Genomic DNA, 244274 nt, shown 5'->3' on the forward strand with positions numbered 1-244274 from the left:
GGTCTGCTCGTTCTCCGGATTTGAATCCATTAGATTTTCATTTGTGGGGACATTTAAAATCTATCGTATACGCAACATCGATTGAAAATACTGAAATACTACGAAATAGAACAGAGCAAGGCTTCCGACAAATTCGAGAAACACCAGGAATGATAGAGAGAGTAACCAGATGAATGACAAGACGCGCGCAGGCTTGTCTTTCAAATGCAAGCTGGTCATTTCGACCAGCATCTTTTGTAAAAGTAATTAAAACAGTAAATTCATTATATCTCATAAACGAAGACAATAATATATGGGACATATATTTATATGACTCTTTTTCATTATTTTTACGCGTACAGTCAGCTCCCGAAGTAGGTCCCACAAGTTACGAAACACCCTGTATAGAGAGAAAAAGAGAGGAACGCGTAATGGTAGAGTAAAAGAGACGATGGGGGGAGGAACGAGTTGACGCACGCCAAGGGGACAAGGGACGTCCAGAGGGGCGAGTTATTTCGGTGCGTGTATCGAAATCAAAATGCAACAAGTGACACATGCGTGTCTCTACTGTCGTGGTCGGAAACATTGCTTAAAATCTCGTCGTTGCTCTCCTCTCAATCGTTTCTCTCTCTCTCTCTCACACACGCACGCACGCACGCACGCACACACTTCCTCCCCTTTCTCTCTGCCTCCTCGTCTTGTACGGCTCGTGCAGCGAACATACACTTCTAACTTTAGATTGTTTGCTATCGGTCTTCAAACATATGACGGACCTTCGGGGTCTGGTCTGCTCCAAGAGGCGGCGACAGGCACCGGTGCGAGGCATTTTTGGAGAGATTTCGTGGAACATATATATACGCTTTTGGTTATCCTCGGTCGCACCTAATTCACCACGTGTAAACGAACGAAAAAATAAATATCTGGAGCTTGCGGGGGAACGACGGGATTGTTGCAGTGTCGCGGAAGATCATAGTTCACGGACAGACGCGCGTTTGAGTTCCCAAACACTGAAATCTAACCATCTGACCATCCACCTGGTCCTCCACAGTTTCGATCCTCTTGGCTTCGTTTCCTAAGTTCAACGCTGAATTTTTAGAAAATTCGACGACTTGCTTTCACTTTTATTAATTTCGTTTGTCAGAAGATGGTGTACAGATACTTTGATTCTCGAAAATTGTTAAACTTTGCTTGCCATTTTTTCTTTTTTTTTTTTAATCATTTTTCTACGAAACCTCGAGTATCAAGGGACAAAAATTCAAGAAATGCGAACGTGTCAGCGCTATCAAACGTAAGAAAATTCATTTATTTATATTATTTATATAATAAAATTTTATATAATTCATATATATATAAATGCGATCGTCTCAGCTATCAAACGTAAGAAAATTTATTTATTTATATTATTTATATAATAAAATTTTATATAATTCATATATATATAAATGCGATCGTCTCAGCTATCAAACGTAAGAAAATTTATTTATTTATATTATTTATATAATAAAATTTTATATAATTCATATATATATAAATGCGATCGTCTCAGCTATCAAACGTAAGAAAATTTATTTATTTATATTATTCATATAATAAAATTTTATATAATTCATATATATATATATATATATAGATTATATATAATTAATTATAAAAATATTATTATTATCATTTTTTACGAAACCTTGAGTATCAAGGGACAAAAATTCAAGAAATGCGAACGTGTCAGCTACCAAACGTAAGAAAATTTATTTATTTATATTATTTATATAATAAAATTTTATATAATTTATATATATATTTTATTATATATTATTATTATTATATATAATTACATATATATATATATATATAATAAGTAGTATTTTTATCTTTATTTTAAATAAAAATACTACTTATTATAAGTATGAATATATATATATATATAAATTATATTTATATAAATAATATAATATATATATATATATATATATATATATATATATATATAAAAGAGAAGAAGAAAATGAAGAGTTCGCTGTCGAAAAAGAGAGAGGTTTCTCACTTTGGTAGGACGAAAATATGACAAACACGTAGATGCGATAGCGCCGGAAGCGGCCAGTTGTCTAACAATAATGTACTGGAGTACGAAGCGAGTTCGTGAATGAACGGGACGGGGAACCGACCAGGCGTGGCACGATCGCCTATCGTCTACACGGCCGGCATACTGCATACGAAATGCCTCGTTCACGCTAACTGTGCCTCCGCTTCTCGGAACATCATTTCGGAACGCCGGAGAACACTTCCCGCGGGAATTAATTCCGCCGCGCGCGAGTTGGCGCCGTCTCTTATCCTCCTCCTCCTCCTCCTCCTCCTCCTCCTCCTCCTCCTCCTCCTTCTCCTCCTCCTCCCTCTATCCGCGAGTACTCTTCTTCCTCGTAAGTTACTTTAATACAGAGATCGGTAATTAACATAGCCATCGTCCAGTTTATCTTCTCCTTCTTGTCAGTCGTTTTTCTATGTTCCCCGAGTAACATTTTGTAGAGAAACGTAAGTTGCTCGCAGGAGTGTTCGAAACGGCGAGAGGAACCTCTTATATATACGCGTGTTACGTAGCTGCAATCTAGAATGTACGTGCATACATTCAGTGGAAGTTGTTATATTATTCGTGTATACTGAGTTTCCAAAATACGATCGTAAAGATCTCTCGTTGCAGTGTTCAATCAAATTTCGAAATGTTTCACGCGACACATAATGCGCGAACTCTTCTACTACAAATGTCTACGTATTTTCTATGAGAAAACAATTCGTTTGGAACTAGCTAGTACGAGAACTAGCTGACTCGTTCGAAACATAAAATTCGATCTCATGCTGATCAAACAAATAAAATGAAAGATAGTATTGACGCCAGAATTTTTCACGTCAAAGAACGATGTTGACTAGAGCAATGTCGATAGACCGAAGAAGAAGAAGAAGAAGAAGAGCGACGTATCGAAACGAAAAATGATGCGAGACACGGAAAATTGAAGCTGTTTCTCGCGATCCACCGAGCTCGACATCACGATCTCACACCTGAGCAGGAGAGCGTGCCTTTCGTGTCGCGCGGTAACAGATCGTTTCCGGTCGGCGCGTAGAGCCTCGGCGTACCGCCGCGCCGGAAGAATTATTCAATGGCGTACTCGCTAACTACGACTACTCGATAGATCGTTTTGCGACCATCTACCAACGGGCGAATTAAGCCTGTGGCCCTCCGTTTCTCTCGAGATATCTCCCCCATCTATCCGTGAGCGAAACGGTTTACCTCTTTCCCGATATCGATTCGATTTCTGTCGAACGTACCGCCGTATCAAAAATAATTTTCCAATATATTAGAAAATATATATATAAAATATAATATATATATTATATATAAAAATATATATATAAATTGTCCAATATATTAAGAAATATATATATAAAATATAATATATATATATATATATATATTATATATAAAAATATATGTATATAAATTTTCCAATGTATTAAAATATATAAAATAAAATATATATATATATTTATTATAAAATATATAAAATAAAATATATATATATATATTTTAATATATATTAATGTATTAAAATAATTCTCGTCGAGGGAAGTTATTGTCGCGGAGATCTTTCTCCCTTTTTTTTTTAATTTTCAAGATGAAACGTGAAATTTATGATCTTCATCTTTCGTGTTACATTTAGCTATGTTAGATCTCGTGGTCTAAAAGTTCCAAAAAAAATTTCCGAAGTATATTAGAAAAATTTCGTAAAATATTATATATATATATATATATATAATATTTTATACGTATATTTTCTAATATTGGAAAATTTATATATATATATATTTTTATGTATAATATATACATATATAATATTTTATATATATATTTTCTAAAATATTGGAAAATTTGTATATATATATATTTTTATGTATAATATATATATCATATTTTATATATATATTTTCTAATATATTGGAAAATTTATATATATATATATATTTTTATGTATAATATATATATATATATTATTTTATATATTTTAATACATTGGAAAATTTATATACATATATTTTTATAAATTATATATATATATATATATATATATATAATATTTTATATATATTTTTTCTAATATATTGGAAAATTTATATATATATATTTTTATGTATAATATATATATATATATATATATATGTGTGTGTGTGTGTGTGCATGTAAATACAAAAAGCAGCTACTTTTTAGAGATCTTAGAGACTTTGTAAACTTAGGTTTCGAGATTTCGTGGGTTTCAATACATCTCGTGAAAAAATGCAAAAGAAGTCTCCGATGCTGAAAGAAGATAAAAGGAAGAGTTCCATGTTCCACGCGATGAAAGAATTCCACGGTACCCGGTGGTAACAATGGCCGCGGATAATTAATATTAATATATTAAACACTCCGCTTTTTGTGACGCTCTATAGCTCCCGGTTCCACGTAGGTACACGTGAAACAGCGGCGTGAAAGATTGAATGAAATACATAGGTACACGAGGCGATAGTGCATCGATCCTCGTCTAACCGCTCGTGCTCCCATTCATGGGAGGTACAGAGGCCTCGGAAAGCCAGCTCGTTTCTAGCACGACGTTTCTTTCACTCGTGAATAGAAATGGAATGACCATTAAGCCAGTCGCGAAATTCTCAAGCAAGGAAACAGCCCAGAAAGAACCGAGCTTCCGGGCAGGTTCACCGCGATAACATTTACCGCGTGTACACACACTGATACCGGTTGCGCGCGGCGTGTGTAATAATGTTGTTCGAGTAAACGGAGACTTTCTAATCTCGTCGAGTGTCGTTATTGTCCCGCGTCCCATTTCTGTCGATCGTTGGATCGTAAAAGTCGAAGAAACGTTCTTCATCTGGTGAGATGGGGCCCCTCGGAAGTCAAACTGATCGACTCCGTCCATTTCGTTACACAAGTGACAAGGATTACCGTTTAATTCTCAAAGAAGGGGATGTGACTTATTATTGTTGTGAGAGCATGCAATGATAAGTTCTAAGATGAATTTAAAAAAATGATATAAGATGGGGCTGGATCGAGTTCATTTATCAAAGACATTTTGATGGAGTAATGTTACGCAACATTTGAAAATCGCGTATAGAGTAACAGGGACGTACTTCGCCGAGTCGACAAAATCTACGTTTTGCCAAAAAACGTTCACAATCGAGCACTCGCTAAATTAAAAAATATTAATAAGTAAATGCGTGTAAATATATATATATTTTTTTATATATAATATTTTATATTTTAAATATATAAAAAAGTTTGCCAGAGTATATTAGAAAAATTCCGTGCTATATATCTATCTTATATATATATATATATATATATATATATATATATATATATATATATATATATATAAAACATAGATAAATATAACACAAAACGAAAGATGAAAATTATAAATTTAATATATATATATATATACATGTGTACTGTCTCTATTAAAAAAATCGATTGAACCTCTTGCGCTAGTAACTGATTCGCGGACCATAACGAGTGACCAAACCGTATAAAATAATTCGTCTTCTTTTTGAATTCATCGGTATATCACTGGACAGGAATTACTAAGAAGTAATAAATTTATTATTTGTATCTCAATATATATATATGTATATACTTAAAACTGAGAAAATATTACAAATTTTTGGCCAAATACGTCTCAAATATATCCTAGAGAACCCTAGGACAGAACCTGACCACGTCGCGTCTTCCTCGCACGATCGTCAAGTAGAGAATAAAATGAAACCTGTAAATAATTCTCACGAAAAGGACGGTGAAAGATCGTTAAAATCGGTCGAGCGGGCATTTCGGTCTACTTCCTTGGAACGGGAGTCAAAAGACTCGTAGCTGTTCACGTGGTGGCGTGCACGAAGCTGACACGTGTGTGTCCCCTTGGCTAATGTAAGTATACCGTCGAAGGACCTCGAGGACTATATGGGCGAAGAAGAAGAAGAAGAAGAAACGCGTGGTCACAGGGAACACAACAAGGTGGAGCAAGAGGCGGAGGACGAGGAGGTGATGAAGGAGGAGGACGCACGGAGGGAGTTCGCAGAGTTCTGGCTGGGTGAGCACACGTCCGGTCATTATCGGAGCTTATCTACATGAGCACACCTCAAACGTACCCAACCAAACCTACTACGTACGTAGCGAGAGACTCGCGGTGTGCCATTGTGTTCCCCCGTGTTTATAAAGCACGTCCCTGTGTCTCTCTTTGCTCCGAGTGAAAAAAAAAAAAAAAATCGTCGATATTTCAAACTGTCATAACAAAAAGTCAGAGAGAAAAAAAAAAAAAAAAAAGAAAGGAAAAAAATCACAAAACGGATCCGCCGATCCTCGGTAAATCTGTATCCGAACCTACCGACAATCACTGAGGCTCGCGCAGAATCAGGAATGAATCGTTCATCTTTGGGAGATTCAAGAATTGCATCGACTTACCTGCAACAAAAAAAAGAAAAACACTTAATTAGAAACGATCGTTGCTCAGCAACGTTTATAATGTGGTTATTAATTGTTTCGTTCGCGGATGAGGTCGAACGTTCCGCAGGGGTAAAGAGGATTTCCTAAGATTTCCACGGTTGCATCGCACACGTTCGTTGCGTCCACGCGATCGTTTCGGTAACACCACTGACACAACTGTTGCGTTTTTAGCTTTCTTGCGCGGCGACGAACAACTCGACGAAAGGAAACACTATTTGAAGAAGATAATCTCACGAATCCTCCATAAAGGATCACTCTTCTTTCTCTCTCTTTTTTTTTTGAATTTTATCGCTGCAACGAGTTCGTGAATCTACACAACGAGAAATTATTTCTGAAACAAAGATCCCCCCCCTCGTTTAGCGAGACAATTTCAGGCACGAGGTGGCCGTATTTTGATAGAAGCGACAGTTTCAAGGCTTGGGAAATAAAACGCCGAGGAACATCAAAGAGGGCGTCCACTTCCAGCCAATTTTCTACCAAACGTTCCATCGTCGTCGTGCGTTCTTACGACTTTCCTGCTGAAGAGTTCAAAGAAAAAGGGGGGGAGGACAGAGCGGCGGAGAAAAAGGAGGGAAAGGCGGCAAGGGGGGAGGGAGGAGGAGGCAGCGTCTAATTTCGGCGGCGTCGAGACGCGCGCGGCCGCGTTTCGTCATCGTGATCGTCGGGTTACGTCGGCGTATCGCGAGCAAGTGGAACGACGACGGGTGAATCGTTTTCGAAGCACAGAGGTCAGCCACGACCTGCACGAAGAGGGCAGCAGCGAGAGGTGGAAGTACGCTCCGGTGCTCACGGTGTAGCGACGAGTCGAACCGAGCCCCAAGAGTCTCCAGACCAAACCGAGTCCGCGAGTCGTTGCTCGACCGATCGAATTTTCCAAAGACAAAGAACGAAAACGAGAATTTTATTGCGGAGGTGATATATTTTTCTTCTTTTCCTTCTTTTTTTTTTTTTTTTTGAGAATTTTAAGGTTCCAAAAATCTATATAGAATATATAATATTAAATTAATATTAATATAATATATAATTATTATTATATTATTGTAATATATAATATATAATATTTATATCAAATTATAATTTAATTAATTATATTAATTTAATTTTAAATTAAATTATTATAATATTATTGTAATATATAATATATAATATTTATATTAAATTATAATATTATTGTAATATATAACATATAATATTTATATTAAATTATAATATTATTGTAATATATAACATATAATATTTATATTAAATTATATTATTGTAATATATAATATGTAATATTTATATTAAATTATAATATTATTGTAATATGTAATAGATGATATATAATATATAACATACGGGGTGTCTCGTGACTCGTGGTCTATCGACTGGGAGGTGATTCTACTAATTTCACGCTAATGTGCCAAGAAAGAATAAAATTTTTTGATCAAAGCTCTCGTTTTCGAGAAAATTTCGAATTTGAATACTTGTCAATCTCACTTGTCATTTGTCATTTAAGCATCTTACAAAAATTGCACATGTTTTTAGTATCGCACGATTTTTTCTAATTTAATCTTCATATCATTAACATGACAGAAATTCTACTGTCTGTTTATTGAGTAAATAATTGTAACTAATTGGCGATCTTTTCCTTCCATATGTAAAACCTTCTATATGTAAATTCAGAAATTTAATTAATTATTCCAATTGAAAATTGTTATTTGCTCCAATCGAAAATTTGGCAACTAATGTATTAAATAGAGCTATGAACAAATTACGCGATTGAAATCGTCACTTGATTCAACGAAAGATCAATTACAATCACGATTGATCAATCTTCTACAAATGATACATCGCAAACTGGTAATTCTCAATTGTACGAAGAATTTCGATTATGAAAAAATTTTAATGAATCTCTCCCCTGGCCCCAATGTGCACTGGTCTGGTTTATCTTTCGAACGAGCCGGCATTGTAGTCGCCAAGCGGCAACGAAGCGATTGTTTTATCAGATGTAATCGCACCACACGAACAGCGTATGGGATTTTGGGTGGGATCGCGCGATTCTTGGGACTTGGGAGCAGTGGTAAGGCTGATCGTTCCTCGGATAACCATTCTCATATGAGAATCGTTCGGGAACGATAAAACGAAACCTTTTGTTGCGGCCATTTTGCGCTCATTGTACAGCGCCGATTTCAGAAACGCACGGTATGTGGTTCATTCATGCGATCATGAACGATGACGCTACGTTCCCGAGTGTAATATACCAGCATTTAGCTTCGAAGTTCCGTGGTCTTCGTTTCGGTAACTTTCGAAAATTATTTAACCGAAAAGATGAATCCCAATTAAGGATCCAATCAAGTTTACCACATTTCGAGATGTACGAGTTTAAAATTATATTTTTCTCCCATAAAACGCCACTATTTTTCTGTTTTACGATCGACTTCTGGCAAAATATTCGTAATTTGTGCACGCTGAAACAATCATGTTCAATCTCGAGAAATTAACATAACCTTCAACAGAAACTGTAACACAATCCTTATTCGACATCACCTTCGTTCAAATTAAATTATTCTGAATTCCGAATTATATTCTATTTGCCCAATGGCCCGAAGATATCAAAAACTGTGAAACCTGTCGACGTGCGGATAAATTTGATCGAAGAATTAAATTCTTAATTCATCGAAAAGGAACAAAGGTTCGAGAAAAAAATCGTTCTTCACGGACGAAGAAACGTCGCGGCAGACGTTTAGGAAAACGACGGCGAGGCTTGCACTCGGTGTACCTACTATACGGGTTACAAATTGCGCGAGAACGAGGAGTCGAAAGAGGGAGTCGACGAACGAATTCGTACTGGGTGGGACAATAAACGGGGTATTTTTATCTGCGATCGCGGTCGGCGTTGGTGAAAAATCGCCGGTGGCCGGCGGTGCGTGAACTTGGAACAAGGCAGAGGGGAACAAGAGCACACACGAGGCACAGGTAAAAGAGGTCGTCGTTGCGCGTTCCTGCGCAACCTCCACCAACGATGACTCCACCAACATGCTGAAACATGCGTGCACAATGTGTCGTACACAACGTTATCTGACACTGTCTTCCTCCTTTTCTAGAGGCGACTCAGCTATATATTTCGCTCATCAAGTTCGTCAGACAGAAAAAGAGAGAGAGAGAGAGAGAGAGGGGGGAGGGACACAGAGAGAGGCTCTCGACGTGGTTTAATTAACAATCGGTCTGGATGCTCGATCGACTGTACTTTGTTTGCTCGCTACTCTTGACGCTTTGATCCCTCTATATCTTTGGGATAGTTGAGACTGACAATGAGGCACAGAGTTTTAACCCTATCTCGCGATCCTTCGAGTTTTACATTGCACACAGTCTGGCGTACGAAAAGTATTTATAATATTCCGTGTCTAGTTTTGTTTGCAGAGTTTAATCACGCGCATTGAACGAAATTTGTTCTAAACTTGCGACACTTTTAAATTTGCAAACGAATCGAAAAAGAGCGCAATACGTTTTCTGAAGGAATATTCTCGCACTGCTATCTTTTAGTTAACTGACGAGTGAACAAGTGAATTTTAAGTGTTTATTGATTTATTATGAAAATAGAACTATTAGGATATTCATTTATTTATTTTGAAACAAGAATTCACTCCTGAACACTTCCTAATGCGATTATATGTTAGATTAGAGGCAAATTTATTTGAATTATATTACAGGTTTTGTAAATGCGGTACTTGATTTGCATGAACTTGTCCGGCAGACAACTAGTTTCTGTAAGTGGAATTTATATACAGTAGGATAATTCGCTCATTATCTATGATTTTATGCTCGTACAGGAACAAGTCACGTTCACGTGAGAACTCGCAAACGAGTCCACTTGTAATCTCTACTCAAAATTTCCATCAAGTTCTACCATAATTTTCTTAATCAAGGCAATAATAAAGATAATTCAAATTATATTTGAAGTATTATTTAATATTCCGTGTATTATTTAATCAAGCGTTATTTAATACACGATTTTTACAAAGAGTCCGCGAACTTACGTTAGAACACACTGGCGAAGTTCGAGATCATATATGCCATATAATAGAATTTCTTATTCTTGAAATTAAACTATCCTACAATTCTTGAAATTCTTACTCGTAAAGTTAAAACATCCTAATTGATTCATGAAATTAACATCACCCATCGCATCTCGTGCGTATGAAACACACAAGAAGAAATATTCTTTCGCTTTCTAACGGCGACTGTGAAAGGGGGGAATCAATTTTCCCATGGAAACGAGCGTGCACTCTAACGAGTATTTTAGCGGAACAAGTAGCAACCGACGAAGAAAATCAGTCTTAATCGTTTGTCCAACGATCGAGCGGCCCAACTTCCGGCGCCATCGATCATTCACAGCGTCTCGCGGACTCGAGGGGGAGGGCCGCCCTCCCCCTCCTTCGCCACTCTTATTTTCTCAACGAAGCAAACTCTTGAATGGTCTATCTCTCTCTCTCTCTCTCTCTCAGCACCGGTGCAGACTTAGCTGGCCGGTTTTTTTCCACGTTACATACGCCAAAGCGGCGGAAACAAGCGCGCGCGGCGAATTAAAAAGCTAATAGTGTCGGCGCTTGAACGGTGAATTGGATCGGCAGTGTGAAAAGGGAAACGGACCAGCACGCAACCCGTTCGCTCTCAATGAAATCACGCCGTTTGCGCAACGCCGGAGCGATTGCTCGCGCGTTCGCTCGCTCGGCGTAAAAACTGGAATTTCTTAGATAGGATTCAGATGGTTGAAAATGAACACGACTGACGAACGCGATTAACGCTAGAACCAGAGAGTGAAAACCGAAATATTTTGAGGTTTAGGTATTATACCCAGAGACTGCAACCGAAATATTGTGAGGTTTAGGTATTATACCGGTATTTGCTCCTATATTATCGTAATATAACCGCTATTTGGGAAATCGGTTTTAATCGGTATAAGACGATTTTTCATACGTATTTTATCGGTATTTGATGTCCATAACGGTAAAAATACCGAAATATGTACCAGTACGGTACCGCTTTACCGACGAAAACACATTTTTCATTTTCCACGTACAGTGACTCTTATTAATATTCGGACATCATGCTATTCAAAATATTGTTATGGATTTCGATTGTTTATAATAGTAAATTTGGATTAATTTTTTAATAATATAATAGAACATTCATTATAGTTTATAGTAACGTAAATTTTATTTATTTATTGCACATGCTTTTTCTTACTATCAAACAATAAACTAAACTATGTCGAAATGTAGCGTGGCAAAAATATTCGGACATTTGAAGAACTACAATATTTGAACCCGAAAATTGTTAACATAAACGATAATTAATATTTTGTTAGATAGCCCTTAACTTCAATAATATATCACAGACGTTTAGGCATATTTCCAGTAATTTTTTTTAAGTAATTTAGCGGAATATTCATCCATTCTACGATTAATCGTTGTTTTAACTCTTCAAAAATGCTTATGTATAATATATTCGATCAAGTATTGAGAATTATCTCTCGTTTTATGGCGAGAATTTTCAACATACTCGTGCAAGGATAATGTCTTCAATTAAACACAAGCTACGAATATTATAATATAAAAATTATAAATATTATTATATGTTTATAATATATATATATATTATATATTTATAATTAATTATAAAATTATAATATAAAAATACAGTTTGCTATTATTCGCCAATTTCGGTGGTCTTTAACCAGTCTGCGCTGGGCGAATGATTGCGGACCATAACGAGTGACCACAAACCGTATAAAATAATTCGTCGCTCTCCTTTTAAACTCGCCTCGTACGTCGCTGGATTGAAATTATTGAGAAGTAGTAAATTATAAATTATAGATTATAAGCAAATTATAAATTATAGATTATAAGCAAATTATAAATTATAGATTATAGTAAATTATAGAAGTAGTAGATTATAAATTATAGATTACAGCTGGATTGAAATTATTGAGAATTAGTAATTATAAATTAAAGATTATTTGTACTACTTACAGTAGTACAAATAATTTAAATATAATAAAATAAAACTGAGAAGATATTACAATTTAAAACTGACAAAATACTACAAATAGTAATTATAAATTAAAGATTCTTTGTACTACTTATAGTATTACAAATAATTTAAATATAATAAAATGAAACTGAGAAAATATTACAATTTTGGGACAAAATATTCTCGACGTGCGTGGCAAGTAATTCCAGCGAAAGAGATTAGAACAGAGGTCCTATCGCGCCGACTGTCCCCGGAACACAGACTCTCGGCTACCCGGTTACCTTTCTCTGCGATGGAACGGAGAATCGATCGCAGTCGATCGATGGTGGAAAGCGTGAGATAGTACGTAGGCGGTGACGCACGAAAATCCAGTAGCGATTCATACGCGAAACCGTGTCACGATCGAGCAACGAGCAACGAGATCATTAATGGAGCGTGAATATGAAAGGATCGACCTTAGCTTTCATTGACGTTCGAGCTTGGTTAGACATAGACTGGATGCTATGTACTTTGCAATCTCAATCATTTTGATATCTCACGTTCTTTTCAAACTACTGTTTGCGAGTGAGGGGGGGGGGGGGGGGGAAACGCAGGTTTGATTAATCCATATTGTAATAACTCGTTTCCACGACTAGCAACGTTGAAAATAGTCGATCAGTGATCGAGATGATCAGATCACTACAATCTGATGGAACGGAGACTGGTATCTGCTCGATTAATTCAGACTCATAAAAATTACTTTAAATTAACGCGCAGTACAGTTGCAACTGGTGTTATTATTCACTTCCTTGCAACATTCGCCACCCATTCGTAGAATTAATCGTTGAAAATGTTCAACAGCGATCGTGTTCGCTGTTCGCTTAATGAAACCGAGAAAATTGGCAAAAAAATTGGAGTTAATCACCTCGCGAGGACGTCTGGCGAGGCTCGGATCGATTGAAACTCTGAAACGACGGTTCCACGGTTTTTTGTCACTTGCGGGGGAGAGATCCTTTGATTCCCCGCGTTAAGACTGGGATTGATTTCCCGGCAAAGGGAAAAGGAGAAGAGGAATCTGGTTCTTCGACAGAGGTTCTAGTCTAATAATCGGCGAGGTGATTTTCGGTGCGTCCTCGTCCGCCCTCTGTAACGAGCCACTGGCCCGTAGAAAGGATAGGCCGAGGGGCAATTAATTAAATCGAGGCAAATAAGCCTTTAGAAGGTTGATCGCCGTCAGGCATCGAAGACAGTCGGGGTCCCGGGGATCGTCGGAGGCGCTAATCGTCGCCCGAAGCTATCATTAGTCGTTGCTTTCACCCTACTCGTGTTCGCCGCTCGTTTATTACCATTATTCGCATGCGGGAGACACTCGTCTCTTCCTTCTTCGCATGCATCCTTCTTCTCCTATACATCAAATACGTGCCTAACCGGCGATCTTTTTACATCCCTTCTCGAAAATCCGCGGAATTAAAAATTTTCTCGAAATAATTTCCTCGAACGAGAAGGGAAGAACAAAGAGAATGAATGTTTCTTGACGACTGATGAAATTCTCAATTTCGTTCGACTCTCGACGAAATGTGGGAAATACGAAGGCAATACAGTACCAAGAGAAGTACATTACCAAGGAGCAATTACGTTACCAAAGTGACAAAGAAAAATTCGAAATATCCCGGCGATTAAGAAAAAAATTTCCAACCCCCTTACGCGAAACATCTGTCGAAGATCCAGTATCAAATTGATCAAAGTCCTTTCCAAGAAAGAAAGAAAGAAAGAAAGAAGAAAAAAAAAAAAGAAAGAAAGAAAGAACGTGAAAGCTAGGATCACGGGAAAAGAAGAGGCGTGAAAAAGGGGTTAAAAGTGGAGAAAATTGTTGAGCGTAGGAGCGAGGAAGAACGAAAGAGAGAGAGAGAGAGAGAGAGAGAGAGAGAGAGAGAGAGAGAACGTTGGCAGAGGTAGGTAGGTAGGTAGGTAGGTAGGTAAATGACGTATAGATGCGTATCACGCACAATGCACGCCCGTGGGAGCCTGCGTGCATTCGCTCCCACGCCGGTTTTGTCTGAACAGCCGACAGAGACCAGCCCTCTGTCACTCCTCAAACTGCTACAAAAGGGTTCTCATCACTCACCTGCGGAGGCTCGTTTCGCCGATCCGCCGTTTCCCGCGCTACCCCGGGTCGATCTATCGACGAAACGTTCCTCCACGAGCATTTTATGACGATGAACTGATGTTTCTGATGACGATCAGTTACTCTATCTGGGATTTATTCAGACGAACGATGAACGAAACGAAAGAACGTTTCACGTGTTGGAGGAATGTCGGTGATATCGACGCGGTGACGTGTACGTGTTCGTTGATGACCCCATTGTAGGCAAATTAGAGGATCTCTTCGGGTTTTTCCTCCGCTCCGAGAAATAACATCGTTGCCACTGGCAGTAGGAGTGGAATAATTGTTACCGAGAAACAAGCGAGAAACGTTGCTCGTTTGGAGAAGAGTTACGACTCCATAGAAGTGGCCAGTAAAAGTTTGGTATGTTTGTAAAATTTACAAGACCCGGGTGAAGCTCTACGGATTTTACTCTGTATCTGTCGTACAGTGGATGTCTATTATATACCGAACGGTTCGTACAATTAAAACATATTACAGGGTGATTGTACGCTTAAAAATAATGAAAAAAAGTCATATAAATAGATGTCCCACCTGTCTTCGTTTATGAGATGTAATGAATTTTATAAACAGAGCAAACTCTAGTAACCTAGTTTCACCAGGGATGGTATATTCAATTTTCATAATAATCATAATTGGGATGAAGAAAAGCCACATGTTATTGTGCTTTCAAGACATCAACACCAGTTTAGTTTAAACGTATGGGCAGGAATAATTGATAAGTTTTTAATTGGGCCTTTTTTTCTTGATGGGAAACTAACAGGCACAAAGTACGTTGATTTTTTGAGCACGCGTTTACACGAAATATTAGAGGAAGTTCCAGTCAACATTAGACTTCGTATGCAGTTTATGCATGATGGAACTCCGCCGCATTTTAGCCGAGTGGTTAGGTAATTTTTAAATCAACACTTTGCAAGTAAATGGATTGGTCGTGGAGGTCCTATTGCACGGCCTGCTCGTTCTCCGGATTTGAATCCATTAGATTTTCATTTGTGGGGACATTTAAAATCTATCGTATACGCAATATCAATTGAAAAATGATAGAAAGAGTAACCAGATGAATGACAAGACGCGTGCAGGCTTGTCTTCAAACGCAAGGTGGTCGTTTCGAGCATTTTTTGTAAAAGTAATTAAAACAGAAAATTCATTATATCTCATAAACGAAGACAGATGGGACATATATTTATATGACTTTTTTCCATTGTTTTTAGGCGTACAATCAGCTCCCGAAGTGGGTCCCACACAAATTACGAAACACCCTGTATACGAAATTAATAAAATTATAAATTGATGATCACTCTGATCAGTCTTAGTTTCATCTTGCATCCTTCGTTTCGTTTCTTTAACACAAATCTTCGACGACATTCATCGAGGACACGACAATGCGAGCGATTAAACTTCTGCTTTTTCCCCTCCGCGCAGAAAATTGCGACGATCTCGCCAATTACAGGCCAATTTGTCCATCAAATTTTCTCTTGGTTTCATTTGGAGATAACGACAGAGAGTTTCACGTTATTTTCACACGTCACGGAACCAACGACTCTAAAAGAGTTAACAGCAATGTCGAAGATCTGCAAATCTAACGTTCGCAAGAGGCGCAAACGATCGTTAACAAAAAAAAGTTAAAAATATAAACAAGAAAGAACCAACAGCAACAGCTGCTCGAAGTTGGAGTTTCGGCTCGGAACTCGTGGCGGCGGAACTCGCAAAAATAAAGGGAGCGCGCGGACAATAAAGCGCAATTCGCAACGCAATATTCGTTTCTTATTTCGCGGGCGATTAATTATCTGTGTGCGAGGGGACGGGGGTAGGGAGAAGTTTTACACGCGAAACAGAAGGCTGGCCGTAATGGATTAATTAATGGCTCGCCTAACGACTACCATTTTATTACCGGTAGCGCGTTCTTTTCACCGGTTCGAGAAACCGATCTCCAAACGAAAACTCGTTCCTCGATTATTACCTTATTTTTACTGAGAATGAATCTTCGACTAAAAAAAAAAAAAATGCTATATACTTTCGTTGTTTGTAACATTCAATCGTTATATTCCTGCAATCAGAAATGATCAATTGTTTATTAGTAGGCGATGATTTTTCTTTTCTTTTTCTTTTTTCAATTACTAACGGACGATCTTATGGGACACTCGAACATCAAGGATAAATTGAAAAAACAGTAGTTTGAACAAAAGAGAGGTTTCACTTCGAACCAGATGATTTTTATAATAAAGCACGAAATAATAATAGGAGAAAGCGAATAAAAGTATACCTAGAAGAATCACTGCAATCTCTGACGTAAAATGTAAGAACGCAAGTATCACGAATTGGTCATATTTCGGGTAGGAACGAGAAGAACAAGGAGCAAAGAGGAGCGTCAACTCGGTCGAATTTCATTTACGAGCAACCGTTGGCGTAATCGACACCCTTCTACTGGCTGGCTACCGTCCCTTATTAAACGCACAGTCGGGGTGTGTGGGAAATTGGAAACGTTAGGGTTGCCTGGCTGGCCTGGTACGGGCCAGTGTTACAGGTGTTCGACAGACGCACGTGAGAATGTGTCACAGGTGCGCTGCCCCTACGCTTGCCTGACTCTAGACAGACAGAGAGAAAAAGAGAGAGCTACCTTTATTACTACTGTTTCGCATCGTAAATGGTCGTTATCTTTTATGCGAGGGGTAGTTTAGAACGGCGAGGCGTTTCAACTTGTTGCAACACTTGTCATGCAGGCGCGTTACGTCTTTTCACCTTGACGCTTTTAATAGCGCTGCCGGAGAGAGTCGCAAACAGAGTCGTGTTAAATACAGCGCTGCAAATTCCTGTTTCATTTTCATTTACTCGAACGATCGAAACAGACACACCCCCCTTTCCCTTCTAATAAATATTGCACAACTTGAACTAGGCTACACAACTCAAACTTGAATAATTAAATCTCAAACTTCGGACAATTTCGTCGAATTGCCAAACTGTCGCTGTTCAAATCAGATTTATCAGATCGTTTTATTAACCACTCTGCGCCGGGCAACTGATTGCGGACCATAACGAGTGACCAAACCGTACGCAATAATTCGCTTTCTTTTTGAACTCGTCGGTATGATATCACTGGATAGAAATTATTAAGAAGTAATTATATATATATATATATATATATATATATATATATATATTGTTTTTACTTAAATATACTTGAAACTGAGAAAATATTACGACTTTGGAACAAAACAATTCTCGACGCCGGTCATTCCAACGCAAGAGGTTAAAATCATCAAAGAGCCGATGCATTTAAAAACCTTCAGTCGTCCGTGTTAAAATTTCTAATAGTAAAACTACCGATAAATTATCCGAAAAAAAAAAAGGATATTCAGGCTTGAAAGAAGCCTTTGTTACGGAGCAATGGTGTTTCGCATAGGCGACGCGTAGTCGGTGGCACGAGGGGACCAATGACGTCACCGTGTCACGCCTCGGCGACCACCTGTTCCGCCATTAACATTAGCCCGGCACTGTTATCTGGCAGGAACAACGAAGGAATCCACGACACGGCCACGTCGTCCACGGGGGAGAAAAGACTCGCGCACTTTCCAACGAACACGGGAACGCAATTGTCTTCTACTACCGCGCATTAACATCATGGCTGCCGTTCGAACGGCACATTTCGGCAGACGTTCGTCTGCCTCCCACCCTTTCGGCTATGCTTCGTTGCACCGCCACAGCTCGAATACGCTTTGTTCCGAACACGACCGGGATTAACTGTGCGCAATTTTCGTCCAGACGGTTACAACAGTCGATCACGATAGGTTTGGGTTATTCGCGAGAAGATAATTATTGTATATATTTTTTTATTTCAGCCTCCTCGGCCATGAAATTGACTTTGGTTTTTTACATTGCACATTTCACATTGCATTTATCCTTGCTTTTGCATATTATATATTAATATTTACATAATATTTTGTATCCCATTTTGCTTGATCCTATACATATATTTATCTCAACTATGCTATTCTTTTGTCTACTTAGTATCTTAACCTAATTCGTTCATTTTATTTCACGTTTATTTTGTTGCTCTGTCCGTTTTTAGACCTGCCTTATCTCTTCTTTCTCTTCTCCCTGTCTCTCTTTATCTTTCTTTCTCCTTTCTATTCGCCTAAACCATTTTTACCGCTTCTTTCCCACCTTCTTCACTCAGTATCTCTTCCAGACTTGCATATGTTGCCTCCATCGCTCTACAGTCTCTCGAGAAGATAATTATACAAACTCCGTTTGTATCAAATTGTCAGGAGAGGGGGGATGGACTATTTACGAGACTTCATATTTTTATGCACGTAATAAAATGTAGTGTGATTAGTGAAAAATCGTTCGCTAAGTCTCTATCAGTAGGAATTCACGTTCAAACGATTGGAGTTAACCGAGTATTGATTGAAATTTCCAGTCGAGACAAATGGAGTTTCACTGTATTTGTCGATCCTCTATTTGTTGCTGAGTGACTGATGGTCGATGTTCTAGAATCTTCGGAGTTTTGCGACTAAATACTTCGTTTAAAGTTCAAACTCGTGTCAACGAAGGATAAAAATTTTTGTAAATTACACTCTTTGTAAATTTCTTTCTTTCAAGCTTCAGTACTTTGTCAATTTACATTCTCTCTCTTTTTTCTTTCTTTCAATTCAGAGAACTATTCGAAAGTAACTTTCAAATTAATTTTAAAAAATATTAAGACATTTTCAAGTCGACTACCATCTCGCGAAAAATGTTCCACGTGACAATGAATTTCCAAGAATAGACTAGCGACTGACTATCCTCATATTCCGTGTCAGTTCGACGATCAAGGCTGACTTATACTAATGGTTTTTCATAAATTTTCCTCTTACATGCTCCGTTGGACAAAACGAGCCGCTCCGCAGCTCGTTCGGCGTTCTTTGCCGCGGAACGATTTACATTATTCAACCCCGATCCTCTGGATGTCATCTTCGAGAACAAAGTGTATCTCCCGTTTAACATAGCGCATTTTAACATTTCTCGTCGATACGAATATCTCGAGTGCTCGAATACAACGTACGATAAAAGTGTAAACGTGTCTCTTAAGAATTATAGATATTTCGCGCGTTATTTCAATCGTTCACCTTTATTCATCAGACGGTATGATTATCGCGATTTATCCTTCTCGCGATTTATTTGACTTTTTTTTGACCATCACAACAAGTTTTTCCAAGTGAAAGCAATAAAGCAACTTCAGCACTCGTGAAAATAATAAACTGCGATCGTGCGCTTTCACCGTTAACATTCTGATGGATGAAAATGAATTGCAGCAAAGATGAGTTATTAATCTTGTGCCGATTTTAACTATACATTATGAATCAGAGTCCTACGATAAGATTCAAATAAGATCCCGGAGTCATAACTGCGTGACAAACACATTTTCTTCTCGACGTGGCACCATAAATTCCACGTGCTAAAACCACCCCTCCCTCCCTCTTCCTTTTCTTTCGATAAATCGCGAGGCAATCTAATCTCAAGAACATACGGCCGAGCCTTGTCGTAAATTCCGTCGAAACAAACAAGGCAACCGAAGACCTCCGAATGTAATTGAATTGTGTTTCTAACGCGAAATGTGTTCCCGGAGGACGGAGAAACGAGCGCGTTTTTCGAATCGAGCTGTTTACATCTGCGACAGGTGCAATTTCTCGTGTAGAGAGTGTCGCCTCTCGTCGTAATCTCAAAGAGGGGTCGTCTCCCCGGTGCAACCTGCTGATTGTACAAGCGACTCCTTTATAAGTGACAATGTGGCTCGTTTATACATTCGAATCGGTCGGCAAGATCGGCGCAGATAGGGGCGCAAACGTCATGAGCAAACGCGTGAGAGATCGACGTTCGGCTATCTCGATATCGGGACCGAGGTCTTCGTAAAAAGAAAAAAAAAAAAGAAAAAAAGAGCAGCCTGTACATGCGTTGGATAGTAATCGCGCACGCTCCCTTGCCACATTTTCCTCTTCGCGAAACTTGTGGCTTTTGCTCGGTTATTAACGTCCTCCATAACGTCACGTAAACTGATCGTTACACGTACGTTCGTATTTCGAGGATTTCTCGCTTTATCGCGTTGTGTTTCGTTGGTAGAATGTTACAAAAATGTTTGAACGATTTATTTCTTGATTCCTAGATTTTCAACTGGAGTAAATAGTAAATGTGGTCGACTATAATATAATTCTCCTGCGATTGATGAAAATCGGCTATGAGAGCGATTCTCAGGAAAGTTTCATCTTTGAGGTTAAAATTGGAAAAGTTGTTTTTGAAATAAAAGTAATGTACGATTCAGTCGCTTATTGATTCAGTGATATCATCGTCAGTATTATTCTCTGCTCGAAAACCTATCGCGAAGCAAACGATCGTCCACTTTTGATCATTTTTAAAACAAAATCGGCAAACTGAAACGTTGAGAACAATCGTTCGCGATCGCTTACACGACCCATTAGGACGATTCATCAACTGGTCCCGTTGAGCGAGCAGAAAAAAAATTGCCAAGCAGAGGAGCGAGGTGGAAGGCAAAGGAACGCGAAGAGCGGCGAAGAGGGACGAAAAGGGAAGGACGCCGAGCAATCGGAGGATAAGCGCGGACAAGGGAAAACGGAGCGAGGAAGAGACGAGAAGAAAGGAGAAGACGAGACCGCGGAGAGGTGAGAGGAACACAGGATCATCGAGGATTGGACAAACGAAACTCCTCCCGCGTTATCTGCGTCCAACCTGCACCCACGCGTCAATTCACCGGCGCGAGAGCCAGGCAGCACGACGAGAGAGGAGAAATCGCGGAGAGTCGCGCTGATCATTCAGTCGGACAAAGAGAGACAGACAGAGAGAGACAGAGACAGAGAGAGAGACAGAGAGAGAGAGAGAGAGAGAGAGAGAGACCAACGAGTCGCGACGTGAACCAGAGAGGGAAAAAAAGAACCGATCCCTCCACCGCGGCTCGCGCTCTCGCATCATCGTAACACGCTGCGCCACTGGATGTCGACCGGCAGCCATGACCTCGCGCGATCGTCGCTGCTGACGGTCTGCGTCGTGCAAATTCGTTGCGCAGCGAGCGAAAAATGGCGAGCAATCATCTCGTCCGAGGATATTATTCACAGCACTTTGCTCTCAAATTCGAAAATTTTTTTCAATTCTCTGGAAATCGGTTCTCAGAAATATTATGCAAAAGATATTTGCGAATCGTTCGCTTTTGCCAACAAGCATCGTATTTCTTTATACCATTTTCAAACGATTTTTCGGAGCCAACGATTTTTTCGGAGCAAACGATTTTTTCGGAGCAAACGATTTTTTTGGAGCAAACGATTTTTTCGGAGCAAACTATTTTTTCGGAGCAAACGATTTTTTCGGAGCAAACGATTTTTTCGGAGCAATCATCGACCAACGAATCGTCTCAAAGTCGGTTCAGACACTGGCTGGAGAGAGCAGGTAGCAAAGCGCATGAAGCACGGTGCAATATCTCTCGGTGAATTTTTCGTATTCGACGTGTTGCACGGGAAATGAAGCCAGCACACGTACGACGTCCCATTGATAGATAAATGGCCTAGAATTGACGCTGGTATACTTTAGTACGCTGCTCTTACGACAAACTCTTCCACACGATGCCGATTTCCGGTTTCGCCAGCGAAACCAACGACTCCACGTGACCCTATGTTGCACTTGCTCACGCAGCGAGCAACAGGTTGCATCGACATCACGCACGTGAATCCCACTTTACAGCGGAAAACACGAGTGGAATTTATATTTTGATAACAACGATTACTAACGACGAGCATGGGACACGTTTTAATCCTTGAGAGTTCGGACACACCATTACGAAAAACACCCAAATGAATGTACAAGTCAGATTTTTCTCATTTTCGATCATCCTCGATAATCTATAATCTATTGAATGTTACATGTTCACATGATTTATCTTTATATTTGTTCACCATGATTTATCTTCACCAATTCTTTTTTCAATTCGAATAACTTATAGAAAGTTATCAATTAATCAGACAGATTTTCATATTTGTCATCAACTGTCCTCGATAATCTATAATCTTAGAGATTAGAAGTTCATATACTTGTTCGCGATTATATTTCACGAGTGTCCCATTACAAGAACATCAAACGAATTCTTCAGTTTTTAATTCGAATAACCTTTTGAGATCGGAATTTTATTTAGTAATAGAAGGTCATCGATTGATTATTCTGTGCAATTTTCTTGTTTCTCTGCGTCGTTGCGTTTACATCAGAAACGAGGCCCCTGAAAACGAGGATAAACTTTCGAGCGGCGTAGCTTGAGAGGCAGATGCGCGTGGCCGAGGTTCGCGTGCTTCGAGTCGCTTAAAGGCGACTCGATTTTTACGAAAAGCTAATTAAAAGTCGAGCATCAGCGCGCAGTTTCGGTGCTCATCAGCGATTCGCTACCCCGATTCGTTCTTGCTTGGCCGCCAGGTAATTACGGCCCTCTGCCAATGATGGCCGCCATTTCTTTTTTGCCAAATCTAACCCTAACTTTACTGCTTTTCGTAGAACTCGCTTCAACAACGTGAATAAGAATCAACCGATCGCTCCTGATTTCTCGACGAGCTCTTCGAAAGTTTGAAACTGCCACGCGTTTCGAGAATCTTTTTTTTTTTTTTTTTTTTCATAAAATGACTCAAAAATGTATTACTCGCTGGAGAAATTTTCGATGGAAAGATAATTGTTTCCACAATTGCAGCATAAACGTTTGGAATCGAACTAAGTGACACGAAGGAAGGAACGTTTACTAAAATACACCGTCACCAATTTACCAAGTTGCGTAAATAAAAAAAAATTTTTATCTTTTTGCTCCAGTTAATTCCGACTTTGACCGCAAAATGAGCAAGCAGCGGAAAGCGATCTGAAATTTCATGTTATTCGACTGGAAAAAAGAAAATTGTTTACAGGCACAACAAACAGGCAACAATGTGAACGTAGCCTGCGATGGAAAAAAGAAAAATGGAATCGGCCGATGAGTTAAGCCCGCTGGTTCGCAATTACGTTTTTCCTACGAGTAACAGCAACCTTGATCTTGTTCTCGAGATACGCTCTGGGTAATCTAATATGGTGGATCTTAATGCGTATAATCTGGGTGGCGTGCTCGGTACAGTTACGCGCAATTTAGTGGTGCAATAATCCCTGTTGGTTGCAACTTTAACGAGACTCGACGGGACACGATGTTGAAGAACTAGCGAGTAAAGCAAACTGAAAATTTTCACGCGTCGTTCCGATGGTTTTCTTTGAGATTTTCTCAATTGAAATTGAAAGGCTCAGCGGTCTTTTAATAAAAATTCCAGCCATAGTAATAGCTTTTCAGTTACGTAACATTAAAATTGAGATGAGCGAAATTGATATCTGAATACCTTGTTTTTACCTGTTCAAGGATGGAAATTGAATCGTGCATTATCAGATTCAATATCTTTCGTTTGACTGAATTTTCTTTATTATCTACTAAAAAATATTTCATCGTTTCTGCTGTTTATCCAATTTCATTTTACTAAACTTCCGTGTAATATTAATAAAATTAATCGGTATCTGAATCTCAAGTACGCACCGCTAACATCAAGAACTATTCGAACTAGTTACGAAGTTAGAAAATGTCTCGGTGTCTCTGTTACGTCTGATCGAGGATCGGCAAAGTTACCAACAATAAGTTCTCGGATTTTCAGCGAAAATCCGCTGTTGTTGGAGGATAGCGTGGCCAGGCGCGAGGCGTTTGTACGCGAGCAGAAGCGCACTCGTGGAACAGGTTCGAGGTTGCTGAGAGGAACTGGCCGAGCAACGAGCAGGAAAAACAAGAGGTACAATCGGATTGTAGCTGATTGCCTGGGGGCAAGTATAACGGTACCAGCGCGGTGTTTGCCATCAACTGAGCATCCAACTTTTCTATTCGTTCGCGTCCACCCTAGAAAACGTGGCGTTCAATGAGCCATAAATTGAGACTTGATTTCTGGCACCCACTACCGGTTTCTTCCGGCCTCTCCTCTCCTCTCTCTCTCCCTTCATCTGCATTCAATAGCACCGTGCAAGTTTTCGCGAACTTTTTCCCTTTTCTTTCAATTTACCTTCCAAGGACGACTGTTAACCAACCACTCGGCGCTGGCAACTGATTGCGGACCGTAACGAGTGACCAAGCCAAACTACACAATAATTCGTCACTTTCTTTCGCTGGACAGAAATTATTGAGAAGCAGTGAATTTACTATTATTTTGTTTCGCCTATTTCGTTTCACTTGAAGATACTTAAAACTGAGAAAATATTACAATTTTCCTCTCCTCTCTCTCTCTCACTCTCTCTCTCCCTTCATCTGCATTCAATAACACCGTGCAACTTTTTCCGTTTCTTTTAATTTACCTTCCAAGGACGACTGTTAACCAATCACTCGGCGCTGGCAACTGATTGCGGACCGTAACGAGTGACCAAACCAAACTACACAATAATTCGTCATTTTTTTTCGCTGGACAGAAATTATTGAAAAGCAGTGAATTTACTATTATTTTGTTTTGCCTATTTCGTTTCGAATATACTTAAAACTGAGAAAATATTACAATTTTGCACGAATACCTGGACGATTCGAAAAACTCGGCAACACAATCGATATCTCTCTACCTTGAAATATTGTACGTGCATTAAGATAAAGAGGACTCCGCCTTCGCTTGATTTAATTAACAGACACACAATTTCAAGGATAATCCAATACGTTTCGCCCTCGGGAGAAAATTCAATTTCTTCGTTGCCTCGGCAGTAACACGCGCCACTGAGGTTTGCGTCTCTAGATTCTAGAGCATCAATTTCAGGCGACTAAGAAACAAGAGTAAATCGTGTCCCGCGAGCGTAACAATTCGTTCAATCGGCGTTTCCAAGGGAAATTGTTTCTCCCCTGCCCGCCAAGGAAGGGAGAAATCGCGTTACGCTGCCCCTTCTCGCGAACAAAACAAAAGAAAAGGGGGGAAAAAAGGAAAAATTCGCGTGGAAGGTTCATTCAGTCAATTTCACGAAGAGAGCGCAATGAGAGGAGAAGCCGAGCGCAGAAGCCGAGTTCCCGACTCGTAGGATTTATTGAATTTACGGTAGCCACGTCTCTCTAGCCGCTGCTCTTCTATCCAGCCAGCACATAAATTCAATCAATTAGCCGGCTTTTAACGTGGGCAACCTCGAATCGTCCTTGTTAGCTCTCGCAGCCCCAGCCCTCCTCGATCTCATTCCGACGAGATTTGCGATCTTCGGATGCAAAGAGACGCAATCTCTCTCGACTTATGCCTACCTACAATCGTGGAAATTCGTGTTTCGATAGATTTATGAAATTATTCCCTTCGTTTGTTGCTTCCTTCTTCTTCTTTTTTTTTTTTTTTTTTTTAAATTCATCCTGCAATTTGTGAGACGCGTTCTTGAACTTCTTAGGTATTAATTGCTCGATCCACGTGAGACGAGACGTAACCATCGAGTGCAGATGATAACCAGGTCTATTAGTTCAGGTTAGCGTTGACAAAAACTGCATTGCGTTGCGTGTAATCCTATACATCCACGGTATATCGTACTTGGTGCAAGTAGGAGGAATCTTCATGTGGCTGCCAAACTTTCAATCGGAATAAATAGCTAAGCAGACATAACCTGAAATTTCGCTTGCTCACGGGAGAAAGCTGGCTGCTCGCTCATACGACGCAGAGAAGCATATTTTTAGGACGAACAGAATCTCTGTCACGCTAAAAATCCGAGAGTTCCCTGAACTAAAATATTTCAATTGCTTCTCAATACTGTGTTATTCGTTAACGCGTGAAACCTCTTGCGCTGGAGTGACGTGCCACGCGCGTCGAGAACTTTTTGTCCCAAAATTGTAATACTTTCTCAGTTTCAAGTATATTTAAGTAAAAGCAAAATAGGCAAAACTCCCGATAATTTCAAAAAGAAATCGACGAATTATTGGTCACTCGTTATGGTCCGCAATCAAGTGGCTAAAGACAACGCGTCGAGAACATTTTGTCCCAAAATTGTAATATTTTCTCTTTCAAGTATATTTAAGTAAAAGCAAAATAGGCAAAACTATCGATTAGTTTCTATCCGGTGATGTCATAACGACGAGTTGAAAAAAAGAAATCGACGAATTATTGTATGTACGATTTGTTCACTCGTTATAGTCCGCAATCAGGTGGCTAAAGACGAAAGAACTGAAATAAATAAACGAAATTGAAACGTCTGTCAGAAAGTGAAAATATAGGCACTTTTGGACGCGTTAAGCTGCCGTTCGACGAAATTTCAACCAGAGGCTGAAAGATCAAACGACAACAAATAAAAGACAAACGAAGATTGTAAAACCGATGAAGTCAGGCGAATAATTTTCGTCTGATTGGCATCGGTGTTTGCTCGAGGTGTCGTGATAGAATCGATACGCGAAATGGCTCGTGTGAATCTACACGGGCGACGTTTGACGGCGGGAATCGAGAGCTGTTGTACACACAACGCGAGAGCGTGCACACACGCCAAGTCGATCGGAAACGAGCTCCGTGCATCAGGTGCTAAAAATCGACCACATTCTTGACGAGTTCGAGCAACCTCCCCCTTCCAATGCCTTCATATTCCGGTCTCTCTTTCCCGCGTGCACAGGAGGAACGAGCAACATTTCGATATCCCGGTATCTCCCTGGTATGCGAGAACGGCCAGCAAACCAGCGAGATATTCGCGTTTGCGGCTACCGTCTTAGAATGAATGACGGCTTGCCTCGAATCGATTTACACCGTGCACTGTTACCGATCGTACCCCGTTCACATTCACGCCGATTCTCTACGCGTTTGCGAAGAAATTTCAAGAAATGCACACACGTGTGATATACAGAAATATATAAAACAGTAACTGCTTATTCCTAATATTATTCCTATTATTTCTAACATCTGAGTAGATCACAGAGACTTTTTGTTGACTCCATTCTTTTTTCGTCCTTTTCACTTTTGTCATTAGCTTCTTCACGGACGAACTTTCAATTATAACAAGGAAGTTTAATTTAATTTCATTTTGTTTTTCATTTGCTTTGGGACAATTGGAATTTATTTTCTGGTTAGTAAATTTAGAAAAGATTGCTGAATTCCTACATTTATCTTTGTAACGATTTCGCGACGTAATTCAACTGTCTACAATACGTAGCCGAAGGCGTGAAAAAATTAAACTAAAATATTTGGTAAGAGTATTAACATAAGTAATATAAAATATTTGATAAGTAAGTAAGTAATATTTGATAAGTAAATAATATAAAATATTTGATAAGTGAGTAATATAAAATATTTAATAAGTAAGTAGTATAAAATATTTGATAAGTAATAAAATATTTGAGAAGAGTCTTAACGTAAGTTAATCTGCCGACACAAAAATTCTCGCGTAGAGGAAGAAAGCGTAGAAAAAAGAAATCGCGATCACGTTGGACAATATATATCGATAGTACTCCATTGAAAATTTGATTCATAAAGATTTTACTACCTTCTAACCTTCTAATCGTCTAACAGAAAAAGTCTACTCTGCGAAGAAGAAAAGCGCTACGGTAAGTAACAAATAGAATTGCACGTTAATCGCCATAAAACGCGAGGAGCGCAGTGAAAAACGAGCGATATTCAGCCAACGCGCGTTTCTTCGTTTCACGATCCAGCCAAAGGAAATCGCGTACGCGTATCCCTTTCAACTCGTTAATCGATTCGATCTGTCTATTTATCACGGAGCTACAAGCCGAATCGCTCGGTGCTAAATCGATTACCATTAAACGATGCAGAGCGTGTAAAATACGCGCGCGATAAGAATTCTGAAATGCTGTTTCGCTTCGCCATCGCGTCGTGTGTTCACCGTGCATAAACGAGCATTATAAATAGCCGCGTAATAGATGCTCTTCTGTCGATCGAGTGAATGTTCCCTCCCTTCCTCGCCCGAATTATTACGTGCACCGCCGGACGATGACAATTTGGCAGCCAAGCCGGGGCCTCGTTGCCAGAAACTTCGGAAATTTTCAACGAGATTTACGCAACGCGTCCCGTAAATCGCGAAATACAGTTCCACGAGGATCGCCCTTCTTCCTTTATTAAATCGAATTATAATCGAGTTCTACTAACCTCGGCGAGAAGACGTATCCTCGTTGCCAAAATTCCATTGGAATTTACGCAATCCGTCTACGCGTATTAGTGAATCTACGCTGCATCTACAGATCTTCTCTCTCGTTGAATCTCTCAAGTTGTGAGACAGATCGCAATCGTGACAGTCTCGTAATCTTTCGTCACTCAAATTTCACTGCACGAGTGAAGACTAGAGTGGAAAATCAAGCGACTCAATCCAATTGAAAGTTATGTCCATTGAATCGTTCAATCAAGAAAAAGAAAAGAAAGAAAGGGAGAGTAGATAATCCACGGCACACGTGGCATATACGACACTTTCACTTTCGCAGCCGGTTGTTTAACCCTCTGCCTACTGTGCCGGGTCACAGTTTTGACCTGTGCTGGCAGTTGCTTGTGTTAGTGATCGCGCTAACGCATCATGCGACTGTGTGCCATGTGTTCGCCAAATTGCCGAAGTGACGACGGCTAAAGACGGAAAAAAATCAGTTTCTGGTAACGTTCTGAGGAAGAAAGACGTGTGCAGCAAATCGAAGCAATTTTTTATTTTAAAGTTTATTTCATATTTTAGTGTTTTTATTATTGCTTTAGTATTTAATAGTTTGTATTATTTTTTTTAGTATTTAGTATTTTATACTATTTCTATATTTAGTATTTAGTATTTTATACTATTTCTGTATTTAGTATTTAGTATTTTATACTATTTCTGTATTCAGTATTTAGTATTTTATACTATTTCTGTATTTAGTATGTAGTATTTTACACTATTTCTGTATCTAGTATTTAGTATTTTATAGTATTTTTGTATTTACTATTTACATTTTAGTTTTTAACACTATTTTAATACTTTACTATTGTTTTGTTCTTTTTATTTTATTATTAATTTTGTTCTTTTTATTACTTTTTTCGTTGTTTCTATTTGTTGACGCAATGTCTTCACTGCCAACGAGCAATCTTTCTTTGACTTCTTTTGCTCAATCTGCACAAGACGTTCCCGACAGTGAATGACATGAATGTATAGTAAATATATATAACTTTATTATTCATGTGACTATTATTTGTTCCTTATACTCCTACATGTCCCTATATGAGTTGGGTGTCTGTCACTGTGTTGGTATAATATCGGTGAGCCGTCCAGACAACCCTAAATATGCATTAGTGGGATATCCATGTGGGTCAAAATGACCCCGGCACAGGACGCTAAGGTTCAGTAGTCGGAGGATTAATCGATCGTTGGCAGTTAGCGGAGCGGGCTAAAATGTGCACGACAGTGTCCTGGTAACGAGTTTCTTCGACCAAGGGATAAAGGCAGCCGCAGGTGCGCGCTCGCGCAAACGACGACCCGTCATAAACCACAAAAACAAGGAGAAAACGCGATGCGTACCGAGGTCTCGTCAATTTCACAACGAGCCGGCGGTTTCATTTCATAAAGAGGAACAAACGTGCAGACAGCCACCCGTTTAAGCGCAAACAATTTTATAATTGTTCCCCTCTCGCTGGAACAGCGACGGAGAAACACGTTCCTGTTTGTTTGCCACGTGGACAAATCTCTGACAAGAATGAAAGGACTTCAAATCCAGCTTAAAAATCTTTCTCTAATAAATCGAAGGAAACTGCTATTTGGTCGTGAAACGAACGTCGATTCCCCCGAAGGTTGAAAATCAAGAATTCCGCGGCACCGTGTATAGGCGAGCAACCGCAATACACGCCGACTCGGGCATTAGGATCAGGCAGTTTAGCCGGAGTAAAACGTCCAAGGCGAAACGGAGCCACGCCGCCCCGGTGGACGCAGGAGAGCAAAAGTCGAGGAAGGAGGAGGAGGAAGAGGAGGAGGAGGAGAAGAAGGTGAAGCGCGGCAGATGCAACCGAGAGAGGTGAGGAGGGCAGGATAAGAGGACGAATGGAGGAAAGAGAGAGCGAACCGGTAGGAAGAACGAACTCGCTGGCCTGGGGATAGGGGAGGCCAGGAGCGAGATCCAGAGTGAGCCTAAGCTCGCCGACTTATAAATAAATCTCGATCGCGTGGCTCTCCCCACCAGCGGATCATCTCTTCTTCTCTTCGTGTTTCTCCTCCGGCCATCTCCTCCGTCTCTCTCTACCTGTTTCAAGCTTTTTCCTCTCGCTTCTTTTTTCACCTTTTCCTCCTCGACCCTCGTTTTTCTCGTCTTCCATCCCTTTTTCCTCTCTTTTCTTCGCATCCGTCTTCTCTCATCCTCCGCGTTCCTCTCGCTCGCGAGATCTCTTACGAGTTCCAACGTAGCTGTACTCTGTTACTTTCTATTTTATGCAACGCGTCCTGCAGGCACGTTCCTACGTCCTTCAGAGGCGCGCCTTGTCCTACCTTAAGCCCGGATGCCGAGACCGAGCTTCTCAAGATCGGGATCGGTACCGCGTGGACGCCTCACCGCTCCTTCTGTACCTCGCGTTTATTATTTCCGTGTACCGCGAATACAAACGAAAAGGAGGGTGATAACGTAATTCCAAGGTATTTCCGCGTATTTCCAATGTATTTCAATCACCTTCGACGGAAAAGCGGAACTTCCGCCTCCCTCGACGAAAAATCATCTGATTTCGGACGTTAAAATCGTTGGTTTTCGGAGCCGTCGAATTCTTCGACTCGTTTCATCATTGATTTTCAACAAGATGAGCGAAATCATCGTAAGTTCTTCAACGTCAGAAAATTATTACTCGACTGACTTTAAACTCTTGCGAATGACGTGCCACGCACGTCGAGAATTTTTTGTTCCAAGATTGTAATACTTTCTCAGTTTTAAGTACATTTAAGTAAAACAAAATAGGCCAAACAAATAATAAATTTATTACTTCTCAATAATTTCTATCCAGCGATATCGTACCGACGAGTTCGAAAAGAAAGTGACGAATTATTGTATACGATTCGGTCGCTCGTTATGGTCCGCAAATCAGTTTCCCGACGGAAATGGTTAAACCGGAACAACCTCGATCGATAACTGTAAATTTATACAAAGTGCGAATATAACTATGGAAAGAACTATGAAAAGTGCTGTAATTTGAAACAGCAGTTCACTGATATTGTGATGATAAATTATTACACTAAGGGTTGCGAAAGTAGGTTGTCTTTTTTTGAAAGTAAAAATGATACAAAGTAAATTTATACAAAGTGCGAATATAACCATGGAAAGAACTGTGAAAGAGGAATTTGAAACAGCAGTTCACTGATATTATGGTGATAAATTATTACACTAAAGGATCGCGAAAATAGGCTGTCTTCTTTTGGAAGTAAAAATGAAAGAAAGGTGCTAGAAAGAGTTTGATTGAATCGATGAAAATATAGATCGACTGAATTTCGAAACAAGTTTAGAAACGTTCTCCTTCTACTAGCTTTTTACGATACCTATCGATTAATTCGACCAAACGGACGAGCTTGGAATTACTAGTGATTTGATCGCCAACAGCAGCGACGATGCGATGCAGTTTCGTCAAGTGTGAACGCGGCATAACTACATCTCTCATTCCTAACATCACTTATCACAGAACGATCAACTTTCCTCTGTGTGAACGAAAAGAAAGTGAATTTTCTTCGTCACAAGTTTTGCTTCTTCGGCGTGGTAAAGTGTGTTGAATCGGGGAGGAGCAGGATGATGAAGATCCGGCGACCAGGAGGTTGGACATTTGACAAAGCGTTACAAGCCGTCGCCCAAATAAATTGACAATGGCCAGATACGCGGGTCTGATAAGGAATTTTAAAACACGCCGGGGCGAGACATCGCGCGTGTATCTTCCGATTCTTCGTTTGTTCTTCTGTTAAAAAAAAAAAAAAAAAGAGAGAGAAAGAAAAAAAACATCCCCTGCAATTAGAATTTCTGCATCGTCTCATTCCTCTGCAACGAATAGCTTCTGTTCGAACATTAAAGTCAACTTCTCCGGTTCTTCGTTTATTCTTCTATTTAGAGAAATGCCTCTCGTAATATTAGAACATTTATAACATTCTCGTTATAATGAAATGAATACAGCTGGTATTTAAACACGGGTATTATTAATCATTCAGATTCTTCTAAATTGATTTCTATCTATTAAAAAGTACTTGGCAAAAGCATTTCTTATGAATGGCTATTATCAAAAAGTGAATGTCAATTATTCAAGGTTCTGCATTGATTCTTCTATTCGAAAAATCCATCTTACCAATTAACTATTATCAAAAAAATGAGTGTTAAGTATTCAGAAGCTTTGTACTGATTCTTCGATTCGAATCTTTCGTGTCTTCGACTTTTAATTTTAACTAAATGGTTGCAAAATGTTCTACTTCTCATTTACTTTTCAAGAATCAGAGAGTTGAAATAACCCCATCTTCCAAAAAAGAAACTAACCTAGTGGTTCCCAACTATGCCTCATCTGAGCATCTCTAAAGTCCTGATGCAAAAATTATTCGAAAAGTGAATTTCTAATGGAAGCCTAAAAGGCCACTAACCTGGACTAAACAATCTTCCAAAAAAAACACTGACATCCATGAAAGGAAAGAATTAGAAAATTAAATTTTCGTTTAAAGAAATACAACTCATTCTCTCCCCTTCCCCCCCTAGAAGATCAAACTCTCCTCTTATGGGACGTCCCACGTTAGGAATCACCCATCAAGATACAATTTTCGAAACGTGGTGAACCCAAACTGCTGACCGATTTTACGAGCTCGCGATTCCGACCGACGATACGATACAGAGGTATCGCCGATGCTTATGTTCCCTGTGCTCTGGAACCGCTTGTGTTCGCTGCAACACCTTAAGCACAATCATTTGCATCCCGCCGTTATCGCAACAAATCGCCGCGAGAACCCGTTTCACTTCGCGGTGTATGTGTGTGTGTAAAAGCACGCTGAGAAAGAGGCGAAGAGAGAGAGAGAGAGAGAGGAGTAACGTAGCGAGAGAAGCTCCCTCTCCTCCTCGTCTTTTCGATCTCGCTCGCACCGTCATGACCTTATACTTCTCGGACAAAACCTGTTCGGCTTCCTCTGTGCTCGTTGCACCGTCCGCGACGCCTCCCGGCGGAATCAATTATTTATTTCGTTGTTTTATTTGTTTAACGTTCGGCTAATCAACGCGCCACCGCGTTGGACGTCGGCCGGAGCGCGCGAGCAAGACCGAAGCGGCCGCCTGGGCCACGAAACGACGACGACGAAAGGGAAGAAGAGTCGAAGAAGAGCGGAGAGCCGCAGGCTCGTTAACTCGATGACAGTGGGCTCCATTTCTCCCATCCTAAATGATCGCGGCGGCGGCGGCGGCGGCAGCAGCAGCAGCAGCAGCAGCCAGTGGGACAGGAAAGGAGGAACAGCCTCGCGTCCGCGATTTATTTCCGGAACAACGCGACGCGGCTTGGTCGCAAGAATTTCCGGTGGTACCGGCACGTCGCGTCTATTTTGCGTCCGCGGGATTAATGATCTTGCGGCCGAATGATTTTGAAGACTTCTGCTCGCAATCCGCCCCGCCGATCCATTTTCCAAGAAAATGGACGAAATTTGCGAATTTATATTTATATCCTGTGTACATACGTCGGATAATTGCTAATTTAATGTAGGGAACTGTGCACAAAATAACCTTTAGATAATAATAAAGAAAAAAAATTATATATATATATATATTTTTTTTTTTTTTTTGACGAGAGTTGAATAAACGAAAGAAGTAACAACGAACGAAGAATTTTAAATCGGAACAATTTCTGGCAAACGTTGGTACGAAGATCATCAAGAATTGATTTCCAACTTGACGAATAAATAAATGCATATACGTTTGGAAATAGAACCACTTTGTCAACACCTGCTTGTATTCTTATTATTCCATCTTACCAGTGCCTACTTCAATCTCGAACCTGATCGAATATTAGTTTCTTGCTTTCTCCAACTCGTGTCTTTGTCAAAGTTCATCTAAAACGGGACGAGTATCAAAGCGAGCAAGAGAATCGACCAAGATTGCCCTAAACAGTTTTAACAGGACGGTCATTCAAGGATCCACTTGATAGTAATACGAAGGTAGCTGGAGTAGGATACTACCAAGAGAAGTTGGAGGGTGAAATAGGAAGAAAAGGGACCGGAAAGGACGAGTCAATGTGAGAGAAAGAGAGAAAGAGAGGGAGAGGGAAGGAAACGACTGGTCCCAGAGAACGACCTGAGGCTAACTGGTGCGTGCCGGTCGTGTGGCAAGCGCGGCAAAACCTGGTGCCAGAGGGGAAACTCTCGAAGAGAAGTGGACGGATGAGTACTTCAGTCGCTGTCAACTGGTTTACTCGGCCACTCCTACGCATCAGCTGTCCGGCCGATCTCCTCTCTCGAAACGGCCACCTCTTACATAAGAACTGTAACCCTCCATCCGACCCCCTGAAATTCCACGCTACCGGACTTTTCAACCGCGCCGTCCGCAAAGACCAGATGAAATTTATAACACTGTCGCCCGTCATCCTCTCTGATTCACCATTTTTTTGACCACTTCTCTTCGAGATTTCGTTTCCATCACGCGAAACGATGGAACATTGAAAAAAAAGTCTTCGTTCTTTTCTTTGTCGTCTGTTTCTCTTTTGTGGATATTTAATCGCATGTTTAAAGTGACTCGATGACCGATGAAAAAGACAGTAAAGATATAAATTGAAATGGAATAGAAGAGAAGTCTTCTCTCTTAGAACAATATCTCTAAAATACGACCTTTTATCATTTCATGGAATTTTGAATTACAAGGAAGACGAAATCTAGTCATTAGTATTTCTTGAATGCAGACAAGAAAAATTGTACAGCAGGTTTTGAGGAAGACTTCAATCTTCAAGATCGTGATAAATTCAATCGTGTCCTTACCTTTGACAATTTCCGAGAATTTTCTCGTTTCAGAGATGAACGTAAAGAATAAACTGACACGCAGAGATCGAAGAACAAGATTGGCTTTCGATCAAAAAGAGATCGTCGATCCATGGAAATCCACCGTACCAAAGAACGTACGTATGTTCTATGATCTCGAAACTCGAGATGTATGTATGAACGAATGACGAACGAGGAAGGTTTAACGACTCGCGTTCTTAGAAAAGCAAAGTATCCGCCAGTTGATAGTAAACACACCAGATGAATCGCATAATCACGTGGAAACGTCTTGTAGCAATCTAGCGGAAACAAACTAGCAAATTCATCATCCTGTTCGAGGCGAGACTCATCGAGCAGAGATCCACCACATCGCTATTGGCAGGCGGATGCGGTTTCACGAGCCAGATCACCACCAAGGTTTCCGTCGTTCTTATCAACGGTGCTCCAACGTTGATAACGACGACCACCAGCCTGAGAAAATCGAATTTCGCGACTTATAAATCCTCGGCTCTTCCGAATGCAAGTTAATTCGTTCGAGAAACTAGGTAAATTCGTAGAAAGAAATCTCGGATACTTAGGAAACTTGACTCTTTGGGATTAGGTGGGTTTAATTGTCCCACATTTTTTTGTTTTTTTTTGACAGTTAATGCATGGTGAGATATTTTTTAACCCACCCAAAGATATGTTTCAATGAATTTCATTTAACCTCTTGCGCTCGAATGACGTGCCAAATTTCGAGAATTTCTTGTTCCAAAATTGCAATATCTTTTAGGTATATTTGAGTTTATCTTTTAAGTATATTCAAGTGAAAATAGGCGAAATAATAAATTTATTACTTCTTAATAATTTCTATCCAGTGATGGAAATTATACCGACGAGTTCAAAGAGAAAGCAACGAATTATTGTATACGGTCACTCGTTATGGTCCGCAATCAGTTGCCCGGCGCAAGTGGTTAAAACGTCAATTACATGGTGGGATTATTTATGCCTCACTCTGTAAGAATGAATTTACATTCCTTTCCTTTCATTTTAAGAAATATTTTACGTTCAATAATTGAAACAAACGTTTCATTCCTTTCTTTTTTTTTTTTTTTGTATTAAAAAAAAATTCCGTACAGGTAGAGTTTTCTTTTTTTTCTTCAAAATTGCGTGTTAACAGTTTCCGTTCCGCCCTGGAGAAAATTTCGCAGTCTCTTTTTTTTTTTCAAAGGACGACGAATAATAAGAACTAAGTTATATAATAAGATATAATATATAATATAATAAGAACTAAGTTTCCTAATTCTTTGAATCTCCGAGTTCGTTGACTCCACGTTGTTGGTAAACACGCAGCTTTTTCCAGTTAGAGTTGCAAAAGAAAGTTAAAAACCGACAAGGGATAAATATTAATAAGATATAATGTTATCAACCTTGCCTTCTATCTGAAACGAGTCCTTGGAACGCAGTCGTTTGCTGATAAATTGTATTAATTTATGCAAATTGAACAGTGGCTTGTTAACCGATCGACGCGAACGCATCATCGACTAGACTAGTTTCGTCGAGTCCTTTTCCTCTTTGGTACGCGATACACTAGTTCGTTCGATGCCTACGCGATATCGAAAACTCGACTTGTATCGATTTTTCGGAGTTTTTTCTTTATCCGGGGAGAAAACCTGCTGGGAAAAACTGGATCCAATTTTAATCACTGGTCGATCGTCGATCGATTCAAAGACCGTCGCAGGTGCGTCCGGCGAAAAAATTTCGAAATTTAATATGGAACTGAACTCGACTTAAAACACAAATAAAATCAAATTCAATAATTCACGTTATTAAATTCAATTGAGATATAAAAATATAAGGGCAAGTGTTTCGAATGATATTAACATTTACTTTCGTCGAGGCGGAAACATCGTCATCGCTGAATTAACTACGCGTCGACCCTTTGAACTCGCGTGTCATCAAAATTTAGAAATTTATCGAAATTACCACAGTTTGACGAATTCCGACGAGAAACAAATTTTACACCGAGACAACTGAATTTTTATCTTATCGACAAAATCGGTCGCGCAACAACGTTGGAACCAAGTCCAGAGTTCAGAGGGGTTATAAACACTGCTCCACTGTCAGATCTCTGCCCTCTCGCCGTTTTACGAAGAAACGCAAACAGACGTAAGACGTCTCAGTTACTCAACGTCCACCACGTCAGGCCAATTATCCGGACGAGCAAAACGAAATCATCGACCATCGATCGATATTAATTCCACCGGGGCGGCGCGCGTTCTCTCGACCGAAGGTTACAACGAAGAAAGAAGAAAAGAACGAGGAGAAGAACGCGCGAGATGGGACGAAGGAGGAGGAGGAGGAGGGAAAAGCGGGCTGAGGGAGGCATACGGTACTGAAGGCTCCCCTGGACTCTCGGGCTCGGTTTTATATACACGACGTGTACCTGCCTTATGGGATACGGTGCCGGTATATTATGGTTAAGTTGTTGCTGGTCGAGGCATCTATTGGAGCGCAGCTTCTGGTCTCGCGAGAGATTATAGAGATAATGGGGCTCGGATAGCAGCATTGCTCGGTCCTCGCTCCCAACAAATTGCGGGGTTCATTCATCCTCCGCGATAGAGAGAAAAACTAGCCACGCTACTCGCCGCGCCGCGCACAGGATTACTTCTCCCCGCTCCGACGACTTTCTTCCCTCTTTCCCCTATCGCGCCAATCGCCGACACCTTCTTCGTCGTATCCTCGCTTCCCTTGGAATTACTATATTTTCAAAACCGTATGTATGCGTATTATATGGGAATATATCCGCTCATGTGTCGTACATGAAAAATTTGTAAATTTTCCAAATGAAAGATGTAGATTGAGATGAGAGTAGAATGAAAGGTGGTATCGATGTAGATTGAAGTGAGTTTTGAAAATGGTCAAAATGGTCTAACTCATCATTTTCGTTAACTTCGAAATTTTGTAGACACGAGACAGTGCATTTTTAGAAATTTGAATTATTCCTTTTTTATAAAATATTGCTTTACTTTAACGTCTCCGATGGAGATTTTATGCATCGGTCGTTTCTGTGTGTTATGTGGAAACTTGCGGCGAGGAAAGAATTTTAATTTTTCGCAAACAAGTCCGATAATCCGAATCTGTTGGATTTTTCTAGAGTGATATTTTTATGGTAGAATTTGGTACAGTAATGAAAAGAGGGGCGCATAAGAAATTCACGACTGGCAGGTGTTGCGCATACTGAAATAAGGAGAAGACTCATTGTCCATCTTATACGTCTTTTTGCATTTCCTTTCCATCGAAAGGACTGACTTTAGAAACTCTAAGGAACAAGAATTGTAACTCCGATTGTAACTATAATCTCTAAATACAATCGGTAAAAATTAATCAGTTAAAATACTACAAGAACATGGTTTCACAAACAGAACGTTTATTTAGAAAGAAGCTAAAAGTTTAGATATTTCGTTAGAAGAAGCTAAAAATCACTTTCAAAATCTTTGAGTAGAAGTTCCGAAACTCTGTATATCATCTTCGATGCCCTCGTCAATTGCAATTACGATGCTTTCTCGTGTCGATTATCATTTAAACTTTCTCTCACCCGGACGCCCATAATCCCAATTGCGTTCAAACGTCGCGTAGATCATCTCGCGCAAATCCTTTCTCTGAACGGTTTTCCCCATTCACGAGTGTCGCGTGTATAGTTATTTACGTTTCAAAAAGCTGGCAGGAAACGACGTTAAAACCAGGGGTCGATTACCGCGAAAATTGCAAATGATTCGCATTACACGCTGGCGAACACAATTTTCTTATCACACGCTGACTAATAACCGATCGAGGCGGATTTTTCATGCGGCGCGCGTGAACCAGTTTGCTCGGAACGAGGTTGGTTGGTACGAGGCGCAACCGTGCCCCGATATTTCTCCGGAATTCGCTCGCCTTTTCTCAATAACGCTCCCCTACAGTCACGGCTGCAATTACGTATTAATTTTTCAGCTGCTCGTGGAACCGCCTGGCCACTCGGTTTCGCGGGCCACGCTCGATTTCTGTCGAGCGATGGCCTCGATACCGCGAATCGCGAATATCTCTACCACGCTTTCGCGTTCCGGCCTTTCAATCGGACGGGGGAATAATTCGAAGTTATAACTCCTCGAACGAAATAAAGATCAAGAAGTGGCTAAAACTTTAATTAAATAAACAAACTTATCAATTAAATATATATTATCCCCTATGCAAATGAAGATAACATAATCGCCCAAAATTGCAATATTCTCTCTAAGCTCTAAATATATTTAAGTATAACCCAGGCGAAGACAGATAATAAATTTGTTAAATTACTTCTCAACGATTTCTAGTAACAGAAAGCGATGAATTACGGTTATTTGGTCACTCGTTATGGTCCGCAATCAGTTGCCAGCAGTTGCAGGCGGTCATCTCGTTCGAGACGAGAAAAATGAAAGTAACACTTCATCGAATGAATGAGAATTCGAAATACGAATTAAATATAATTCAATAATTAATTTCTCTTGACGTGCTCTAGAATGTTCTACTTCTCCAAATTAAATTAAATGAATGTGTCCAGTGTAAATGAAAACATCTTCAAGGGAAGATGAGTTTCAGCGCTTCGAGCAAAGATTGTTTGAAAACCTGCGAGAGCGAATCGAAAGGCTATCACTACTGGCAGCAGGAGCAGAGAGAGAGAGAGAGAGAGAGAGAGAGAGAGAGAGAGAGAGCGCATACTGGGCCCCCTCGACACAGAAAATTACACGCCGCGGATAATTTCACCCGGCGAAGCAGATATATAGGGGTGATCACGATAATTACTTCGTCGGTGTTTTTTGCCGTGATTTTTCGTCGAACCTTATGGGAACACTGTTACTTTTCGTTTTCCTTTTTTCGCGCATGTCGACGCTCCGTGCTCATGGGAATGATTATCTCACCAGCGAACTATCATCCGTACACCTGGAAACATCCTCCGTTCTATTTCTCTGACAAACTCGATGTTTCGTCCTACTAGGTGGAAACGCGATAAAGAGTAATAAAAAAACAATTCCAAGTGATCGTTCGAGATAATTTCTTCTATCCTGACGATTTTATATTTCCGAATCATTCGAAAATTCGGCAACATGGATCGTGAATTTCTGTCCATTTGACAGAAATTTAAATTTCAAACATGACAAGAATCCCCTCTGTGATACTCGATATGTAAAAAATTTTCTATATTTCACGTAAAAATCCGCAATCTACCAATCTATCAATTATGGCACATGGTCGTAATCAATTATATCCTGAAAACTCGATCGGTAAAACAGTAGCGATACAGCGCAACAGATGGTACGGCTTCGGACACGTTTCTTCTTCCAGGAAAGTTTTCCACGTTCGATCCAATTTCTTTTTTTTCCCCCGTGTCTCGGGTCAGGCTCGTTTCGCCGTGGCGAAAAAAGAAAAGAAAAAAAAAAATACAGAAAAAAGAGGGACGATTCCGGCGTGTAATTTGCGGGTATAGAGAACGCAACGAGCCGCGTCTTAGATCTCGCGGAGGATGGATTTAAGAGGGTAGGGGCACAGCCCAGGCTCGTAACGTATAAAGGGCGCGGGATAATCAATTACCCCAGCTACCGACTTCCCGAGAGAGCAATAACATCGGCCTGCTGGCTGCCGATGCAGGTCGTGTACCTGTTGCAACCGCGTACACACTTAATGATTATCCCCTAATCGTTCACGCTCGGTCGTTATTACACGCAGCCTCCTTACGGAGAGGAGCTTTCTCTCCAACAGACCAAAACCCTCCCTTTCGAACCGTCTCCTAACACCAGGTTTCCTCCTAATTCGGTTCGACGGTTGTATGCCGAAACATTTAACCAAGTGGCTCTACCTGGGAAATAAAAATATCCGGGGGTTGAGTCACAAATCGGTCGTCGTTAACCACTTGCGCATGGGCAACCGATTGCGGACCATAACGAGTGACCAAACCGTATACGATAATTCGTCGCTTTTCTTTTCTTTTCTTTTCTTTTCTTTTTTTTTTTTTTTTAACTCGTCGGTACGACATCACTGGATAGAAATTATTGCAAAGTGATCAATTTATTATTTGTTTTGCCTACTTAAATATACTTAAATGTACTAAAAACTGAGAAGATATTGCAATTGTGGGACAAAAAATTCTCGGCGTGCGTGGCACAAGAGGTTAATCTCTTCTCGAGCTCAGGAAAATATTATTCTGGTCAGTGGTGTACGTATATTTATATTTATACTTGTGATACATTTATGCAAAGTACGCGAAGTACGCGAAGTAATTGGTTGGGGTAGTGGTCGATTGCACTCGTTGCAGTCTTCTGATAACCTCTCAGACCGTTACTGAATTGAAGTTGTTTGAGGTGAATTGATCAGATTGTGTTATTCGATCTCTATAATACTTATATGAATTTTATATTTACATCCGTCTTGCACGGCCGAACGAAAGTTTGAAAGAGACGGTGAATTTCGAATTTGAACACTTTCAAAACTAAACAAAAAAGAAACTCTCAGATTTTCCGAATGTTCAGACCAGTGAAAAAAAAATTATTGCTTGCGAAAGGAAACGTAGAACAATATCACGTCAAATAACAATATCTCTTTAACACACTGCAGTTGTATCCTGCAATCAATCGGCTATACATACCTTCGCTCTGAATCATCCGTAAGGATATATCCGTTAAACAGCGAATCTCCCCCCAAAAAGACCGAGGCTTTTTCCTCTTTTCAATCACCGTTCGATCGAAGAGAGGGTTGAAACGAAGAAGCATTCAACTCATTCAGAAGAGAAAGCAAAAATGTAAATTCAACGGGAACAAGCGGAGGCTCGAGCTTTATGAAACTCGCTGCTTTATCAAACTAATCGGCAGTGTAATAATAAAAGCTGGCAATGACGCGACTGTTCGATTAGTCTCTCCTCAGTCGTTGCCGATGTTCATCCTCTCGAAACGACATATAGTCTCGCACAAATGTGGAACGAAAGAAAGAGAGAGAGAGAGAGAGAGAGAGTTGTAATACACGATAGTGCAACGAAGCTTAAGCTGCTGTCTGGACGTATTAAAGCCTTGATATTCCGCGGCAAACGTTAAGAGGCTCGAAATGGTGAATAAACGTTCGCTCGTAAAACGCGCGGCCAGCCGTATCTTCTAGGAGTAATGGCGCGTATGATACGCACCGAGTAGCTGCGCACCTCTCTTTTACCCCCTCCGTTTGCCTCTTACCTCGCCCATTGCTTTCGTTTTGCGGGTTTTACTTCTTCCTTTTTTTCTGTTTCTCCTCTCTCTATCCTCTTCGTAACCCGTTTCTCTTTTTCCCCAGTTGCTTTTCTATCTGCTCTTGCTTGTTTGCTTCTTCTTCTTCTTCGTCTCTTTTTTTTTTTTTTTTGTTTCTAACTGCTTTTCTACGGCAGTCTACTCGATTGCATTGAATTTGTTAATTGAGAAAAATCCGTGCAATTTCAGTCGATTGGTGTAGAGATTGATCGCGATTTAATTATTCTCGGGACGCGATTACTTGGTTTCTTCTTCTTTTTTCTCTCTCTCTCTTTCTCTCTCTCTCTCTCTCTCGCGAGGAATAACGATTAAATCGTTTTGCAGACTGCGCGAGGGAAAAAACGGGAAAGAGATGAAAGAGGGGAATTTCTCGAGGATTGATCGACGAAGATTCAGGAAGATAAGAGGCACCCCGAGGCACCGTTGCAACGCTATGATCGACTGTAATTACGTCTACGCTGCCTGTCGACAGTGACATAGGTCGTCACGTAGTATGATGTAATCCGCGGGAGTTTCGATTTGTCGCGAATTTCTTTGGAAATTAGTCTCCTTAATTTCTCTTCGTGTTAAACCTCGTCGATCACTTCGATTCACCCCGTCCACGAATGACTAAACAAAATAAACGAAACAGTACCTCATCGAAGAACCTCACGACTAAACGAATAATCGATAAAATCATAGTTAAAGTTAAAAAAGTCTCCGAACTAAAAGACCTTTGCGTATAAATTTTTTACCCATAACTTCGCATGGAAAGTTATACAGATCATTAATTCAAATCCGAAAAATGAAAAAAAAAAAAAGAAAATTCAGTCGACATTAAATACCATCCGTCGTCGCTGATTTATAATTGTTTTGTTTCGCTTGATTTATAATTGTTCCGAGACACATTTACCAACGGCTCCGCGGATAATTAATAAATTCGTTCCCAATCGAAAAAAAAGGACGATTCATTTCTCTCTGCGTGAATCAACACGGTCCGATATCTCATCGATGGATCGGCCGAATCTCGGGCCAGGGATCTTTCCATTTGCATCGTTAATACCTCCGCCGGGGCTGAATCATTTTTCTTCGACACAATGCCGCGCAGACCGCGAGTTACGCCAAGTTGTAACGTAACACCTGGCCGGTGGTTTCAGATACGAATCAGCTGTACGCCTATAAACGACAGCGGTTAACGTCGAACGCGGTTGTTACCGCGTAACGACCGCGACATGCTAATCGTTCGTCATTTTTCTAATTTACTCGCGCGCAGAGACAACGAGAGGAGTCAAGAGCAAGACTCGGATTCTCGAAAATTTGTTTGTCGATCTGAGCGAAATCGTCATTTAAAATCTTCCGATGAAAGTTTGTCAACAGTTTTTCACTTAATCGAAACTAATCCACTTTCTTATCCAATCCGAATTTAATCCAAACTCAGCTGGCTCTCGTTTTTCAACCGCTTGCGCTGGGCAACCGATTGCGGACCATAACGAGCGACCAAACAATCGTATAAAATGACTCGTCGCCTTCTTTTCGAACTCGTCGGTTATGACTATCACTGGATAGAAATTATTGAGAAGCGATAAATTTATTTTGTTTCTGTTTTGCCTGGGTTGTACTTAGATATACTTAAAAGATATAGAGAAGATATATTAAGGTAATTTTGGAATAAAAAATTCTCGACGCGTCAATTCCAGCGCAAGAGGTTGAAATCGACATGTGAAATATCATTTTATTGAAGCTTTTTCTCTATCGATTCGAAGCTGATCAAATCGAATTCCACCGTGTCTGAAGTTTGCAGTGATTTTACAAAACATTTTTCGCTCGTCGATCCGGAGCGATCGAACGAAAATAAATAATTCCATCCGCAATCAATGGCATTACGATACGAACTCGATGAATATTTCTTCCCCGATATCAATATGAATGAATATTTGTTGTCGAACAATGATGAATATTTGTTCTCGAGATCAAGAGGCAGAGACCAAATACGGAGAAATCTAACGAATTACGAAACACCATCAAGCTCCGATCGAGCGTTTCTTTCACCATTTCCTTCCTGCGTGTACGCGTCGTTAACGCGTGCATTAACCTATCCCGAAATTTCGCAACGACTCGAAAAAGGAAACTCGTAATAAAGAGGATCGTCGCAGATCTTCGCCAGCACGATCGATAAGGAGATTTCCATGGGAAATTAGTCCCGATGTTGATGAACTGACGCAACTCGCGTCAGTCACTGTACAACACCTCGCAAGTTCTCTTTTGAGAACACATATCTTTAGGTAAATTTTACTTAGGTCGCGTAGATTTTACTGCTTGCCATCGTGGTAATATTTACGCAATGCTATTCACTGTAGTAGCAGCAATTAGTAACTACACTATATTTATCGATGAAAGTTAGCTCGTCAAATTAGAGATCATTATATTTTCACATCTTTCACATTTTTCTTGCTTATAGACAACTTAGAGAATTTATTAGTCTCGCAATCAGTCAATTTCGGGTTTCTTCTCAAAAAAAAAAAAAAAAATAACAATTGCCATGTCCAAGTAAGTAGACTAACCAACGAAAGTAAGTAGTATCTTGCAGGCAACGGGACTAGTTTTCAAATATATTACTCGATATGTATTATTCGAGGAGCTGAAATCATTTTTGTATGTCTTGCAAAGAAAAGGAAAAAGTGGTGATTTTCGTAACGTTGGCCGATAACCGCTGACGAAGAGGAGAATGGTCACGCGTACGTGACAGCGGCCGACAATGTGCTAAGGAGAAGGGATCGCAGATGAAACGAATGAGAAGCTGGACGGGCGGAAAAAGCGCCTAGGATGTTTATCCGAGAAGGAAGAGATCAGAAAAGGAGGAGAAGGACTTCGGGGCCGAAAGTAATAAACGGAAGGTAGAACGAGCTTCTTAAACCGAGGGGAAAGGAGGGACGAGGCCGATTCCAGGTATAGAGAAGAAACGTTGAATTAATTAATGGAAGGAAGCTGCTTCGCACACGTATGTATGTAGCTATCTCGGGCGATAACCGACGCTCGGCTTGAAAGGAACACGCCCTCCCCGTTGCTGCAAGTCGTGAGGTTTCGAATATGCACTGAAACTTACACGTGTACACCTTTATGTATTCCATGGTTGGCAAGGGACTGAGTAGTAAGAGATTGAAAGAGGAAATTGTTGAAATTAAAGAATATTGTGGAACGCGCGCTCACGTGAGAGTAAAGAGACAAGGTCGCCAGACACGATCTTCACGTTTGAACCTACGATCGATCATATCGTCTTTCGCGGTGAAACACATTTTCGTGACGACGAGTTAACTCGTCGTGCGTAGTCAAAAGGTTGATACACGCCTTTCATCGATTTTTGGTGTGTCATTGACGTGTCGAAGGACGCACGGCATTAAAAATTATTACCGCTACGTCTCGTCCGTATCACGTGAATACAGGGACCTTCAGACGCAGCAGACAAATGAGCTGTTGGCCACCTTTCTCAACTTCCCTTCCTCCACTCGAGCAATTACCGAAAACAAAACCGTCGTGCGCACATAGAAACGAGCGAAAAGGGAGGTTAAAGCGAGCGACGAGGGGTTAGAGAAGCCGAAGATGTGAAGCAAGGCGAGCAACAGCAGCAGGAGGCGAACGATCGCGGCGAAACTCGGCAAAAGAACTCGGGAGAAGTTCGGTGCAGTAAGGAGCAAAGACAAAAACGAGGCTACACCGGTCACGACGGACCAAACGTATTAAAGGGGTTGGGAAGAGGGGGGGAGGGGCCCGGGAGAGAAAGACCGAGACTGGAAACCGGTAGAAAGGAGAGAAAAATAGCGAGAACGAGGTGGTAGGAGAGAGGAGAGAGAAAGAGAGGGAGAGGGAGATGGAGATACTACGGGCGGACCAAGAGAAAGCAGAAACGAGCAGCACGGGCACGTAGAGGCAGATCACCGACACAGACACAAGGGAAAGGGAAGGAGAAGCCGAAGGAGCCGGAGGATGGGGTAAAACGGACCCACCGTGAGCCACGTTCCCACGATCTCATGAATGAACTCGCGTGGCTACTCGCCACGTGGTGGGGAGGCTACTCTCCTTCCTCTTACCCTTGCTTCCTCTTCGTCCCTTACCGGCAACAGGCAACGACGTCGTCGTCCACGGCCGTATCTTTCGCCTGTCCTTCCTTTCGTGGTTTCTTTCTCTCTCTCTACCGGGAGGCAAAACCGAGACCTGGACACAACCAGGTGTGGTAGGGGTAACATCCCACCGTGGATCTACGTAGCCGGGGGTAAAGAACTCGGGGTCATCCTCGGGAAAGGATACGACACGTCGTGTCCGTTCCCGAGGAAATTTCAGACCGATTTCTCCACAGCCCTTCTGCAAACGGATTTTTCCATCGTCTCGGTTGGAGAAAGTATCATATTGATGGTTGGCCGTTTAGGGGGTTTGGGAATTTGCAAGAGCAGTCGGAACGGAGAATTGTTGAGAGTCTAAATTCTTTGTACACTTGCTCCATAGAGGATTGAACTTCGTTTCTGATTCGATGAAAGAACGATACTATATTACGCATACTTACTATCTAGTTAATAAAGAGACAAGAATAAATACGAGGTAAGGTGTTCGAATATTTAAGGAAAAACGGACGGAGCACGACTAACAATTGTAACGGTATCTGTTACAAAGAATCATTTCACGTGTTGAAATATTGGGCAATGAGGTTACGTCGGAAACGAATACGGAGATGATTTCAGCGGTGCCTTTTTTTTTTCTTTTTCTTTTTTTTGACTCACTTCCGGTGAGTCGATTCGTTGACAAAGACTTTGAAAAGTTTCCTCAATGGTCGAGGAAATAATTAATAAGTTGTAAAGGCTGATCTCTTACGAATTCCGCCAGGCCCTATCGTCGAGATTCCAATTTAAAATTACTTTAAAACGATTATTAAATTAATCGGAATTAGTATAATCTGTCGCGAATTCTCAGCAATCCGAGAACTCTAACAGCACTTTCTGTCGTCGCGCAATGGACGCGAGTCCATCGATCGAACTCCTATGCGTATAACGGCTTTGATTTAGGTGTTTCGCTGTGTCGACTACTATAAAGTCGCTGACGCAACTTATATATTAAACGGCGATGCGTCGGGACGGTTGGAACGGTTGCACAAGAAACGGAGCAGGTTTCGCGGTAATTGCGCTTTGCAATTGTAAAAAGAGGCGACCACACGGTGGGGGCAAAGTAATTCCGGGCGATTCGGTCTGACAGAGCGGCAGCGTATTGAAATTTTCTGAGAAATTGCGTGCTTTTTACCACGGCTGCCCCAATCCCACTAGCGAATTGAAAGAAACTAGTCTACTCCTACTATCGGCGATACACAATTTCCTGTTAATTAATTCTCTGTACGCAAACGTGCGTTTTTACATTCGTCGGTCGCAAACTGAATCACCCAGCTTCATAATCCCGGGCGTATAATCTTTTTATCGTTCTATAAAAATTTTTACGTCGTTTATCCTCGATGGATCGCGGATTTCCGTTCGTAGGAGATTTGAAACGTGCAGAAACATTCAGTGCATCGAGATGTTCTGTTTGTCTAGTTGTATAAATGTATAGTTGTATGGCTGTTATAAATGTGTCTACTGTCGCAAGAAGTGTGTATAAAATATTTGATATCTTCCGGACGGGGATAAAGATCTGAAAGGAAGACGAACGACAAAATCTCGGTGACTCGTTTCTGTGCAAGTACTCGATCACCAGATTTGGTAAACCAATCGTATGAAAATTTTATTTTTAACAGGGAATTTACTTTCACGGCGCTCAAACCAAAAACTCGAAAGAATTCGCGATTCATAAAACATCTTTCAGATCCTAGAACAGTATTTGACAAAAGAAAAGAAAACAACTCTACAGAAAATAGAAAAATCGTGACATTCAACAGAAATCCAAAGAACAAACGCAGAAAATCGGTCGGACTGCAATATATTTCGACTTGTGCTCGGGAAAAGTATTTTTAACCGTATCCGTGACATGATGGCAGGACGCATTAACGCAGCCGAGTTATCAGTCAGCAAAATCAGAAATCAAGGCTCGATATATCAGGGCGAATTAAACCGTTACGGACTACTAATTGCGGGACCGGGTTTCGTGGCCGTCCACGGAGATAAACCGGCTTGTCGAATCACGTGAGAAAACACGAGAGAACGAGAGGCCGCTTCCTTTATTAGTTCCTGGTCCACCCTCTGCGGCCTGGCTCTCTCTGGTTGCCTCTTGGTGAATGAAGCCGAGTCGCGTGGCGCCTCGTGACGTCACAACCTGTTGCTACCTGTTTCTCTCCTTCCTCCTTTATTCCCTTCGCGTGTGTACCTTCCTATCTGTTCCTTATCGACCAACTCTCCCCTCCAACAGCAGCTCGCCGTACGATATCTCTTTCCCTCTTGTTTCGTGTACACGTAACACGCTCTTGGTTATCTCGAACGACTCTGAACATATCCCGAAGTTAAGATTTTGATTATATATCGATATCAAGTTTGAAGACTAAGATTTCGCTCCGGGAGAGAGCATTTTTGGAACTTTCGAATTGGAAATTAAAGATCGGTTTGCCTTCAGGCATCTTGGGAAACACTCTGCACTCACCTGAAATTGAGATTCCGATCGTATCGAAACTTGAACCGAGCTCGAAAACCAAGATTTCACTCCGCGAGATTTTTGAAACTTTCCAACTTGGTTTTCGAAGATTAAAGATCGAAATAAAGACGACTATTGGAATATTCTTAATGCGTCGCAGGAAACTTGGTTCCGAAATTTCAATTGGGCAGACTCTCAGATAATTCAGATAATGAAACTTGAAGGAACTCGGATTTCCGGGCATTAAATGAGGATTACATTGAAAATTTTAATTCCGTTAAGATCTGGGCTAAATTTGAAAAGGCGAAATCTCAGGAGAACGACAGCTTAATGTAATTTGGAGTTTTGTAAATTAAATGGAACACAGATAATAGAAATGTTTTTTCTGCAGCCAGCGCGAGTTCTAGCAAACTTCTGTTTAATTATACGAAGAAACGAATCGTAAATATTGGCGAAACTTGCTAAAGTAACGCGACCTCGAGGATTCTTCAGGTTCCGTCCGAGTCCAGGAAGATTCCTGTTTTACCTATCGTGGGTTACGTGGACGACGGCCACGCCGCCTATGTAGAAGGCCTCGAAGTCTCTCTGCACAGTGCAGGATAAACAGAACCGGTAGAGGTAGCCACTTTCCGGTTTCGATCCGGTGGCCTCGGCCGCACGCTGCAAAATCATTCGCAACACAGATCGGCGCAGCGACAAGCGCGTATGCATTTTTTACGAGACTAAACTATCTTTAAATCCCGCTCAATAAGGTGTCGAGCAGAGAGAGAGAGAAAGAGAGAGAAAGAGAGAGAGAAAGGTTCGTTTCTATCGAACGCCTCCGACCAATGCCCCCGGCAACGTCTATTTAAGGCGAACAGAAACACACCGATCGCGAACCGGTATAATCGAACACGACTCCCACCGCGCGCGCGCGCGCGTGTGTGTGTGTGTGTGTGTGTGTGGTGTGCCTTTATCAAAGCTATTTACCATTTATCAGCAATGAAATTGATTACTCTGCAAATCGATGAAAATACATTTGCAATTACATAACGCCAAACGATAACAATTTCTTTTTTCTTTCTTATTTTCACGAATTATTTACGATCTGACCCATATTGAGACTGTAGCGATCGGCTATTTTTTCATAGTCGATAATTTTCACCAGAGACCAGCGAATTTTGTTGTATACAATTTGGAGAAATTTAACAAACTCGTAAAACGCGAAACGACACCGAGTACACGTAAATCGATGAATATAACATTGACACGTATATGTTCGAACTTATTATAATTCATTTTTAGGCGGAGAATCGCGCCAGTTATAACGGGCCGCGTAAAAATACGCGAGGAAACGAATAACGGTAACAAGTATTGGGGATGAATTTAGACGGAGCACAAATCGGAGAGAAAGAGATCCCCCGGTGGCGGGAAAGCAGAGAACGACACTTGAAGAATTTATACTCGCTGGTCTAAAAATAGGGGATCGATGCATCGTATTCTTGGTTCGAAGAATGAACAGCGGTATAAATCATTGAAATAACAAGCTGCCAGTCAGCGATAACTAATTCCAGAGATCGATACGCGACAGTTACCCGCGGTGCAAGATAAATTCGTCGCTGAACTTAACGAAAATAATCGGCGTCCTCCACCATTGAGAAACACAAGTATCAATGAAGATGTACCGAAACTCTTTGCCAATTGCATTAACGTAATCTAAAATAAAAACCCATTACTTTCCACGTCTCTATTGTCCTTTCCAGAATCGATGAAATATTTAGCCGATCGAAGCTGAATTTACTAAAAATAATCGATCTATTCCCCTGCTATAAAAGAGACACTTATCAACGACACGTTCACAAACCCAGGATAATAATCTAATCGCTTCGATTCTATTATTCTCTTCTTCCAATGTACAATGAATTTATATATATACATCAACGTTCTCCATCTTTGAAAGGTACAAATATCAATGAACGAGTATCGAAACTCTTCGCTAATTGCATTAACGCGATCTAAATTCGTTTCGATTTTTTTGTCTTTCCTGTCTAAAGAATACATATACAGATTCTATGAAGAATTCAGAAACAATCAACCTGCTCCGGCTTCGCAAATAGCAAACATCACATTGCTAAATTCCTATCGCGGATCTCAACTAAACTATGTGAATTTATTAATTAATACGTGCCCGTTACCAAAGAACCAGGTATCAATGAATAGACACAACACCGCCTCCGCAAATTTTCCTCGCACAATCCATTATAATAAGTGTGATTAACTACGTCATTCCACTCCTATTAGTCTCGTCGTCCGACAAGAGAAATATGTATACACAAGACTCGGCGAACAATACCCCGTGCAGAAGCTTCTGAAGAAGGTCTGGTTCTTCACGGTCCTCAAGGAGCGTTGTAAGAGAGCGGAGGGCAATTTGGAAATCTTGAAATTCTCTCCTCTCTCACGAGCGCAGCATCTGTGTTCACTGGCAAACGCGAGGCCGGTGAACGAGGGAAAGAACGGCGACGAAAAGAAAAAGGAGGGAGAGAGAGAGAGAGAGAGAGAGAGAGAGAGAGAAAGAGGGTTTGTTTGAAACTGTAAATCGTCGTCCTCGGGGATCGAGGACGTGAGAACTGTATCTGCGTCTGGTCGCCGGTAGGTAAGCAAACCGGGCCGAACGAGAGACAGGGACGAAGAAGTTGAAGCAGTCCACGGAGACAGAAAGAAGGAGAGAAAGGGGAGACAGAGGGGGGGGAGAGAGAGAGAGAGAGAGAGAGAGAGAGAGAGAGAGAGAGAGACTGTTCGACCGCACGCACAGCTGCGGTTACGCATTTCGCGCAATGCTTCTTCTCCGCCGCAGTGTTCTTTGCACACACGACCGGAGAAACGGCCCACGCCGACGATCGATTCCCTTCGATGATAAACGAACGTTTCTTTTTTTAAAAGCAACCCAGGAGACGTTGTAACACGTAGAGGTTGTAACGCTCGAGATGAGAGTGAACGGAAAGGAAGAGAAAAGAGGATAAAAGGAAGAAAGATTGTAACGCGTCAACGTGGGAGACTCGAATCGCTATGGTGATTTCTTTTTTTAACCGATCGTCGAACAAATATCGTTAGGGCGTTAAGACAGATACGTGCCTCTAGGGATTTATGCTAGAAATTCATTGAAACCTAAGTCGGCGGATTTCATCTCACTTTGTGTTTTATAGTCTTCAGAGAGGTCACAAAATCATTTCAAAATTGACACTGGAACTATCTATAACTATAACTAAAGTGATCAAAATCAATTTATAATTTTTGTTACATATTTTATAGACGTAAAGCAGCATTTTTAAAGACTTAAATCGTTATTCGTAAGATATACAAATAAAAGTCCATCGTATTATAAAGTCTCGCTAAATATTTTTTTGGACTTCAGTGTCTCCGATGGAAATTTTATTCTTTAATCGTCGGAGTTCTAATGTCAGATAATTAAGTAAGAGTTAAGTTAGAATTTTTTACTGTCTTACTCGCTGTCGACTCACTTCTTTCAAAAATAATGTTGAATTTCATTCAAACAAGCGGAATTAACTTTTTTTTCTAAACTTTACAATTTCATTTGCTTGACCGCCAATTTCATTTACAAAAAGAACCCTTCACGTCTCCTGTTTCATCCACATTATCCGTGCAATCAATCACACTTTACCTTGTCATCATAATCGTTTTACCTTTACCTAACAATGCAGGGAAGAAACTTACAAGAATTTCACGGCTGCGTCGTTTAATTACAGTGGGAAAGGATTAAAAATAATCGATGGATCGAACGAGCTGGTACGTAGGAGTAACAGGTAGACGCAAGTAGAATGCAAACGGTGGATAATATAGAAAAAAAAAAAAAAAAGGCGAGCGACACAAGCGTGGGACCGGTCAACATGGTCCCATAAGTTCACGTTTCCCTTTCATGATCCTTTCGAGCGTGCACCCTCGTCCAATCGCTCTTCCCCACGATCACGCACATTCTCATGCACTCGTCAGGCTTCGACCGCATTTTTTCCTTTATTTCTTTTTTTTTTTTTCCTCCTCTTTCGACGTTTTCCCTGCCACATTCTGCTCCGTCTCGAATACTCCAACGATCCGATCTCTGATTTTTATCGACAGTCTCTTCAACGAGATTTCAACTGACTTTGGTGACAATCGATCCTTCGTTTTCCAAAGCGGAAAAAATATACGAATGACGATCGCGAGGCGCTAGTTTCTCGGAGTTTCTTCGCTTGAAAGATTCGTTTGTCTATTTCATTTGTGAATCGAAGAGGATCGAAGAGAAAATTCGATGTCGAGAATTTCTTCTTTTGAAATTTTATTATTCCTCTTATGTCGATGTCATGCAACATCATGTCTATATTCATTATAATTACTACTAGCAATCATAAAAAATTTTATAATTCAGTTAAATTTAAGTATAACGTCTCCTCTTACAGAGGACGGTCGAGTGCAGAGGAAATATCAAGATACCAAGATAGATGAAAAAAAAAAATAAGAACACGCGAAGACCACTTCACAAGCATCCTGAAACAGCCTAACAAATCTTCGCGCGGTGCATGGCGAATCTTCGGGGAAAATCCAGAGAGTGACGTTTTCGTTTCTTTCTGTTCTCTTGGAAATTCCAAGAGAGATACAACAACGACGTCCATTCGTCGACATGCACCACTGACGACGACGTTGCACCCGCAGAAAAAGGGCCGTGTTTTTACCGCCGGTGGAAGAAAACGTGGAAGGGGCCCTGGCATTCGAAAGTCGTCGCCTGGGTAAACTTCAGCTCGCGCGCGCTCGTATCTTTCAGTCCCGCCACTTTTAAATAACACTACTGTACCTGGTCTACGTGACTAGACTCTCTCTCTCTCTCTCTCTCTCTCTTCGTCTGCCTGTACACCGACGAATCTTATCAATCACACGTCGTGCAAGAGACACAGACGAATATTTTCCTTTCCACTCCTTAAACGACTCGTCGGTGCCGTTCATCCGCGACACGGACGACACGCGCCATCGCGAAATTTTCATCGAAACAACCCACGGACTGTCAAGTGGAGGACGTCGTAAAGTTTCACGACGTTGTTGTCCGGAATCTGTTACGAGACAACGAAGATTCTCCAAGCCCTTTCTTCCAGCAAAATCACCAAAATGCTGAACTTTTACAAGCTTCAACGCAATGAGTCAATGAAACGATCTTCTGCGGAGATTCACGAAGAAAAACTGGCTGTTTTCAACAATTTTCGTGAACAGTAGAAATATTCTAGGTCTGACGATAATCTTCTTTTAGATTTCGATGGGACTGCCAGATTAGATCTACGGTCGAAACCAGTTGTTACCTTTTTGCCTGTGTAACATGTACTGATTAACGAGGCATTTCGAATTTTTTTTTTTTTGCAAAATTTTATCGCGATGGAAAACTCTGGTGATAGTCGCTTGGCGACTAGGGTAACAAATATCCAAGAATAAAACGGACGACGATCCTCTTAAAAACTAAGCGCAGATTCTATTTTGAATGTAATTGCGAACAGCAGAATAATTTAGCTCGGATTTTAAAGCTGTCGCGCGATTCAATGAAAACTTCAGGTGTTAATTTCAAACGAATTATAAATTTCTTCATTTATATTGGAAAATCTCCATCTCGGCCGTTTCTATTATTCACCGCATCGATCAATTATGGATATTCTTATTTTTCGTCTCGATTACGTCCGCAAACTACGAAGACGATCGAGGCCACTTGGAGAACGAATCATTCATCAGACACCGATTCAAATTCCTCGCCATCTCGTACTATTTCATCAAATAATCGTGCCTCGAATCATTCAGGAAGAAACGATGCACTTGAGAAGAGCAACACCAAAAAAGAAAAAAAAATCATTTAACCATTTGCGCTGGCAACTGATTGCGGACCATAACGAGTGACCAAACCGTATGCCAATAATTCGTCGCTTTCCTTTTGAACTCGCCGGTATGACGTCACTCGGATTAGAAATTACTGAGAAGTATACAATTTATTATTTGTTTCGCCTGTTTTGTTCGACTTAAATATACTCAAATCTGAGAAAATATTGGCAATTTTGCGAACAAAAGAATGCTCGACGCGCGTGGTCATCGGAGAACATGCTGAGAGAATACTGAAAAGCGAACTATTTGTTAACGTTGTAACGTTAATTCAGTAGGTAGAAACAAATCTCCGCTTTAGGCTGCATTACTTTCAATTCTATATTCGTGAAAATATGAAATTGCGCCGGTCTACTAACATAGCGAAAGAATACGACACTTGGCTAGATTATTAGCATTCTGCCGCTATTGTCAACTCCCTTTCGAACTTACATTCCTCCCCATTGTACATCCACCTCGGTTCGAGAAAGGATTAACCCGCTGAAAGTTGCTCCAAGATTTTCAAAAGCGAGGGAGCTGTCGATCGTAGCGTTCAATTTGTCATTCCAAGAAGCGAACCTGTAGTGACGCGGCTACGCGCGTTATGTATGTACGTGTGTATGTATGTATATACAATTTATTCCGCAGCCAGGTAGCGAGTATACCGGATGAGCATGGCTCGACGTCTTACGTGCCCTGTGTGCTACGAAGGGCCACCTGACGAAGAAAGAGAGCCCCAACTACGCTCACTTTTCTCCATGGTCATGTGTGTTACGGTATCGAAGGACAGACTTGTGCCAAGTCTTTCCGCTGCCAGTGCATTTTTCTTTTTTTTTTTTTCTTTAACGCTTTTCTTCACGCAATCCATCGAAATGCACTCACGAAGATCAATACCACACGCTGATGCGACAAACATCCGGTTGGTTTCGACCGATGAATTCGTTTCGAACGAATTCTGCATAGCACGTGGTGCAACACTTGCTTCGTTTCTCTTTGACACGTGACAAATTTCTATATTTCTCTCTCTCTCTTTCTCTTTCTCGAGGAAAACTGAGGAGCATCTTCGAAGGCAGTGTAAATGCAACCTGCATTAAAACTCTCTGGTCGTGGTTAAAGTTCGTAAGTAGGTAAACAAGGGTAAGAAGGACCCAAGGGCCAAATGATAGAAATCAGAGATCTCACGTCGGATCCTTACAGTTACTGTCCACGAATTTTCCTTCTCGTTTGAACGAATAGAGAGAGAGAACGATCCGAACGTGGAATTGAAATGAGAAATGAATTTGCACACGAAGTGCGATGAAATTGTAATTTTGAGTCTGATAAAAGTCAGAATTAATTTGATCAAAATTATAGCTATGTGTTTTTGGTAGGTACAAGGGCAAGCTTGGATCGAAAAAGATAATTCGATAATTCTAGTGTTGTCAACCATTCTTTACTTTAGTCAATATTAAAAAATACTCTGATGCAACAAAGTCAGAGACCAATCAAACTTTATGAACGTAGCCAAAGAAAACGAAGACTCGTTTTGTCTATTAAAAATTCTATCGTTCACCATTTACATTATTACACGCGTTCCGTATAATTTTTTTGCATCCTGAAATTTCGCACGAACGCACGAAAATTCAGAACTGTTACCTAGTTCTCGGCGGAAAAATCTCCATCCGATTTTCAGTCCAGTCTCCGCTTAGCGTGGATTACTAATCTCACTTCCGATCAATCTTTCGTCGTTTTCGACCGATCTTGATCAACCGACGAGAAAAAAGAAAAAACATTTTCAAGGACGCTTTCGACCGTAACTTTCGCAAATCTTTATCTCTTTATCATTCGTATCTCTAAACGCGAGATCCAGATTAGCGCGATTAGCCGGGAGGGCAATTATCGCCCGGGTCAGAGTTTGCTGCTCAAGACGAGACGATTAATTAATTCGAAAGCCGACACGATTGCGATAATTAGAGGAACGAGAGGTTTCCTCGCTGGTCGTGCGGTTCGTTCACGCAATTTTCTTGTTAGACGGACAGAAGCGTCTGGCAACAAAGCTTTCCCAGTCCGGTAAAAGGCTGGACGCGGTGAGAAGGAAACGCGGAAAAGAAACAAATTTTCACGCGCGCGTACGCGCGTCAATGTCGCCGCGGACAATGGCTATTTGCATAAAACATTCCGGCCGGCAACTGTCATCAGACGTCCTATCAAGTGGCAACGGGGTGAGAACGAAGATCCGGTGACAATGGCGAGCCGAACGGTTGTTACGACTAGTCTTGAGAAAACTTGCATTATTCAATGGCCTCCTGCGATCGTCCCAGGAAAATGTAAACGTCTCTCCTCGTCTCCTCGAATAAAATAATCCCTCCTCTTTTTCTTTTTTTTTTTTTTTCTTTTCACGTCGCGAACCGATCGAGGAACCGATCTTTTATTTAAACACTACGTTTGCCTCTTTGAAGGAGACACTTGGCATATTTATTACACGTCCAGCTGTAAAGTTGCAATCGCTCACACACAAGAATCGTTTACATTCGCGAATTAACACGATTAACGGGCAGCTTTCAATTTGCTTTTCGCGTCGATGCGACTCCAAGAACAAACGTTGAGAATAAACGTAAGATTTACCTTCGGCTTGAGGTGAAATTATGAGAAGAATTTTTCTATTTTATCGATGCGCGCGAATATCAAATACGTCTCGTCTGTTTCATTTCTTCCGCGAACTTCACACGGATCCATCTCGAATTTTTTTTCGTCACAAATTAGGAAAACCTTGTTTATGGGGGATACCTTCTAACGCGATGATTTTCGTCGAGTTCGCGCAGAGATTGAGAAAGACTTATTAAACCGATGTTAACAACGAATCGCTCGAGTCTTCGCGAGGAGGAGTTTGACCTGCAATTCCAAATGTTGGAGCTTCGACAGACTTGTCCACCTAGCTTTCCATAGGGAAAACGCTTCCTTCGTCGACGTGTGACGTCCACGCCGACGAAGGTTGAACGACTCGCAACGAAACCGCTAATTACTAGAACCGCGACGCGTTTGTTAACCGTTCACGGTTGATTAAACGCCTCTATACACTCCGTTCTGCCTTGAAAAATTTTATCGGCCGTGTCATTCATTATAATCGATACGCGAGCATACACACGCGAGTGACTCACAAAAGTATTTCAACGCTTGCATATGTGCATTGCATGAAATATTTTGAAATTTCATTAGCACCGTTCATCTCATTGAAACGATCGTCGCTACGCTGTTTGAATTTCGAACAACACGTTTATTGTAGGCATATATCTAGCAAAAAAAAAAAAAAGTTGAAGTGCAAACAGCCATTTTAACCTATTGCGCTGGAATGACGTACCGCGCACGTCGAGAATTTCCTGTGCCAAATTGCAACGTTTTCTCAGTTTTAAGTACACCTAAATGTAACCCAGGCGAAAACAAATGAGTTTAACTTAACTTCTTAACAACATCTGTCCAGCGATAAAAGAAGAAAAAAGCGACGAATTATTGTATAACGGTTCGGTCGCTCGTTATGGTCCGCGAACCAGTTACTAACACAAGGGATTAATGCCACGTAGAAATTTTCGAAACTTCAAACAACGAACGAAAGTTTATTGTTACTCGAATTTCTGCTACTTTCGTCGACTTTAATCCCGCACATCGTGTGCACAAGTCATTCTTCGTGGCTTTCCGTCGAAGAAAATCGCGTTGGTGGAAAGCAAAGCGCGGCGGCTGGAACGGAATCACCGTGTTAAAACGTTTCCAAGGATGATTCACGGGTCACGCGAGAAACGGTGGAAAAGCCGGTGGAATCAGTGAAAAATTGCGATCGTGTGCGTAACGAGCGCAACCGTAGAGGAGTTGGATAAGTGGGTGGACACGACGGTGGATCCAGCAGCAGATCGGAGCAGAGTGCGTGCGTACACGCGCACGCACACACGCCAGGCAAAGGAGAATGGAAGGCGGGGGCGTTCCAGTGGGGGGGCCTTAATGAGGATGCTGCTGATTATCCAATTCGTAAATTCTCGCTACATTTTGATCGTGCTCGCCGAGCCGCGAGTAACAAGAATTACTCTGTGCTCCGCTACCACCCGATTGCCTCTGTCCGTTCTCGCCGATTTCTCGCCGATTCCACGCGTGTCCCGCTTTTACTTTCCACTCTCCTGCCGATTTTTTTTTTTTTTTGTCCAAGCAACAACAACACGACCGAAACGACAATCGCGACGATCACATCTTGTTTTTTTACTCTGAGGGAGTAAAATCGTGTACTTGCCATTACCAGTTGAATTTCATGGAATTTTCGTGTATCGATGTATGTGTATTATTTTCTTAATTGATTTGACTCCGATACACGAATATTATCCATTAAATTTTGCCCAATCGTTACTGTAACTATATAGGAAGTCTCTACTAAAACAAATTCGTAATTCTTTTATTTCTTTTTTCATTCCAACGTTTGAGAAAAACAATTTTCAAAACGTAATGAAAAAAAAAATCATGTTTCAATTTAAATTTAATTTAAAATTAACGAAATTAGTTTTTTCTTATATCTCGATGTTTTATTGAAAAAAAAAAAAAAAAACAGGTGAGAAGAAACTTTTGGCCCATCCTGTATATCAGATAAGGTGAGAAGAAACTTATCGCGCATCACGTGTCAATTCAATGCCGTGAAACTTACAAACGAAGAAATTGCAACAACTTTTGAATTTTAAAACTGATAACTCGAGATACCCCGAGATCGTGCGAAACGAACATTCGGGTCAATCTGACACGAAATACATCCAATATGAAATAGATGATGAACGTTTTTTCCTCTTTCGGCTGACAGGTTTTTAATCGATATTTCGGTCGGTTCCTCTAAGGGAAGGGAATGTGTACACCGCGCATATTAACCACTTTGCTGGCTGCATTGACGCAATTGCACCGTCGAAGAACTGTTCACTGTCAAGGACGAGTCGAGTCTTCTTCCTTTAGACGCAGACGACGCTGCATTAAAACAGTACGGATTGTATAATATCGAAATATTGGGAACGGTGTGGCCATCGTGGCAGAATGGAATTTTGCAAGAGAGCACACACGCTCGCCAACAACAACGGTGCTCTTTGCTCGCGCCTCGACTCTGGACATCCGATCGAAACGACGGATAACAACAGCCGGACAGATAACAGATGGACAGACTTCGTTGTTTAATATTTAACACATTATTCACGAGAAACGTGAATCGACGCCTTTTATTTTCCAACTGCTGGCAAATGGCGTGAATCAATATCTCGCGTTTATTGCGTTATTATATACTCGATACGTTTCCACATTATTGAATACGCCATACGTGCGTACGATAATTGTTATCGTTGATAACATCTGAACGCAAGTGAGAGTTGATCACGCAGGATGATCAGAGTTCAACGTTTTTCGTGGAAATTTGATAAATATCATTTTTCGAGGCTTGAACGACTTTTCATAAAACACAGAAACAACAGTTTGATTTCTTTTTAATGCCGTAGTTTCTCACATCTCCGAGCAGCTTTGGTGTTACTATATTCCGTATATATACTTAAATAGATTGCAGCTGCACTCTAATTAACAATATTTTGATATTTCCCGCCTCTATGGATCATCGTATAAAGACGAACCTGTCGTTCGTGGAATTCGTTTGCTGGAGCCTCGAGCGTCGAGCAAATTGTATGCAAATCGGCTGGCGATATTTTTAGACGGTATTATATGCACTCTTGATCAATTGTCCTGTACCTTTGGAATACAGATACCGCATGTTTTAATACTCGAAAGCCACTTCCAAGAATTTTCTTTACGAGCGTACTTTGTTTCGAGCAACGTCATCTTTTTTCGGAGTAACTTCGATCCTTTTTTTCTTTTTTTTCATTCTTTCGTGGAAAAAATAATATTATCGCGAAACACATATTTTTCCATCCCTTCTCTCTCTCTCTCTCTCTTTCTCTCTGTAGATGATCGGGTCGTCCTGTTGTTTTTTCCTCGCCACGTTTTAAATTTTAAAATAGCACAACACGCAACATCGTCGTGCGAGCCGGTCTGCGCGATCTAATCGGACAAGTTATACACGAGTAAGTGCTTATGCAGCTAACGCTCATATTATGCAAGCATCACTCGATGTAAGTGCACCTTTTAGTGTCACAATCCAACAGTTAACAGGACACCACTACAACCGGCCGCCGGTTGGATCGATCGTGTTTCAACAGAGACACACAGTCCTGGAATATAGCTGATTTCAGAATTCCTTCGACCTACATGAACCCTTCCATCTTCGGCCCTCTCTCTGGGTAGTAAACAAAATTCCAAGCAATTTTTACATCCTCCCGTAAGAACGCGAGCGCGAGCCGAGCCAGGGATATTCCGTTGACTCTGCGCGATTTCGATCGGCCGCCTCTGATACTCGAGAGGGACGAATTGAAAAAAAGAAACGTCGTTCTTTCGAGAACACCGCCAAAATTCGTGCTTCGCAATCAATCAGAAGGATGATTTCAATTCGTTGGAAAGAAAGAAAAAAAAAAAAAAAAAAGAATCTAAAAATTATCAAAATCCAAAAAGCTAACAAAGCCAGGAGGAAGTAATCATGTGCAGAGGGAGAGAGAGAGAGAGAGGAAGAAATTGAAATGAATTTCCTCGTGATTGCGATTACGGTTGCGTTGGTAGGTGTGCTCGGGTGCGGAAACCTGTTACGCGTTCGTGGCACATATAACCGCGTGCATTAACTGTAAAGATGCCCGATGAATATGCCTGCGCGAGACTGCGGGAAATTCAACGTTCCCCCTCGTGCTACTGAAACGCGCGGTGAATTAACGTCACACAAGGGAGCCACGAAACGTTCTCTCCCCCACGGCTCACAATAGGTATCTTGTGGCGCGTTAAAACTACAATGGCCGCGTACACTGGCTAATTGAAACATTTGCCTGGACGATTACTAGACCGACCGGGTAAACACACGCGCGAGCGTGTCATTTTCTCACGCCAAACACCCGATACCACGGGACAAATTGCATAGTTACATGGTATTAGTATCGCGATCGTTCGATCACTCCACGGTACATATAAACGTGCATAATCAACTCCTTTCTTACATTAGTAAGAAACATTACACATGTGTAACTCTTGTCTTACGTTAGTAAGAAATATTACACACTTGTCAACCGTTTCGCTAATAATTGACAGTCTCAGAAGTCGAGCCGGTCAATTCTACGTTTTTTGACAATTTTTTTTCATTTCGGTACGTATGAATGTACGACTCTACAAGCGAAAAAAACAACTTATTTTCGTGGTAATTGGCATCAACGCGAATTAATTTCTATCATTTTCCTCCTGTGAATTGGAACGGATGAAATCAAATAAAGTTCGTGTCATCTGAGTAGAATGACGCAAGATTTTCGCAAAATATATTATTTATAACAGCAGCAGCTGTTTCTCTGCTTTTCGATTTGTGGAATTGATCGGCGTGACTTCTGAATGACTCCACTTTTGTTGGACATATCAAAGTATGCCAATTTATTTCAATTTAATATTCCATTTGACGTATTCGTACTTGAAGGTGTAAACGTAAAGCGAAGTTGAGAGACGCTTGAAAAAAATTTGTTGAACAAGAGGGTTCAGCGAGAGGGTTAAGACGAGAAATGGAACTGGAAATCACAGGCCTTGTTAATGGAATCAGTGTGATATGTATTGGAATCAAATAAAGCGCAAGCCGGTTGAAATATACGATTAACCCCCTGATTAACTCACAGCCTACGCTTCTTATAGATCCCCTATTATTAGCAGAAAGATCTCCGCGATACTTGCAAACGTTCGTAAGCCTCGTGGTTCGAAAAGGGATCCTCGATTAAGTATCCCTTCACAAAGGGAAACTATATAGACTTTATTATTCATCTACCTACGCAAACTGCAAAGAAACTGCTACTAAATATCAAGAATACTTTTGAAGTATTACCGATCTATGGTAAGTACATCAAAGTTCTACAACTATTGTAATGAAAAACATGTTCTATTAAAACAAAAGACGGTCATTTAAAAATTATTCATTATATTAATAATTATTCTTTTCGTAATAGTACTATCTATAAATATAGTTCTATGTTATAAAGGACGGTTTTAATAAATTATTTAATATTCAGAGACAACCTTCGCAACCTTGCGCAGGATTAATCAACCTTTAAGTCAAAAGTAAATACTAAAGTAAAATTTGTAATTAACATTCTCCACAAAAATCTGCATCATGGAGTGAAAAGATTAAAAACTAGAGATCTGTCGGACACTGACTTTAAAAGTTTCAGATTAAAGATTCAAATTAATCCGGAAAGACGGGACCTTAACAAGCAAGAATCCTCGTCGAGGCTCGACGATTTTTCCAACGGGCCAGGTGATTTCCAGTTTACCGTAAGCGTTTCGAGCGAGCGTGGAAAAGAAAAGAAAAACTCACCTAAGGAGCTCTCCGGATCGGACAGGTCGGAGAGAGAGGGTACTTTTCGCATCGAGGTAAATCTGCCAGAGAGGGCAGGCACCAGGCCCTCTTCCTCGGCGTCAGAGGCTAGCTCTTGTTTCATCAACTTCGCCATAACCGTCAACATGCCGCCACCGTCGCTAATGCTGCCGCCTCCCAGATAGCTGCCCACGCTTCTAGCATCGCGCTGAAACAGAAGAAAGCACAGACTTTCTTTTTAATCTGGTCCATTAACAGAAATGGAGCATCGTTGCTCCGTTTCTATTTTATTTTTTTTTTTTTTTGTTAACATTGGTCACAAACAAGATGACTCAGAAATCATTGAAAAAAAACTTTATCTACATTCACAACATGTTATTCTTGATACAACAACGTTACCAATAATCTAACAATTTCAGAGAAAGTATAGGCTATTGTTGGATTTTTTAAATTAAAGTTCACCAATGTCCGACTATGTACCTAACAGTGGATGGGTTACGTTAAAGCAATCAAATGTGTATACAGATTCTTACGAGCGTAAGCATTTCAGCCGTCAAATGTAACATTTGTTAGGACAACGGTTTATCGGAACAAGCCTCCATTGTAACTATATAACCTTACGTGTAACCAGCAGATGAACCTGATTTAAAGATCATTGTCTACTGTATATTCCGTAACCGATGAATCCACGTTGTTCTCAATAACTTCGTACCGCGATATTGTTACAGTATTATACAATACTCTCACTATCTTCATCCTAGTTGCTCATGTACTATAACGTCTGATCTTGGCGCGAGCACGAGAGGATTCTAACAGTATCGAAGAATCAAATCAAAAACGAAGATCGGTGAAACGTCCAAGAATAAAAACAGAGGGAAGAGAAAACGATAAAAATCGATAAGGAACAGTGACCAGAAGAGAGAGAGAGAAAGAAGATCGAAAGATCGTAGAAAGGTAGGATGAAAGAGTCGCGAGGAGACGGCGTCTCGGCGGAGGCATGAATGGACGGTGAACCTGCTGGAGTTGACGTGCCGGAAGGGGAGAAGAGCGGAAAAAGAGCAACGAGAGGGAGGAGAATCGACAGAGAGAGAGAGAGAGAGAGAGAGAGAGAGAGAAACACGACAGGAGGTGGAGGGGGGCGGATAAAAGAGAGCTCGACGCGGGAGAAAGAAATAAAATCGCTGAATAAGAAACGGGCAGCGAAAGAAACGGGACGGGAGGAGGTAGGGCACAAGGCAGAAGAGAAGAGGGAGAAGAGACGAGACGAATGACTGAGTGATCGATGAAGATGGAGAACACAAGGGACAAAGATACGTTGGAAAGAGACCAAAGAGAGAGAGAGAGAGAGAGAAAGAAGAGTAGACGAGCCACAACGGTTTGATCGAGACGAAATTAAACTTTAGGTGGAAGAAAGATGAACATACGTGCGAGGACGAATTTCATAGAATGTGGAGAGTTATTACTCGTTTCGAACGCATTGTGCTGTGTGCGTGTATGTGTCCAAATCGGGAAGGACCATTACGAAAATGTGAAAATCCAACCTGACCGGGGTAGAATGACAGACAAATTAATGAATCGACTATTACAGCGATAGGGGAGAGGAAAGAGGGAGAGAGGACGACAAAAAAGAGAGATGCAACAGAGTCGGCGCGCTTGGCGATAGCTACGACCGCTTGACCTTCGTACGAGGGACTCCAAGTTGAATGAAACGCTGGCACAAGAGAGTGACGCAACGGTACGCAATGCAACGACAGTGCTGCGACGCGATGCAACATTCTAACCTCGCCGTACCTACACGCACGCTCCTCGTCCCCTTTCCCCATTCTGTTCTCTCCTTTTACGTTGCTCTTCTCTCCTCTTTCTCCCTTTGCCTCTCTCACGGTGCACTCTATCCCCAGGTCTTGCTTTGCTCGTTGCACACTCTCTCTCTCTCTCTCTCTCTCTCTCTGCATCTTTCCCTTCTAATTCTTTCCACTTTTCCCCTCCATCACCGGTGTCCGGACCGGAGAGAGCCAGTCCATCAACCACCCTTCCTTCATCACCAGACGATCGTCGGTCACAGACGCAGGACCATGTCAGTAATGGCACTCCAAGTGCATGGTGCACGCATTCAATTTAATAGACTGCAGTGCAGTAAATCTTGAATTCGCCGTGGAAAATTTCGAGAACGAGCTTTGACCGACGACTCCCTTCGTGTGTCGGCGATTCAAGATTGTCAGAATAATCGAAAAGTTGCACAGCCAAGCACCAAGTTTTCTAGAACGAGCAGTATTTACAATTTCAAGATGATAAAGACGCTACGGGTGTGTAACACTCGCGTTTATCTATATACAATTGACACAACTGTACATTCACATCCATCGGACACATATTCAGGTTATTTTTCGTTTTTTGCCTCCCTGTGTATCACGCTGCTATCGTTCGAAGTATTCTATTTCCTATAGATGCCGCTCCAGTAATACGCTGTAATGTGAAGATTCGATGGAAAGTTTAGAAGATCGCGCAGGGACGCATGTGCAAATGTTATGTGCAATAGAGCAAGATTTTCCATGGAAGAAAATGCGAAGGAAGAAAAGCGATTTCGCGAATAACGGGGGGAGGGGAAGGAGGCGCCGATTAAATCATGAATCGAACAACGGCCCCTCTGTCTTCAACGATAATTATTTTCCCCCATGTATATGCTGTATACGAATGCTACACGTGTATGCAGATAGGCGGTCGACTGGTAATTCTTGTCACGCGTTGTGCTTGCCGTCTTTCTCCGTCAGTCCATCTATCTGTTTACCTATCTCTTCCTCTTTCATCATCGGCATCCGAACGATACCGAGCCGTGCTGATTCGTTCCACTACGTTAGAGCTACGTGACCATACGTTCAGGCCAGCAGCTACCGAACTAAACTGTCAGGTACGATCCGTGAGACCCCCACCATCCAGATATTTTAATACGTGTAAGTGAGACAATATGACATGCAACCATCGACAGACGTTCTGATTTATATCTTCGTTGTTTTCCTTTTTCCCAGAATTTCTGCAACCATGAAATTGAAAGTTAACAAAGGCAATGTAAAAAAAAAAAAAAGAAAAAATGAAATAACTAAATATAATCTGATTTATTTTGAGCAGAAGATCGAAAGATCGAAGAGCAATAAATAAAGAAATCATCACCGTCATCATCCAAGGGATTAGTCATACTCCGGTTAACAGATTAAAGTGGAACAGTAATGATTAGAACGCGGATGTTGATGCTTTCGAATGGGACATTACACAATGTGCATAAAACGAAGAAGTATACCAAATAATCAAAGCAGTTACGATTCCGATAAAACGAATCTCTATTTATAACACAAGAAGTTCTTCATTTATACTTCTTCCTCGTGCGTTCCAAGGTTTTTTTCCCCCTCGCAAGTTCAACGAGAAGAAAACACGGGGAAAATCGCCCACATTCACTTACTCGCGATCGATGAGCGTGCATCGCACTCGCGCCTAGATAAATTAATCGTCGTACGAATAGTGAATGATGCAATTCGCAATTATTTCTCAGAATCGGCATCGTAATTATTTCCGAACGAAAATGACACGGTGCATCTTCTACTATTTTATCCTCTTTTATAATTAACAAGTCGAATCACCATTGAAACATTCGAGCGCGAGTCCATTTATTTCCAAGAAGAAAGAACACGAATAATCATCTCCATTTACGATAAGTGTGTATCGCGTCAACCTACAAAAGTTTCATTTCCATGAATTGCCCAAAAACTCCGACAGAGATAACTTTATCGTTTCATTGGAAGTATATATATATATATATATACACGTTGTCGTGCATGTGGTTATCATTTTACAGCAGAATTTATATTTATTTTATAGCACGATTCTCTGAATCCCTGAAGTTATCGTAGAGCACGATCAACATCGTAGGAAATATCACGTACGTCTGGAAAACTTCAAGTTCCCACCTTCGTCTATAATATTTATTTTTAAGATGACATGTCTCTCTGAACCAAACAAGGTTGTTCTCTCTACAACTTCTCTCTATCAACCATTAGAAGCTAAGAAAAAATTTTCCACGCGTTCTTCGTTTGTTATTCGACATTGGTAACTTGTATGTAATTTGTAACTCCTAGAATTAATTCAATTGTGCAAGGGGACGACGATTCGTCGACCGAGGCCAGTTCGATTGTGCAGAGCACGCTCGAGGCTGGTAGGAAAAGAAATACCTCGCGTTAAGCTTCCATCTTCGTGCAAAGAGTCCGTACCTTTGGGCAGAACGACGACCTGGTTCGTATAAGAACTCGGCATTATGCTCCTTCTGAACGGGCTTGGCCGTTCTCTGAATGAGTGAGTAACAGAAGCCACGAAGGGGGATAGAGAGGGAATCGTCGAAGAGAGACACCAGTCAAGAGAGACTGCTTTCTGGCCGGCTGACAGAAGCAACAGCGAAAGCTGAAAGAGAGAGAAAGAGACAGAGAAAGAGAGGGAGGGAAGAAGAGAGAAAGAGAGAGAGAGGAAGAGAAAATGGTCGAATACGCCCTTGAAAGGAAGAAACGAAAAAGAGCTATTAGCTCGTTTCACGTGTACCACGATCGCCGGCTATTTTTACCCCTCCATTTTTGCCTCTACGTTCTTTTTTCCTTTCTTTTCTCTTCGCGCTCCTTCAACGCCCGGTAACATATTATTCTGAAACGTTTTCGACATGGAAATTTAGTCGGAGGTTAAGTTTCTTGAATCTTTGCCATTAGTTTGGGAATTGGGTGACAGCTGAGGCTGCGGCGTTCGTGGAACGAATGTTGCAACAGTATCGAGACTCGATTTCAGAGTAAAGACGAGGTTGGGAACCTCTCTCTCTCTCTCTCTCTCTCTCTCTCTCTCTCTCTCTCTTCTGTCGTTTAATTTGAATCAGAAGTATCAAATAATCAACTCCATTTATCTGAAACAAATGTTTTATACAATTGGAATTCATTCGCCAATTCTTCTTTTTACTCTACATGTAAACTTGAACTGAATAATTTCAATCATACAAAAGAATCCAATCGGCAATTCAGTTGACCTTAGTTGATCAACTAAGATGTTCTAATAAATGGTGACCTGAGGAATAAATGCTGTGACTTGGAGGAATGTTGCACAGATTTTCTTAAATCAATCGAACTTCCAAGGCCAAAGGGGTGAAAGAAAAAAGACACGACGATCCCACGAGAAATATATCGAGTTCACCATCGAGCAATAGGCAAGATTGTTTCGACCAACGTGCGAGCAAAAATAGATGTCGAACCGCGTTCCCAGTAATGGTCCTTTCAGACATGTAAATCTATTCGAGCCACGCAGCAGCCAGCAAGAGCGAGAGAAAACACGCTCTAGAATATTTTTTCAAGATCGAACCGAACCGCTCGGAGACTCGTCTAAAAATCGCTCGCCATTCTGAAACAGTGAAACCGGGTCACGCCTTGTGACTCGATTATCACCATCGTGCGAAATAGAAATTTAGAAACGATATTTCGAACACGGCGATTATTCACGGCAATACGCAATCGTGAAACATTCGCCGGTTTTCTTAACGAAACGATATCGACAACTCTGGAGACGTCGTGTCAAATGAAAAATGAACAAACCAGACGTTCCCTCGTTCATGTTTAACACGGCCATTGCTATTAATCGACAGACTGAGGAAAGTGAGTAATACCGATTAACAGACAAATGCAAGAGACATCTCAGGAATAATTGGACACGGCTGAGATATTGACTCGAGAGAGAAAGAGAGAGCCTTTCCATTTTTTATAAGATGGACCTCGACCTGACCAACGAAAAAGATTCTTTCGCCCGCGAGGTTCCTTCGGTGATCTTCCAATTACGCTCCAAGGCTAGTATACATATATAATACAGCAGTTACGAAATTAAGCGCATTTCAATGGACAGGCATGCCATCAATGAACGTAATATCAATGTTTTCTGAGACCGAATGTCGCCTGATTGTACGCGTGCAGTGTACGATAAGATAAGGCCTGAGCGAGGAAGCGCGTTCGACATTACAATTTTCGATTCACGGGCTCCACTAAGCCGATCAATCGTTCAATTTCCTAATTCGAACGTATAGTTTCATTGATATGACATAGGGATCGCAACAGGAACGCATATGTATATTTGTTAATGGACATGCATTTCGAACCATTGACTGATTAGATTAAGAAAGCGTAAAAAGAAAGAGGAGTGCCTATTCTACGTTGTTGCAGTTTTTAATTATAATCGGGGGAAAAGGATCGATCGAATAGGATTACGACAGGGTCTCGATAAGCGCGAGTAAGTGTCATCAATGAACCGAGAACGAAAGGAGAAAACGTCGATTGGCACGTTGTGTTCGCCATTCATCGTTCCGTTCGCTATTTATACCGCCGTTGCTATTTATCAGCAATGAATGACAGAAGACACAGGCGCGATTAAAAACTTTTCCGCTAGATCGACCTGGTTGCCGCAGCTCGCGACGTAAATACCGGGCATGGATTTTATTACCCCTCGTTAAAAGCTGAAAGGTTAGCCTCGTATATTTAGAAGCACGTGAACCAGTCTCCCTAGGATCGATTGTAAGATCTAACTACCGAGATGAAAACTACTCTTTCACGCTGAGCTCGTCCAGTTTGCGATGTACATGTACAGTTTAATTAGCAAATTAAATGAATTACACAACCTAAAACGAACGAACTCTACTGACAACAACGGTTGTTACAAAATACAGAATGAGACAAGAGGAGCCGTGCAACTTGAAAATATTCAACGTTTGAAATATCCTTCATAGATCTAAATTATAAAAGTATTATAAAGTTTTATAAAGTACAGAAAAGTATTAAAGTATTATAAAGTATTAGTATTAAAAGTATTATAAAGTACAGAAGACTTCGTCGCTTCTGTACTCTACCATTCTACTCTTGTCGGTATTTGAAACTGATATTTTCTTAATACTGGAATTTCGAGTCGGTGTAGCGTGATTTAAAAGAAAGAAGAAAAAAAAAAAAAGTAGGAGGATCGACACGACCCGAATGCAAGCGGAGGATCGTTTTTCGACGAGTTCCGCGGAGGACTTCCGGCAGAGGAACGGCCAAGTGGCCAGTTCCTGCGCTGACAACAGCTGTCCTGCTTTTCTCTTATTAAATATTCATCGACATATGGCCCTGGTGATGAACGAAATTCTGAGTAACTGTGAAATTTGACAGTGCAAAGATTACGTGACGCAACTGGTAAATGTATTTGGCAAAGGAAACAGGATGATTGTAGAGTGTGAGTGTCAAGCGGACGACGTGTTCCAGTGTATTATCAATCGAGAAAGAAACACTCCTTGAACATTCTCTTGAGTATTCTGCAATGAGAAGGAGAGCAAAGAGAAGGAGAGAATATTTTCAACGTATTTCCTCCTGAAAAGTCGAGAAAACGAATAATTAGTTCGATCGATCTATCAAAACAGATATTGTCAGGGGAAAACAGGTGTAATCAGTATGCAGCGGGAAGTTAGGAAAGGAAACGGATGCACCACGCCCAAATCGTTTAATCCTGAATCGATGGCGAGCGAACGACTAATTGTTCTAGACAGGCCCTTATCATCAATCTGATTCAAATTCCCCTATATTGCTTCCTCTCTTTCACTGCCATTCATCGTCCGAATTACCACAGATAAAACCAACACAGAGTACGTGCAACTCCTATTAAGCTTTCAACGCTTCCCTCTAGAAAAAGACTCTACTTTCGCGGGTATTTCTAAAACAGTCTTTCATAGAAGTGCGAACTCGTGAACGAGAAATCTTTGAATGAAATGAATCATTCCAAAAATTCAATTTCAGCATTCGACTGGTAAACATCGTCGAGCTTCTGCGTGTGACACAGGAGGGCCCTTCTAACGCGTGCACGTCCGTTAGATTGTATAACGACGTCAACCCTTGGCTCGTTAATGAAAAGAAGTAAAGACGACAAGAGAGGGAGAGAGAGGGAGGGAGAGAGAGAGAGACAAAGAGACGGGGCAAGAGCAGAGACGAAAAGAGAACGACGATGCACCGGGCGCGAGGGAGCGTGTGACGTAGGTGAGGCAACGGTGCATGCGACTAGAACGAACGACGCATGCAGAAGGTCTGGCTACATGATGCGAGAAGGGATGCTATTTCTGGCGACTTAGATTTCTCCTTTCTCCTCCCCCAAGCACCGGCTGCTGCCGTGCACGCGTTTCTTCCCGCTTGTCCCTACATCCCGTTCCTCTTTAACTAACTCACCGACTTTCCGTCTCTTCCTTTCGCTTTCGAAGGATTACTACCTCCTCCTTCCTGCTGCTACATACTCCTTTTCTTTTTCCTTCTTCTTCCCCTCGAGCTAACCACCAAGCTTACGATTCTTAAGGGAGGATTTCTTTCGACAAGCGTCGCTGCGAAGATGGAACAAATGTTCATTAATTCAGAGAAGAGTAATATACCTGCATCGTGTTATATTTTCAAGAAAGAATTTTCAGGTTGAAATTTTTCGTACAGTCCTGAAAAAGACGAAAGTACCTACATGTCGTTCACCGTGTTTGATTTGTATTAAGAAAATGTGGCGGTTGCTGAAACTTGGAGCAAAAGTGCGTAAACTGGTAGCTAAGTCGACCTGATCCGAGTCGAGGCGATCGGAGCAGATGGGGGCCAGCAGACGTTAAACAAGGCGAAACCAGATGAAGAAACAGCAAGACCGTTTTTTCTTCGAGCACCAGTGAACCCGAGGATAACGAACCAAGAAAAGAGGACGAACTTACAAGCCGGTTCGATTAACTGCCTAACGAAACTTGAAATGCAACGTGAAATCATCTCAACATCTATTACACGATCGCGTACATATGTAGGTACATATTTTGTACAATCCCCATTACATGAACGATCATTTACATAGTCTACCGACCGAACTATCAATTAAACATCACGCTTTACACGAGCGTGCACGCTATTCCAAGATTTCGTGTCTGCCTCGAACAGAGGAGCCCGAAGGAATATAAAACGAAGGAGGAAATAGTAGGAGGAAGAACAAGGAGGGGACGCGCGAGGGAAGGAAAGGAGAGAACGATCGGAGAAGCGAGAAACAAAGAGATCGATGGTCAGGGTGTGCAACCGACTGAAACGGAGAGAAGGAACGGAACAGAGGGAGGGACGCGAAAGCGTGAAACGGAGGAAGAGAGATCAAGAGAGAAGAGGAACGCGTTAGAAGCAATAGACGGTGACCACATGAGGTCAGGGAGGGATGGAAGAGCGAGAGGGGATGAGAAACGAACTGGCTCTACGTTCATTCATGAAACGAAGGCGGAGAGCAGCTCCGGAACGAATTGTTACTGGCACTCGTGCAATCGCAAGCTCTGCCAACGCAGTTGCCAACGTTAACTATTACCGCGAAAATAGAGCAGGATTGGCCTCTTTCGTGCATGGTCCGTCTCGCTCTCCTGTCTCCTTCTCCGTCCTCTATTTAATAGAAATTATGTATCGCGTTTCGTGCCACGCTAACGCCCCTAACGAGTCATCAGGGTTAATTAATAACTTACAAAACAATATAGTATACCGTTGCGCGACGGTGTTGAATTTCTACTGTTCTATGGTAGTGCAAAGTATCAAGAATTTGCAGAGAACGTTGTTCAATAAATATATCTACTTACAATAAGAAAACACTAGAAAATCTCCGAACAACCGTTTAAAATCATCTATCCGTTGCATGAATTCCAAGTAGCTAGCTTCTTTTAACTACGTACAGTTTTTATTCCTTTTTCACGAGACTAGTAACGACTACAACTAGACGGTTGAACATATAACAGAAATATTGGAAACAACTTCCAGGATTCCATCATCTTTTATACTCCTTTCTATTTTTGCGCAAGCTGTCGACTCCTCTCCGTGAGAATAAGACAAAAAGGAAAACGATCGCGAGTTCGAGGTATCGTTACGACAATTACACAATAGAAACGGCTGGCAACGCGAGCGGCGACATCAAAGAGAAGCCCGAAAATAACGCCACGGCGCGATCACGCGGCTGCAGAAACATTTTTCGTAAGATCGACCCTCACGCATTTCGAAATTGCGCGCGTCACATCAGAATTAGAATCCGGTATAATCAAGTGGATCACCTGTGGATCGTGTGCGTTTAAATTTAACGCCGATCGTCTTCCTTCCGTCTTTGCCTCGCTCGAATGAACGGTCAAAGAGTATCACTGACCTTGATGGATCTATGATCGATCGGGTAACCCTTCCTGGTACCAGGACTCTCCTCGTAGAAATCCTGTTCCTCCTCCCCGTAGTCGTACAGGGATTCCATATCCATTTCTGCTGCAAAAAAATCGCACGTCAGCAAGAAATATCAAAATCACTGTGCTTTAACCCCTTGCCTTACAAACACGAATTACAAATTACTCATAATGAAAATTATAATTTTAAACAGCAAATGGCATTATTTCCTCTTCAAAAGGTTTTCAATTTAATTTTCGTTTTCAGTTTTAATTTATATAGTCAAAGACTGAAAACATCGTAAGGCAACGAGTTAAAAACTTTCGCAGTCCGTTCTACAGGTTGCTACACGACACATAGCATACGAATAAAGTTCGTTCCTTCACGAAGGAGTGATCGCTTGGCGTGCAAAGGGCGTTTCCTTCGAATCACCGCGTGTAAATTCGATATTTAGGCGGTGGCTGCACGTGAAAAGCATAAGTCGCGTTTTGGACGCTTAATAGCGGTCGCAGCTCGCCTTAAAAACAGACAGTGCAACGAACGCGCTCGTACGCGCCTCTTGAACGCGGCCTGGAGATGCTAAATCACCATTCCGTTTTATTTGTAACCTGCACAGTAAATTCTCTTCCACATGACGTACCTACTCATCCACCCGATTCTTCCTTTTTTTCTATTTGCCTCGGTTGTTCTAAAACACGAGAAACATCGTGCCTGTTGCTCGTACAAACGACCGAACGAATACCACGATTCTATTTAGCTCTCCAAATTTCGTTATAGAAATTTTGTTTTCGTCGCAGAATTACAGCAGTTATTTTCAATCATTTTCCTTTGTGTTTTTATTTATATCGACGATTACGAAAGAAGAATTGTAACGTCAAGGAAGAGTCAAAAGATGGAGAATAGGGAGGAAAGAGATGGCGAAATAAAGTTTAAAAAGACGCGAGTAAGAAGTGCGATTAAAAAGGTTCACGGGCGTAAAGGGATGCAAAGAACTGCAGGCACTAACGTACGTAGGAGGTTTTCGAACCCTGGTTTCTACAAAGATCAGGTTACTTCGGCTGGAAGCCCAAACGACAGATGGTAGGTGGAAAAGTGCTCGAGCAGCGCCATCGACTCTCACGGCTCTTTGTACACGGCCGAAATACTCTTGCTACACAGTCTATAAACCTTCCTAAAATTCAGCTCCGTTTTAACCCTCTCGTTAATACAAGGCGCCAATAACTTTTTAATAAGATGAAGTGAATACGTCTTTTCGCAAAAAGTATGGAAATATTTTCGAGGAAAGAAGTTATCGACCAACCATGATCGGTCATCTCGTGAAAATTTATCTCGCAGCTGACACAATTTTTATTAATGTTTCAATGAATTATTAGGACGAGTTCATTGAATGAAATGTTCTATTTAGAAAATTCTTATGATAATATTTACGATAATATTGCAAAGACAGCCTAAAATAATCTCTAAAATATTCCCGGTCAACAAAATCTTTTCTTCAATGTTGCTGTTTTTGACTATGACATTTCTAACACGTATAATGTTTAGTCAGTAATCTAAACTGAAAGGTATTCTTATCTCGAAAACATGTCTATCAATCTAACTCGACACAAGATATAATTTCTCGAATTTGTTTATCTAACGAGGGAAGAGTGAAGAACATTGTTCAAGTCCAAAGATTTAGCAAATTAATTGTGAAATTGTATCCTGATAAAAAGTGTAAACGTATTTCTAAATAAACTGATATCAAAGTATCATCTATCATTACCAATTGACCAATTGTTGTTTTTCTTTGTTGATAAGCATATGTCGAGAGAAGTTTGACATTGATTAATGATCATTAACTTCTAGACTGAAATATATATCTTCTAGAATTTGATGATATTTCAACAGAAATTCTCAGAAGTGCTAATTACATTACAACACCTAGTTATCTCTCAATCTTTCAACAAGAGATAAGACCTTTGCTTGATGACTAACATTATTAAAAACAACAGAAGAAATAATTAAATATATTTATAAGATAATGCAAATCTCATTGCCAAAGTAACCAATAAAATGAAAAGTCCAAACGTTACAGCATTACTGAAATTCTCAACATTTCTTTCTATTATTACACATATACCTGAAGATGATCAGTGGGTCTTTGAAAGAGAATGAGATCAGTTTCGTCTTTTAGAGTGTCCGACCGACTTCCGCGCAAACACAGGGATGCCGTTTCCACTCGGATGCGTCCACCTGCGTTTCCGAAAGCGAAAGAAAAGATCACTTGATACGGAGGGGTAAAGAAGTAACACCGTTGGTTAACTCCGCGAATTCCTCACCGAAACATGTCCGCCATTAGACGAGGTATAAGCTGTACCTCGGTATATGTACCATTTCGAATTTTCTACTCACTAACTGGAACAAAGAAAGAAGGAATGAGGAATGGCTCACGTGTAATGTCTTACGTATGTATGTAGCAGTTACTCGAAGTTACTGAGTTAGAACCACCTATCTCAGAATTACCATTTTTCTACCCACGAAATAGAATCAAGGTGGAAGAGAAAGAAGACAAATGGCTACATCTACTAATATATTTTTAAACATATCGTTCTTCGTTTGAAATATTATTTGAGCTGTTTGTAATTCATAATTGTAAATTATGCTTTGCATAAGATTATAATTGTTATATACCTCTATTCCAGGTACATGTTTCATCCTTCCAAAATCCATCGATCAAAAGATAATTTTATTACATTTTGCAAAACTGTTGGTGATGTTGTCCTTGATGATGAATGTTCAGTTTTTTGAAAATTAGCTAATAGTGATACAAAAATGTAATTAATACAATTGATTTAAACCCCAAATAAAAAGAAAATAATATAAAAGTTTCGAAAAAACGTCATAAATATTTAAACGAAAAATTTAAATCTTAATGAAAAGAAATTCCGTTCAAAAGGCTCGTTTTAAACGTTAACAAAATGGCGGAAGAACGAGTGTAAAATTCTTACATGCATCCAAGAATGAATGTGCTCTGGTTTCAAGACTACCATGATTTTCGTTTCGTTTTTCTGAGACACTATGTACGAGCTGGCCTATCCTTCCAGAAATTGAAGTGTCTATTGTTTCAACTCTGGCGAGAGAGCAATATAATATCTTTCGAGGAGCTGCTGTTGGGTTTCCAGATGCGGGCAGACGTTCGTTCTTTCAGGTCACGAGACGTATGAACCCCCATGCAAGCTTCAGCGTTCACGATGGACCCATATGAGAAGAAATCTCATTACGAGCTTGACTTTCGAACCTATTAAAACCGCCACGATATCTTTTTTCCACCCACAATTCCCGAATTCGTTTCACTAACCGAACCGACGCCACGAATTACCGATGTACTACTGCCAGTTTAAAATTTTAACGTAAAACGGACGCTTCGTTCGAGAATCGAAAGTGCGTAACTATCGAACGATTGTCACTCGCGTCGTTGTAAACGTCATACAATTGACGAGCCATAGGTCACGTGACTATTTAGAGAAAATATAATCCGTTAATTTCGAGATGACAAAATGAAAAGCTATCTATTCGAACCAATGTTTTAAAACTAAAAGTTAAAATCTAGATTCTTTGCCAATTAAATAAAAGAACCAAATTCAACAGCCCGATTAAAATATTTTTTATAATTTGATTGGACAAAGTACGTATGATAAATATACTGACCTAGTCAAAAAAGCAACAGTTCATCTCAAACTGGAAATTCTCCTTTTTCTAACTTTTTCTTTTTATAGAAAGTCTATTGGCAAAACTGGAATCTGTCTTGCCTCTAAACTGATCAACGGTTTTCTTTCCGCCTCTCTAGCGAGCGTATCTCTTTATCTCCTTTTTTCCTTAGCTTCCTTTTTCCTTCTCCCTTTCTGTTCCTCGTGCAATGTCAGAACGTTCGCGGAGCTTTGTCATCATGGTGTCTTCTCCGGCCTTTGATATTTGTCGCGTCTTTGGTAGAAAGAAGAAACAGCAGAGAGACAAACGAGAGAAGAAGCATGGTAGGTCGCAGTGTTGCCATGCTGTTACTCCCCGAGATCCGAGAAAGTGTACAAAAACCATTCGACCCACCAACACGAGGGCATCACGTTCCTTTTTTAAATTGCCAGGCTAGCCATCCCCCCGTATGCGTTTAACTTACACTGTCCAACACACTTATTTTTCTCTTTTTCTCTTCCCTTTACGCTTCCTATCTCTTCACTCCTTCTCCTCCCCCACCCTTTAGGTCTTTTTCGCTCATCTCTGTATGTATACCAAATACTGTTCAACTACACGCTATTACCGGCGAAATACATTACGCAGACACCCATAGGAAAAACTGCTTGTTAAAATCTAAAATCTAAAACACCGAGTTAAATATTCCACGAAAATCAACAAATATCCCCACACCATCGAGATCAACGTTTTTGGTACAAATCGATGAATTTTTACTTCGATTAAGTTGGCAATGATGATCTATTAAACAGTTATATACGAGACTAATTTTAAGATATAAAAATCAATGAAACTTGTTTTTGTATAAAATTTATCTCGTTTTACGGTTTTCTACTATACAAATGTGAAATTGTAAAATGTTAAAATGAAATTACATTGTCAAAGTTTTACGAGACACGTTGATTTGTTAATCGATTCTGTATTATTTCGATATATTTCACGGCGTGCATCGATTAATTTCTAACTATGCAAGAAATGAAGTGCCGAGCACTTCACTCAAAAGAGACTATCGTTAAAAATATTCTATTCTACGAAGAGTAAGGACATGGGTAGAAATAATAAAAAAAGAAACTGCACGTAATGCATGATGTGATACGATTATCAGGTATGAGATACTTACGATCGATATGAATCAGTGCAGAAAGCTTAATCTTCGAAGTGTTCTTGTGAAGTGTCGAATTTCACCGCGAAACAAACCTTGTTGAAACACGCCAATACATGTGAGTTTCGATCGAGTACAATACAATCGTTATCTCTATTTTGTAATATTAACCAATCTTTCTTTTTAGCAAATATATTTCAAGTGAGGCAAAGATACGAATAATGAACGATACGACGCAGGCAATCGAATATCTTCTAAATCATACGGAACGCAAGATAATACGTATGTACAATTGTTTGTCAGGGGTTGTTGTTATGCCAGGAGTCACGCCAAATAAAAGGAAAGAATGTAAACGCAAAGTCACGGAAAACAAAACTTCTATTCACTTGCGAACACACACTCTTGGCCGATGTAAATAAACGAGAAAAAAAGCTGTGACACGCTTGAACATGTATCGTGGAGTATAATATACGTTTCTCGATCTTCCGTGGGATGCAAAGCAACTAAGAGAACACTTCGTCAAAACAAATATAGGCCTGACCGAACGTAGGCGTATTACTTTTTCTCACAACGCTACGTTCTATCCTGTCGTAATATTTCAGAATTTCTTCATCTCAGTTTTGCAGCGTCGTTTTCATGTTAATAAAGCTTGAAAACTGGCCTGACGTGCGAAAACCGACACGACTCGAGGGAAATTTCGAAGATTTACATTCGCGCGCTCGTATCACGCAATAAATCGCGCAGGTGGATTGAGATTTTAACATGCTCACTTACCTGTTCTCCAACGTAAAATCCAGTGAAAAGCGCAACTGTGTCAATTGTCTGGATATTGTACACGAAAAACACCAAAAGAGGATTGAACACAAAACAAAAATCACGTGTACAACTGTGAGGCGCACGCACATCGGCAGCACTAACGCGGTATACCCGTACACAATACAGATTACGAATGTATTATGGCTATGACTACGACCCAGACGTTCATGAATGAAACTAAGAGCGGGCTTCACCTCCCCATCCCGCGGCGCAATGTCATCGACCAATCACTGATAAGCGTACGCATTCTCTTCTGTGATTCGTTGCCGTGTTCTGCGTATTTCCGTTGGAACGACTCTACAGTCAGGATATTACGAATAAGTAGATGGTATGCATCAATTTGAATTTTTAGCTATTATATTAATGTAAAATATTTGAATTTTTTAGAATTTACGCTTAATGTACAAACATAATCCACAGGAGATATTGAATAGGAGAAAATCCTTGAATTTTCATAGTGTTGTCATTATAAATATATATATTTATATATTAATTAAAAACAAGGATAAAAAAAATAGATAAATATATTTAATCGTTCTTTTTGGTAGATTCATTTTTAAAAGTTTTTAAATTATTATAGTTATTATTTTTAATCTATTATACTGTGTAAATTTAATTATTTACGTAATTTATGTAAGTACGAATGAGATTTTTGTTGATGTAGCTTATTACAAGTAAGAGTACACTCTATCTATTGGCATATACTCTAAGGTAGCAGTTATCGACAAGTGTTTTGCAGGATTTGCCAAATAAAAAGGTAAAGTTGTATTATTTTAAATCATATTACAATTTTTGATAGTATTATTCATCTATTTTGTATTTTAACATGTTTATGTAATTTTTTTTTTTTTTTTTTTTACTATGTCTTATGTAATAATATACATAACCTATGTTATATAAGAGAAAATTTGTATCTTTTCATTTATTTAAAAATTTTAATCTATATCGTATAAATAATTATATAAAAAAATCTTTGATATTAATTTCGTTCTCTGTCACTTATCATTTAATTTTTCCTCTCGTTTAAATATTCTATATTTAAATAAATATTTTATATTTGATTATATATTTGACTTGTTCAGGAAAAATGCTTACTCAAAGGCTAACTATAAATGTACCAAAAGTTATCAAACGTAACATTGGTATTCTTGCACCAGCACTTCAAAAAGCAACAGATCCCATACAACAACTTTTCATAGATAAAATCCGTGAATATACAGCAAAAAGCAGGTGAGTAAAAATAAAATTTATCTATATTTTAACATCAATTCATATTCTAATATCAATTTATAAATTTAGTGGTGGAAAATTAGTTGATGCTACTCCTGAAATTGAAAAAGAAAGGCAGTCAGAGCTTGACAGAATTCGGAAACAATATAATATACAAGGTGATCCAAAAGAATTCCCAAAACTTAAATTTGCAGGTAAGCTCATTTTTTAAATTTCTAACAGAAGCACATACAGTAATTTATACAAGTAAGGATTTTTATTAATTTTTATATTTATTTTAAAACATAAAGAATCTTTTATTTCAGCTGTGGTAGTCGAAAAATAAATGCAGTATGTAACTCCTTATATATAAAACTAGAATATTTATATTAAAATTGTTACACTTGATAAATAATTGTAAAAATATATGTATATGTAAAATTACAAATATGAACATATTAAATTGTATTTTCCTTAGTACTAAACTATTAAATTACAAGTAATTACAATAGAAATCTATAAATTTCATTTCCAATTTATGGCTTCTAAATATATTTATAAAATTACTTTGAGTCTACAATAAGTTTTGTATTTCGAATTATTTCCAATAACGTTTTCATATTAGATTTTATGGCTACAGATTTACAGATTTTCATAAATTTTTCTATTTCACTTTTACAAATCAAAGTTTTAAAGTTACCAGAACAAGAGCAAAGTTCATTTATATTTTCCCTCTTAATTTCTTTACATTTACGACATTGTAAATCTTGCAATATGTAAGCCATACTTTTACGATCTACTATGTCCATCAAAAGGAATTCGATTTCTTCATTGTCATAGTCCATTTTACAAAGAGGACATTTCCATATATATCTGCAAAAACAGTCATGTTATATACTAACAATAAGATATATGTATATATAGCTTTTATAATACTACATTACCTATCCTGTTCCATGACACAAAAATTATCTTTGCAAAGATCAATATCCCTTGTGTGGTTACAGACTTTACAAATAATTTCAGGTAAAATCAAAGAAATACATGGATCTTTCCATTCAACTAAATCACTGAAACTACCAACTCTAATTAGTTTTAACATATTTGTTTGTAAATTATATACTTCGTTTTCAACTTCTACGTCCAGAGATAAAATCTGAAATTAAAATTAATCTTCAGTCCTTTTTTTTTTGTAATATAATCGTAACATATTCATACCCATACCTTACAAACTGATTTAATTAACTCCAATGCTGGATTAATTCTCTTGCTGTCTTTATCATCTAAATCTAAATTTGGATATTCTTCAATTGTTAATATTTTTTCTGGAAGTTTTTTATGTATTTTTTGTACAATCCTATAATATAATTAAATAAAATGTGACAATCAATTTCTTGACATAATAATGAAACGAAAGAAGAATTATACTTACTGAAATAGTTTTTGAGACATATCTCCTTTTATAAGTTTTTTAGCAAAATCTGCAGTATTCTCAAGTGATCCTAATCCAAGTTGACCTGATAATTGACTTAAATTGCTTGATCTTTTCTTGGGTCTTACAGTCGTATTTAATTCATGTTCTAACATAAATTGATAAATCGCATGGATATATCCTGCTATTATAGCAGTAAAACTTGATCGACATGCAGCTTCTTTGGGAAGACACTCCATTAAATTCCAGTTCATTATTATTTCAGGCTTAATAACAAACCAAATCCAATAAAAATATCGTAAACAAAAAACAACAAAAAATTTCATATATAAGTACTTACTTCATCGTCATCCTGCTCTTCAGCATTTCCATCATTTGTACTTTCAGTATTCTCTTGCATATCTTTTGGTAATTCTCCTTTCACACCACCAAAATTATGCTATTGATTTATATAAATGTTTTTAAAGTATTATTATTAAGATAATTTAAATTATATTATTTATTATAATAACGTAAAAATTGAAATTTTACTTACAACATCAAGCCATATTAAATACTCCCAACATTGTTCAAAAGTTATTTCAATACTGTGGAAAATTTCTTTATTACGTATTGTTTGAACGACGAATTCCATATAGCCTAATGCATCACTCACTGTTCTTTTCTTAGTACAAACAATGATTTTATTAAAATTCGCAAAAATAATTATGGATCCCAAAGTTTTAAACTCTGCCAATAATTGTGCGAATAATTTTTTCATATAAGTATGCAATGTTCTTCTTAATGCAGGATCATAAAGTAAAGAATTAGGTGAACGCAACCATCTGAAAAATATAAATATTCAAATTAAAAAGAATAGGTGTAAAAAGTTAGATAAATGTCTGTGCATACCTGTAAAAATGAATGATTTGATAATCTGCGAATACATTTTTATAAACTGATACATCTAACAGCCATGCATTTACCATACTTCGCAATGATCTAAAAGCGAGATTGCAAAGAATAGTTTCGTCATAATTAGGAATTGTACTAGTCATACCATCTCCTGTTGCCATATCCTAAAAAAAATTTAAGTTTTATATAAATATACACAGCTTTTAATGTGCATTTTTCTTTAAATTACGCACTTGAATAGATGTTTGTTGTTGAATGTGAAAGGCAACAAAATTACTTGTTCCATCAATATCATGGATATGATGATGCTGTAATAAAGTATTTACTGCTAAATTTTCTACCTCTAATTCAATGCAAACACTAGAATAAGTCCCAGCATTATTAGCAGCACAATGTGTACTTTCTTCAAAATCTGTCAATAATCTGTAATTAATTCCGTATATTAAGACAATGACAGTAATTTAAATTTGATGCTTGAATGTAAATGTAACCTGTTATCATCATTCTCACTACCGCCTAAATCTGGCTTCTCTGTTGGGGAACACCATAATACAAAGTTATTCTTCTGTAAATGCCTTGCAAAAAATAAGTCTGCGCCAAAAATAATAGGATCTGCAGGAATATTTCCGATTGGTGCGTAAAAGAATCTACATTGTTCTGACATTAATTCAAAAATTTGTTGGCTCTTAAAGTAATGACGTAACATCATTTTTGCTCCAACTTTCTGCCATTCCAATGTATTATATAAATTTTCGATATCTTGTACATAAGTGTTAATTAAAGGAAAGTCATTGAGTAATGGCATCTGAGTTACTAATGTCGTTTTATCTAAAATAAAAACATAAAAAAAGATAATATAAAAAGTTATCAACAAAAATTTAACAATGAGAAATTTCAAATTGAAGATTACCTAAAGCTGTTTGAATAATAAATACTGTTGTTCCATGTCCTTCATTTTTATATGTAGTTATAGCTGCTTGTAAGATACGACAAACTTGTTGAAAATTTGTTTCAAATCTTACAATGAATTGCATCGATGTAGGTAAAAATTTTATTTTATCTTCTCCATTCACAGATATTCTGTAACAGAATTATTTTATAATTATTTTGATAATCTACTAACTTAATTCTTTTGATTTTATAAATCTTACGCTGTATCCCGTTCTTGAGTGTACAATGTATTCATGTTAGGCATTTGATTTGACGACACAGAATCCAAAACGAATATATGTGCTCTTTTACTTGCATTCAAAAATAGGCCCCATAAAGCTCTTTGATGACTTGAACTCCAATGATGGTACAGGAAAATATAATTAATTTCATGAAGCTAAAATGAAACAGATTTTTTTTAGATCAAAGAAAAAATATAAATTAAAATATCATTACATTTTCAAGATATGGTTGCGTAGCAATACTCTTGAATTCTAATTGATCTAAGGTAAATGTGTCTGCACCATCTGCCATATTACGTGCTGCTTTGGGATCAACTGTACAAACGCAGCCTAACTGAAGAATAGCTCTAAACTCTAGTGACATTTGAGTTTCATAAATTCCTTCAATTTCTGGTTTACTCATATCTTCTAAAAGCTCTCTATAAACAAATTAAGATAATTTAGATAATTAAATATGAAATATCATTATAGAGAAACAATTTAAAGAATGAAACTTACTGACTGTATAGCTGAAATTGTATTTCCGGTACAGTATATTGATATAAATTATATATAGGCCGAGATCGCGGAAGAACTTTCATGCTTTTCTTCCAGGATACTTTTTTACCTGGTTCTGGATCAGGTTTAGGCTTACGAGTATTCACATAAAATATACGAGGTACCACAAGACGCAACTGATGAAGATCTTTATCGACTAATACCCACAATCGATATAGACCAGGCTTGTTTGTCGGTGATATCTAAGTTGATCAATTAATTATTTAAATTATTGAATATAACTATTGAATTTAAATACCGTTATTAGAAAGAACATTATTCCTACTTGAATAATCTGCCATGGAGTTACAAGTAATTTTTTTTGAGTTCGTCTCAAAAAGCCACCCAATGTGGATGTATTGGTATTTCTTGTAATACCCCAATTAACTTGATCTCCATCATTATTAGAATGTTTCCTCTTTTTACTCTTTTGATATTCAGCCCTTTGCTTAGCTTGGAAAGCCCATTTTTGTTTGTGAAATTCCAACCATTTTAATCTTTCCTCCTTTGTTGTTCCCATTGGTGGTGGTGAACCTAAAACATCTTTCCAACTTTTATTTGCATTTTCTACTTCATTTCCTTCTAAAGATTGTCGTTTCCTTTTATTGACAATTGGTAACGATTGCTTAGATGTTGAAGCTTTCCCTGCCATATCTTCAATATCACACGATTCTATATCTTGGGCACTATTATCTTCGTTTCTGTCTTTAGGTAGTACAGTAAATAAATCAGTAATCTTTTTTTGCTTATGCGTTGCACTTTTTTCCATTACTCTTTTATGCAACCAATCCGGATGTTTTACTCTAGGAACTGGATTAGGCAACTAGAAAAGAAATATATTGTTTTATTGAATATTTAAATATTAAGAAATTTTGCATATCTAATACGATAAATACCCCTTGCATTGCTGCCGGAATTGTAATAATTTTTTGAATAGCATTCCCAAGTCTTTCAATATAATAATTCCAATCTAAAATATGTCGTATGTCGTCATTTTGTAAACTAGGATCCTTTAACCATTTTCGTAAATAATGCTTTCTAATTGCTGGTTCCGATTGAAATATAGCTAATGGTATTGCTCTAATAATGTAATATATTTAATTATGTAATATAGTATATGACATAATTATGATATATAATTTTAATATTATATAATCTTTATGCAAAAAGATTTCACTTTTACCGTTCTGTAACTGGTGCACCTTGAGGTTTATTAGCAATAATGTATTTGCATGCTAAACCGGCATCTTTAACCATTTGATCACCTAAAAATTCAGCTAATCTTTTAGCAGTAGAAATGGATGTAGATTTTTGGCCTTCATATTCCTCCAATTTACGTGACATTGATTTGTTTTCGGATATAAGTTCAAACAACTCCGAGTCTGGCATATCTGCACACTATAAAGATTTTTAATTGTTTATTTATTTATTAATATGCCCAATGTAATAAAATCAACATATTTACCTTGCTATAAAGAATATCAAGCCAATAGTCTGCATCTTTAGCTACTGACGCATAGCACTCTTCTAATGTGCTACCTTTTAAAAAAGACTCGAATACAGATGTCTGGAAAACTTTTATTAACTGGAGTTCACCTCTTCGTTTTACTTCAAAACCTTTTAATTCAGCCAAAGAACCGTCGAAATTAAAAACTGCATATCGTTTCTTTAATTTTTTTCCTTCTTCTTTCGCTGCAGGCAATACCATAGCTAAATAGGGGCCATCCACTTCAAAAAATATAGAATTTTCACTCTTAACTTTGTATGTTAAATTCTCAGGATCAACAAGTTCGTGGTATACGTCATTAGTAAATTGATCCTGCAAATAATATGAAAATAGTGCACGAAAAAAACTATAGTAAATCAAAAATATTTTACTACAATTATAATTTACCTTCACCATAAAATTAAGAACAGCATTTGGATATGACACTACTAATTTTTTTTTCTTTGGGTGGGTGGTATAAACGACTACATTATCAGGAAAAGATGCTGGTAAAACACACCAGATTCCGTCTGTATCTAACTCTAAAGGACGACCAACTTTCTCTATAATTTCTCTAGCTCTCATAATAATATGTGCCCCTGTATAACACACTATGCCACCCATCTCCATACTAAACCATCGAGATCTAATATATTGAAACATCATGTTAATAATTTTAAATGCAAAAAGAATAGAAAAAATACATGTACATACCCCTTTCTCATGACATATCCATAGAAGGAATTTAAAATACATTTGTGAGCAAGTTGTAACGAATCATATAGTACTTCTCGACTTTTAGCAGACTTGATATCAGCAGCATCTCCTTTTGCTATGGCTACCGCTACTTCTTGTTTCGCAATTTTAGTAAGAGCTTTGTATTCATATCTTCTATCTCTAAATGCTCGTACAGTATCAACATAAAATGAATTTTCTTTTTGGCATACCGTTTGCGTTCTTTCTTCCATGCTAGTGACTTTAACTTTCTTGTAAGCTTTCTTGCAATATTCTGTGAGTCGCTTCTTCTCATACGATGCTTGTTCCTCTTTAGATAATTCATGATATGCTCTGCGAGGACCGCCCGGGAATTGCGGAGGAAATTTTTCATTTTCAAGCTGTTGCTGCATTCGTTGATATTCACTTAAAGTTGCAGTAACTGAAATTAAGCAAAAACACGTTTCTATATAAAGCTGAATTCTAACAAATTTTATTTATACATGTCTTACAATATTCTCCTCTCCACATCCACTGCATGTTTCTCTGACAAAGTGCTCCTGGTTTATTGTAATCGCATGCAGCGCATATAGTTTCATTGACCATCGCAGATGGTTGTAGACGATTGGTTAAAATAATATTTGGATACATAGCACCGACATCTAAGTGATAAATTACTGGGTTTTCTAATCTCAGTGGTTGATCTCTTAGAGCTTTCAACTTCACTGTAATTTCTTCAACTATCTCCTCAAAATTTGTAACCATATCCATGGATACTTTTTCCTCCTCCTGTATAGCATGCTTTAATGCAGATTCAACACCACTTATTAATTCATCTACTGTGCTCGGTACTATTTTGAAACGACAAGGAATATCAGCTCTGAAAACACCTGATTCTAAGGCTTCAACGTGTCCTCCAACATATGTTTCTTGATCCAATAAGTGACCATGTTTTGTTAACTTGTTTAATTCTTGCTCTTGTTTGTTAGGAAATATAATATTAGCTTGGTAAGCTTGCACCATTAAAAGAGATTCACATAATGTTCCAGATCCCTTTCTAAGTACCTGTAAATAAAGAATATAATTCATATTGTCTTTACTTAATTTTATTTTAACTTATTTTAACTTACTTCATCTGGTTCCATAGGGATAATGGTACACAGAGCAAATATGAAAGGATGGACGTATTTGTAATAAAGATAATATGTAGCAACTGCATCTGAAACTGAATAGTTTGCAAGAGTTTCTGGCTCCTCAGATGCCAATCTGCACATATCTTCAGGATCCAATTCCACTGGATTATATCTCAGCTTTGCTTTTGCTACAGCTTTTAGATTCTGAGAACCCACAGGAAGATAAGAGTCGCGTCTTACCCAACTACAATATTAAATTATATATTAGAAGTAATTCTCTATCAATCGTTTTTTTTTTTTATTTTTCTGTTCGATAATTTAAATGAATTTAATTTTATAAATTGCAATACCTCAAACAGTCCATATGCATGGCTGGTCTACAACTATAAACTCCATCACGATTTTTGGAAAAACCAATCCTGTTTTTCATATCCATGTTATGAAAAGCTGCTCTGGTTTCTACAAATGGCCAATCGAAAAAATCACCGTTGTATGTTACGAATATATGCGGTCGAATATCGTTTATGTGATCGAAAAATTTTTTTATCGTTGCTTTTTCATTAGGTTCATTAAAAACTGTAAAAAATCCCTCAAACTCCGGTTTTGGAGTGTACTCGAAATCTTCTATATCACACGAAATTATTTCCCTATTTGTTATCAAATATCCCTGAAAATATAAATATATCTAATATATCTATAAAATATATCTAGCTAATATATCTAAAATATATCATTATATATAGCATTATTAAGTATTAAAGTTAAAGGATATTTTGCATACTTGTCCATCAATCATATATGAGATCATCATAATTTGATCAGTATCAGCATCTGGAAATTTTAAAGGAAGTTTTGTCGTTTCAATATCATATGCTAACACAATTGGATCAGGTGGCTCAATAAGATCATCTCTCTTTGTAATAACTGGTACATCATTTCCTCTTGTTTTCACAGAATACCAATTACCACAACAAATTTTCATGTCTATAGAGACACGTACATGATGTGGTACATCATATTCTCTATATAAATATATGCATATTATTAACAAAAAGATTGTACTCAACATATAAATAAAAATATACTAGATTTTTTACTTGATGTCAAGAATATTATCCAGAAAATCTATAGTTTGCTTTTTAATGTCTCCTGCATCTTGATCAGTATGTAGTACATTTGACAACATGTCTGAATAATAAGTATTAGTTTTTTCACGTTCTTTATTTATCCTTACTGCCTTCATAATGTCACGTCTGACTTTATTCAAATCCACAGTATTAATAAAAGTAATTTTTAAGTATTTCCGTTTTAAACCAATTAGATGATTTGGCTAGAAAGAGACAATGGAGAATTATTAAGTCTAATATCTTTTATGTCTTCTTTCAATTCTATCATACCAAATCAAGATCTTCTTTGTGTACAGTCTCTATTTTAAGTATGAAATCAGGATATTTTTTATTTAAACCAGTGGTAACTTCTTCATATGTATCCTTTTTGCACAAAATATACAAATATGGGTTATAAGGATACGAGATTTTAAATCTACTACAATCTTCTTCTAAAAAATAATAGTCTACACCACTTTGTAATCTCTTATCATCTTCCATAATTTCTGTCTATAAAAAAGATAACAATTTAAAGAATAATTACAAAGCAATTGATCATATTTTTTTATACTTTCTATACTTACTGCATGCATATTTATAAGAAATCCTGTTCTTTCCTTTGTATCAGTTACATTGTAAAATCCATATAAACCATCTATTCTTATATTTTCATTGACTTCGTTTAACCTGTTACCTCCTGAAGTTTCACTAAAACATATAAAAGAATGGATAAGTTTCAGAAAAAACATGATAGTTTGTAATATATTTTAAATTATAATTAAATTACCCTGACGCATTTCTTTCTTGATTTTGATCATTCCTTGTATTTCCCTTAAACGGTCGAAATTTTCCTGTATTTTGTAAACTTGTCATTTTGTATGATAATTAATTATGTAAACTATAAATAGCTAATTAATTCTAAATAACATGTTTCCTATTTAAATAAGAAAAATAATAATTATTTAACAAGGCAGTATGATACTTAGAGAACGTGTGTAAAGGTTGTAATTTGCCCGCCAACAAATGTTATATATAGGTATAATACATGTGTGTGTAATAAGAGAATAGGGGAATACTTATAATAAAAATACGTAAAATGTAAATTAAATTTTTGTTCTGACATAGAATATATTTTTACATTTCTTTTAATTAATAAAATCATACTTTCGATTAGTATATATATATGTTTATTATATTAGTAAAAAATATGTTTCAAAAGTTAATGTTCTTGTTTCTCTTATTTCTTCCTTTGACCTAAAAATTTGCAATAAACTTTAAAATATCGCGAAAATTAGACGATTAACAATTAAATTTATCTAATTGCGCAATATATTAAATTGGTATTATGAGAAATTTACTAGGGGTACGATCTACAAGCGAAAGGAAAAATCCCGAGACTTATCGATTTGGAAAAAGGAACGAAATTGTAGGTGGCTCCACGACAGTAATGCGGTTCGACAACAATTGTCGTAGTTCGTTAAATAAATTGGCTTCACAATTTCAGTAAAGGTGAAAAGAAGTAAATAAATGAGAAAATTAGACGTGCAAGAGGCCTGGGGTGCCGAGAGGTTAGAAGCGCAATTAGAAGCCGCTCGAGATGGTCTTCGAGGACTCGATCGAAGTATTCGAAAAATTTTGGGCCGAGATCTCCCTGATGGAGAGAACGGTCCGCTACAACCACCACCCAGGTTAAATTCTGAATAATTTGCTTTCAAATGCTCTTAAAACGTCGTGGGAGAATGTTATCGTGAAACATAAATTTTGTCTGATAGTTCATTGATCTTTGAGTGAAACATTATTGCCTACAAACATAACCTATTTCTTGTGAAGCTCGTATCACTTTATTAAATTATACGTGATCCCATTGCATTTATTTATAATATCGTAATAATGTAATGACAGTGTGCAAACATGTTAAGTAAACTTAATTGTAATAAATATTCACAAATAGCTTCAATATATCGATGTAATTTTATTAAAAGAAGAAGAGAGGATTATATCTTGTACCCTTGTGCATTTACAATTTCAATAGATTATCACAAAAGAGACCATTGCAAGAGGATAGAAGACGTGTTGTTTCTGATTTTGTCAACAACGAGCTACCTGGTGGGAAAAGGAGATGGCAAGGTTCAAATGGTGAACCAAAAACAGTTTTCAGTCGATTAAGTGCACGTGTACCTTCTAACAATGATGACAGTGCTGATGAAGATGACAATGTTATTAAGGTAGAATTGTATAACAATTAATATACTCATGCTCATTAATAAATTCTAAATATTATTATTACATATTTATTTTAGCCTGCAGTGTCTTCTAGAGTGATAGCAACACCAAGAGAAATTCCATCTAGACAGGAAGTTATTAGACGTGAAAGAATAGACGAACGTAGCAGGCAAAGGAATAAACGAATGTTTGGAGCTCTTTTAGGAACATTACAAAAATTTCGCCAGGAAGAAACTAAATTAAAAGCAAAAGTATATTTTTAATTATTATGAGAAATGTTTTGTTTCGTATTTTTAAAAATAATGACTGTTTGCAGGAAGATAAAAAGGCAGAAGTAGAAGCAAGAGTAGAGGAAGCTAGAAGGAGAGAAAAAGAAGAATTACGACGAGAAAGACAACAGTTGTTTTTGTCACGTAAACGGCAACTAGCTGAAGTCCGAGCGTTGGAAGCAAAGTTGGCACGCAGCCGACAATTTCAGGATTGGCGCGCTGCACAATTACCACTTGCTTCGTTTATAAAAACACGTGCCCAGCCTCCTATTTATTATGTACCAAAGCGTAAACATCCACAAACTGATGTATTATTAGCACAATCTGCAAAAGAATTACATGGTATGCACTTTGATAAGGAATTTTGCATTAAGTCTTAAATAAAAAGAATCACAATATGCATTTGTTTTATTTTACAGAGGAAATTGAAAGAAGAGAGAAGGCACTGATTGAAGAGCTCGAACTTATAGAAGTACAAGTAGGTCTTGGAAAGCATCAACAGAATTTCGATGGATCGACAACATTAAATACAACAGCGGAAGTTCCGCAGTCGACGGAAGAAGGAGAAGAAAATCGTGATCCAAATCCAGAGAAAAACTTAGAATCAGAGAATAACGAACCGGCTGATGTTTCCATAAAATCTGACAAGGATGAAAATTACGAAAACATAAATGATATCGAAAAGGAGGAAGTTAAGGTAGTTGAAGTAAAGGATGAAAATAATGGCTAGTATTAAATGTACTTACAGTGACTGTACATATTCGTACATTGAATGGTCCAACGAAGAGAAAAATGTTTTCTTACACAACACAAGTGTAGATGAATTTTACAATTTTCAAAAGAAGAAAAGATTTCATTTTTTACTTATCATATAAATATAAATTCATTCCTTCCATCAAATTACATACTCATTTTTTCATCATGCGTCAAATGACGGACATTATTTAGATTTTTCTTAGATATAAGAGACATACAATCGGGAGTAGTTCTATTTCACTGAAATCCCATATTTTTTAAATGTTATATATTTGTATCATGGCTGTTGTAGAATATTATTTAACTAAATACCATCGTGTAAGTAGACTGGATAAAAATCCTGATGAAGAAATAAGTATGTCGATGAACAGTCGTAAATTGATTCGATACATTTGTAGATTGAAAAACATGTAAAATAGTCCGCTCATTGTTTTCTTTGTATCAGTATCTATCTTTTAATACATATACGAGGAAAAGAAGCATTGAATAAATGATTTAATGCTTTACGTGTATCGTAGAATAAAATATAAATTCCAACTTCGACTATATATCATCTAATGATGTAGCGTAGTAAATTCTTATAAAGATTTATATTTTTGTTTTGTTTCTTTTTTTTTTAATTGTACATGATGTAAGTTCATTCATGCCGATATTAAAAACAAATGACTTTTCTCTGTAGCAATATTAATAGATACTTATTATAAAAAAATCAATCTCAATTTATTATCTTAATAACAATAATTTTTGTTTTAATTCTTTATAAATAAGAAATAAACAAATTTTTGAACGAAATAAATTTCTAAATAAATTCAAAATGAGACCTTCTATGCCCGTTTCATTTCCGTGTTCTAAGTTTTTTTATTTAGAATTCGCCCAAATTGGAATATTCATCCATACGTAATCATCTTTAAAATATTTCTATTACATTCTTCAGACAATTCTGGTATGCATGTATTTTCTTATTTTGTAAATGCATTAAATTATAATTAAGATTTCTCAGATTAAATTAATTTTGAAATAAAACATGAAACGAAGTATATATTGCCTATCATTTTATTAATTGATTCAATCGAGTTTAGATATCTTTGAATTGGTAAAACATTTGGTAATAAGGGAAGAAACAATTTAGAAAGAAGCAAGATTAAGCGTTGTAATTTATTAACTAATTTATACGCAGAACGTGTAAATCTTTGTTGGTAAATTCTCTTTCTACGATATTCTGAGGTAGGAGGGAATGGTATGAAAGGGGCGTTCCGCCATGCAACCTCGGAATATGGCTAATGCGTCTCTCTGCTGTCGTCTTCTTTCCTTCTATTCCCTTTGCACTTCAGCAAAATAACTCCTTGAGATAGTAAATAGTAACCTCATTACAGAATATTTACCAAAATATTAAAGTTCAATTATTGTAAGTAACATCAAATATTATCACAATTATAATTAACTATATAAAAATCGTTACCGATCCTTATTGAAGGTAGTAGCACAGACAAGGTATTCATATATCTTGTCTATAATGATGGTAATAAGCAAATTTGTGTATTTATATCGACACCGATAAAATACTCTGACGTGTTATTTATTTTATTTTTTAATAAAACATAAGGATAAAAAATTAAATTTTATAATTAAAATATACAATTTATTTCATATAACGATATATAACTTGCTAACATTGGAATAGATTCATAATATGATAGAAGAGAATTTTTCTTTTCTGTTCTACTATTTTTCTAATTGACAAATAATTCTAGCAAATATAGGAGATTATCTCGCATATTATCCAACATTCATCCACGGAAGCGATAAAAGGAAACAGATTAAGAGTTAAAGCGGCGACGCTCGACATCGGATAGCGCAGAAGCATGAAGCGTGCGACGCGACGCGTCGCGGAGACATGAGAGAAGTCGACAGAGGCTAGGGGTCTGCGAGCTATTTGTACACCGAATGGAAAACGCGCCAAAGACTCGCCTCCAGACGAAAGAAACACGCTGGATCACGGAAATGGGACATTTTCTTAATTATCACGTTCTACTCTATACTTTTTTTCTTCTCCTCATTCTCTATCGTAAAACTGCCGTAAAAATTGCCGACGAGATGAAAGAACATAAAGATAAAAAAACGAAGAATCCAGTTTTGAGACCATGTTAGGTTAAAGTGTGACCAAGATCAAACTAGTGATAGAGATGACAATCTTTAAATTAAGAAAAATTTAGGTAAACGTTATAGAAATTCTTTAAAGAAAACATCTATATAATATCTTTTTTCTGTACCTACATATCTTTTTCTAGAAAGAAAATGCACTTGCACTGTTCGACCATTGTGTTCCTCAAGTTCCACAATACCTATGTCCTTTTTATTTATGTTTAAATACTTAGAATAGAGACTCATTCCTATTTTCGAAAATGCGACAGAAACACTACAACAAATTCATGAAAGGAGAACTCGCATGTAATCAGGTAACTGTTAAGAGTATCCTACTTGTGGTTTCACGTTTCTCAAAGTATGGAATGACTATTCTATCACTTTAGCCACTTACGTTCTCGGGAAATTGCGCGGTTCGAGGTTAACGCTGCACCTTTCCACTTGCACAAAATTTCGGTCCATTAATCGTGCTCGTGCTCTTCTAATACATTCTATTCTATTCTAGGCGAGAAAGATACGCGGCGCGGCCCGTTTCCTCGCAGAGGGTTTATTTACCCGTTAATTTATTAGCGTATCTTCGTCATGGCGTAGCTCGTAATCGAGCGCGACGGAGTTCGCGAGCACGACGTGCCGCATGAGTAGAAAGCTCGCTACCAGGAGTCAACAGTATTTTAAACGGGGAGGGATCGTAACCGAATACAACGACCGAAAACACCTTTATCTCGTGCATGAATCTTCACGTTCGTTGAAAAACCACTGACGTGCAGTTGTCATGGAAATTTATACAGCTATTCACGGCCAATGTCTGTCCACTCCTCTGATATTATAACTTGAAACTATTAGATGGAGCTCTTACATCTGAAATAAATTATTCTGTCCGTCTTTTACTAGGTATACCTACAGTTCCTGTAGGACTTGATCATGTGCCATTCAAAGATTCCAATATTTTTCAGTCTGCAGTACGTAATTGAAACGTACGTAAGTAGACGAACTCTAATAGTAACATTTATTAATTACTATGATATTTAGTAATTTGTATTACCAACTTATAAAAATGAAACATGCAATCCTAATTGATTGGCCAGGAGCTGTGCTATTAATATGCCAATTTGTCAGTTTTAAATTATTATTATTAAATGTTTATCTTGATTAATAGTTAATCTAAAACTTATTATTTCATAATTTCACTTAAATTTTTTCTTTTAAAAAAAAATCTATGTGTGAGAATTTTTCAGGTGAAAGAAATTACGGCGATCAAGGAGTAATTCTCCTTTCTTATTCGCGGTTGAAAGCGTCGCGCTGTTGATGTCGTTAATGAGAATATGGAAAACTGACACTGAACGACTTCCAACGAAACGGTTACCATGGGTAAATTCTACGCTCCTTTGACTAGGGAGTAATAGAGTATTGGGGCGGAGTATCTTACCGCAGAATGGAAAAGGGGATATTCATATTTCAAAGGAACAAGCCGTCATGCCGCCACAGTGTTCATTATGTTATAATTGCCTAAACGTCAAAAGAAAAAACAGCGTGTATGTCGACAGCTGAGCTAAGGATTCAACAAGTTTTTAGAGCTATATGAATCTCACTTGTCAGGTATCACATCTTTATCGACAGAAGTAAAAAAAATCATAGAAATAGGTGAAAAAGTAATAGCAATTTTGTAATACTTAAAAAAATAGCAATGTCGCAGTCTTTGTATAAATAGTAGTTGAAACGAGCTTTATTTTGCTTTCCACTGGAAAAACTATCATTGGTTATTTTGGCCAAGACCCGTGAAGCTGGAAACGCCAAGTGGGTGTCTAATTTCGTCGAAGAGGAGGGATTTCACGCTCGATCAACGCTGATTGGACAACGCCGATCCGTTTGCTTTTATAACTCTGAGCTTTCAAACGGAGCTTGCGCGCGCGCATTTGCACAAAAGATAGCAACACGTGCATTATCTGTATTGGAATAATTAACGTTACCAAATTTAAGATTCGTGGAAAAGATATGTATAGCATTTATTGTTCTATAGCTATTGTAATTATTTTTCTTAAACAATTTGTTCTTTAAGCTAAAAAAATGAAGTTAAAATTCAAGCTGGAAAGAGTTAACGTCGCTGTTTCTTTGAGGAATATCGTTTTTGTGAAAAACAAAAGAGGAAACGATTAATTTAGTTGTAAGTTTGTTGTACGCCTTAAGAACGATATCGCATCTCATTAAGCATGCACACCCATTATCTTCGGTTATAGAGAAACATTGCTGATTATTCAGAATGGAAGCATCAATCAAGCAGTCCACGTTATCGGTCCATGTTCGCGCGTTTATTACAAGAACGTTAACAGAATACGTAAAAGCCTGAGAAATGGACAATAATTCTATGTGCTACTATCAAACGAAGGTATATTTTACGACCGTTCCGTTCCTTTAGATACGCGCTTTTATTCTTTGTCGAATCGAAATCAATAAAGAATCTAACAAACAAAAGTTTCTGTTACTTGCTGCACGACAATGAAGCTTAAATTTAAAGTTTTGTAGCTTTGGAAATTTGAATATTGAAATTCATCAAACAAATTTTAAATTTGTTTCAGATATTCAAGTCAAAGCAATCAGAGTGATTATAATTTAATTACTGAAACTATGTGTTAGATGATTTACGTTTTTTCTGCGCCATTTCTTAAACATGGCGTCGACTGTTTCTGGAACGGTGATCAAACTGAATACATACCTTGTATTCGATCGATTGGAAACTCGCGATTACATGAGTAACACAGACAATTAAATCCCGTTGACTTGGCTGGTTCTTTTTACATTCTGGACCTCTATTGCTCAAATGAACTTTACTTTTGCTTCACGGAAGTTTTGGTAATTATAAAGATCATCGCAACAGATTAACTTCGAGTTTTCCAAATTCAACGAATAATGGTAATATTCCATTCTCCATCCTAAAATCACAATATGGTAGCCGATATATCTTAATAAAAATTCATAATAAGTAAGTTACACTATGAGCGTAATTTTCACATCAAGAATTAATAGAATATGATTTGAGTTATGCTATTCAAAAAACTTAATAACTTCTAATGTTTGAAAAGAAAAAGATAAAAACAATTAGATATCTAATAATTAGTTTAAAAAATTAAAAATGTGCTAGCATATGTAAATATGCTGGTGTTGTTTCAGTGTTAAAGATCAAATTTTTTTCTCCTTGAATCGCTCTTTCTGTTCTAACGAACAACAAGATGTTTGACTATGCGCCATTTGTATCATTCGCAAGAATTCGAATGTTTGAAACGCGTGCCAAAAAGAAGCAGAATTGTAGGGAATCTAATGGATCGTTATATTCTTGAACTTTCCAGTATGCCAACTAAGCCATAAGTTAGAAAGTAAATTAATGTTCATCAATATTAATTTCAAATTAATTAATTCAAAGTACATACCTATACTTTCAATAATTGTAAAGATAAAAAGGCTTAGATCTCATCATTCTAATAATTGTGCGTATTTATCTTTTACTAATCTATTTTTTATATATACACTCTGTATAAGATTAATAAATTTATTTGATACTTACATAACACTTATTCTTCTCAGATTTTCATCTCGGATTTCGAAGAATTTCGATGGAAAAGAAATAATTTCGTTGTTTAACTTAAAGGAAAACATATATTTCCTAATGACAAAAGTTGCATTCCATAAAAAAGCATGGCAGAGGACTATAGTCGCACAATCGTGAGACGATCGTGGATATTTATCAATTAAATAATATCCCTCCGATTCATCGGAGGTGCTGTTCGTAACATTTCACCCTCGTTTAACTGGGAGCAAATAATTTTCTATCCTTAACGATTATATCATTAGGTACATGTACGTAAGAATCGAACAAACATACAAAAAAGTAAAACAGGATAAATGACTAAAATATTTGCAGGTTCCACGCGTAACGTGCAAATTGTTTTTTTTTTTCAAAGTTGCAACAATCTCGATTATCTTCTCTCACAGTTCGTTTCACATGTAATGACGAACGTAGAATTTCTTTATGGCACTCGAAAAAAAGGCACTCTTGGTAAATGACGATAAAAATACATAATACTGGTGAGATGATATAGGTTTTCGCCAGCCCCACAGCACATTACTCATTCGTATCTCTTTCTTTATCTTTATTCTCACTCGCAATCATTCTTCTATCGTTTCAATCTTCCTTTTTCTTTTAATTACATATTGGTTACTAATGAATCGATACATATGCAACCGTTATACCACAATCCAATTACCTAGTCTTTAAATCACTTGCTTGTTTTATCATCCGATAAAATCCGATCTAAGATGCCGATCATTTTAATTACAGGGACTAGCCGGTTGACTGTTCGTCGCTGACGACTGCATCATGATCGATTGTACAGCGAGCACCGGTGATGTAGTCGCTACAGAGGTCACGGTGTCCGAGTGGTGATGATGATGATGATGGTACAGAGCCGACGCGTAATATTGCTGATGATGGTGATGATGGTGGTGCGGATGATGATAACCGCTAGCCTCCTCGTTATTATTATTGCCGGTAGCGTTGTCGTTGCTCTGGTGATGATGATGATGACCGTGGTGATGATTATTGTTCACCGTAACGCATAATGGCGACGTCGGTGACGGAGACGATTGCGAATTGCTGGCGAGGATGTCGTGAACTGTGTGAGGACTTGGCCACTGCAGACTGGCGGAAGTAGTCGTCTGATGGCCAATACCAGCGTGAATGGTGGTTGGAGAAGACGGTGACAGCTTGCCCGGCGTCGTCGGCCCAACTGGAAACGCACCGGTACCAAATTGGTATGGAGAGGTTCGTTCGAATTCGATTATTCAGCGCTCGTATCAGGATGGAAGAAAGAGACGCGACTGTTGCCTGATATCCCGCGAGCTCGTTGCTAGAACTGAACGCACACTTCAGGTTGCGCTGGTGGAGAACAAATGTTTCTTTCTGGGCAGATTTATGTTTTTGTTCCTCCTCTCTGTTTCGTACTGAGATACGAACAGAGAAGAAGTATACATCTACTGTTCTTCCACCAATGTGTCACGTATCATGCTCGGTAAGTTGGCGTCTCCAGCGAGAACTTCATTTTAAAAGTAACTCTTAAAAGCTATCTGGGATAATAGGGGGATGAAATTTCACTCTATTTCTTTTATTTTAGAAGTAACTAAATATATGTTGCTAAATTGAACTTGATTCAACTGTTTAATAGATACTAGATATTACATTTATGATAATTACAAGTAACAGGGCGAAAGTCCACTCATAGTAGCCTTCAAGAGTTATTCGCACCGATCACACGCGATAAATAGATATCTATATATATTTATAGGTATAATTATCTACTACAATGCTGATCATCGGGAACGCAAAAAATCTAAAATCGCAGGAAGTTCTCGCTCGAGGAAGAAGAACAAGTCGCGAGATCATTGAGGCTACCAACCTTGATGATGATGGTGGTGGTGATGGTGCGTCACAGCGGGCGGCGGCGTCGCGTGATAAGGCGTCGGTGGATACGGGACAGGACAGAGGGCAGCTCCAGCCGCGGCTGCGGCCGCGTACAAATGATGATGATGATGATGATGCGCCGGATGATGGGGATGATGATGAATCGCGGTCGCCGCGCCGACTTTGTTTCTCAATATCCTCGAGATGCTGCTCACCGATGGCACGTTGTATTTGTCGCATACGCCATCCGACAGCAAACGATCCCTGATCTCCCACGCGAAGATACCAGGATCCTTTAGCTTCAATTGTTTGATATACTGCACCACTTTTGGGGTAGTGACACGGGGTTTACTGCCACCGATCGCACCAGGCAATATGCTGCCTGTCTCGTGGTACCGGGCCAAAATCTTGCTGACACAACCATGGCTGACCCGCAGCTGCCGCGAGATGTCGCACGGCCTGATGCCCAGCTGTGCAAGTTCCACTATTCGCAATCTAACTGCGTTTGGCAAGGGCCGACCATTCACGAACACACCCCCTAATTGGTTCACCTCGCCGTACTGTTGCTGCTGTTGTTGCTGATGCGGCTGCTGTTGCTGCTGCTGCTGTTGATCTGCACCGAGTTCGCTCGCGTTACTTTCTATCCGTGAACAATGCCGAACGATGCATTAGTTATTGCTAATTGTAACAACATTCAAATAGAGATAAGTTTAATATGTAAATTCATTATTTTTGTTAAGTTTAAAAATTTAAGGGTAAGAATCTTCGTTATTGATCTGAAGAATGTATGACTCGCGTGTTGACTCTGATTGTTTATATTATAGTTGAAAAAGAGTTGGAAACAATCGAAGAAAAATTAGTATTTGATTACGTTAAGATTCTTTAAATTTCCGTTTCATTTAATTTTTTTTTTTTCAGATACGTGACACCCCATTTCTTAATTCGGAGTGGAAACGTGACATCGATTTACAAACTCGTCACGAGTCAGAGGCGCAGATTATTTTACGTTGTATTGGAACGTGAAACAAGCGAGTAATCTCACATCGATTCGACGGGTACTAAATAACTCGACAATAATATACTTCACATCGGGACTTACACCTGGCGCCTTGGGTTCATTTTAATGAGATGCAGATGTATGTCGGTTGCTTGCCTCTACTCGGGCGAGCTTGTCTGTAATAACCTTTAATTAGCGAAGCAATGCCCTAGCAATTGCCTCTAACTGCGTTCCAAACCCACCTAAATTCCATCCGTCGGTAAGCAAAGACAACAACCCGTTACGAGAATAATAAGAGAGCTATCTTTAACTCGAGACCGATGTTCACGTGTTGTTATGATTCTCAACGGGCACGTTAATTCCCCATTGTCCAGGAAAACAGAGAGATTAATGGACGAAGCTCAAAATAGAATTTTTCGACAGTGCCAATAAGTAGTCGATTCTAAACAAAATTTTTGCGACCGACTTGAAACAAATGACAAATCAACAAGATCTAAAAAAAGACTAAAACATCTTGCTTTTTACAGACAGATGTCTCGGGTGCAAAAACGTTAATGCGTGAACATCTTCCAGAGTTCTTTGATGTCGAGGATCGAACGCTTCTTTTTCCTTTTGTATCTATTTGAGGAGGCGCGGAATGGAAATAGAGAGGTGAACAGATATCCGTGAAGGAAGTACGAAATCGTCACTGTGGAACGCAACTCTTTCCCCCATCCATGGAAGGAAGAAAATTTATATGGCCTGCCTTCTTTCTCTCTTCGGTTACGTTGATTTTCATACTCCCTACTTATCGTTTCTCTTTTCTACGGCGAACACCAAGCTGACGTACGTGCATTACGAAGAAGTGGAATAAATAAGAAAACCGCAGCGGAAAGGAAGGGCCCTACGATGCCTCCGTGATTCCTGGAAAAAGAGTTTCGTCGCCGACGCCGCCGACCGTAGAGACGCGTTTTTACGCGGCCACCGGCCACCATTTTTTTCTTCGTCCCCCTTTTCGACATCCCCTCGATCTCTCCATAATGGCGGTTTCTTGACAGAGGCGCGAAACACGCGTCTTCTACGCCACATTTCCATTATAAACGATAGTCCATCGATATTACGCGGAGGGAAGAAGTTCGTTTTTGAACTTGCTATGCTTAAAATAATTTTGCTGATTTCTTGATAATTTATTACATTTATTTCACTACTGATTTCAAGTATTTTGAAGATAGAATGCATAAAATATTATGTAGAATTCGTATTAGATATAGTTAATTCTTTAAAGATATATGTTTTTCCTTTATTTTACGTTATAAATAGAATTTAGAATAATTAAAATCAACAGCTAGAATTTAAGAAGAAATCTGAAACTGAGTTATGATCGATCCAAATTTTAGTTACACGCTATGAAATCTTTTCCTCCCCTCCGTAATATTCTTTCCAAGTACAAATTGACATTTTTATTTTTAATACTCTTATATTGCTCGAGAAATTCATAAATATTTTCTTTTAATTTCGTAAAGACGAAAGGTTTCGTTTTAATCAAAAGACAAACGAGGAGGCGGCTTTCCAAGAATCACCCTGTTAAAAGGAGCGAGTTTTTCAGTGGATCGCCGATTCGGGGAACGACCCCGACGCGACGTGGCCCGTTAAACTCCAACGATTTGAACTTAATGATCCGCGTTACATTAAAGCTCCGTCTTTTTGCTGTCTTTTTGCCGGCGAACCAGTCGATCGCGGAGGAGTAGCGCAGGCTCGTTAAACGGAAGACAAGCCTCGTGGTTTATGCGTGCTTCTCGGTCAGATCTATTCTATAAGTGAGTAATTAATGAGAGGATAAACCGCTTGCTTGATAGATTTATAATTACAACGAATTTTCTTGCCTTTCCAGCTGTTACCACCTCACCGAGTAGAGATGACACTCACGATATTTGAAAATTCACGATTTTTAAAAAGGAAACAATTTCCCGGGATTATATATTTAGATCAAATTATTTACAGTGACTTGACGAAAATAAGAGAAAATGTGGATACGTGTCGATATCAACAAGTAAGTACTATCTTCTTGATTCTTTGTGGATATAGAATAGTGCACCTTGCGTTCAACGAAATCTTTCTTTTTTACATAACGTAAAGCAAATATTTTTTTGTCTTCGGGGCATTAATCTTCGGGTCTTAAAGGACCTAGCTTTAGAAATCCAATAAGGGTCCGTAATATATTCTCAGCGGTATATGGGTCTCTCCCTAAGTCTTCCAGCTTGTAAACCCAGACGATAACAGAAATGAAAACATACTAATTCAACAAGACAAAATCCGGATGGTATCATGATTGTTCACAATTACAACGGTACATTTTTTATAAATCAAATGATATTACATTTCAGTAGATATTAAAATATAGATAGTTTTTAAAATCTGGATAGCTTTTAAATATCTGTATATTCCAAGCTTTTCATGAACGAAGTGCTCCAAAAAAAAAGGAAGAAGACAAATGACAAAAAGATGATTAAAAAAAGTAAGAAGTAGTTCAGAAAAAGAACGTAATAAGTCAGATTTTCCATCATCTACCGACATTAAAAAAAATCAATATTGGTTTATAATAATATAAAAAGGAAAGGATGTCCTTTTCTGATATTATACGACGAGAAGATGATGCTCCTGGTGCAGAGCATGTGTGCAGACGCACACGCGTGCAACGATTCATCCTCCTCAGCAGTGGATACGTGTATTACACGCGTGTAAAATGACTACACGCGTCGGACCCTTTGATGTCAGCCATTCATCACCGCGGACCGGAGAAAAAGTCTAATAATATTGCGTGCACGGTGACGTTCACGCGCGTGTGCGCGCGTGAAATGGCTAGATCGTCGGTTCCACACGACGATTCGCAGACGTATGCATCCACTCGATCTTCCTACGGCGATTTATTCCTTCTTGATTCGCGGGATCCGAGGAATTCGAGCAGTTCTTCGCGACGACGACGAGAAAAGAGAAGAAAAGGGAAGAAAATGAAATGAATTGTGGTCACAATCTGACGAATTTACCACAATCGTGGATTATATTAGAGAAACGATGGAAGTCGGCGTCATGCTCGTGATCGAGATTGATAACGCGAGTCCAAGTGTAATTGACAACGTCCAACCGTAACATGAACGTTGAATGGTCGATTCATCGGAAACGATGTGGATGAAAGGTACATTGTACACTTGATATTAACTATTAGAATTAGGACTATGTAAATCCTTTAGTGTCCTTCGTTTCTTTCGATAAAAATTAAAAGTTATGAATGAACTTTATAGTAGCGTTTATTTACGTATATTATGTTAGTAATTTGTGTTTTCCTCACTTGCCTGAATTACAACTTGTGTTCCACACGTACATGTAATTTATATTGCTGTTATTTTGCCAAATATTCTGAGATTTCGTCTTCAAACCGTGGTTTGAACAGGTTCCAGGTATTTTTAATAACATTCAAGTTTAGCGAATTGTATAATAGATGTAGCATAGTGCAGTAATAAGCACAGTTTACAGATTAATAATTTGGACAATCAATTGACGATCTTTCATTTTATTTAATTACTTTGCACACAGCCCTGACTCGATTGCCAAGAGTTATATAGTTATTCGTGTAAACGGATCCACCAATTATTCCTCGGCGCGCTTCGTTTTCCGAGGAATTAAGAAGAAAACGATAAAAAGCACGAGACGGCGAGGGAAGGATCGGCTAATTTGGTAGCTGGAAATTTGCGAAAACGATACCGGGGAGGCGGAACAAATTGTCGCTGATAAAAGAAGCAGCAAAAATCATCCTGTATGCTGGTGTATAAGTAGAAAAGTTGAACGGCGAACGCGCGAGCCCGTGATGTGGGCGTGCACCGGACGAGTGATGGATGTCAGTGTCACCCTCGAAAACACGTGTTCCGCTTGCATAGATGCCCGAAACGCGACCAGTGTTTGTCTACCATTCTCACTTGCTAATTATCGACCCCTGTGTTCCGTTCCCCTTTGTCGGTTTCTCGCTCCTCTTTTATAGAAACGGATCTTTCGTTTAATTTCCGCGCTCGCGTGTATCCCGGCGCCCATATGTCACTGATTAGTTTCTTCCAACGTCGCCTCGTCATATCGAAGGTTAAAGGATCTCTCTCGTTTTACACCGCGTACGTGAAACAACGTTGAAACGGTCTGTAACGATCTGCAGCAAATTTTGGCTCGAAATTCGATGCGTGTTGAGTAGTTGGTGATGAGATCGAACACATTGGAAGTGGATAGGCTTGGAACATCTCGTAAATAAGTACTTAACAGGTTCACACTGTTTATAGGTAATTTTAGAAATGAAGAAGCAGGCTACTTTCAACGCCCGAGTTCTAAAAATTAGATTTTGGTGTTCTCTGTATTAGATTTTCTGATTTAGTTGCGGCCGATCGAATCTCATAAAACGAAACTTTCATAGTAGAAACTTCATAGTCGACTCGTACTCGTGACTGCATATTGAACTTGAGTCCATTGCTACTGTTGAACACTCGGTAATGAAATTAACGAAAGGATGGTTAACGAGGTAGACTTACGAAGCCACGTTGGGATTCGTGAGATCGTTTCATGGAATGGAAGATGTTCTGAAGGGTCGTGAATCTTGGTATTTAACCGGAATACTTAGCCAGAATACCGAGTCGATGCACGGGCACAGATTTATAACACGTGTATCCGCGGACGTTCAAAATAGTCCTGTCATGTTTCATCATTATTTCCAGAGGTCTCATAACCTGGGCACTGGCCAAGCGGCGTTGTTAAAATCTACGCGCCATCCCGTACAATCGTAAAACTAATAATTAATAAAAGATCGTCGAACTATGCCTTCAATATTCCATCCGTTGTGTTGCTCTAGGGGATTCTGAAAATCTGTCGCATTCGTAATTCTCTTACACAATGCTCTATCAACTGGAATATTAATAAATTGATATAAGTTAGAAGTTACACATTTATCGTTTACGATTTTATACTTCATTAGACGGGATAAGCAGATAATTTGTAATTTGTAAACTTTACTTGTCTCAACTCTCATTTATAATGTAAAAATAATATGTAGATATTTGTTGCAACACTTAACTAGTAAAATCTCTCAATTTAGATTCCATTTCTTTTTTTATAAATTTACATGTAAATCATTTGTCTTGTTCAATTTTAAGTACAGAGGCAGATGTAGTTACAGTGTGAGTAACTAATATAAATCGTAAATCATGCAACGCAGCGTGAATGATGAATGTGTAACTGTATATAATATACCTATATCTCTTGCGAGCTTTTTAAGGAAAACTTATCGAAACCCAGCATCGAAAGAACTCGGTATTAAATCTTTTTCTAGATTTTTACTTACAGGTTTTATTTATAAGCGTGAAATTTATGCAACACGATGCACGAGGAAATTAATTATACGCTAATCGCGCTACATTTTTCACGATAACCGTTTGACCTCGTCGAACATAGTTTCATCATAGCTCTGCAGATTTCCAGCAAAGTATCTGACGAGAAAAGCTACGACACAATTGAATTTTCAATTGAACTCTCTGATCTCTCTTTTAATAAAACGCGAATCCTATATTTTTTCTATAGAAGTATCGAACTATGATTTTGTCCAAACTAACTTACCTCCGAAATTTCTCACGATGAGGTTTGAATTTCTCGTAAATGTCCGTCCATCCACTTTCCTTGAACTTTAAGCACGGCCTTCAACCACGGTTGACAATTCTGATCGTTCAATGTTAGTTTCTTCGCAACTTCGAACTTTTACGCTTCAATTTTTAATCACACGATAGCGTCTCTTTTCGTCGATGATATTACACATTTGTTTCATTAAACGTTTAACGAACAGGTTTGTAAGTTTCCCGCGCGATTCCTGCTAGGTTTCCCTTTCCCTCGGAGAGAGACCGTAACTTTCTTCGTGCAACCTAAAATACACGCGTGCAAAATTTATCTCGCACACGCGAGCCCGGCTCACATCTGGAAAACGCGATGACAGTGGGACCGAAATATATTTGATCAACGAACAAAAAACGCGCGCTGCCGAAATTTACGTTCCCTTTTTTCCCCCTTAGATCCTTCAAATGCCGTTTGATTTTTATTCAATTAAACAAATAATCGTTCCTTTACGCTGTAATAATTATTCTCTTTTCAGAAATCATCAGAAATAAGGCTCCTTTTTCTAAGAACAATAATTAACAGTCATCGAATAGATATTCGAAAAGAAGATAATAAGTATATTCCAAAGGAAACTACAAATTAATTTTTGACTCTACAGTCCTTAAAAAATTAATCCCGAGAGTTTATAACATTTCTACGAAAATTTATGACTTGATCTCATTTTCACTGTTCTTTCTGTATTTAATTCTGGCGTTTAATTCTTCAGAGGGTTAAATTTCCCTGGAGCAGACACGAGGAATGAATACCAAAGTAAAGGGCGAGCTGTAATTGAAAGCATCCTCTGTGCCGAGACGAAAATTGCTACTCAACTCTGAACGCTATAGAGTCGCGACAAGTTTTTGGGATGGGTTATTAGAAGAAACTCCTGTGGCGGACCGCCAGGATTTTGAATCACGAGACGGGTATGCAAAACTTCACGTCCAAATCGTGCAAGTAATAACTTGTCAACGATACATCTCCGGATCGTTTCGCCTTACGATCGTTGTTTGTAGATGACTATATGCCGTATCTAATAGTCCATATGATACGTTCCACGCTTTCATAGCCAAATCGTGATCCACGGCTACGTTTCTGTCAAAGGATTAATTTTGATAATATCACTCGAAATCGTTCTTTCACATGTTCTTCTCAACTTTTGACTTTCACACGTTGTACATGTGCAATCGAAGAATTGAAATGGCAAAAGATGCAAATGCTAGAAAAAATGAAAGATTCAATTTATAGTATTTATCTAAGATGCTTTCTAGAACGATTTATTTTAGCCTTTAAGTTACGATCATAAATGCCAACTGAATTGCAATTAGTATTAGAAACCTAATACACGATAGTTACAAATAAATAAATATAAAGTAAAAATTTTCTAAACGATAAAAATTCATAGTATGATATATTACGTATAAATATATAATGTACTTAACTGTTAAAATTAATAGAAATTCGTTTTTTTATTCCTATTGGAAATCTTTTACATCACTCACCATTTCAACTGTCCGATTTCAACTTTATTAAATGCCAATTTCGAGCGAAATTTTTTAATTAAATGATCGAAGAGAGTCGTCGTTCAATACAGTTTCCAAAACATTATTCCGAGAACGACAAAAACATATCAGAGTGTTGCTTAATACAATCATAAAAAAAAGATATCTCTCTTACATTTTCGGTTATCTACTATTACGTATTTTATGATATCGCAACGTTTAAACTGCTCAAATTAATTTTTAAATTCTCTAGGAACTCAGATAAATATAATTTTAATACCTTTAGATAATAATTGTTTCAGTTTCGCTTCTCGGAAGAGAGTTCATTCAAACATTTGTGATGTAGCTCGGTAAAATGAAGGAAACGTCGATAAAACGTCAACGTTTTGAAATTAGTAATAGCAGCTTTAGTCAAAGTTACAGCTGCAAATACCTATGAAGGAATTAGGTTTAAAGGAAATAACTATGTAAATTGTCGCGAAACTTTCAAACTTTCAGAGAGGATTGAAAGAGGATTCGAAACATCCCTGAGAGAGGAAGTCACAGGCAAACAGTAGGTAGTTCCTAGGTAGTTTAAGACAACTCCAGAAGCTAGTACAAGTATTTGAGCAGTCCTTTGTCAACTGGACCTTTTAAAAGCTGGCTTCCTTGTTTAACTAGAACAAACGGTACTAATTGAACGCTAATGAATCTGTAACTGTATGTTGTCTGACAGTGTCAATAAAACGAGAGGAGATGCGTTCCTCAATCTTCCATCGGGAACAATCTGATTTTCTACACGATAACTAAAACGTGAGTTTTTACCTTTTAAAACTATAAAATTCACATTAAATTATAGATCGTTTCTTTTTGTAAAATTAATATTATTTTTCCAGTGAGATGGAAATAGATTTTAAAAATGCAAAATACACGAAATATAGAAGAAGTTACAATTAATGGACGAACCATATCTCTGTCTATGTCTTACTTTGTTCATAAAAATATGGACATAGGTGATCTGAACAATTAAATTCAATTTATTTTCACTGCAACATTTTAATTATAATCTTCTATATTACAGGTCTACAATTTTAGCGTTAAAGCAAAACGCCAGACGTCCACAATAGCAGTTAAAAGTTGGGCATCACCCATCCTCAGTGCATTAATCGCTTAATTATTCCCCGTCGATAGCACTGTATACATTATAAGCATTGTTAAAAACCATTGATAAATTTCAGCGTTCACAGATGTTGGTGAAACTATTTGCGATCAGTGCAAAATAACAGGGGATCGTTAAACAGTTAATCGTTCGTTACGAAGCGTCGTGACAAATTTTTATTATCCATCGTATCTTTCACCCACGCAAACGTAAAAAAATCTGTTCGGGGTAATGTTTTATCTACGGAATACGTTTCCAATGTATCGTAGTTACGTATCGAGGTCTTGAACCGTGCATACGGCTATGGGTGTATTGGTGTCAATGACTTCGGAGATTGTCAACGTCATTAGAGAAAAAGAAACAGAGCCCGATAACGCAGGCGTTTAAAACCGACTTGGACACTGTCTTCGTTTCCATTGTTCTTCCTTGCACTCGCTTTGCGAAATACTAATTTTCTCCAGTTGTATTTGCTTTGTTTATCTTCTATGAGACTACTTTTAGACGATGAAATTTTCATATTTAGAATTTCGACTGTCTTTAAGAACTAGTAGGATCGAAATAACAAATGTTTTAATCATGTGTAAGCAAGGTGGTTAGATTCGTATCATTTCTCGTATCTACGACACTGTCGAAGATGATATTGCTGCAAGGGTAACGTTAGATCTGGGTCATCAGAAGTATTTCACACGTCACAATTAAACGTGGAACATCATCGATTTATGATGATTTATCATTTATGATCCTGCGTTATCGAAATGTAGGTCATTGTGTATTCATATCGTTTATCGGACGTCAATCAAGAATATTTCAGTTCACGTGAAATCGATATTATTTAGAAATTTTTCTTCTCGTTGAAATACTTGCTCAGAAATAAATAAAACAAAACTAGAATTCATATTAATCGATGTTTAAATTTCTTCAAAAACGGGTTTAAAAAAACTGAGTAAATTTTCAAAAACTCGTGCTAGTATCCTTCTTTATTTTATACGAAGCGAACATCTAAGAACATCTGCAAACTATTAAATATATGTATAGAACTCAATTATTTGCCATGCAATATAATTAATCATACACCAAATAAATTTTTTTTCAGATTTGGAAGCTTCGATAAAAATATGTGATTAATGAAGAATACTGGACAACAAACCAATGTTTCGATAACATGTATCAAAGAAGACGTATTTCCAAATATTTGGTAGTAACAGAAATATACAGTTGACTGGACAGTTTCGCTAGTATTTAGTGGCATAAATCATGCACCTCGAGAAATGTCTTGTTAGGACAGTCCTTTTCGATACTCGTCAAGCCAGAAAACGTCGCTGACATAATTATTAAACACAGATTTATTCGTTCTACGTTTTGTAGAATCCGTGGCCAGTCTCGTATACGATCGCTACAACTGTCGAAAGTTTCAGAAGCAGGAAAAAGAAAAAAGGAAGAAAGCAGCGCGATAAGGAGCTGAGCAGGGTATCCGGGACCCAATAAGGTCAAAGATTTCTGGAGAAATGAATACAGCATACTTTCTATGAATGAATCGCTACTCTCGTAATACACGAATTATTTATTGGTTTTACACGCGGATTATTTCACCATTTGCCAACTACTTCTGTGTTTTTGTAGATTTTATACGACTTCTTTGAATCATTCTTGGTTCCGCCAATTAAACAACCATCAATTTGACAACAACTAACCAGAAGATTTAATGGGAACATATGGGTATACTCGCGTTGGCAGATAATTCCGGTAACCTATTTTATTATCGTTGGCGATTCGCTTGAAATTAATAAGTAGCGAGCGACGGCGCCACACCAAGATACAAACAAGTGTCACGTCTTATTCAACTATAAATTAAATTCAATTAGGTCGAAGTTGACTGACATATGCAAGCATGTCGCGCGCCGTCAATATTCGAGCTTTCGTCTCGTTCAATAGCCGGATTCGTGGAAGAACTCGCGTGAAGAAAAGAAGTTCCGTGTTTGGCTGGCGTCAAAACGCTTGCCAGTCATCGCTTGTGTACAAAGTTATATCACGCTTTGAAATTCTGTCGCAGATAAGATGCGGACAGCCTCGTTAACTGCGAATTCTAACGTTACATGAAGTTACTGAAAGTTTGGAGGAAGGTATTAAACACAATGAACAAATTCTGTGGAATTGCGTGCGCGTGTAAGTAAATAATAGTACGTAAATTTATAACTTGATAATGTAACATTATATACTTTCACTCAAAAATGTTAGAACACTTACTATTTTTAGTAAAACATCATTTGACGTAGTATTCAGTATTTTTCAATGAACTTTAAGTTTACTATATCAACGTTAACTAGAGTCTTTGTCATAGCTAAAAAATCTCTCAACTCACATCTTTCAATTATTATTTATCTAACTCTGAGCAAATATGACTATTCTCAGATATTTGACTCCTTTTGTCAATGAAAATATAAACTTGCACAAATATAAGTAAGTCTAGATATTTATTTCTGTCACTCACCAGCTATTTGCTGTGGCATAACACAATTCTTCTTCGATTGCATCAAATCAATATACAAGAATATACATATTTTTCTCAATTTCTGCCAGTTTTTATTATATAAATAACATTATATTATGTTATATAAAAATGTTTATGGATATTATGTAATTATAATTTTATTATGTGTTATTTACATGACGTGGGAATTGTAGGAACAATTTCTCACCTAGTACGATGGGATCCATCAGGAAGAGCAGCCTTGCAGCCGTCGGCTATACGCAACGCGAGTACTCCAGCTCTTTCGCGGATCTTTTCCAGTTTGATCCAACTCTTCTCCGCTTCAATTATACCATTCGAAACAAACTCTTCGATTTAGGTACGTATTATCTTTCTGCTTATCAATCTTAGAAATGTTTTTTGAAGTTTATCAAATAATCTGCACTTCATTCACTATGCACCATCGTGTTCTTTCAATTACCAGCATCCCTTCCGCTTCACATTTCCTACCGATACGTGGAACAGATGGCTCGATTCATTTCAAAAAATCTTCTGAACAAAATTTTAACGAATAAAAACAGAATTGTATGTTTCACAGGAAAAGTATCAATGATACCACTTCACAGCTTCAATACGGGCAAATCGAGGCAATGACCAATCACAGTGGTTCATTCAGAGTGACACGTGAAGCAGGTGTTCTCCAGGAGAATACTGGAAGAATAAAATGGTAACAAGCATGAAGGACAACCACGTCGCTTTTCTTCGTAGTCTTCCACTAACGCGCACCGGAGGAAAACACAAAAGCCGTTTTTGTGGTTATCCACGGAAAAACACCACAATTTAACAATGGGTAAATAATCTGGTAGCACAACGGCGAGATAATCCGGTGCAGGGTACCGTGTCCGTGGGTACACTCGCGAACTATAAAAGAAGAAATGCGAACATAGACGAAAAAGAGAGATAGAGATGGAGAAAGGGAGTAACGGTGGAGTTGCGGCTAGACGAGACGAAAAAAGAAGCACGGACACGGTCAATGGTGCGCGGCTCGCCCTTCGCTGCCTCACTGACTGGGGCGACAGATTTACCAGAGCAGAAATAAGAAATCTCCTCTCTGACTAGTAGCGTAGTCTTTCGTACGTGGACCCCCGCCTGCTCCCTTGTATGTATATGTGTACAACACGAATTAGCGTAGAGAGCATATCTCGTAGGGGTACAAGTGTACGGATGAAAGGACCCATCTACTAAGTGTTTGTTTTAAGAGTGCATAAGTATATACATATGTGGCAAGAATGACCAAGAGAAACCTGAAGATTCAGTATGAACGAATGAGATAAAATGCGGAGAAACGCATCATTTGAGGAAAGAAAGATAGATAGTAAAACAAGAGAGGAACATGTGAAGAAATGTAAGAAGAAAAGGGATGGAAGATGAGAGGGCTGCAAGTGGTCGATCGACCAATCGGTGGCTGCTCACACTAAAGTCACGCACATACTTTTGCGCCTGTATCGCACAAGAAAGTGTATATACATACATTTATTCTCTCGTGATTACGTTTCATTACTGTTGCATGCGTAAGAGTATACACTGGTGCGCACGCTCAACCAAGCACGGCCAATAATCACGGTGGAACTAAGAGGGAAAGCTGGCCACGCTTAAGAGGCGGAGTCACATTCACACGGGCCATTGGCGAGAGCAGTGCACCGTGAGTGAGCCTGGTTTACGCCTCTTCATTGTGCTCTTCTGCCAAGCATTTATTGTCTTATTCTACTTAAGTGCATACACACTTCCTACGAGCTGATGACTCGAATATGTATACATATAAGTATACTTAGCCATTTCATCAAACTATGTTCGATTTCTACTTGTAAATTATTATCTCTACAAGTAAAATAGCGGTGCATAATATGCGAAAATTTGCAAGTTAACTTCAATATGCATACATATGTGTATACATTAAGTTTGGGGTATTTGTTCTAATATTTAGTTTTTAAGATTCTTTTTTATTCTTTACCCAATGTAACAGATAATCTTGAAATAAGAAAATAAAAAAATTATTTTTAAGAACTTTTAGTGTATTTTATACATAATTTTGATTTTGATCCATGAAACCGAACTTTGTGAATGTATAATTCTTTACTTCGCATTGCACAGCTATCTATCTGATTTTTTAGAAATTCTTTGTGTGTTTTTTACAGCATAAACGTTACCATCTATCGATTACGTATTCTTCTTTATTCAGCAGGTTATGCATCGCAGCGCCAATAGTAACAGGAATTAAAATCAAAACATATGAACACAGACATGGTATATCAGAGATGGAACTACCGGCCTCTCTCCGGTACTTGCTTAGCAGGAAAATCAACAGATTGAGAGAGTGGGGTTCATGCATGGCGAGGAAATTTGATTCAATGAGATTTTAAAAAATTTTAATCCAAATTTGGGATATCCAAAATTCTAATTCAGATTTTACCAGGAGTACAGATATAAATACAACTTGTCTGTATCAGAAGTTAAATATCGTTAGAATGAAAGCTTCGATCAATTGAGTAAAATTAATTAATGGCCTTGATTAGTTTTTCTCATAAATGAAAATTTTTATTGATTCACGGTCATAGAAACGCTAGCGTCGCGTAGCGGTGAAACGGTGGAACTAAAATCTATCTCTGTCCTTGTCGCTTACTAGTGCGCTCCTTGTCTGTCACGTTGCAAATATCTGTCCTTGTCGCACGGCATTGCTCTCCTTGTCTATCGTGCATGTATGTCTGTCTTTGTCTCACACTAATGCCCTCCTTGTCTAATGGGGTTAGACAAGGAGAGCAACAGTGTGCGACAAGGACATCCTTCGATCTATTGAAAAAAAAATTCAACTATTTACACACACGTTTTTCTAGGATAAAACTCACATAGAAAGAAAGCGGGGAGCCTCATTTTAAGGAAACACATAAAAAAGTTTGCAATTTATTCCTCCTAATTAGGTTTTTTTCATAATTAGTGTGAACTGTCACAAAATGGACATGGTGGCGCCATCTAGCGGCAACTCAGAGATACTAATTATTTATAAAAATACTTATTTCTGCATTTAACGGGTCAAATGGGGTATGAAAAGAAAGCTAAGTGTCTCATTAGGGTAATACAGTCACCAAAGTTCACAATTCATTTCGCTAAATTAGGTTTTTTCGCAAATGAAAATTTCTCTGTTTTACGGGGTAAGAAACACTAGCGCCGCGTTGTGGTAGAACGGTGGAACTAAACGCTCTATAACCATATAAGGGGAATAATTAATTTTAATTTTTCACGCTACTAATTTGCACTCCACGAGCATATATTTCAAAGATAACGCTATCAGTTATGTTCGCAAATAAATCTGAATTTAATATTCACTATAGTTTGCGAGAAATTATTCGCTCACAACTGGCACTATTGCTAACGTAAAATAAATTGAAACATTCTTCATATACGTAAACTATACTTAAACAAAACATAAAATGCAAGCTTAGGGTTTTTAAAATCGAAGACGCAACCATAACAGTTCACAAATGATTCTTCTTAATTAATTTCTTCTCGTAATTTGTAGAAAAACTGTCACCTGTCAAAGTTTAGATGCGACGGTGGCGCCATCTATTGACAACTCGGTGGTACTAAAAACAGAAATCCTGTTTTTAGTACCACCGAGTTATCAATAGATGGCGACGCTAGTATTTCTTACCCCCGTAAAACAGAGAAATTTTCATTTGCGAAAAAACCTAATTTAGCGAAATGAATTGTGAACTTTGGTGATTGTATTACCCTAATGAGACACTTAGCTTTCTTTTCATACCCCATTTGACCCGTTAAATGCAGAAATAAGTATTTTTATAAATAATTAGTACCACTGAGTTGCCGCTAGATGGCGCCACCATGTCCATTTTGTGACAGTTCACACTAATTATGAAAAAAACCTAATTAGGAGGAATAAATTGCAAACTTTTTTATGTGTTTCCTTAAAATGAGGCTCCCCGCTTTCTTTCTATGTGAGTTTTATCCTAGAAAAACGTGTGTGTAAATAGTTGAATTTTTTTTTCAATAGATCGAAGGATGTCCTTGTCGCACACTGTTGCTCTCCTTGTCTAACCCCATTAGACAAGGAGGGCATTAGTGTGAGACAAAGACAGACATACATGCACGATAGACAAGGAGAGCAATGCCGTGCGACAAGGACAGATATTTGCAACGTGACAGACAAGGAGCGCACTAGTAAGCGACAAGGACAGAGATAGATTTTAGTTCCACCGTCTCACCGCTACGCGACGCTAGCGTTTCAAGGTCTGTGACGGCGCAAGTATTTAAAAGAGCTGGTGGCGACATTGATTTGAAATAACGAATGAAGAAAATAAGAAAGCAGAAAATGTTTTGTATTCTCTGTTATTAATAGTCAATCTAAGCAAAATGTTATTAAAACATTAATAAATACTTATTGTTATAGTTTCTTTTTAAAATTGTAAAGGCTATGGTTTAATTTTCAATAAATTCAATTTTCACTTGAAAGAAAAACTAATTTGTAATTTTTTGCAATTGGATCTCCCGAGTTAAATCCTCTCCTTTTTTTTATACCCCATTTGATTTGCACGATGAAGAAATAGATAGTTTTAAAATTAATTGGAATCAGTAATTTACTAATAAATGGTGCCATGATGTCCAAAACAGAACATTTTTTTATTAATTGCAAAAAAAAATGAATTAAGTACTGTTCTATTTGTTTAATTGCGCTCATGCTTTTCTTCTTCCTGAAAATAAAATTTGAAAATAAAATCAATTGCTATGAAAGAGTCATCTTTCATTGCACGAATCAATACTATTCTAACCTTATTCAATGTTCTTTTCAAATGTAAAAATTATTGATGGTCTTTGATTCGTTGAAAAGCAGTACTTGGGGAAACATGATATAATATAAACAATTAAAGAACTTTGTGAAATTATTCGGATCATTTTATATATTGAAACAGCTTCAGTGTATATTCGTTTAATTGATCAATACGATGGATGATGTGTATAAACTTTATAATAAAAATGCTTCAGCAAAAGTGTCCATTAAAGAATATTTTGACAACTATCGAAGTTTAATAGACGACTGTTTTATACCTATGAAAAAAGATGAAAATAATTTGATGTCAATAATGGGTGTAGAACTCGGTGCAGAAGAAATATCTATGTTGACCGAATATTGCAGGTTCCTATTTTTAAGCTTTGACCTCCCAAAGTTGTTCCGTAATAATGTAAGATTAATAATAACGTAAGTTATTTTTAGTGTTGATAATTTAACAGTAGAGGGAGAAGTTCCAAAACTAATCAATAATAGAAGAACAAGGCAAAAAGAAGTATTCGATGCTCAAGAACCGCCAGATGTAGATTTAAAAACCATTCAAAATTTAAAGCAACGATTGAAACCAGACTCCAAACGCCTTGTTTACAAATATCTAAGTGAATTATTTATAGCAAGTATCTCATTCGAAATAAAAACAAACATGTTTTATATACAATTGCTTAACTTGTTCCTTTTTTTTCAGAATTATAAGCAAAAAGAAAGAACAAACGAAATACTTGCTGTTCCCGGTCATGATATTCTTATATTTGTTAGAATTTATCATCCTTTTATACACCGTGGGAAAACTGCACCTAAAAGTGAATGTTGTACATTATTACGATTGCATAATATTATAGCAGTACTTGGCTCTCAAACACTTGCTCATTTAAGGGATAAAATATTATGTGTTGCTGATTACAGTATTTCTAAAGAATGTAGTAATAATCTGGACAATGCAATAGGACCTATGGCAAAGGTAGTAATTCATACATTTCTAATACTTAATTAGTTACAGTATATTATATTTATAATTTATGGTATTTTCATTACTTTAGGATGTTTATAAATCTGGCTTTTTCTTTATCGAAGATACTTTCTATAATGATATGAGATGTTCGACAAATGTTGACTACAGTAAAGTAATTATTGATTGGGCACAAAGAAGACCAAAATTAGGTCCTTTCAAAACTGCCATAATGGAAGATTGTAGACTGGATTCATTATGTTTGAGATTTGGATTTCCATGGGTGTACAAACACCAAGGTGGTTGTGAACACTTAATTGTGTTCAGCGACGCTAGGTAATTTCATTATATTCCGTGCAATCTTTTATTTTTTAAATAAATTTATCTTTTTTTTTGACCTCATTCTGCTAACTAACCATTTTTAGGTTTATTAATTGTGACGATGAATTAGTAATATCTGTCTATCCAAGAATAGTTAGATTACGACCTATGTCTTCCAAACTTTGTATGGTTTGTGGTGTGTATGTTGTTCAATGGATTACAATGGATCATGAAAGAATACCACATAATCCTTGTTATTTCTGTGATGATTGTTTTAAATCCTATAACTATATTGATAATAAAAAGGTCGGCAAATTTAAAGCGTATGCGTATCCACGAAATATTGAAGCTGTGAAAGGAAAGATAGATATATGAATGTACCGAACTCCATCCTTTTTTGTATCAAAAAATAAATTATTTTATTGAAGTTTTCAGAGAATACAGTTTTCTTAAATTCTCCTTTGCACTATTTAATTCTGGTTTGATTTCTAATGCTTTCTTATACATATTTTCCGCTTCGTTGAACTTTTTCCATCTATGATACAATACACCTAAGTTCGTATAAAACATAGCATCTTTAGGATTTCTTGATATTGCATTTTTAAAATGCACTTCTGCCTCCACAAAATTTCCTGCTTTCCCCAATATGTTTGCAATGTTGAAATGAATAGATGCGTCATCTGGTAAGTATTGTAAAGCTTGGTTTCCTATTTTTAATGCGTTGTCACGCATTCCTAAATCGTCAAGAAGTAATATCGTATTGGTCCATGCTCTTCTATGTGTAGTTCTTTGTTTAGTAGCAGATTCCCAAGCTTTCAACGCTTTGTCATAATTTTTCTGCTCCAAATACTAACACAAATATCATTTAAAATTTCCACATTCATTTCTTTTTTAAATTTTAACTAATATTACTAACCATAACGCCTAGATTATAAAAGCAATCAGGATATTTGCTTCTGTAACTCAATGCAGTTAAGTAACTTTTTTCTGATTCTTCGTATTTCTTTAGTGATGACAAAACAATGCCTAAATTCATCCATGCAGTGGCAAAATCCTCCCTGAAAATTAAAACAATAATAATAATACATTAAAAATTACAACAGCTATTAGAATACTATTTTTAGTTTTTGCCAAGTAGTTGGATATATATGTTAGACTTACTGTAACTCAATAGCTCGTTTAAACAATGTCACTGCTTCTAAATATTTTCCTTGATCTTTGAGTAAATTCCCAAGATTATTCATGGCTTGAGCATATTTAGGATTTAATCTACTTAATACATATTAAGATTATCATTGCTTGAGAACTTTATTTAGTTTATAAGTTTATAATTATTTCTATAGTCAATTACACTACCTCAAAGCTTCCTCGTATTCACATTGCGCTAACGTAGAATTTCCGGCATCAGCCGCATTTTTCGCAATATTATAATGCACTTTTGCATTCAATGGACAAACGTGTAATGCTGATCGAAATAATGTAGTTTCACTTCTCCATTGGTCACTCCTTATTAATGATCTCATAAAAAACAACGAAACTAAAGCTACATAGGAGAATAGCATGTATTGCACAGGAATACGATTACATAGTTTTTGTAATCCTATAACAAGTAAAAGGCAATAACCAACAGAGGGAATGTATAGTGTTCTCTCTGCCAAAACGAAACCAACATTGAAGAAGATATTGCTGGCTGGTAGAAATGGAATAATGAGCATTGTCAGTCCCATAATTGAATATCTACAACACAAAGAGAATTTTCTTATGGTTTCATTTTACTATTTCATAAAAAATATATAATACAAATATATACCTTAAAAAGTTGTCCTGATAAGAATTAAAGATATATATAAACATAGCACCAAGTATTAACCAGAATAAAAGAACAAAAAGTATTCTTTTATCATTAAAATTAATGATTAATGGTATACAGCCCATTGACCAATCAAAGCACAACCACTCAGGACATATTAAAAGCCATATGTTTAAACAATAAATGTAGCTGTAATTTAATATTCGTAAAAATATATTGTTCATAAATGATGCTGGATTATCCACGGGTTGAAAGTTTGGTGCTTTAAATCCCATTATACTAAATCTTGAAATCATGAGCATTAAACTAGACAAAAAAAGTATGAAAAGTCTAATTAATAATTTTCGTTTTTGATTGATAAAATTCTTCATTTGTTTATAAGAAGGTTTTAATATTATTTGATGTGGATACAACTTGTTCACTATTATAATGTCATATATACAACAAATTCCCTGAAAAATATATTTATTATTACATTTTTATATTGATATAATAAAGTATAAATAAAAAATATATTTCTTACCATTGTAGTAATGCCTGTTTCTTTACACAGCATTGCAATTGCAACAGATGTAATACAACCACACATACTGAGCCATCTGTGTAGTAATCTTCTTGCATAGATTGAATAGTAATAAAGTATAATGGATATCCACATAAATAGAGCACATAATAATTCTGCTCTACCTACAATGCCTGAAACCTATGCATTTAAATTAGAAAAAACAAAGACATATTTCTTTTTACTAAGAAAAAATGCATGCAATTACAACTACATACAGCTTCTGTATGTACTGGATGAACAGCAAACAATGCAGTAGCATAAAATGTTGTACTTCTTTCTTTTGTGTTTAAAAGTATATTAAATACTGGTAACATTAATACAGAAACAATGGCATGAAGTATTATATTCACTATGTGATAATCTTGAGCTATTAATTTCTTGCGAAGCCAAAAATGTAATCTACAAATAATAGAATTTAATTAGAAAAGAATGACTTAACACATTAAGTTTTATTATATAAAAAATTGCTACCTAAAGGATAAAATTGTGAGTGGTCTATATGACTTATGGCTCTGCTTATGCGTCAGTCTTGTACCCCAAAAATCATTTTTAAACACATCCATCAAAGAGGTAGTTTGTACATCTTCATTGTGCACAATGGCTTCAGAATCATCAAATACAAATTCACCATTGTAACTATTAATAAAACATAGAGATAATGCAGCGATTATAATTAAAGAAAGTGGTAACGGAACATCTGTAACAATTATTATATATATTATCAATGCTATTTAATGTATAAAATACAATGCTGTATATTAATTTACCTGGTAATTTAGAACTTGTTTTCAATGACATGTTGTTTTCCTGTAACAAATTCTATCAAATATCCATCTTCAATTTTTCATAAATCTATTCTTTTCAATTTAAAGTTTCTGTATCTTTGTATTTTTTATTAAATGATTCAGGGATTTGTGAATGTTCTTTACCATTTTCATGTAAATTATCAACGTTATCGATTAAGCACAAGATACAACCGCATGGACATGTTTCGTGGAATAATCAATAGATAGCATCCTTGCAGCTCGTGTTCTACAATATCGACCTTGAAAAAAAATCGAAGGGTTTTTTACGCCCTCAGTGATTTATCGCAATGATACATCGATATATATATTTGAAATTTTTTTTGCAATATATTAATTTTTTACTGCAATTTACACAACAGAGGAATGAAGGATCGAAAAATGAGTGTCAGATGATAGTTTTTACCATTCATTTTTATTAACTTGCAAAATTACCTTAACTGTCTACTCATGCACAGATAAAATTTATAAATAAAAATGTAGGTAAATAGTGAACGTGGGTCTATTTATCGAGACTGTCTAAGCACGCGCATGCGAAATCGAACCACAAATTCGAATTTCCCATGAGGAAAAATAGAATGAAATAATAATAATCGCCTCTTCCTTTTTTTAGGAAGATACAGAAATCGTGGTGTAACGACGCTCGATTTAAAAAATCACGTAACAGATTCTCTAGAACAGTGATAAACCTATCATAGAATAATGAATAAATATAACAATCGAAAACATGGCCAAATGCAATGACGAATAATATAACCAGACGTTTCTCTCGTCCATATTTCGCGTGTTTCAACTTTCGTTCAATGAAAACTCGGTACGCAACTACACTGTCACAACGAAATTTTTACCAAGAGATATACGCATATATATACATAAATATATATGTATATATTTTAAAAAAAAATCATAACGAACTATATAAAAGATACAACTGTGTTAATAGATACATCTTTGGACAGTCAACAAAAGCGATCACTCGCGAGAAAACGATTCTCTGAACGCAGAAACACAATGGAGAAGTTAAATAATTTCTGCGATAAATTACAAGTGATAAACCTATCATTTGGAGAGGCCTATTTGAACGATCGTTTCTTCATTGTTCTTTTTTTTTTTTTTTTTTTTTTTTAACGATAAAATTTCGATTCGTTTTTTAAATTAACAGATAACTCGCCGAACAGATTATTGGCTATTATTGGAAAAATATCAACGACGAACATTTCACGAATTCGTTTCTGCAAATTGTTTTCCTACATCACGTTGCTTCCTCCTTTGCTATTAATCGCGAAAATTCATCGACGTAAAGGAACGTGTGATCCATCGAAACTTGGTGAACACGAATTCTCGACAAACGATTTAAAAAGCGGCTAACGCGATCAACCAAACAGGTACGGGTAACAGCAACAAGAACAACAACCGTATTTTACGAATATCGAGCGCGGCGCGATTCTCTTTTGCAATGTAAATATGTTTATCTCATTTCGGAAGTTTCTTCGATATGTCTTCAGTACCATTGCGAATTACTTACGATATATATTTTGGTAAATTCTTTGGAACCTTTTTTTCTTCCCCCTCCCCAGGCTTTGATATCGAAAGTGATTATCTGCAATGTGGTCCAGTGTTCGAGTATTCCTTTACGGCAAGGAATTTTCTATCAAACGCTCGTTCACGTCGCTCGCGATTTCAATGCTCTGTTAATTAACAAATAACACGAAACAGATCTAAAATTAACTCGCCATCTCACGTGTCGTCTTCGTTATAGCACACATTTCGACTAGAGTAATATTATATATATGTATGTATACGTAGTTAAGATTAAACTTTCGGAAACGAAATTATAATATATATACATTCCAGCAGTCTTGGCAGCTCAAGCGGATTCTGAGTAAATCAATCGTAATACAATATATTCTTCGAAGAATAGCTCCGCGATTGAAAGTAACGATTACATTGTTCGTATAATTACCATTTAATGGAACAACAGGTGATAGAAATTCGCGCGGAAATAAAATCTTTGACGAGCAGTTAATTTAACAATAACAATTAAGGCGTGTTTTTTTTTCTTTTAAGAAACGATTGGAAAACAACAGGGTACAACTCCGACGATGTCCAATATCGCAAATTATAGATTATAGATTAAGTCGAGCCGCGATTAAGAATCCATTGCTGTGGCAGTAGACACTTTCAACAAAATCTTTCTCACCACACGCTCTTCAATGATCGTCTACAAACGCATACGTTTTTTATGGTGTTTTCCCCCAACGAAAAGGAATCTAAAAATAGAATCTCCTTTGCATCTGTGTTCATCGAAAACTTGCATACTTCGGAACCACAATAATTCCTTAACAACGATTTAAAAGGTATGTGTAAAATCTCGATCGCCTTATCAAAGTAATTAAAAAGGGGCGGGAAAAGAAAAAGAATAAAAAAAGAATCGACAATCAATATTCAGAATGCATCGTTCCAAGGAGAACACTATAAAGCGATTTTAACTTAGTTTATAAAAAGCTACGTCCACTCAATGTCCAACAGTTAATAAACGAGAGATTCTAAACAAAAATCCTCGTGAATCTCGAAAACAAATATCACGCTTGCGGTTGAAACGGACGTTTCTAATCATTTAAAGCAGCACAGTTTCTCCGTGTCTTCGTTTTGCTTCCCTCTGAAGGTAACGGAACACATCTCATCTTTGGCTTGTTTTCATCATTTCGCAAGAAACTACCTGCAAACACGTGGAAAAGAAACAGCAATCATAGGTTGTAGCCTGCAACTTCCGGAAAAAAGATAGGACACACCCACGAATTATGAAATACTATTACCAGGTCGAGTTAGAGGAATACCTTACTGTTACGATCTCGCTCCCGATTCTTCGAACGTTCACGTGCGTGCAATACTTTTGCGTACAGTGTTAACACTATTGGCTTACAAGACGATTACATAGGGCAATAACAACCCTTTCAACTCGCAAATCCAACGATGACGAAGAATACTCTCTTCTGACGCGCGATTTCCAGTTGTTGCAGCCTCGGGCTGAAACTAGGATACATATAGTATATTTGTTCGCGGTGTTTCGTCTAAAAAATAACATCCTTCGAACTCGAAAAAAAGTTTAGTTCGTCGGGATGAATTGCTTGAGAATCGACCGGCTAAATTTCTTTTAGAGTCTACAACTACTGTTTAGTTGACTTTCTTATAAACGGCTGCAGCAATTGAAAGACCTGCATTCTTCTTCTTCTTCTTTTTTTTTTTTTTTTTTTTTTTTTTTGTCAAGTGACTTTCTCGCGTTAAGTAAAAATAAGGGTCCGTGATTTGCTGTCTATTTACAACGTGAAGTACACAGTATGTATATCCGTAGAGAGATTGAACAAATGACGCTTGCTTATCACACATCGTCGTGCCGTGGCCTGAATCTTCCTCTCGACTATTCATAGTTACGGATCGATTCGGTGATATCGAAGCTTCCCCGTTTCAAAGAGGATCGTTCGATACTTTCCTCTCGTTAGTTTCTTATCCCATAAACGATAAAATAAGTCCAGTTTCTAATAAAAAAAAAAAAAAAGACTTGCGGATCTGTTTCACTGACACAACATTTCCAAGTTGTTCGACTATATACTGTTCAGGTAAAATGTTCAAATCATTCTTGAATGTCTTTGTACTTCCGAGAGACGATTCGAACCGGATCACCGAATAGATTCGTTCCTATATATGTACCGAGAATCGTTTCACCATAATATACGGCTGTTCACAAAAAGATTACACGACACTCCTATTATATGGAAAACAACTACGCGTTTAGACTATTGAATTGCCACCAGGAGGGAAAAAGGCAATCTCCCCCTCCCCCTTTTCTTTGCTTTCTCTTCCCGAGATTGACGAGTTCAGTTTTTCTCCATTCCCATTCAATTATCGCTCTCAGCGTAATCGTCGCTGTCGCCGCTGTCGTAATATTGATTTCTCGATTGAATGGAATCCGATGGACCGATCGTAGGTAAATCGGTGTATCCTTGGAATTGTACATCTGCACCCTGAAGCATGTCCACGGATTCACTGTCCAGGGTTTCCAGGTTCTGGGAAAACGTGTCCTCTGACATGGAATCGTTTGACCTGGGAAAAATATACACGTCTTTTTTCTTTCTTTTTTTCTTTTTTTTTTTTTCTTTAAATAAAGCTGTCGTAGTTAAATTTGAAATTATAAGTGACAGAACTACAGTACTCTACACAGTACAACGTAAACGTGTCGAAAAACTCGATTAGTCGATGCAACTTATGTTTTAGTAGAAGCAGAAACCGTGTCTAAAAAGCAAACAATTGCGAAACAATCTCGCAAGTGGGCATTTAAAAACTTCAAGCCTCCATATGCATTCTCTGGCTTAGAAACGCTTAATAACGAGCGTTTTATGTTTATATTCATTTCTTTCATTCAGCGATTCAGCGGGAAGTGAGGCTTCCGATGGCATCAGCTACAGTCTTGAAATGTCTTAGCCATCTTGGTCAAGTTGAAATTAATAAATTACGCGCGAGTTCGATACCGAGAGTCAGTTAAAACTCAAACGATACGGGAAATAAAGTAAAAAAAAAAAAAAAAAACAAGATAAAACGAGAAGGAACAAGCGGCCAGCCGACTCTCTAATTGATACATTATGCATACACGGACGTCGTGCATCATGCAGTTCTTGTTTCGTTTACTTACTGCTGCAGATGATGGTTACATTTCATCATCACACAGCCTGCAACAAACGCATAGATCGCACTATGGTCATTACGGTCACAGTACAAAGTGAAATTGTTAGATCCCGCAACAGGGCATACTGTCTATCTAACGACAACGCATGCCACAATTCGAAAGCTATGACTTCCGTTCCATAGCTCGAAATGGTAAGCAAGAACTTTCTATAAGAGCTACGCGACCGGTTCATCTATTGTTATGTTAACGACAACGTTTGAATGTCTCTTTGATTGATCTCGTTTTGATGAATATTCAATGTTGCTAATAAACTTCAATTCATTGATATTAATGGATGACGGCAAAAATTATGAGATTATATGACATAGATGAACCGTGTGTGCAATATTAGTCGCGTGAAATCAACACTTACATTTGCTCATTCTGTTCGTTACCGCTTTCCTCGGTGACCAACAGTTCGTACTCCTCTGCCGCGAATCGGTCCCAATCCGACAGCTGTTGCAAATGAAACAAAGAAGAACAAAGCGATAACAGATATCGGCGAGATACTCGTAACAACGAATAGTTTCCTGATCAATTTAATTTCACTTGCTTCTTTTACCTCGTGACCATCAGGGTCATGCTCTCTGGCAGATGCGAAGGGATCCCTCTGTTCGTGATCCAGGTACTTCTCAAGGTTGAAGAACGTGTCGAAGAAGATTGAAGTCATCTTGCACTTCTTCAAATCGCTTAGAGATATTTTCCCCGGCTTTGCTGGTTTGATCATGTCCAACATCTGTCAAGCAAAGCCGTGCAAAAAAGAATTATTAAATTAATTTAAATATAATATACCTATTGTCCATTCTCAAAATTTCATTTTCAAATTATTCACCTGGCAAAGGCAATCCTCGAAGGGCAACGTTTCCAGTCCAATCGCTTCCATGCGATGCAATTGCTCTTCGTAAAAGTATTCCAACTCGTACATCGATAGATATCCATCGCCATCGAGATCCATGCATCTGTCGGTCATCCAATGGTGAAATGAAACACCTTGTTGTCCGTGAAATTCACTTAACAACTTAAATACATATATTACACGTGAATATACCTGAACCAATATTCAATGGCGGTCGGGTGGTTTTTGTCTTCCTCGCTCAACAGGAACCACACGAATTCCGTGTAACTCATTTTATCCTGGGGTTGTTGAACGCCGTTCCCGCTTTTCACGCCACCCCTGGTCACCGCGCCGCTGAATATTCTCGCGATCATGCGCTTGGAAAGAGCTGTAACGAGCGATCGAGTCAAAAATGGAAAGATCCTCGTAGGCGAGACAGATTTTTTTTTTTTTTTTTTTTTTTTTAAGGAAAAAGAAATCTTTGCTGACCATGATCGTTGTGCTTCGTGAGATCGGTCTTGTCGATGAAGAGATCGTGATCCCGGTCAAGCTCCCAAAACTTGCAGTAGATCACGTAGAAATGCTCGTAGCTGAAGTAGGCAGTCACTTGATTGATGTCCTCTTCGTGCTCGAGGATCGCGATCACCGACAGCAGGTTGCTCCTTCGCAGCTCTGCGACAGAGATTCTCCCGCTCCAGCTTCGGTTCACGCAGTAGAATATCCTGGCGATCACCTGGCGTCAACATTCATCAAGGCACGTCAAACGAGTATCACAAATATCAATTCATCGCGTCAACTAACATCTTCAATATTGAATGTGCAAATACAATATGCAAATACCAGAAGCCAGAGAAAAAAAAAACAGAGATTCTGCTGTGAATTGACTGATGTTAAAAGAAAAAACAGCAGCGTTTCGTTCGTTAAGATGATTTTTCAATGACCAGCAGCACGGCGCGATAATTGCTCGAGGCGAGCACGATCGTCTTGAATAATTCAAAAGCGATCCACGTCAGTTGCGTAAACCACGGTCCATCTTCCGTGGAGTTTCTTTTTCTCTTCTGCCTCTATCTTTGTCCCTAACAAGAGAAATAGCCAGCAAATATTTATCGCGCGAATACGAACCGTGTGTACGTAACGTGAATGGAACTCAGTAGCCTCTTTGAGGAAAGTTAAACCGGGATGGGTCTCGACCACGTCTTGCACCAGTGGGATCAAATCCTCTGGTAGTATATTGTTCCTCTGGCCCCGGGTTGTAATTCGTATAAATTTGCTCGCTGCGTCATGGTGGCTGTTGGACATTCTGCGAACAATCGGTCCCACGATATTCGTTAAATCGAAGAGCAACTTTTCTGCTTAGCAAAATTAACCCTTTGCCCCCGACAAACTGTTTTGGCGTCATCTGCCAGCAATTTATTTACGAAGCGTCGTCATTTCAAATAACAAACAACATGGCAAAAATTGGAAACGATCATTCAAATAGTATTTAACACGAAATTTTGTTGATTGTATCTTTGTGACATGTCAATAATCAACGTCCATTGCGGATTTGCTAGGAACAAGTATAACATACAAAAGAGTTAATGATACATAGTTTCAGTCCCTGGAAAAATAATATCCCCTATCATTTTTTCAACTTTCATTTATATGCATTACTCCGAATTACGTGAATTACCGAGCGTCAATTGGCTCATTTAGAACTGTCTTCGGAAAATTTTTCTTCTGAGATTCTTTTGTTCTTATTACGTCGTTATTATAGCATGTCCGGATATTGTACTATTACACATCGCATCATACAACGCTAAGTGTACACGTTCACGATTCAATTATCAGCAAATTATAAGAAGAGGAAGTTTGAGCTGTTGGCTAGATTCGAGTACGATGTCCCCTCGTATGGGACAATCGAGTGCAAAGGGTTAAAACGTTCGATTGTTTGAATTGTCTACGATCTATTCTTTGATTCTACAGAAGGTACATATCGTTGCATACTCTTTCCAAAACTCGAGGAACGCGTTCATCTCGACGTAGCCGGTCTGATCTCCGCCGGCTGCGAGGAAAAGCGGCACCTTCCAGTAGAGCGGCAAGTCGCATGCCTGTAAGACAAATCACATAAATCCTTTGTACGCAGCTGTTCCAGCGACAGAGCACGTTAGAGTTACGGCTTTCCCACGTGAAATCCCTCACGGCCCACGTGAGAGAGCACGCGAATGGTCAGGATCGAATCTCAAACATGTTAAAACGGAGAACGACCAAACGAGGAAAAATGTTGTCCTCGAGATTTTCTTCTCTTCTCTTGACGAGTTATACGACTAGATATGCGTCTTTACCTTGGTAATGGTGTGAAATTGGGCACGAGAGGCACGATGACCGGGAAGAGTTTGAAAAGCAGCAGTGATCCTCGCGACGGTTGCCTCCACCTGCGACAACGGCAATGGTTTCCCACCGGGGAAGTAAAATCTGCAATAGAAATTTCGCGTGACTGATCCCTCCTCGTACGTTCAAGCAACGTTGTATCGTATATACGGGTTTGATCAACGTTTACCGTGGTATGTGAACGTGGTTTCTGTTCGCTTTCACGTGCCTCTGGAGTGTCGTGTGCGGTGGCAAGCTCTTTTGCTGTGTCTTGTCTTTCGCGTACGTCTAGAACCAACAAGCATCGTTCCGGCCAGACTGATTGGGACCGTGGAAAGCAGCAAAATCGCAGCCTACGTTCGATTATAATTATTTCTTTTCCGAGCGTGGTTGCGATTTTTCTACCTTTGTGTGTTTACATTAACCGCAAACTGTAATTAGAATTACTCAACCTCGCCTGCGTTCCTCGAGTCTTTTAAAAACTATTTCTATCTAGAAACTAGAGTGCAAATATAATTTCGCGCGCGCGTCGTTTGAAAAATCTGCACTGTTAAAAAATTGCCAATGTCTTTTTGCTTCGTAAGAGAAAAAGGACTCGAGAATCGCAGAACAAAGTTCATGTCGCAACGCAAAGTACTCTCGTAGGTAGGTGTTGGCGAATCTAAATTGGCTTTATTTCCTCCGTGTAATTTCCATCATTACATAACTTCGTTTACGTCGCGTGTTACAAACAAAGGAGCCACGATCCAGATCTCGTTATATTGTCCCGAGCTTCCGGTCGCGAGGGATTCCGGCTGCAGCACCCGGAACTGTCGGTGTGTCCAATCGATCGATTCGTCGACCAGCCGCGCAATAATTTTACGCTTCTTCGAAAGTCGCCGCTCCGAGGCGAAGATATCGTCGGCGCGCCAAGGACACGACATCCTGTTACGCGACGCCAAGGATCCGAAGAATGCAAAGAGGCCGGCCAACGCGGCTATAATGCATCGCCTCGCCCATGTGACGACGTGGTTACATCACGATCTTCCACCTATACACGCTGTCGTTGGTCAACATCACGGTCAAGAGAGACGGGGAGATGTTTCAACGTAGTCGAACGATGGCTACGAATGATCTGTCCTTCTGCCTCGTTTTTTTTTTTTTTGTCAAAAGTGGAGGAAAGAAACGAGAGAGAGGGGGGGAGGGGGAAGAGATGTCAACGATCGCTTGGACGAAATAGTGGCAAGGCTAACGACAGCAGCGTCAATTATAGACGGTTGGGAAGAAAATACTGCGCGCAATAAAAATAGCGGCGGTGGAGCTTCTTCGATGGGAATCCGTTTAAGGAAGATCAATAATGCACGGCCGTTCCACGAGGCGAAAATAAGGCAACGTCCGCTCGAGTGACCGAACGATGTAATCGTCGATGGAACGTCCCAGATCGAGCACACCGGGGGGATAACATCGAGGGATACCTAACGTCGAATGAAAATAAATTTCCCCCTGAAAACGGGAAACGGTTGCCGTTCTCGGCAGCGAAAAATTAACAAAACAGCTAGAAACTAGATAGCAGTAGCAGTCGTTGCGAAATCCCGGAATAGATCAGGTCCACGTCCCGTGACATTGAGACAGATTAGGCGAAACGGCCGGTACAATTATCGTACCACGATCTGATGTTTGGCACGGTTCGCCGCGTGACACACGGGATACGGTCAATCAGCGTTCCAATTGACATAGCGAGTTTCACTGCGCTTCTCGATCGAGTTCTCGGCTCTATCAATCGGCCAAGGATCACACGTTTTCATGCTAAATGCTCGACCTTCGCCGTTCGACCGATATCTCGAGATTTTCATTCAACATACGTACCTCGATTCATCGAGGAGAGAGCGTTTCCGCGTTCGTAAACACATTTCAGATTAATTGGACTCTGGATGGCGTTTCGTCGAGATCCTGATTGAATTATGCAATTACATATAGATATGGAGAGGGCTGCAGAGAAAGTTGAAGAGATGCGCCAACAAAGGGACCTAATTCATCGATTGGATTCGACGGCCGTGGTTCGTTCCACGGGTTTTGATCTAGAGCACGCGAGCTGGATTTTCCATTTAAACGTTCGAGGATTGAATAGCCACGTTTGAACCGGTGAAATTTGCATGTTGCAAATGTCGAATTAAACCACCGTGTCGTTTAGAAACTATTCGATTCGAGCTGGGTTTCCTTCCTGGTTCCTACTGTTCTAACGAGCCTCGCTTGTAGTCGGTCACGGCGAACTTTCCTCGACTGCTGGAGAACTGCTTTTCAACCATAAGAGGTGATAGAGACTCGGCCTCTCGCGTTCGAGAGCTCCAAGGCGACAGTAAAGCCGGCCTTTTAAAAAAAATCTAGCACGATATCCAATACGGAGCGGTCGCACAATGAGTCAGTCAGCCAGATATTCGCCGACGAGAACGATCTCTCGCCGTTAACCCCAAGGGCGAGCTCGAAACTTTTTCCTATTTTCTTTCTTTTCGTCCGATGTCTCACGTTGGTCTTCGCCTTCTCCCATATCGGGCTGTATTACACGCGCGCGGCGTCATCGCTCACGCGTCGTTTCCAAGAGGAATTTTAATTACACGCGATACCTGGAAATCCCGCGTGATCGCCTTAAGCCATTCTTCAATTAATCCCACCTGGCAATTTCAAGCAAAATCACCTAATTCCAGTAAGTCCTGGCGCGCGCGAGCTACCGCACAATGAACGAACGAATTTCTCCACGATAAATGACAGCGACGTTGTTATTTAACCAACGGCACGCGGTCGAGAGCTGTCCGATTCCACTTATGGCCATGGTGGTCCGCTTTATTCCTCTCCTCGAGGTCGAATAACATTAATCGTAACGAAAATAACCGAGTGTGCGAGTCAGTGAGGAGAGACACGCCGTGTTTTCCGTGCAGTGGGGCATTCGGCCGATCTAGCTGGAACGCGTGCGATTGGATTTTTCTTTTTTTTTTTTTATAGTTCCCAATGACACCCAATTAAAATTTTCGTCCGACTTTCTCAGCCAAATATCCCATTTGTCGATTAAATTAATCGAATCTTCCGCTCCGTCCATTTTTATTTTATTTTATGACTAGTTTTTTATGGTTCAAACAGTCGCGAGAATCGACGACGAAAATACACGCGGGCAGTGGACTTGTTTCGCGGTTGTTCCCAAGGATAAGAAAATAAATCTGGCGCTGCGGATACATCCAGAAAGCTGGTCGCTTTCTTTCTGAAAAATACAACGAATTTTCCTCGAGGTTCCTTTGTGCCTCGAGGTTCTTGCGCAACGCGAGAAGCGAACGTTTGCAGCCTCTCTGCTGCCTCAGCCTTTGCATCCATAAATATCCACGTGTTCCGGCGCACACGCTGGAATCCGTGGAATCTTGTTGTTTCCCCGTTGTTTATCACGACGACGTTGAGACCTCTCGCCGTCAATTTTCTCGAATTAATTCCGAGAGCAGCGAGCAGAATTTCTTTCAACAAATGAAAGTGAATCCAAGCTGAAAATGCAGTGAGAACAATGCCTCGAGCCGCGTGTATTGTCTCGGCGTTCAGCAACGCCATATTGGAGAACCGTGGCTTATCACACGCGGTGAACAGCTCCACGATGAACTAGCACTTTGGTTACCCACTTTCGAGGAAGATTCGCTGATTAAGATCAGCGACTTCCGTGATTCTCGATGGGATTCGGATCGAAGGTGGGAAGAACGAATTTTGAGAGGGGGCATTTTGATTCTGAGGGTTTTGTTGGAAGTGATTATAGAGTCAGGAAGATCGATGGACGTACTCGAAACAACAATATCGGTGTTCGACTAGGGGAAACCGAGGACGATAACGGTTTTTGGCAGGCGATACCGTGCCAGGTATATTCCTCCCCTTTCTGGCCGTGATCCAGAGCAACTTTTCAGACTCGTAAGAACGTTTCTTTCTTAATTGTTCGATCAATTTAAACCTGTGTTTTCCTTCTTTTTTTTTTTATTTTATTATCATCACGTCTGAGAGTGACATTGAAATTTTTATAGAAAGACTGGCACGAAGATTGACTCCAGAAGAACAAGCTAAGCAAACCTAAGTAGTCTTTGAAGAGGTCGAGTGCTTTAACACGATTCGGAAACAATGACGGAGTGGGTCTTCGACGTTCCAATATTCCTCCTACGTTCGGTACGTGATTTGAAGAACGTTCCGATTTACCAACATCGTCGAAATCGTTCCGAGAAGGGGATCAAAGGGAGGCGAGCAAATTCGATATAACAAAGACACGAGAGGAGCGTCGATGCTCGGGGGTGGAAAGACTCGAGGCATGCAGAAAACGACCTCTATGCGAGAGAGATCTTGAACTCGTTTCGAGACAAAAGTGCAGGAGTCGACCGGTCGAACATCCTCCTAGGGAAGGAGGAATTTGGACGGCGACCAAAAACGTCCGATATAAGCCAACGAGAGTGGCAGGAGAACGTGCGAGAGAAGACACGTTTCGAAGACGGCGAACATCGTCGGCGTGGACGTTCTCGCAAGCATCGCCTCTCGTTCAGTCCCGATTCGACTCTCGTTCCAGGAAAAACGTTCGTTGCAAACGTTCGTCGGTCTGTTAAAAGTTCTCGACTGGCTGAAATCCTCGCTCGTCTTTTTCGAAATCTTCTCATCCGCTTCTAATCTGTGTCCGCGGCTCGAATTCGACGTTCAAGGACAAACTTTCGCGAATTCGCGATTGACCCGAAGCGATTGATCGTTCGAGTCGAGTCAACTAGAAGGTAATTACGGAATTGTGGCAAGCGTCGACTCACCTGGGCCTTGTTCTGAACGTCGTGCCCGGTCCTCCAAGTGTTGATGGCCGGTTGCCGTGGCCCCCGTTTGTCGAGCAACAGCTCGCTCGGACACTTCTCGAAGATGAGAACGCGTTCCGCGACGGATCCTCTGGTCAGAAACGGTCTGATGGGATTGTTCCCGGTGCCAGTCGCAGCGGCAGCCCTTATGTGCTGCTTTTGCTGCGTGGTCAACTCCGGATGGGGTACTTGCTCGATCCTCGGTCTAGGAGAATTGATCCTGGGACCCCATCTGGACGTGACAGGATCCTTCTCCTCCTTGCTAGCCTCCTTGTCCTTTTGTATCTCCGTTTCGAACTTGGACCTCGTGGTCGACACCAGCTGCTCCGTGGAATTGAAACTGTTGTTCGTCCTCTGCTCCTCCAGTCTCTGCTGAGTCGGAGGATTCTGCTGAGCCGCCCGGTATCTGACCTTCGCGTAATCCACCACGGACATGTTGGACAGATCATCTTTGCTGAGTGATTTCGTGTCCGACGTGGCGCTACCGACGTTGCCGCCAGACGTCGGGGATACGACACTGTTCACCACTGCGGCGGAAGTGGCCACCAGACCGGCCGCGTGATGATTGTGACCAATGATTATCGGCTTGACAGGCTCCACCTTCGGCTTTTCCCTCTTTATCGCCGGTTTCTGGCGAGTCAAAGGGAGCACCGTTCGCTCCGCGGGCTCCTCCGTGATCACCGAGCCCGTCTTTAGGGCATTTATCAGTCTCTCCTCCTCGCGGGCCACCTCGTCGAGATAGACGCTCGAGTTGGAGCTGCTGTTTCTCTTCTCTTCCTTGTTGGCCAACGATTTCGCGACCTCCTGCTGGGGCGATCTGCAAGGATCTGTCACTCTCTTACTGTCGTTCAGTTTGTTCTTCAAGGGCCACGTGGTCAATCCTGAATTTGTCGGCGAGTCGTCGTGATTGGAGGCGGTGGGTGAAGTGATCACCGTGCTCGTCGGCCTCTTCTGCTGCACGACGATCTTCGACGGTGTTATGTCCGCGGGGAAGGTGGTCTCGATGGTTTCCAGAAATACTTCACGGTGGTGAGCACCGGGAGTTTTCGTGGACACTTGAGGTTTCACTATCTGCGACGGCTTGTTCGCAAAAGGGGACGTTGGAGACAACAAAACGTTCCCCTGTTTCGCTTTTATCACTTGGTTGCCAATTTGGTTGCTGTTCTTCAGAGGAGATTGTTGCTGCTGTTGTTGCTGCTGCTGCTGCTGTATCGAGTTCTTCTCGAACTTCTCCAACGCGAACTGTATCGACGAGGGTAGGGTCTTCGACGGCGATCTCTGCCTCGACGCGGCTAACCTAGCCTTGTCTTCCACCACGAAATTGTTCACCAGCTTCTCCAAGTTGCCGTTGTCGAGGCTTGGCGTTTGACTCAGTATGTCCACCGCATTGGTGGGGCTCGCAGCTGTAGGAGTGACTTTCCCGGTGCTGTTCGGGCTGTTGGATGCAGACGTCGGTGTGAGAGCAGTACCAAATTTGTCCGCGGCCGTGGCATTGCTATGACAGTTGAGTATCTCGGTAGGAGCTAGACCGCGGCTCTTCCACGTCTGATAGATCGCCTCCGCGTGATCGCTGATCTGTTTGGCGATCGCGGCGATGTCCTCGTCACCAGACGTCGACGTCTCTGTCGGGAACTTCTGACGCAGGTCGTGCTTCGCGGTGGCCGCCATGCTCGGGCAACGTTCCTGCTGTGTCGGACGCTGCTGCTGACGCAGCTGGGGATGGTGCTCGAGCAGGAAGCTCGCGGTGCGTCTGCTCAACTCGGTCGAGTGGTCCAAGACTAACTCGGCGAGCCGTGAATCGTTCTCAAGCGGGACCACGTTCACCGGGATCGCGTAGCCGAAGTGAATCGCCTGGCAGTCGACCTGCTGCTCGCGGCCTGTTCGAGTTTCGTTCACCAGACAGGCGTTCAGGTCGGGACAGTGTACCGCCCGGCTTGGCCGTGGATCGACGGTCACGGGGACGAAGAGGTCGCGTCGGGTCGCGCAGACCCGGCGCTCGATCGTCTCGATTTCTATCGCCAGCTGTCGGCCAGCGACACCACCAGTGCTCGACGCCGCCGTTTCGGTATCGAGCTTCGACGACGACGACGGTGACGACGATGATATCGTTGACGATGCTTCCGTGATCACCGAGCCTGCCGCTGTTGGCATATCTCAGGCCAGCTGGCCCAAGAATCTCGTTCTCCACGTCGGCCACGACGGAAGTCGAGCCACTGTCCACGCGATCTTCGCTCCCTCTGCCTGTCCCCCCATCCTTCGATTTTCTCTTTCTTTCCTTCGATCTTTCTTTCTTTTGCCAGATCGCTCGTTCTCGATCGAGACACGTTCAGACAGTCAGGTAAGACTTTTTTTATTTAGCAGGCATTGAATCAACGGAGGAGAAGGAAGGGAGGAAATTTCTTGTTTTGTCACAGAGAGTCTCAACCGGCGCGCGAGAGTGAGTTCACATTGGGATACACCGTTAGCATGATATAGTTTAATTATAGACCGAGTATGTCCACTGTTACTGCGGCGGAATTTCCTGATGGTCACGCAGCTGGTGGCAGTCGATCGAGCTACATGTTCGCATTCTTCGATGTACACCGGACGCACCGCGATCTGAAAGAGAAGATAAATATAAATTAGCATTCATTCTGGCCGATATGCGAGATGGATATGTATTTTCGGACACGTTACGCCGCTGTGAAACCAAGGAGATCGTGTCCTATAAATCTCACCCTTTGTCCCGAGCACGTACGTGCAATTGGAAATGATTCATCGCGGCAGCTCGATAAGAATGATAATTATAACCAACGTAACGAAAAAGTAAGCGTGATCCCAGGTATTACCTCAATCACAGAGACCCTTCGAAATCTTAATTAGCATCGTGTGTTTTCACTAAAACTGGTTTCGAGTTACAGCGCGTTCGTACACCTCGAGAGGATCCGTTTCTGAAAGAACTACCATTATTCGAATCCTCATTTAGGTTCGCGAAGCGCCTCGAGCGGCACGATAACGGCCAATGGAACACAATTTACGATCTTGCTACGTTTCCTGCCGAACCTTCGCCGTATTCCATATAATTTACATTCCAACTCTGTGAAGTCAAGTAGTACGTATCCTGTCCGAGCTTCTCGAAGCACAAGAAACGCGTTGTCTAGGTTTTTGCGTCCGAGCTAGATCGCGACGAGGTGATCGGGTACTTTCACCCTGCTGATTGCTACGCGTATGCAAACGAGTGCGTACAGGCACCGTGACCAAGCGTGTGCGCGCGTGCATCGGCTTCGATCGCGCTCGAATCGTAACCCGTGCACGTTACGCGTTCCTCACCTTCCCCCGATCCCTGGCCCGTTAACCAAGCAAGGGGAAATTTGTATTCTCCGAGCGAAGCTTTCTCTCTGTCCCCGGAGTGGCCGACACGCGTTTGCCAACTTACTGACAATGACTCCTTCAAGAATCACTTCGTATTCCAACCGCGCTTCTATCAAGAAGTCGAAGAGACTTCGCCGACGAGATATTTCAATTTCCAACGCTTTTACGTAAGTTAGTCTCTCGCGACTAGAATTCGTGCTTTCTATTTCTGTTGACGGTCATCTCTCTCTCTCTCTCTCTCTCTCTCTCGTTATTTTTCTCTCAACTCTCATCTTGGACTCTCGCTCGTAGATTGCAACGATAGATAAGCCCCGCGTCGTTTCGACAAGAGTTCGATGATAAGCGTGTTCCACGTAACCGTGACGTCAACCAGCTGATTTCCACGTTGTTGCGTAAATCGTCGTCGTGTGTAATAATCGGCCGTGTCTTTTTTTAGTTGAGGAATCTAGCAATGGAACCCGCTGGCGTCACCGCTTTTCGTTCGGCGTCCCTGCGACACATGCCAAACGAATTGCCACTGACGCACCACCGTTTCTGTCAAAGCGTGTTTCTCTGATCCACGATCATCCATCGTCTTTGCCCATGGTGTTCTTCCTCTCGCGTAGGCCGAATATCTGTACTTATGAGAATTTGACAGGCACGTAGCAAGAGATTCTTCGCATCGCTACTTTCGACATCACGCATACTCCAATAAGTTGCTTCGCAATAAAGTGAGACGTCGTATACAGTTAGAGGCCCCCTATAATGTGGACTGAAAATTGCGTCACTGTCTAATCGTATAAATGTTGTTGAAAAAGAGGACTCGTTCCTGTATAAAAATGTGTGCGTCTGTTCGCGCATGATTTAAGCGAAACGAAGTCTGCTGATGATTGATTGATTGACTGTCATGTTTCTCGTATACCTGAGATATCAAGGATTCTTCCCTTCGATACTAATACTGGATCGTGAGAGCTGAACTAGGCTGTTCGGACGTCGTACGAGTTCTCTCTTCGATGGATCGTGAGAGCTTGAACTAGACTGTTTGGCAGTCGTAAGAATTTCGACTTGCAAGCCGATGAAAAGCAGGGAAAACTGCCTTGTTTCCCTTTCCATCGGCTTTTCAAATTTTTTGGCTCTAAGATGGGGCATAACAGCAAGCCCTTGCGCTGGCAACTGGTTCGCGGACCATAACGAGTGACCGAACTGTATACAATAATTCGTCGCTTTCTTTTTCTTTTGAACTCGCCGGTATGATATCACTGGATAGAAATGATTAAGAACTAACAACCTTATCATTTGTTTTGCCTGGATTACATTTAAATATACTTAAAACTGAGAAAATGTTGCAATTTGGGACGAAAAAATTCTCGACGTGCGTGGCACGTCATTCCAGCGCAAGAGGTTAAAGTGTGTATTATGGAATTCATTTGAATTACAAAGTAGATACTGATCGATTACTGTAAGGTAAGGCAATCTTTGTTTCACTTATATTTATTTGTCAGAAATAAGAAATAATATTTTTCAGCCATGACTCCAGAAAAGATAAGCCGAGCAGAAGGTTTATATCGTTAGAGGAAAAATTAGAAACTCTTGATCGGTCGTAATCTGATGATAAGTTAACATCTCTTTCCAAGAAATTTAACAGAAATGAATCAATAATTAGGAGAAATGAAAGTAAAAGATAAGAGCTAGAGCTTCTGGCTGGAGCGTCATCAAGTTTAAAGAAATCCTCTCGCAAAAACAAAAACAGAAAATCGTTCAATTATATCGATAGAAGATTGCAAAAGAAAGAATATTCCTTTGAATACTTTAACAAGACAGAAAAAAAGAATTATTTAGTTATAGTTTTCTGCGCTTTCGGATTCATATAACGTGTTCTACTGTGTTTCCTAATCTTCGGCCAGCTGACAACGAGTCCCAAGTTCGTGTCAGGCGATTCTCGGCGATATTCTAAATCTAAATATATATTCATTCGCCGCGAGATAAAGACGATGACGTAACAACACGGCGAAAATTATAAATTCTTTGCGGGAATACGACGTGAATCTTTGAATGGAGGCATTCTCGTCCCACCGGATCGTCTAACGCGTTGTCGAAACGCGTGGCACAGAACAGAAAGCTCGTGATACACAGCTGGGGGCTCTCTCTCAATAAAAATAAAGTATACTTCCCTCGACCTGGTTTCCGAGTTACTGCCCACCAGATTTCGCGAATCAACAACCTCCTGTGCGCCAACCTCGCCGGGTTCCCCACCGTTTTCTATCTATGAATCACTTTGGTGCCAAGTGATAACGGCACCACCTACTTCTTCTCCAATGTCCAACCAATATTCGACCAAACCCAACGAAATCGGAGCATCCTTCGGGACTAAGGAAGAACTTTCTGCTCTTGTTCATCCCTCGGACGATTCATGTCCATTTCACCGTAAAAGATCCGCCAGGGAAATCACGATGTCCGCTTCCGCGTCGACTGAAATCGGAAATCTCTCGACTCGACGGCAGTGGAGTTTACAAGCGAGTTTACCTTACGAATTTTCGGTCGGAATTACCTGGTGGAGCGTCGAACCCGCGAAACGTGTTCCTGGAACGGTTCCAGGAGAGGATCCGAGGATAATCGACGAACGTGAACGGCCAACAGTATGTCCGCTCGGGCAACGATCGCGCATCGCGCCGCCCGATAAGTGTACATCGTGTGTCAGTCTGTCACGTACCGGTGTACGCGCTTCGTTTTCCACGTAGAAGGGACTGTACGGCGTCGCATAACTCGGTCACATTTGCGGTTTGCATCGTTAGAACGGCGATACGGCCCACTAAAAATAGCGGCCGAGCCAATATCGATACGACGGTTGAACGGTGTCAATCCCGGTGGATCGGGACCAGATCGCGGGGTCGCGCGACGTGCAGTTTCCGCGTGTACGCGATAATCTTGCCATTATTATTCTTTCACTTGCTTCTTTATTTCGTTTGTTCATCGAAATATTGAAATATTGTCGAAGAGCGTCTTGTCGAACGTTGTAACGCAATCGAAATGAAAATAGGTGAAAGATAAAATTTATATAGTTGACGTTTCATTCAAGTACGTTTAAGTATAATTTTTTGTTTCTTTGTTTGTTTTAAGACTGGTACTTCCTACACGATAATTTGTTAGCTGATGATATCACTGAATCAGAAAATTCACGATTCGTACGTTTCAAGCTTCTTTCATACAATTTTACAACCTTGCGAATCAAAGAAATTAAGGATAATTGAAGATTTGAATTTGCAAAATTTCATTTGTATTACTCATACAAATGAAAATCGTAAAGTCGTAAACTCTCGTAGAGACAACGCAACTACTTCAGAAAGCGTTAATTACTTTCGATCTAGTTTAGATCGTGCTTGGCTAAGACGCATCGACGCGTCTCGTGCAAACCTTCAATTTGCTTATCGTCTACGAGGGAAAAGTGGGACAACGTAAGTGGAAAGAATAGAGAGATCCGAGGCGTTGAGACGCAAGGCAACGCGAAGGAAATTAGTTCAGACAGTTTCACAATCCAAGGCGAGAGGGGTGTCTCGTTATAAATAGTTTCTTAATGCAGCGCGCGGAAGAAGAAGAAAAAAAGAAAAATCGATTTCAAGGATGGCCGTATTTTTCGCCATCCGACACGGTCCACGGATTCCGACATCGATCTGCCGGCAAAATATAGAATCCCTCCATCTATAATCATTCGAGCTCGCCTGATCGTTTAACACTACGAACGTCGCGTTGTTTCAGCTTGACTTTCTTCTTAAAAATATCATTCTTGGAGATATCTCGTAAAAGTCAATTTCCTATTATTTTAAGCGCAAAGTAAAACCCTCTTTTCTTATTATTATTAGCGAACGGTCAATCTGATTCGACTTGGCCTTTCTAATATTTTTCCGAAGGAAATTAAAATATTTCGATAGCTCAAATTGTCCAATTATTCTACTGCTTATATTAATATTAATGAAACGAATCTGTCAGAATAAAATCAAAATCTCTGATTGTATGTTCAATGTAATTTATACCAGATAATTTTCACAGATGAAAGAAGTCTGACACGCATTTCCATTTTCACTGGAGACCTTCGTTTCTATCATTTACCATCGTTTATCGTTTCGATTCAAGTGGAACTGTTGGTTTCAAATTCGAAGAACGAAGATAAAAAAAAAAACGAAAAAAGAAAAGGAAAAAAAGGAACAATTTGGTCTTGTATCATATGCAACGCACGGTGCGTTGAGACTGCGTGAATTTCGTCGAAGAAACGCGAAATCTCTCCCCCTTGCGATGCCAGTGTGTCACAAACATGCAAAGAACAGAAATTGGCGCAGTTACGCGAATGACGCCGCGCAGTTCACTTAATTCCAAGGCTGTGCGAATCCTTCGGCCTTACAGTGGCCAACGCGAAAATCCTCGTACGCGGATGGAATCGTGATAATATGTAGAATGGGCGCGTTGATGGCCCGCGCGTTTCAACTCTCTCGAAATAGCCGGTGAAAAAGTCGCTCTCTTCTCGCCGAGTCCCTCTCGCCTTCGCAGAATTTCACCGAAGAATTCATCGCCAAAGTCAAGTAGTTTTTAGGCTCTAACAGTCCAAATAAATTATATTTTATTATATATTATATGTTATATTATATTATATTCTTTAAATTATATTTTATTATATATTGTACGTTATATTATATTATATTCTTTATTGCCTGGATCGGCCGTGAAAGACTGTCTTTTCAGAAATGTATGAAGAATAAATGATCTCAGAGGGCTAAAGAAACTTTGCACAGAAGCTCGTTGTGAAATCAACTTTCGAGAATTTCGTTTGTTCGCCATCGTCTAAATAGAGAATCAAGTAGATCATGTGCAATCGTTTTAATTTCAAATATTTTTCGATCTCTCCGAAAAGGTCTCTTCTCAGCCGCATTTTTTCAGTATCGTGCATTCCAGTATCAACGTTATTCGTAATTTATGTTTATTAATATCTATCGATCTGTATACTTCGATATACTTTCGCTATGCAATTGATGAAGCGAACTTTATAACACTTTATTAAAATTAAACTGAATCGCGTTGATTGATATTGATTGATAATTATATTCAATGTCTGTTTGAATTCTGCACATTTTGTTAAATTAAACGCCTCGAGAGAAATTAAATTAAAATTAATTATCACCTGCCAGAAGACTTCTGATCGATAGTTTCGCCATTAGATCGACCTGGAATTTCTGCCTGTCATCGAGTTTCGCGAAAGAAAAAGAACACCTGGCGGATCTGATTATCGACGACGATGGAATAGCGACCTCGTGCAGCCTCGAATTTACTAGGCAAACTTTTCGATAAATCAACTTCCTCCAGAGCAGAGTGTTCCGCGTCTTTTTCGAAGTTTCGACAACGTCTTCGTCGATGGACCGTCTAAAAGTTTCGTGTGTATTCTAGTCCGTTTATATGCTTGGAATAACATGGACCGACAGGAGGACGTCTCCCAACGTCTTCCGCGATCAGTTTTCGATGGTAAATGAAAGGGACGCGATCGCTTGTAACTTAAAACATCGCTAATAAAAATCTCCTTCCTTCTATAAAATTGATTCTCTCGTATCTCGCGAATCGATATATCATTCTTCCAGCTACTCTGCTACGCTTTCGTCGTGACGTTTTTCTATCGTTACCGATCAGAACAAAAAAAAATAATCGTCGGACAATTATGTGTAACATTTGCAACGTGGATGACAATGCCGCGAGATTCGAACGATCGGCACGGGGAACAATCAGCCGCGGTAACGCGGATCGACGAGTCACAGTTTTGCAAAATAAGCAAGCGACGAGTGGCAAATACGTTCCTACTACGACGCATGTGTAGTTACGTGGCGAACGATAGGTATGACTGGATGCGTATACCGTCCACTACCGCGTATGCACTCGAGCACCGAGTTTATTTCGGTTCGTCCTGTAATATTAGACGTGATGTGAACGTTCGAGCGGCAAAATAAAATAGTCGAGTGTCTCAACGAAAGAGTTTTTCGCTTTTCTAATACTCATTGCCGCTGAAAATGAAGAAAATCTCAAGCTAACCTGCCGCGACTCTCTGACGTTAAAACAGGGATAGAAAATTCGTTTCGATATATTAGTCTTGTAACTTTGTTGTTTGAAATGAAGAACTGAAGAAAAGACGTGAATTCACGTCAGCGATCGCGAATGTGTTAACTTCGGTATTGAACGGTTCCATGCAACGCGGTCGCCTTTAGATTTTGTGTCAAATAAATGCCACAGCATTTTGGTCGGGATGCTCAAATGCACATACAATGCTCGGTTTCGATTCTAGCGCCACATCGTTGTATCAGTCATTGAAGCTAATTACTTCTCCTAATTATTTCCTTTTCGATTAAACCAAAATCACATGCAAAAATAGGTTTAATTTTTATTTTATCTACTTTTATTACCTTGCTTAGATTTGGTATCTCTCGCAGTTACACCAAGGAAGCTATCCAACACGGCTTTTAACCACTTGCGCTGGCAACTGATTGCGGACCATAACGAGTGACCGAACCGTATACAATAATTCGTCGCTTTCTCTTTGAACTGGTCGGTATGATATCACTGGATAGAAATTATTGAGAAGTAATTTAACAAATTTATCAGTTGTTTTGCCTGGTTTATACTTAAATATACCTAGAACTGAGAAAATATTGCAATTCTGGGATAAAAAGTTCTCGACGTGCGTGGCACGTCATTCCAGCGCAAGAGGTTAAATAGCACCAAAACGGTTCAAAAGTTCAAATTACCGAAATTACCTTCGAGCTCCAATGAAATTCTAATGGACGTTAATGGTTAACGAGTATCAGATATTTCGGCGTGTCGAGAATGGCCGAGCCGAGTTTGGCGCTGTTGGAAGAAACGTGTCTGTCACGTTGCCTAGGTCAATATTCGAACAGTGTCAAAGATCGTCGACACCGAGATGCTGGTTGATTTACGATCAAATCTATTTCTGGCCGCGGATTTTCCTCCACGCGCGATCTCGCGGCAATCCGGGGGCGAGAACCTAATGTTCGGCGAATCGATCGGTGTCGAATCGCGAAATGCAATCCTCCTTTTCAACTCCGGTCCGCTTTTAAAATCGCGACCTGGCATGCAATTTTAAACAGCTCGAGCGACTGAACTCTCACGTTTTCTGTCTCTTGAATATGAACCGCGCAAAATTGTCGTCCTTCGAAGGCGCATTGAGAGTGATTATAAACGACCAGAGGTTAATGCGGAACGAGAAGGGATATAATCGTCGAATTATTTTCGATTCCTTGAGTTGAACGCTTATTGGGAGACAGGAAGAAAAACCGACGTGAATTAAGTTAATTAACGAACGAACGAACAAACGAAAGAGGTTTACGAGGAAAGAGAAATCCTGCCGTGATCCACCTTTTGAAATCTCTCTCTGAAAAGCGTGAATGCCTCCTATTCCGTTCAAATGTGATAAAGTATCTCCGCTCTGTAAGTTGGCTCTCCTCGACTCAACCGCGGTATTCAAGTGTCAAGAATAAACTTCACTTTCCGAAAATCCACGCTGATGCCACAGTCTCACGCGATGGAGTAAAAAATTTATTAAACAAATCCCTTCTTTCTCTTAAACTCACTCGAGTGTCTTTTTCGATCTTCTTCTCTCTCGTGCTCCCTGTTTTATTCCAGTTTCAGTCCAAAATCCGCTCCGCTTGGACACTGGAGAACAGCACACGACCAAACACCGTGGAATAAAAAGTCACACAGCGAACGAGATGCAAAGAGTATGCATGGAACGACACGCGTCGTTCGATCGCGCGACACTGACTGAATCGTGCTACGACAGGAAAGAGGACTTTAAAACGACGACACTCGTATCCCCATCGACGAGTTCACCGATATATATAAATAATACTCGACTGTGCAATCCGTCTTACGAAGTCCAAGTCACGTCGATACGATTAAGCGACAGAAAGCCGGATTTTAATTGATATACGCGATTATAAATACGAGCGATGCGGATAGATTCTTCGGAGAGAACAGTACCGGCTTATTTCGGGCTGGAAGATGTCCAAAACGCGATTTTGATTGACATGAGATATTAGTGTTCGGCATGCGATCGCGGATGCGCTTTTCCACAGGCTGTCGCTCGGTTATTTTAGGCAGGCGTGTATCGTTCGATTTGAGGAAATCGTAGATTCCGTTAGACTGGTTAGACAAGACGAATCGATCGACATAAATATTTTTATCGGAGGCGATAAAAATATTCTCGAATTTATACGTTCATTAAGATCTAGTTCATTTTCTGCAAAATATTTGATTATTAAACGGAGTGAAGATTGCTAGACTAGGGCCGGTTAGGGCGACTAAACAAGAAATCGATCGACAGAGTATACAGAGAACGATACAAAGTAACTGCAATTCGAAATTAGAGGCGATAAGTATTTTCTATATTACTATAATTCTATATAATACTATATAATTAATATATAATACTATAAGTCTAAAAGTAATTTATACCTACGTCCATTATGATCTAGTCTATTTTCTAATTATTAAACGAAGTAAAATTGAATTTGACTTCTACCTAGCACAATTGATCATAGATTAAGTTAAAAAGATATATACATATATAACAAACTTCAACTCGCTCGAGTTGCAATTTAAGAGATAATCGAATCTTCGAGACTCTGACAAGGAGTTACATTCAACAGGGAATAAGGATCGTTGATTTCACGAAATTAGACGGTTAAGTCGATTGAATGCACGTGGTTATTGTCGCGATCTCGAATAAGACACGGTTCGCCAGTAGACCGATTCCTCGCCGACCGTCCAACATTTCATTGTCCAAGTATGCGTGCATCGGTTCACATGCGCCGGGACCGACGCAATTTACGCTACTTACGTAAATCAACGTGAGAACACAGCTCGCTCGTCGCTCGTAATTCACCGATGTTTGTAATCGCGTAATTTACACGTTAGTTCAACGTTTCTTGTAATTACGGAGCGTCGCGATTTCTAGAAGCGAGAAACGTATGATTTATGTTGTAAATTCCACGAGAGGGGGGGGAGGGGGATACGATATATCGAAAAGCTGAGAATTTCTCTCTCGGAGACTAGAGGATCATCCTGTGTGAGAGACGCTGTGCGTATGTGTATGTGTCTGCCTTTCGAGGTTATTGAGTTTCCTATTGTTTGCTAGTTTTTGTTCGCACCACCATCGAGGTCGGTCAAGCTAAACCCTCGTGTCACTAGGTCAAGCTATACCTTCCTCCTCGATGACGACGACGACGACGACAACGACGATGAAAACTTAATTTGCGACACGGCGTGACTCTCTTTTTCACTTTTGTGCCCCGTGCCCTTTCCTCTGGCCGTAATTTCAATGAATCCTCCGCACTTCGACGTCTCTTCACTCCCACGTGACGATTAAGCGGAACGGCTGAATTATGACAATGGGGAATAAGACGATGTATGGCGCTGACTCGGTCGACTCGTCCAGCGTCTCCAAATTTTCCCCTGTCGCGCGTTTCACTTCTCAAACACCATCGCTCTATCCTTTCGTTTCTGCAAGATCTTTTCACATCGATCATTAAGTTAATTCGCAGTCTTCGAGTCTTGCTCGAACGTCGTTCTCGATCAGTCGGATGTTTATTTCATACGAGGGAGAAGGCATTTTTCTCCGATCAAGCCATTATTCTCCGCTCTCGCGTTGTGCAATTCAGAAAACCTACCGTTGCGGAAACTTTACGGCCCATGCATTAAATCTGTCGCTGCTATAATCGTGTCGCGAGGCCCGCGGGCTTGCAATTCCGCGAACGTGTTCGAATCGTTTCAAGGAAACCTGGCCCCCCGCGTATATACCATCTCCGCGATTTGTTGCTGCGCTTTAATCTCTTTAATCGCTGGAATGCGTCGAGAATTTTTAAGTATACTTAAGTATAACCCAGGCAAAACAAATGATAAATTTGTTAAATTACTTCTCAATAATTTCTATTCAGTGATATCGTGCCAAACGAGTTCAAATGGAAAAGAAAGCGACGAATTATTGTACACGGTTTGGTCACTCGTTATGGTCCGCAATCAGCTGCCAGCGCAAGTGGCTAACAACCGTGCAATCACGGTTGGACAATTGTGACAAGCGGCTAGAAAAGTACAGAGTCCAACGAACGAGAGTGAAAAGCCACGGAGGAGTCAGAGAGTCGCGTCTGTAAATTTCGACCGCGGACGCGCGCGTGAAACGGCCCTTTTGCCATTCCCTGGAGACCAGGTTCCTCTCTAGGAACCGATTTAATTATTCCGCGAAAGGTAAGCGCTTCGAATTTTCCGGCGGCGGTCGCGCGCCGCGAACGAAAGAACACAGCCACGGAGCCAAAAATATATTTCTGTACGCTAGGAGCGGCTCTCGACATTTCCCTTTCCTTTCTTTCCTTCTCTTTCCGATCTCTCCTCCTCCTTCCCCCTTCTTCACTCCATCTCGTCCTCGATCTCGCGTTCTTTTCATCTTACTTTCTTCCCTCGTTGTTCTCATTGTTTCTCAACTTTTCTGGCACATCCTCCCTACCGGATGAGAGATGTATTCCATCCCCGGGTCGTTTCATAAATTTCCCAGTCTTCCCATCGGAAAATCACGAGACACGAAATTGCAGAGAGATATCATCCAGTTCTCGCTTAAAATTAGAATCTCCTCCTCGAAGTGGTTCTCTCTGAAAGCCATTCTAAATTCCACGTCCTCTCTGCCGTTGAAATTTAATACAAAGTCTCTCCGTTCGATTTTCTTTTTAAAAGCAAAAAAAAAAAAGAAAGATTGAAAAGCAACAAGAAGCGATTCCGACTCGATCGATTCGACAAAAAGACGACGGAACAACGTGAAATAGCCCGGTCTGTTCCCTTTTTGTCGTTCGACTGCGAAGGAGGAAGAGATAAAAACACACACGGCATCTCGTCTATTCTGATTCAGGGGGAAGGGGGAGGGGCTGGCGCAGTCCCCGTCGTCTAGGTCGTCGTCTTGCTCAGCGTTGTTCAACGTTCACCAGCTGTTCTTGTTGCCGGACAGAGTTAGACGCTGCTAATACGCTGCTAATCGAAGCAAATGCCCTGACCTCGCGATCCACTTGCCCGCTCGTTATTATTACTCCCCGGGGGATTTCAAGACCGTGTCGGTTTCTCCGAAGAAACTCGACGATTTCTTTTCTCCGCGTGCACGGAGATCCGCGTCAATTCCGCTTCCTCGTTCCGCGTTACGATGTCCAGCTACAGCGCGGTATTCCTCCGTCGACGTGGTTTCCACATCTTCCTTTTTTCCAGACAGCGAACGTACAGAATAGGCGGAAAATATCACTTTCTATAAATCCGTAATTTTAATAACGGATTAAATTAGTAAAATTAGTTTCTCTTCTCACATTCTGATGTTTTGTTAAGAGAAAAAGTAGGCGGAAAGAAACTTTTGGCCCACCCTATAGTTCTACTGTCCAAGGCAGTGAGAAGTTTCAGCTTCCTAGAGCGTCGACCTCTCTCGATGAGCCGATCGAAGACCAGCGCCGATCTTGTTTTCTCGATCTGTCGCCACTTTCCACCAGCAGAGAACACTCTCTCTTTCTCTCCTCTGTTTTTGACAAAATGCCTCGAGGGAAACGATAGGAACAAATTAATAGGAGAATCATTAATGTCAGCTTGCTGAACGATCACAAGCTGACGAACAGCTAGCAAATGGCTATTAATCCTCGCGAGAAAATCGATATTATCGAGGACATCGTGGAAGCGTTTCGCTTCTGCTTCGACTTTGTTCCTCGTTTCTCCGTGCTCCGAGTGGCTCGCGTTCTTCGTTGCAATTTATTTGCGACGAACCTTGTCCGACCTTTTTCGCTTAGCGTTGCGAGTTCGCACGATAAGCTCGGGCACGATCTCTCGATTTCAGCGGATTAATCAGTCGGCTGGCACGGCTGATGTCTCGGTTCTTCTTGCCTTGTACGTTTCCTCATTTGCGACTTGACGCGATTACCGAGAAATAATGCTCGTCGCTTACGTAATTCGCGAATCCGTAGTTCGGTCGTGAGTTTTTATTAGCCGCGAGGGTCGACGACTGAACGAAACGAGACACAGCAATGCCGTACAGCTCTGCAATCAACTTACTCAATTTTGATTTAAAAAAAGAAAGAGAGTCGAGTCTCTATGAATTTTTTTAATTTTTTCGTCGACCAACCAAGCCTCTATAATCGCAACGAAGAACAAAGAGTCCAATGAGTGAAAAATAGAAAACGAGTAAAATTGTAAAGAGAAGGAACGAAACTTTCGGAGGAAGAGGCGTCGCTTATAGCCAAACTTCCGGTTCCACGTGTTCTACGTGTTCGCGTAGTTATTTTCAACTCCACGCCAGGCCCCATATATCATTCTCGTGTCTCGGTGTATCGCAGTAACGGGCGAGCAGATACGGCGTAAGAAATTCGCGTGAATCGTCGTTTTCCTCGCTTGCTTACCGATCGCCTAACCTACATACCGCATCGTCTAATCATCCGCTAATTGCTCGTCGAACGAGGAAAGAACGAACATCACCGAGGGACCTACTTCGATCACGTTTTACTGTTCTTTGGTTGGGGTTCTATGCAGTCCAAGTCGATAAAAAGAAATTAAAAAAAAAAAGTCAAACGCAACGATAGTCGAAAATCTCCGCGTTCGCAACTTGCAGAGATTGTTGGACTTTCCGCAGAAAAAAGGAGATTCTTTCGGGCTCGCGGAATTTTTCGAATTTCCCTCGCAATTTTCCGCAATTCTTCTCGTTTCTCATTATACGACCGATTCAAACAACTTATCTAATCTGACAATTAGATAGACCTCGGGCGCGGCTGTCAAGCAAACTAAGGCCAGTCTAAGTCTCTAGTTTAAAGAGTATAATTTCTGGAAAATTATCAATCGATGCAAGTGCTTCGATTAGCCCAGCGATAAACAGTGAATTCTGTTTAACTAGGTAGTGCACCTCCAGATACTGGAGAAGATTCTAGTTTCGAGCTGTTTTCGATTTAAATTCCGATGTGTGGAGTAGCAGAAAGAAGCCTCGTTCGACGTTTATTCGGAAACAAAATGCCGAATTTATAATCCTCGTCGAGCACCGCCTCTTTCGATTTCACCTAATTGGGAGGCAACGAGGTCAACGTTGATCGTTAATTAATCCCACGTGGATTATAGTGGGCGGAAGTTTTTACGAAGTTGAAAAACCTCCTCTTTTTTTACGTCGTTTGTCATCTTGACGACGCCTCAATGACGCGTAGTATACGAGTCGTTTCGCTTAATCTCACCTATCTTGCGCAAATATATGATTTTCACTCACGCAAATCGACATTAGAGAGAACTAAAGATACTACAAAATCGCGAGTTTAGTCAAAATGATCGCGAACTTAATTATTTCACGTTTTGCATCCTGCATCAGTGGTTCATCTTCCTTCAGAATGGAAGCACGACTATGAAAAATCGACCAACAGTGATCAAACGGTTCAACACCAACAAGTGAAGCATAAAAATTTCCATCAAAGACGTTGAAATAAAAGTAATAGAAAATTTTATAATACAATACACGAGCTTTTATTTTTTATTTATGTGTCTCATTGTATATATTTATTTACGAAGAATCATTTAAAAAATTTAAATTTTTGTCTCTAAAAATACACTATCTTATGTCTGTAAAATATCTAAACGAAAAACGATCAATTATCATTTCGATCATTTTTGGTAGTTTTCTAGCGTTCATCAACGTGTTACATTGGATAAAATTTAGTATCCAAATAAAGTAGTAAAAATATATCATTAAAAACCAGAGAGATATATTTGAGAGAGAAATTCGTGAAACGAACGACGTAAATATTCGAAACACGTCAGCCCACTAAATTGATTAGAATTGCCGCGCGCAGAGAGAGAGAGAGAGAGAGAGAGATTTTTTTCTGTGAGGAGATTCGAGCCGACAACAAACCGAGGCTGGAGAAAGCAAAGAGACACGACTAATCTAGCGCGTGTTCACGGTCACGGGGTTCTGAGCCGCGGATGAAAAGAAGCTTTTTAGACGGCTATTCAACCGGTGCAACGCGAGAGTCAAGAGAAAAGGAAAGAAAAAGAAAAAAAGAAAAAAAAAAGAAAAAGAAGCGAGCTGGCAAATTGAAGGGGGCACCGGCGTACATAGATACGCGCGCGAATGCCTGAATCCTCGTCAGTCTAGCGTCTAGCCACGTCGCGTGGAGCGATGCCATAGGACGTTTTATTATACAGCGTTTCCGAGAATCTCTATTTGCAACTTCGGCCCGGATACCTCGAGAAACAAGGGGACAAGCTCTCGATTCACCGCGCGAAGCCAGATCTCTCGCGAGAGTTGACTTTTCGTGAGGCGAATCTTGTCGAGAGACGATGGAACGAACAAGTGACTTTAGATAATACCGACGAGAACGATAGACGAGGTTCTCCGCAGGAAATCGTAGCAATTTCGTCGGGGATTTGAAGTAGAACACGAATATCGATGGAAGTTTCTTCGCTGGTTAATTCACTCTTCCAGCGAATTTTCATTTCAATCGTCTCGTGAAATTTTGCCTAGTGAAAATTAATCAGCGCATCGACGCAACAATAGCACTTATGCGTGTTAATTGATTCGCTACGCCGAGCGTCTTGCGTTTCAACAAATTACATTTTAAATTTCTAAATTCTTGCGAGATATAAAATTCCAAATTCTCCGGTATTACGAATTGCTTCGATAAATTTGAATTGGAGAACGTGTCCGTGAAATTTCACGGCGATCTCGTTGGGAAAAATTTGCTTTCCCAAGAAACTATCTGCATAACGGAATTGGAGCGTCGAAACCGTGAAGCGACACGTGAAATGCAGACTCGGGTCGGGGTCTCGGGGTCGGGGAAAGGGGCGAGTGAATTTTCCACGGAATCTAATTGACAAAGTGGGACGGAAATTATCGCGTTCACGCGAGACCCTCGTCGAATACGAAACGCTTGAATTACGAAAACGTGGCCTCCGCGGACAGGTGGGTTGGTGTTTATGAATGAAATACATTATGCATGGATCAAATGACGCGATTTATGTCTCAGGACTACCTCTCACTGATAACGGAACGAAAAATCTCAAAGTTATCCTCAACCTAAAGGCCCGAAAAAAATATTACTTTTTTATCCGCTCGTTTCGTCAGCTGAAACCACGCACGATTGTTAGTTAAAGAGTTAATCCGCGAAGATGATCGATTTTAAATATCCTTGTGATTGCACGAATTTACATTTTGAACAAAATTTTATTAAATGATGTTGATAATTAATTAATTATTCGCGTGTCAATATAATCATGTAAGATTTCCAATTGCAGAAATTTACAACAGAAGCAAAATAGTCTCGTCAGCGGATAAAAAAATCATACTTAACAGTTAAACCGCGAAAATCGAGTTTTGTAATTGCACGAATTTACATTTAACAAAATTTTGTTAAATAATGTTGATAATTAATTAATTATCCGCGTGTCAGTATAATCATGTAAGATTTCCAATTGCAACAGAAGAAAAATAGTCTCGTCAGCGGATAACAAAATCATACTTAATAGTTAACCCGCGAAGATCGATTTTAAATATTTTTGTAATTGCACGAATGTACATTTAACAAAATTTTGTTAAATAATGCTGATAATTAATTAATGATCCGCGTGTCAATATAATCATGTACGATTTCCAATTGCAACAGAAGGAAAATATTTATCCGCTCGTCTCGTCAGCCACACTTAATAGTCAACCATACTTAATAGTCAACTCGCGAAGATGATCGATTTTAAATACTTTCGCAATTGCAACAACTTACACTCGACAAGATTAATTATCCGCGTGACTATCCACAATAGAAGTCTTATAAGAAGTCTTATAATAGAATATTTAGTCTTTCGTGTTGGTTAAACGAATGAAAAAGGAGGCGCGGAAGGAACTTTTCACTTGAATAAGTGAGTCACTCGTTGCAACGACATGGAAATCCTGCGATGGACTTCCTGCAACGTGCGTTTCGCCCGCACGGATGGAAATCAGGCTGAAAGATTAGTCGACCGGGCCACAAGGCGAGCATTGAAGGAAGAAGAGAACGAAAGGAAGCAACAAGGGGGAAAAAGTTAATAACCGCGGAGGATCCAGGCCTGTGATTAATGCCCCCCCCCCCCCCGAACGACACGTTCTCGTCTCGATTGCAGATGTAATCGCTGGCGAACCGGATGTAACGGGTCTCCCGTGGCTGGAGCTTCGATTATCCATCGATCGATTCGAAAATGCAGGCACGTGCATTCGCACGACGCGTTTCGCAAGCGTAACGTAACGATTCGTGGCGGACGCGTGGGTCGTAGGTGAACGCACCGAGGGGGTTTACGTAACCATTATCCGCAGATTTTTCACAATGAAACCGTGAGGAGACCGTGAAACTCTTTCCAGACTTTTTCTGGCATGCACCGACCGATCACTCGTTGCTGTTCGTTGAATTATCGATTCGAGTCTTGTAACGAGAGGTCTTAGACGGTTGTCTAGAAGAGTATTAACCGCATTTAATGCAATTAGGCCTTCGACAATCGTAGAAGGTAAATGTAGAAAGTAAGAAATAGCTTTGTGGCTCGAACAACTAAATTGAAAAAACAGGAGAATATCTTCGAAGAAATACTTTTTTCTTTTCTCTTGCAAGAAATAGAATGGCGAAAAAAAAATTCTGAAAAATCTACTGGTTAAATTATGATTATAATAATCGCATTTAACGCAATTGGACTGTTGATAATCGAAGGAGGTAAGAAATAGCTTCAAACAGCTCCATAAAAATTGAAAAGCAGGAAAATATTTTGCTCCGAATAAACTTCTCGAAGAAATATATATATATATATATATATTTTTTTGCAAAAAATAGAGTAGTAGTCAAATGCTTCTGAAAAATCTAACGAAAAGTCTACCGGTTGAATTATAATTATAATTTGCTGCGTCAGGAAATGTAAATTCTTACAAACAATTTCTCTCGGGCATTATCAGAACACGTAACCACCGTAAAGATTTATCTTGTACACTTCCATCCATCGAAAGGATTAGTTGGATTAACTTTGAAATTTTCTGAAAAGTTCTCGAACGTGAATGAAGAACAAGTTAACGGACAAAAGTTGACGAACTTGAATCGTACGGACCGTTCGTCCCACAGAAATCAAATACACGAAGTAACATGTATCTAATCGTACTGTAACACGACGTCCCTTGAAAACGAATGCTTTAACGAACCTGAAGAGACAATTTCTGAGCATCGTCGTAACGATGGAACCATGGTCGAGCAACAGAGATGAGGTTGTACGTCGGCCGAAGCTCTCGATGACCTTAATAACCTCGTTGCCTGTTCCCGACGATCAATTAATTACCGCCTAATTGGCGTTGAAGCGTCGGTATATCGTTGCGATAAACCTGTAACGCCTGTAAGCGACCGGCAACGTTGTCCCTCGTCGTCGTTAACGAAAACCATCAGCGCGCCCGGTTATCATCCGTTGTCGAAGAAAATACCACCGTGTATATCCCCGAGAATCCAATAGTACGAAGAAACAGAAATGATAGCGACAACCGACGCTACCTTCGAGTAAAATTTTCCCAAGGAAAAATTGGTGAAATTTCGTGTCGTTCAAGGCTTGATAATTGTAATTGGCCAATTAACAACAAAATATCTACCCTATTCTCGCATAGGGAGAGAGAAAGAGGGACGTTACACTTTTGCTCGATCAAAAATCTCGATGAATCGATGATGATGCGATTTAACTAAACGAAAAAATATATATTCATTCGTATCTGTATAAATACAATTGGAAGGGGTGGTGGATCATTCCATAATTTACGTAAAATTGTCCATCAACTGAGAAAATGAATATTTCATTACAAAAAAAAAAAAAAAAAATGGACTGATAAATAGCTATAATATCTCGATGGACGAAAAAATGATTCAATTATTAGAACAAAAGAACATTCATTCATATCTGTATAAATACAACTCGAAGAGGGATGAATTCGCAACAATTCGTAATCTACCAAAAAATTGTCCGAGAAGATGAATATTTTATTTAAAACAAATTGTTAAAAAATTGTCCATCAGCCAATAATGTGAATATTAAAAAAAAAAAAAAATGGCAAAAGAGAGACTCGCAGGAAGCAAGGATCAAAGGGAACTTCCCCTCGAGTTAACGACGATCCGCTTCTGCCCCCCGAGAAGAGAGGCGGCTCTCCCTTTCGTGTTCCCGCGGGCAACACGCCGCGGCCACGCGGTCTCATTGCCAAATATGGCTGGCCGTGGTATTCTTAGCACCGTTCGAGCGCGAACGACACTCGCCGGAGCCGGCCGAGCGGACCGCTTCGTTCCTCTCCGCGAACGCGGAGACGAGAGGCGGCCGCCTCGGCTGAGACGAGCTCCGAGACGAGCGTAAACGTCGAACCACGGAGAAAAGGGAAGAGAAAACGGTGGCAAAAGTGGAACGATAAGGAGAACTGAAGTTGCGGCTTATTGCGAGAGTGGGAGTAACGCGAGAAACACGAGAGAAATGACTCGATAGAGATGACGAGTTGCTCCGAACGTAGACGGCGAATGAAAGGATAACAGGTTGGATAAGGGAGAAGTTTATCTACTATGTTCGCTACCGATCACGGTTTCCACGACGATTTATTAGTGGCCGGACGAACGTGCTCTTCGTGTTCCACTGTGAGATTCGAAGACGAAGACCGCATATTTAGTTAGAGCTACGAACGTAGAATAACGAAGTAGTAAAGTACGTTCTTTACGTTACGCAGAAAATCAATAGCGTAACGAGACATTTGTCTCGATTTGTCGGGACAAATGGCTCAGTAGGTTAAGCAACGATTTCCCGTTCGTATAGCCATCGAAGCAAACAAATCCGCGGAAATCGGTCAATATCGTCGGAATCGTCTCGGAGAGGGACTAGAGAAAGAAAAAGCTGACTGAAACGACGGAGGAGGGCCAATATTTTCCTTCCCAAACTCCATCGACCGGATCAATATTTTAATCGACCGTATCCTGGGAAGTCATTCTTTCTGCTCGTCCTTCCCCAATTATTAACGTCAGAAATTACGAGAGTAAAACGCCTGTAAAACCGTTGTTACAGTTCAAGAAAAAATTCCAAAGAACGGAAAAGCCCCATGCTCGTGAAACGACACACAGAAAACGACTCGCAACTCGACTCGGCGTCTAATCTAATTCGGAAACGTCGAGCAATATTTAATAACGTTCGGACATAGACGAGTCGCTGAAGAGACGCCAGGAACCGATGTTATTTTCGGATTGGTTCGCGACATTGCAGTCGTCCATTACTCGGCGGATTCACCGAATTCGTTGCGCGTCCAAGAAAATCGTCGATCCGTTCGGATGGTCGAGTATCTGCTAAAAGGCACGAGATACAGGCTGGGTTCGTTCGTTCGAAAGTTCAAAGGATACCATTTGTCGTCCACGAAACGGGGGGTTGGCGCGCCCACCTTACGATTTCTGGGTCAGGTCAGAAGGGTGTGGTGAATGCTTTGAGTGCTGATCGTTCGATGATTTATCGAAACGAGGCTGCAATTTCATTAGACGCTGGTAGACCTTCGCCGATGATCACCGGTTACGCGACTTTCCGCGGCGAGGGCGCGGCTTTTTCTCTTCAAGAACGCGTCAACCTTCGTCCGCGTAATCTCTTCTAGATCGTTCTCTTCCATCAATATTCCGAGAAAGTATTTTCTTCCTTTTTATTTAACAGCTGTCATTTTGTTAAAAATGAAATCATTAATTTCCTTCCGAGTATCGTTAAATCTATTTTCCCACATGACTTCGTAGAATTTAGAAATATGTTAGAAAGAATTTTACTCGTGAGCCAACTCATTAAAGTAATATCGTTTCTTGATACTATACAAAATTTTATTTTATTTAAATTATTCTTGCTAGGTAATGTTTATTAAATAATTTAAAAAAAAATGACTGCTTTTTTTAACTCTGGAAAGCATCGCGCCCAATAAATCGACAAATTGTTCATTAAGTCATCGCGACTCTGATTTTTCGTTTGTTTCGATTCCCCCTCTTTTTCACTTTTAACTCTTCGCGCATTCTTCTCGCACTCACGCGTGCTATAACTCACGAATGAATTTCCATCACGCTCCGTGATATGTGTTCAGCGTCGCGAAATCCGTCCGTTCAGCGAATACAAAGCGGTTCGAAAGTAACCTGGCCAGACTCAGTGAGTTCATCTAGGTCAAACGTATTCCAAAGATTCGCGTGTTGTACGTTTTTTTTTTTTTTCTCGCCGTCTTGAGAGTCTCTTGATCGCTCGAGCGTCCCGAAAGAGCGGGAACAGAAAAGAGCTGCGGATCTTTCGTTCTAGGCGAAGATTAAACCCTTGCGCTGGCAACTGGTTTCGCGGACCATAACGAGCGACCGAACCGTATACAATAATTCGTCGCTTTCTTTTTCTTTTGAGCTCGTCGATATGATATCACCGGATAGAAATTATTAAGAAGTAATAAACTTATCGTTCGTTTTCCCTTATATTTAAATATACTTAAAACTGAGAAAATGTTGCAATTTGGGAACTGATTGCGGACCATAACGAGCGACCGAACCGTATACAATAATTCGTCGCTTTCTTTTTCTTTTGAGCTCGTCGGTGTGATATCACCGGATAGAAATTATTAAGAAGTAATAAACTTATCGTTCGTTTTTCCTTACATTTAAATATACCTAAAACTGAGAAAATGTTGGAATTTGAGAACTGATTGCGGACCATAACGAGCGACCGAACCGTATACAATAATTCGTCGCTTTCTTTTTGAACTCGTCGGTATGACGATCACTGGATAGGAATTATTGAGAAGTAATAAATTTATTATTTGTTTTGCCTATTTTCTTTTACTTAAATATACTTAAAACTGAGAGAATATTACAATTTTGGGACAAAAAAAAATTCTCGACATGCGTGGCATGTTATTCCAGCGTAAGAGATTAAAGAACGTGGCCAGAGAAAAGAGGAGAGGAGAGGAGAGGAGAGGAGAGGAGAGGAGAGGAGAGGAGAGGAGAGGAGAGGAGAGTGCGACGCGTGAACACGACCGGGAAGAGGAAAAAAGAAATGGGAAAGTGCCTGGACGAAAATAAACGGAGGAAACGAGCTACGGTGACCGTAGAGAGGAGGCAACGAGGAAGGCGACCACCACAAACGCGTAGGTCGATAGAACTGCTATGATAGGAGCAAGGTGTAAGGTAGCAGGTTGTCAGAGCAAAAAAGGGGAAAAGAGAAGGAGGAGCAGGAGGATGGAAGAAGATTGGAGAAAGCGAGAAGACCGAGCCACCTAAACGGCGAGTGAGAGTGAATGGATCGATGAGACCGTCTCGTCCCGGCGGCCGCGCTATCGGCCAAAACATCGCCGGGGCCAAAATGTCAGCGTTCGTCGATCTTTTGAATTTCGTTGGCCTGTAATTTGTTTTGCAAATCGCTCGCGCGTGGTGTCGCGTCAACGCTCGGCGAGCCTGCTCGAATCGAGTTCATCGCGAGTTCTTTAACGTTTTGGACGATCTCTCACTCCGTGAAAGAAAGAAAATCTCGATTTGGATTTCTTCTTTCTTCTCGAGCTTGGATTTCTTCTTTCGAAAAGAAGAAAAGATGGTGGAGTATATCGATCGAACGCGCGTCGCGTCGCACGTCGCGACGTAGAAACACGTATGTATGTATGTATGTATGTATGTATGTACGTATTTTGTTGGACGTCCATCACGCGTCGGCGTGAAAACCTTACAAGACGGTGGTGCGTCGTCAGCTGCCCCGCGATTACGAGCCACGCTTACTGCCAATTTATCTAGCGTCGCGATCACAATGCCATGCTTGCGTACTCGGGGTCGTTGACCCTATACTCGCGAGGCGATATTTCCATATAATTTTTCATAGACTACGTAAGAGTCAAATCAAAACGTTCAACTCTGCTCATCGTCGAATATGTATTATACCTGATGATCATCATTGTTATTCAACGCGCTATAATTCCATGGAATTATTTAAAGTCAATTTACTCGCGCGCGAGAGCTAATACCTTCTACGCGGACAAATTCGCAAAAACACTATCGATCATCCGTAAAAGTAGATCGTCTCCGACGGAAGTTAAACGAGAGCAGCCTTTGTCTTTACACTGTGATACCATTGTGTCGCTTTATAATACCTTATTGTCCCGGGGCGTGTGGTCACAAAACGCCCCGAGAGAAACCAAGGCACAATGGAATCCCTCGAAATACCGGCTCCCAGTTTTTCGCAATTAGCCAAACAATTAGGAAAAGTATCTAACGAGTTGCCGAGAGAACGACGCGAGTTATTACGAAGAGAGAGAGAGAGAGAGAGAGAGAGAGAGAGAGAGAGAGAGAGAGAGAGAGAGAGAGAGAGAGAGAGTGAGTGAGAGGGGAGAGAGAGAGAGAGAGAGAGAGAGAGAGAGAGAGAGAGAGAGAGAGAGTGAGTGAGTGAGACTTGGAAGTAAGGAAATTATCAGTCGAGAGGAATGGTTCTTGACGTCCAGAGACGAGTTTCTTGTACGGAGGCTCGATTAAATCACTCGTACGCGGCGGCGACGACACAGTGGTGCCGTGCACGCATGCAAAACAGTGCGAATCGTCGGACCCCTTTGATCTAGAAAGTCCATGGGAACTCTACCAGAACCGTTCACTTTCGCGATTTCTACGCCACAGATCTCTCTCTCCCTCTACCCTTCGCAGATAAGTGAAAAATCACAAGGTGAAGCAAAAGTAATACGAAAATTCTGACCCATTGCGAGTGATAACAAGACTCGAGGAAATTTCTTGTAGCTTTTAATACGTCTATCTACGTTCTTTGCTAATGTTCTTTTCACAGAGACATTCGGAACGGATATTGTGATTTATTTCTTCGTTATTCTCAATAGGTTTTTCATCATCAGGACTTCTTACATTTTTGGTATCATGCACTGATAACTGCGTGATAATATTTGACATTAGAACTACCAACCGTGGTTTATGACTAATTTATAATTTTTGTTAGATATATCATAGATATGGAAACAGTGCATTTTTAAAGATTTAAATGATTCTTTGTAAAATGCACAAATAAAATCTTGTGCGTTCTACACTTTTTTCTTCTTTCTTTCACTTTAACATCTCCGATGAAAATTCTACGCTTCGGTCGTTGGTAGTTAAAATGCAGAATTTATGCTGTTCTTCCTCTCTTGTGTATCTTCCTTTTCGGAACATTGTATTCATAAAAGATGCGAAATATACACAACCTTACCAACATTATCTCAAGAAAAAAAAAAAAAAAATACATCAACCTCGTATCAAATTCGAACGAAAATGAAAGGATTGAAACGAAGAGTCACTTTAGTTTTGCATCATCCTGCAAGAAACTGCAGGATGAATCAATCGAGACACGCCCGAGTATCGAAACCGCGAGACAAAGTCTTCGCGATGACTCGAAGAGACAAGATAACATTGTCCGAACTAATACCTCCTCGTCGAACCGATAACATAATCGACCAGAGTGTGTGTTCATGCAGATCGTGGTCGTTTCTCTCGACTTGTGCGCGATTTCTAACGACGCTGCCCACGAAAGCGCGCGATTAATGCAATAACGCGACTGTTGCAAAATCAAGGGAAAAGGGTTGCCATCGAAGACGCGTAATTCGACGCTGACGTGACGTAACCGCTTCGAATCGCCATAATTCCGTCATTCATCCTCGTTCGACCGATCGCGAGAGACCAGAGATCGCACTCGAATTCAAAATCGTCCAATTCATATGGAGGTTTGAACAAACATATTACGAAATTTAACTATAACAATAACTATTAATCTTATATTAATGTGTAACAAGATGGTTGATCCTTTAACAACTGAACAGAGAATATATTTTTTTCGCTATTTTATTTTCTTCTTTCTTCTCGTTTGTAATTAACGTCGCCGATGTTAAACTCGTTTTTTCACCCCCTCCCCTCCAATTTATTGCTCAAAGTTAATATTTGGAGCGAACGTAACTGTTTTTCTATTTAAATAAATTTTGAGTTCTGTATTGTTTGTTAGATGAGAGTGGTTCATATCTGGTCTCTGATTGTCTTCTATTTCCGAATCGAAAGAAACCAGAAAACAGGCTACATTCGAAGAAGGGAAAGCTTCCGTTGGAAAGTGTACGAGAAGCTGGAAACGTTGGAATGATCCAACAATGGTAACGAGGATATTGGCTGCTGTTCAAAAGGCTCATTTCTTCGCTGAACAGCTGATCGTCGAGAAAATTGGGATCCCCCAAGCGATTAACAGCCTTAAACGTGCTAATCTTAATTGCGAACTAATTTGCTTGTCGAGTGTTCCCTGTTTCATCACCACACTAAAACTACGAGAAAGTGATCGGAATGACCAATTGGTAATTTTTCAGAGTATAATTCCGCAGATTTACACTACAGCTGTATCTCGGCTGATTTTTATAAAACACACGAACAAAACTTTTGTGTCTTATTTGTTGTATTATAAACCTTGCCATTCGTTTTGCACTCCAAGGTCTACGATGCAATCTTTATGCTTTAATTGTCCATTAATAGTTAATGGAGTAGTCATTTATATCGATAGACCGAACAAGTTTCTTTGGTTCGACAGTTGCAAATTGTTTCTTGGGAAACGTAGATTCTATGGATATTCTCATACTGTAATATCGACAAAATGTGCGGAGAGCCGAAGACGTGAGAACGTGAAAGAATCGCGAGGTGATCCTTTCCTCGAGGAAATACACGACGGTTCGGAGATCGTGAAAGGCCGATGAATTTCCTCGGTAGATGAAACCACACGTTTATGGCAACCTTCCATGCAAATTCCTCTGTGAAAGCAGAGCGCACCGAGCGATGGCTTCGTGACGAGGGATCATCCGCGAGTAGCGTTCGACGCTAATAGCCAGTTCGGCGCGGATCTGACCTAAAAATTAGCGTAAATTTCGCGAAAGCTGCTCGTCGCACGTTCAGCCAGCCAGGCGTGCCCGCTCTCGCTCGTCGTTCTTCAATAGCTCGCTCAGCATTTTCGCGACTTGAGTGGGCCACACTCAGCCTTTCAGACGCGGGGACTTTCAGAGTGCAGACAAGCGGTGGGGTTGTGTTAAAAAAGACAGAAAAGAGAGGAAGGAAAAAAGAAATTTCATGCGAGGAGAGAGAATCGGTGGGTGGGGAAAGAGTCGCTCGTAAGAGGGATTCCTTAACTACCCTTGATTTCCATCCCCTTCTGGCTAATTGACGCGACTCCAGACCGCTTTCAGCCTCGAATCACTTCGGGCATAGAGGGAACGAGCTTTCCAAATTTCTCAGACCACGTTTCTTTGTTCGCCAATTGACAGATCGCACTCGACAGAGGCAAAAAAGGAAAAAGAAAAAATTGAATTGCTCTCTCTCTCTTTCTTTCTTTCTTTTTCTCGTTTGATCTTTGCGAAGAAAAGGAGAAAGGAAAATAAATACGAGGGGGGTGGGGAAACGATCCAGACCGCAGTGGAGAAAGAAATTTTTCAATGGTAGAAATCAAGTATTTACACGATGGGTTTCATCGAAACCGAGAAGCAGAAAGCTTCGACTATAGGCGGCAGCCGGAGATAGCCGGAGCGTTGTGCATGAACGCTTCAGCAACGAAGAATTCGCGAATCTGGGACAGTTTGATCGATAATGGCGTAAACCTGGCCGCGGCAATTCCAGGAATGGCAGCCTAATTGGATCCTCCTTAAATAAGTATTTCAATTTACCCGCAGACCGCCGCGTACTCCCGGAGGCATGTCTGTCGCTCTTTTCGAGAAAAACCACGCGCAACTGTGCGAACAGATTTCTCCAAATCCTTTCGAAATGCGTGTGCAAACACTTTGAATTCATTCGATTAATTAACGAGCGACTGATTGGAAAGCATCGTCAAAAATTAATGTATCAACGTGTAATTCGTTTGTTTGAAAATTGAGTAAAAAGCTTTTTAAACAGAGATTTCTCGTAGAAATACGAGGAAAATCAGAAATTGAAAACAGGAATTCGAGGATTTTCACGAGACGAAGAAGAACTTTACGCAAAAAAGGTGACAACGTAAAGGTGTAAGTTGAAAGATGTTGAAACAGAACGAAAGAACGGCTAAAAAGAGCCTCGCTTTGAAAAGTATCGCAGGGTTTATTTGCCCGGGGTTCTATTTGGATTTCGCGAGCTACTCGTTCAAGGTCACACGTCGTCCGCAGCATTCATAGTGATGCACCGGCGTGCATTCTGCGACGACAAGAATCGATAAACCACGGCAAAGGGATTAAAACCTTTGCTACGTGTCTCGGAAACTTTCTCCGAATTTTTAACTGTCTAAACAAATGTTTCGACGTTTCTAAACATTCTCCAGCATGAAAAAACTGACAAAACGTATTCGCTCGTCGTTTAATTCCTCGTTGGAAAAATTTCGCCGGACTCGTTTTTAGATTAATGTCAATAAGGGATTTTACACACGAATCTTCGTGTCCCGTTTCTAAAAAAAAAAAAAAACTGTGAAAATTACCAGCTTTCTCTCTCTTTTTTCCCCTCCCCTTTCCAGCGATGCGCGACCATGTAGCATGATCAAGCTACGAGAACGTGTAATTTAGAGAAATAATCACCGGGTAAAGAAATAACTCGAGTTACCCGGGACGATTAACTTCAATCTAATTTGTAGAGTAAAGCGTTTTCTCGCTTCGTATCCGCACTGTTAAAGTTGCCATAAACTCGTTAACCCTTCGTTAAGAGAATTGATGTAAATTAAAAAAATAATAATAATAATAAAAAACAAAAGGAAAGTTCCGTCTGTTTTTCGCTAAACTCCACTTTGAAGCATCAAGAATTTTTACCAACTCCTACCAATTCCTGTCCTGACAATATTTGAGCGGAGTCCAAAAATGCTAGTTTCTAGAACTGACAAGAGAATTCTCAGTTCGAAAGTTACTCTCGTTTCGGGAAGGTTACAATGAACTCAGCGTGGAAACGTATTCACGAAATACAGCGTCGAGTTTGTGGATAAAGACAGGTTGAGTTTGAGTTTCGATTTCTCAACAATTCGAAAGTAATAATATTTCTCTCCGTACTTGGGCCAAAGTTTCAAATTAAATTTCAACTAGGTTAAATTCGGAGATATTCACACTTTCACATTCAATTTTTTGGTAACCTAAGATAATGTTCCGTCTTCTTTTTCGAAATTTCTTTCGGCGGAAGAGGTAACGATCCGAACATCGGATGATGTTGGATAGTCACTCCAGCGATCACGTGACGAACATCGCTCCACAGCACGTGGACGTAACAACAAATCGGAAGGAGCAATGTTGCATCACTGGTATACGAGAATGTCAGGTAATCGGAAAATTGGTTTTGAATAGCAAAGACGCCGCTTACGAGAGAACGGGGAAACCTTACGAACGAAAATTATCCGGCGTTCGTTACGTGCGCGAACCTTACGTGCGACTATCGGTCGAATTATTCGGGGAATCCGAACTGCAGCGATCAGAATCCGCGCAAATAAGCTTCGCGAATAAATCTGAAACGATCTAATTTTAAAATACGGTTTAATAACTCGCTGGTCCCCACTCGCTGCTGTACTAGTCGAACACAGTACAGAGAGATCAAACTACAAAATTCGGCGTGATTACATTACATTTCTTCCTTATAAATGAACGAAAATTTCCTGCTGTACCACGGCAAACTACGAATTTTAAAGGACACCATAAAAAGCGACTGTTTTAGGAACCCAACGCAAGGGACGGTTAGCACCAGACGAATGTACGATAATGTTCGAAGGAATATTAATGTAAAAAATCGACTAGCTGCTTGATTGCGTCGTAAAATCCCGTAATATCGAAGCATAATTTATGTTGTGACCGGATAATAGCTAATTATAAATGCTTGGCGATTTTTTAAATGGCGGTAGTCATTAATGCTAATCTCTATCATTTACATTTTTTTTTTTTTTTTTTTTTTGAAACGCGTGTTCGAGATAAATGAGCGCACATATATGTACGTGTACGGTAAAATAGGAAAATACAAAGACGAAGTGAATTGTGTATTGAACTGTACGACGAACGTGATGCATTATAATGTTTTCTTTTTAAATATCCAGTAGAGTGTAAACATTGAAAAACCATCAAGACCAATTTCAAATTTCTTAATTCAAAATATGCATTCGTAAATATGCTGGTACACGTACGTACGCACGCTCCGATCCAGAGCACGATACCAATCAATAACATGCGCGAATTAATCGTAAAACAAGGGATGAAATTGACGGATGACGTACCGTAGTTTGTTTCTCCTCGAAGAGATCCTCAAAGGGACACTTTCTCGCGGCAGTTTCCTTGAAATTCAGCCGGTCGTGGTTGCAGCACAAACGGGTACACAAGATTTGCCACTCGCGTCACGCTCGAACATCGTTCATCCCCGGTGTGTCCGCGACGAGTGTCTTCAATTATACTCGGCGGAATGTGAAACGCGAAAATTAAGAGAACAGCGAAAACACCGCGAACCGGCTCACACAACGAACAACCGCACCTCTGAAGCTTGCAACAGGAAACTGGCCTGTCTCGTGCAGCAAACTTTCATGTAAGGGTGCAGCATGCGCTCCGATTGGTAGGGAGCTGCGCGGCTAAGCCAATCGCGATCGATCGTTCACCGAACGTTGACCCCCTCCTCCCCACTTACACATAACACAACACATATCTGTTTGGCACCACATTCGGCAACAGAAAACTATCATGCCTTGTATGAACACCGTAAATTCCGAGCGCAATTAAAAAATTGATGTAAAACTCGATTGATTAAACATTTCTTCTCAGATCTGATAAGTGTACGTGCGATTATAGCTTAACTGAAAAGACATGGAACACGACATGTCCCAAAGCATACCAATTGAAAGCGCATGCGCCCACGTGGATCACCATGGTTACGGCAATCTGAGGAAAAAACGCGCGCATTGCTCTTGTTAAATTCAAATGTAAATTTCTCGAAATAAATAAAAGTTTTAAGTAATAAGGGTTACACGGCGTGCGTAAATTCGAGGTTACAATGTGCACACCGAGTTATTGACACGTTGTGTTTAAACGATTGAAGAGAAATTTAAGTAAAAACATAAACGATTGAGAAATTTAGTGAAACACACTTACTTGACCAACGATGAACTCGAAATAGGAAAAGTATCTCTCACAATGAAACACATCGCCACGATCGTTGAATTTATGAAAGTACTTCACACAGCCACTATTGACGACGAATTTCTCGTAAAAACCAAACTTTTTCCTACGATAGATACAGTTCTTCCACAAACAATCCGATAGTAGAATTTCGCCGTAGTAATTTTGAAAGTTATAAACGGTGTCTTCCGATTCGTATGGACGAACAATGTCGGTTAAACTTGGGATTAAATTGCTCAAAACAGACATGATACGGACAATGACAACTTGTGATCACTGCTTTATTTTCACCCATTTTACTAACGTACATCTATGATATCGTTACGGAATATTTCATCAATGGGATGAAAAAATTCTGCGTCGGAGAACTAAAATAAATTGTAAATTTTGAGTATAAAATTTGACGCGTTATCGTATACTATACTGCTATTGATTATATGACTTAATATGAAGTAGTTAAAATAATAAATTTATCGATCAATCGCTTGATATCACGCTTATTTCACACTTACTTGTATACAGAATAAAAAATGCAACAAAATATATGACACTCGTTTAATTTTTTATAAATGCTCCTTTCAATCGCTCCTTTGTATATAAAAATGAATGATTCTCAGTAACGTATATTTTACAAGTACATTAGATATCCGTGTAAAATAGGACTGCTATTTTTAGAAATTTACAAAATAGCAAAAGATTTCGAATTTTGAACACCTTTGTTAAAAAGTATACATCAAAATTTATCAATTAACTGCAATATATGCTGTTGTTCTGCTTCTCTCCATTCGGAATCCCCAGCATCGCCAAGATTTCCCGCGTATTCTAATGAAATAATTAAATTAAAAATATACAATATAGTGCTATAACAAAATAATAATAAAAAACATACCTCGCATAATATGCCTTATAGTTTTTAGAGATGCTCTTCTTTGAGCTAAAATTCGTGTTACTCGTTGTTTTACTGCTGGTGGACAACCGGTACACGCTTCTAATAATACATAATCCACTAATTGCAAAATAAATAATCCACCATCTAATCTTCTCAGATATGATTCTTCTTCATCTTCGTCTTCCTATAATTACAATACACTAGTAAATAAATAATCTGCAAAATTTATATCCTTTTACTAACTTTTGTATTCTTTTCAACTTCCTCCACTTTCTCAAGATACTTGAAATGGAGCTCCATCAAGCGATCCACTTTCTCATAATCATTTTCCGTAAATTTACTCAATAATCTCTGGCGTTGTTGGCCTTTACAATTCCTAAGCATACTTGCAATAATTGATACTACATGCTCTGCAACAATAAATATTCATATAAATATCGTAGAAAACTTTAATTAAGAAAAATCATTCATGGTCGAGTTACCTTCGTGTTCTTCCGCAGTAAGCATTCTTTTCCGATTTTTTGTTGGCGTTTTCATAAACAAAGGAAATATTGTTCTCAATCCGAGGATATCAACAAATTTACTACAATTATCTTTTCCATCTGGGCCATTCATTGCATGATCTAATACCTTGAATATAACGTGATTATTTGTTTATAAAAATTAAACATAAATTCTAACTTGTTACTCACTTTAAGAGAGCCATTTCTAGACATTTTTTTTTCTCGCAACATTAAATTCATAAGCTGTAATCCTTCGCCCCTTAAAAATCGATCTCTGTTTACAGTTGCCATTAGACTTGAACATAATACGTTGAACAAATTTTCCATCATTTCTTGCTCTTCGGCTGTTTGAGGATCGTGTCTTTTGTAATACTAGAATTATTTAAACATTATTTTAGAAAAGCATAAAAACAACAAAAAAATACAAGAAAATAAAAAATACGAATTATATTACCGCTAGTTGTTGTAATAATACATCAATTCCATCAAGTTCACCAAGAAGTAACCTATTCTCTGGTGTGTTTTGCAAAAGAATAGATAAAAGTTCACTAGCATAAAGTTTATTAGCATCAAATGGTGTTTTTGCTTTGATTCTTCTTAAAAGCCACTGCATTAATCCTTGCTTTCCTGCATCTGCACACAAATCTGGCCTAAACTCTAAGAGATTCTCGAAAATAGCTAAAATAATCGAAATATAATATTTCATTTAATTTGAAAGTACACAGAATATACAATAATAATTACCTAAAGTATTATAAACTCCATCACTTTCTTCCTTTACTGCTTCATCCAGTCTTTCTAAATTTTGTACAAGAAGAGCACAAACTTGTTGCTCCAATAAAGCATCAATCAATGTATCAGCACCTTCTTGACTTTCATGTAAAATATCTACATCTGTCAGCTCTTGTAAGAGATCCACCACACCAACTGCTATATCTGTATTCTCATGAGATAATAATTCAAGTAACGAAGGTACGGCACCCAATTCCACCATTAAGGGATATAGATCTGGATTTGTCGCAACAACATGAAGTTCTTGAAGAGTTTCATGCAATTCCACTTCTGACTCCATAAATCTACAAAAATTAAAATTATATGTTACTCTCATATTTTTAATTTGATCTTTCTGTGCATGATATTAAAAAATTACATACTTTTCTGGTTGATCAGGGAATTTCACTCTCATCTCCTGGTTCCTAAGTGCTCTTTTTTCAAACAGAAGGACCATTCTTTTCAGTGTTGCTTCATCCAATGCTTCTATTTCCGGGGCTTCAGTTTCAACATATTTCAAAATATCTTGCTTTTCCTTCTCTGTCAATTGTGGTTCAACTACGTCATTTGCTGGTGAAGGTAAAGCAGCTCTAATAGGTGTAGGAGGTTCACTGCTTCTAACTGGAGTTACTTCAATTTCTCTTGGTTGCCTTTGACGTGCATGATACGGTGTTTTAATTACCCTTTTAGGCTTCTTTGCATTCTCCCATTCATCCTCATCGTCTTCTTCTCCTGCGACTGGTCTTTTTGGTGTATTTGGCGGCTAAAGAAAACAGAAACACAGAAATAATAGCAATTAAAAATAGTTTACATTGTGCATTTAGGTTAACATCAAAATTTCTGACGATAAAAATTTTCAACTGTATCATAGGTAATATTTTACATGGCATGAAACATACTTTGTATGATAATAATTCACCGATATCCATTTGTATCAACGATAAATTCCTGTTTAGAAAGAATTACGTGCAACAAACACGATTTGGTTATCACCGTCAGCCGATGTGTTTCATATTTATAAATAATTCTCACTGAAAATTAAAAAAAATTGCGTAAGTTCAATTATACAATAAAGAATATACGTACATTTAATAATTATATTTTTTAATTATATTTACCAACATAAATTTCATTCGGTTTACAAAAGTGTGTCTTACATGCGATTTAAACCTCAAGATGTCAGTAGGTTCCGTTTCATTCAACTAGAAGAGATATTACTTTTACTTTTTATAAAAAATTAGAAGATTCAATATTTTTCTTCATAAATTAACAAATAAAAAATATTATTCGAGACTTAATCATCCTTTGATACTTAATAATGTTCTTTGAGCACAATACTTTCAACAATCTATATTCTTTATTCTATGAAAATGTTCTTGGAAGATATTCTTTGATAGCTTTTGATAACCACTGTTACAAATATCCTATCTGACAGTAGTACCTGTACGTACACGTCATAACTTTCGCGAATATTAAAATACGAATGAAACTATTTATTAATAAATATGGAAACTTTATATCATCAAACAAACAAATTAGTTCAAGAGACACAACATCTTTTCTCATTGCTTGAGAAGAAAACGCCTAACCTAGACGTTAAAGAAATAGAGAACAGCATAGAATCAAAAATAAACCTCATCAACAGGTAGTTTTAAAAGATTTTTGTCTTTTTTTTATATAAAAAATTATATAAAGAATTTATAAACCTTAAACCAGGCTTATCTACTTTACATATATAAATAATGATAATCATATGTAATAATAATATACAATCTTGTGCTTTTATTTTTTAGTAATTGTGAAAGATTGGATGTATTGTGCCTCAAAGGGCCTATATTTCAAAGGCAAAATGCTAAAATGCGTGTGGATCAACTAAAGTATGATAGTCGTCATCTCACAGCTGCTTTAAACTCTTGGCGAAACAAAATGCTTAAAAAGCAAAGAGAAGAAGCTGAAAGGGAAGCATTATTGTCTAGGACATTTACCACAAACGATCACGTTGATATTATGATAGATCATAATGTGCAACACAATTATAGTTTAAGAAATGCAATTGGTGGTGTGGATGATCTCCTTCAAAGTGGCAGTAGTATCTTAGACAGTTTGAGATCACAAAGAATAACTTTGAAAGGGGCTCACAAGAAACTGATAGACATTGGAAATACACTAGGACTTTCAAAAACCACAATGAGACTAATAGAGCAAAGAGCAAGGCAGGATGGATTTATTCTAGTTGGCGGAATGTTGTTCACATGTCTTGTTATAATTTTAGTCATAATTTATCTCACATAGAAAATAGTACCTGTTACTTTTTAATCTTTTTAGGATGATGCAATTGACAATATTAATTATTAATGTATTTTTCTTATTGATGATGTAATAAGCAATGATTTTTAAGATTGTATAAATTTGGCATTTTTTTACTACTATGAAGGATATACAATATATTTAAATTAATAATGTTAAATGCTTCATCCCTCGCATATTAAATTGAATATTGCATCTTGAAATTTGTAATTGTTGTTAATGAAATATTAATATACATGTATTTGTATATAATAAAACCAGAATAAGCAAAGATAAGCATTATAGATGTCGTAATTTAATTCATTTCATTATTAATTTTGTTAATAAATATTTATATTTCATTAGTAGCTTATTACTATTTTTATATACAGGTTAGGAACAAATCATATTCTTAAAAATCGTAAATTAATTTACGTATGTATGTATTGGCAACACTGATTTTATTCCATTTAGTAAGTACATGTGGGAATATAAAATATTATGAGAACGCGTGTACTTTTTTTATTTATAAAATAATCCAACAAATATTTCTTTTTTTTTTAATTTAAGTAATGAATCAAATTTTTTTATCTGCACAAAACGGAAAAAGTAAATTTTGCTTGCAAGAACTTTGTAATTTGTGTTGGAAAGTTTATATTATTTATATTAAATTAAAAAATAAAAGTAATATATATCTATAATTTAAAAAGCAAATATAAATATTGTGAACAAAAATTTCTATAATCTCATGTTATAATATTATATGTTGTGCTGTAAGAAAACAGGTTAGTTTCCATGTTTCTCTACTACAATAATCTTAATTTATGTGAAAAAGAAAATATAAATAAGATAGATTTATTAATTTATTTGTTTCATATTTTTTATGTATATGTATACTTACATATATTTCATCAAAATATTTAAAAAACTTAGAAATTATTTAATAAAACGAAATCCATTCTTTCGAGAAACCTATAATACAGATCATATCCAATACAATAATTAAAAAATTAAATTACTGAATTATGTCTGTGAAAATCATTTTTAAGTTTGTAATAAAAAAAAGAATCAATTTTTTTGTATTAAACTTAATACTTAAATTACACTGTTCCAAGATTATGTAATCATTTTGTTTTATTTTAAGGTTTTTATTTTTAATTTCTGCAAAACTAAGTATTTCTAACAAATTTTGAATCTGTAAGTAAGAATTCTATTCAATTTCTAATAAGTTTCAATTCCAAAATAATTAATGTGGATAAGTATTTTTGAGCTTGAATATTATAACTTTTTATTAAAATGTATTTAAAAATTTATTAAAAACGTCTGTTTTAAATTGAAAGAAAAAGAACACGTGTATGTTAATGAAAAAAAAAAAAGAATGTAGTATAAATAAGTATAAAACAGAAAATATGATTTGGATTATTTTAGGATGTCTTTCCCAAGTAAAGAAGATCGTATAAGATGTTGGTCTCACAGGGATGAATACTGGAAATGTCTTGATGATGGTAAAACAGAAGTAGAATGTAAAAAATTTAGAGAACAGTATGAAAAGTTTTGTCCTGCATTATGGGTAAGTTCTACTTATTAAAAGGTTGATCTTGCACTAAAAATAATTTTCCTACATGTAATGCCCGTCCCTTTTTTATTAAATCTTCATTTTATCACTTTTTACTAGGTAAAACACTTTGATCGTAAACGAGAGTACTTGAAATTCAAAGAGCAGCTAGAACAAGGGGGGTATGTTCCTGAAGAACAAAATGCAACATAAAATATAAAACTAATTTAGCAATTGTAATTTATAATTTATTACATTTGAACTAATAATTATTGAACTGTTTCTGAATTAAAGTTTCTTATTTTTATTACTTATAATAAAAAAATGCAAGTAACAATATTGTCTTATATTATATGATGATCCTTAATCCACTATATTGAAAGTAAATCATATTTTCTTTTTCAATTATTTGGCACATAGAAATTCTTATACAGAAGCTAATTTTATGGCTGCTGAATGCTTATTTACATTTAAACCAATAATTCATTATCTTTTTTAAATTTTCGAATGTTTTTATGATTTTGCAGGCATTATGTTTTCTATTTATTTTTGTTGTTGCTTAAAAAGGCAAAGTTTTAAGAAATATCATCATTACGTATTAATTGCAGGACATGCGGCCTTGATGGAGACAAAACAAACAAGTCAGATGCAACAGCACATACCTCAAAAGCAGTTTTTAATTTTCAAACAACAAATACAAACACGTATGATTAGGGAATAAAAATATATATAATATATATAATTATTAAATTGAATCTTCTGTTACTAAATTGCAATAGCGAAATGTGTACAAAAAATATGGAATTGAATCATGTAATCAAAGAATTGCAAACACATACAGAAGACACTGTTATTTTCAGAGTTAGTATTTTATGATTCTATTAATATAGTTCTATTTATAATCATTATTGCTTACTATATAACTCTGTTACTGTTTATCTATATAACTGTAAACATAGCATTTTATTATTATTTTTTTAGAAATTGATAAACTTTGCTTCATCATGCAAAGAATCCTGGGATAATGAACATTTGAAACAATGGCAACCAGTACATATACATATTATAGAAGCTTTTATCTTAAATACAGAAAATAGAGAAAGAAGTTTGTTGGCTTCCCATACATTTTTTGCTTTACTATCAATTCAATCTAACTTATCATTTCTAAAAGAAATTTTTATAAGTTTTCTGAATTCTAAACGCAATGAAGTATACATTTTTGATAAAAGATATAATATCGTTGAAAATGAACTATTTAAACTGATTTGCGCTTATGGATATTTGCAAGTAAATCACAATGAAATATATTCTAATGATATCTTTTTCCTCATTTTCGATGTTATATTCGATCACTGTATAAGATATACTAAACATTCTTATTTTGCGTATAAAATATTATGTACGTGGTTGCAAAGAACTATAAACACAACTTTTTGGAGCACATATTCGGAAATAGAGCAAAGACTTGAAATGATTATTTTTTCAAATTGGTGTAATGCTATTAATGACATAAGTAAACAAAATTCAGCACTTATTTTTAATATGTACCTGAAAATAATGGGAAAAAAATATGACAGATATTTGGAGTATCTGTTTAAGTATTGTGTCGATACAATTTCTTGGCAGAACGAAATAAAATATGATATACTCGCGGAAATTTGCGAAATTTGGGACGAAACTAAAATTATTACATCCCGTGATTTTTTATTTTCTTTGTGTAGTAGCTTAACAAAATATTATTTGCGGTCGCCTGGTACTAAAGTTTATCTTGCGATTGTAAAAAAATTAAGCGAAAATGAATGGAAAAAAGCCTTTGGACATATAATGAATTATCTGTTTCACCATTGGGAATCAAAGTGAGTTAAATCATCAAATCTTTACAAATAACAGAAAATTTGAGTTTAAATGTGGATATTTAATTACAGTGAAAATCACAATGTCCTTCAGTTACTCTGCAAACATTGGCTTGAACCAGTTGTTAAAAAGTACAGAAATCTTTTACCTTATTTGTGGAATTTAATCACAGATATAAGAGAACATATTTTACGTTCACATCTTCAAAAAATGGCTTGTGAAATGCACATTGATCTTCCACAACAAGCAGAGATTGAATGTTATTTAAATCATAATAAAGAAATCGTAAGATTGAATGGATTTGCCATAAATTGTTACCAAGTAAACAAATTGTACAATGAAAATAAAGATCGGTTTTTTACCATAAGAAGTTTTCTATGGCATAATGCAAATAGTACAACAGTCTACATGAGAAATGGGATTGTGAAATATTTTAAAATATTTTATACTAATGTTCTAAAAATGTGTGATAATAATCCAGACTGCATACATGATGTGTATTATATTACACATTGGTTACATGAATTCTTTTTAGATTGTTTCGAAATTGGTTCTTGTTATCAAAGAAAAATTCTTGGTTTAAATTTATATAGAACTATACTTTCATTTACCAATGGGTTTCTGATAAATAAGACCAACAATGTTGAAAATATTTTGTCTATTTCATCACTAGAAAAACATTTAATAACAACTGGAAATTGGAAATTCACAGACAAAAAGAGTTTATTTATCTTATTAAGACTTGTATTGGATTCTGCACTTGATGTCAAACAATTAGCTACCTCTATTATTCTTAATTATTTCAATAAAGACATCTTATCTGATGTGGAGAAACAAGTAAGAATATTATTCATCTTTTTTTCAATAATTTGTTTTTCATTTAAAAGAAGATATTATTGGTTTAGGTATTATTTTACACGGCGTTGAAAACTTGTAATTCTTCCAAATTCTATGAAATCGAAAGTGGTGCGGCTCTTATGTCAATTTTAATACACTGGCTACCTTTGAATACTTTACGAGATTATAAGAATTATGATTGTTTGAAATATTCAGATTTCTTGTTTAATGAAGCTAAGAGTCAGTTAACACAAATGAAAGATGATGTATTAAAAGCAATTGTTCAAAATAAACCATTTTATGGCGTGATGACTGCTTTATTGAATATTGCTTTTCAAAATTGTCAAAAAAGTTCTGATATATCTTCCGAATTCATTGAAAAAGTGTTGTATCTATTAGAAGATGCCACAGATTTCTTTCTATACATACTTTCTTCAAAATCGGAAAATACAGGTACAGTTTACTCAGTTTCAATGTAATAACATAGCTAAAAAAATGTTTTACATTGAATGAAATTGTAACTGAATTTATAGAATATTCATCATCGTTCGCGGAAATGGGATTAGCCATTAATGAAACGATTAAAAACAGTGAGATAGAGAACATCAATTTCGATGATTTAAATTTAACTTCTGCGCATCATGTGCTCATTTCTTGCATTTGGATGTCTTTAAAGGTAAACGTCTTCATTTTTTAATTTTAACAAATATAAAATAATAAAGTATATTTTCCATTTAGGTCTGCTGTGAAATAGCTTGTGAAATAGGTACATTAATGCATTGCGATGATATGGTTAAGCGTTCCGCCAATATCATCGTTACTGTATTACTTAGATGTAGACACAAAGGAGTGGTGGAAGCAGCAGGTACAGCAATAGGACAACTAACTAGGTATAATTCAAATACTAATAGGATAATAAGAAAACTAAATATCAATCATATTTCTTCAATCATTTCAGATGTTTATGTAAAGAAACTAAGTATTCTAATTTACCAAAAACACATATATTACGTATATTAGAAGATGGTTTTATGCATTCTTTAAACATCACCAGAAGGGGTGCTGGATTGTCAATAATGTTTCATAGAATTGTCGTTAGCGATAATCGGCGAGATAGACCCCTTTTGCATTTTGCGGTACAAAAATTATTAGACCTGTTGAGTGACATTTCTGATGACAATTTAATCAGTATAGAGTCACAGCACGATTCTCCGTGGGCAAGACGTTTGCACTTTTTACGGGCTTTAGTAGCCGATAAAGAAATACACGCACAGTTAACTCCATATATGGAGAAAATTTCTCTGACTTGTTTCAAATATTTGCAATCAGAAATATGGACTGTCAGAAATGCAAGTCTACAATTATTTGGTTCCATAGTTCCAAGATTAATAGGTCAAAGTTATGGAGACAAGTTAGATTTTGGAAATGGTTATTCAATTAATCATTTTGTTACGCATTATCCGGCCCTTGCAGATCATGTCATGAAAGAATTGTATAAGTTTTCGTTTACGTTTACGAAGTTTTCTACTGCTTTATATTTACATTCAAATATCGTTCACATTCTTATACTCCTTTCGAAATTTTCATGCAGTGCTTGTAATTTAATTGATTATTCCTCGCAAGAATATTTGTCAAAGGTGAAACGTTTACTTTACGTACTATTTGAAAATCCTATCTTGTATGTCAGATTTTTAGCTGCAAAAGCATATGCGGCATTAACAAATTTCTTACAAATTGAATTCGAACTTAAGAAATTAAGGTACGACATTTCTTCATGTCACAATGTTAATTTAATTCATGGTTATTTGTTAACTATAAAATTTCTCAAGGAAAAATTATCCGTTGAAATCGAAAGTATGAATTTATATTCGAATTATGAATTTATGTTCAAACGATACACGTGTCATGCATCAGAGCAATCTGTAGAATTGCTACGATTTCGAGAAATAATACAAATTTGGAGAAGTGTGTCCAAAGGAAAACAAAATACTTCACAAATATGTTATATAATAAAAGTGCTATTTTTACAATCAAAAGAATTTATTTCTGGCGAGATCTCTGATGAAGATGTATTTACTTTTAACGAAAATAGATCTCTACTCTCTTCTGAGAAAATAAAACCAGGATTTTTTCAATTTGTAGATCTTTTTACAAAGTTGTATGCCAACTATGTAAATCGCACGAATAACGTTAATATTGATATTTTACATAAAATTTTGTACTCCCCTTGCATCGATCAAGGTATTTCTTTTTTAAATCATGTGTCATGTAGTATTCCAATTTTAAAAATTGTGCTCAAATGTCTATTGCTGAATGAATATGATTATAATGAATTACTTTTAAACGCAATGATAAACTACTCTTTGAAAACTTTGAAGCATTGGCCTCTACTAGATATAAGTGAATTAGAAATTCAGAAAGTAATAGAAGATCTGTTTATTGAAAAACTAGAAACTGTAAGATATTCTAATTTATGGATTTTGAAATGCATATTGAGAATCTTTTCTCGAAATGAGATAATGATAAACGAAGTACTGTCTCAGGCACTTGAATTAAGTGTTCACGAAGAAGAACATACGAGGCGAATAGCAGTTGAACTTACGAAATTCGCAGCTTATCGATTTGCAGAATTAACAAGTAAAAATAAATTAACCATTTTACATTGCTGTTTAATTCTACTGAAAGATGAAATTACAGAGATACGTGAAGTTATTATTGAAAATCTAAAGATGCATGTTCTACAGACAATTAACAGTGAATATGAAAGTTTAGGGCACGATGAATTTATATATCAAAAATTATTATCCGAAGTGATACTTGAAAAATTAAATTTTCCTATGGATAATGATATGAATCTATTTTTCGTAAAATTGTTCACACACAGTATTAAAAATTTTGATAGCAACACGATTATTGAAAATCCTTTTTACCATGATGATAATCCTTTTTATAGAGAAGAGTCGAAGTTTCTAAATCTTTGTTTTTATTACATGAAACGAAAAAAGCACGGTCATAATAATAACCTTAGTGTGATAGAATACGATAATGGAATGCATGAATCGAAATATCAACTACAAAAAGAATGTTATTTCGATGATACTAATTTAGAAGTTGTTTTAAATACTAAATATGTAGATTATTTATTAATGAAACAAAAACTTGTAATACAGAATTATAGATAATAATATGTAATGTACAATTTTAATGAAATAAATGATAAGCAATAACGGAAGCTTCATAATTAGATATTTATCGTTTTTTTTTCTGTTAAGGTGTCTCGAAATAAATATATATTTAACCCATCAAAGTACACAAGAGATATTTAATATTTCTGAATAAATACATCTGTACACTTTACGGACATATGAATGTGTATACATTCACAAAGCTTGTAACTTTATATTTACATTATGCTACATTAATTGCATTAGAATATTAGAAAATTTTGAACGGTCGTAGAATATGTATATATATTACATACTATGTAATTTTCATTTCATATGTTCCGTTCTTCGTACTTTGTCGTATCTACAATTAACACTCTTATATAATGTTATCAAATATAATATAGTTCAAAACATGTAATTTTTAAAATTTTTTTAACTAAAAATCTTGTCCGTAAGTTAAAAGTATCATATAATGATGTGCTTCATGAAGTATCCGAATCTTACGTAAATAATCTACTAATTGGCAATATATGTATATAAATATATATTAAATTACAAAAATTCAATTTCAAAAGTATATCTAGAAATTAAGCAAGTTTATTTGTTTGAAAAATCTTTTATTCGCTGATCGCGTATCATCTCTCTCGTTTAAATGCATTCGTAATTCAATAAGTATTGAAGAAAGAAGTTGCTTCTAGCGGAAAAAGAGAATATCCACATAGCAAAATATTTTAAAGTGACTTCCTTCTTCAATCTTAAACTATGAAAGCTTATATTTAATTATATGTTTGAACACTCCGCCATGCTTTCGTGTGTGAAAAAAATTGCACATACCAGAACTGTACGATTTAATGAAGAATATGATGAAAAGAACGATCAGAATATAATAGATTATTTCTCATTAAATATTTTTAGAAGTTTCTCTTGCATTACTGTGCAAGTAAAAAATGCTCTTCTGTTCATTAAAAATTTTAATACTTTAAAATCATTACATTATGCTTGAATGAAATATTATATTAGAAAAAGAAACAATAAAAATTTCAAATAATTGGCTAGTCTGTTTTAATCGTACTATATATTTTTTTCATTTAAATTGGCAAATTACTTATTCAGCAAAATATTTCTTGCCGGATATTTCATCCACCTTTGTGATATGTTACTAACGATTACAGTAAATTTTTCTTTGGTGATCATTCATATTTACATTGATGTTATATAATAATTTCTAAAGTTTATCTAATCTCACAATCATTTTCAAGAATACCATCTTTTGTAAAAGAAATCGTGCACACACACTTGCGAGTGTTTTCTTTTATTAGCATTAAGTAGTAAATTCTATCTAGACAAATATTAAACTAACGATCTTATATAACTATTACTACTAATAGTAAATGTGGATGTACACATGAAACTATAAGTAAAATTACACCTATATGATTTTAAACGTTCTATCGCAAAACAACGAAAAATCATTGGAAGTCAATTTGTCTTGAAAATATTATTTAACAATATTTATTTCTTTCCAATTAAATTCTATAATTATTATATAATTATTATTAAGTTCTAGACAATTGACCGCATTAAATAATTTCTTTTAAAATAGATTTGTGTAAGCGGACTACATGTACTTTATATTTGTTCAAATATTTAATGTTACACAAACAACTACATACTTTAGTATGCTTTCCTTTCTGTATGAAATATTTTGTCCAATTAAAATTATTCAATAGAATCTTTTATTACAATTAAAATATTCCCTATTTATAGGAATACAAAATTTTGTGCTTTTAAATATAGAAGCACCATTATTTTGAAATACGGACAATTTTAATATACATATAATTTTGTATAATATAATAGAAATATCAGGAACCATTACTTTTTCTTTTCTTTTTTTATACATTTGGATTGAGTATGTAGCAGCAAGCCATAAAAATATATTCTCCTTAATTTGATATTTTTAATAGCACAATTTTCAACTCCTCAAATTTACTTTTTTTATAAAACTAATAAAAGAAATTTCTATTGTGATGTATTTTAATAAAATATTAAATTCTTTCAGTTAAAATTTGAATAAAAGTGTATTCTTTTGTTGAGCATTCTTCTTTTAATGATACATCATTCAACGCAATCATTGATTTCATATTTTAAATAAAATAATTTAACAATGATTGCGTTAAACTTTTTCTAATTTTTTCACTAATGATGTGAACTATAGCTGAAATTGCTAGAGTTTTGAGTAACTATAATCCACTATACGAAAAATTTAAAAGTTTGGAAGAAATTTCTCTTTCTATCCAGATCTTTATTATTTATTTCAATACAGAATGGAAGATTGTCTAATTCTCGGTAAATTTAAATGTTATACTTTAAATAGATAATATGCAAACAGGAAGTAAAGGGGAAAAATTTCTTCAAATTTTGTTATTGTTTCTTTTTTTTTCATACGCCCAAAAATGCATAGGCACAAGACAAGAATTTTCTTCCGATTTATATATTAATTACGAAATCATCACGAGAACTGTCTAAAAAACATTTTAAATAAATAAAATATATAAATAAATTAATGAAATATATAAATTGAATGCTCTTTTTATCTCCTTCCATCTACATATATTTTTTTTACTCTAAGTTTTGTAATATGAATCATGTAAATTCCTCATAAATACTTTACAAAAAATTAAATATATACAAAATATAAATTGACACAAAATGCATGCGAAATTTGAAATTAATAAAAACATAACGTTACTATAATAACAAAATTTAAGAATATATATTTCATATTTGAGCACAGATAAAATGTCGTTAAACTCCATTATGAAATTATTATTAATTCTATTACTATATAAAAATTGGATTTACTAAACGATAACTGATTTTCTTAATGTTCTAAACTATATAATTTTTTCAATATTTTTACAATTTTTCCAATAAAAATGAATAATTTTGTATTTAAATTACTTTCATTAGTTAAAATGGGACTCTGTATATCCTTATGTATACCTAAAAATATTACATGCTACAGAATACAATTATTCGAAAAAAAATTATTGCATCCATAATTGCATACAATGGATGTTACAAAAATGCTTCTTATATTTGCACTTGGATGCATTAATTTAATCTTTAATCTATTTTTTCTTATAATTACTACTGCTAAATGTCTTTAATAGAATTACAGTTCCTTTATATTGCTTAATAAAAAATCCATTTTAGACATATATAAATATACTATATTAAAAATAAATCTACTTAAATAAATTCACACATTTTCGTTCCTATTAATAAATATTCACGCATGTATTTTATGGATTTTTAATTTATGCACAAGTTTAACGGAAACTGTTGCTCATACTTGATATTCCTAATGCAGTATTCTAATACTGCATCAGTAATACGCAACAAAAAATGAAATTAAAAGTAAAAATTGTTATAAACAAATACCTTTTACATGATATTATCGATTATCAAAGTGTCTGTGATTATTTTTTTCACGTTTGTTCGTATTCAAAAGTATAGTCATTTGTTATTTAGCCGTTTGTCCAAGTCCTACGGATGATTTCGTTTTTTGAGATGATTCTGCTGTTTCATTTGGCTGATCAACATCCATCTGAAACATTCATATCCAACAATATTTATCTAATATTTAAGCAATATCCTAAGTAATATTCTAAGCAAAGTAAATTACTTTACCTTTTCTTCCTTTTCATCGTCAATTAATATCGGGCCATTTTCAGCTTCATATTCTTTTAAGACTGCATCTAAATTATACCTTCGTCGATAATTTACAAAAAACGATCGCAAATGAGCTTCTGTTTTAGTTCCAATTACATCAGCAATCGCAGAAAAATCTTTCCCATATTTTCGAACACCCTGAACGGCCAAGAGTAATTCATCATTTGTCCAACGAGCATTTATACGACTGGAAACTTCTGGTGGCCGTAAATCATCAATACCGTCAGTTGTTTTACGCTTCAATGCGCTCACTTGTTGTTTGTTTGATTGAATCTATATTTTAAAATAAAAAATTAGGTATTTTAGGTTCTGTTAACCGAGCAATAAATGATATCGATTTTTCATATAAAAATGTATCCACACGTTTCATCTTATTTTATTGTGAAACGTACTTGGCGTTTTAGGCTAACAATTTCAGTGTCAATCGCTTGTAAGCTGTTGTTTGCTTGAGTAGGTTGGCCAGCCAATGCTGCTAGATCATCATGATTAACAACAAGACCGCGAGGTGGTTTTCTTTTATTTGTTCGACCTGGCATGGAACTTAATGGTCTTGCTACACCAGTTCGCCTAAATCATTTAAATAAATTTGTAAACTGCTTTCTTTAAATCAGTGAATATATCTGATCTACAATTATTCTGATTTTTTAACTCCCAAAGATGTTAAATAACACATAAATAAGAATGCTCATGCATTCTTATAAAAGTATATGTTAAAAAGTTTCTTTATTTATAAATATTATTATCTTGGTAACAATCTCTTGTAATTCTTTAATTAATAATGAAACACGTGCATGAACATTCTAATTTCAAAAAAGCTCTAATGATTTTTCAATTATTGAAATTTTATTTAACTTGCGCTCACTGACCTCCAGTGCAGATAGCAGCTGTGACACGCGTGTCCTTTCGGCGTCGCACGAACACTATGACAAGCAACGCCACAATTGCTACACGAGCCCTACAACACATAATACCCTTTTTAAATATATTCTAGCCATCCCCCCACCCGTTCCATCAGTTAACATTTTTTAACATGTATCTAAACTAATCTCTAGGAATTTTCTTTTATTACAAAAAGAATGAAATATATACATGGGCATATTTAAAACTCTATCCAGAAATATTAATTCGGCCCGCCATAAAAAATTAGAAGCTCCGAACTTCTTGTAGTTCTATGATTTTAGTAAACTTTTAAAGTAATAAAAAGCCAATTTTTTCGAATTTAACAAGTTCATGAGATATGTAAATCTCCGTCATATCAGATAATTTTTGGGCTTCAACATTTTTTCCTCAGTAAGGTTTCAGCCTATCAGTTCTACTATGTAAATTATTTTCGCAAAATTTTGTTTTGTTTGATAAAGAAAGAAAAATATACGACAGGGAAACAATAAATAAGGGACGACAAAAAAGTAGCAAAATATAATAAGCATACTATGCTATGCAACAGGGTAAGGTTTAGGCTGAGTACCTGAACCTGAGGGGCGTTTTCCGAGTCGGATGGGGCTTTGGCGTCAGTGCCTTGGCTTCCTGGCACAGCTTGGTTCTTTCCACGACGTATTCCGCGGTGGATCGTCCATTTCTAGAACGTTCCACATTTACGTTCACACACGATACAACGATAATTTAACTAACTTTAATCTTGTATTACTGATGTTACGTAACTTTTTTTAATAGTTTAGAAAATTATTGAGATACGAGAAGTGTTATATATTTAAATTGAAACTTTTTCCTTTTATATGAATATATAAAGGAAATATATAAAACATATTCATTTCATATTCATCTTTTAATTCGTAATTCTGACAATTTCCACCAATTGTAGATCAGTGTTCTTATTATTTTCGTTTTATTCACCGCATGGAATACGTTACCGTGTGGATACATTTTTTAGATGTGTATTACTGCACATTATATATGTGTATAAATATATATACATATATGTTATATATATACATATATATACGATTTCGAGCCAGTGCCATGGCATTAAAATGCAGCAAGAGGAGAACACTATCACACGCAATAGCACAAATGTTAATTTACTTAAAATAATTTGATGAAAATGTAGCAAAATTAAGATGGAAACAAAAAGCTCTAATTTTGTTTATAAAAAAAGTAACAAGCAACATAAACAAATTTGTTATTCTAATTTTTATACTTATAATTATTAGAACATTTGAAACTAGTATTTTATGGTAATTTATGATTTGAAGTATTATTCTAAATATAGAGAGAGAAAGAGAAAGAGAAAGAAAGTGCATGCATTTGTTAGATATTTAAAAAATATCTTACTTTTTCTTCTGATTCACTGTCTGTATTGGAACCTAATTCACTCCCATTTTCACTACCATTTTCTCCTTCTTTTCCACCACTTGTTAGTTTTCTTGCTTGTCTATCCATCAGTGATGTTCTAGTTCTTGTCTTTTTCCAGCTATAGTAATATTTAACAAGGCTAGCAATAGATTTATCTGGTAACTGTAAATGTAAAACACAAAAATATAAATAATTTTTGTATTTTTTTACAATACAATTTTTGTATTTTTTAATTTTTAATTCAGAAAAGATTCTACCATTTGACGAATTCGATGGAAACTTTTCCCATGGAATTGAAATGCTTGTTCAAAAAGAACTTTATCCTCAACTGTCCATTCATCAGGAAATGGTGTAAAATTAGCTAAATCTAATACAGCACGTTCTAAATTATGTTTGTGCCAAAATAACATTCCTAATGCTTGTTCTCCATTATAGCCATATTTTTCCTTTGCTAATATAATATACTCATCCACTACAAAAAAAAAAAACAATAAATTTGTATGATTAGTGCATTATAGAAAATCAAGTAAATAAAACAATTTATATTTACATTTTTGATCAGGTATATCAGTAGTGGGAGACCATACTAATAGTGCCCTATCAGGACATTGATCGAGTCGTCGTTCTAAAATATAAAATCTATAATTATGAAGATAGAAGTATGAAAAGAATCATTTTAATTTTAATTGAGAAAAGATAATTTAAATTTTAATTGAGAAATAATGAAAAAATCTTTTAGGAATAATTCTGTTTAAATAACATACCACTAACTGGAACAAATTCTGGAACAATGACTTGATAATCTCTTCCAACGCGGATTTTTTCTGCTGGAACTTAGGGAAATAATAATGTTTAATAAATGCAAAAATTTCAAATCAATAAAAAAATGTGAGTGAACTTATTGCATAGTTAAATACAGAACATTAAACTAAAATGAAAAATGTTTCTCTCATTTACATGATTTTTAAATACATTTTTTAATACACTACTTGCTACAAATTACTCTAATATATAATTACACATATAGAGTCAATAGTAATTTATTTAATTCGATCAGAAAAAATAATATATTATTTGAACAATATACGCAAATAAGACAATTCGGTATAATTAAACAAGTTTTTTAAAATTTGCCTAATATTCATAGAAATTGGTTGAAAATGAGAGAAGCTTAAAAAAGAGGAAAAGTGGGGCGCGCTGTTTGAAGATCCTTACGGATTTTCGCGTTCGATCAATATAAAAATATGTAAACTTCCCAAGAAGAATATATTCTTAGAGTTGCTACATATATATGATATATTAATTAAAATAAGACTTTAGAAGATTATAATGATTAAACAATAATTTAAGTGCAATATGAAATTGGTACCTCCGTCTTCTTCGCTCGAAGATTCCGTCTGTCCATTAGGGCTGGGGCCTCTCGATCTGCGTCCATTTCTAACGTTTTCCGAGTTTCTTTCTGCCAAAACCATTCTCCAGCCTTTCTTCGATTTACTTTGTACCGGATTATTACACTACCAAAGATTTTCCGTACGGAAAACCAACGAAACTTGCAATGCAAGCGACTACACCGTGCTCCGTAGAGTCTAGCTTGCGCTTCGTGTGACCGTAGCGAAAGTAAAATGGCTGCTTATTGAAAGTGATCCGATTGGTCAACGATTTACTAAGTAAAGATGGCAACGTAATTTTCAATATATTTCGAAATTAATTGTATTTTCAAAAATCAGATATTTGCAATAACTCCTTCATAATTGTTGCAAAAGCACTTTTTATTGAATTTATACAAAACTTAAGTAAAGAAATTTTATACATAAAAATAATAAAACTGTCAATTTTTAGTGGAATTACGTTAACATTAAGTTTAAAAATACATGACGATTTTGAATCCATTTAGAAATCCGTTTATTTTTATAAACTAAATAATAATGATTCTAAAATATTGTTATATCATACAAGATATGGAAATGATTATGATTTTATTTCGTGTTGTAAATGAAAACGTATATGTCAGTTTCAATAATCTATTTCTATAATTATAATTGGAATATGTCAAGTAAATTCTTAAACAAGTGACGCTGATATTAATAAACAAATGACTTGAAGTTATGTAATTCGAAAAAACATGAATTTGAAAATTCTTACAATCCAGTTCTATCCTAATACGCATTTGATACTAGATATTTCATTTTTGCAGTAATCATATCCTTGTTTTATGATATAAGTGGAACTATAGAAAAATAACAAATAATGCATGCAAGAAAGAAGAAATTATGATTAAATTACGATTTGGTTTAAGTTATATCACAATCAGTAAATTATAGCATAGGAGCAGATTGAACGAGACATCGATATATTTTATACACTGATGATGTCACGGAGTATAGTGACACGAAGTACACCTGAGAATCTCTCAAAAGCAAGATCAATTTTTGTAATAAATTTGCCAAATTTCAAATATTACTTTACAATAATGGTAAATACAGTGTATATTAAAGACAAAATCAAAAAGCAACTTGTTCAATAACTATTACAAACAATCGTAGAATTAAAACAAGTCATAACCTCAATTCTACAGTTTATGTTGAAAGTTTTATCACGGAGAGGCGCCACTATCAAGCAATCGCAGTCTCTGATAGACTTTGCCGTGTAAGGAACGTTCGTCACCAATTTAATGTAAATATTACATTTGTTGAGAATTTAGAGTTTATTTTAGCATACATAAGTTCGAAATTATCGTTTGCGTTCCCCGTGCAATTCGTTGCTGGGCGTCATTCCGTAATATTTCTCGTTTAGCCGAGATCGGCAATAACCAAAAAATCTCTCCGTAGGTATTCTTTTTTTCCTTAATAATAGCCGATTTTTTTCTAACATCTCATTAATGTTACATTTTTTACTCGAAATCATCTAGTTCTATAACTCTCCTAAAAAGAATCTAAGTCCTATCGAGATTTTTTTCGGATTATGTGACGTTTACTGTTTAGAATAGTACAGTGATTAATTTTTGTTCACCAGCCAATTGTTACACACATTAATAAGATAAATTGAATATCCGATATCTTTTTCAGTCTCTTTTTCTGCAAGATTTTATTTAGTTAGCTAATATACATCGTTTTCTTTTTTGAAAATGTGCTAAAATTAAGAAAAGATAAAAAAAGAATTTTTGTGAATATATTCTGAATTGTATATTGTTCATTGAGAAATACTAATGCTTACATTGTATTATTTATACATTAGACTATTCAAGAAAGACATGTGTATACATTGTAAATTTAATTTTAGCTTAATATACACTTGCAAATTATATATATATATATATATATATATATATATATATATATATATATATATATATATATATATATATATATATAAAATTTTAAATATGTTAAATAAGCTCCTATCATTATGTTGTTTATAGCTTACATATTTCCTTATCTCTGATAATAAATACTTGTTAATCTGTGTTTACATAGTTTGTCTTAATATAACTGTTACAAATAAAAGAATGATTTTTAATAAATGAGTTATTGAGATATTTTTTCTATATTGTTTGTGCATTCACATATGGATATAAATGTACATGTCTGTGTCTAAAAAAATATTTGTGATTTTATTTGTTTGTTATCATAAAAAAAATTTACTTTTACCAATATGACAAGATTATCATTGATAAGTTATTGAATTTTTTAAATTGTTTTATTACAGATGTTTGTCTAAAACAATATATTCAGGTTTACTCAGACTATACTCTTAAGCTCTTGATAAATATTTTTGAGAGAGTCTGAGTGTAAATTAAACAAAATGAGGGTTGTTGCACTAGTCAGTGGAGGTAAAGATTCATGCTTTAACATGATGCAATGTGTAGCTGCAGGTCATGATATTGTGGCTTTAGCCAACTTATATCCAGTTGGAAAAGGTAAATAATAGATAATAAAATCTTTTAATTTGTTTCAATCAGCTAACTAATGAAACAACTGATTTATAGATGAACTAGATTCATTTATGTTTCAAACTGTTGGATATCAAGGTGTTGAATATATTGCAGAAGCTATAGGTTTACCAATGTATCGTGAACCAACCTTTGGCAGATCAAAAATGCAAGAAAAATATTATTATCCAACAGAAAATGATGAAGTCGAAGATCTCTTTAGGTTGTTAACTAAAGTGAAGGTAAGGTGTAAAAAACACATCATAGAGTAATTATATTAGTTTAATTATTTTAACTTCATTAACTTCCTAGGAAAAAGAGAATATAGAAGCTGTTTCATCAGGAGCTATTCTGAGTGATTATCAACGAATTCGTGTGGAAAATGTGTAATTACAATTACTCGATGCAAATTTTTGTTAAATATTTAATTTCTATGAAAAAGTTTATTAAATAGAAAATATAAATTTTTATTTTTATTTTAATAATGACGAAAATATCTAATAATGAAAGTTTATTTTCAGATGTAGTCGTTTAGGACTTGTTTCTTTGTCATATCTATGGAGAAGGGAGCAAGATGAATTACTGAAGGAAATGATAGAAAGTTCTGTAAATGCAGTTATAATTAAAGTAGCAGCTTTAGGCCTTGAACCAAGGCATTTGGGTAAATCACTTTCTGAAATGCAATCTCATCTTGCCAAAATAGTAAGTAAAATGTCTTAATGATTAATTTAATACTAAATATTTGATTTTATCTTGGAAATATTCCAAATGTAAATAACTCCTATAACTCATAAAAAATATATATAAAGAAAATTTATCTAAATAGTAAATAAGCAGATACATGTATTATATTAATAGTTATATGTTTATTTATAGAAAGAAAAATATGGTGTTAACATATGTGGAGAAGGAGGAGAATATGAAACCTTCATATTAGATTGTCCATTATTTAGTAAAAGTATTGTAATGTAAGTTATCAAATAATCAATAATGTTCAATATGATTTTAATATGAAGCAAGTACCTAAAAAAATACTATTTTTTTGAATTTTAGAGACGAATATGAAAGTGTAGTTCATTCAAATGATAACATAGCACCTGTCGGATATATAAACTTTAAAAAAATTCATGTACAAGAAAAAAATGTAAGTTGAAATATTTTATATTTTTATGAACTTCTGAGTGAACTTAAATAAAAAAAAAACTTTTTCAGAATGGTATAGAAGGATTAACGTTACAAGAAAGATTAAAAAATGTTCCTATTAAAACCCCATCTGATTATATCGCAGAAATAGTTGGACCAGAATTACACGACGGCTGTAATTTATCGGAAGATGAAAATGATGAACGTGATGAACGTACAGGCAGTAATTTAAGGACTTCAAATTCTGGTAAATTTCAATCGATTAAATTATTTCGTTCATTATATAATAAATTACTTCAACATAACATGTGATAATTCAGGTCAATTTAATCCTCCGAGTCCTATGGAAATTTTATACGAGGAAGAAGATTATCCTGACATGCCAGTAGTGAATAGAAATCAAACTGGCTGGTTCTGGTTTGGTGGTATCGCTGGTAAACATCCGGATGCTAAATCTGCGATGCGAGAGGCATTGGAGAAATTAAGCAGTAGGTAAACTTTAAGTTTTTTAAATCATCTTTTAGTTAATTTTTTTTTTTTTTGTGTAATATCGTATTCTGGATTTGATGTAGATTGATAAAAAACGCGTATCGACTGTCTAGGTCTAGTCAAAAAGGAAAGTCTTCAAATATCGGACATCGTTGCCGTAACGTTATATATAAAAGATATGTCGAATTACATATCTATAAACGAGGTTTATATCTCATGTTTGAGCAAGACAAATCCACCAGTCCGCGTATGCGTGGAATGTCCGTTAAATATACATGTTGTACTTGATGCTATAGCCTATAAAGAAACTCAAGACTGTGGTGATAAGAAAATTCACAAACGACATACAATGCATGTTCAGAGCATAAGTCACTGGGCACCTGCAAACATTGGTCCTTATTCTCAAGCCGTTCGTGTGAGTGTACTACCGTTCAAACCAATTTGCGTGCGCGTCCTCTGTGTGTATATGTAGACAAAATGTGTGTATGTGCGCATTTATACGCGCACGCACACACATCTGGTTTACAAAAGAAACACAACAGTGAGGTAAACAAAATAAAATTTTCTAGAATGAAAATAAGAGATTGAACATTTTATAAGTAATATAAAGAAACACTTAAGCGACAATTTTGAATCTCTTTTGATCAGTATACGTATAAACTAAAAAAAAAAAGAATTATATCATTTTTCACAATAATTTGAATAAATTTTATCTATTTATTTAATAGGTGGGTGACATTATCTCAGTTGCTGGACAAATACCACTGGTGCCTGGTAGTATGACTATTCTGGACTTAAATATTAAAAGACAATGTCGTTTAACATTGAGGCATATAGATCGTATTGTCAAAGCTATGGACTCGAATACGCAACTCAGGGATATTGTGCAAGGTATTTGTTTTTTGACTCATTCTAGTTATATACCAGACGCACGAAAGGAATGGGAGAAACGGACAAATAATGCTATTGTGGATTACATCGTTGTACCAAATCTTCCACGTGGTGCTCAGGTTGAATGGTGCGTTTGGGCTCATAGAGATAATAATAGGTTTGAATGTAAGTATAAAGAGAATTAATTTTTAATAAGCCACGTTTTAAAAAATGATTTTATTACAGATGAAGAGACTGGTAAATGCGTAGGTAATTTCAAAGTGGCAATAAGACGTAGATGGAATTATGAAAATACCGTTTCAGCGATTGTATGTTATATGTCTGCTGGTACATATTTTTGTTTAAATATTTTTTCTCATCTTTTCATAAACAAATAAAAATTATTTTATCTTAATTAGGTTCGTCCAATTCAACTGGTAATTTAGCAACGGAAACGAATTTATCTTCTACAGAGTTAACTATAGACGAATTAACAGAAGCATTCGAATACGTATTATGTAAGCTTACAAAGGGATCCCAAACTGTAAATCCGTCATGCAATCTACGCATCTTCTACAAAGTCGGCAGTTCGCCAGGACCGAATTTTATTCAGGACATTCTTTCTAAATTTTCTACACGAAATTTAGTTACTACTATTATACCGGCAACGCACTTACATAATTTCAGTACCTTTTTATCTATATGTGGTATTAGACATGAGTAAAGCCTAACAATGCTTTTTACGTTGTCAATTATTTACAAAACATTGTCTCGTAAAAGGATTACAAAGATTTTATTTGCCGTTTAAATTATTTCAGTCACTGAATATGAGTCAAGAACAAATCAATTTTAGTACGAATATGGAAATGACTAACGGCTATGTGGAAACTCAACCACGGTTGTAAAACTTTATATTCTAAAAGATAATTACTTAGCAGTATCGATGCTCGAATGTAAATGTTATTTTTCACCTTTTCTACTGATTGCTTGTTGGGTTTGCTCAGAATTTACTTGACATCTGTCAATAGTGTATTTATATTCGGCTAGTCAACGAGATGTTAGTGATTTTAAATCATTTTGTCTCGTTAGTATAAGTGTTCTACGTAATGCAAAACACGTTATGCCATCTTATAACGTGTGCTGTATGCTATGCCTCGTTTTTTGCTCAAGTTATTTTCTATTTTTCACAATTTCACGATACGTGCGGAGTGTTAAGTGTGTGATTTTATGGAAGAATTTGAAAGCGTGCACAGTCATTTTTATAGTAGCGCTCAAAGTAAACTGAATATAAAAAGAAATATCAGACGTACTAGGGGAAATTGTACATTTCAACATCAAATATGGAAGAAAAATCTAATTTATGACTTTTCTAATCTCTTAGTTTAAAGAAGTTTAAAAAGAAGAAAAAAGAAAATGGAACGATATGTGGAATTTCAAAACACGCACTTTTCAATGATTGTCTTCTTTCACTTTTGAAATGCTGCCGATGTTGTTCCGCTATCATTTAAACTTTGTATTTTAATGGCAGGCATGTAGTTTTGCAAAACGATATAAAAAAAAGTCTATTTCGCAAAAAGATATTGTTTAAATCCTCGGTAGTTTCTGCATAATTGATCTAAAGCTTTAGAAATATGAACGTCTTGTACAAAAATGATATGCTATACATATATTAGAATATTTTTGACAGTATAATATTCATGCAACGATATACCAAAGTTTGTATTTTACAATTTGGACATTGTTTAGTCGATTTTAATATTGCAATCTTATTTTCTTGTACATATTAAATAATCTAAAACACTTTTGCAATGTATTATAAAATGTAATTAGTTTCCAAAATGACAATTGGTTATCAATTACGTGTGCATACGTGCACACATGAAACATACTGTTCACAACGTGGATACTGTGTTACTATAAATATGTAAAAAGATATTTGCAAGGCATACAACTCTCGCAACAAAATACTATTCCGAGGATTATATTGCAAAGAAAAATAAAGAAAGTGATATATATTTTTAAGAAATTGCTATTTTGTTTTATATTTCATCATACTTCCCTTAAATATATATACCTATTAATTCTCAGTATTTTTTTTAGAAGATGTATAATTAATAAATTATAAAACTGTTAAGTTTTTTTATAAATCAAAATTAATTATAAAAGTTATATTAAACTTTCATTTATATATATAACAAATGTAAATATTTAAAAAAAGCAGCACCTTATGTACATTTAAAAAGAAATGTTAAAAATCATTATAAAATTTATATAATTCTATAAAGCAGTCTTTTTCCATAATTATTTCTTATCACTATACGTAATTTTTATAAGTAATAAAAAGAATATAAATTGTAAACACAATTTATATATAAAAAGAAGTTGATCTCATTTAATTTTATAGTAATATCTAAACAAAGAACATATTTAAAAATAAAAGGATAAAAATTATAAAGAAAATCAGAATTATCAAGATTTTTTTACTGGATATTAACACTTAAAGGCAAGCTTTTTTATATTTTTAGTTTCATATATGCTAATTATAATCACTGCTTTGTAACAAAATGTTAATTTTTCAAATCCATCATAATCATATAATTATGTACAATCATTTCATTCACAAAATTTGTACGAAACATTTTATAATAAATCAATTGCTTAAGTCTTCATAATATATTCATTGTCCATATAAATAAAAAATTTCTATTTTATCAAATTTTCTAGATAAGTAGGTTTCATATTTTATACACTTCTCGAGCTCAAATATAAATTTTGTTTTCGTTTATGTTTTAAATGTTCTCGATATTAATGATTTTACCATTTGCTGACGATTTGGTGCACAAAAGTCACATAGATAATTTTTCCTGTCTAATGGCATTCCCTTGGTCTCCACGCAACCTATAAGAAAATATGAATAACACTAATGATAATAACTTTTGCACGTGATAAACAAATATTGATATATGTTTTATTATACCTGAAATTTCCCGTACATAATTTAAATATTCAAATTACTTTTAAAGGCAATAACATTTGATGAAGCATGCAAACGCAACAACATGCAATGAAAAATATATAGTGGAATTATATGGAATTTGTGTCAATACCTAAGTGCAGATATTTGTCACATGCGCTGCAATGCACTAGATTCGCTTCCAGGTCGAGTCTTGGAGCAGTATGACAGCGACTGCAGTGCGGGCAATAGCGACCCTTTCGCCATAGCCTTGTTATTGCATAAAGATCAAGGGGTTAGTGAACTTGGACAAGGGTTCGTTATAATGCCCAAATTTAATACAATTAATAAAAATCTGAACCTTGAATGATTTTCCATTATCTTAATCATGCATTAATAAATTAAGCATAAAATGTATGTTATTAACTTTTATGAATGTTATTAATTAAACAAGTTAATCGTATGATAGTCAACTTTTGGAATTCAAGGATTTGGATACCATAACACTGAACGCGAAATATTAGTTTAAAAACCTCTATAACAAAGGAGTTTTGTGTGAATTAAGGAGATTGTGAAGCAGTAACGAAGCCCCGTGAAAATTTGAAAACTAGCATTTAGTATGTGTATTTTGAATTACATTTTCACTCGTACATTACACCACAAGATGAAGACAAAAAAGTAATATTACTTACTTTGAGCATGGGACGCATAACGTTGAAACATAAACACGAGTATTCTTGTCACCTTTCTTATATTCATGTTGCCACTGAGCAACACTATTTCTATCAGAATTTATACCACCAGGTTCTCTTGAGCCACAATTTACACAGACGGCACATTCTTGACAATGCCACCTTCCTTGGGGTACTCGTCGGAGACCAACACAGTAAATATGATACCTAGGTAATATTAAATATCATACAACCATTCGTTAATATTTTTTTAATAAAGAAGGAAAATACATACCCCCTATCGCACATATCACAAAATAACATTTTATCTTCGTCTGCAGGGTCATGACATTGAGCACAAGTTTTACAATCTGTGCACTGCCATGCATATGATTGAATATGAGGAACCATGTCTAATGTTAAATCTATACACGATGGATGAACTACAATACAAATATTATAATTTATACAATAAAGCAATAAAGAATATATCAATGAAAAATGATATAAATAGTATTACCATGTCCATTACATGTACCACACTGAATTAATACTTCATTTTTACTGTGTTTATTTAAGGTCTTCAAACACATCTTGCATTTTAACTTTATTTCATCTTTTCGATTTGCTATTTCCATATCTACGTCGTCCATCGTGGATTGAGAGCCTTCGGTATCCTGCGTACCCTCGCTAGAAGATGAACTACATAAAAAAAAACCAACTGTTCTTTCACACACACGCACACAAAATACTAACATGTTAATAAATTAAAATGATAGTACGAACCTTGAATCATCTGAAGATGAATCACTATCGCTATCACTTTGAGATCCTTCTGATTGACTATCAAATTTACGTTCATTTGGTCTCATAGGACCATAGAGGACAGTATTTAAAGGATAATATCGCAACTCAGCTGGTGTGTATTCTCGATAGTAATCTGTATATTGTCCTGGTATCAACGCAACAGGGTAGTGACCAATTCTTCGTTCGGATTCAACTTCTTGTTGTTTCTTTGGCACGTGGATTGTGAAAGTTTGTAAATCTAAACTACACTTCCTATTTTCCCGTCGATCATTATTTAAACTCATATTCCAAGATAATGCAGATTGTACTGCCATTTCTGCTAGATCAATTCTATTTTTTTCTGCATTTGCAGCTGCTGTTAATTCTTTTTGTTTTTTGGAATGTTCTTTTACTTGTTTCTCGCGCATATGCTTGCGATATTCTTCGTACTGATCTGGGAAATCACTACACATTACATCTAATACTTCTGAGCTGCATATAGCAGTTAAACCTATGTTAATATTAAAAAATAAGTATATTAGTGAACAAATATAATTATTTGTATATAATGATTTATACTGACTTACCCATATCACACATTGCCTCGCTAACCAAACCATTTTCTCTCAAATAATTTCTTTCTTCCATATCCACAACTCTTCTCTTCAAATCTGGATATTTTCTTTTGAAAGATTTTACACCAAGATATTGAGATATTTGTTCTTGTATCATAAAAGTTTCACCTTTACGGTCAAGTGGCCATTCATATTCAGCAATTTTGTCAACAGTAAATGGTCCTTCGTCTGGATCAAAATTAATTTCCATTCTTCTATTTTTGACCTTTACTTTTTCTGACTCTGTAGTTGCAGTACTAAGTACACTTCCTTGAGACTCCTCATTTATTATAGTTTCAGAAGCTGTAGTAATAATCATTATTATAATGTTTACAAACATAACCAATTGTTATATATTATTTTAAGTTATAAAATACTAATTATATAAAAAAACGTATTGGATATAAAATAATTAAACTAAAACTAAAATAAATGGAAACTTAAAAAAAAAATCAATTCACAGTTAAGATTAACTATGAATATTAATATTATGTTATAACATTAGATCTTTTAAAATAAAAATATTTTTCTTGAAATTGATAAATTAAATGACAGATAAAATTCTAATCATCATGGTTTGGAAATTCTATTTTAAAATAACAGTACTTTCTGTGCTCAGTTTAAATACATCTATTTCACATTTATGTACTTAAGAGATGTTAAGACACAAGAAAAATCTATTTATAGATACCTTGCTTGGAGATCTACCAATGCATTTATCTTTTAATTTAGTTCAGTCATATGACCAAAGATCATACGACTAACAGCCAATATATTTTTTACTTTAGCAATTTATTTTGAAAATATCATAAAAAGTATATATCTTATATAGAATATTAACTATAATTAACATTAGTAGAATTAAAAAAAATGTCATTACTGTTATTTATCTATATTACAAGTTTATAATGATTAATCTTAAATATAAAACAAATAAGTAAAACGTAATCAATATTGCACTATTTATAAAATTAGTAAGAAGTATAATTTGTAAGAAATGCACGAATCATACCTGGTGCAGAAATATTTCTAGCTGGAGTCTGAGATCTGGAACCTGATTCTGCACTCATTCTTGTTTCCTCATCTATCACTTGTACTGTAGACATATTCTCATGTTTTGTATTTTCTGTTCGTTTCGATACTGGTGTTAACCAATTCGGATGCCCAGGTGGTATTAACATATCTTTCTCCAATTTTGTATTATCCGTTGGTTTATCAAATTTGTTATCGGAATCCACTTTCGTTGCAGTCTTTTGCACTCTCTCAGGAACTATTTCGGCCAATCTTTTATCCTTAATTGTGACGTCATTTGATATTGGTTTAGGCAGCCGCATCTCCGATGTTTTGTTCGTTTCCGATTGCATACTCGTGGAGCCTGAAAGTGTGTTATTAACTACATTAGAGTCTTTACACTGTTATTCTTTTGTCCCATAATCTTCTTGTTAATTTTACCTGAAGAATTAGCAATCTTGGAATCTATTGCTGGTTGCTTAAGAGCTTTATACAACTCCGATGACTTTCCGAAGGATTCTTGATGCAATCCAGAATCGTCTATTGTTATTACAGCTGTCGTAGAAGCTTCTATCGCGTTTAAATCTTGTTCTATCCTAGGCTTTTTCATAATTTGTGGATCCACAGTGTCCAATTTCCGTTTTCCTCTACCTAATGAAAAACAAAAACAAAAAAAAGAAAGGAAACAAAAAAAATAACAGTATGAAGGTTAAATAAAAGACTAATACTTGCACATAGAAAGTATAAAAAGATACAAACCTCGTCCTCTACCTCTTCTAGGAGGTGCATAACTCTTCTGGCTCCTGCAGGTTCTTTTAGGTCTTTCATTTTCTCTGGATTCTTGGAAGTGAGGTACTTGTGGTTGTTGCATTTGTTGTGTATCGTCTAAAGACAAAGGATCCCTAGGTATTAACATATGAGGCGGAGGATGAGAAATTCCTTGTGGTAATGGATTCCTTCTGGGTCTACCTCTTTTCTTGGGCACTTTAACTTCCGGCATTCTATTGGGAGTTACTTCTTCTATTATCACAACATCCTGGCTAGAATTTGAGTTCTCGTTTACTATTATCAATTCTGGTCGATGTTCTATAATTTCACAGTCAGAATTCAACGGGGAGCCAGATACGCTCTTTGATAGAATATCCTTCAGTTTCTCGTTCATAGAAACATCGGACGATTTTTCTGGTCTCACTTGAGTAATACTGATTTCCTGATTTATCACATTCATCTGTTGGAGACTGATCGCACTGTTTTTTGGATCGAACAGGAATTGCTTCTGTTCCCTGGACGTCACTGGCTGGATAGTAACCTCAGGTAAAATTTGAGTGAGTTGAGTTTCCAATTTAGATTTTTTCGAATCGATCGGTGCGATGGTAATATCCTTGCGCTTCGGAGACATTTCAACCACACTCTCTAATTTCTTTCCCTGTATTTGCACCGGCTCGATGGTCAGTTCTGAACGATTACTTTGCAAAATGGTTGAATGTCCAGCTTTAAGAATCTTTAGAGCAGATTCTTTATGTATAACTTGTCCAACCTCTTTGTATCTTTGAACAAGATTTTGAGATGGATCAACAGCTTCCTTGGACTTGTATATTTCTGTTTGATTGTCACAAGCTACAATCGTTGGATGACCCGTTTTAGATAGTTTAATCTTCATCTCTAGAGATGATTCAGTGTCTCGACGTCTCTGTTCTTTATCTTTCTTCTCTGAATCCACTATAGAGGCGTCTCCAGTTTTCAACAGCTTTATCTTCATACCTAGAGAAGCGTCAGTTTTAGAATGTTCTGTCTCGGTTGTTCGTATTGTTTTATTTGCATCTTCAGATATATCAGTTTGTATGATAGAAGCGTCACCAGTTTTAGATAATTTGATCTTCATACCAAGAGGTGATTCTGTTCTCTTGGGACTACCTTCCACTTGTTCTTGCTTTTCTAAAGAAACTATAGATGCATCACCAAACTTAGAAAGCTTGATTTTCATACCAAGGGGCGATTCAACTTTTAAAGCTTCATGCATGGTTTCTACTGATTGTTCTTCTTGTGAGCTCTCAATATATGGTGGGTCCAATGATTTTAATGTATCTTGTACTGTATCCAATTTATCTTTAATTTCGTCTAACACTTCTGAATGAACGATCGATGCGTCACCTGTTTTAGATAATTTAATCTTCATTCCAAGTGGTGATTCCGTTCGTTTAGGAATATCTGGAATGTCTTTTGCCTCTTCAGAATTTTCTACTGATATTATAGAAGCTCCGCCACCCTTCGTTTTTGCTAGCTTAATCTTCATTCCGATTGGGGATTCCGTTCTCTTTGGAATTTCTGGAGATGACTCTAATTTATCTTTCATTTTGCTGACATCTTTACTTTCTTCTGGCAAATCAGGAGAAACAATTAAGGCATCCCCACTTTTAGACAACTTGATTTTCATTCCTATAGGAGAGTCAGTTCTTTTGGGAGAATCGTAACATGATTCGAGTTTTTCCTTTGGTTTCATTTGTAGATTATCTTTATATTCCTCTGAAAAATCTTGCCTTTCGGATTGTATTATCGAGACGTCTCCAGTTTTAGAAAGCTTAATCTTCATTCCGATTGGAGATTCCGTTCTCTTTGGACTTTCCTGAACAATATCCAACTTATCTTTGTGCTTTATTTGCATCTCTTTTGTATCTTGTTGCACTATAGATGCGTCACCGCTTTTTGACAACTTGATTTTCATTCCAATTGGTGATTCTGTCCGCATAGTTTCTTCAAATTTATATTTACCTTCTTTAGAATCATCAACCGATTCATGTTTTTCAGTGGAAACTATAGATGCATCCCCAGATTTTGAAAATTTAATCTTCATACCAAGAGGAGATAATGATGACGAGCCTTCCGAATACCATTGTCCAAGTTCTTCGATATTCTCATTGGATATTATAGAGGGATGACCCCCTTTAGATAATTTCAATTTTATTTTACCCAGTTTTTGACCCGGGCTATCTTCAGGATTCGGTGAATTGGTCGCTGATCTGATCTTTGGACTTTTAGGAGATCTCGGCTCGCCACAATCAGTGATTGCGGACTTTGCTATCTTTAGAATAATTCTTGGTGATCCAACATTTTCGAAATCGTGTTTTTCAGGATCTTTTCGAGATGTTTCAACAAACTTCGGCTCTGATTTATCAGATATCTTCGGTGACTCTAACATTTTTTGATAGGCAATTAATTTTGCATCCTTTTGAATCAAAAGACTGTCTTTGGAGATACTCGGAGACATTGAAACTTTTGTCACGTCTGTAGTAGGAATTTCTATCTTAGGTGGTTCTTTTAAACGTTCCTCTAAAATAGAAACTTTTGGTATAGATTCGGATGTCTTTAACACATTCTGGGATAAAGTTACTATTGTTTCAGATACCTTATTGCTTTCTAAGTTTGATACTTGCTGCATCTCAATATTCTCTAAAGTTGTTACATCGAACTTTGTCTCAGAAGACATTGTTACTTTCTCCTCGATTACATCTTCATTTATTGTTTCTTTATCATCATCTATCTCAAACTTACCTTTCAAAGCATCAATCTTAATTTGTTCGACAAGTTTCCTTTCACTTTCCAGTTTTGCAGCTTCCGAGATAATCTCTGCTTCAGAAATGGAAATAGAATCCGTTGCAATTTTCTGCAGTTCCGCTTCCAATTCTGACGTATTCTCGCACATATCTTCGTGTACAAACAAAGATGATGCATCTGCCTGTTTCGATATATCTTCTACGACACTTTCCATCATTTTGGGAGATAATACCAACGGGGAGTCCATTGCTTGTTCTTCAGACTCTTGCAGAAATTTAACAGCTGATTCAAGTTCGGATATTTCAGAACTAGGTTGAGATGTTTCTATGACAGTCGGAGCATCGTCTAAATTTTCATCATGATCCACATTACGCAACAAGATGTCCGAAGACAATTCTATCTCAATATCAGTTGATCTTTCCACATTTGGTGAATCTGTAGTATTGTCATTCATATCAGTAACTAAATTCTCTGCTGCTAGATCATCTTCTGCAAGATTATTTCCTGCTACATTATCTTCTGCAAGACTATTTTCTGCTACATTATCTTTTGCAAGACTATTTTCTGCTACATTGTCTTCTGCAAGGCTATTTTCTACTACATTATCTTCTGCTAGATTATCTTCTGTAAGATTATTTTCTGATAGACTATCTTCTGTAACATTATTTAATGCTAAATTATCTTCTATTACATTACTCTCTACTACATTGTGTTTTACTAAATTATCCTCTATTAGATTGCACTTTGCTAGATTATCAGCATCTTGTGCTAAATTATCATCTGTTAAATTATCTTCTGCTAGATTACCTTCTACCGGATTATCTTCTGTTAGATTATCATTTCTTGAATTATCTTCCGCTATGATTTCTTCAAAAAGATTTACATTTTTTCTATTTTCAGATTCCTCTTCAACATCATGTTTTACAATTACTGGTTGTGATTTTATTTCTTCAAGATTAGTTATAGATTCCAGCGGAGCTTCTTCAAAATCCATGTTCAGTTCATTTTTTGCCAAATCAACATCCTCTTTCAATTCCTTCTGTAAATCCTGAACATTGTCATCTTTGTTATCTTGAGTCACATTATGCAACAGTATATCTGAAATTAATTCTGTTTTAATATCATTTGGTCTTTTCACATCTGATGAATTTAAAGTATTAACATCAAAATTTTCTTGATCTTCTGCTACGAGTTCTTTAGAGAGTTCTATATCTTTCTTATTTTCATGTTCCTCTTCAATATTATTTTTCTCTGTTTCTGACTGAGATTTGGTTACAATTTCTAGTTGTGATTCAGTTATAATCTCTGTATGAATTTTTGGATTCTTTTGATTTTCAGACACTTCTTCAATAATGATTTTGACTGGATCCGACTGTAATTCTATTTCTTCAAAATTACCTGCGGATTCTACTGCAGCTTCCTCAGAATTCACAAATGATTTATTTTCTGTCAAGTCAATATCCTCTTTTAAATCTTTCTGCAAATTCTCAGTATTTTCATTCTTGTTATCTTGATCCACATTATGCAACAGTATATCTGAAATCAATCCTGTTTCAATATTATTTGACTCTTCCACATTTGATAAACTTTCAATTTCACAATCCATATTAATAGTTAAATTTTCTTGTTCTTCTGTTACTACTTTCTCAAGAATATTCTCACGTTCTTCTTCAATATCACTTTTAACTATTTCTGGCTGCAGATTGCCTACAATTTCCTCGATATGTTCTGTTTTCTTCTTATCTGCAGTTGTTTCTTCATCATTTGCATATATTTCTGACTGTGATTCAATTGTAATTTCTGACTGTGATTCAATTGTAATTTCTGACTGTGATTCAATTGTAATTTCTGACTGTGATTCAATTGTAATTTCTGACTGTGATTCAATTGTAATTTCTGACTGTGATTCAATTGTAATTTCTGACTGTGATTCAATTGTAATTTCTGACTGTGATTCAATTGTAATTTCTTTAGTAAGTTTTGTATCCATCTTATCCTCAAATTCTTTTTCAACATTACTTTTATTTATCTCTAGCTGTGATTCAGTTATAATTTGTTCAGTAATTTCTATATCCATTTTATTTTTAAATTCTTCTTCAACATTACTTTTATTTACTTCTGGTTCTGATTCAGTTGTAAATTGCTCAATAAGTTCTGTATCCATTTTATTCTCCAATTCTTCTTCAACATCACTTGTATCCATTTTATTCTCAAATTCTTCTTCAACATCACTTGTATCCATTTTATTCTCAAATTTTTCTTCAATAGCATTTGTATCCATTTTATTTTCCGGTTCTTCTTCAATAGCAATTTTATTTATTTCCAACTGTGATTCAGTTATAATTTCTTCAGGAAGTTCTACATCATTTCTAATTATAGAATCAACATTGCCCTCAGCTATCTCTGTCTGTGATTCTGTTTCTTCAGTTTCTTTAAGATCACTTTTAGTTGTTGCCATCTGCAATTCAGTTTCTTCAAGATCATTTTTAGATGTTTCTGTCTCCAATTCAGTTTCTTCAAGATCACTTTTAGATGTTTCCATCTCTAATTCAGTTTCTTTAAGATCACTTTTAATTGCCATCTGCAATTCAGTTTCTTCAAGATCACTTTTAACTATTTCTGTCTGTGATTCCATTTCTTCAATATCACTTTTAATTATTTCTGTCTGTAATTCTGTTTCTTCAAGATCATCTATGGATTCTAGTTGAGCTTCCTCAAAATCAATGTCTAATTCATTTCCTGCCAAATCAGTATCCTCTCTTAAATTCTTTTGCAAATCATCCATATTTTTACTACTGTGATCTACGTTGTGCAATAAGATATCTGAAGCCAATTCCATTTCAATATCACTTGCTGTTTCCACATTTGTTGAATCTGCGGTATTATTATCATTCAGACTAGTAATTAAATTTTCTTGACTTTTTGCTACAATTACTTCAGAAACTCTTGCATCTTTTGTAGTTTCAGTTTCTCCTTCAAGATCGCTTTTATCTATTTCTGATTGTGATTCTATTTCTTCAAGATCACCTACGGATTCCAGCTGAGCTTCTTCAAAATCCATGTCCAATTCATTTTCTGTCAAATCAGTACCTTCTTTTAAATCTTTCTGCAAATCTTCAACATTTTCATCTTTGCCTATAGATTCACTAATTACGCTTTCATTGATTTCCAACATATTACTAGCTGCAGGTTCTTTAACTTTATCATCATTAATTTCAATTGCATTAGATTTCTCTAATGATATATGACTTCTATCTTCTAAACAACTACTGATTACATGTGTAATGTAATCAGATGTTTGTGTCATGTCAGAAGTGGGATCTGAATGTTCTAACAAAAGACTCATGTCCACAACCTTTGATAACTGATCTGACTTCTGAAGATCCTCTTCAGTTTTTGTTGATTTTAACGATGAATCATCTCCTTCTGGCATTAAATCTAGGCCTAACAATCCTTCTAGAGAATCTATGTGTTCTGAGATCGAATCCTCCATATCTTTGTTCAAGATATCTTCGGAATCCTGTGGCAATTTTTTAGTTAATTCTTCAATTTCAGCTTCAGCTAATGGTAAATTTCCAGATTCTTGCAGGGCCTCTTCTATTTCATTCGTTACAACTGTTTCTGTGTTTAAAATATTTTTGAAGTCAGTTGCACTTCTTACATCATCTAATATACTTGTAACAATATCCTGTGTACTTTGGCACCGTTCTTCAGAGAATATCTCTTCCACATTACTGGCAGTTTCTAAAATATCTTTTAAATTATCTTTGTTAATATCCTTTAAATTATCTTCCAATTGTTGCTTATTAGCATTGATCTCATTTTTATTTAACTCTAAATCCTGTGCATCAGTTATCTTTACTTTTTCATTATCCATTTCAATATCGCTTGCTGTTTCTATATTCACTGAATCTCCAGTATTATCATCCATACTCATAACTAAATTTTCTTGGTCTTCTGTTAAAATTTCTTCAGAAAGTTCTGCATCTTTTCTATTCTCAGCTTCTTCACAGTTGATTATGTCTGACTCTGATTCAGTTTCAATTTCTAGCTGTGATTCTGTTACAATCTCTGTCTGCGACTCAATTACAATTTCTGATTGTAATTCAGTTATAATTTCCTCATGAAATTCTATGTCCTTTTGATCTCCACACTCCTCTTCAACATCATTTTTAATGTCATTTTGTTCTTTTACAACTTCTTCCATTAACTCTACATTTTTCTTGCTTTCAATCTGCTCTTTGATATCACTTTTCACTATTTTTGCTTGAGATTCAGCTTCTTCAGGCTTTAAAGTTACATTTACTTCTTCCATAGTCTCATTTTTTGTATCCTCCATAGATACTACGATTTCAGCATGATCTAATGGTAAAAACACACATTTAATCATAAATTTTAAATAAAAACTTGAATTAAAATTTTTGGTCAACAAACATAAATTATAACATCACTTACTATCTTATATTGTTAAAATATTTACCGTCGTATACGTTTTTGATAAAAATTAAAATATTTGTTTGTTGTTAACTCGTAACAGATGGCAAATAAACACGGATTATATATACAGGAAAAAGCTGTGGGCAATACATGAAATTATAGGTTAGGTTAGATACGAATACATTCGTTTCGAGACAATAGCATTCTTCGTGCTAGTTCGCGCCCTCGATTTGTAAAAATCGATACAAGGCCGCGATAGGAGGAAATTTTGGTTATGCATGCAAACTAGGTGAAAACGAATGAACTTGAATATAACAATAACCAAAAACTAGTTGACAACGATGTCGTGCCAATGAGTTAAAATTGGATATTGTAAAATTGTAAACAACGAATCCCGTCAGTACTCACCGAACATCGTATTATTCACATAGATTAGTATAGTGGAAAACCAAGACTGCGATTACAAATTTAACTGTGTTTAATTTAAACAACATTATCGCTTCTGCAAACATGTTTAATATATCTTATGTTGAACATTAAAATAATATTTGAAAATGTTAATATTTCTAAGAATGAAATGAGAGAAATAAAAAAAAAAAAAGTCAGAAACTACGCACCTGACCGAATATTATGATGCAAAAACTCTAAGTATCATTAATATTAATTGTGTTATTGAACTTGGTAATAATTCTACTTGTGAAATTAATTGATCACAGAGTCAAAGTGCGAGACAGAAGTTGACAGAACGTAATAGAGGGAACATCAAAAATGCAAGAGAAAAATGTGACAATGGAGGGAAGTTCCTACAATTCAGAAAAATTGGAAAACTTTGATTGTTGGATAAAAGAAACATGTGATGATGTGAAATCATCAAGCAAGGACTAATCTCAGCATTCAGTAATGTTTCGTGAAGAAATCTGTGCAAACAAGAAAAAGACGGTGATATAAAGAATTGCGAATCCAACGTATTAATAGAATTTAGTTGGTATCCAAGGCATTGAGAATTCTTGTCGTATTCCGTAATGCGCGTTAGAGACAATAACTTAAAAATTTCTCTTTTCTTACGAGAATTGTATCTCGCACATACATGCAGAGCTTCGTAGAAATGTGAGGGCTTGTTCAATTCTACCTTGTGGATACGCACAAGTTGCGCAATCCCAAACAGCGATTTATGCTTATCAGTGTCATATTTTCGAATCTTGGCGGGTAACCCAATTTGCACTTGTAAACTATCGCGAAAGTTTCGAGCGTCACGGAACGCGATCCATCACTTCCCCCTCCTTGGAAATTGAATATCCGATATAATTCGTGGAAATTTAGTCCATAAAACAGATGGAAATATTCTGCGTACTTGTAGATATAATTGCTATATCTTACTTTATCATTAGAATTCCACAACTGGCCTGTTTGCACTCGATATTATTGTTATATATTTTCCGTTGCTTTAAATCCAGTCGCTGCAGTGCAGAGGGGAGAGTGGTGCCAGGGGAAATGGGATTCCATTCTCGTGGATCGCAGGAGAAGGGAAACTCAACCAAAATTTTCTAAGATTTTGTTTCTAAAGCATCATGGAATGCGACGAGACAGACTTTTGCTTTTTTCGATATTCTACGTCATACTTTATATAAAATACATTAATAAAGAATATAAAAAGTTTAAAATAAATACATAACTATTATTTCTTTTAGAAATACATACATAGCTTGAATTAATAAAACTCGATATATTTATATTAAGAAATTTATATATACGTATATGAATACATACATATTTACAAACATTTTATCAAAAAATGCATATAAAAGAAATTATTTTATAGGCCTTGAAATATTTTTGGCATTTTTCTTCACTGACTTAATTAATGACTGTAGTTCTGTATTAGAGTTCAGTTTTATTTCTTTAGCAGGTACTTCCTGAAACATTTAAAGAAACAAACAAAAATACATGTAATATATATAGGGTACACATGCAAAAGTACATACGAACAAGTTTTACTCACTTCACTATGTTCACTATCAATTCTTCTTTTCAATTTTTCTTTAATCAGAGCTTCGCTACCTTTGGTCTTCCTATAATGTGGATCTGCTGGATCGATATTAAAATGATGGGATGTATATAATGCGTTAAATCTTGAATCTCGTACATTCACTTCAAAGTTGTCTTTTATTATTTGATTTTGTCCGTTTTTCTTCTTACTCAACCGTTTCTGTTTAGATTTTGTCATTGTGGCGTTCTCTTCAATCTTCTTCATGTTGAAATGTTGCTTACCATCATCATTTTCATCCATTAATAGAAGTTCTAATTCAGCTTTACGTTTTTCTTCGCTTTCGCTATCCGATGAAGTAAAACTATCATTTTCTACAGTGTTTTCTCCCCTATAAGACAATTTATTATTTTCAATTTCATTATCTGAAGGAAGCATTTCTGAATCTTCACTGTCCAACACATCTCTATCTGCATTTTTGCGTTTCATTCGTTCCTCTCGTTTAGCTTTCTTTTTCTCTTTCCGTTTCTCTAAATACTGTTCAAATGGCGTAAGTTTTTGATCTTTCTTTAATCTTTCTTGTACCAATTTTTCAGCTTTCTCTTTTGTGCCCAATCCCCAAGTAAATTCTAACTCAACATCTTTTTTCTGTTTGCTTTCTTCTTTCTCTTCTATCTCTTTCAATAAAGCTTTATATTTTTCAATTGGCTCAACAGTTTCTTCCGCTTCTGAATCACTTTTATTTTTTTGAGATTTCTTTCCTTCCTCTTTTCCTTTTATAATAAAAAAAAAGTTAATTAAATAATAAAAATATAGAATACTAAAAATATAGAGAATTAAAAACATAATACCTGATTCATCATCACTTGACTCAGTTGCTAAATAAGCTTGTAAATCATTGTCAGTAATTTCATTCAATTTTCCCGAGTTCAGTTTTTGTGCAATTTCCATTCTTTCAGGATTCGTCTCATCCCAAGTCAACTGTACTTTAACTTGTTGCAAAGCTGTAGTTGTGAATTGTCTTGGTTGATATTTTGTAGGGTCTGGCAATTTACTACATACCTCTTTAGGAGTCTTAAAGAAAGAGTATTCAAGCTAATATATAGTGAATATATTTTACATACATTAGGTTTCAGTAACATACCTGGTGAAATTCCATATCATCTGGTATAAATCTGAGATCTAACCTTGTTGCTGTAGATTCATATTCCGTACCATCACAATCAGAATAAATTTTATTTGCCGTTTCAGCAGAATCAACATCGACAACAGCATAATAATATTTTAATCTATTTAGTTGATACTGTCTTAATTTTTCCATGTGATATGCTGATCCTTCCTCATTCTAGAAAATTATATACATTTTAAGTTTATATACAGTTTCATTTAGATTTCTAAGAAAAATAAAGAAATGAACTGTTACATCGTTTTCATTTTCGATTTCCTTATTTATGTCCGTCAATTCCTTTGGACCTTTAATTTCTTCTTCTTTCATTCTTTGTAAACCAAATTCTGATGGGTAAATCTAAAATTATTTTTCATAAAAATATTGAAAATTAACTTATGTTATATTATATTTACAGTAATATATAATAATATATAATTAATAATATTTACAGTAACTGAATGAATAAAACCACCAGTAGGCAAGAATGAATTGAATAAAACCATAAGGTCTACAGCACGAATTCTATCCCAGTCCATGTTACAAACTGCTAATCTGTGTGTAATTTCCTCTGTTGATTCAGCTTCCTTATCTAATTCACCCCAATTGTGTTCAATATCTTCATCTAAATGGTAAATGCACATTGTTATTAAATACCATGTATATAAAATTATCTATATGTTAGATTATCTATATGTATATAAAAAAATATCTATACGTATATAAAATTGTCTATATGTTAGATTAGTTATTAGTTTAAAATATATTACCAGAATCTTCAGAACTTTCTTCATCAGAGGAGCTGTCTGTCATTAAAAGCCCTTCACCTCTAGCGTAATTTACAGATAAATTTCTTAACTTTGCTTTGATATCATCTGTGAGTTTCCCAGATTCATGTTTGCTTCTAATATTCAATTGTCTTTCACTTTCTTTTAAATCTAACTTTAAGCTTCTTGCACTAGTTATGTCATCTATATCTGATTCAGACTCGGTGTCACTTTGTTCCTCAGAATTTACATCACTCTCTTCTTTTGGTTTAATGCTAGATATTGACTCTTCATTACTTAATAAACTATTACTTGACTTGTAAGATAATAATTGTTTATCAAGTAATGGAGAGTTAGTAGCATCCTCACTTGTACTATTTTTTCGACTACTTTCCTTTGATCGAGGAATTTTATTCTTTGTAGTTCCTTCTTTTTTATCTTTTCTAAATTTTTTCTCCTTTTGTTTTGGCTTTTCATGTTCTTCTTCATCATTTTCTTCTTCGCTGCTCGATAAATCATAATACTTTTTAAGGTTCTCTGATGATGTTTGATTTACAGGTCTACCTCGTTTGTCTATAGTATATTGAACTGTAAATTTTTTATCCTTAAACATACTCTGAAATCTTTTATCTATTTTCACTTTTCTTTCTGCTTTTGGAATCCTTTTAAATTTAGGATCCCTTGCAACATAAGCAAATCGTTTGTCGTTTAATAATTCGTCCATGCTAAAAAAGATGATGCTCAATTACTTCTTATTTTTATAAAGTATATACGTGCCCATATAACCAATCTCAATATTTATACTTACTTTATCGTTTCGTACAATTTATGACTGAAAAATATCGTACAATTATAAATAAAATACTTAAAAAATTCTGTTATAGTTCAAAATCGATATTTAAATACATCAGACAATATTCTACTGCGACGATCCACGTGCTTAAATACTCTTTAACATAACCCTACTTAGTATTAAAGTGTCAAGTACTGTTATGTTAATCTTGATTGGTTGATTGTTAGTCCTATTGGAAATTATTTAAAAATTTGTCTCAGAAGGGTATAACAATATCACATAATCAAAACAAATTGTTAATTTCGTGCAAAATTGAAGATCATTTTGTTAATAATATTCTGCAAAAAGGAATATAAAGATGAATATAAAAATTATATTAAATTACAAAACTAGAAAATTTTAGATCGCAGAAAGTAGTTACCAATATTACTACATACGTTTAATTCAGACAAAAGTAAATCAATTTTTTAGTTAAATGAATAACATCTAATAGCGAGTTATGTCGGAATAAACCAATCAGATTCATTCCCGCCATTTTCCAGTCACATTTCTTGCAACTATGACGCATTGTCGTGATCGTTCTTTCTATTCATTTTGTGTTCTTTGTGATCGTACGTGTATTTTTTATTAACTATCAGATAATAATTTCATCTGATTATCAGCGAATTACGTGAAAAAAATGAAATATCGTGTTTTTGTTACAAAACAAGGTTGACATATCACGTCCTATGTTTAAGTAACAATTTTTCAAGGATAAATACACGTAAATTAGCCGTATTTTCGAATGAAGATTTTTCTATTGCACTGAAAGAGATGAATACACCAACAACCAGAGATTTCTTGCGGAGACCAGATGGAACGCGTAGAAGATCCGCTCGCCAAGCTTTGGCAGTGATTCCTGTTAATAATTCCGTTTCACCAGGTGCGTTCCTAACATTCTTCGTGTCATTCGATTATATTTACTTACTCTTCGTAATTTCAATTTCAATGTGTTTTAGCCGAGGCAGTTTCCACCGAAGTTAATGTAATGGATAATTTTTTAAATAGTCGACAAGGCACTGATTCTTGGAGCCCTGCACCCAGCCCTGACGAATTGGTAATCCAAAAACGAGGGCGTCGTCGTAGAACCATAGTTTGGTCCCCTGATCTTGATACTTGTAAAAGGAATAGCCTGTTTAGGTAAATGTCCATTTCTTTCTCCTTTACTTTTGCAATACATAGTTACATAGAAATGTATCGAATCTCTTTTGCAGCTTAAATTCTAAAGATCGTACACCAGTGAAGAGTCCAACGAAATCAACTATGGTACTGAGAAGTACACCAAGGAAAAGGCTCACCCTTGGCGATGCCAGTGAGTGTCAGTTTACAACGCCGGATAAAAAGAAAAAGATGCAGAGTTTTTTGGGTACCACTAGTTCGCAAAAGTATTTTAATGGAAATTTAATAAACGGCCTGAGAGGCCTTAGTCACAATCAATTGGTTCACATGATCATGGATTTGGTCTCTATGCAAGAGGATGGTCTGTTACATGAAAATGAGAAAATACGAAATGTTTTGTTCAAAAAAATGCCGGTGGCTGACATACAACCATTAGTTGATACACTAAATAATTTGAAACAAAATATTCAAGTTGGCATCGCGCTATCTAATATGGATGATTTATCTGACATTCACATTCATTTAGATACCTTTCAGGTATGTAGCGATCTCTTTATCTGTTTGTACATTTCTTTATTTTGATTAATTATTAATATGTTCTTTTTTTTTTTTAAATAGAAAGCTATTATTGACCAGGGAAAGAGACTTGTAGAATCACAGCATTGGCTATCGGTAATGCATTATGTATGTGCAGCGTGGAATGTTACGAAGCAATTATATGAAGGAGAAAATCGAAGTTTATGTAATTTGACACACAAGTGTTTTAAAAACTTGACACATTTTTGTTCACAAGCTTTGAAAAAAGGAAATTTTACAAGTTCCGTATTGGATATGTTTACCGAGAGGTATTGATAACAAACAAAGTTTTATATTTAACGTAGATATTACACTTCAATTCTATTGAATTGTTTGTAGGTTCCATATGATGGTTGAAGATTATGAGGACTTAAAAGTTTGTTTACAACTGATAAATGAAGTAAAAAACAATGAAACCTGAACACTTTTGCTGTATGTATGTCAACGAGGCCATACTAGTTTTATATACATATATATTTTTAATATATGCACAAATTTTAATCCTGATTGTGATGTAAAGACTATGAGTCTTGATAATTGTTAGAGTAGCTATATTTTTTTACTACTTCCTTTTATAATAATATCACATAATGAGATTTATACAGACCGGTATCAAAATAGTAACGTTAAGATTATTTAAGATAATCAAATAATATTTTTATATTACGTTTGTATTAATTGTTTGAGACGCGCGTTACATTTTATAAATTTTGTAATTACAATTAATGTTACACGAACTGGAAACATTATTTATAAAGGATATTACGTTATCAATGCCAAGATAACTTATTTCAGACGCATTTACCGTTATTCTCTATTTTGTTATTTATGATTTATTTACGGTAGATATTTTCTTTTAAGATATTTATATGATTTTAACATAATATAATATATTTCATGTATATTTTGTCAAAAATACTTGGGGACGATATTTTAGTACAATTTCTTGCCTGTATCTTTTCATGACAATAAACATACATTTAAACTGATTTTTTATTAAAAACAATTTATTCGTCATAATATATCATGCATTCTTACATAATATATCCATTATTACTTCTGAAAGGCACATACTTCATTTACGGGTGTATCGTGGCATAATGTGGTATGATGTGGTATGATGTGTGTATGTGTGTATGTGATTGTGTGACGTGTCAGAAACACTCTAAGAAGCGTGTAAAATTTCACTTCACATACATACTTGTACACTTTTCTCCGACAGTATAGCGACAGTATAGACGATGCTCAGAATCTTTCTGATCGAACCGTTCGAATTTTTACTAGGCGATAATTAATCAATTATATATGTGTCTAGTCAAATGTTAAGTCAATTATCTAGAGATTCGCACTGATGGATACTACCCAAACGTCGGGGAAGGTCGTCGAGTACTGTTACGTACCATCATTGAGATTCTTTCGATCTTCTTTGTGTTCGCGAGCGCAAATTTTCTGTTTTATTACGGGTCATTTAAAAAGTGCGTGCTGGCAAGATTACATTATACACCACTTTTAGGAACATTTTCGAAATCCGAATTTGCCTCGGTCGGATTTGGAAAATTCCACCTAGACGAATAAAAAACGTAACAATGAACGCAACAATATAATCTGACTTCATCTAAAATAAACATTTAGATGAAACAAATCAAACGCGTTTCGTCTACGCCTCTCACGTAGGATGTTTCGCGTAAAATAATATGCGTAAAATAAAAGTTGCTTGTTTAACAAGGAAAACTTGGAACACCGTTCAAAAAGTTTCGCGATTCTTCTTTATCCAATATCGACAGGAAAGCATAGAAAATGGGAATGACTGTGCTTAAAAGGAGAACACTGTGTCGTAGTTTGTTCAAATTGTCTCTCAGATAATAAGAAAAAAAAGTTTATCTTGCGTCAAGTGCTAGCTACGTCAATTCCCAGTTGGACGTCCTTAACCGAGTTTCGGCTAAGAAGAAACTTTTTGAATGATCTTCATCGCGGCTTAACTGATGGATATTAAAACGAAAACGTTCCGTCTCTGAACTATGCGGTCACGGGCGATGAGATTGAAATTTCCTTTTGTACTCTTTCGCTAAAGGAACTGACTAACAATTGATAGTAATTAAAATTGAATCAACTTCTTGGTCATTTTTTTCTCTTACAAAGTAGATGAGAGTTCAAAAAATAAGAACGATTAAACTTTGCGCGTGTACAGGATCGAATTTGTCAATATTCCAGTTTCGTCACTATTATCCAATTACGTTCGACCTGTTTGTCAACGTAATGTGATTTGCCCATGATTCGGGCTTGCTGCAAGCTGTCCTTTGTTTCGTTTTCACAAAAGAGCGGAAAAAGAAAAGAAAAAAACATAAAAACTATACAAGAACGTTTCGCTCGCTTCGTTCAGATGACAATGGGACGCGATTAAATTAATTAAAATAACGATCCATAATGCGACGATGCAACTATGATACTTAACGAGATAAAGCTGCGAATCGAATACTGTGGTAATGAATCATCGGATATTACGAGTTCGCCGGCTGAGACGCGCTTCAGTCCACCTTCGCCGGCTGCACCCTTGGATATAGCTGCAAGAATCAATTAGATAAGCCATGAAACAGATGGAATTATCGAGAATGGAACAAGGGATGCTTCGAGGTTTAAATTTTATTTGTGCGTTTCTGCTCTTTTTTTTTTTTTTTTTTTTTTAAATTAAAAAGAATTCCGTGCAGGTAGAGTCTTTTTTTTTTTTTTTATTTAAAATTGCGTGCGCCTAAGGATTAAATCGCGCGTCATTTTTTATGACAGAGAAAGAAATTTTATTTCTCAAACGACGAGAATTGGTCTATTGAGCGCATATTTAAAAATAGTATTATAATAGCAAAGTTATATATCCTTGTTACATGTTGATAGGATAAATTGAATTACTGAAGAAACAACACGTGAAATCATGTATTTAAAAATATTTTTACAGAACGTTCTATTTGCGTAATACATGAATTTTCTTTTAGTCTTCTGATCATTATTAGCAAAATGAATATAAAATTGGAACATGATTCTATCAATTTGTTTATTCGACTCGTTCGATTTGATATAAGTCAAGATCGTAACGAAGTGATAGTCGTGCAGTTACAAAACTTATAATTTTATCTGTTATTACCGATACTATTCTTAGATGGATCACGTTAAGACATGAAGCAAGGGATACAATTAAACGTTCGATTCCATTAGATTGGTTTGATCGCCCGACGAGTTATTACGTACTTCGTGGCGGTTATGCGATCGGTTCTATATTTACGCGCGTACATTTCCTCCAGAAGCGATAAAAAAAGATTTTTTAAAACGCAACAGCGGCAATATAAATTGAAATGCAATGTGATTTATACATTTTTCGTCTCACTCGCGCCCGAGTAAAGTGATATACGACAGTTTGATTAATTGTTTTTAGATATTGCAATCATTGGCCATGACTTTTTATTAGTCGTAAAACTGTATGGACGTGGCGATATATCGGCGACGATATATCTGTCGAGCTTAAAGCCTCGCGCGAGCACAATGCAAAACGAAAGATGACGGGAATATCGGTGACGATTATTAAATGCCGATTACTTTTCAATAATTAAACTGCAGACGTAACCCACGCGTCGAACGCATATTTCGATTAATTACGATAACTCGAAATATGACAAAACGTCAATGTCGATAGCGATGCTAAAAATGTGCCACAATTACGCGTACGTTTGATATGTTTATAAAATAATCGTGCAAAATTATCTACATATATATATTACGCAAGATATCGAAATTGCTCGACAACCGATCTACATTGGCACGTTTTCCTTCTATTTGCAGCTAGATGCGAAGAAGAGTCCGCTGGCGCTTCTTGCTCAGACTTGCAGTCAAATAGGAGCCGACACACCGTCCAATAAATCACTGCTGGGTTCGTTGGACAAAGGTTCAGGCAACAAATCGTCCAAGTCGACGGATCAATCACGCGAGAAATCGTCGCCGGCGGTCGTGGTCACGTCCGCGTCGGATTCGGCCAAGACCACCTTCAAGCCGTACGAGTCCTGTTTGGGTCGTGAGAAAGCGTCGAGCCCGGACGAGCAGCGATCGGCCTCTAGTCACTCGACGTCCGGTCGATCGAGGACACCTGGTAGCAACAACAAACGATGCTCCAGCAATCAGAGCGCCTCGTCGGTTCGTACGGTGACGCCGCAGGGGCGGAAAACCGCGACGCCGAACGGCGACGTGGCACGAGAGTCACCGGCCTCGAGAATATCGTCCGCGGCGAATCTCTCGTCGGGTCAGCTCGACTCGTCGAGTTCGTCTCAACCGGCGGTCGTCAGTAGCCCGTCGTTACAAGGGAAACCTTCTTACAGTCCGGCCGGTGTCCTAGCGATGACAGACCCGTCCATCAAGGATCTCCCCTTGGGTACATTCAAGCCAGGTGTCAGTCTAGCCTCGTCGAGCTCTGGTTATTTAGGTTACACGCCGCAGATACCAATCGATGTAACAGCCAGTTCTTTAATGTCGCAGCAGGCCGCGTTGAAGAATAGCCTGGTGGCCGGCAATCCCTATCTGAGTTACGCGAGGCTGAAGAGCTCCTCCGACGCTTTAATGCCCGTCTGCAGGGATCCCTACTGCACCGGTTGTCAGTTGAACTCTCATCTGCTGGCCCATTCTGCGAACGCGGTGGTGGCGAACGGCAAGTTGGCGAGCAACGGCACCGCCGGCTCCACCGGTGCTTCCTGTCCAGCTGGATGTACACAGTGCGATCACAAACCTGGGTCGGCGGTTTACGGAGCGTTGGGCGTAGCCGCGTACGCGCACGCACAACTGGCAGCATTGGCAGCGGCCTCGCAGCTTCCCTACGTGTGCAACTGGATAGCCAGCGACACGGCGTACTGCGGCAAGAGGTTCTCCACGTCCGACGAGCTGCTGCAGCACTTGAGAAGTCACACCAGCGTGTCGAACGGTAGCGGCGTCGCGGATCCATCCGCGGCCGCCTTGTCCCTGTTGTCGCCGTCCGCCGTTGGACTACCACCGACGCATCCTTTGTTCTCCAGGACTTATCCCACGCCGCCGTTGAGCCCGCTGGCAACCGCGCGTTATCACCCTTACGGGAAACCTTCGCCGCTGCTGCCACCGCCTTTATCGTCGTTGGGTTTACCGCTGCCGCCGCCTCATCCGCACACGACCGCCGGATTGCCACCGTATTTCTCCCCATACTCGCTGTACGGAGCTCCTCGCCTTGGCGCCGCGTCCGGCTTGCCTCAATGAGTTCTCCACCGTGGGCCTCGACGTTGCCGACCGAACGCGTTGAGATGTATCAATCGTTTAACTGTGATACACGTGCGAGTATAGAGAGAAAAGTGTTTGGACTAGAAAGAGGAAGGTACGGGACTGAGCAAACCTCACCAAGTATAACCTCGCATCTACGTTTCCCGAGATTAAGTTACTCCGTTTTGATATCGCGGAGAATTTTCCCTTCACCCTCTCCTGTCGATTTATCTATTCGCCTTGGTTGAAACTGAAGTCTCGTGAATTTATCTGGACAAGTTTGTTCGGTCAAACGGAAGACACCGAAGACGACGTGAACGTGTTTTGCCGTGAGAGATATCTATCATCCAGTGTCATCGTTGAGATAGCCGTAAGTTTTACCTGTTCGCACGTGTCGAATCTTCGGTAGAAAGTGCAGGAAAGATTGCAATTGTTATAGTGTACTAATCGTTTAACTGTGATTCTCGTGCAAGAATAATGGAGCATATAGTGAAGGGGAGCAAATCTGAAACTAACGTGTGCCTGAAAGAACTACTTAATGGCTGCTGCGTAATAATTATTGACTATCGAGGCACCCTCTCTCCCTCCCCCTCTTGATCTTAACACCAGTATTCACTTGTTTTTCTGCTTACGTTTGACGAATATCCCAACACTCGACCATTTTTTCTCTCGTATTTTTCAACGCGAATTTTTACACGACGTTCGAACAATTCACACTCGTACGCGCGCATTCGACCACACGCTTACCGTTATTGCATCATTTCACGTCACGCTGTCGATGAATTTTCGTTCTCCGATAGCACCGATGATTTCCGATTAAAAATCATTTCTCGTTGCTGCATCGAACTGAAATATATATATATATATATATATATTTAGCCTGCACGATGGCCCTTTAATTTCGAAAAAAAAGACAAACGAGTGCCACGGGTAACGTCGAAAAAAAAAAAAAAAAAAAAAAAAACAAATTTTTCCATTTTCAACCAAAGATTTTTCAATAGCAATTCAGATGTACCTGATCAAGAGTGTCTCGACATAAAAATTTGAAGATTGAAAATTATTATTATTAAATGCAAACTCTCCTTGAACTTGAAGAAAACAAACATCAGATAAAAAAAAGGCAATTTCCTTTTTGATCCTGGAATGATCATAGAGCAAAACCAATAAACAAATGGCAAGTTTATCTGCAAGAAAAAAAAAAAAAAAGAACATCGAATTAATTTCTACATCCAATGTGTCGTATTAACTGCAAATGCAGGCTTGGCAGCCACGACAGATAACACGTATTTCATAGTTGTTACGATATATATTTTTTGCATACATACCTGAAACGTGTCCTGATTGCTGAGATCGAACACGAGAACGTAGGCGTTCGCACTTCGTAGCCCGTAATAACGGAAGTCCGTCCATTCGAGGTGCGAGCTGACCGGAAAATACGGGATCATCGGTAGATCCGTAATTTTTAGTTCGTACAATCGATCGGCGAGCACCACGCTCGGATAGAAAGTCTCCCTACGCTCGGTCGGCTTGTACTCCTCGCAGAATTCGCTCCACACAAATTGCTGGAACCCACAAACGAGTACTAACGCCGTGTTCCCGCCGATTTCTCCGATTCAAATTGTCGTTCTCGTTGATGCCGACAAATGGCGAGAACTCTGGGACTTTTTTCTGGGAAAACTCGAAAGCTATCGACTGGTTTGAAGTGTCGTGCGCAATCGGCGATCCATTCGGCTTGTCGACGTTTATTTGTTTGGAATATACACTGCTTGCCAAAAAGATTGCAACACTTGGATATAAATTAACAAATTGTAGAAATTTAGAAATCACATGCGTGTTTGGAGTTATTAAAATTTAGTTTGATAATGCCAGTTCGCGGAATCCGAATTTGTTATTTATTTTTTTGTCGTCGGTTAGTCAAAAAATTATGCGAGTTTGTTGCTTCAAAGTGTCTTTTTTTTTTTTTTTTTTGTAGCTTCCGTTGGTTTAGATTAATTTCATTGTTGACAATTCATTATAATTTTTTAATGTCGGACAAAATAAATGTGCAGTTTGAAGTGGAGGAAGAAAATAAAATTTAATTAATACATAGAAAAATTGGTTTAAAGCTTTATTATAATGGTGGAAAGGCCCATAGAATGAGTATATAGGATAATCTTGGATAACAGAAATTTTACGGGAATTTTAAAAAATTTATACATATATAATTACGTTAATCTATAATGTAATAAGAATAATATAATATAAGTATAATAAGGAAAAAAACCATTAAAAGAAAGGAATCATTTTTCTGTAGTTGGAAAAAGAAGTAACATTCTTCTAATTAAAAGATTTTAAAATTTTATTTAATTGAGAAAAATTCATACGACGAAATTGAGATTTAATGGAAAATCTTGTATTCGACATATTTCCCGATGCAATATTCGCTGTTCCCTTTTCGACGACTTTCAATTTCCTCAAGAGACGACAGTTAACCGGAAACTGGCTTCGGAAATGAGCGGAAGTCATTCGTATCTTGCGAAGCGATGTTCGTCACAGTTCGAGCCGAAAAGCTGAACCTCTTGTTAGCTTTGCTAATAGGGTATGTGTCTTGTGTGTGAGAAATACTTGTGTTTTTCTTTATTAAATTTGTCAACGTTCAGTGAAAACTGTGAACACTTTTCTACTTGTACTTTTTCGTTAATTCAATTCGCATTGAAATAACGCTGATATCGGTTAGTTGGAAAATTTAACAATTCTTTTATTATTGAAGTCTCATTGTTTGTTTAATGAAAGTTAAATATGAATGAAATAAACAATGAATTAAATCATTTCGTTTATATTTTATATCTGTTTTTTATTTAAATTCTTAAATTATTCGCAAGAGTGGATTCTACGGCTGAATGCTGTCAAGTTTTTAAACAAACTCGGGCATTTTCAATTTTCCTGCAATTCTCTGTGTTGACGTTTCCTGCATTTTTAAAAATTCTATTAACTAAATATACGTCCAGAAGTTTCGTGAAAGATGCAGCTACTCGTGACTTCTTTCAGTCCCCAGTGAGCTTACGCGAACATCGATCGCGGTCTTTAAACCGGCTTGAGTGTTAACAGGTCTCGTTTTTCCACTTTCTTATTCTCGGAATTTTCCCTCGAGTATTATAAAAATTTTATCCCTCGTGTTTCTCCGCTACTTTAAATTTCTTTACTGCTTTTCAACCTCTATTTTGCTCAAACTATAAACTTCCTATGTAATTAAAAAATATGTTGTAATACCCTTAAGGAATTGAAGAGCCATTCTTAGAATGTCATGTTTCCAACATTCTCCAAAAACAGCTCTCTAGTAGAAGGATTTTTCGTACAAGTCTTTGTTTTCCGCACGTACTGATGTTCAAGGCATGCAGGTTATTGTTCTAAAGTAAGAATATTCGAAATAACACGAGTCACGTTCGATGAAGCATTTCTTCTAACTCTGAAGCAAAAAACCAAAGAACCATCTGCTCGGTATAAATATGGTTACTACTCAAGGAAACAGTTCAAAGTGGGGATGATAAGTATTTTGCGGAAGCACAATCATTCGGTCGACGTCTAGCTGCGTTTAATTTAGGTACGCGATGTCTTTGTTACGTGACGTTAGTCTGCCGCGTTTCGTATTAGTTTCTTCTTAGTTCTTCGCTGTGTTCGAGACCCTTTGTGCCCTATCAAGTTGCCCGGATGGATGCTCAGAGAGACGCTTGGAAAACCGAGTTGCACCGCGACAATGAGGTGTATATTTTGATAACCATCGTTGTTATGCTAAGGGAAAGTTTGAACAGACGAGCGTGTAACGTGTACTCGCAGTCAAACGGGGGAAAACGAATGTCTAATTGACGAGGTCTCAGTTGTTTGAAGACGTATCCAGAATGAATTGTATTGTGTTAGGAGGATCTCAATGGCGGAATTCAGTCTCGAGATAAGCGTCTTTCAATCGAAAGTTACAGCCTCTGGTCCAGCTGGGTTCGCGTCGCTTGCAAATTCTCGCGTGCCTTTAATCCGAGACGAAATTTTATCTCGGCGGCGAAAGTCGGTCTCGAGGAAAAACGTCTCTTAGACAGAAGTCACAGTCCCTGATCACACGAAAATTTTCAATGTTTCGCGTGCTTTTAATCCGAACGAAATTTAATCTCGGCAGCAAAAGCTCGGCTTCGAGGCAAAAATGTCCCACAGCTGATGAAAGTTACAGCCCCTGGCCACTCAGTTGGCATCACTCGAAATTTTTTTAATGTTTCGCATGCTTTTAATTTGAACGTAATTTAATCGCGGTTTTCGAGAAAACACATCTCTGAAATATATAACCGTAGCTAAAGGTCACAGCTTCTGGCCACCGAGTCGGGAGCCACTCAAAATTTTTAACGTTTCGCATGCTTTCAATTCGAACGAAATTTAATCACCTACACAGTTTATTTATTACTAATTAATACCATTATTATTATTATTATTATTATTTTAAAAGCGAAGAGAATTATTGTATATGACAAGATTTGAATACGTGAGTGTTAGTTATAAGAGATTGGTTCTCGAAATTACATTTATAGTTATGAATTATGATTTTATATTATTACTTGTATAATAACAATTTTGAAGAATTGAAAGCGGCTGAATGAGGTAAATAGATATATATTTCACATTATTTTTGTCAAAATATGTCCTTTTGTTTCAAATAATACAAGTTTTCGTCATATTATTCTAACAAAAGCTTTAATTAGACAGAAGATATAAATACATGTTTGCAGTCTCGTTTTGTTCATATTATTGACAGCTTAATTCATGGACATTATTATAATATAATAGCTTTCACATCGTGGAATTATTTTCATATTATTGCGTTGAAATCCCAGAATTCTCGTAATCACGTTTTGAGGATATTAAAATAATTAAATAACTTATCAAAAGAAAATATATATATATATATAAATATATTGTTTTATGTGTAGAAACAAACGTTTGTATAGTACACCTAACAGATATGTAGGTAATTAGAATAAATACGGTGATGCGAATTGCTTTAAAATTGCGTGGAAACTGATGATAATTAATTTAAACAAATAGTTCAAGCAACTTCAATTCGAAAATTAAAATCGTTATCACTCTACAACGTGAAAGAATCAATCAATCTTCAACGAATTCAAACGAATCGAAAAGTTTGAAAAGATTAATTTAAAAAAAACGAATATTTAATAGTTTCGCTAGTGAAGATCTGAAAGGATCTGTATTAACAGCCACAGAGATAGATATCGATTCGATTCAACGAAAAATCAGTGCTCACCCTGATTATGCTGGACTTTCCCACCCTAGGTGCACCGAGAAACACAACTTTGACACGATCCAGAGTGTCTGCAGGGCTTTCTTCCTCTTTCGATCCACTTTCGGCGTTTTCACAAGTTATTGTCTCGCCTCCTCTCCTTTCCAAGTAGTCCAGATCCAGCTCTACGAATCATTTATACAATTTACGTCTTTAAAAATCGAAGAAATAATACGGAAAATAATCATCTGATAAGATTTTCCGTGTAGCTAGCAATAATAAATATCAATTACTTTGGCATAGTGCTTGATTATGCAAATTAGTTCAATTAGTTAATTCAATCGTTTATTCGATATATATTAGGGTTATTTCTTTGTTCTAATAAATAGAATTTCCAGTGTTTTTGTTTCATAAATTCGTATTTTTAAAATAAATTTATTTTTTTTAAATAAATTACTGTTGTTCGAATGTGAAAAATACCTGAAATATGTGATCTAGCATCTTACTTTATGGTGGAGTCATTTTTTTTTTATTCTGATGCCTTTGTTCTAGAAAATTCGTATTTTAAGCTTCGCTTGAAATGAGAAAATTAGTACAACAGTAGTTTGTACAACAAGGGGTGTCACAAATCGATAAAAGTGAATATAGTCCGATATTTTGTCACTGATATCGAAAATGGATTGTTTTTTAGTCACCTTGGAACTTTTTCGAGAAAAAGTTTATTCGCGAACCATGCGAATATTTTTGCTTGCGTGACGGTTTCTCTTTCTTTTTACGTCGTTTATTCGGTAATCAGAATATTGGTATTACCTGGTGATCCATTTACTATGGACGATTTGAAAAATCAGAAATTCCAATGATTTCAGTAGGATACGTTTACGCACGTATGTAACATAATATTTTTGTTTGATATTTAGAATTCTAGTAACGCGATATTCAGTTTTTAACAATTTCAAAATATTTATTTTTAAAGGTTCTAGTGTATATGTAAAATTTAGTTTGATATTTAAGTTCTTTTTTTATAACTGAAATTTTATTTCGTGCGTAAGGGAAAAATTACTTTATAAAATGTTTTTCTTCATTTCTTGGAGACAATTTATTTATATTTAGCCAATATACATTCAACAATTAACTATTCCAAATTTATAAAAATTTCCAATTCTGTAATTTCTTCAGAAGAATTTACGTTCTTCAAAAAGTTGATTGATATTTGATCTAAATTCTATATGATACTGATGTAATATTTTGAGACTATATTTATTCATGGTTTTTATACAAGATTATACGAATATTCTGATTGCAATAATAAGATTTTGATATTATCATTACAAATTTCCTTAATATTAGATAAAAGTGATTCATAGTAAGTCTATTTTTGTTCAATATAGTTAATAATTGATTCTTCAAGTTCAAACTTCAAAGGGGACATATCGTGTGTATGATTTAAAATTAATTTAGAAATCTATAGTGTAATGCGTATGTCTCAAATTATTATTTATTATCATATATATTACATTTATTGTTTTTCAAATATCTTTCATTATCGTATAATATCTACTTTCAATTGTCTTTGATAATATCTACTATTCGGAGTATCATTGTCAATCATGTTTTCCAATTTTTCGCTTCTTCTCTCTTTGCTCGTTTTCCAGTAAAAAATCACCAACGTTGAACTCTCCTAATATTTACATATGTAGCTGCAATATTTACATTCCTTCTGCAAATATTAAATTTATGTTTCCACTCACGTTTGCGATACTTTTCTGTGGTTTAAATCCCTTATTAAAAAATACGAATATTCTGTTCATTGAAATATTTGTTTACAGATTATATTTGAGTGAAATTCGATTCTTCTCGTTCGATTTTATTACTTTCTAAAGCAAAAAAAAAAAGATGTATCAGAGTGAAATTTTACTTAATAGAATCAACGTAATTTGATAGAATCAACTTTATCACCAAGAATCTTGGTGATAAGTTTTAAGGATTAAATGTACGGAGCATACATTTTTCCTAAGAAGAAAATATAATTGATAATTGATAAATTTCGGATGTTTATACATTTATCAGAAACTAAGGTTCCAAAAATTTGTAAAATGCATACAAAATAGAATATATTTTATAATTTTTAATAAATGGAACAGATTCAAGTTCTATTTTCATGCAAATCTATAAAAATATAAATTTGCATGAAAATTCGTACTCCAGTAATGTCAAATTCGTTGCTATGGATATATAAATATTCTACGGTGTGTTCAATATTTTTTTGCACCTTCGTAATGAAGCATTTACAATAAATACGTACAGAGTGTTCTAGTTTTCATGATACAAAAAATGATTCTACGTAGAAAAAAAAAAAAAAAAGAAAAATAAACCGTAAATATAAAATAAAATGTGACGCCTCGTTTTCGAGAAAATAGAGTTTGAAAATTTGTCAAGAGTACACTCAAATTAAATTAATTCAGAAATTAATTGGACAAAAGTGAATAACGTACAAAAAATGATTCAGCACGCGAAAATAAGTTTTTAGTAAGATGTTTTGTTTCCGAGAAGATTAAATTTCAAAATCAAGCGCACAAGTATCGAAACATTACTAATTTAACGAAACATTACTAAACCGTGTTTTGTTGGAAACGAGGTCTTAAATTATAAAGTTTTATTTTACACTTGTCATTTGTTCCCGCATGTAAAATATCCTCCCATTATTATTTACTCCCATCGAGTTAATCAAATAATTAAAGAAAAAAAAGTTCAAACTCAGTTTTCTCAAAAATCTTAAATGAAAATGTTATTCTTTTTTTCCAGAATATTTTTCCATGTATTATAAAATCACCTCTCTTCCGGTTTTTCACCATAAAAACTAGGATACCATAAAAACTGGAGTAAAACCATATGATATGAAAACTACGCATGCGTATAACAATTTTTTGTTATTTTTACTCGTAGATTTTTTTTAGAAACTTCTCCTAAAAACAAATTGAAAAGACATTGTTATAGCATGGGAACATGCTTTTACCTTAACACTCTATTATACAAACGATCGTGCATTGTGCCTTTTTGAATCAAGATCATTATACAAAGGCTTGATTGCAGCAGCACTATGATATTAATGGCGTAATGCGGCTCTTGTGCATGAAATTTGGCATAAATCTAGCTACGTAGCTTCATAATAACTAGAAATTAACAAGAAAGCTTCAATAAATCGTGGATCCTAATTTTAAGCCAATTCAAGCGTTTGTTATTTTTGATTTTTTCGATTATTTTAATTTTTATTCGATCGTAATGTCTGACCGAATTCATTTGAAATGATATTATCATAACGATGTTATTTATTACGTGCTTATTATTATATATCTGCTGGAAACAAGTCAGTTACTCTTACTTCTACAATTTCGATTAATTAAGGCATCTATTCGATGAAATTTTCGTGTATTAATTGGTAATTAATATTCGATGCGCGTAAATATGAAATAATAATATAATTGGAAAACTTGAAATCAAATTGGCAGTGATAAAGAACGAAGATAAATAAATTTTTTTGCAAAAAAATTATTTTTCACGTTTTATTCGTATTATTAAATCCACATTTCATCTTTTTTGTCCCATAAAATTCAAAATGTCGTCCCAGCAGACTGGTTGTGAATTGATTTTCTGACTTTACAATTTTTTTCACGATATTTCCAATGTACTAACTTCCTGTTAACATTTAACGAAATTAAATTCCCGCCTACTGAGAGAAAAAAAGGCACGGAACGTTATTTTCAGCGACCGTCGGAATTGCTTTTTCTCCTTTTTTTCTTTTTTTTTTTCGTAAAAATGTAGCAGAGAGATTTTACGATTATTTTTGAAACTTTTGCATTCACGGGGCGAACACAAGCTTCAGGAACGCGTTAATACTGAAATAATTATATTTTTGCTGCTGTCGACCCATTATCTACCGTTCCGCGATAATCTGTATAATAAGCGGCGCGATGAAATTCCATTGTCGTTACGAAAGTTTCTTCGTAGCGATAAGTTTAAAGAGAATAAAGATGTTAGGAATTTATTCTGCAACTTTTTGAAGTAATTAACGGTCATTTGAAACACGTTTTTTACGAGATGTACGGTAGATGGTCGTTACATGATTTCAACAATAATCGTGTTTCGCCAATAAATGATACGTATAGATAAATGCACACATTTTATAATAATTACAACAGGGATGTAATTTTTAAAAGTTGAGAAATAGTTGCATTTTGACTAGAATTATTTACTGGAATACGGACATCTCTGTAATTTTATATTTTTGTGAACACAAAATGGAATTTAAATACATATCATATTACTGTATTATTATAATAATTATAAAATTATAATACATATTTTATACATATTTTACTTTCTAATAAATATTATATTAAACGAATTCAGTCTTCAAATAATGATATAAATTTGAAGGTACTTTAAGATATCATGCATTTTAATTAAAACATTGTACATTATACATTCCAAGATATAGTTCCTCTTTTCGCGTAAGTTTTCCGCGAGAATTTCGAAAACAAATTTCTAGGAATTTTATATACGTCGCTGCAATAAAAAGTTCTGAAATTTTCCCTCGTAACAAAGAAAATTGTTAACCACTTTTTAAAACTTTTATTGCTTGGAAATTGTCTCGATAATTACATTTTGCTAGTTTCGTCGTTCGGGAATAACCAAATTGTGGTAGGTCATTTTTCCAATCAACCGCTTTCATGATTTTTATTTTTTTCGCGATAATTCGAAATGTTTTCGAAATCACGCGAGACAATAAAGTTCGAACTTTGTCGAAGTGATTTTCGCGATAATTGCGCAACATTTATTCCGCAGAAATCTTCTTTGTCGAACATAGTAGTATTGTCATTTTTAAGCGCAACAGCGATGGCTGTTGTCGCCCTCGTGCCTTCATGATAAATTCAGAATGTTCAATTTTTCGTCTGGGTCGCTGGATAATCGACGTTTATGAAATTCGCTTTATCCTCGCGAAGAATATTCAATGAATCGAGCTGAAATAACCGCGAGGACGACCAATCGGACGAACAATCGTGCGTTTCACCGTGAAAATACCGGCTCCCCTTTCCCTTTAAGCGATTATTTTGCAATTTCATTTCAATTATTTTCATCGAAACGATCGGCTTCGAAACGATACGAATAATTTTTCCTTTCTTTCTTTTTTTTTTTTTTTTCTTTCTTCTCCGAGCTCATTCCATTTATTTAATTTCTCCCTCTGTTTTTTTCCCTCCTCTTTTTTTATTACACAGTCGAAATTTGCTCACGATTAACGACGGAATTTTATTTGTAACGTCTCTCTTTGAGCGATGCAACGCGCTCTGCATTTGGCAGCGTTTTAATGAAAAAGTCGACAGCTTTGTTGGGGGCCAAAGAAAGTTCGTTCTTCGTTACTCGAGTGTCGGCTCGTTTGGTAAATATAAATGTGGCGTATTGTAATTCCATCGATCTTTCATATTCAGATAAATATACATATGTACGTATGTTACGACGCATCGACGAGCATAGGTAGAAGTATGGATTTATTGAAAATATGCGGATCAGTTTGTTGAACACACGAAATTCTCTGCACGTACCTGTTTGCCGATTTCGCAATAAATGCAAAATTTACATGAAAATTGAAGCATAACCAGACAGAATCATTATAGAGAATGTAGAAAAACTATGTGACGTATTGAAAATGGAGTATTTCTTTCAGTAGCGGAGACAAATTTTTCCTTCTTCTGCTTTTTTGTTTGTTTTTATAAAAATGTGAAAATTGCGTGAAGATTCGTCGCGTAGTAATCGATGAATTTTAAATTATTTTCAACCCTTCGGGTACTACAGTATCGCACAGATAATAATAATCGCAGTCAATAATAAAATTATTAAAGATCGCAATATTTTTGCAATCTTTTATCACAATTTATTGTATTTATTGTTCCATAGCTAGATATGAAACGAACTCGGCAATATAAATTCCAACTTAATGCCACGCGCGATGAAATATTTATTCCAATGATTTTGTAATATAGTTTCTGTCTATGCGGGAGTATTAAACTGACAAATGAATTCAACGATACAAATTCCGACTTTATGTCACAACAGGTGAGGATATTTATTTCAAGGATTTTATAATTAAATGTATACTTTGTGATTGCACGAAGATTGAAAGGTTTGAACGAACTTTTTTCGCGTCGAAGTGTTTAAACAATATAAACACAGTTAAACAATATAAATATAAATTTTTAACTGTCAGTGTTCAACAAAATTTGAATGATTTTTTTACGACTGTAGGTGAATATTGGTTCAACAATAGAAGTCCTAACTCACAGTGTCACAATTGCCGAGATATGCTTGTGTCTATTTCAAAGATTTCGCAGTTTTAAAAGAAATGTCTGCACTTGTCCGAGCGATAGAAAAAGCTTTCGATTTGTTGAGATTTCGCGGCAATATGACTACTTTAATATCAACGGGATCACATTCGTTGCCTGCAAACTCCGCCGGTGTACTAATCCATTTGTTCGATTGAAATCGAAATGTGCTTTTCTTTCTTCTTTCTTCTCGTTCTTTTTCTCTTTCTCTCGTCGAAATTTTTTCGCAGTTGGACGGGAGAAATCACTTCGTGCCGCGGCGTGCGCGAATAAAAAACGAGAAACAGAACTGAACGGAATTTCATAACAGGATTTTCCACGATGAATCGGGAAGTTCTCAAAACCGCCAACTTATTTACTCGCTTCTTCGTCACGCACGGGAATACGAGATTTTCCAGGGAAATTGAATTTTAACCCTCCCATGTTCGGAACTATGTTACCTGTCACACCTTCACTCAATTTACCCGTCATTAAATGATACATTGTAAAAAGGAATTTTCGAATAACGGCTTTTACGCAAATTTTACGTAATTTTCTGAATGTAATTTAAGAAATCGAGTTTTTACGTATTCAGGTACTGCAAAGTGGGTTTTCTTTATCATTTCTTACGAATACTTAAAATCTGTTTATTAGTCATTTGACACACAGTATGAACCTTTTCCATTTTTCCCCCATTTTAACATTCGAGCATCATAGCCTCAGAATGGAAAGTCTGCAATTAGCAGATAATCTAATTACTAGCTGACATTCTGGCCTGACAATATATAAGAGAAAATTCGAATATTTTACGTCGAATGTTCTTGGTCAGACAGATCTAAGTTATTTCGAATTTTATATTATTCCTCGCTCAGGCGAAAAGACGTGTAATTAAAAATAAAGAAAAATATATTGTTTCTTTTGATAATCTATCGTTTTGTAACTTTGAAACTCAATATAAATCGAACTAATTATTCACCGATGTACTTATTAAAAAAAGATTCTCTTCTGACGATAAAACTCGAATATTGAACAATCTGATCTAGAGACGTGAGGTCTGATGATTCAAGAGACCAGTTGATTGATCCATCCCCGAAATTGATCGTAACGATCGTATTTTGTCACACTTTGTATTTTTGTTATAACTCTTTAACGAAACCTTTTTTGGTCTTTTTCCTACATGATGTTTTAGCTTCATTTTTGTCTGTAAGTTACGTTGACGAGGTTTTAACACTTATGAAACGTTACTCCCAAGTGTCAGGAGATAGAATCTTGTGTGTTTCGACGGGATTACGCGTTCTTGATCGTTAGCATTAATCGTATCGAAAAACTCGCGTTTGGTATTTTACAATCATACGGTTTTTCCCTCTGTTGTCGAGTGTTGCACGTAATTTTTAATTATCGATGGAAAACGATATTTGCGTTTGAAAGGGCACTGATAGTTACATTTCGCATTTGAATTAACTAGATTTCATCCATAAGCAATGTTTGCGTTTCAACGCAGATGTTGTGTGGGCGTTTGAACTCGATATTTGATGTGAAATAAACACGTTCGAATATTTTTGACGAGAGATTGATAAAGAAAATATACACGTGTTTTGATCGATGTTTAACGTGAAAATAAACACGTGAAAATGGGAAACTCAAACGTTAGACGAAATTAATTATCGTCGAACGATCGTCAAATAAAATACGAGAACAACAAACAAACTAACACGAAGTAAAGAGAGTTAAGGCTCGTGGAAAACCTCAAGTTGTCAAAAACTGCGTTCCATTTTGATTGATATTTGACGTAGAAAAAAAAAGCGATCGTGTGAAAATGTGAAACCTGAACGAGATTAATTATCAAGATTAATAATCTTCAAAACAAAAAATAAACTAAAACACGCTGGACCCGCGTAAAAGCTCAGATTTCCGATGAAAGTTTCGCGTCGCGTTGTAATTAGCCCTTAAAAGAACGTAATCCCCAACTGTGTCAAAAAACGTACGCCAGGAACCAGAAATTTTGGCTGGAAAGAAAAATCGAACGTCTAAAGGGAAAACTAAACTGAGAGAAAAATATTATAATAAATGACGTAATCTGAACTCAACTAAAGAAAAACATCTAACTGTAAGTAAAAATCGGAAGAATGCACAGTCCGGTTTCTTATCACAAAACCACCACAATAATCGTCATCAACGCAAAATAATAATCATCATAATCGCACGTAACGACACGAATCGAACGGTGAAAAGACTCGTCAAACTCAAATGAAAATCAAATGAAAGTCACACTGCACTTGAGTCGTCACAGTTCAATCATCACCACCACCAACACAATCGAAGAGTATCCCCACTCGAATAATCAAGATCAACAAAGATCAATCGCAGTTAAAATCACAGCTGTATGTGTGTGCGTATGTGTGTGCGTGCGTGTGTGCGTGTGTGTCACACGTTTGTTTTCTTCAGTTTCTTTTCTCCTTTTTCTTTTTCTTTTCGAGGATTCATTACCCAGTAGCCGCTTGTTGCCGTAGAGTGTCGGCTTGGAGTGCGTGTCGTTCTCTCTCTTGGCACGATCCATCGGGGTGAACGCGCGATTTCCACGGGTCGAGGCATGAACGCGGACTGTCGCACCTGCGAGAGAAGTAAGCGTGCCGCTGCTGGGGCCGAGCTTCGCGGCCGAAGCTCGCAACTCGACTGGCATCGGTGCTCTTCAGTACGGCCAACTCCAAGGAGCGATCAACACCGACGCTGATTGACGGCTCCTCGTCGCGCTTTTCAACACCGCGAGACGCCACGCGCTTGTTGCCGTTTTTTCCCCGGACGAAAATCCCGGTGAACAGCGGCGAAAGAATTTCGTCGTTCCTTTCGTCGGTCGCGAATCTGTCGATTGGGCAGATTTCTTTCCTTTCAGACAGAAATCAACGTTCGTTTAATTCGAGGACCGTGGAAGTGGTAACGTGGGATGTTGATTTCGACGTGTCGAGAGTATGATTCTCGATCGTTTGAACTGTTATCGTACAACGATCCAAATTCGTCTCGTTTTGAAGCACGATCCGTTTCCTCCGAAGGTGATTTTTATATCACAAACAGCAGGTGAAAATGTAAACTCTCGAGGAACTTCTTGTTTGGAAATTGTCGTCGAAATTGAAAATTTTTCTCGTAGCTATAGATCCATCTCTCTATAACAATTATTTAAAATTTCTACTATTGCACAAGTAGCAACTTCTTGAAACTTGTTGTAGTAATTGTAAAGAAAAAAGAAAATCTAAAGTCGTGTTGAATTCTATTAGATCTTTAACTACCGATTCTTGACAATTATTCTCATACGCGAAGACGTGCGAGATCTTCAGCTAATAATAAGATTTTCGCGCCAGAATCGTCCCTAGCTGCGAACGTGTTAACCCATGTAAAGAACCAACATTTGATCAAACATTTCATCTGTAATTCATATCATTGAATCCTCTATTTCTTAATATTTAGATCGTAAACCCCAAGATTCGTTTAATATCTTTTCGTCATTATGTCGTTACCTATGTTCCACAATTTTTGCGAAATTCGAAGAAGCATCGAAGCATCTATAATAATAATAAAGTAATAATTAAAATCAACACCTGCCTATGAAAAGATAAATAAATTTCCAAATTCTTTTATCAATAGTAAATGAAGTAAATTTCTATTTACTCGGTTACTAGGTTATACACGTTTTTTTATTTTTTATAATAATATTTATAACAAATTTTTTATAAATAATAATAAAGTAATAATTAAAATTAACACCTGCCTATGAAGAGATAAATAAATTTCAACAAATTCTTTAATAGTAAATAAACTAAATTCCTATTTACTCGGTTATACACGTTCAATTTTCTATCGCGATCTCGAGTATGATTTTACAAGAAAAGTTAGATTGATACAAGAGTTCATTTGGGATTATTCTGACGATGTTACAACAGAAGAGGTCTTAAATAAGAGGCACACGCTTAAAAGGAGCCATATTGTGCGTTTGTTGTTGAAAAAAAAGTACTTGTTCGTCTATATTTCCCGAGAAAGATATCGTTGAAAAGCAGATTATGCGATTGTAGAAATCTTTAACTTTGGACATATTATATTGGTTTCTAATATTGCATTGCTTTTAACAAAACAAACAAACGTACAACATATCGATTCTGCAGTGATCTGATATTGGAACAAAACGAATTAGATTTTTGAATATTATACATATCAACGAACGTGTTATTATCCATTGACAAAATATCAAAATGTAGAGACAATTTAAATTTCGCGATATCTGGAAATTTAAATTGGCAGATAGCAACAGCCCGATCGGAATATCGGCCGGGCATTAATGAGTTAAAATAAATCACGAATTAGTTCTTAATGTGTCGAATAACTCGCAGTTGGCTCAAATTTGACTTGACCCAACAGTTGTCACTCGAGAGTTGAAAAGTAGAATTCGATAAATATAAATTGATCGAACGAAACGCTGTTTCGATGCAGCATCGATTCTTACTAACACTGAAAATATTTTTGAAATGGAAGACTGCTTTTGTCGAGTTGTTAAAAAAAAAAAAAAAAACAATTTCACAAAGATATTTGCGTTTCGAGAGTTTCACGTTTGGGAACTTTTATATCCGTTTGAAAATGAACTTCGGTGTTAATTTGGAACACTCAGAATTCTTGCAATTTCGGTGCCTAACGTGTTAAACGGTAATTGTGATTGTAATTCGCGCGCATAATATCACAATGTTGATCCGTTAATCTCGCCAAAAGTTCCTGCATAAACGGAGTATTAAAGTAATTAATGCCGGTTGTAATTAAACAGACGGATTGAACGCGTGCACGTAATTGACTAATTTCGCCTTGCATTAATTATGTTGTTGCTTTAGATACCGTTTCGATATTATTCGCCTGTCTCTGATTCAATCTTGCATTTATTTCTGGCGTCACAAGCGAAAGGCATAAAAAAGAGGAAAAAAGCAATCTGACGTTCAATTAAACCGTTGAACACGTTGGAGAGATTTTCAGAATATAAATCTCGTTAAACATTCATGTTTAATTGAATCATTAAATATGCGGGGAAGATTTTCGAATATACATTTCTGTTAAATTTTAACGTTTGATTAAATCGTTAAACGTGCGGCGAAAGATTTTCAAATATGGATTCTATTGTAATCCTAACGTTGATTTAAATAACTGAACGCGCGAAACAGATTTTCGGATACAAATTTCGCCAAATTTCAATGTTTAACTAAATCATTGAATCTGTTAAAAAGATTCTTAAATATAAATTCGATGAAATTGGAAAAAATTATTTCGCTAATGGGGAAAGTTCAAGTATTTTAATCTTTCTCGTGTGAAATGTAACAAGTATGTGTTGAAAGTAAGGAACAATATGTATCGTAAGAACAACAATGTAGCGTAAAATTATTACGAGGAGGAGCAACGATTTATACTTTTTTAAACTGTATTATCTTCACGTATGCTCTTTTGTTTAAAACAGGAATAGAATACAAGTATCTCCGAAGATAAAAATCTTTAAATATCGATAATGCAACAATACTGTATTAATATCTACGAATATTTATGTAAGTTCATATTTTTAAGAGGGGTCTTAGTAATTGAAGAAACAGAGCCTAAATCTATCTCTGAAATATTATAATAAATATCGTGCAATAAATACTACACTTTGTACAATATTATACTTTAATAAATAAATGTTTTTATATGAACATGGCGCAGGCAATACTACATTTAATAAATATTAGCACTTGGAATTTTATTTAGCCTCTCATATTGTACGAGCATATTTACAACTTTAAATTTTTCATAAACGCGCAAGATTCTATTCCATTTTTGATATTTTTGTATGTTACGTACATTCTGAGAATATTTAAAATTCTGAAAATGTCCTAAACCTGTCTGCAGTTTAATCATAATCTCCATAATTCTCGCACGTTTATTAAAATGTATACACTCTTGAAGATTACGATTTCACGAAACACAGATTTCGTTTTCGAAAGGGATTTTGAAAGAAATCGTATTAGAATCGGTGCGACTCGATAGCTATGTACAATCTGAGACTCTTAGAACTTTATATTTGGACCAGGGAGTAGAAGTTGAGACAGATGCCACCACATCTAAAAGAATCGATAACGAAGAGCTCTGATTCGTGACACTGCGAGAAATATTTCTGGTCTTCTAACCTTTTCGCTATTTCCGTCGGAAAACAATCGTACATTAATTCTATACGAAATACGTACCAAAACTTATTATTGCGACAGCATTTTCAAATTAATATCGCATCGAGTCTTTCTTTGTGCATTTTATTTTTTTTTTATTCACTTTTTTTTTTTTTTAATTACATTTTTGGACTGAAATGGAAAACATCGATTTGAAGCAGTGAATTATTTGAACTGGTAGTTATTTCAAATCATGTCTAGCTAAATAAGATAGTCGATACGTTGTACAAAATTAACAGATAATATATTATTCGAAAGCACGTCTTGCCAACGAAAAATTATTTAAAAGGTGGTCTGTGATAATTAAGAAACACTTTTCTATGTCACTAATTCTAAATATATAACTTGAAAAGAATTATTCGTGTATTTAAGGATTAAAACTAGGACACATTATTTTCGTTATTGTTATCGTTGCAATATTTACTTCAACAAATATGTCATGCACGGTTATAGATAGAAGGAGCAAGCAGAGTGCGCTTTTTTTTGCCTCTCTCTCTCTCTCTCTCTTTCTCTCTCTCTGGCTGAAAGTTTTCGTTCAAACGCAAGTATTCAAAACCATTGAAATCTTTGAAGTATAAAATACCATTCCATTCGTTTGAAATACGTCACACGAAATAAAATTTCAATTTACGTAGACCAATCGATAAATAAGTTGTACTCCCCACGAAAAAAAAGATACAGGTGCACATAAAAAAAATATTTAGTCAAAAAACACTTACTTAAAAAATATTTTTTATATTAATAACATAAACATTACATTCGGCTATAACTTTTCAGCATATCCTCCCCGAGCATTTGCAAGCACTTATCATAAATGAAGAAAACGAATCACGAATTGATTTTTGAAAATATAGTTTACGATACGTAATTGTTTTACCCTCAAAATATCGTAGAAACCTTTTCTATTTTATATTGTTTAATTATAAAGATATGTGCAATTTCGCGCTTTGAAGTTTACTAAATAAATGAGTAAACATCTGCAATCTACACAATAAGTAAATATTCTTGAATGTTTGTCATTTAATGATTGTTACATTTTGTATATATAATTCATAAATTGATCCTTTGTCAATTGCACGCTGAGAATAATCTTTTAGTCGCAAAAGTCATATAACAGCACAAATTTTTTTATACTGTACATTGACACTGATACTGTGTTTACACGACCATCGACTGGTAGAGATATATTTATATATTTTCACATAAAATAAATGTATGTTGTAACTTACTTATTGATCGACTCGTGTAATTTTTGCGAACACGAAAAGTTCCAAAGCTTTTTTTGGATCTCTTCGAGTACTAAGCGTTCGATAGAAAATTTTTTGCCAGAGATAGTAGCTAGCTCATCTCAACCCATTGTTAGTCCCAAATTCTAAAGTTTGGACATCCTAATCTCGAGGGTACGATCTCGGATTAACCTTCGATCTTGAGAGTCCAACTACTCGAGCATTCCACATATAAGGCTCACGTTCGACAATCAGATTGCAGATTTATTCAAGTTTCGCAATTCTAACAGGAGACTGGTGGATCTATCAGAAATTAGAAGCTAGTCTGAGATGTAAACTTTTAATGATTTTATGATATTTATGTGCAAATTCATATTGTACGAATATATTTCGAGAAACAAAGCTGTTCGGAGGTTCATTATTTTTCCACTATCTCACTCTTCTCTTTCTTTTTTATAAAAATTGAACAGAAAATTGTTTAAAATTTTTAATTTGGATGTTTCACATATTTTTGTATTTCATACGTATTCTGTACATTCTTATGTTTTCGAATTTGTTTCAAACTTGGGATTAGCGTAATTTCATTTCGAGATTCTAGATTAAAACGCGGGTTTTCTAGAGAAATATTTATATGTAATATAAAATACAAAAAAAGAAGATATTTAAGATGTTGGAGTTATTCCATTTAAGTTTGGAATTATTCTCACAACTTCGGAATCACGTTGAACTCCAGGATTCGAGGTAGACGGACGGCGGTTTCATAGGAATCATGTTTGTTGATGTTTCACAATATAGAGATCTGCTGTGACTGGTTTCTCGATTCCAAAGTTATGAATGCTGTTTGTGAGCTGGTCCCCAGTGAATTCCAGGATTCCCTGGCGCTAGTATGCATCTCTGTTATCCGAGGGATAGTTCGCATGATCACACGTGTATTTCAAAAGTGTCACGACTCTGTCAAACAACCCAATCCTATCTTGAAAACAAAATTTCATCAGTCTTTTTCTTTCTAAAGTCTACTTTTTTTTCTTTCTTTTTTTTTTTTTTTTTTTTAACAAGTAGTTTCACGTTTTTCTTGAAAGACTCGTTTGCATTTGTGTTACACGCATCTTTGCAATATCAATTAATCTCTTATCATTGAGTCAATTATACCAATTTAGGATTGAATTGTTATATTTAATTTTGAAGTTTTTCATTTTAGAATGTAAAAGTACAAAATAAAATTAAATACTCTAGATTTTAGTAATTCAAAATTTAAACGTCACAGATTGAAACGATGATAGTTCAAACATTTTCAAACATTCACATGGGTTAATTACTCTCAAGTCTGTATCATTTTTCAATGTTCTCTACTTCTTTGGAAACTATTGCTCGTGTAATTTCAGAGTAATCTTCTCCGAATCTATTGAATCTGATATTCAATTGCTGGTAGTCGCTACAAACTACCGGTAGTGGTACCAAACTTTAGATGATTTTAGGTAGTTACAATCGGATCCAGCGTGATAGCTGTAATAGAGTTTCGCGAATCTATCATTTGATGGATCACATCCCGCATGTCCGGTGATGCGATTTCGTATCGTGTTTCGCATATTTAGAGCGAAGCATTTTGTGTCTAATGTAACCTAATATCGTCTATCTTGGCTTTGGCTGCTTTTATAAAATCGTATGAATTAGCAATCGTTCTGATCGAATGTTTTAAATTTAACGTTATTGTTTCTTTGTTTGCAGCTTGGTGAGTTGAAAAACGCCACGTTCCAAAATATGAATCTGAAGCATCATGTTTGTTATTGGAGTGTAGTTATTAATTATTTTCAAAATGGTTTGAAAATAATTAATAACGTATGTGAATAAATCGATTGTTGCATATAAATTTCAAAAACTATTTATCAATTTGAAGCCAGAAGCTCGCCAGATTCGATATAATTCGGTATTTTGTCGATTCTTTTATTACACAGAGATAGATTACGCATCAAACCATCAATAAACATCAAATTTGAGAGAATTTTTTATAAAGCTTGAAACCCTGATTTAACAAAGCTGTACATCTCGATTACAATCAATCATTCACCAAAAATAATAGGCAATATTAATAATTCTAAATATTAATTTTAAATCTTATTGCACGAATACTTTTGTCTACTCAAAATATTACACTGTTTTGAATTTTTATTTAAATTAATTAGTAAAACGCGGAGTATAAACTTTATTTCTACTTATTTCTCTTGGACATTAGTGCAAATATTGTATTAATATTTATTAAAGTAAATTTATCCATTTTCCAGCTTTCTGATCTTTTTTTCTTTTCTTCATTGCACGCAATACATCTCTCCGCCACCGTATATCGGGCATTAATAATTACCAAACTTTTGGTAGTGAATTTTACAACTTTGGAGTTTTTGCTACTTGTTCGGCAACGTAAATTTTATTATTGCACAATACTAAGGTCGTTGCGAGTAATCGATAATGATCGACTTAATTCTGTTGGCGGAACACTCCAACCTCGGGACGTTAAATTAACAATTTACTGAGTTGTCGAAAGTAATTAACAAAAACAAAGGATCGTAAAGTGTTATCAAATTTACCTCGTACTTTGTATTTGGAATATCTAATTATGCGCCAGTTACGAGACATTTAAAGAATAAAACAAAGATGTATATATATATATATATATAAGAATAAACTAAATATTGTTTATTAAGTTATTTCTTCGAGATTTGATGCTACCCAGATGATAAAATTACGTTTCCATTTGAAGAGATGTTTTCTATTTAAAGTTGCTCACAAAACTAATCGAACAACTGTATGAAATTTCTATGAACGTGTTATGTGTGTGTTGTGTAAAACATTTTGTCATTTTTCATCACCACTGTAGAGAGATCCGACTGTCACGATTATGTCGGTCAAATTTGAGACTTGTGTATAGAGATTACAAAATTATTCGATACAAGTATAATATAGCTCAAAAGCCAAAAAATTAAAAAACAGAAAAAATGAGGATTTTAAACTTAGCAATAGAATTTGTACATTGAACTTGTACAATCTTTTAACAAACAAGCTCATCGAGATGAAATATATATGTAATTATATTTCTGAACAATTAAATTGAAAAATCCGCAAAAGTGGAGTTGGTATTGCTAGTCCAGTTGAAATAGCCATGTTTCATTATATCTCTAATATTCAATATTTAATGAGAGCATCTTCAGACGTATATAATACTAATTAATTTTAATAGCATAACATATTGTGTATTAACAGGTACTTACACTGAACTTTTGATATTGAATTCTATAACTTCAAGGTGTTTACCACCTGTTTAATAATGTAATGCCTATTGACGTAATTTTTTACTTTGCAATAAATCTTGTAATTTTTCAGATTGCTTCTAAATGTTACCAACACACAGATAAGCACATAACATATTCATAAAAATTCTTTTGTGACAAGTATTCGAATATTCGCGAACCACTGTATGTATATACTTATCCCTGATGAGCAAGCAGATGTTATTTTCGAAAGAGTGACGTACACTCTGAACGCATACAGCGATAAGAAAATTATATTATCAATCTTCTCGAATCAATATCTAGCATCTGACTTTACGTTAAATTTAAGTGTCACAACTGCTTTCATCTGATTACAAAATGCGAGCTGACAATTCTGATTTACGTTTCTCTTTTTTTTTTTTTTTTCCTTGCCCATTAGAGACATTGTTAGAAAGGACTGCGAAAGTTTCGAAAGTTCTCGGTAGCAGGAAACGAAACGAAAGTTTCGGACAGTTCAAAGATTTGTCACGATACCTGAATGAAAATCTAGATCAATCGTGAGGGTCTCGCGTAACGCGTGACAATTACTTACGACATTGTTTTTGCGGCGGGAGGCTTCGCCTCCTCCTGCCGCTCGCAGTTTTTGTCCCTATGATTATCGGTGTTTCCCAAGAAGCTTCTCACTAATTGCCTTCGAGTAAAAATAGTTGAGCAAATCTCCGCTTCACGGTATCACTTGTTAAAACGAATACTCTCACTGGGTAAAAAATATATCGAGATCGCAATAATCTCGATCACACTACGTGCGCGGCCGATACTGTCCCGTTTCACGTCGATTCCATTTGTCACGCGTTAAAATCGAAATGCCACGCGCCCGTGTTTGACTCGCACTCGATATATCTTCGTTACCTTTGACGTGTTAATTATTTCTTAATATATTCCAGCTACGAAACAATCGGGAATGCGATACACTAGGTTGATGCGTACGAGACGTCGTTTCTCAAACGTAATTTTCAGTCGTTCGTTCGATCCAAGTAACCATTTACTTATTTTCTTTCAATCGAGGCAACTGATCGAATTAAGTAGTAACAGTTTAGTCGAATTAATTACTCATTCATTCAGCGAACAAATTTCACAGTTTGAGAGGAATTATTAATTTCAGGCGTTGAAAATTCCTAGCGTTAACATTGCCACGGTGTTTTTCCATTCGCAATTTCCGTTCAATCCAGCGAAATACACATTTCCTAGCTTCTGTACATATAAATATAAATTACGACTGAAGAAAATCATAGATCAACAACGACAATCTTTATTGTAAAATCTCCTCGGCAACGAACGTACAGTGATTTGCAGCGAAGTGCTTCTATTTGAACGCGGTTGGCATTGACAAACGATTAACAAATTCAAAGTTCGTACGCACCGACCTAATCCATCGCACGCTGTAATTACGGTGATTGCACGGCCGGCGACCGATCCATTGATTTATTGTCAGACACATTCGGAATCCCCGACTGAACTGTCGTTGCGCGCTATTTAAGAAACCGCGTTCCCGTTCGTGGCCCTCATTTTTATCGACCCCTCGCCGATACACTCGCCGCAATAATTTTGCATCGTTGTGCACCGGTTATGTAACGTTTCAGCGTGACGATGATCAGCGGCCCGACACCCGACTCCGGTTTCATCCCTCATCCCTTGCCAATCATCGATCATCCCCCGGTCGCTTATTTACACGATCACTCTGCCGCCCGACCCACGTAAGACCACGATCCACCTGTTTCGCTCGCGGATTTCCCCTCTGGATCGCTCGTTACCGAAACGACTCTCCCTTCGACCGCCCCTGTCATACGACGACACACCGTGTAACCTAATTTCATCCGACGACGGCGACTTAATCGATGATTACACGATCACCAAGCAGGCCCGCGTCGCGGCACCCCGTCGATTGAAAAATACACGACTCATCTATGCCCCGTCGTCGCGTCCCTCCCGAGCTTTTATTACAGACGCTCGAGACGGTCTGAAAAAAGAAAGGAATTACAACGGTTAGAAACTGCGCGAACACGCGACGATCGCGTGACCGCCTACGATTAAGAGATCGTCGGCAACGGTCCGCACGAGTTGTCAGGCGGAATCGCGTCGATAGCCTGCGAGACGAGCGAGTCCACTGGTGGCCTCGGGGGCAGCATCTCGTGCGTTTTCATCGGTGGACGTGTCTCTCGCGCGGAACGAATCTCGACGCTGCCGTTTCACTTTCAGGTCGGGCTGCTGCCTGTCGCGCGGGCGACCACCGCGACCCAACACTTCGCGTTCGCTTCCCGGATCGAACGGAGGCTGTGCCGTTGGCGAGCTGGCGATAGATAGATTCTCGCCACGTTCTATCACGAGACGAAAGAACGAGGTGGCAAACGGCGTAGCACGGGCAGCATCACGAGAGCACGAGGATAAGCTGATTCGGTGGACGACGATGTCGACCCCTGGACGATCGAAGCTACCGACAGAGTCACTCTGTCTTTGCGCATGCCAGCCGGGCTTCGCGCCAATTTCTTTCCGTCAGATTGACTCCACGGTGTTTCCGACTGCCGCGTATAATATACCCTATTTTTCCCTACTTTCCACTCGTGCCCGAGATCTTGGGAATTTTGAAAATCTCACGACACTTGAAGGCGTCAGGGAAATTTTCAAAAAAATCGATTTCTTTGTTTCTTTTGTTTTAAATAGTAGTTCGAAGTCTTGGAAATAAGATGCGAAAGGCGTCCTAGCCTTTAAAACGACTTATTCTGGGGTATAATAATAAATCCGCGGATACAGAATAATTGAGTTTGTATCACTGTTTACAATTTTGAGTAGTATTGTAAAGTGTAAATCGTGCGATTCAAATATTACTTTTGGTGAATCGAATATTAGGGGACTTGGATTCAATTTAGTTGTGAACTGCGAGCCGCGATATGTAATTAAAAAAAAAAAAAAAAAAAAATGAAGTTTCTGAAACTTTGAACGCATTTTTCTCGAAACTGGGTTTTTAGAAACGGTGTGCAAGTTATCTCGGAATCTAACCAACCGATTACTGTGAAACTTGCTAGGGATTGACGATCGAGCATTTTTTAATTTTTAACAATTTCGAAAAATATGAACAACGAACGTAGAAATTTTTGGCATAAACTCGATACAACAAACACAAATAGTTGCTATTTTCATAATTTTCATAAAAATCCCTAGAGAATATTGTTTTTTTTTTTTTTTTTTCCTTTTTGTTGCAACTAATTTTGTTTGGCTGGAATCATGCACACCGATAGGTAAAAAAAGTTATGTAAAAGGATGCCGTTAAAAAGCTAAATAAGAGCCCTTTTTTTTCTTTTAAATTTCTAATGTTGCTTTTTACAGTTCATAATGTGTTAAAATAAACCACAAAAGCTCATGTCAATCAAATATGTAGTTTTCTTTTACTAGCCCTCCAAAGTATATATAATTTTCAGGTCACACTGTCCTGCCCCTTTAAACTATCATTTAGGCTCGCTTCGTCCAACGAACGAACGAACGTTCGAACTGTAGATTAACAGCAATTCAGGATTTTGGAGGATCCAAGATCTTGTTCGACTTTGACAGAATTTTTCACTTGCTTCTCTTCGATCTCGCGATTGTCATTAGAGACTTGACGACTTTGAATTTTTTTTTTTTACTGCGATCGGAATGATTGTTTGATCGATTGGATGCATCGACGAAATTGCCATGTTCTTTGGAGATTATTCTTTTTCGTCAAAGGAACGCTTGAATAATGTAATCGGGAAAGCACGTTTGTCGCAGGATCGTTAAGTGCATCTCGAAATGGAAATTTTAAACGTCAAGGAACAAGATTTACCTTGAACTTATAGGATTATTGAATAAAGGGAATGTACAATGTAGTACTGTTGATAAGAACACTTTTGGTGAGAAATTCGTGAATGTCGACTTTAATTTTTCGCATGATATGACGCGAATTTTCATTCACTGGACAAAATATTACGACAAATATTGAATGTCGGTAGAAAAATATTGGATGTTAAATTATGAGCTAAAACTTTTGAGCAGAAGTATATATTTTGTTTTTTAAATCCCTTAATATTAAATCTTTCAACTCAGTCATGTTTCTCTATCGTTAAAAATTTTGTAAGTATACAAAGAGAAGGATATTTCGTTTTGATTTGTTTGTCAGTTTCATTTTAATCCATCAAGTGCTTATTCGTTGCAAACGAACAAAATTAAGGCGTAAAAATTTGAAGATTATTGGTGAATTTGATTCAAGAGTCATAGTTACTATTATAACCGTCAACTAGCAAGACTTTGCACGAATATAGAGTCGTATTTATGTTTTATTTATTGAGATCGTTATATCGCATTTGCATACGTTTTTATGCTAATGCTCTCTTGGTGTGTCGAGTCTTAATAATTCGGAAGAAAACATTCGTGTAGTAATTTCTTTCCGCGAGAATTTATTGTCGTTTGCTTGCAAAGAATCTCAAGAATGTTCTTATTTCTCAGATATTTGCACGTAATTTTCTTGCTATGAATTTATGATTTGAATAATATGGAACAATAATATGGAATAATAATTGTATTTAGAATTTTTGTTCTTTTAATATCTGGATAATATCATTGGGTCATAAACTATAATAATTACAAGGTAGTTAATTTTATTTTTTACATTATATTCTCTATGATAAGGAATAAAATTTAATTAAGTAAAATATTCTGAAACGAATTGTAATTTAATTCTAAATTTTCATGATTCCCAGTGGCCCTGTGAGTATGAACTTAAGAGTCAATACAATGATCATAAGTAGTAAGTATCAACTGTTATTGATTACAGAGCAATTTATTACAATCAATTTTCAATTATTTTTATACTCTTAAATATTCTTATTTATCAATTATTTTAATATTAAGTTTAGAAGGAACTTTTAATTTATTTAACATACTGAAAATTATTAAAACTGAATCTTTGAACTCAAAATTAACAAAGCTATTATAGAAAAATTGCTTCAGGAAAATAGTTCTGGATGATACTCTAAAAATTCTCCGAAAATTTTGCGCATTCTTCTGACTTCTCGAATGACACGTAGAATCCACAGTTTTATCTCTTACTTCTAAAGGATCTCACTAGATCCAAATTTTAGTGTATCAAAAAAGAATTTGATATTTATCTTCAACGATTCGCATGCAAGTAGTTTCTAAACTTTATTTATTCGACGAACTTTTTCGAAGTAGTTTGCCAAGTAGTTTCTCGAGTATATATATTTCTGCTTCCTGCGAAATTGTATGCCGAAACTAGGTATCCGTTATTCGCGTGTATATCTTGCACTCGAAGGAAGGAAGGATGCTGCAAAAGAGGAAGACCTATTTATCATAGAACGAGGCCCCAGCCGATCGAAACTGCCTTCCGGTAAAGCCACTCTCCCCCAATGGGCATGCGCATTAAACAATCACGCAAGGATTTATGTTAAACAATAAAGTCGTATCGATTCACCTGTTCCATCTATTTTTAATTGCCTCGCCTCTCCATGCTGAACTTTCTTTTCCTTTTTTTTTTTTTTTTTTTTTTTTT

At 37.2% G+C, this 244274-nt stretch overlaps 19 protein-coding genes and 1 long non-coding RNA gene across 34 annotated transcripts; 10 read left to right on the forward strand and 10 right to left on the reverse strand.

Annotated features, from left to right (window-relative positions):
• Positions 1 to 48998: 48998 nt before the first annotated feature.
• Positions 48999 to 79713, reverse strand: LOC122531429. The gene is made up of 5 exons (XM_043659351.1): positions 79485 to 79713; positions 73878 to 73987; positions 63684 to 63891; positions 57855 to 57865; positions 48999 to 49118 (listed from the first exon to the last, which is right to left on the reverse strand). Exons 2-5 carry the CDS (start codon positions 73980 to 73982, stop codon positions 48999 to 49001), a joined length of 444 nt encoding a protein of 147 aa, XP_043515286.1. The 5' UTR covers positions 73983 to 73987; positions 79485 to 79713.
• Positions 79714 to 80171: 458 nt separating this feature from the next.
• LOC122531438 (ATP synthase-coupling factor 6, mitochondrial-like) lies at positions 80172 to 81106 on the forward strand. The gene is made up of 4 exons (XM_043659361.1): positions 80172 to 80283; positions 80609 to 80756; positions 80826 to 80950; positions 81062 to 81106. Exons 2-4 carry the CDS (start codon positions 80614 to 80616, stop codon positions 81079 to 81081), a joined length of 288 nt encoding a protein of 95 aa, XP_043515296.1. The 5' UTR covers positions 80172 to 80283; positions 80609 to 80613; the 3' UTR covers positions 81082 to 81106.
• Positions 81107 to 81229: 123 nt separating this feature from the next.
• On the reverse strand, positions 81230 to 90247 carry LOC122531439 (DNA polymerase epsilon catalytic subunit 1). Its single transcript, XM_043659362.1, has 27 exons — positions 89997 to 90247; positions 89794 to 89917; positions 89501 to 89719; positions 89201 to 89433; positions 88885 to 89125; positions 88454 to 88770; positions 88101 to 88347; positions 87483 to 88035; positions 86971 to 87412; positions 86665 to 86902; positions 86236 to 86589; positions 85954 to 86168; positions 85667 to 85850; positions 85057 to 85593; positions 84732 to 84973; positions 84448 to 84652; positions 84213 to 84388; positions 83972 to 84141; positions 83553 to 83889; positions 83295 to 83484; positions 83059 to 83225; positions 82703 to 82991; positions 82508 to 82606; positions 82168 to 82433; positions 81960 to 82092; positions 81680 to 81891; positions 81230 to 81608 (listed from the first exon to the last, which is right to left on the reverse strand). Exons 1-27 carry the CDS (start codon positions 90080 to 90082, stop codon positions 81299 to 81301), a joined length of 6786 nt encoding a protein of 2261 aa, XP_043515297.1. The 5' UTR covers positions 90083 to 90247; the 3' UTR covers positions 81230 to 81298.
• Positions 90248 to 90613: 366 nt separating this feature from the next.
• Positions 90614 to 92877, forward strand: LOC122531434 (pinin). Its single transcript, XM_043659357.1, has 5 exons — positions 90614 to 90897; positions 91242 to 91434; positions 91510 to 91683; positions 91749 to 92043; positions 92121 to 92877. Exons 1-5 carry the CDS (start codon positions 90737 to 90739, stop codon positions 92429 to 92431), a joined length of 1134 nt encoding a protein of 377 aa, XP_043515292.1. The 5' UTR covers positions 90614 to 90736; the 3' UTR covers positions 92432 to 92877.
• Positions 92878 to 98242: 5365 nt separating this feature from the next.
• LOC122531436 (paired box protein Pax-1-like) lies at positions 98243 to 112162 on the reverse strand. 2 transcript variants are annotated; one of them, XM_043659359.1, is made up of 3 exons: positions 112031 to 112100; positions 100044 to 100661; positions 98243 to 99377 (listed from the first exon to the last, which is right to left on the reverse strand). In XM_043659359.1, the coding sequence occupies exons 1-3, from the start codon at positions 112047 to 112049 to the stop codon at positions 98920 to 98922; spliced, it is 1095 nt and encodes a 364-aa protein (XP_043515294.1). In that variant the 5' UTR covers positions 112050 to 112100; the 3' UTR covers positions 98243 to 98919. The 2 variants fall into 2 exon arrangements, with proteins under 2 accessions (XP_043515294.1, XP_043515293.1); XM_043659358.1 differs by having other exon boundaries at positions 98244 to 99377; positions 100044 to 100688; positions 112031 to 112162.
• LOC122531437 lies at positions 109714 to 112523 on the forward strand. Its single transcript, XR_006307280.1, has 6 exons — positions 109714 to 110091; positions 110428 to 110879; positions 110955 to 111077; positions 111197 to 111497; positions 112017 to 112180; positions 112400 to 112523. It is a non-coding gene; the product is annotated as an uncharacterized LOC122531437 (long non-coding RNA).
• A 4017-nt stretch (positions 112524 to 116540) lies between these two features.
• Positions 116541 to 118353, forward strand: LOC122531433 (snRNA-activating protein complex subunit 3). The gene is made up of 5 exons (XM_043659356.1): positions 116541 to 117007; positions 117086 to 117272; positions 117345 to 117617; positions 117697 to 117941; positions 118031 to 118353. The coding sequence occupies exons 1-5, from the start codon at positions 116817 to 116819 to the stop codon at positions 118299 to 118301; spliced, it is 1167 nt and encodes a 388-aa protein (XP_043515291.1). The 5' UTR covers positions 116541 to 116816; the 3' UTR covers positions 118302 to 118353.
• On the reverse strand, positions 118341 to 121282 carry LOC122531432 (protein O-mannosyl-transferase TMTC4-like). Of its 2 annotated transcripts, none has more exons than XM_043659355.1 (9): positions 121069 to 121282; positions 120773 to 120937; positions 120517 to 120700; positions 120260 to 120439; positions 119737 to 120188; positions 119283 to 119663; positions 119088 to 119195; positions 118843 to 118984; positions 118341 to 118775 (listed from the first exon to the last, which is right to left on the reverse strand). In XM_043659355.1, exons 2-9 carry the CDS (start codon positions 120862 to 120864, stop codon positions 118341 to 118343), a joined length of 1974 nt encoding a protein of 657 aa, XP_043515290.1. In that variant the 5' UTR covers positions 120865 to 120937; positions 121069 to 121282. The 2 variants fall into 2 exon arrangements, with proteins under 2 accessions (XP_043515290.1, XP_043515289.1); XM_043659354.1 differs by having other exon boundaries at positions 120773 to 120998.
• A 1882-nt stretch (positions 121283 to 123164) lies between these two features.
• On the reverse strand, positions 123165 to 165718 carry LOC122531449. 3 transcript variants are annotated; one of them, XM_043659374.1, is made up of 13 exons: positions 165434 to 165718; positions 133790 to 136426; positions 129199 to 129296; positions 128984 to 129113; positions 128646 to 128749; positions 127782 to 127959; positions 127149 to 127392; positions 126873 to 127047; positions 126657 to 126783; positions 126387 to 126560; positions 126198 to 126280; positions 125792 to 125828; positions 125071 to 125205 (listed from the first exon to the last, which is right to left on the reverse strand). In XM_043659374.1, the coding sequence occupies exons 2-12, from the start codon at positions 135977 to 135979 to the stop codon at positions 125807 to 125809; spliced, it is 3525 nt and encodes a 1174-aa protein (XP_043515309.1). In that variant the 5' UTR covers positions 135980 to 136426; positions 165434 to 165718; the 3' UTR covers positions 125071 to 125205; positions 125792 to 125806. The 3 variants fall into 3 exon arrangements, with proteins under 3 accessions (XP_043515307.1, XP_043515308.1, XP_043515309.1); XM_043659372.1 differs by lacking the exon at positions 125792 to 125828 and having other exon boundaries at positions 123165 to 125205; positions 165434 to 165717; XM_043659373.1 differs by lacking the exons at positions 125792 to 125828; positions 165434 to 165718 and adding an exon at positions 144775 to 144964 and having other exon boundaries at positions 123165 to 125205.
• A 1145-nt stretch (positions 165719 to 166863) lies between these two features.
• On the reverse strand, positions 166864 to 169695 carry LOC122531450 (beta-catenin-like protein 1). Its single transcript, XM_043659375.1, has 10 exons — positions 169604 to 169695; positions 169385 to 169516; positions 168869 to 169248; positions 168459 to 168790; positions 168169 to 168392; positions 167904 to 168086; positions 167694 to 167841; positions 167455 to 167621; positions 167212 to 167395; positions 166864 to 167144 (listed from the first exon to the last, which is right to left on the reverse strand). The coding sequence occupies exons 2-10, from the start codon at positions 169412 to 169414 to the stop codon at positions 167056 to 167058; spliced, it is 1737 nt and encodes a 578-aa protein (XP_043515310.1). The 5' UTR covers positions 169415 to 169516; positions 169604 to 169695; the 3' UTR covers positions 166864 to 167055.
• Positions 169696 to 169776: 81 nt separating this feature from the next.
• LOC122531452 (Golgi SNAP receptor complex member 2) lies at positions 169777 to 170976 on the forward strand. Its single transcript, XM_043659379.1, has 2 exons — positions 169777 to 170130; positions 170279 to 170976. Exons 1-2 carry the CDS (start codon positions 169991 to 169993, stop codon positions 170775 to 170777), a joined length of 639 nt encoding a protein of 212 aa, XP_043515314.1. The 5' UTR covers positions 169777 to 169990; the 3' UTR covers positions 170778 to 170976.
• Positions 170977 to 171203: 227 nt separating this feature from the next.
• On the forward strand, positions 171204 to 173164 carry LOC122531453 (cytochrome c oxidase assembly factor 6 homolog). 4 transcript variants are annotated; one of them, XM_043659382.1, is made up of 4 exons: positions 171204 to 171244; positions 172200 to 172341; positions 172447 to 172508; positions 172935 to 173164. In XM_043659382.1, exons 2-4 carry the CDS (start codon positions 172201 to 172203, stop codon positions 173038 to 173040), a joined length of 309 nt encoding a protein of 102 aa, XP_043515317.1. In that variant the 5' UTR covers positions 171204 to 171244; position 172200; the 3' UTR covers positions 173041 to 173164. The 4 variants fall into 4 exon arrangements, with proteins under 4 accessions (XP_043515317.1, XP_043515315.1, XP_043515318.1 ...); XM_043659380.1 differs by lacking the exon at positions 171204 to 171244 and adding an exon at positions 171344 to 171556; XM_043659381.1 differs by lacking the exon at positions 171204 to 171244 and adding an exon at positions 171867 to 171968.
• On the forward strand, positions 173052 to 178244 carry LOC122531448. The gene is made up of 7 exons (XM_043659371.1): positions 173052 to 173187; positions 173308 to 174182; positions 174252 to 175017; positions 175086 to 175470; positions 175551 to 175693; positions 175756 to 175907; positions 175976 to 178244. The coding sequence occupies exons 1-7, from the start codon at positions 173110 to 173112 to the stop codon at positions 178197 to 178199; spliced, it is 4623 nt and encodes a 1540-aa protein (XP_043515306.1). The 5' UTR covers positions 173052 to 173109; the 3' UTR covers positions 178200 to 178244.
• Positions 178245 to 178325: 81 nt separating this feature from the next.
• Positions 178326 to 185854, reverse strand: LOC122531451 (REST corepressor 3). Of its 2 annotated transcripts, XM_043659377.1 has the most exons (10): positions 185602 to 185854; positions 184997 to 185065; positions 184783 to 184857; positions 184490 to 184704; positions 184212 to 184394; positions 183388 to 183498; positions 182789 to 182877; positions 182315 to 182489; positions 181881 to 182195; positions 178326 to 181797 (listed from the first exon to the last, which is right to left on the reverse strand). In XM_043659377.1, exons 1-10 carry the CDS (start codon positions 185702 to 185704, stop codon positions 181714 to 181716), a joined length of 1419 nt encoding a protein of 472 aa, XP_043515312.1. In that variant the 5' UTR covers positions 185705 to 185854; the 3' UTR covers positions 178326 to 181713. The 2 variants fall into 2 exon arrangements, with proteins under 2 accessions (XP_043515312.1, XP_043515313.1); XM_043659378.1 differs by lacking the exon at positions 183388 to 183498.
• A 936-nt stretch (positions 185855 to 186790) lies between these two features.
• Positions 186791 to 192688, forward strand: LOC122531454 (diphthine--ammonia ligase). Of its 3 annotated transcripts, none has more exons than XM_043659385.1 (13): positions 186791 to 186905; positions 187938 to 188148; positions 188218 to 188402; positions 188473 to 188546; positions 188682 to 188862; positions 189037 to 189128; positions 189214 to 189304; positions 189373 to 189550; positions 189624 to 189791; positions 189906 to 190207; positions 190521 to 190848; positions 190909 to 191010; positions 191082 to 192688. In XM_043659385.1, the coding sequence occupies exons 2-13, from the start codon at positions 188034 to 188036 to the stop codon at positions 191384 to 191386; spliced, it is 2121 nt and encodes a 706-aa protein (XP_043515320.1). In that variant the 5' UTR covers positions 186791 to 186905; positions 187938 to 188033; the 3' UTR covers positions 191387 to 192688. The 3 variants fall into 3 exon arrangements, with proteins under 3 accessions (XP_043515320.1, XP_043515319.1, XP_043515321.1); XM_043659384.1 differs by having other exon boundaries at positions 186860 to 187056; XM_043659386.1 differs by having other exon boundaries at positions 186860 to 187056; positions 190909 to 190991; positions 191082 to 191244.
• A 663-nt stretch (positions 192689 to 193351) lies between these two features.
• On the reverse strand, positions 193352 to 205188 carry LOC122531456. 3 transcript variants are annotated; one of them, XM_043659388.1, is made up of 11 exons: positions 205095 to 205188; positions 197457 to 204611; positions 197139 to 197348; positions 196699 to 197061; positions 195660 to 195989; positions 195073 to 195583; positions 194807 to 194976; positions 194582 to 194729; positions 194308 to 194514; positions 193770 to 193885; positions 193352 to 193560 (listed from the first exon to the last, which is right to left on the reverse strand). In XM_043659388.1, exons 1-11 carry the CDS (start codon positions 205099 to 205101, stop codon positions 193445 to 193447), a joined length of 9333 nt encoding a protein of 3110 aa, XP_043515323.1. In that variant the 5' UTR covers positions 205102 to 205188; the 3' UTR covers positions 193352 to 193444. The 3 variants fall into 3 exon arrangements, with proteins under 3 accessions (XP_043515323.1, XP_043515322.1, XP_043515324.1); XM_043659387.1 differs by having other exon boundaries at positions 194807 to 194988; XM_043659389.1 differs by lacking the exon at positions 193770 to 193885 and having other exon boundaries at positions 194807 to 194988.
• A 1196-nt stretch (positions 205189 to 206384) lies between these two features.
• Positions 206385 to 209671, reverse strand: LOC122531458 (ESF1 homolog). 3 transcript variants are annotated; one of them, XM_043659392.1, is made up of 8 exons: positions 209411 to 209671; positions 208606 to 209327; positions 208288 to 208460; positions 208094 to 208195; positions 207815 to 208015; positions 207522 to 207744; positions 206682 to 207443; positions 206385 to 206595 (listed from the first exon to the last, which is right to left on the reverse strand). In XM_043659392.1, the coding sequence occupies exons 2-8, from the start codon at positions 209324 to 209326 to the stop codon at positions 206495 to 206497; spliced, it is 2283 nt and encodes a 760-aa protein (XP_043515327.1). In that variant the 5' UTR covers position 209327; positions 209411 to 209671; the 3' UTR covers positions 206385 to 206494. The 3 variants fall into 3 exon arrangements, with proteins under 3 accessions (XP_043515327.1, XP_043515325.1, XP_043515326.1); XM_043659390.1 differs by having other exon boundaries at positions 206442 to 206599; positions 206686 to 207443; positions 209411 to 209665; XM_043659391.1 differs by having other exon boundaries at positions 206442 to 206599; positions 206686 to 207443; positions 209407 to 209665.
• A 258-nt stretch (positions 209672 to 209929) lies between these two features.
• Positions 209930 to 212099, forward strand: LOC122531459. The gene is made up of 5 exons (XM_043659393.1): positions 209930 to 210317; positions 210394 to 210574; positions 210649 to 211090; positions 211172 to 211398; positions 211469 to 212099. Exons 1-5 carry the CDS (start codon positions 210209 to 210211, stop codon positions 211548 to 211550), a joined length of 1041 nt encoding a protein of 346 aa, XP_043515328.1. The 5' UTR covers positions 209930 to 210208; the 3' UTR covers positions 211551 to 212099.
• A 1615-nt stretch (positions 212100 to 213714) lies between these two features.
• Positions 213715 to 217297, forward strand: LOC122531444 (zinc finger protein Elbow). The gene is made up of 2 exons (XM_043659366.1): positions 213715 to 213760; positions 214899 to 217297. Exons 1-2 carry the CDS (start codon positions 213715 to 213717, stop codon positions 216383 to 216385), a joined length of 1533 nt encoding a protein of 510 aa, XP_043515301.1. The 3' UTR covers positions 216386 to 217297.
• Positions 217298 to 217390: 93 nt separating this feature from the next.
• On the reverse strand, positions 217391 to 230705 carry LOC122531443. Its single transcript, XM_043659365.1, has 4 exons — positions 230480 to 230705; positions 221664 to 221824; positions 217711 to 217947; positions 217391 to 217569 (listed from the first exon to the last, which is right to left on the reverse strand). The coding sequence occupies exons 1-4, from the start codon at positions 230670 to 230672 to the stop codon at positions 217405 to 217407; spliced, it is 756 nt and encodes a 251-aa protein (XP_043515300.1). The 5' UTR covers positions 230673 to 230705; the 3' UTR covers positions 217391 to 217404.
• Positions 230706 to 244274: the final 13569 nt, after the last annotated feature.

Source organism: Frieseomelitta varia, unplaced genomic scaffold (assembly GCF_011392965.1).
Source record: "Frieseomelitta varia isolate USP_RPSP 00005682 unplaced genomic scaffold, Fvar_1.2 scaffold_40, whole genome shotgun sequence".
NCBI lineage: Eukaryota > Metazoa > Arthropoda > Insecta > Hymenoptera > Apidae > Frieseomelitta > Frieseomelitta varia.

What these genes read in the sequence shown, in the direction of transcription:
- LOC122531439 (XM_043659362.1), bottom strand. Translation starts at nt 90,082, where the DNA reads ATGACAAGTTTACAAAATACAGGAAAATTTCGACCGTTTAAGGGAAAT. An exon ending in TCCCTATGGAACCAGATGAA is followed by an intron (nt 88,036 to 88,100) that starts GTAAGTTAAAAT and finishes CTTTATTTACAG; the next exon opens with GTACTTAGAAAGGGATCTGG. An exon ending in TAATTAAATCAGTTTGTAAG is followed by an intron (nt 81,892 to 81,959) that starts GTATGGGTATGA and finishes TTTTAATTTCAG; the next exon opens with ATTTTATCTCTGGACGTAGA.
- LOC122531443 (XM_043659365.1), bottom strand. Translation starts at nt 230,672, where the DNA reads ATGCCAGTCGAGTTGCGAGCTTCGGCCGCGAAGCTCGGCCCCAGCAGC. An exon ending in CGGCAACAAGCGGCTACTGG is followed by an intron (nt 221,825 to 230,479) that starts GTAATGAATCCT and finishes AATGATTCGTAG; the next exon opens with AGCTGGATCTGGACTACTTG. An exon ending in GAAAGTCCAGCATAATCAGG is followed by an intron (nt 217,948 to 221,663) that starts GTGAGCACTGAT and finishes TGTGGGTTCCAG; the next exon opens with CAATTTGTGTGGAGCGAATT.
- LOC122531456 (XM_043659387.1), bottom strand. An exon ending in CAAGATTGCTAATTCTTCAG is followed by an intron (nt 197,062 to 197,138) that starts GTAAAATTAACA and finishes ACACACTTTCAG; the next exon opens with GCTCCACGAGTATGCAATCG. An exon ending in TGACAAATATCTGCACTTAG is followed by an intron (nt 193,561 to 193,769) that starts GTATTGACACAA and finishes ATTTTCTTATAG; the next exon opens with GTTGCGTGGAGACCAAGGGA.
- LOC122531459 (XM_043659393.1), top strand. Translation starts at nt 210,209, where the DNA reads ATGAATACACCAACAACCAGAGATTTCTTGCGGAGACCAGATGGAACG. An exon ending in TTCATTTAGATACCTTTCAG is followed by an intron (nt 211,091 to 211,171) that starts GTATGTAGCGAT and finishes TTTTTTAAATAG; the next exon opens with AAAGCTATTATTGACCAGGG. An exon ending in TTGGATATGTTTACCGAGAG is followed by an intron (nt 211,399 to 211,468) that starts GTATTGATAACA and finishes AATTGTTTGTAG; the next exon opens with GTTCCATATGATGGTTGAAG.
- LOC122531449 (XM_043659372.1), bottom strand. Translation starts at nt 135,979, where the DNA reads ATGCCAACAGCGGCAGGCTCGGTGATCACGGAAGCATCGTCAACGATA. An exon ending in AATTTCACACCATTACCAAG is followed by an intron (nt 128,750 to 128,983) that starts GTAAAGACGCAT and finishes TTTGTCTTACAG; the next exon opens with GCATGCGACTTGCCGCTCTA. An exon ending in AACGAACAGAATGAGCAAAT is followed by an intron (nt 125,206 to 126,197) that starts GTAAGTGTTGAT and finishes TATTTTTCCCAG; the next exon opens with GTCAAACGATTCCATGTCAG.
- LOC122531454 (XM_043659385.1), top strand. Translation starts at nt 188,034, where the DNA reads ATGAGGGTTGTTGCACTAGTCAGTGGAGGTAAAGATTCATGCTTTAAC. An exon ending in TTTAGTAAAAGTATTGTAAT is followed by an intron (nt 189,129 to 189,213) that starts GTAAGTTATCAA and finishes TTTGAATTTTAG; the next exon opens with AGACGAATATGAAAGTGTAG. An exon ending in TGTATGTTATATGTCTGCTG is followed by an intron (nt 191,011 to 191,081) that starts GTACATATTTTT and finishes TATCTTAATTAG; the next exon opens with GTTCGTCCAATTCAACTGGT.
- LOC122531436 (XM_043659358.1), bottom strand. An exon ending in CCACCACCATCATCATCAAG is followed by an intron (nt 99,378 to 100,043) that starts GTTGGTAGCCTC and finishes GTGCGTTTCCAG; the next exon opens with TTGGGCCGACGACGCCGGGC.
- LOC122531434 (XM_043659357.1), top strand. Translation starts at nt 90,737, where the DNA reads ATGAGAAAATTAGACGTGCAAGAGGCCTGGGGTGCCGAGAGGTTAGAA. An exon ending in CCGCTACAACCACCACCCAG is followed by an intron (nt 90,898 to 91,241) that starts GTTAAATTCTGA and finishes CAATTTCAATAG; the next exon opens with ATTATCACAAAAGAGACCAT. An exon ending in AAACTAAATTAAAAGCAAAA is followed by an intron (nt 91,684 to 91,748) that starts GTATATTTTTAA and finishes GACTGTTTGCAG; the next exon opens with GAAGATAAAAAGGCAGAAGT.
- LOC122531451 (XM_043659377.1), bottom strand. Translation starts at nt 185,704, where the DNA reads ATGGTTTTGGCAGAAAGAAACTCGGAAAACGTTAGAAATGGACGCAGA. An exon ending in TGATATACCTGATCAAAAAT is followed by an intron (nt 184,705 to 184,782) that starts GTAAATATAAAT and finishes TTTTTTTTGTAG; the next exon opens with TGGATGAGTATATTATATTA. An exon ending in ACAGTGAATCAGAAGAAAAA is followed by an intron (nt 183,499 to 184,211) that starts GTAAGATATTTT and finishes GGAACGTTCTAG; the next exon opens with AAATGGACGATCCACCGCGG.
- LOC122531438 (XM_043659361.1), top strand. Translation starts at nt 80,614, where the DNA reads ATGCTTACTCAAAGGCTAACTATAAATGTACCAAAAGTTATCAAACGT. An exon ending in GAATATACAGCAAAAAGCAG is followed by an intron (nt 80,757 to 80,825) that starts GTGAGTAAAAAT and finishes TTATAAATTTAG; the next exon opens with TGGTGGAAAATTAGTTGATG. An exon ending in CCCAAAACTTAAATTTGCAG is followed by an intron (nt 80,951 to 81,061) that starts GTAAGCTCATTT and finishes CTTTTATTTCAG; the next exon opens with CTGTGGTAGTCGAAAAATAA.
- LOC122531452 (XM_043659379.1), top strand. Translation starts at nt 169,991, where the DNA reads ATGGAAACTTTATATCATCAAACAAACAAATTAGTTCAAGAGACACAA. An exon ending in AAAATAAACCTCATCAACAG is followed by an intron (nt 170,131 to 170,278) that starts GTAGTTTTAAAA and finishes TTTATTTTTTAG; the next exon opens with TAATTGTGAAAGATTGGATG.
- LOC122531433 (XM_043659356.1), top strand. Translation starts at nt 116,817, where the DNA reads ATGGATGATGTGTATAAACTTTATAATAAAAATGCTTCAGCAAAAGTG. An exon ending in ATGTTGACCGAATATTGCAG is followed by an intron (nt 117,008 to 117,085) that starts GTTCCTATTTTT and finishes AGTTATTTTTAG; the next exon opens with TGTTGATAATTTAACAGTAG. An exon ending in ATCTAAGTGAATTATTTATA is followed by an intron (nt 117,273 to 117,344) that starts GCAAGTATCTCA and finishes CTTTTTTTTCAG; the next exon opens with AATTATAAGCAAAAAGAAAG.
- LOC122531432 (XM_043659354.1), bottom strand. Translation starts at nt 121,099, where the DNA reads ATGTCATTGAAAACAAGTTCTAAATTACCAG. An exon ending in CTCACAATTTTATCCTTTAG is followed by an intron (nt 120,701 to 120,772) that starts GTAGCAATTTTT and finishes TATTATTTGTAG; the next exon opens with ATTACATTTTTGGCTTCGCA. An exon ending in AAACAGGCATTACTACAATG is followed by an intron (nt 120,189 to 120,259) that starts GTAAGAAATATA and finishes TATATTTTTCAG; the next exon opens with GGAATTTGTTGTATATATGA.
- LOC122531448 (XM_043659371.1), top strand. Translation starts at nt 173,110, where the DNA reads ATGTGTACAAAAAATATGGAATTGAATCATGTAATCAAAGAATTGCAA. An exon ending in TTCAAAATCGGAAAATACAG is followed by an intron (nt 175,471 to 175,550) that starts GTACAGTTTACT and finishes CTGAATTTATAG; the next exon opens with AATATTCATCATCGTTCGCG. An exon ending in GCAATAGGACAACTAACTAG is followed by an intron (nt 175,908 to 175,975) that starts GTATAATTCAAA and finishes CAATCATTTCAG; the next exon opens with ATGTTTATGTAAAGAAACTA.
- LOC122531453 (XM_043659382.1), top strand. Translation starts at nt 172,201, where the DNA reads ATGTCTTTCCCAAGTAAAGAAGATCGTATAAGATGTTGGTCTCACAGG. An exon ending in AGTTTTGTCCTGCATTATGG is followed by an intron (nt 172,342 to 172,446) that starts GTAAGTTCTACT and finishes ACTTTTTACTAG; the next exon opens with GTAAAACACTTTGATCGTAA. An exon ending in GAGCAGCTAGAACAAGGGGG is followed by an intron (nt 172,509 to 172,934) that starts GTATGTTCCTGA and finishes TATTAATTGCAG; the next exon opens with GACATGCGGCCTTGATGGAG.
- LOC122531458 (XM_043659392.1), bottom strand. Translation starts at nt 209,326, where the DNA reads ATGGACGAATTATTAAACGACAAACGATTTGCTTATGTTGCAAGGGAT. An exon ending in AGAAAGTTCTGAAGATTCTG is followed by an intron (nt 208,461 to 208,605) that starts GTAATATATTTT and finishes TTTACCATTTAG; the next exon opens with ATGAAGATATTGAACACAAT. An exon ending in AAATCGAAAATGAAAACGAT is followed by an intron (nt 208,016 to 208,093) that starts GTAACAGTTCAT and finishes ATAATTTTCTAG; the next exon opens with AATGAGGAAGGATCAGCATA.
- LOC122531444 (XM_043659366.1), top strand. Translation starts at nt 213,715, where the DNA reads ATGAAACAGATGGAATTATCGAGAATGGAACAAGGGATGCTTCGAG. An exon ending in GGAACAAGGGATGCTTCGAG is followed by an intron (nt 213,761 to 214,898) that starts GTTTAAATTTTA and finishes ATATTACGCAAG; the next exon opens with ATATCGAAATTGCTCGACAA.
- LOC122531429 (XM_043659351.1), bottom strand. Translation starts at nt 73,982, where the DNA reads ATGGATATGGAATCCCTGTACGACTACGGGGAGGAGGAACAGGATTTC. An exon ending in TCGATCATAGATCCATCAAG is followed by an intron (nt 63,892 to 73,877) that starts GTCAGTGATACT and finishes CTTCTGTTTCAG; the next exon opens with CGCGATGCTAGAAGCGTGGG.
- LOC122531450 (XM_043659375.1), bottom strand. Translation starts at nt 169,414, where the DNA reads ATGGATATCGGTGAATTATTATCATACAAA. An exon ending in TATTATTACAACAACTAGCG is followed by an intron (nt 168,087 to 168,168) that starts GTAATATAATTC and finishes AAATAATTCTAG; the next exon opens with TATTACAAAAGACACGATCC. An exon ending in AAGTTGAAAAGAATACAAAA is followed by an intron (nt 167,396 to 167,454) that starts GTTAGTAAAAGG and finishes TTGTAATTATAG; the next exon opens with GAAGACGAAGATGAAGAAGA.